At 38.0% G+C, this 243793-nt stretch overlaps 1 protein-coding gene and 3 long non-coding RNA genes across 6 annotated transcripts; 1 reads left to right on the top strand and 3 right to left on the bottom strand.

The window, feature by feature from the left end:
- Positions 1-7247: 7247 nt before the first annotated feature.
- LOC121072453 lies at positions 7248-55997 on the bottom strand. 2 transcript variants are annotated; one of them, XR_005821224.1, is made up of 4 exons: positions 55806-55997; positions 22138-22200; positions 20784-21003; positions 7248-7389 (listed from the first exon to the last, which is right to left on the bottom strand). It is a non-coding gene; the product is annotated as an uncharacterized LOC121072453 (long non-coding RNA). The 2 variants fall into 2 exon arrangements; XR_005821223.1 differs by lacking the exon at positions 22138-22200 and having other exon boundaries at positions 55806-55995.
- Positions 55998-78517: 22520 nt separating this feature from the next.
- Positions 78518-226074, bottom strand: ZNF804A (zinc finger protein 804A). 2 transcript variants are annotated; one of them, XR_005821081.1, is made up of 5 exons: positions 225627-226074; positions 115035-115178; positions 87495-87625; positions 81358-84789; positions 78518-80062 (listed from the first exon to the last, which is right to left on the bottom strand). XR_005821081.1 is itself a non-coding variant. In XM_040561602.1 (4 exons), exons 1-4 carry the CDS (start codon positions 225786-225788, stop codon positions 81489-81491), a joined length of 3738 nt encoding a protein of 1245 aa, XP_040417536.1. In that variant the 5' UTR covers positions 225789-226074; the 3' UTR covers positions 78518-81488. The 2 variants fall into 2 exon arrangements, 1 of the variants encoding a protein (XP_040417536.1); XM_040561602.1 differs by having other exon boundaries at positions 78518-84789.
- On the bottom strand, positions 169175-191178 carry LOC121072225. The gene is made up of 3 exons (XR_005821083.1): positions 190214-191178; positions 171202-171457; positions 169175-169275 (listed from the first exon to the last, which is right to left on the bottom strand). It is a non-coding gene; the product is annotated as an uncharacterized LOC121072225 (long non-coding RNA).
- A 299-nt stretch (positions 226075-226373) lies between the features above and the next one.
- On the top strand, positions 226374-228360 carry LOC121072224. The gene is made up of 2 exons (XR_005821082.1): positions 226374-227038; positions 228236-228360. It is a non-coding gene; the product is annotated as an uncharacterized LOC121072224 (long non-coding RNA).
- Positions 228361-243793: the final 15433 nt, after the last annotated feature.

Here is a 243793-nt window from a genome sequence, read left to right on the forward strand (position 1 = left end):
TTAATCAACCATAGCAAATGAAAGGTACGTTATAAAGGAAATAAATGGAAGACCATACAAAAATATTTGACAATAGTTCAGTACCATGGCTTTGTCTCACTACTATAGAATAGTAGCGAGTAGGTAAAGGATATTAACCAAAGCCTGTATCCATTTTGTCTTCCAGCTTCAAGGACTGTAGAACAATGCCAGTCTCTTGTTGGACTTCAGACAGCCTTTGTTCTTCCCATATATTCCCAGTATCTGTACAGCATCTTTTTAGAATTTGAAAACTTCCCTTTTCAAGACTATATTGTGTATTCACATAAAGTTCTTCATTGCTGTGTTTTCTTGTAAATAGCAGTAACACAATCCACAGCTGTAACTGCTTACTGGAAGTCCGCCAGTTCACAACACCATGCCTTTCTAGCTCTCTGGCTCTACCTCTGCCCACACTAATCTCTTCATCAGGTTTCCTAACCTCAGCCTCCAGGTCTTTCACCCAATATACTGCAGTGCCCTCTCCATCACCTGTCATGCTATCATCTTTGGAAGGATTGGAATAAAATAAATAAAATAAAATAAGATAAAATAAAATAAAATAAAATAAATGAGGAAATAGGAGACATTTTTATGAAAGATAGTCCAAATGATTTTAATGCAATGCACATGTTACATCTCCTATTCAAATCAATAAAAGTGACCTTAAGTCAGCTAGAATACAAATGAACAAGGATGTAAAATAACTCAGTTCCTTCTTTGTTATGGAAACATTCTGAACATGAAAAAAGTTTATCGTAAACTCGCCTCTGCCCCTCTTGGGCACTGTTCTCTAGCTGCGCTCTGAGACTTCACCCGGTAAAATCAACTTTTCTGTGCTTCCTACTTATAACTCTACCTGTGGTCACAAGCAACTGTATGTGCATCTTTAAACATTACTACTTAAAACTCTAAATTGTCCCAAAAAGCATTTCATACAGTAATCTGAAATTATTAGCTACTACAGACTTTATTCTGTTATCTCAGTTCCTCATCTAGGTATAATTCTGTATCAATGAAATAGTATTGCATAAATAAAGGACAAGCAAATACAGTGAGTATTGTTGTGGAACCCTACTACAGACCACCCAGCCAGGACGACAAGACCAATGAATTATTCTTTAAAGAACTGAGAGATATCTCTAGATCAGACACCCTTGTCCTTATGGGTTGCTTCAACTTGCCAGATGTGAACTGGGAATACCCTACAGCTGATACAGACAGGTCCAGGAGATTCCTAAAACACCTTGATGATAATTTCTTGGTACAGGTACTGAGGGAGCTGAGTAGGAAAGGTGCCCTCCTAGATTTGTTGTTCGTAAACAACAAGAGCCTCATGAGTGAAACGGCTACTTGTGCCTGTCTTGGCCACAGTGACCATGAAGTAGCTGAGTTTAAAATCTTTAGTGACAGGAGGAAAACTGCCACCAGAACTTCAAGAACTTCAACCCTGGATACACAGAGAGCAGACTTCAGGATGCTGAGGGAACTAGTTAGGAAGGTCCCCTGGGAAAATGCTTTTGAAGACATTTTGAAGACATTGGGGTCCCTCAGTGCTGACCAGTTTTTAAGGACACAGAAACAAGCAATTCCCAAATGTCGGAAGTCAAGCAGGTGGGACAGAAGGTTGGTTTGGCTGAACAGGGTTCTTCCTCTAGAGCTTAGGCAGAAAGCGTATGGCCACTAGAAGTACAGCTCAGTAGGGAGACCTTGTTGCTCTCTACAACTACCCGAAAGGAACTTGTGGGGAGCTGGGGTTCACCCTCTTCTCACAGATAACTAGCAACAGGACAAGAGGGAATGACCTCAAGTTACATTAGTGGAGGTACAGGTTGGAAATTAAGAGAAATTCCTTCTCAGAAAGAGTGGTCAGGCATTGGAACAGGTTGCCCAGAGAGGTGGTGGAGTCACTCTACCTGGGGGCATTTAAGAAAAGGTTGGGCATGGTGTTTAAGGACATGGTCTAGTGGGTGATATTAGTGGTAGTGGGATGGTTGGACCAGATGATCTTGGAGGGCTTTTCCAACCTCTATGATTCTATGAGTCTATGAAGTGAGGCTGGGTGACACAGGAAGCCTACAGAGATTCTGTTCACTTAAGGGAAAAAATTTGTGCAGTTCTGGACACCACGGCACAAAAAGGATGTGAAACTATCTGAGAGTGTCCAGAGAAGGGCTACAAGGATGGTGAAGGGCCTAGAGGGGAAGACATACAAGGAGTGGCTGAGGACACTTGGTTTGTTCAGCCTAGAAAATAGGAGGCTGAGGGGAGACCTCATCATGGTCTACAGCTTCTTCATGATGGGGAGCGGAGGGGCAGGCACCACTCTCTTCTCTCTGGTAACCAGCAATAAGACCTGAGGGAATAGAGTCAAGCTGCACCAGGTGTGATTCAGGCTGGATATAAGGATAAGGTTCTTCTACAAGAGGGTGGCCGCACACTGGAATAGGCTCCCCAGGGACGTAGTCACAGCACCAAGCCTGTTGGAGTTCAAGAAGCACTTGGACTATGCTCTTTCATATGGTCTGAATTCTGATTTTTTGGTAGACCTGGGCGGAGCCAGGAGTTGGACCTGATGATCCTTGGGGGTCCCTTCCAACTCAGGATATTCTATTCTGTGATTCTATGTGCAGGCTTTGCTGCTCCAGATGGCTGTATATAAGTCTATGTGGCCCCTTGTGATCCATCCCAGGGTATTCAGAGTTGGCTGATGTCATTGTGAGACCTCTTTCAATTATTTTTCAACAGTCTTGGGAATCTGGAGAGATCCCAAATGACTAGAAGATAGCAAGCATTGTTCTAATTTTCAAGAAGGGCAAAAAAGACAACCCTGGTAATTACAGGCCTGTCAGTCTCACTTTAGCATCTGGTAAAATTACGGAGAATATTATGACCGACAATGCAATCATTGGTCACAGCCCACACAGGTTCAAGAGGGGCCAGTCCTATGTAACAATCTTAACTTCCTTTTATTACAAGGTCACTTACCTAGTTGACTAACAGAAGCCAGTTGATGTCATCTTTTTGGATTTCAGCAAAGCTTTCAATGTGGTTTCTCACACTACCCTCCTGGACAAAATGTCCAGCGTACAGCTAGACAAATACATAATGTGATGGGTGAACAACCAGCTAATGGGTTGGGTTCAGAGGGTTATAGGAAATAGGGTTACATCAGGCTGGTGGCCAGTCACGAGTGGCATTTCCCAGGGCTTTATTTTAGGGCCAATTCTCTTTAATGTCTCCATACATGACTTGGATGCAGGACTTGGAGTTATACTAAGGAAGGTTGCAGATGACACTAAATTAGTAGGAAGTTTTGAATCCCTCAGCAGTAGAGAGTCCTTGCAAAGAAATCTTGACAAATTAGAAGGCTAGGCAATCACCAGCTGCATGAGGTTCAACAAGAGCAAGTGGTGGATTCTGCACCTGGGATGCAGATTCCCCACCTGGGATGGGGTAACCCTGGGCATACGTACAGACTAATGATGAGAGGCTGGAGAGCAGCCCTGTGGAAAGGGATCCAGGGCTCCTGGTTGACAGCAAGCTGAATGTGAGTCAGCAGTGTGCCTGGCAGCCAAAATGGCTGACTGCACCCTAAGGTGCCTCAGACCCAGCACTGCCAGCTGGCTGAGGGAAGGGAGTGTCTAGCTCTGCGCTGCTGCAGCCTCACCTCGAGTGCCATGTGCAGTTTCAGGCACCACAGTATAAAAAGGACATCAAGCTACTAGAGAGGTTCCAAAGGAGGGCTACAAAGATGACAAAGGGTCTACAGGACAAGATGCTTGAGGAGTGGCTAAGTGGCTTGGTTTGTTCAGCCCAGAGCAGAGCAGGCTGAGGGGAGGCCTCATGGCAGCCTACAGCTCCCTCACAAAGGGAGCAGAGGAGCAGGTGCTGAGCTCTGCTCTCTGGGGACAGCCACAGGACCTAGGGAATGGCATGGAGCTGGGACAGGGGAGGGTCAGGGTGGGCATTAGGAAAAGGTTCTTCACTGAGAGGATGGTCAGGCACTGGGACAGGCTCCTTGGAGAAGCGGTCATAGCACTGAGTCTGATGGAGTTCAAGAAGCATTTGGACAACACTTCCAGACACAGGGCTTGAATTTTGGGTCGTCCAGTGTGGAGCTAGGAGTTGCATTCAATGATCCTTATGGGTCCCGTCCCACTTGGGATATTCTAGGATTCTATAAATTCATGAACTGATGCTTGAGAACTACTTGGATAGTGTAGCCATGAGTGAGCAAAATTTAAGAATATAGCTCCATATTTAGAGAGATTTAAAACAAAGTCTGAAATCCCTCATGTACATATGTATCACAAAGGAACTAAATTACAGAGCACCATAATTTTTGCTTTTCCCATCCTGAAAACTTAAGTTATCTTAAGTAATATCACTTGGTTATATTAGACTGTATTTTCCTTTATGTATACACCAACACGTGTAACTTACACACCAATACTCTTCTTTTCCCCAAAGTTTGGGATTGTGTCACTCTAGTTTGTATAGATTTTTTTTTCTAATTCAACACATTATATTCTGCTTTACTCACTGTACGCTTGTTGGCTTCATGAAGAATTCCTGAAGGCTTGCTACAAATGAACAGTAAAGATAATAACAAATAAGAATGCTGAGACGGGAGCAGCTTTTCTATCTAGCTTAATAATACAGGTTAAGCTTCATTTCTTTGTGGCCAAACAGATTATTTGTTGAAGTAGTTTAAAAAGGCTTTAATCTAATTTCTGCATGCCTGTTTAGCAGAGCATGGATCATCAGCTCAGTGCCTGGCTAAAAAGATTTTCAGGAAAACATGGAATTCCAGTCTCTGGTATCTATTCAAACAAAAGGGACAGGACTCGTTACTTTAAGTGATTATTATTCACAAAAATCTTAGTTTATAGGATACCTGCAGAAGAAGGTGATACTATTGCAGCTGGATATTCCAACCCCATCTCACTGTAATGTTCTGTCAGACACTAACAAACTTAGGTAAATACGTTTCCTGGAGTGCGCACACCATAAACTAGGCTTTGTCATTGAGCATCTTATTTCAAGTTTGCTGGAAAAAAACTTGTGATAGGAGACTGGTATCAGGAACACTATCAATACTATTTGTGGTACCTTGAAGTTGTTACAGTCATTAATTGCTGTCTGTTAATGGTAATTTAATCCTATGTTGTGCAATGCAGCAACAACTATTTTGTAAAGGTTAATGAAGCCTTTAGGCGATTATGATCTTTACAAAATTCCCTAACCTTTGTATAATAGCTTGTTCCTCTAAAAAATTGCTATTGACAGTACGTGTTTCACTTAGCAGGGAAAATCCCTACCTTTATAACTGCTGGGAGCAGGGATTGAGGCAGACGGTGAAAGAGAGACCAGAGCAAAACACAGTGTTAGGCCTTTTGCAGTATGAAAGCAGGAGAAGCATTCAAAGAAAAACTTCATGAAAATGGATCAGAAGTTCTCTCAGATAATTGCTACGCTAAAATCTGCAGGTAGCATTTGAAAAAGAAATATGAAGTGCTGGTACATCTCGTGGATACAATTCAACAGTGTTATTGCAGGTCTCCCATACATACATGTTGCCATAATAAACATACACATAAAGGGAAGGCTGGAGAAGCAAACTGGGAAGCATGCTCAAAAACATTAAACCTGCCATGGCCATTCCCCTCAGCTGTATGTTTTCTAAATGTGGAGATTTGTAAATTAGTAACCATGGAGAACATCACCAGTCTGGCTTGTTTCTTCTAACCTTGCCCATATATTTCACTCCTTTTGATTCTTAAATAATGATATTTTCTTAAGTAGATTCTTACACTGCTGCTTATAGATTTGGACACGAGTTTGACAATGTGTTTCTCAGTGCATAGGATCAGTGCATACAGATTCAGATTGGACAAATTCATAACATACTGCAATCTCTGTTGGACAGCACTGGTAGAATCTAACAAATACATAAGGACCAAGTGAGCAACATTCATAAGGAGCACAGTTAGAGTTAAGTGGAGACTTTAAACCATTACTCTATATTTAAGAGTTTGTGGACCTTGGCACGGATCAGATACAACACATTCAATTTACTGACAACTTGTTTGTTATACATACTGCCTAGGCACAGAGGCAGTACGCTGCCAGAGCTGCGTGTCTCTATGGCTACTAGTTTCAGATGCAGGATTTGCTGAGTTTTCAGGACCCAGAACAAGGAAGACGCTTGCAGAAAACAGCAGTACGCCCTAGAGAAAACACACCCAACAGCCTTTTTTTTTTTTTAATAAAAAAAACATTAATATAAAATAGCAAGCAGGCTGCACAAGTGGGAAAGATGGTAGTATGCTGTAACCTTTGTACTGAGGAAGCAGATGGAAAATGTTAATAGCCTACGCTATGCAGATTTTCTCATGTGAACTTATGTTCCTCTAAATGCTGATGAACCTGAGCAAGCACCAGGAGGGAGCAGTCTTGAGTCCTATACCCTGGGACATGCTGGTGGCTCAGAACCTCTGGGGCTGGATGCTCAGTGCATACCTGAGTATTGGCCCATTCTCTTCATCATCAGCTGATGCAGACTCTGTAACCACCCTGTCATATATATTCTTTCACTTAGGCAGTCAGTAGTATGCAGAAAAGGAAGTGCCAAATCTGTAAGACCAGCAATTATTTCTTTTTTCAATTGTTCTTTGCTCATGAAAATTACATTTCTTAATAATAATGCAGCAAGATTTTACATCTTACATGATTTAAACAAGTATTTATGACATAATCATAAGATTTATTTCCTACCCAAACTGCCTGAAATGCAGATTCTGACTGTTGTTCTGGGTGTATGGAACTCCTGTAAAATTTCTTTCACAAAACAGAATCCTGGCTAAAGGAGAGAGGAGTGAGCATGCTTTGGCTGCTTAACAGATACTATGTAAAGCAGCTCTTCTTGGCAATGCTCTCATTAACTTTGCCACCTTTGATACATGCCAGACTGAATCTTCCTTAGCTAAGGAATTGCCTTTTTGTTGTCCCATATAATTCATCTCCTACCTTGCTTGTGTTAGAAGAAGCTGCATAATTGAAGACCACTTTATTCCAAGCAGCACTTAGAGCAGCTGTATTTAGAGGAGAAAGGTGGCTGAACCAGGAAAAAAGCTTGGTAAGACAGGAGCTCCGCCTATTTCAAATTCTTTAATTTACAGCTGAGAAGCAGAAAGAGAGTGCAAGTTTTTTGAACACTTATCTCTGCTCACAAGGCAGAGAAACTCTGAGCTGCACAGGCATCCTCTCCAGCCCCTCAACCAATCAGACACTGTGAAAAGGGTTTCAGATCCTACAGCCTTGGGCTCAGCAGGTTGCAGATGTTTTTCTGGGAAGATGATGGGTGAGCTGCAAGAAACAAGATATTCTCACTCTATGTGCTTTATATGTCCACCAAACATTTTGAAAAAACATCTCTTTTTTAAGATTAAGACTATTTGCAAATATAGGGCATGTTCTAACAAAATCTATTGCATACACATATTGTGAGAGCTTATGTTGGTGGCCAAACCTTTCTAAACTATGTAATAAACATGCACAGTTGAAAGCCTTAAAGCCTGCCACTTTTAAGTGTATTACTTTTGCCTAGTGTACTAATCTGCATCTAGAGATCTAATCATTAGATTTTAATCATTAAATATAACTGGTGTTTTCTTTGGAGGGAGGGATATTTTTCTTCTCTTTGTGAGACAAGTTTGCAAAGAGTTAATATCTTTTGTTAAAGAAAATGATAAAGTTAGGACCAAAAAAAAAAAAAGATAATGATGAGCTTTCAGGCATACAAGCTGGCAATAGCAACACTTTTATTGCATGTACTTTTTTAAAGGAAGCTTAAAACTTAAGTAGAGCCCCTGGAAATTACCATAAAAATGGATAAAAATATGAACTATGTTTGATTCAAATAACATTTCCTATATCTAGACTGACAATCAAGAAGCTTCTTAGATATGGCTGTAAGTTCCCTTTTAAGGTAAAATAACCTGCTCAGCACTGATTGCTACTTCATGAAAGCTAGAAACATATTACAAGACAAAATCCTATAATGGTATTTAGTACAAAAATAACATTTTCCATTTAGAAACTGAGTAGAAACTTTCAGAGACTTCACAGTTTTGCATTATATATATGAAATGAAGTTGATACGTGAAACCAGTGAGATATGCAGCTGTACTACAGTAAGCTAACCAATCATACCAGCTAGTTATTTGATTTTAAAATGAGATGAATGCCATGTCTAAGAAGCAAAGGACTTATTGCTGTGTAAGATCTTTAACATCACCAGATCAAGACACTGTATGTGAAAGGTCAAGTTATCTCCTCTAGCAAGATCCAAATCCCTCTCAAAATAAATATATATATTTTAAAAAGTAACACAAAATCCCAATCAACATGGCGTACCAGAATAGCAGCTAAACCCATGGCTGCGTTCAGCTTACAACTGTCCCAAAGATTACTTCTGTGAGAACAGAGGCTATAAGCAGAAGGGGGGCATAAACGAAGAAGTGAGGGCTCAAATGCTATATTGCATAATCATAAACCACATAAGATTCACATTGTCTATTTTTGCAGCACGATGCTGAAAATATCATTGCTACTTCTTCCTTTACCTTTATACCAGCAAATATCAACATCAAAACCAGACCAATCAATCGACAGACAAACCTATGTCCTTTCCACATGACTGTAATCTTGATCTTTTGCTGCTGCTCTTGTTTCAAAGCCCCATGGGTTTTGGTTTGTTTGATCCACTCACAGATCAAGCAAATGGAAGTATCAAAGATCTTAGCTCATCTGCAAAAGCAAGAGAATGAAAGAAGAATGCCCAATACATAATAGCCAAAAAAAAAAAAAAAAAGAGAGAGAGGAATTGTGATAAAGCTGTACATGATTTGAAGATTTTGAGACTGTGTTGGCATGCCTGAACTTCGACAACACCATTTGCCCATAGCTGACGCTATCATATCAATGATCCACAGCTAGGAACTATCAATTCATCATTATCGGGCAAATAAATATCAATTTCTATCAATGGCTATGGATTTGCACCCACCTTTAATTTTGCAAAGAAACACTGACCCTTCATTGCCATGGACAAAAGACAAAAACAAACAGAGCTATTGAAAAAATGGTTTGAATAAAGGTGAGTGAACATACAGCAAGAGAAAGCTGGAGGAAAAAAATATATATATATATATTTTTTTTTAAAGATAGAAGCATCGTAGATAAACTGCAGAAGCAAGAGAAATATGTGGTTTATAAAGCTGCACTTTAAATTTCTCTTATGCTATATTGCTGTCAATCTCAGCCACCTTCCTTTCCAAGCCAGCCCTTTTACTTAGCAGGAGTTGTATTGTGTGCTAAATTCAGCATCTTCTGGCTGAAAATAATTTCAAACTGAACACTATAGTAGAAGATTTTTCCCTCCTCCTCCTCCACCCTATAGCTATTACAGTTCCAGCTCATGTTAGCACTAACTGTGAAAGCCAAAAACGGTTCAACAGGCACAGAGCAGACCTGTCACGGTTTAAGGTTGTGTCTTATTCTCTATTCAGGGGAGAAGACCTGTACTAGCTCTCTACTCTTTTTTATTTTTTATTATTTTAGAAATACCTTTTTTTGTTCACTGGTTAATCCTAGGTAATACCAGACAAAACTTTCTTATTTGGGTTTTGTTTTCTCTCAGTTTACATAGGACATTGAGTTCATTACATGAAAAGACACAGCTAAATGACAAATTACTGATGGCTTCTTTGCCCCTTTACCTTGAACTATGAACAATAAAAACAAGCGTTCTAGACCCAGAGAAGTCCTGGAATAAATCTAATACTTCTACAAAGACTTTTACATAGTTTCTCAAGAGATTTTTTTGTTATTTTTTTCAACAATTGGCTCAACCAAATACACATAGTTTTATGACAGAAAAATGGTCTTAATCATTTTTAATTTTTTTTTTTAAACTTAGGTCAAATTTGCAATACAAAAAGCTCTAAGCTGGTAGCAACACTCAAGAGTTAGTCACCCCCTTCTTTCTATTTCACTGTCTTTATGGAGTTGGTTAACATTTCTTTTTGGCTATGTAATATAAAACGCTAACATTAAGACCTTTAAAAGGTGGTCCATACTGTTACCATATACAATTACGCAGCTGAAGAGTGATCCAGCTTTCCACAGCATTGAGAGAAGCAGCTTTCATCTCTGTCTGGAGCCACTGATGTTCATATTGCTCTTTCTCCTACCCCTGATATCTTTCTACGACATTGCCACCTCTGGGAGGATGATTTTATACTTTTATACTTCTTACATCACACCCCAAACTTTGTTTTTTTGCACACATTCTAGCAAGCCTCCTTCCAGCATGCTAGTCCTATTGCTAATACAATATTTAAGCCTGCTTCCAGAAAGTCAGTTCCACTGGGAATTTCCGTAAGGGATTGTTCTAATGCATACCAGTCACTTTCCCTCTCTGATTCCCTTATGCTTAAACTCCTGTCAGAGTTTAAGAAGTGTTTGGACTGTGCACTTAGTCACATGGTCTAAAGTTTTGGGTATACCTGTGTGGTGCCAGGAGTTGGACTCGACGATCCTTATGGGTCCCTTCCAACTCGGGATATTCTATGATTCTATGATTCATATTTTCTGTCATGATTTATTCTCCAAAAATTGATCGGATTTTGGATCAATTCTCAGAGCATGACAAATGCTTTCTAGATGTGCAGTAACTTGACCTTCAAAAGGTTGGGTTTTTTTCCGTCATCAGTAGCATTACTTGTGTGCCACCAGAGCCACGCTGTTTGATGCTTTCCAGATGCCTAAATGTCCACTATGTATGGTCTGCATTATAGAAAAAGATGAGAAAAAACAATAACAATGGCCACGCTTAGTGGACGAGGAAGCTAAAGTTCATTGAAATCAGAAGAAAGGCATTTATTAACCTTGGCAAGATGTGGATCTCACAGACTGATTAATGGATTAAGTAAGATCATACTAGAAGTGTTTGCACAAGATGATCACTGAGATCAGGCTTTTAAAGTCCCAATCTGTTATTTAGCACAAGCCATCTCTCAAGGCTCACATAAAGTTTGTTTGTACCACTTTGGCTTCGTGATTTGTATGGATTAGGGAATGACTGCCTAGACAAAACAGGCACCTGTTCCTGAACAGTCTGGCTCATAAAAAAAATAGTAATACAGGACATGAAATTCAGCCAGCATAAGATCTGAATAGCTATTACTGTGGCATTGGGGAGCACTAGATTTTAGGGTTTTCCTTAAAGGAAAAGATTTTATCACTCCAAACCCATTATGCAGAACAAAGTTCGGTTTATTTAGATCTTCTTGCTTCTGCTGAATAGTGTGTAAGCAATAATGTACAGCTTCGCTATGTTATAGTCTACCCTAGGATTGACAGGAAAAGAAAAAAAAGTCAGCTAACACTGAAATGAATCAATAATAGCAGAAAGATAAGTGGCGCACAGGTTTTTGTCTTAAAAAGATGCTACAGATGAACACAAAACCTGTTTTAACTGCCATAATGCCAAGAACAGGTGCAACACCCACAGAGGTAAGTGTCTGCAGCAATCTCCTCCCCCAGTTACAGGCCAGCTCTTCTGTTCGGCACACCTCCATAAAAGATCAAAACCATAGGCTGAAAGGTAGCAGCAAGAAATTGGACTTCACATCTCAAAAACACATCGCTAACCAGGCACACCAGCCTGACTTTCTCAAATGTCTTTGAAATGTTTGCCTGGAAGCCAGTAGAGAAAATCTAAGTTTCCCACAGCACAGAAATTTTTAATTATTACTATTTTTCCCCCAAATGTTGTGTTTCAAAGTGGTATGTATAAAAGCCTTAGATCTGGGAGTTTGACATTTTAATTTATGTTTAGAAATGTAAGTTATTCAGGAAAATAATGAGAGAAGTTCAGACTTGGAACAAAATCGAGGTGCAACTGACGTGTAGCACAAAAGTCCCAAAAGTGCAGGTTTGCCGTAAGCTAGATCAAAAAAATAAATAAAATAAAAAAAAAAATGGCAATTTTACACTGAGATCAGGACACAGGAAGCACAGTGAGTGATCATCAGGAGCACATCTCAATCCTGCTTTCATGGCCTCTCGTGACACTAGCTATATAAGTGACTTAAGAAAAAAGTGATGCATCATCCCTCTGTACTGATTTCAGCCTAAACACCTGTATTACATTTCAAAGTAGCTCCAGTTTCTGAGATGATAGGTGGAATCAGTGAATAGCACTTGTCTGGTATGTGCTTGCACAATTCAGGAATCTCAACTGATTTTAATCCTTGCTGAACCAAAGGCATTTTAGCTAGCCTTTAATTAACAGATTTATAACTTACGCTATTATTCTATAGAAAACAAACAAAACAAAACAAAAAAACTTTTTGACCACACAATCTGTCTTTACTCCTATTTTCAAAGTCCTACTCAGTTCCTCATGAGAAAATTTGTATGGGATTTTGGAGCTGTGTAGATATGTTCCCCTGGCTCCCCTCTCAGGAACGGAGATAGCAGCAAGCTGTCAGCCATGCAGTCCTCTCCTGTCACACGCTACCAGTTCTGACCAGCTCATACTGTATTTTTTGTTACAATGCACTTCCCTGTCCACTCATTTCTGTGCTCCATATGTCCATACATTTCGCTCATGTGCCCATAATGCTCAGGTATAAAAACAGCATACATAAAACTATGATCTGATTTTTGCTAGACAGTATTTTGGCATTTCACCATTGCTGTGCTAGCTCATGAAACCCAAAACAATATTATAAAAATAAATCACTTTGTCAGAAACAAACTCTTAGTAGGTACATATAAATATATAACCACTCCATAATTATTATCTGGGTTAACAATATTTGTCAGCACTTGTACTGCAGCTACCATGCATAAAAAGGAATTTCTTGGACTGGAAAAGATGGGCAGAACATGCATCCCTGAAACGCAGGCTATATTCTCTGCTCTCCGAGAGTCTAAAAGGCAGCTGGGACAAACCATCTGAGTTTAACTCCTGTCTACACCTCCCCCCCCACACCACTACATGGACAGACAAATACTCCAACTAGCACAAATACACACTAGATTTCAGTTTCAGTTTCCAAAGTGATAGACGATGCTGCATAAGTTAGTATTCAAAACTTGGTGGTAACAGGGAATGTTACCAGTACAACACCAAACATAAATTAGAGATGTTTCAAGAGAGAATCCACAGTTTCTAGCTCCTCCCCGGTGAATCAACAAAGATAGAGCACAGCAAATAAGTTAGCTAAAAGCAAAGTACTCTTCCAACTCACTGTCAAAACAACATTGCCTGGATGAATCTTCCTCGCCCTGCTAGATTTTCACCACCAATCAGTACTTCATCATTTTGTCAACATTTGAAGCATTGTCATTTTAAATTATACTATAGTCACAAAGAAAGTACCTGGTGTGTCCAAATGATGAACCACCAACTCCTGCCAAAAACAATAAAGCAGGAACACTTATTTTCTGCTGGGTAAACCACTTCATTTCTGCATTACAGAAGAGCTCTTTCAGAGCTGAAAAATAGCACGCTACTGCCTTAGAAACATTTGCAGTCCTGAAAATCTTTCCCCTCCCCTTGCTATGCTCTGCCTTGCTCAACCAGGTTTAAAAACGGGACAGGAGCAGAAACAGCTGGAACTTTTTAATCTGTTTTTTCCAGCACTCCTTCCTAATCATTTGTGAGCATTGCATATGTACCTCAAAGGATTCTGTATTGCCCTATCTGCAGAAATGTTACACATTACACAGACTGTGGAAATAGGCCGGTGCTTGTCTCATCATTTTGCTGAACATTTGAGAGAGGCCTGGAACAGCAGCAGCCCATCAGTTCTTGGATGAAATAAACAACACGTCATTAGAAATAGACTCCGCACCAAGGATGCTTTAAAGTGAGCAATGGGCAAAGGCTGCAGGACACATGCATGAAGGGCAGGTAAAGAGCAGGATTTTATCAAAGGGCATAAGATCTTAGAGGCATATTTTAGGGCTAGATTGAAGAAAAAAAAAAAAAAAAGAAAAAGAAAGAAAGAATGGAAACATTTAAATGTCCCTTTACATAAGTGCAAATTGAAATGAAATGCATGAAAATTTGCAAGCGCCAAACGATTTTACAGGCATTGCTACAGGATTTTATTTCATCCAGGTGGCTTTCTTTACTGTCTGAACATGCAGCATCACCCTGAATTATTTTGTTTTTTAAAACACTGCTAAAGTGTTTTTGTTTATTTTTCATGCACTTTTAAGTCACCCTTCACCACACAGCTAGAGATTTTCCATGTGTTGCAAGCAGTTGTTAATTCCAAAGGCGTTTGTAGCCTGCATCCCTGCACATGAGCCTGGCAAAAGCACCCACTGAGAAGGGAGCATCCTCTCATCCTACACCTGGATTCCTCGCTCAGTGCTGGATGCCTGAAAAAAATCAAGCTGCCTTTGTAGCTTGCTATTTCTACAGCATGTTTTGGCTCCCGATGCTTAATGTATAAGTCAAAGGTTTCTTTCCTTGAGGAGCACTGCCACAAGCTCTCATCTTTCTTGGGGAACACCAGTTCAGATATTTGGACAAGTGTATTTCAAATGAAGGAAAGAAAGTGAGAAGAACCCTAACCCTAATTCTAGGCAAAAGCCTAGAATTCAAGATTTTTAAAAAAGCTAATCACAAGAAACATGTTTCCACACAAAACTGGCTATCTGGATTTTGAACAAAGTTGACTTTTTTTTTTTTTTGTTTTTGTTATTTTATGCAATTACTACCTTCTTGTGACACTAACTTTAGCAGTGAAGTTTGTACATGGTCTCTTCCAGCTAGGGCTGTTGACCATATGATGATCTTTCCTCTCTGTATAAAAACCCAGTGTAGATAACTTAGAAAATATCTCTGAAGCTCTTTGATAAAGGTCTCATTTTTACCATGCACTCTTGAACCTGCTGCATTCAGTCAGCATAGATACCACTAAGTACCATTGAGAAAACATGAAAGCAAGCTATCTAGCAAGCCTGTGCTTGGATTTCAATGTGTTGTGAGGTCTGCAAAGAGATGGTCATGAAAAGTACTTTGTATTTCTGAATAGAAATTTAAGCCACTTAAAAATAATAAGCAATAATGAGTATTGGTTTTGGACATGCCAACAAAAATACAGTATTCTTTCACATGCTTAGGCTCCCTTTTAAAAATCGTGGAGATTTTTTATGACGTTTTGGGACAGCTGGAAGATGATGACCATTTTAGGATTTAATTAGAAACATATTCAAGTAGTGCTATTCCACTTGACAAATGCTTTTGTATATTACCTATTAAACCAATTCTTAAGCTAACTCTAAGTATGTTTTCCTGAAAGGCATATTAGTCCCTTACTAAGAAAATATGGAATAAGACAATCCAAACAAAGCCCTTGCAAAACACCAGGTGTAAATATTTTTAGATGAAACACTAAGTGATAGCACTATGTCAATAATCCTTCAGTTCTTAATGTTTATGTATTTATTTTTTATTTTGTTTGTATAATCAGGAGATAAGCTATATGAAAGAACCAGCTTACATAAAGCTACTTGGGTGGAACACTTCAGCAAAACCTTTGGCTCTTCAGTGGAAGAACTGTTGAATCTAATACAGTTATTTGACCATAGCAATGTCAATTTTAGTCCCTGCACCAACACATGTCCAAATAATCATTTTTTCAACAGTATACTATTCCAAGAACTCAAAGTTCCTCTTAGGAGGGAATCCAGGAAGGCTGTTAATTTTGGTGAAATGTTAATGCCATATTAGCAAGGACAGATACTGTAATATATTTTTGGTAATTTTAAGTGAACTAGAAGCGCACTGCCCTCTCTTTAGGAGGCTGAATCAATGTAAATTGGAGAAACAGTGACCTGATTTAGATGGATATTTATGCCGACAGCATTGTTAGTACTACTTCTTAAGGAAAGCTCATGCAAGATTTAAATAAATTTGACTACTATTTCGTAGGATTTTCTATTTCATTGGATGGCATGGGGGAGATGTACTTTTTTTTCTTCCAGACCAAATTCCTCTCTTATTCAAGATCTTAGAAGATGTTCTGATGGAAACAAATTTCATCTTGCAAGAGCCTTTTGGGAAAGTCAAACTAGAGTCAAATGTCTATGAAAAAGCATTCCTGTTTTTCACTGGCTTCACTGGAAAATAAGACCAAAGTGCCCATGAATTTTCCAAAGGAGATAGTCAAAACTAATAGCCAAGAGTAACTATTGATTTATGTTTTGTATTTGTTGTCTTTCAGAGCATGAATGATCACCTGCAGAGGAAAAAATATTGTCCGCTGCTCAGAATTCATTATTTTTCTCCTCCACAGCATGAATAGGTGCAATTTTTCTTAAATGAATTTTTAAGAAAAAGCAGAATTTTTAAAGCAGAAATTTAACTTTCCCGCTCAAGCTGAATGCATAAATAAGGTTTTCCTGTGAAAAGTCTCCATATATGTAAACAGACAGCAACCTAGTAATAAGCATATCTGTGACTTCCTGAAGTTTGAATGCATTACCAAACTCTCTCTATATTTTTCATTTTCTAAATTTAAAGGTTTTTTATATATAAACAAGTAAAATATTAGGTTTTTAAGACTGATAAAGATTTCCATAGAGAACAGCTTTTGATACAGAAGCCTAATTTGAGAAATTTCTGATCAGGTTTAAACAATTATCCATTAACAGATTCTTTTGCATTCAAATACAAATATGATGTCAGTTTCAATGCCACCAAAACTGATTGCAACTCAGCAGGAAGAAACAAAAATGTCACAATACCTATTGGCTTGCTTGGGGAAAAAAAAAATCATACCAAGTTCAGTATATATTTATAGCTAATTGTCCTGGTTTCAGTTAGGACAGAGTTAATTTTCCTCCTAGTAGCTGGTAGGGTGCTATGTTTTGGATTAGAATGAGAAGAGCGCTGATAACATGCTGGATGTTTTAATTGTTGTAGAGCAGTGCTTACACCAAGCCAAGGACTTTTCAGCTTCTCTCTCTGTCCTGCTAGCGAGCAGGCTAGGGATGCAGCAGGAGCTGGGAGGGGACAGACCCAGGACAGCTGACCCAAACTGGCCAAAGGGGTATTCCATACCATCTGACGTCATGCTGAACAATATATAGGGGTGGCTAGCCGGCGTGGAGGGGGGGCCGGCTGCTCGGGGATAGGCTGGGCATCAGTCAACGGGTGGTGAGCAATTGCATTGTGCATCGCTTATTTTGTACACATTATTACTATTAATACTATTATTATTATTATTATTTTTCCTGTCTTAATAAACTGTCTTTATCTCAACTCACAGGCTTCACTTTCCTGTTTCTCTCCCCCATCCTGGAGAGGGAGGGGGGAGGGTGAGCAAACGGCTGTGTGGTGTTTGGCTGCCAGCCGGGCCAAACCACAACAGTCCATTTGGCGCCCAATGTGGGGCCCAAAGGGTTGAGATATCGACAGATTTGACCAGAGTGTGTTAAACTAAAATTGGTATAAGTATTCGACCTGCTTAATAGTTGCTAGTCACAATGTTGATTGCCTTAATCTCAAGTCTGCTGTGCCTGTTTCCCAAATTGAGTTTTATAGCAAGTTACTTTCTGTATGTGCTCCTTGTCGCGCTGTTTATCCTTTCCGGGCCCTGGTTTAAGATTGTTATGGTACTGTGTGGTGTAACGATGGCTTATGAAATGATGAGATTTCTGGTCATGACTCTAACCTGGTATTTGTACTCAGCACTGTCGTCGACTCTATACTTCGGAAACCATATCTCGGAAACTATTAGCAATTACACCTATTGCCTTTTTCATCAGGGAGTCAATCTGTGGAGGGGACAGGGGAAGATATTTTTTCCTACCTGTTCACTCTCCCTTCCTCCTTCACCACCCTCTTATCCCCCGAGCTAGTTACGGTAGCTCTCCAAGATGTTGAATATCCTTGGGATACTCAGACCAGCATGTTCTTGTTGTTATGTCTCCTGAATGCGCTTCAGGTTTTGTTTAAGGTTAAACAACTACTTAGGAATCTCATCTGGAGATCTGTCTTGAGGCGGGATAGTTGCGAGTGGCAGGGAGTGTGGGAGGATATGGGCAGGTTTCTAGAGCAGTGGGCACCTCCAGTGTTTTGGACATTCACCCCTGAACAACTGCAAAATCCTAAAAAACTGGTAGAATGCTTGAAAAAAAGGTGTCATGACTCTGGCAGTTCCAAAGTGACACAAATCACTGTGGCGTGCTGGGGTCTGGCTTGTGCCTATCGAGCTGCAATTGATGCTACTATCAACCTAGTGACAGACCCTGCGGCCGTTCCAGCTCCAGCTCCCGCAGCCGTTCCAGCTCCAGCTCCCGCAGCCGTTCCAGCCCCTGCAGCTGCTCCCACTCCTGCGGCTGGCTCAGAGAAACTAACTGTAGCAGTGCAAGTTGCCTCTGCAGAGGGTATTCCAACCCCTGTGGCAGACCCTGTAGCTGGGTCGGAGAAACGAACTGTAGCAGTGCAAGTTGCCCCTGTAGACAAGGTGAAAAAATGGTATAGAAACTCAGGTCATTTAGAACACAGAAAGTCTTCTGCTAAGTCTGGGTGTGGAGAAGACGAGGCTGGGCCATCAAATGTGCAGGAGGATGAAGATGAGGATGTCGAAAAATCAACAGTAACTACCCGAACCCTATACCAGCGTGAGCTACGAGATTTTTTTTCTTCCCCAAATGTGGCTATCAAAGCCAGAATGAGCATTTCACTATCCAGCCAGTATCAGAGTATTAAGACATGCAATGATTTTATATTTTGCTGTGCCTCTTACATAGCGGAGAGGATGAATGCTGCAACAGGCCTAAAAGGAAAATTTCAGAGTTCATAAATATTAAGCAGTATTAAAGCAGTGCAGGAGAGTGCACAGTATTTCAAATTTAAGCCCCAGTAGAATTCACTCCATTTTTAGTGTCTTTTCCTACCTTTCTCACTTTCCGCGTTCACCTTAGTTTGTGTATCAGGGATCTGCATTACAAAATGCTTGGTCTGGCTTACCAGGCAATTTATGCAGACTACTTTTGAGGGGGAGGGGAAGAAAGAAAGAAAAAAATGAGCACAGTGAAATTTAAGTTTCAAATTCTAATTCAAGTAATGCCTGCTAGCTAGTCCATTAACATTTTCAAACTTGACAAGGTACTCCTGCTTCTACAGAGCACTAGGATTGATTTAACTCCGTGGACTGGACTGGTATTCACAATTCACTCAAATTCATTCTACAGGTACGACTGGCACGCTAGATTTAGTATCTTCAGATAAAAGCGGAGAGCAAACGATTTTTATTGTTGCTATAACCATTACACCACTGCCATTTTTTTATTACAACCCTGTCTACTTAGCTGAGGAGCAGAGTTTATAGAAAAGAATAATTGGATTCTCGCTCATGACCAAGTGGACTTGCCTTTAAAGTGTTAATACGTCTGTACAAAAGTGATGTAAAATGGAAATATCCTTCATTTTTGTGTTCAGAAGGCCTTTGGAACCAAAAGGCCATGGGTATTCACAAGCTATAAATATGAAGAGGTTTTAAAAGCCTCAGAAGTACCTACAGCCAGGTGGTTAGAGTAATTTGAGTTGGGCAGTCACCACTGGAGGGTCAGCAAAGCAGCACAATGCATTATTCCCATCGCCTTCTTAAACTGTAGGGCAAGTCCTTTCTTGCTATAAATTGTCACAAGGTGTTTACCAGCCATTAACTTAAAAGTGGCTCTAATTTCTCAGCTTGTAATTAGGGATCCTGACTAAACCTGATCGGGCATCATCCTGTCAGCTGTCTCATATTAGTGATGCAAGGCACCTCTCCCTCTCTCCCAGTCATGACAATTCATTAGTTCTGCTGTTGGAGAGCAGCTGTACCATTTGAGATACAATTTATTCAGATTCCCTCAAAATTGTTGCTGAAACATGGGAAGATAAGTGATTTGATGAGGTTATGTATTTACTGTCAGATAACATTATGGGTTGGATGTGTGGCTAGAAATGATAGGAGATTGTTTTGTCAGAAATATGGGCCTTTTTAAGGCAAGATTAAGGTAGATGAGGGAAAGGACAAAATGCTTTAACATGTCAGGCATGTCTCACACTGTTATCTGTAAAACACTCCCAAAAAAATATCCTGTCAGGATCATGAAAGTTTTACCTTCGTCCCAGTTTACTGACATATTTTGTAAAGCATCTAGTTTAGTAATAAACACAAGCAAAACCATATTTGTTCAAAATAAGAAAATATACAATGTTCTGCTTGATTAACAAGTGGGGCGTGTGTGTGTGTGTAATGCGTGAATTTCAAACTAACTTAAATGCCAAGCCAAAAATGATGAATCGAGAATTTAAGTATTTAACTTGTGCTCTGAGAAATAACATCAACTTACCTCCTCTGAGTAGACCTGAAACAAATCCTCAATGCTTAGAAAATCCCTAAATTTAACTCGTGGGTGTTTTTTAACCCCAGCAGCAACACTCACTGAGGTACATGGCAAGGTAAAGCCAGCTCAGTCAGAAAGCCAGTTCTCCTAACCATCCCACTTTCATGAATATTCAGTTTCCAAATTCAAATTAAAAATGTACCCAAATAATAGACTTTGGGGGTCAGACCCTGTAGGTCCTTTGGCTGCTATTCTGTCTTTGACAGTAGCCAAGGGAGGGTGCCAGGGAGGAGGAGCACAAGAACAGGGTAAGTATACAGTCATACCTGCCAGGAAAATCATTCAGCTTGCATCAGTCTGAAGCTAAGGAACTCCTTGAGCTTCAGGTGGTGTTTTTGCATTTAATGGCTCTCAGTCAATTTTTCTTCTGGGAAAATGACTGTTATTCACGTAATTTTGCTTCATGAAAAGAACATATTTCATTGAAAGTTGCTTCCTTGTGTTCACTTTGAACTCTGCAAATATTTACGTTGGCCAACTTTGTTCCTGTACAAAAAACCAACAGGGAACATGTCACACATGACAGACATCAGTAGAAATTCAATGTCGCTTATTAATGCACTTGAGAGATTTTCAAATATACATTTCCCATGAAAAGTCAAAAGAGGTCTACCTTCCTCAGTTGCTGTCTCAGTGACAGTTTTTACCTGTAGTAAACTATACATTTAAGTACCATTTCAGATATTTACTCAGATCTGAAATAAGAAATTATTCCAGATTATTTTTTGCATTTCTTTCATAGTATATACATTCTGACTTGCTTCTGATGCCTGTGATTAACTAACTCCAGATACTCGGTTGCTTACAATGGCAATTTTTCATATGGATTTGACTTAGACATTTCCCCAGCTTTAGCATCCAAATATTGGATGCTATCAGTGTACACATTGAGTACAGCAATATATTTTCCCAACCACAAAATGTCATCAGCACTGACAACCCCGTCATGGTCTTAAATCCAATATCCTGTGGCCTCACTGACTTCTGCATTTTAATTTGCTGTCCCAGTGCACAGTAATTTCTGGTTATCTGTGTCATAGTCTTAAGCACATCTCAAGATGAAATGTTGACAGGTTGTCATGTTTGTTAAGAACAGGTGCTCTGACTATGGTTTTTTTTTTTTTTTTTTTTTTTTTTTTTTTTTCCTTTCTCTAGCTACACTTTGAAATTGGGTACTCTGCATGTGAAAGTAACCTCTGGCCATCCGCAACATGTAGATCCTTTTATCCTCAATTTATACATACATGCACAAACATTAATTTTAATCAGGAAAAGCTAAGATGAAATACCAGTGAAGGAAGACTTGTTAGGCATGACATTTCATTTATAGATACAGCTGAGAAGATTAACATCTGAGCCAGCAGCCTGTCCTTTACTACCTTCAGCTACCCAGAAATGAAACGTCACATATGACAACTCATTCCTCACTGCTCCTGAGAAATTCTCACTGCCATTTCTTTCTGTCTCCCTAGACTCTATCTCCCTACACAATAATATTAATTAAACAACAAATCCAGAGAGTTCTAAAGAAGAAAACATGCACAATTGCTTTCAGGGCATGCATATATTTGTATATTTTATTCTGATTAATGTTTTAAATGTCTTTAATGTGTGACTTACATGAAATAAGGTTAGTTCCTTCGGACTCTGCTTCTGGAAAATCTTCAGAACAAATGAACGTACCTATAAACAAACACACTTGGGCAGCAGGACTAGAGAAAGAGAAGAGAAAGAGAAAATGGGAGAAGAGGAAGAATATAGGTGGAAGCCCAAGGGGATTTGTTTGCAGACATCAATGCCAGAATGATTACTCTACAACTGAGTTAGGAACTAATCTGAGTCCAGGATCCCTTTTATTCTCAAAGCTCTCTATTCACACTGTTAAATTAACTTCTTACTACTAACATAAAGTACGAAAATAAACTTTCCAAAGGAAAAAATGAATTATATATAATGTAGAACACATGGAAGTGAAGAAAAAATCATTTTATTTTAATGTCTGTTTAAACAGGGTGATATCTTCTAATTTTTCAGGTGAGTCTAACTGATCAAAACACATTGTCCAAATTCCCTAACATATAGCCATATCCTAACAGCTTTTATTCAAGCAATAGGTTAGAAGGAAAGCAAACCTTAAGTAGATTTCTATGAGTCAAAATTAAAATATAGACAAAGTAATGTAATAATGCTTGGGTGTGTGATGCAGAAAAGGAAAAATGAAAATGTTTTTTCCCATGAATGTAAATAGATGCATCACAATAGTTTTAGTACTGTATTATATTTACAATAACAACCTTTCTGTAAGTGCAGAATTCAAATGAATTTTTACAAAAAAACTAGCAAAAGGATATTTTGCATGTCCTAGATGATCCACGGGGATAACAGTAATTCTATATCAACACAGTGCTATCCCAGTATTCAGAGCATCTCCCTGGCTTCACAGGTGCATTGCACACAGTAAGATTGGCAGGCAAAACAAAACGTTATTACTCATATAGATGATTTGCATCACTTATGACACTTATGAAATTCAGAGGTGTTGGTTATATTTGTTCAGGCCCTATTTGAAGGCACTGTCCAAAAGGCAGCAAGAAAATCCAGCTTATTCAAATATTACTCATTAGCACAACACAGCAAATAGTAAGGCGGCTACCCCTGCCTTCATCAAATGATATTTCTTACAGCATTTTATCTAAATATTTCACTAAACATTGTTCAGCTGCTTAGAACGCATTAGTAACATAAGACAACTTGACATCTCTTACATTTTTCATGAGGGGTAGTTTCACAGAAGTCTAGCTAGACTTAGGAAGCATTATTATAGAAAAATCACTGGAGAATGAATTGTTTACAGCGACAATGGGTTTCTTGAGCTTTTCTGTCTGAGAAGATGCATTGGCTGTGATCACCAGGTATTTTAGCACAGAGCTTTTTCTTTCCCCACTCAAGTACATTCTTTCTGGAACTCCGAAATGTCAGACAATTGGCAGATACACTTTACATTTGCCTCATTTCTTCCTACTGAAATTGTCTTTGCTAACAAAAGAGAAACTCAAAGCCAGTTTTTCCCACTAGGAGTATTTGTCATCTCTTCATGTTCATTGTGTTTGGAAAATTCAGGGTAAAGACTCTGACTGACACCCAGGTTGCTTTGCCATGAAAATCTCATAGCTTATTTGCGATGCCTATCATGCTGAGCAGAAAAACAGGTGCTTGTGCTGAAACAGAGGGTGTGTGTGTACAGGAGTCAACATCTCTCTATAGAATTAGAGAGAAGAAAAATGGTGATTCTAAGGAAGCACTATTGACACTGGGAAACCATAAGACAACACTTTAAAGAAAATTAATTACTAATATTGTCCACTATTAAGTCTTCTACCATACTATTAGCACAGCAAAAGCATGTGATGAAGTAATGCTTTTGAATATCCTATTTCTGCAGCAATTTTAGTATATAGGCAACATTTAATTAATTTTCAGGGGACATGATCTAGATGGACCAGCACATCTTCAAAAGTCAGACTAACACCAACAAGGTCTGATATTAGATAGCAGAAAGCTTTTTTTTTTTTCTTTTTTTTCCCCCCTTCTCCTTTTGAAGAAACACCTGGAAATTAAATGCAAAAAGCCAACTTTTTGGGTAGTTGTCTAGGTTGCAGGGAGATTTCCTGTCCACACATTTTTAGACATTGATAAATTCATGGAGGGAGTTTTAACTAAAATGGACTTCTGCTCTGCTGAAGAAAGACAAATACACACCAAATTTTATGCCTGTTAGATATTGAACTGTATTTACACACTCTAGGAAACACTTAAATATTATTGGAAAAAAAATAAAGCCGCCTGCTCTGAAATTAGTGCCAGGCAATGTGCTGCTATTGCAGCTGACACCTGCCAAGCCCATCTTCATGTATTCCATTGCATGAGCATGAGACCAATACCATGGTCTGAGGGTATAGGTAAAGGTCACAATTCTATACATCCAGTCTGAGTTATCACCATGCATTAAGAAGCAGCTAAGTTCATGCCTTTCTATGATGTTATAATCTCAGGAACATTTGAAATTTAGAGGCTGTGAGAGTCCTGAGGAATTTTTACTGTTTTGGAAGAATAAATCAAGATTACACTAATTTTCTGCACACACATACCCCACCCCTTAACAAGCTTGTAATTGCTTCCATGCACTAAACATTAACCTCAGGGCTTCAAGAACAGTCACTACGCCAACACATCAAAAGAAACAGAAAATCTATAGAATGGGAAATTTACTATGATTTGAAGACCTTGCATCAAGACACCCTCATCAAAAAAGGCAAATGCAATTATTTAAAACTTACTTCCATGCTCACTTCCCAGTTCCATGGGACGTCATCTTTGCAACTCTGAGATTCCATTTTTAATCACACTGCAGACCAACTCCTTCCTCTCTCTCTCAAGCAAGCAATTAGTCACCATTTACTTCTATTATTTACTTCTAAAAGGGGAAAAGCTCACCTTCAACTTTTATCCCTAAGCCATGCTGAGACACTTTTAAAGTTACCTAGTTGCAAACTGGGTTATTTCTACAGCTTCTTTCATGTAAGAATTGTAAAGAACTTCAATAAACAATTCCATTTAAAATGGCTAATCAAGCCATCAAGTCTTATAAGATGCAGATGGTCTTCTCATTCCTGCTGTAGACTTGCTGAGCAATTGTGGGGAAATTATTTCAGTTCATTGTGCTTTGGTTCTCTATTCATTAAACTGATAACAATAATTCCTTTCTCTGACCTTTTGTAACACTTGCTCTGAAGCCTATTGTAAATTTTACTGTGCACATACTGTCTCTTATTATGTATAAATTTGGTATTTATTAAAATAAAACCTTGATTTCAGTTGGGACCTCAAAAAACAACTATAGAAGAAATAACTATTATACAGACATTTCAGCTAGAAAAAATGATTATGCTATTTTTTCCTCCTAAAATACAATGCTTCAACAGTGAAGTTAAGATGAACAATCTAACACACATTTTCATCCCCTACTTTGTAATGCCACATCATCTTGCAGCTATCCAATATTAAAACGGGGAAATCTCTCCCCTAATACAAGATATTACTTCTAGCAACCAAGGTAACATTGATTAACTCATGCATCCTTTCTAAGCCCTTAAAATTTTATAGGCTATGCAAGTTATTTTTAATACAATACTGAATAAAGGGACTTGTGATATATGAATATTACCAAGCCTTTAAAACAAAGCCTGTAGTGAGTGAATATTAAATGTGGTCTACTATTACATCAGAATAGATATGCTTAAAAAAAATAATTAAAAAAATGCCACAGGCAGAAGGACGGTCTACTTAATCCAGAGACATAAAATCAAAGGGAATATTAGAAGTGAAAGTAAAGTTTCCTATCTGTGCTTAGAGGTGCACAGCACAATTTCAGACAGATGACAACATTCATGGATAGGCTGCTAGAGACAATTTTTTGATGCCTTCCCTTTCTGATTATTTGGATGCTAATGGTAAATACTAGTGCTTTCTAGGATCAGTCAAATTATTTTCAGAACAGATTTTCACCATGGACAGTATTTGATATACATCAAGGAATGAACAAGGCTGATGGTATGCCCTAGATTAATCTGTTGTCTTTGCGCAATTAATTTTACTGTATTACAGACTCAGCATTATACAGAAGGCCATTGGAGAGCTACAGACATGGTGGTAAATTCCAGTGGATTATATGCTTGGCTTTGCACTGCTGGAGAAAAAAGAAGATCATCTCAACAGAAGTCATGTCCTAATTTCACAAGTAATCAGGATTGGAGAAGTCACTGTTTCTGAAAGTAGTCTTTTTCCTGCCCTACACTTTTAGGGTAAATAAGGAAAATTTTCTTTTTTTCCTCCCCCTCTTTCACGTAAAATAGACTAATTTTCCTCATTTCCTACAATGCTCCTGTTTGCACCCTTCACTGAATTTAGGCTTCCTAGATATGAAAGGCTTTCTGAGCACATCCACAGCTGTCAAAACATGAAAACAGCTTCAGTAATTTTTTTTTTAATTTACTGTAAACTAATTTAATAAATTAAATTAATTTACAGTAAATTAAAGTAAATTGATTTTTAATTCATTTTTAAAAAATTGTTTAATAAGTAGAAATCTTTTCTATGATTGTTTTTGTTAAGGATAAAATAATAGATAAATATTAAAAAAAATAGACCAAAGGGACAGATAGGTTGCAGTGCTTGCTATGACAATGATGGCTTGTACCATGCAATTTCTAAATGCAGGTTTCCAGTTTCATAGTGCTTTAAAACTTTGTTTTAAATTCCCCAAAACTGAAGTTTCACTGAAAAGTTAACTATTTTTGTTGTAACCAGCCAGATAGAGTTTTGAGAGGAGAGAAAATGGATTTGAATTTGAGGAATTTCTAATTCTGAGATAACACTTTTGTATCTCTAATATTTAGTTTTGAAAATTAAAGGTTTTTTTTTTGTTATATGAGCATCTCAAAGTTTGTCTACAATCACATTGTAGCTTAGAAACCTATTAGAAAGGCTTAGTCTTTTTGATATTTTAGTATAATAAAGTTCATTAATGTAACAGTAGTGAGTCACCTAGCTTTATATGACTACTCAGTGTCTTCAGTACCAATCTCCAACAGACTGCAGAGTAATAAAATTCATAAGCTGGAAAGATCTGCAAATTATCAAAACAAAAATATCAAGGACAGTTTCTACAGAGTTGAAAATATAAAACACAATATAAGATTGTCTTTTGGAAAAAAATAATAAAAACAAGCTAATGAATTTGAGATGAAAATCTTTATTCAAAGATGAGACGCTGGGGAACTAATATATCTGCTTACATCTATACATTTCTATTATTAGTTACATAAATAATTGCAGTCCATATTACTGCTAGATCCCCTATATCAGGCAAAATGTAAAGATCATGCAAATTAGAAATTGCCCAGAGTAAAACAAATCTATATATTTAAAACCATGTTGCCACCTAGGGAAAAGTCATGCAAGCATCTCTATCTCCACATATTCCACCCACCTTGACTAGCTCTTCTCTTCTCTACCTGAAACACTTCTTGTCTAATGAATTTCTAAGAGGTAAAAACAACAAAAAAAAATCCACTGGATAAATTGTGAAGCACACATTTATATTCCGGCTAATTAAGGGAAACACCCCTCTACCAATATTAAGAAGTAGCAAGTAAACAGATCTTTTATTTAGGCTGGCTGCCATGGTAAATGCAAAGACCTGGGAGACACAAGCATGGGCAGAAGAGGGCTCAGAATACATGAAAGAACTTCAGCTTTCAGGTACGAACCCGTGGAAGCCTTCAGGAAAAACACCACCACACACAGCCAAAGATGTAAATTAGTAGACAACTAAGCAAATTAGGGGGGGAAAAAAACTAGTACATTGGGAACACAGTGGCCAGAGAGAAAAGGTCTCCTGAAAATAGTTTTTTGGCAGAAGGAAGATGTTATGAAAGCAAGCAAGAAAAGATCTGATGTGGAGATTGACAGCTAATTAGACAAACTTGTAAATCGATGTGACGGCAAAGAATGTTATTGTGATTTTACACCGTATTAATAAAGATTTCGTTCTGTGGACAGAGCTAATTAAATGTCTTTCATTGAATGGTGTTGGGCCCAAATTTACCATATGTACAAGCCTGACACAACCCAGAAAGATACAAACTGGAAGGAGTTCTGGGCAGGGGGAGTAGGGAGAAGAAGGGGAGGGCATTGCCAAGTATATGTGAAGAAACATTTGAACAACAAAATTAATGAGGGAATTGGACAAGATGACTTCCTGAAGTCCCTTCCCAGCTCAACCATTCTTATTCCACAATTGTGCAATTGTTCAGATGGTTTAAGACACAAATAATGTAAATCACAGGTGAGACAGTCTATTTAACACACTAGAAGAACAGTATTTCACATAGGAGTAAAACAGACTGGGAAAAATAAAGATGATATTTGTACGAATTAATGCAATACAGATAAAGGACCGTGTATCAGTAAGATTGGTTCCATTCTACGACTTGATAGATATTCAATTTGATTACCTGAAAACCAGACTCCAATTCAGAAATCTGTTCTTGCTGGAACATTTCTGAGAAAATCCATAAAGATTTTTTTTTTTTTTTTTTTTTTTTTGACTCTTATGAAGAGAACCCAGCCAAAATTAGCAGAAAGCCAACATTGTTTTGCCAGGAAATACACACTTCACATCTAACCTCTGTTCATAACTGACTCCTATAACCACAGTGGTCTGATTATAATGCAAACACTTTAAACCAGAAACATCTATCTCAGGAAATGACACAAGCACACAGTTGGGAATCACACTGAATTTTCACAGCAAGTTTAATTGTTACTTTTACCTTCTATCCATACCTTGCCCCGTCTCTCTATATTGGGTGAGGAAAGGAATTAATCTCCTAAGGCAGCATTGTACGCACTGGAGGAAAACAAAAACATTCCCACACAGAAGCCTGTTTTGTTCCTAGTTTGGTTAGGGAAAGAATATCACAGCTTCTTGCATTTTGAAGAAAATAGAGACAAAACAGAAGATAACTTCATTATCTATTTGGTTATTGGACATGATTATTAAATATTTATCTTTTGGGGGATCTTGCTGAGCAGGTTGTCTTGGCAATAGTCCCCTCATTTTCCTGTCTACCTGCTCTTCAGTTTCCAAAGATTTCTTTCTGAATTTTGCATTTCCTTTGTTTTAGCCATGGCTGCTTCTCTGTAAATAATCACAGTCACAAACATACTATGCATGCTGAAATACATACATGTTGATATACATAATTTTTAAATATGCATATAGAATTTCAACTTGACAGTTCTCAGTATCATTTCTTTGGCTTAGAGATTTGGACCTGACCCCTGACAGCCAATGATGATTTCAACTTAATGTGCAGTAATCTTTGCTCTGACAAGCTTAAGAAAACACAGGAGGTTTTCATAGTTCTTATGGAGTGCACTTAGCCAATTTAGCTGCCTAATGACCAAGTCATCTGTAAAGAGAGGGTCTTCAGGTAACATGGGTGGCATCAGTGCCTACATCTACATTCATTGAAGCCACCTTTGTTTAGCTAATACTAAACTGTTTCCAATAGAACTGCTTAGATTTTGCTGGACTGCACGCAAATTTCCATGATCCATCCCGAGACATAAGAAAAACGTACGTAAAGCTAAAACGATACCAGATGACAATCTTATTTATAATGATGGCTGCAGCATTGTGTGCCAATATTAAGAAACTAATTTTTCACTCTATTTCCCTCCTGCAATTTTTTGAGATTTAACTGATCATTCCTCAGCTGTAATTTTGAGCTCCACTGAACTGTTGTGGCTGTTCCATTTAAATAAATAAATAATTTTTAAGAGTGTGAACTGAAGTCTTTCTGCCGCAGCTGAATAGTGCAACTCATTGCATTCTAACCTTACCAGCATTCCTCAAGTGGTGACTTAGTATCTTTGTTGGGAAAAACAAGGATATCAACACTAACCCTGTTTTTTTTCCCTGATTAAAAACAAAAAAAGAACAACAACAAAAAAACACTAATCATCATAGTGATCAGAAAACCAGGATGCATGCATGTGTATATATTATTCTATGTCTGTATATATTATGTACACATCTGTGTGCATGCAAGACTTGTATCTTAGCTATTCATACTTCAAACAACATTCTTGTGTGAATATGATTAAAAACAAAATTTGGGAACAGGAAGAAGTGTCTAGTCTTTCTCTGCTATAACTGCTTTGCAATCTTACACAGATTGTCCATTTTTCCTAAAAGATGGACAAACACAATTTTAAGTTTTCTGAGATTCTTTAACATAGGTAGCTACAAAAAGACAAGCCATATCATAAATCACTGTTGTTTAGTGGTTTTTGTACCTCAACCTGTAAAATTAGTTATTTGTGAAGAGGATATTACTAGAACCAACTCACACCAAATTACTCATTTTAAAAATATCATTGCAAATGGATAATGTGATGGTTGAAAAAAAAAAAAAAAAATCATTCCAAGCAGTAATTAACCAGTTTTTGCAGTAAGAACCAAATAAAAATTACAATAATACTACTACTAACAATAAAGTAAAGAATTAAAGAAAGTCAGCACTATTTGGAATTGGAAAGCTCAGACCTCTGGTTTTCTTTAGTACAGTCTCGTTTCTTTTTGGTTTAAATCCCGTCCTGCCCTACAGTAGACCACAATATCTCACGAAGGGTCACTAAACAAGGACACAAACTGGTATACCTCGCATGTTGGCAGCAGCTTGGAGCTGTCACACAGCAAGGAATAGAATTCTGTACTCCCTTCCTCATGATGTACTGTAGAGATTTATAGATTGCAAAGCTGCACCAAGCTCCAACCAATTTTTTTTTCCTCCCCTAAACAGAAAAGCCCCCAAGTACTAATATATAGAACCCATCTACCACTGTTTAAAACAATAGTTTTAGATTAGGAAAAGCACCACAGGAAACAAAAGCATTATAATAGCATGGGATACAATGGAATGATAGTAATAGAATGTGAGAGGTTTACAGAAATGTGAGGAATACATACCAAGATAGATATTAAAAAAAATATGTTGGAGCAGCAAATAAATTAATTCCTCTGTGGAGCTGTACTAATTTCCAATGTGTGTCACCCCCTCCTTCCCCCCCTCCCCCTGCAAGTTATATTGTTCTGGGAGGCTGACAACATTTTAAACATACATGACATGTTCTAGCTGTTCTCAGCAGAAGACCTATTACATCTTATATTCCTTCAACATTATAATTTAATTAGCGTGGAAGCTACGTACACAAGCTGCATTTATTAAAAAATATAAATCAAAGTGTCTAATGCAAGTTATTGATATTTTCATCTCAGTTTTTCTGTACTGGTCCTCATAAAAATAATTTTAGTTTTGACAGCTTGACTTCCAGGTTTTTATATCATAGCTCTCAGTAGGACATGATCATGCATTTACATGTTAGCCTTTACATAAATTTTCTTTTAGCAAATGTATTTGATGCCAATTCATGCATGTGCATATTTTGAGGATTATATTTTAAAATTTCAATCATTTTGTCCATTTTCTTTAAAAGAAAGGGTTAGAGATTTTCCAGAAGGAAGATGAAGACATTCACTATTAAAGAATCTTAAATTACCAAACAAGTTATTCAAGTAAAACTATTAATACACCTCTCAGCATTAACCCACTTTGCTGCACACTCTCCACCAATGAGCTGCACACTTGCTTGAAAACCACATCTCACTAACCTCTAGCTATGATGCAAATTAGTTAAGTCACAATATGATGCACAGCAGTTGATATACATACCACAGCATGGCAATATGTGGTGTGTATATACATACGTACACAACAATAACACATGCACATAAGCTCAGAGATACTATACATATTCCTGATAGTTGCCTGAAGAAAGAGGTGCCTACAGTTTTGTGCTCTGAAGATGCCAGAACTATTGTCCTGAACATTAAAGTCTTAGTTGGCCAACATAAACATTCCAGGGATTTAATATATACAATATTTTGAAGTAATTATAACATCTATCTAAGCAGTCCATATTCAGCTAGCTAACTATATTTGTCAGAGATATTTATGTATCACCAGCAATACCTAGTCATTATAGTACCTAGTCATTATAGAGAAATGATTACAGGAAGGAATCTAAATCACCGTTACAGCAATCTCAAAGTACAATATTGTAATTACAATTTGAATTTCAAATACAGAACACAGGGAGCAATGCATCTCTTTGGGACATAACTTTTGCTAGTCCTACTGCCTTCAATTTTTATGTTTTCTATTAGAAAATGGTATTCTCCATTATTTTTTCCTATTTCATTGATACTCCGCAAATGCATTTCTATAGAGATGATATACTACACTATGAATATATTTACATTTACTCTAAATATTTAAAGAGAAAAAGCCAGGATATAATAGCATAAAAGTTATTTCTAAGCTAATCCGTGTTTGCATTTTATCTGCGCATTCCATGGCTGAAAAACTGGTGGAGAAATGAATCACCAACACTCTTTGACCAAATCTTCAGACTGTGTTGGTTTGCCTGAAATATCTCAGATGATCCTTACCAATAAAAAGAAATAGGCTTGGTCTAACAGAAGACCTCTCAGTCCCCCTGGCAGTGCTGGACCACCACAGTGGGGCCGAGAGGAAGGTAGCTGGGCAGCAGCGACTGATGTGGAGGAAGTCAGTCTTTGCCAGAGCAGCCTGGATCTCCTTGGCTTCCCCACCAGTGCTGGAGGACCTTGGTTCAAAACCATATTTTTTTTTTCTTTTTTTTGCTTATTGAGAAGAAAACAAAGAATGAGACGTGTCTGACAAGAAACAGTAACATTAGTGTCTCCATTCGGGTTATGATCTGGAAATAATTTACATCGTTTTTCATTTACTTGGACGTTTGAGTAATACATGCTCGCTTTGTGTTAGTATTCTGCCAGTTCACCATGGCTGACTGTATGTATACACTAGTTACAATACAACTACTAATCCTGCTCAATTAAGTTCAAGACTTTCAAGTTTACTGAGTTTCAAAGAACAGTCTTAAAGTCCTGCCTCATTCAAATCAATTTACAAAGTTTACAGACACACAGAGAGAATCCAGGTTATATGAGGGATCTGTAGGAAAATATTTAGCAAGTAAACAGTGGCTCCCTATACAAAACTATACTACTTGTTGTCATCTTCTGGAAATGTTTTCACTGCTTTTTGCGTTGCATAACTTGAATGCCATTGACTCAAATGACAGATTAACAACCGGCATTAATTGGAGCACAAATTGCAAGGGCTTGATGAAATAGAGACATACGTTCTTTATACCCTACTCTGCAGACTGCAGGTTTTAATATGCTGAGGATAGAGTTGCTCCTTCTCTGTCTGGATATTTAAGAAGATTGGTGGGAGCATTCTCTAAACAAGTGCAGGCGGATGGGGGCATATGGGTGATTTACACTCAGCAACTGAGCAACTGAAATTGGTATTTTTAACTTCTGAAGAACAGAAGAAAGGGCCTGAGGGCTTCCCTGTTCTGCCATCAATTCTTGGTTTTGGTGGGCTAAACTTCAGTTAAAATAGTAAGGGAAATTTTGTACCTAAGCTCTTAACCAAGATAAATTCCAATCCCAGCTCTCAAGAAAGACCGGAGTCTTTTCCTCTTGAATTAAGATTTGCTTGAAATAAAGTGTGTTTATGGCCAGGAAAAATGAGTGCTCAAATACAACAAAGAATGCTGCTCTAAAGAACAAAGCTGTTTTTCAGCACTCTGTTGATAATTTCATCTAGCCTGACCACTGCACAGAAGTAGCAAATGCAATGATCAAATCAGTCCTCTGCAATCACAGCAGTAGCATTAAGTAACATCTTTAAAAGCTGGTTAGCCACTACTATCTTGGCTAGCAGGATTTCTTTTCCCACAAAACTTTTTCAAAGGCATTAACTGGAGTCACAGTCTCCTGACACGCAATCATGTAATATCCAGCTTAATTTATTTTTTTTCCCCCCACAGCCTGTTTGTTCTCAGTTAGAGAATAAAGCTGCTAAATAAAGAATGCATCTCAAACAGTTCATTATTTATTCTTGGAGAAGCGAAACTCAAAATAAAACAGAGGCTCCCCATGTCGGAAAGCAAAGGAGGGCCACCATCCTGCCATGGAAATGTCTACTTTAAGTTACAAACAGTTTTTCCAGCATGATGTCAACAATTTCAAGTGTTGAGAACACAGGTTTAAGTTAGAATTCCCTAAAGCTTGTAAGTTTCAGAATGAGGACATAAAGCCCAAGAATTGGTTTTCAGACCAAATTTCAGAGTATTCAAGCTATTGCTGCAGCAGACAATCCATCAAATCACAAGAGACTCTTCTCACTTCTGAATAGGAATATTTATCTAGGGAAAATGACTGTTAGTCTTCATGACAGGTTTATTATTCCAATTTCATTTTTCTCATAGCAACATATCAGCCTTCCTAATTAACAGACAAGCAAGCAATTCAATTTCTCCAGTTTAAGGCACACATGTTATTGAGATCTGTTCGAGGCTTCCAGGCATTCTGTGTTCTGCCAGTTTTCCCAAGTTTTTCCCCTGAATTTAAGAAACTTCATTTCTCTCTTTTTTTTTTTTTTTATTTTAAATACACACTACTGACTGTTCTCTGACTAGTTATATTTACATTTTTTTCTCTCACCTATTCAGAGGCAATTTTTACTGCCCATAAACAGACAGATTCTTTTGCTGGTATTGTCTCATTTCTTGCTAATTGAACTCAAAGGATGCCTTCTGATCCTATTCCCAAATCTTCAAAAGTCTTTCCAATCAGACTTAGTAGCTTTTAGTTAGAATTAGTAGTATTGTCAGTAACTGCATAACGCTTCTTATTATTCCAACTATCCTTTTTTCAAAAACTCCACATGCAAATATGGTGAAGGAAACAAAGTAATAATTTCCTCTTCATTAAAACCCAGGCAGCACATGCATTCCTGCACACTATTAGTAACCCAGTCAGGGCTTCAACAGGGAGGTAATAATTGCATAATGCATAGATGTCAAATCCTACATCTGTTTGATCTTCTACAAGTGTTCTGTAGTCAAACCATACCTGCAGCACATCTAAGAACTGATACAAATTGCTCGTGCTTTGCATAACCAGTGTGCCTATGTTCAGCTCACAGCATCCAGCACAGCGCAGCACACGTGTGCATGACCTCGGGTTTATTGGAGTTCAGCTATACGATGCACATCAGCATTTCTTTCTGGCATTCCCCAATTACGTGAGCCTGAGCTTTTGCCATCGTGGCCAGGCACTTTCCCTGCACTCTTGATATCACTAACTTGTGACGTTAAGTTATACAAGTAACACTTACTTTGCTGCTTGAAGAATAATTTTACTGCCTCACCTGCATTTTGTTTCCACACACCCCGATTCCCTTCAATTTTCCTGCATAACTTGCAATAAAGTACTGGACACAGACTCAGAAAAACAACTGGGATGCATACATCAGAAATGGCACTTTTGATGTAATGACAGCAGTAATAAACTTTGGTATTTTTCATTGCCTTAAGTACAAAATATTAATCAAAGATTAATTAATATAAGCTTGCCAAACTACCAGTTGGACTAGATTAGATTTCTGATTTTATTATAAGTCTGTTTAATAACTAACATATCCATTACCACTGTGCAATTCAAAAACAACTTGGTTTCAAAAATCTCAGACCAGTACATTAGACCGTAAGAGGTTTTGATGCATGTTTTCTTGCCTGGAATAGGATTTCTCAACTCCAAATTCTATTCTATATGATACAATAGCGTATTACTTCCCCCAAAACACACAAGTGCCTATTCAATTTTAGACAAACTACGGAAATACCATATTTTACAGCAAAATAGTCAAGACAGAGAATCACAGAATATCCTGAGTTGGAAGGGACCCACAAGAATCACTGAGGTCAGCTGCTGGGCCTCCACAGAGGACCACCCAAACATCAGACAATGTATCTATCTGTGTGTCTGTGTATATATTATATATATATATATATATATATATATATACACACACATATATATAAAATATATGCAAAGTCTAATGTAGCTTTGGATACTGTATCAAGGAAAAATGTGTATCTTGTAAAAGTTTGCTTTAACACTTGTTTACAAAAAAATCACTTTTCACTTAGTATGTCTATTATATTTATGGCACTTCAAGTTAATACTCCTCCACCCCCCAAAAACAAATTTATACTTTTCCCTAAAAGCTATTAGTATTGGTCCTGACATTTTTTCTGAAAAGAACTAGCTTAATAACATCAAAAAGCCTATTAAAGTTATATAAATACACCATCCAAGATACTTGGGCTTTAGCAAGAATGCATACAGCTATTCACCCCTCCCTATCGCCCCAATTCCTAGAAGGAGTACCAGGAGGAATGTAGATTCATCAAGGAAGCTTCAGTCACTTAAATAAAGAGCCATGAAATCTCAGAAGGAACTCTTTAAAAAAAAGTTCTTGAAAAATAGACTTTCCACATGGGTGCAACTGATCCTGGGATCTAGCTAGCCACTGGGACCTTAACCCCAAATGTTTATCATTTGGGGTTCACATACGTAATTCTTACATACAAAAATGATAATTCTTCTCTGCTGAACAGCCCCTACAGTTCTCAAATTTCCTGTTACTTTCTCTTTAAATACACTATTAACAGAGAACAATTTTCTTTAAATATTTCAGTTGAAACATTTGTTTCCCTCAGCTGAAAGATATTTCTTAATTTATCATTTAGTAGGCATTTCCTTTTGAGTACTTTTTCCTAATATTCCTGTTTAATGTCTTACAATCTTCACTATATTTTCATCTATTTACTACAGGATGTGTATCTCTCTAATAATTCAGGAGGGAAAAAAAGAAACAACCCCTCTTAAAGCCCTTCTGGAGCAGTCTGTGAATTTTTCAGTTGTATGCAATCAACTTAACCAGTGATTTAGGAATTGCAATGAAGCAGGACACAGGAAAAAAACAAAATTGAAAATGGTACTTAAAACTTAAAAAGGCAGTCACATTTATTGCTTCAGGCTTCAGAAAAGTTGTTTGTGCTTTCTGACTTCTACAACCCATTATCTTCTACCTACCACAGTGCCTTATTTAAGCTGTTTAACTCATCATTCCCACATCCAAATCTCTGACTTCACTCCCAGCCGTTGGAGACTAGACCCTGCATAACACCAAGCAAACCCTTGGTCAACCTCTCTCCCATGAAATGCAAAGCCTCGCCCAAAGAAGACTGACCACTGTCCTGCCACCTCCTAAAGTACCTAGAGCTAACAACAGGCACCCACTACAATTCTGATGCTCAGGGTTTCACAGTAAATGCAAGCTGTCCTCTAGAAACATTACCAGCAGTTTAGTTTTCATCTGAAAAGCCATGCATTATGAGATAGTACAGAGCGTGCATTTAAAAGCTCTCTTTCAAGGAAACTCTACCCTCCTTGAACAAGGATAACACATGCACCTCTCATGTAGAAGTGGGGCAATTGCAGCCTCCTTATGATTTATATTCAAACAGCTCCCTGAAGAGAAAGATCATTGCATACTTTCCTGCTGACTTAGATGCATTTAAGCAGGTGGTGAATTGAACCTGCATATGCTACACTTAAAAAAGGCTTCAGGAGGAAAATCTTGGTGTAAAGTGTCTGATATTCTGATTTTTCCCATACACACGCAACTTATTTTAAACTACTAAGCCACGACGCTCTTTTCATTGTAATGTATTAAACTCACTTCATTTGAATTCACTACGAAGTTCCTGATAATTCACGTTTCATCCAAGAAAGAGAGCTGTGTTACAGAACTACTAAACAGCCACCAACTGTTACCACGAAACCATGCTCAGTTCAAAGCAAAGAGTTAAAATCTAAGCACTTTGGTAGATGTGACACTTTAATCCTAGTTAGTGCTTAGAAAAGCCACCATGTATTAGGTCACTCCACTACTCTCCTCTTAAGCAGAGAAAAGATAAATAAATAAAACACACCTTCTTATTGCTGCCCTCAGGGCTGACCATCAGTTGTGTGTGATGTTGTCCAATTCCCTTTTGAACCTGCTGAACACTAGATGCTAGTTTTGGCCAGCACCAAAATCTGCAGTGAGCTAGACAGACTGTTGGTCTTGCTAGGTGTGCCACTTCTCACTGCAAGTGATTTTCTATTTATAGTTGCGTGTATTGTTTGCTTTTGCTCTGTTTCAATTAAAGAATGAAATACACCAATGCATACTGGGCTTGTACTCCACTTGCCCCTATACAGAGATATATTCCCACTAAAACATAATCTCAGGCTCCTGCTGCACACAAGGCAATCACCTGCTACACCATCACACAGGTGGTGATTCTGACCCACTTGTGCAACTGCAGTTCTATTGTAACAATGCCTGAAACTAAAGATTGACCCAAAACACCAGAATAAATGTCCTTTCATTCAGAATCCAGATTGAGATCTGAATTTCACAGCTACAGACTACAAAATAATTTGCATATCTGTGCAAACGGATGCCCCATAACAGCTTAAAAATTCATATTTTGAAGGTCAGTTAAAACCATTCCGTAACATCTACTAAAAGGAAGCATAATAAGATATTCAGCTGTAGAAACCAGAAAGGTAAAATACAACAATATTGCATGTAATATTACAAATAACTTTGATATTTTGAGTGACATAACAGACTATTTCTACCACACATTTGTGAATTAATATTAAAGAAATGTTTTCATATACACAGGTACATTCTCCTAGCGAAAACCAGAAATTGCCGTAAGAATTAAGCCATTATATTCAATTTGCCCCACCTCAAATGAATATAAACAGGAAAACAATGAATTTGTTCCTTTTCCTTAAAAATATAGAACGAAGAAGGAAAGTTTACCATCCAGCAACTTTATAACTTGTCAAGAGAAAATAACCTTTTTACAAGGGTTCCTTTTCAATGTTTATTTTAAAAGCCTCATTTTAAGCAGGCAATATTTCAGAAGACAGAAAATGAGGCATTTTTACACAAAGACGTATCATTTCCTTTTGTTGTTATGCATGAATATATTCTCCAGCCTGTCAGACATGTAAAGTGTACGCTGAAATTCTTAAAACTCTACAAGCCGTACTTAGCTTTAAAATTCTTATGGATCATTTTTTCTTAAGAGATGAAGATTGTGGAAACATACACCAGAGACTAAGGACCAGACAGTTTTCCAAATGAAACACTCACAAACCATAAAAGCAAAGGGATGAGACAGTACCAAACTTCACTATGACACTGTTAAAACTCCCACATTCTTTAGGCAAGGACAGAACTGGAGACACTGTCTAGACCAAACACCTCAGCCTACCACATCTGAAGAATGGAAAATGCATCCAGCAAAAACAAAATAGCCAAATAATGAAGTGGTGTTACTGGTATTTTAAATACGGCATTTTTCAGCATACATTTAGTTCCAGAATTATTTTACATATTCAGCTTCAGTAATATATCTGCAGAAGATGTACCAAACTACAGATCATGTTCTCTACTTACTGGGGAAGCCAAACACATATAGGAAGGAGGTGCTATGCTATGTTCATCTAAGGACGAGTTTCCTTTGGCTACCTACCTGACAGTCACTAAAATAAACAATCAAAACAGATATGATTCTTGCCAAGTATTGACGTAAGTTAACTACAGAATTGGCTTTAATTCTCTTCAACTTATAAAAAGGATGCAATCCAATCATTTTAGTCAATTACTTTTATCTCCCCAAAATACTACATTACCAAATGTATTACACATTTGTATGAGTTGATACTTTTTAGAATTGGCTCTATTTGCTACTAATACCTACCTTAGGGTTTTTATATACTGCATATATTGTAAGCACTGCAAATATTTCCAAAAGCTGCATATATGCTGTAGGATCAAGTTACAGCCATAACTATTTAAATAACAACACATACCACAGATGAATTAAAATTAAAATAGAATTGCCAAATCAAATGTTGGAATATGGACATGCTTGCCTGTTTGTACTCTTTGCACGGTTATGTACAGAAACCTCATGTCTGGAAACATTATGTGTGTCCTTTTTAGCCATAGCAAGGCTTGCTGGCAAACCAGTATGAAGTAATTCCCTGCTTCAAATGTAACATTCACTTACATAAGACGTCTTTGCATTTTCCGAAGCAAAGCGTTATAGCAAAGTTTCATGTAACCGATCAAAGTTTCCAGGGCAATCTCAGAGGCAATAGCACAACCCTCAAATTCCGTCTTCCTGCGAATTGTCTTTAAGATGTAGAGATAAAGCACTCAACTTGTGCTGGTTTCGAAACAGCCATTGAGTTCAGGATGTCCCTCATCTGTTCATCAGTAAGACAAACTAGCAGATTTTATGAATGCTTCTACTCTATCTCCGTAGAAATGGAAAACAATATGTTTGATTCATTGCTGAAAGTTGAGGGAATACAGGCATAAATCATGACTTCAGAAGTGCAGATAATACTTTTAGGAAGCCACTCCAACAGCATTTTGGGCTACACTTGCTGTGATGTGTTATCAGTAAAGCCATGCAAGAGAGGCTTTGTTTGCTTCATCAGTATGACATCCAATGACTGAAATGGCTTCTTTGATGTCTTGCTCCTTAATTTTCAGAGTGACTGAGGTCAGTATTGCCAATTTTTGGTATCTCATAGTAGAAAACATATATAGGGATTCTCACTATCTGAAAACATGCTAACATCTTAATCAAAAACAGCTTCTGGAACTTTCCCTACAGACGTGGAAATGAATATATATTTTATATGTTAAATTGCAGCACTTAAAGTCCCAGGATTTGGGGAAAAAAAAAATAAAGGTGAGACCAAAATGTGAATAAACATGCGCTTTGATAAGTCCGTCTACTGGTACTTTACTATTGACAGAATTAGGAAACAGGTTTGCTTTCTAAGAGCCTGATGTAACATGTTGGGCATTACAGATTTCCAGGCTTTACCACACACGATTCAAATATTAACACCCACTGGGGTCATCTCTGAGTATGGAACCTCATTACGTAGAGTCTGAATCATCGTTTAAATAGAAGCCAGAAAAACACTGCTATTGTAATGGACACAACCAACAAATGGGCGAGTGGGATGGAGGACACCCCTTATTGTTACAAGTAGCAGCATTTTTCTTCATAACTACCAAGATATAGTTTTTAAAAAGGTGGTTTTTGTTTTCTTTACTGACTGAAATTATCAGCAATTTTTGTGTAGCTATGGCAACTTTCACAAAGTGTGAAAAAGAAAAATGGATAAAGCAGAAAAATAACTTTACAGGGAGATTAAGAAACAAAAAAAATGAAGTTATATTTATATATATATTTTTTCAAAAATCAAGTACATTTCGCCTTAACAATGATCCTCTCAAAAGGAAATTAACGCTCTCATTGACATCCTGTTTTTTAACCTACAATCAGTTTTTATAACTGGAAACTTGTCAAGGAAAAATAACTCTATTTTCTACAGTAAGAGAAACAAAGAAGAGCTCCTATAAGATTTTTAACTGCTTACAAATCCAGGCTTTTCCTTCAGACTAATCCTATAATCAAACACAGTAGGCATGCAGAAAATGTTGAAGTATTTACTTGCAGCTGAGTTGACTGAGAAAAGTGCTACTGCTAGGCACTTGCCTTATCTTAAAGAGCAAAAAATCTACTGGATGTGATGAAATCTGTTCCAACGTGTTGATAAAAACCCTGTGAAACTGAAAGATCAGTAAGATCTTTTGTAAAAGTAAGATCATTTGTAAAAGGCGTCAAGGGTAAAAGGTTCTTGGAAGCTGGACATGGGTGCACACACTTCTTCCACCCTGGAAAGATAGTGAGCGTAGGAAGGGGTTAAAGTCACCTTGTCACCAGCAGAGAGACACAAGTGGCATTTAGTCACTATGGAGGACTTAGAAGGGTTCTTGATGTGCATCAGTAGGTGTTGCAGCTGAGTCAGAGTTATTTGATGGTCTATCCTCCCCACTACCACCACTCCTCATATCACATAGGGAGTGCTATTCCCAGCAGCTTTGTGTCCTCCATTTCCATGCTGTAGAGGCCTCTAGGTATAGACAGATTATTTGGAGTTTGCACTAGGAATCTGCTCTGTATTTTATAGCTCTTAAGTAATTCAGTAAAAACATAAATCAAAAACATGCCACCTTTTTTTCTAGTTGTTTGTGAACCAGTGGTAACATTAAAGGGAACATAATGTGATTTAATGCGATGTTCAGTGAGCACACTGACTGGTCACATTAAAAACTAGGGATCTAGCAAAATAAGAAAATTATGAAAGCGTATATAAGAAAGAAAGATGTGTTTAGAAGAAAAACATGAATAAGAAAAGTTGCATGTAAGTAGTAATGAAGCTTATTGGGGGGAAAAGGCCAAATAACAGCAGACATTTAACATGAAGACTAGCTATAGTGCACTTGTTTTTACAGTAAAAAAGGATTGAGCAGAAGCCATAGATAGAATAGATAGAATAGAGATCTCATTTGCCTATTTAAAAAAAAAAAAAAAAAAACAACTTTAAAAATAAAACTGCTTTTTGACAAAAGGAAAATCAGCATCCAATGTTAGACACTATGTCTCAGACATGGGTTTGTCTTACCAAGGGAATGCTATTGTGTCTCCTCAGAAATCTCTGATGCCAGATGTTAACCTTAAGTGCCTAGTTTTTATTTTAGTAGATACTTCATATTTTCATTCCTCCCTCTTGTGCTTGCAGAAAACTGAGCCAGAAGATCTAAAACAATTTTTCTATCCTACTACCAGCTTGAGAGGTCACTTTCCACACGACTCCTTCCCATGAGGTCCAACAACGTGCAGCCCAGCTCTATGGTTCCCAGCATGGGCAGTGCACTGGTGTTTGTTACATCCTTAATTGGGTGGGCGTAGGAGATACACAGTTGTGAAGCAGACAGTTAAAATGTTTTCAAACTAATCCCACAGCCTGGCTGTAATCTAATTTAATGTCATCCATGGATAACCCAGCTATTTAATATTCTGTGATATGGAAAACAAATGGGCATGGTGCAGAGTTTGTAACAAATAGGCCAGATCTGAAGACTTGCCAATACCTTTCAAGGCACAGAGGCTGTACTCAGAATGGCTAACCTGGAGCATAAAATCTTCATACAAGACATAGGAAACACATGCCACTCTGAATCTGTGGGGATTTAATACTATGTAATATCACACCCCAACTGACATGAATGGTAACAGCAGTGACACCTGCAGCACCTGTACTATTGCTTCATTTGGGTAGAATGCTACTGTTCCCTCCCCCCCCCCCCAAAAAAAAAAAAAGCTTGTATGCAAAACTGAAGAAGTTAATTGAGATAAACATTAGTGTATTGAATATCTAATGAATTAATAACCAGCATTCATTTTTTTCTAAAGTGAAGTAATTTTGTTGTTAAGCATAGAACAAAAATATAAGTGAAATCCACAACATATAAAATATCTTACAGCTGCAGTGCCTTCCAGTTCTGCAGATCTTTCCATTTTTAAGGCACAATTAATACTCATATATATATTTTAAAGTACTGTGTCCATATTCGATAGTCATGTAATTAGCTCTTTTGATTGACTTCTCTCCTGGAATTGAATGAGCAATTTTATGTCTCAAGACCCAGCTGATTCTCTGGGTGGCAAAAACGCATTTTTTTCTATTCATCTGAAAGCTTGGGAGATGACCTCATCTTAAAGGCATTTGGATTGTCCCACACTCTATAGTTTAAAGGTACCCGCTGCACTGCACCTTGGCAGGGTCCACCAGAGGGGGCTTCACTCATCTCTTTTCCTTTACTTTGACACCCAAGTATCAACAAACACAGAATATTTGCAATGCTATTGCAGTCACACAGAATGAAAAAAAAACACACAGAATTGAAAAAAAAAAATTAAATTGGTTCATGTTGAGATATACAGCCTGCTCTTTTCAAGCTATAGCTGCTTGGCACCCACGGAGTCCTAGTGAACTACTCCAACCAACCTATGAGCAGGAATGTGCCATCCAAACAGATGGCTGCAACTGCAGGCAGCCAAGAGACCACGGGTTTTTTCATGACGTGTGGGTGTTGACAGCATTTCCAGACATAAATCCAAATGGCTGTCATTTCTGAGCTTCTTGTCTAAAGGGTGTGTGTCAGTATTAGCCTACCTCTAAGACAGATCACCCTCCGCAATAGAAAATCTTCCCTTTATTTATAATTGGTTTACTCTGTGTAACACTTGCAGATCTTTCTTTTCTTGAGTTGTTCTGTAGTGGGCTTTGGTTGCCTTTAGGTACTGCTCACCTCTCAGGTAGACAGACATCAAGAATGAAAGATTAATTTGCACATGATTTTTGGAGGTTTTCTGTTTAGCCCAATACATAGGGCTAATTACAAGCTGTCACAGAGGCAAGGGTACTGAAAGAGCTTTCTGGCTTTATACATGTTTACACACAAAAGAGACATATTTGTTCTACATTCGCAAACAAATGATTTCACATTTGGTGTGTCACTACTCCATACTGTCAACATTGCATAAGGTGCTTATGATCAGGGAGATCCCTCATTTCAAACCAGCTGACAATGTACCATTGCTACGTTGGTCTTAAAAGGACGATGTTGGTTTATACAATATGAGCATGTGACCTGTCAAGATTTAGAAGAGCTGTCAAAATCAGCTAGGTAAGGTTTAAGGCATATCCAGTCTACACAGCATACACAGACGCTTCCCAGGAACCCTTAATTAAATAGAATGGAGAAACAAGTTTAAAAAAGGCTTATTTCAGCTAAATCTACGTACCAATAGCTGCTCTGGCATTGTCCAATACAAATAAAAGTATTAAGAAAATTAAAGATTGAATGGAAGGAACAGTAGAAGGCTGTCATTAGACTGCCTCAATAACTAATACAGTTAGATAGCATTTGCAATAAATCAGTGACAGAATGCTTCCATCAGCTTTAATTTTCACTTTCTCTATTATTTCATATCAGCCTTAAAACAGCCTTTGTTTACACATTACGTGCTGTAGTCCAGTAAATTGCTACAGCATTCTGGATCCCAGACCTCAGACAAACCCTTGGTCACTCCAGAGGAATGATATCACTTCAATACCAATTAGCAGCAATGCACATGGAAACTCTCAGACAATACAGATAGCTCCATCAAGTGAAATGAGATTTCCTTGGATCCCAAGCCAATGGCAGCCTACAACAAAGCATCTTATAAAGCTAACTTATGATTGATTAAATAAAGATGAAGACAAAAATCTATACATTGCATTTTGATTTTGTTTCCAACGAAGGAAAGATGATTCAAAAATAAATGCTTTATCCCTGCTGGCTTCCTTCCTTCACATTCCATAATATTTGATGTTCAAATTAGGAGCCAGAAAGAGGCAGAGCCTTCTGAAGTCACTGAAATAAATAACCAGTAGAAGCCAAGAGGCTCCACAATGGTTTTCCTCTTTTACGCTCTGAATATCTTTTCAACACAATTGTCTAAAAGAAGCAGCAATGGCTTTAATATCATATAAAAGTAGCTGGGCTGCTAGGAAGATATCATGTAGCTCTTCATCCTTGGCTCAATTTCACATCAGTGAAGTCTTTCATACCACTTGAAGACACCCAATGGCCGAGATGCTTTGTGACACGTAAGAGCACCATTGAAGCAGGGAGATGGCTCTTTGGTATCTTCCTCTACCCCCAGGAGAGTTCATGAACACCTAAATAATTCCCATAGGATCATTTTTGAGTGGACAAAGGTATCCTGTTTACTTGCCAGGTTATCACTTACAGAGCTTGTAAGTGTACTGTCAAGACAATCGATAATAAGAGGCCTCCTGGGTTCTCCCCTGGAAAACAAGTCACTCAAAACCCAGCAGATGTTTCTGCCTGCCAAAGGGACAAAGACTCCATGGACTCATTCCCTCTCCTTCAGGAGCCCACCCAAGTGCAGGCTTCCTCCTCGCAGCGACACGCTAACCTGCCTGGAGGCACCACAGTTTGAAGTGCTGTATTGCTCTCATAAGCTTGCAGGGGACAATTACATTTTCTCCTGTGGATTCTGGAAACAGTGTGTATGGGCTGTAAATTTAACTTGAAAAAAGGAGCCTCTCTCACATAGATCATCTGCAGCTGCACATGAGGTACTCGTTTGAAATTCTCCCATAATTGTAAAGGGCCCCTTGAGAAGAACAAATAAGCCCTGCCATGTTTCCTAATCTTGCTACACTAGTTATACAGAGAAATGTTCGCCCCTAATGATGACACAAAAGCTGCTGTAAGCTTTTCTTCTGCAACGCCGCTGCTTATATCAGCTATTATTCAGTTATTCCATCCTAACGGTGGAGAATCATTTTTGTGCTTTTCATTCTTCCTCCCAGAGGGCAACAGATGTAATAACTTATTCCCTGTCTGGCACATTAAGGCTTGAAAAATTAATGCAGTGCTGCTGAGATTTCCACTTCCAGCTTTACTTAGAGTGCCAAAGCTTTGAATTTCAGTGAAAAAATATTAAGTAATAAAAAGCTTATTTTAAGTTTGTTAATGCACTTGTCTATTTTAACGCATTTCCGAGTCTTCTGCAAAACAAGAATTCTGGTAACTAACCTTCCACAATTTCTTTTGCTCCTAAACTATTACTCTACCATTTAACTAGAACCTCTCCTATTTCACAATTATCATGTACCAACTAAAATTTAAACACTTATCAACTATATATATATATTTTTTTAAGGTAACTTAAGAATATTGAACATAGATAAAACTCACTGGCAATATGTTTTATCAGGCAGCTCACAAAAACTCCCCAGTCACATCACTCCATAGCTTAATCAGTCACACGTTACTCCACAGATGTTGGTTATGCTTTATACCCAGGCCTATCCACTCCTTCAAAAACATCTTCCGGTGACATGAATTTTGTAAAAGGGTATAGTAATTGAAACCAGATTTCACCCATTTTTTATTGGTTTTGCTCAAATTGCCCCTTGGGAAGCAGCATGAGAAACAAACAGTGCAGTTACTATTGTGAAGTTTGCCTGGGGTTTTGGTAACCGTGCCACAAGGCTTGCAGCATAAACTCAGAAACAGCCCAGTTTAAGATTTCATCACAGATGGTGCAGAAGACATTGCAGAGTTATGCATTGTGTTATACTTCAGAGAAGCACACAAGGTGGGTGGGTTTCTGTATAAAAATGCATTTCCCTTTTAATCATCACTATGTAATCATTTATGTCATACATGTTCAACAGGCACATTTGCAAACTGGCTACCTTTACAAATAAAAAAAAAACAGTCCTGTATCAGGTGACTATAGTGAAAGAAACAGGTAAAGAGTGGTGAACTCCTCCAGTTGAAGGCTGGGAGGGCTGGGGAAAAGGGAACCAGAACTGGGAACTACTCTTCCAAACACAGTGCAGAATTTTTTTCTACCCCCTCCCAGATCTTCACAGTTAAAGAAGTGAAACAACCCCTTGATGCAGACTTTATCTGTACAAAAGTCAATTCTCAGTGTCAGAACTGTAACCCAAACGGACAGGGTAGAAAGCCTCAAATTAAATATATAAATTCAAAATGCATGCAGATTCAGCTTCAAGAAGAAAAAAGGAAGAAAAAGTCCCAGGCCATCTTCCCTAGCACTGAAGAGTATTTGCTGCTTCATATATTTCACACCTGTAAGCATGGGAATTGGCATTAACCAGACAGCATGTCAGACTGCCCTCTTGCTCCTACATACAGCCATTCAGCTTTCTTCTCTTTCTTCAATAGAAATCCTCAAGTAATTTCTCCTTTGTCTTCCAGGCTACTGGCTGCGCCCCAGAGAGTGCTGACTGTTAAAAAGCATAGACTTCATATTTCTAGTCTCCGGCAACACTTGTTCCCTTATTTCAGAAAGGAATCTCTTTTTTCCTTAAAAGCTGGCTCTGCTGATTCAGGTATCCTCATCTCAGATTTTGATCTACCAGCAAAGACATTCTTCTGTTCAGAGTGTGCCTCAGCAATCAGACAATAAGAACCAGAGAAGTTTCAAACAAGGCTAGTGGTTCCCCAGGAGACTAAAGGCAATTAATAAAATGTTTTTCTGCAAGGAACAAAGCTAATGAACCCTGATTTTCTACGTATCTGTGATATTCAGCTTCTTCCCTGTCTGCAAACAGTTAACCCAATGAGCTTCTTTGCCTCATGCCTCCTGCCTTACCCTTACCCAATACCTCCCTGCACCTTACTGTGATGAACAACCAAGCATCCAGTTCCCTCTTGTTCCTAACAGGAACATCAGCAGGACCTCAGCTTTCTCTGGGCACCCTTATTTGGTCCATCACTTGCAGGATGGTTTGCAGCATGGCTTGTCCAGAGCCACAGGAGTACTCGAGGATCAGCAAACTGCTGCCAGGTAGAGTAAGTTATGTTTGCATCATCCACAAAAAGCCTATTAATGCACACACAAAATGAACAATTCTAATGAAAACCACAGGTACTTCATAGCTATAGGACAGCAGTTCAGCTGGAGTTGTCAGATACGGCTGAAACACACCAATAAATGTGGACATTATTAGGAAGCACTAGACAAGTGAGCCACAAAGAGCAAGAACAAACAAGGCAAGCGCAAAAAAAATCTTTGAAAACCAGGCAACCAAAAGAAGAATGAAATCTTTCAATGACTGAACTGTGACCCTGACTCAGTCGTATGTATTTGTCAGGATCTGATGAGAACTACTGCCGTTGTGACAATGACCATCATTATTTTTCCAATAGAGATGTCAAAACAGTAATTTCATTAATATCTGGATCATGATGGTTGAGTGCCATTTTAACAATATTAAGCTTGAAGATGAACAGAAGTTGATTAGACTCACATTAAACAGGCTAAGTCATTTGCTTCGTCTCAAGTATGTGATTACACTGGATTATTCACCATCAAATGATCTGGGAGCACACTTCGAGGAAGCCTCTGATCATAGCTATCCAGCTGCACAATGGACACATTCTGTGGGCTCTCTGGAAGTAATTTTTGAACATAGCATTTAGTCCTATTAGCAAGAAGTGAACGGGTAATTACTTCAACATTTTTAAGCCAACATCTAACCCAACCTACAAACCAACACCTTCACTGCTGGCCAAGATTTGGAACAAGCCCTACAGATTAAAGTGTCTCATATATACAGAGCTGGTTAATGACTTCTCCTACCTATGTCTATCTCTAGAAGATTAATTGGCCTGTTCCTTGCCTTCATGTGCCATTGTCAACAGTTTCCAGTGGGAACTGAGCTCACTTTGCAAAATACTCTTCTAAGAAAAAGTCATTTAGCAGGCAGCAACTCAGGGAAACAGAATAGCCTTCTAGCAAATGATGCCTACCTTCTGGTCAATGGCTTTTATAGGTCATTGTGATTGCTGCTGCTTGTGAAGACGTCTGCATGAATTGCTTGTAGTTTTCTCCTCCCTCTTATTAATAAAGCTAACTGCAGCTTAAAAAAAAAAAAAAAGGAGCTTAACATCAGTAAGAACATGGTAGTGGCCAATTCAGACCCCAGAATCAAAGAATTCCCCCCTTGTTTTGTTGTGTCTCCCCTCCTCCCTCAGATAAAAAGCCATAAGGTTATAAACCAACTGTATTAATTGTAGATGTTGAAAATAAGGCATAGAATTTGTGTGTAGGGCCTAGAATAAATGTCTTTATTTTCAGTATTCCTCCCAAACATACTGCACTTATTAAACAGGACCATGTCTGTCCCGGGAATTTCAGCTTTCTATGGTCAATTACAATTGAGTAAATAAATGTTAACATTCTGACCATTTACAACGTTGCTTTTAGTGCTTTAAGTACAAGAAACTATGGAACTGTATCTTTTTTTTTTTTTTTTCTGAGTGCAGAAAATTTCTGGCATGATTCCTTCACCATGTAAGACCCTGTTTCTTTTGTTCACTCCACTTTTTAAGTTATCTATGTGAAATCTAGTTATTTACATTTCATTCTTCTTCTTTTAACCTGTTATTAAAAGGAAGACGTTCATGCCTTAGCTTTAAGCCAGCCAATCACAGGAGCAGCAAATCAATATGTTTCTTTAAGATGGTTGGAAATGCCATTCAAGGGGAAAACAGTTCGTGTTTATTTCAGACTCTGAACTAGTTCTAAACTGAGGGGCAGAAGAAAGATGCATAGAATGGCTTTGCTAAGAAGCAACTTAATGGCATGGGACTAACACCTGGACAAAGAATAAACAAGGTGATAGAAGAGAGACCACACAGTTATTATTTACTTTATCTTGGTCACATCCTAGGTTGACCTCTATTTAGCGCAAAAATGTGCTATGTTATAGTCATTGACTAGATGCTCCCTTATTTGTAGGAAATAAATGTTTACAAGAGGAAAGATTATTTAATTTTCAAGACTAAGAGTTCCTGCAAAGGAATTGTTTAAACAACTGCAAAGCCAAGGAGAAATATTTCACAGCAGCAGTGAAATAAAAGCTCTGATTGAGGATTTACAAACCATGTGTGAAACTATTTCAGACAGTTCTTAATCACTAGTTTAAAAATCAGCAGGCTCTCTGAATGTCACTGGTATCAAGGTGAATGTCACACATACCACAAAGGATTAAAAGTTTTTATTATTATTATTTTTTAATTGGCAACACTTGAAATGGATATGAGATTTTCAGGAAGGTCCAAAAAAAAAGTGGAAGGGACAGAACACCAACACTGCACTCATTGCAGATGTACCCTTCCACAAAATGTTTATTGAAGCACTGGAAAGTTTGCAGAACATTTTGCTCTTACAGGAAGAGGGGAAAAAAAAAAGCTTTTCAGAGTCAACCTGCTCCAAATTAGGAGAAAACAAGCCTTTAAAAATAGAGAGGGAAGCTAAGATGACACAAAGATGAGAAGAAAAAGGAGACTTGAGCAATTTATAGTGTTATGAGATCAGACTTTCTGTGTAAATTCATACAGCTCCTCTGTTTGTGACAGACTCCAAACAACGTATTTATTTCCCCCAAAAAAAGCATTTCCTTTTCTAATGTGTATGTCAAACAGCAGTGATGAGTTACACAAGCTAGGAAATCCAGTGATGAAGTGCCTCAACAAACCTAAATCAAGCATGGCTATCTCTGTTCAAAAAAGTAGCAGTTATTAAAATACTCCTGGACCAGGCTTGGCTGGAACATCAACATGAGCTCGACTGTTTGCATCAGTGATAACCCATGAAGGGCATCACCTCCTTCTACAGAGCAGGCACAGCAGGTGGCACAGACTCAGCCTGTCTTACATCAAAGCCACCAGCAGTTCAGCCTGGCCTCTAGAATACCTGTCCAAAACAGGAACAGGTTGGCTTTAAAAAACTGCAGATTGCTTTTGAGGTTACACCAACATTCCTTTAAGGACTTCTTACAATATTTAAGTGCCATTTCAGCTGTGAGAGTAAGACGACTGCATTTTTTCCACATTTTTTTTTGTTCTCACTCCTTAAGAACATAATTAGAGTACGTAAAACAAAAGATCCTCAACAACGCCCCTGGTTTTCCAATGCAAAATATGAAAATGTCACCTCAAATATCAAAATGGGAGTGACTCTTACTTAAGATGTTTTAGAAGGGACTAAAGCAGTCTTTGAAAAGAATAAGTAGTCGTACATACAATCATCTGCAATGTACAGAGCATTAAAATATAATTTATGTGTATTAGACATTATGAGGTGCAATAAATTATTGTTTTCATTTGTAGAGCAATATTAGTAGTGATTTAACTGAAGAAATACTTCCTCGTGGCCCATAGGAGTGAAAGGTTAATGGCATAATGAATTCCTACAAAACAAATAGTAGACTTCCCCCATCCTTCAGCCAGCAGGTGGTAAATTAGCAGGTAATAAAGTGTGTATGTAATCTGCATTCACAGGCCAATAAATAATATTCAGGGGCTAGTTTTACCTGCTCTAGTTGATAGTACATTACTGGCTCTGGATAGCTCCACAGCATCTAGGAAAGGTGCAGAGAGCAAAAGCTAGCGGATTTTGCAGTAGCCTGATTTTTAGCACTGCTATATGTCAGATATCATCAGAAAGGCATATCTAGAATATTATAGCAATGCTCATAAATTCCACACTGTGCTGTAATAAAGTACTGCTTCTACATGTGGCAAATACACATTCCTGTGGTCCCTTCAGCTTGTGACATTTACTCTGCTATCCTATTAATACTGGTGGCATTTCAATCGGGTAATGGAATAGCGGAGGAAAAAAATTCTTAATATGCAGCACCAGTATAAAGGACAGAAAAAAAATACTTCCTAAAATAACATGCTACTTCTCACTCTGAAAGTTGAGCATATTATCAAGGTATTTCTCTGAATGGGCATTAATTATCCATTCAATCTGCAAGACTTGTACGACACATTGATGCTCTCCAGTTACAAAAAATAATGCTGCTTTGCAATACAATTAAATTCAAATATTATTAAAAAGTACTGTTTTTTAAAAAAGCTGTCACTATTTTTTACCCTAGCCAGTCTCAGCTTTCCCTTTATATATATACACACACATTTATATATATATAAAAGTATATATAAGAGGAAAAAATCATATTTAAGCTCTTGTCATTATCCTAAATAACACATTTACATTTGTAAGCTGATTTAAGAAAATCTGAACAGATCAAGAAATGTTATCTATCAAGGCCTTGTGTATGCCTATTTCCAGCTTTCGGGAAAATATCGCACAATTAAAACAAACAAAAAATCCTACTTCTTATAGTACTTGAATGAGGGGATGAAAAACTACATTTTCTGAAGTGGCAGAACACTAGAAGAGCAAATAATGTTGCCACTGTGCTACCAATGCCATTAAATTGCTGTTCCTGTGAGAAAATACACCACCCTGTGCCACAACCACAGACAGACCAAGGAATACCATGAGTTAGCCTGTACCTTGTTCATTTTAACATGCTTTTAGTTGGACTTTTTTTCATCATTCCTGTCTCAACATAAATCTAAGCTGATGCTTATAGCAGTTTAAGTAAACAAAATTGCAGCTGTAACCAAAATACATAACAGCAATAATCACGCTTTTTGTAAAGCGGTGTGCACCCAAGAAAGTCGGTGCTATTTTTTATTCTGGTCTTACAGTAGAATAGATGTCTCATGACGTCCATACCCACACCAGGGCAGATGCTAGAATTGTGGCACAATGGCTTTTTAAAGAGTAGCCACCACTTTTAAATAGGCAACATATGACTCATCACAAGAGCTCAGGGCTTTTATCTAGTGATGAAAGGGGACAACATTCTGGAGTCCTGCTGGGGCACAGACTTGGTAACTGGATTCACAAAGCGCTTTGCTTTTGTGTTCTCCTTTAAAAAACTGCATAATTGTTTTGATTGCTGTATAAAAATAGCTAACTGTCGATTGCAAATTTTTTGATTTTGAACTTTAACTTTTCCAACAGGGCCACACATTAAGTTTGGGCATATGCATATCTGCAAGCATGTTGCGATAGCTAGAGCAACACACTCTTTTGCATTTAGCTAGCGATTTTTAGCACCTGTTTGAGACAGTTTTTTTGTTTGTTCTGCTATTGAGTAGCTTCCACCTGGTTACAACAGTGGAAAAACATTTTGAAAAAAAAACACCACATCTCTTCATGATTTTTAGGTAATGTTTACTTATTGTAGACAGTAGGCTTCAAAACAATTTTAAAAATCGTATTAGCTATGGTATCTTGCAAATATGAAGATTATGCTTCTGTTAATCTGTATTTTGCGTTTCTAAGACCAGACCCTCCTGCATAACCATACTATCTAGGCTGAAATCATTTTGTTGGTAACAACATAACTATTTAAAACTATGCCCGCTGAAACTATGACCAACACCCCAAAATCTATCAGGGAGCCTTTCAAATTAGCCCTGGGAGCTCAGGACAGAGCCACTCCACCACTGGCTGGAAACCCTGCCCTCGGACACACACCCTTGGTGGCTCGACAAGGGACTCCCCCACACACCCCTTCATTCAGCTCCATCTGTTGCAGTCGCACAGTGCCCATGACCACACCAGCTTCACTTGGTGCCAAACAAAATGAGTTTGGATGTGCAGTTTGTGAGCTAAAGCTCTTCTATACCAAGTCCCTCCTCTGTGAAGCCACTGGCACAAACACTGCTTTATACTTGATTGCACCTGCTGGTGTTCACAGCCAGGAGCAGAATACCTGACAAGATGGTAGCAAAGACAGGAAACCATATTTATGCTCAACAAAAGACTGTCTATGCTCAAACATAAAGCCAATAGAACAACACAGGCTATCAAACTCGATGTTAAACTAGACCACAGCCTGTTAAGGGCAAATCTCAATTGATGATGACATTAGGAACCAAAAAAACAACAGTGAAGGAGAAAAGGTCCACAGCAGTTCTGCATCTACCTGAAGGACTATAAAGCACCTGCAAGCCTGTTACCCTTGTGTGTTCTCTGTTATGTTTACAGCTGAAGAATTAAGGATGTTCTTATAAGGTAAAACCAATTCAAATGCAAAAGCACATTAAAACAAAACAAAGCAAAACCTCAACGGAAATTCCTTAGCCTGTCTTTCATTAGTCTGCATAGCTATTAATGCTCCACTCATCCTTTTAATGGGACATGTTAAAATAATTGGCTATTCCAGACCTCATAAGCAGAAAAAACATCACTTTCCTTTCCTCATAAGGCAGGAGAGGACAAGCATTTAGGGACTCTCTTCAAAACACAATAGGTGTTTATTGATATATATTTTCCCTGTGACTTCTTCCTTGTCTGATTTGCTGATTAGCTTCTGGCATTCATTCTTTTTCTCAGAGGCTATAAATCATAATAGATTATAATTAAATGTTAGTTCATTGTTTTGTTTGCATATCAAGTGCAGGTTTCTGTTGCATTAAGAGCTGTATGCACACAATGAGAAACAGGCATTGCCATAAAGAGCAAACAGCCCTGTCTAGACAAGGCTCAGAAAGATGTCCCAGGTGCAGCTGATCAACTTATTTTTACCCTCCCTCCTGAGAGGGGGGAAAGACTCAAATAGAAAAAGATACTGCCTCTAGCTTGCCACTTAAGAGATAGTGGGTCCAGAAAATTTTGCTCACATTTGTATAAGGAACAATACACAAGAACATAATTAATTCACTCTACACAAGCTAATCTTTTTCAGATGCTTTGATTGTAGTAATCACTAGTTTTTCCCAGTTCTGCCTCCATCTCCCTTCTTGTCTATTTGATTCTATTCCATAACCCAAAACAGGAGAATGACTGTTCTGAGTGATAGCAAGTGCTTACCTAGCCCTATACCTGTCTGGTCCGGCCTTGAGCAAACACAGGCTGAGATGCTGCCTACTGTTCCCTAGTGGTGGTTATATATCTAGATCTTCCAGAGAGCTCTGACTCTTATACCTTTTTTTTTTTCTCCTTAAACTTTTCAATCTAACTTAGACTTTAGACAGGTCTTTTGCAAGTAGTTTTTCACAGCTTGTTTTTTTTTTTAAGCACAGAGAAAACATGCTATTTTGTTAACACTTTATATTTAAAAAACAACAAGCCTTACAATCTTCTATTTTATTCTAGATGCCCATAATCTGTTTTAAATGTTTGCATCTTGTCTGAAAGAAGAACTATCTTATTCATAGATTAGGTGGCAAGGACATACAGAGGCTGCAGAGCACATTACTCACCACTTTCTCACCTAGGCCATTTACAGAGCTCAAACCTCAAGGAAGAGGAACCCATCACATTGCTCCCAGGAAAAAGCAGGAGCCTCCCCCAGGCTGAATTTATATAGACCCCACCCAGGCAGGGGATGAGGCTGCTCCACCCAGGTCCAGGTGAAGCTGTTCAGGGTCTTGTTAAGGCACAATTGGCTCCTCCTGTTCCTCTCCCTCTCCTGGTTTTTGGCTATGTTTGAAAAGCTGTTTTTAACCTTTCAACCTCAGATACAGCCAGCCTGTGTCTGAAACAGCTTTGTTTGTGCCCTGAGGGAATTAGCCTGGGTGCACAGCTGTCCCAACAAGCTCCCCTCTGAGATTGAAGCTGCACTATTCTCCAGCTTGTCTCACATAACTGCTGCATCTTGGGATCACAATCCCAACACGATCTACCTTACCATATTCTCTGTACTTTATTCTCATTAATAGCACTCAAAGTTCATTCAGTCTGGAATTCAGTTTGAAAACCCATTCCCAGGACCACATCTCATCCAAGTCAACTGCAATTCAACTCAATGGCAATGCTCAAAGAGATCTTACTGGTGTTACTGGGAATTGAATCAAGGGTTTGATCTTTTAACTGCTGAAACACTTATTGAAACTAGCAAATATAGCAGTTCCTGACAGCCCAGCCATATTTAGGGAATTATTGATATTTAAATCAATACTGTTTGCTTTTAAGCCAGTGTCTCTGTCCTGCTGCTCTCAGGAAGGCTTTACCCCATACTTAAATTTAAGGACATAAATTTAAGAATTTTCCTGAATCATGCATATTACAAGCATACATGTTACTGAATATAAATTGTAAGTGCTTTTAATTATAGTAATTTGTAAATATATCTTTTACACTACATATCACACGTTGAATTGCCAATAGCTCCTAACATTTTTCCACTTTCAGTATGCTGCTTATTTCACCAGCACAGGCTGTTCTGCTGTTTTTATTCTCCAAACCAGCCTGACTTTATGATTCTGTTCATTTCACACCTGGCAACACAGGAAATGCAGAGGTAATAGAGGGGAAATCCTTTAGCAATCAGTAAAATGACCAGAACTGCAGTGGTGATGTGTGCTATTTTCTCAAGCAGCAATAAAAAACCGTGAATTTTCAAGGGAGCTACAAGTCATTGTTTGCTACAGTGACATGCCAGCATATGCTCATGTTATCATTTAATAATACAGAAGATAGCACTCATCATGACCATCAGAGAGCAAAATAACAGGGAGGCAGGTGTTGTCATACAAAGTACCTCACTGTTAAGATGCATAACGCATGCTCTGGCTGTTGATGTTGGAAGCAGATTTTGTACAGAAATACATAAACACAAAAGATCCTGAACATGCATATGCACACAAATGCACATTCTCCTCTTAGAGTAGTGAAAAAACACTGCATATGCTTTACCTGGAACATCATGGAAAGTCTAGATTATGAAAAATAATTCCAGTCATGACTTTTCAGAATCTCATGTTTGGCTTCATGACGTTTGCTTAATTGCAGCGTCTTCTACCTCAGTCTTCTCCAGTGGAGACACATTCCTACCTGAGATTGGAAAGATAAATTGTATGCTTTCCAGCGTGTATTAATAAGCCAGAGGCTTAAAAATCCTACATCTGAATACAAAAGTTTCAATGTTTTCACCTAAACAGTGACTTATGCAGTCATTTTTATTTACCAACAATAAATAAGCTACAGTAGGAACCATATGTTGTTATAACGAATCCAGATAAAACACATCTTCCTCATCAATGGATGCCAGAGGTGGGGAATCAGAAGTAAACCTCCCTGGGTTGAATTTTTGCAAGATGACTCGGAGGAAATAGCAGAACAGACATCTGAAACAAGTGGTGGGAGAGAGGTCAGGGGTAGATAAAATCATAAGCTCTTGTCTCGTAAGAAGGAAATAATTCCCCCAGATTGATGATATGGAGTAAGATGAGCATCAACACAATAGGGGTTAGATTCAAAACCTTATAAAAGACAGAGCAAAAGCAACCAAGACAGAAACTGCCTCAAAACTATTTTTACGTACTCCTAACCTTATTTCAGATTCACCTTCTGAACTTTTTTTCAAATAAATTCCTCTGCGTGTTTCACCATTTAAATATGCTTCGAAAAATCACTGATAATTTTATAAAGTTCACAGAAAATGTTGTCATTTTACTTATGCAAGCTAACTTTCTTTCCTATTATTTCATTTACTGCTCCAATAAATATCAAGACTGCAATAAAACAGAAGCTCATCCACTAAAATATACACTATGGAATGGGTTCACAATTTGTACAGAAAGCATCCTGGTAAAATAATATATAAAGAAGGAAATCAAATGCAGATTAGTTATTCAATAAGGCACAAATAATTAATACACATCTAATACAACTAAACTTTAAGCCAAATATATTTACATAAATATTTGATATATGCTTATTAAGTTTAGAATGTATATTGTTTACACTTGACAACGTTAAATGAATTCACTCCTAAAATCTCCAAACTGCTCACACAACAGACGCATGCAAGTATACAAAACCTTTGGGAGAAAATCTTGGTATTTTAGTGGCGATTTGTAAATAATCAGTATCCCCTTGTCTCCAGTAAAGGCTCTTGTTTCAAAAAATATCATATATACAGGACAAAAAAAAAAGGGGGGAGAGAATTTCAAAAACAACAAAAATATATACTCTAATAAACTGAAGCCTTTTTTCAGGGAAGGGCAAGACTGTAAAGGCCCTAGGGAAAACAGGAAAGAAATGTCATCTTTCTTTTCATATAATTGTATACCCATGTGCTTTATATAATCGAAATGAATACTTCAATTTGCTACATATTTAGCTGGAGGAATAGAAGGCATATGGAAAAAAAGCCCCAGGGGCAAATGATCTCACTCACCTGGAAAACAATGTGCGTGTTAATAGAGTAATTTGTTAATTAAAGATTCTAAGATGCCCACCAAAGCCATTTATTTTTGAATTACCACTTCCTAGAGTTAAACAAGATCCTTGGTAAAATGTAATTAGAAACTCTATTTTTCCTCTGTCTCAGTTGTTTCTAAGTGCAATCAATTTGACAAGTATCCCAAGAGTTACCTCAGTAGCAGATGGCCCACACACTCACCCAATCAGCACTGTGCACCAAGAACAAAAAAGATAAAACAATTTCACGCCTGTCGCTAGAGCTCCAAGATACAGTGCTGTATTGAATTATCTTCAAATTAAGCTCCTTACTTGCAATGGAACACAAAACAGGGACAACTGCTGAAGACAAATAAGTACTCATTTATAAGACTCCAAGCACAGTGCGTTTTCCTTTTTTTTCAGGAACACTTAAAATATGGGCAGTGTCTTTTCAGCTCTCAGTAACGAATATGAGAACGTGGCCATAAATATTTATCCAGAGGCATATTAATTCCCTGATACCGTGAAATACTTCCCATTGCAACCATGTGGCAGCCCATTAGAAAACCGATAGCTGGATTTTATTTTATTTTTTTTTAAGGAAATAACAGCAAATTACTATGCTTTATGTTAAGAACCCTAATAATTCTGTTTTGTTCATTCTGAAAGGAACAAATTCAAATGACTAGCTTGCATTTACAGCAGTAATAAAAAATTATTAGGTAGATAACCCACAGGCATGTGTTATTCAGGAAAGTCCTCAATTCCGAAGCTTTCGAGGATGCTCTATAGGTCACTATGACAGGGGGAAGGAAGAATCGGGTTAGTAAGAAACACTGGCTCTTACTCCTGATGCTGCTGTTGGCTGTGCCCCCAGGTCCAACTCCTGTGTTACACTTGGTTCAGGAACCCAAGGGATGAAAGAAATTCATATTGCAGTGGTATGGGAACTGGGGTTATTCTTAAAAGTCCACTCTCGGGTGCAAAATACACTAGAAAATAGGAGACAAATAGGGGACAGGACAGTGGGAAACTGCATGCTGCACGGTCTGGTTGCTCCTGTTCTTCATGGAGGAATTTGGCCAAAATCATTGGCAGATGATGTTTGAATTATAAGTAATCACAGCAGAGATTCATTTTGGCAAGTTGCTAAGAGACATGCTGAAGATTTCAAAAGCACCATTGTCTGCTCCCCAGAAAAACTAGAAAATCCCTAACAAAGGAAACTCACGGTATATATTGCAATTAGACTTAGGGATTTCTCAAACAAATTCACCAGTGAAGAGCTATTCTTTATGTGCTCAGCGTAGGTGCAAGCATTTATCACACAGGGACTTTGTTACAGAAGGTGTTGGTCAGTGGTTGGTCACTTGTTTATATAGGGTTGTTCCCTCTTATTTTACAGTTGATTTTAAGAACATGATGTTCTCTTTGCACTAGTACTCACTTTGCCATTTATACAGTTATATTTATAAAAAACAAAAACCAAAACCAACAACAATAAAACATAACTGTATTTACTGGTTACATATGTAATTACATAAATACTTATGTGTAGACACACAAAAACTAAATCTACCTCTTAAAATTTTTAAATCAAAATCTTGTTATGCATCAGTCAGAGAAAGTTTTGTGAACTCAGGTATATCTAAACCTGAATCCACTGAAAAATAGTTTTGCTGTAGTAAGCATTTACAAGCACAGTAATTAACGTTGACATGAAAATAACACAAGGACAGGAGGGTGAAACACTCTAAGCACAGCATATAAGACACAATATCCCATGAAGACACATGGCAAATAATGCTATTCTGTATGCCAGATAATAGGTTTTGGGGGGGGGAGTGACAAAAATCTCAGCAATACAGTAGCAAAACGCTTAAAATATGGGATTTAGAGTTATATTCTGGCTACTATTGATGGAGAGGTTTTATTTTTCTGTGTTGGCCATTGTATCTTTAAAGCTCAGCAAGTCTGATATTCCCTCCCTCTTTCTGTAGTACTTTTGGCATCTGGCTTGATTTCAGCAATTGGGAACTTTTAGTATTGGTCCACGCTGTAGCTCTGAGAAGGGTATTTATTCTACAGAGAAGAGCATTCTTTTTCCTAACTTCCCTGGATATTTTGTTGTACCTTTATTGACTCAAAAGAAAAAATAAATAATAATACTCTATGACCACAACCAAACTTGATTTTTCTCCTCCAACAGATATGGAAGTGATCCCAGAATTCCCCAAACCCACCAGCTTCTCTATATCAAAATCCCCCCAATCCACCCACTTCTCTATATCAAAATGATAAAATTCTTTCCCCTCTTTTGTTTTAATCCCCATTTTGTTTCAGACTACGCCCAACAACAGTAGGTAAATAGAAGCTTTTCACCTGTCAAGCTCGCATCAAGAGTAAAAAGAAAACCACAAACAAATCAAAAGTTTGGCTTCCAGAGAATGCTACAAGATCTCATTGTTGCTCATTTGAGGAAAGAAAAGAAAAGAAAAAAAAAAAAAACAAAACAAAGTTGATTTCTATTCTTAATCAATACTGTTAGAAATATATTCTAAGAAGATTCTTTCTGTACTATTTTTACAAACATTTCGAACATTTCCTATGCTCCAAATTATAATAATTTCTATTAGCCTACAGGCCATATCTTGTTTTCATACAGATTTCTCTCTCTGATACAACATATTTCCATATCTGTCTTATCTTTTTTTTTTTTTTTTTTTTTTTCAGTGTTAATGTGCATCGATACTGTGTTCCGTGTATTCACCCTGGTGGGTACACATGGAACCTTTTTGAACCTGGACAATTTTTCCTAAGTCTGCTCAGGCCAGAGAAAATATATTTAGTGCATAACTGAAATATCAAAATAACACGATGAAGGATTCTGAGCTTCTCTCCATCTACCTTTGCACACCCTTCCCATTGGTTTGAGAGTCTATTGTATTAGTTACAGTTTCTTTAGTTGTTTTTTACAACTGACTAGATAGACTTTTAGCTAACTGCTACTACAACTGGAGGACTGGATGAGGGGATGAAGCAAATGACTGAGAGCACAAACACTTCAAAGCAAGAAGAGGGTATGAGGAACTGCAGGATAAATGCCTATCATATGTCAGCTACTTGCTGCTGGCTCCTCTCAGGGAACCAACAGCTTGGAGTAGTACATTGGGGCAATGGCAAGGAATATGTTAAATACAATTTTCAGTCTTAGCTTACACTCTAAGGTCAGGCTGGTTCAGTGCTTTGGGATAATAACTATTGAAAGATTCATCTTGCATTGTTCCAAATCATATCTCAAGCAATTAATTTGATTATTATATAAGACATATTATATTATATAACTACTATATATGCTTAATTCAAATGTGAGCAATTACTGAGTATTGAAAAAAGTCAAATTAACTTTTGCACATTATTTGTGTGTGGGACACCAGTGTCCCACAGCCAGAGTCACTGGTTAACTGATAAATGGTGCATCATTTATTGTGTACACAGCCTTGAAAAAATGTGTTCCTTTTTGTTCAAAATGCTACTAATCTGAATTTATTTTTGCCTCTCTCTCCTCCCATCAGGGATAAATAATACTAAATTTGCTAAAAGGACCAAAAATGAAAAAGTAGCCTGCTAATTGTCTTGAATTATCGAAATACTACTCACCACAAATAATTACTTAGCATAGTAAGACTATGTAAATTAACTGACACATCCTTTTATTAATCTTATTCCTTGAGTTATACAAGAGAATTCAGAAGGGAATTAAAAAAAATAAAATAAGAAGGAATGTTTTTTCCAGTTAAACTTACATAGTCATTCATCCCAAATTACAGTTAAATCTATTGGTTGTAATTGCTTTCTGTTTTTTCTCTTTCTGTTTTCTTTGACAGTTTTGGAGCCCCATTTATTCTAATAACTATTAGAAACACTATCAGATCTATCAGTCTTATTTTGCCACTACACTTTTCTTTGTAGGTCAACACTTGATCTGTAGGGTCTAGATTAAGGTACATCAGTCAAGAACAACCAACACAATAGTCTCCCCATCCTGCTCTGCTTAAGTCTCTATTTAGTACAACACACATAAACTGTTTAAATATATTTTGTCCATATCTGGGGTTATCAGATAGTGATGTGAGTAGCGATGAAGTGAGAATGTAAATTTGCTGCTTTTGTTGCTCGGCAAAGACCTTGTGGAAGTCCTTGTATTTCAGGTTTTGTTTTGGGAATATAACTACCATCTGCTGTATTATTTCCTCCCTAAAACTGCCAGTTCATGCCAAGGTAAATTAATTTCTTATTATTTTGCATTACCATCAGTGTCTTCTGCTGCAGACTGGGATCTTTCCCTTCACAAAGTAGTTACAAGTTTGCAGTAATGTGGAGTTCATCAAAAGCCGTGATGTTATGGGAAGGGTTATTGGAAAATAAAAGATTGGAGAGGCTCTCTAATGTTTATATAGATATCCTGTTACTTCGCTAGGTGAGGAACAAAGAGGAAATTGCTGTAGGAAATGGAAGGGAGATAGAGTTAATGAATTTTCTAGCAACTTGAACATTTCCTTGATAAGGAACCATGGGGCCCTTTGCTGCAAAGGTCTACAAAGAATTCAGTTCCATACTGCCAGCTCAGCAATCTTTGTCTCAGATGTTTGCGTAGCAAAGTAATATTTGCAAGTTCAGGCAAAAGTCTAATTGTAGCTTTACAGTACAATGACAAGCCTGAATAAAATTACCTCTTCTAGAAAACTGATGCATGTGCAATCTAAAATAAAAAGGAGAATACATTACTTATCTAAGATGTATTGGTTAATTCCAATTTCTTTGCCTAAGCTTTTTATCAACGGGAAACACACCTCGCATTAAATAACTTTTATTTCTCCATAGAAATATTTTCAAAGGAAAATCTGACTGAAAGCCACAGAGCAGGCTAAGCGAGAAAACTTTGCCTATGAACAGAAATACTTTGGAATATATTTTATGGCTACAAACAAACTTTATGTTCTTAGAGCTGCTGGCAGTCTGTAAATAATGGCTGGCAAATTGATAAAATAATTTCATGGGCCCAGGAGAAGCTCTCAATGCTGAACCAAAGTCCAGAACAGACCTGCCCCTATAACTGAATTGTATCTTAAATTACCTGGAGTAACTGAAGAGTTTTGACGAATTTTGACCCATTCTATTTGATAGAATACAATTTAACACTACAATTATAGATAAAAGTAGTAATTCCCTTGCCATCTACAAGTGAAAATGTTTCACTTGCTGTAGTTAATAAATAGCATAATTGTGATGTATTAAAAACAAATCAACCCTTGATGAAATCTATACAGATTAGAAAATGTCAGTTGTCAAAAAGGAATGTAAAGTGCATTATAAGAAAAGCATAAACAGAAATGAGATCTACCCTAACAATGAACCCAAGGAAGACTAGATCAAATTCCTGATCACTAGAGAAAGAATGAAAATTTTCCTTTACAAGCAAAAAAAAATTAAAAAAAAAAATGGAAAGGAAACATCAGCTGCCAAGCTTGAGGCTTTCAGTGGCTGAAACCACCGTCTGTGGCAGGGTGCCAGCTGTTACCTCAGCGAGCGTGGTGAAATCTGCAAGAATTTATTATACTGAACTCATTTAATTCGTAGGCTTTAAAAGAAAAATAACACTAATCACTGAAGAGAAATTAAAATGTATGCAGTGAGATTATGGCATTCCATCCCAATAAATACCTTATTGCCATTTCCAGTCACAGGCCACCCTGCGCCACTATAGAGTTCATTAGGCCTCAAGACAGAGGCCTGTCAGTTGTGCTTGGTCTGAACCCATCCCGGCCTTCCTGGGTCTTTATTTTGCTGTAAAAGCAAATTTTTATTTTTTATTTTTTAACAGCCAGATGGATATACCTTGTATATTCTTCTTCTGTGTGTTTGGGATAGCTGTAGTTTTATACAGACAGCAGCACAAGCTGTTGTTCTGTGAGGAATGACGCAGCATCGTGAAACACAGGCCTCTGCGGCAGGCAGCGGCCTGCAACGGGGACACAGGCTGCAGTGCTGAGGGCATTGGGCAGGGTCCAACTGAAGGTCTCCTGAGGGAGACCTTCAGAACAGAACCTCTTCTAGGGCTTTTAAAAATTATTTTTTAAAAAAAGTATCCAACATCAAACATTCCACAGACAGTAAATTTGAAGGCCACATGGACTTGCAGACCAGTGTAGAAAAAAATAGGTATAAAACATGTTAGCACACATCTAAAAAGGACCCTATCTTGGCCAAGAGTGAGGAGGAAAGAAGCATCAACACCAACTTCGTATCGCTCCTGGCAAAGAGCAGGGGATGGCAGCACGAAGCACATGTATAATGACTTTAGCTGTATTGTTATTGCTTAGATTTTCTCTAATGGTGTTCTTTTCCTTATTCTTTGTATTTTTTCTTTTTCAGTAATCATTAAACACGGATTAATAATAATAATTCTCTGAATAAGATTTCAATTATCATAACCCTAAATTTTTAGTTTTACATATGAAGTGCATTTCTTTTTTTTTTGCCCATAACAAGACTGCAAGTGTAACAAAGTGTCTTTTAAAGCACATTACAAGAAGAAGCTTAGTCCCTGTATGAGGGTATGTTCACCAAATTCACACTGGTTCTGTCCAGGGTTGTGACTCTTTGAATCACCACCATCTTTAATGGGTGTCCCATACAGATGCTGAACTACTGCTGCTTTTTATGGTGGCAACTGGCACAGAGGTAGTCTGGATCATTGATTTTCTACAAATGAATTACAAGCTTCTGATCAATACCTTCCATTTCATCAATTAGATGAAATCTTGAGTGCACACAGGTGTGTTATAAATATCCAAGGACTCATGGGTTTATTCTTCTTGATCTCAGAATGACTAGAATCAAGGCTTCAAAAAACCTTCTGTAAACTGTATCAATGCCAAACTCAGTGAGTTAGGAAGAACCTTGCTGGGAACATCAGTGAGTCTGAGGGAAGGGGTAAAACAGGAGACTTTAAACCACCAGAGGGGGATCTCTTGAGAATATTACTTATGTCATATGAAAATCTATCTGCAAATACACTCACTACATGAAAATCTGACATAGATCCTTCCAGTGCTTGCAATGATGCCATTTAGGAACAACTTAGCCCTCCTTTTTTGACATGTATTTTGGTTTCTTTGCTTGTACCTCACATTCTGTGTCTTGCAACTTCTCTTTACATATAGCCACCTGCCATTCTTTTGCTTCACAATTTCACGAATGACTGTTGTACTAGTGATAAAAGGTGAAGGATAGTACAAATAGAGTTGTACTATCTTTAGTACTATCTGTACTTTTCTTAATTTGGACAATAACCTGGAATCTGAATGCCAGGCACCAAACCTGGATCTGAATTGCTGAGAGGTTGTTGTAGCAGGTCCTAATGGAGATAAGGAGTTACCTCTCTGACAAGCCTTGCACCCTGTAAGTCCAACTTCTGTTTGGGCTAATTTTTTAGCAGAGTGCCCCTACTGAAATCACTAGGATCTAACTGTCTTTCATGCAAGCTGGAAGGTTAGCCATGGCTACATCTACCTGATTTCTGAAAGCCCCTAAAGATGAATGCTCCGCCCCCTCTCTGAGCAACCTCTCCTGCTACTGTCTGAAATAAATGTATCTTATGCATGCATATTAATATGCATGCAAAGCTTCAAGTGCTTTTTCACCATAGAAAATGTCATTGAACCTCTATCAAAATATTCAGACTTTATTCCCGTCATTTCTGGGCAACTGCAAAAAAAAGATATATATAATTTTAAATATTTTTAAAATGAAATACATATTTTTAATAAATAAAAATAAATTGATAACACTTTTCAAAAATTGATTTTGTACTCCCCCATGCACGTCTAACTAATGCTTTCAGTTTTATCTCGTGCTGTTGAGGAATGGTACTTTGCAGTATTCAGCAATGATTTCACATCATACCAAAGATAAAGCCAACACCGGGGATAGCTGGCTTTTCTCACATGTTTGGGGATGTTTGTGTTGATGAACACTCACTGATTCATTAATATTCATCAGCTGGTACTTAACTTTAAGAAATATATATGAAATACTTACCAAATATAATAATATATTGCAGATATATATTCCATTATATTCATATATATATAACACATTCCAGACTCCATCAGAATGATTTTATCAGAGACAAATTTAAATGGTTAAAAGCAGCATTAGTTGCAGTGCATTACTACTCACCTTGCAATATATTTTATATTGTGCTTGACTTTTCAACCAACAAAGAGGAAAAAGTCTTAATAGCATTTTACTCTATTCAAATATTGTAAAGGTGGGACATAAACATAACTGCATGAAATCAGTCATTCTGTTTAGCTTGTTATTTTTCATAATTGGAAAATGAAATACTACTCTACTCTGAATGCTATTATACTAGGAAATAAGTCAGGCATATAAATGGAATTTGTTTTATAGATATTTAATATAAATATTCTTTTGAGGCAGTTATGCTTTCTTTAGCTGAATTTTTTAATAATTTGTAGAGGTGTTTATGATGATGTTGATTGAAATGAATGCAAAATTTTGTATCTAGATGTAAACACACACATATTTTATTTCATTTAATATTCCATTATGACCACAGCAGTCAAGTAGGAGATAAGCCCCTGTCATAGAGGTCAACAGATTTCATAAAAGGAAGTGTCAGTAATTTACTTAACAGTCTTGACGGACGTGTAAACTGTATGACATTTACTACAGATGCCTATCGCTTGATTTATTCATTGGGACTTGCATCAAAATCCAAAAGCAACTGGGCTAGGTTCATGAGACCATTTATGAAGGAAATTGCTACTTATAGAGAGCAGAATTATTACAGTGTAACCTGAAGTAGCTATGAGGAAACACAGGAAATGTTTCATAAAATGTTCTTTGTTCTTACGTAAAGCATACTTACTTGAATTCACTTGGTACAGAGCTTTGTTCGATTTTAACCATGCACAGGTCTTTGGCACTGAATGAGTATGATTTCTGGGCATTATTTCAACTGTGAGATTTTTATCTTTATTCCATTACTGTTTTTGTCTTTGTACTATGAAATTCACAACATGATGCTGAATTTAAGTTATTCAATTGGAGTTATGCTCCTGGCTACATATTTTTTAACGACATGTGATTTTGCCTCATAAACTGCCATGATCAACTGTTGTTTTCCTAATGGTTTCTCTGCTGCAACACCAAGGTGCACACATGGAAGGATTGCACATTATTGTAAGAGGATATTTATGTGAGGGGAAAGAAAACAACAACAAAACTTCTAAAAGTTAAGAAAAGCAAGGCATGAACAGCAGGTTACTGTAGAGCTATGACTCCGAAGTACATGAAGCCTAAATTCAGACAAGCATCAGCAAGGATCTTCAAAATGAAGTGCAACTAAGAGATGCTGAGAGAAACAAGAATACCAACTCTGTTCATATATTCAGTGCTACTTCATGGCAACACACCCAAGAAAATGGTCACCCAACTCTCTGCTCCTATTAGCATTCATTAGTTAAAGACCCTGTACTTGAAATGTGCTTGCAGATACCACATCATTTCTGGAGCTCACATTTTAAACCATGAACATCTGTATAACAGGCAATGTGGATAACTAATAGGGGTAGGATCTACCCTCTGGTAAGGAATGCTTCCAGCTAGCGCGTTCTCTGTAATTGAAAAGCCATTGATTAAAATGTTAAAAATGAAAACGTTTGCTTATAGTTTCTTGCAGATCAGAATTAAATTCGACTACAACTACGACTATGATAATGCTTTTTAAACCTCCAAAAAAGAATTAAGGTTGCTGGAAGGGAAAACATTAATCATGAGAAAGCAAACCAGATGATGAGTAAAAATGCAATAGGCATGAAAAGCCTGTTCAGATCTCTTCAGCTATGCATCATGCACAAACTGACAAGAAGCTATGCATTTACACATGGCTAGATATTTCTTGTCTTTTGTTGAGGTGCATGCTAAGCTTTTTTCTACCTCTTCTGGATAAAGCTTATTTCCAAATACCTAGCTTTTAAATATTGCACATAAAAATAGTTCAAAAGTGACATCAAAACATGTCACTCAAATGTACTACTTTTTATTTAGAAGCTTTGTTGTATGTACCATTCCTATGGCAACTGTGTGTACTCCCTCCCATGACACAGCACCCACCTAGAACATCAAGATAAAGTGAAATTATACATTGCATAATTGAATAAAATTTCACATTCTTTCAATACGACCTGACAGCAATGTATCTACACTTTTGCTGTGGCTTATGCTGTCATTTTTCAATCTGAAAGAAATTTCTACACAGTGATGACCTGCTGTAGATGGGTAGAAAATCACTGGTCATCATTGTCACTGTAAAAAGAAAGATTTCTTCAAAATTGTGCATTTCAAAAATGCACAATTACTTTCTGATTTTGAAGTAGACTAAGCAGAAACGAGAAAAAATATCGCTGTGTGACAGCAAAATAGAGTAACTGGCACTTGGTAAGCTCGGATCTATTTGATACAGATATTGCCTGTTTAGCAGCGAAATCACACATTATTGGATCTGTTGTCTGTCTGTCCTCTCTTATAATGCACCTACAAAAACAAGGCTGAAAATGAGCTGTGGGTGTCTGAAGTCAGTACCCTATGATTTCAAGCAGCCATAAACTTACCAATAAATAAATCAAGATTCATTAAAAAAATATATATATTGTTTTTTTTTAAATTACTGGCTGGACATGTGATACTGTTTTCACTCCAGCTCTTTTTGTTGTTGTTGCTGTTTGTTTGTTTGCTTGTTTTGTTTGAGTGGGGGGTATTTTTCCTGGTAAAAAGTAAATTATATAATTGAACACCTATATTTTATATATTTATTTTATATATGTATATATATGCTATTTTTATATGTATATAATTTATATAAATATTTATTTTATATATGTGTATATATTTATACATATATTATATATATATAATTGAATGGCTATATATTCTGCATTTTATAAAGTTGTGGGGATTTTAGCTGCATCTTGAAGATAAATTTAAGTGTTCCTCAGAGAGTTACAGAGCACTGACTGGCTCGTGCTTGATTACAAGGGTCAGTATACTGCCTGGCACAGACCTAGCTTAAACCAATTCACATTTTCCCAAGCAATTACTAGGCACAGCTTTGCATTTTGGACAAGCTGAAGACCGTTTCCCCCCTGTTCACATGCAGTCACTTTTCCTGGGACAGTACCAGAGCCAACTGACATGGATGTGCATAGCATTGTGTCAGCTGTTTGCAGTGCCCAGAAACATTTGCAAACTCATTTAATTTATTATATTCTACTGAAAGGAAACAACTTGCATATGAATTCTGCTAGTCTATTAACTGTAAGGCAGTCTCTCTCTTTTTTTTTTTTTCTTTTTTCTTCTTTTTTTTCTTTTTCCTTATTGTCTTGCTAAGTAGAATTTGGGGTTCAACACACAACTAGCCGTATTTTGAAATTTCTGCTAAGCAAGCCTGGACTTGATTTTGTAGTTTGTTTTCTCCAGAAAATTCACATACCTATCCTATGCGCACAGGTATCTGTTGGGATCTGTTGTTTTTTGATTTTACTCTTCTTTCCAGGTTGTTTTCCCATATAAGTTTTTCTCATCACATTTAGAAGAAAAACAGTGCTTACTTTAAGATATGGTGAGATATCCATGTACAGAAAGAGTTATTTACTGTTAGAGAGAGTGGAACGAGCTCTTGCTTTAGAATACTCTAAAAAATAGTCTTAAATGTCTTCACAATACAAACTAGTTTAAAACCAAGCACTTTTAATAATAAGTGCATAGTCAAAATGCTGGTTGAATTATTTAAACACTAGTTAAAACACTAGAGAAATAAATGGTCCTGGATCATTCTTCAAGCCCTGTGAAATGAGAAGAGCTTTTTCATGCGGATCATTCCCCTTTTATGCATTTTATTACTCAAACTGAGCAGAGGCTAAGAGCCAGGGTCTGAACATTTGATTTAAAGTTAGATTATTGGCATTGGTGAGCATAATCACTCCAAACCTCCACAATGTTTATGAAACTTGGCCAGTGTTTATGGTCTAATTAGAATCTGGGACCAAACTCAATTCTACAGTATTCTTCTATATTTCTGTCCTTGCTGGGTGACAGAACATCTTGTGGAACTGCTCACAAGATGCCCAAGTATCTATAAAAGCTGCTGCAGAATGCCTCCAAGTTGCCACAATTACAAGGTTTATTTTCCTAATTTCTTTACCTTTCTCTGATCAAAGCAGTTATGTAATGTTACTGTGGATTGTGAGCTTATTATAGCCAATAATGAAATAACCCAAAGAAAGACTAAATATTTCTATAACCATTTTAATTGACTTGAGATCCTCTTTTAGGAGGTGTTCTATTAGAATTCACAATTTTACATTGCTCTTCCTTTTCCTAACATAAAAAAATACAAATTTTATCAATGGTGTGGAGAAAAAAAAGAAGAAATTATGATTAATTGCACCTAATATTGTTTTTGGATGATCAGTTTACAATTAGTTCAGAATTTTTTATGATGTAAATCTTTTTTTACATCAAAAATCAATGTATTAACATTACAAATATTCTCTCTCCTTTTCTAGCTGAAAATGTCATAAACTCAGAAGCTAATAAAATACATTTCATCTTCTCATGTACTATTTGAGAAGATAAGTGTATGCACTATATTAGAAAGTAATTGCAATTGCTTCAGTCTCCTGAAGGAAGCAGAGTGAAATTATTTCTGTCCTAATTCACATACCGTGTTTGTGACTGAGATGAAAATCACATCAATGACCTCTCACATCTGTCTTCATGTACATGTACTCCCACTCCTCACAGTATAACAACAGTTTCAGGATCCTGCATGTGTTGTAGCATGAATATCCACTACTGTCTAGCAGTAACAAAAAGGTCTTCCTAACCCCAAAAATGCAGTTAAACGTCTATATGCCTCACGTGTATGACAACCGCAAGCAGGATTTTTTTTTTTGTTCATTTTCCTTTGCATTTTGCAATGCAAAATGAATCCCCATGAAGGGAGGTGTATTTTTTTTTCATCATCCTTTTTGATAGCTGAGGTACCAGTAGCTTTAAAACACACTTCTGGCAAAGAGCATCAGAAGACCCGAAAGTTAGGAGGAAATGAGAACTGAGTTTAGCTTAGCATGCTAGAACTCCAAGGAAATGGCTCAGTTCATGAGACTGATAAGCAGTGTGATAGATTTGTGGAAAGAGAAAATTCAAAACATTTTTTATGTAGACTCAGAAAGAGCATTCAGAGCCTTTAAATGGCTTTGGAAATTCCCCAAGATCCACAAAGCTGTCAAACATTAGCCTAGTTGAAAAGTTTGCCTGTGAAAATGAATTATCCAAATCCAAAATCCAGACCTTGGCTTGAGATTTCTGAGCTAAATAATTCTTCATAGAACCAAAATCTTACTGACACAGAATAGTTCAAGATACAAAGATACATTCAGAGCAGCTCCATCAGATATAGATGGTGTAAGTGAGCATACAAAAATGGATGATTTCAGGTCAAACCAGTGCCTACTTATTAATACTTTCATAAATCTAGAAAAGCAAAAGACCCCTATCCTGGTTACATATTTGTTATCACATAAGAGAGTCACACATTACTTGCTGGACTCACTAATTCAGTTTTAGGGGCAGGATACATAATTATTCTGTGTAATAAAAAGAAACAATCATTTAATAGAAAAGGGAAAATATTTTAAGCTGAATTATCTCAGACTGAACACAAATATAACTAAATCATGAAGAAAAGTAAGTACAGTCTGAAACAACACTAAACTGAAATGTTCCGTTTCTATCGTAGATATGTGAAACTATAGGAAAATTGAGGCACATGTAAAACATGAGAATCTCATTCCATCTAGTACCTGGATATGCTTGTTTCTGATGATCAGAAGCAATCTGCTGTGGATGACACTCCCTGGCAGAACACTAGCAGGACAGGGGACTATCCAGGTGAGTAAGTTCTCACTCTCATGAGGAAGACTTCAGTTGCTGGGGTTTGAAAAACAAGATTTCAGTCACTATCAAGTCTTTCATTATTATTCACTTGTAAGCAGGAAGAAAATTCCATCTTCCATTTTATTGAAAAGCATATGAAAACTAGACAGTTGCCTGAGCTAATGCTCAGAGGGCATAGACAATTTGCAACATCTTGCTGTAAAGGCCTCCTTTCGATTCCTCATCATTTTGCCCGCCTCTGCAACACACCCACTGATATCTCCTTACCCTGCTTTCCCCCAATGGCGCTGACACCCAGTGGGTGTCTTCCTCTGCTCTCGAATCTCAAAAGCCACTCTCCATCCCACCCAATGTGCCACCTAAACCCACTTAGTGACCCATCACCACACCGAGCAGTCCCAGACTCTTTTCCACCTAACATCCTGGTTCAGACATCTACCATCCCAAAAACAAGTTTTGCCTCCCTACAAATTTAGGTTTAGTCTATAACAATAAACTTCATCCTTACTGCTTACCTGTAACAGCACTAGGGCCAGCCTTGAAGACTGTCAAAGAATATTTGATACTGTGAGTACTTGGCATTTTTGCTTCGGTGGGGGGTGGGGGGTGGGGTGGGGAATTAAAAATGATTTACTTTGCATATTGTTTAAATGGTCTTTTTTATTATTTTATTTTCACTATTTTTAAACCGTAATGACTTTATTTGTTTATGGAAGTGTGCACTGCATGTCTAGTACTGCTTTATAATAGCTGGATTTAGATCCAGACTCTTATTTCTATCCTAGACATCATTAAACAATTTATTTTCTGTGATAGGGGAGAGCTCTTGGGCAAGAGCTCTCCATTAGTATGAATTATTAACGATATGTATATACATGCATTATGGATTTAAAAGATGAAAAGACAGCTTGCCAGTTATTCTATGGAGCTTTCTCCATCTACAAGGCCACTGGATTTCAGACAGCTGTCTGTGCTGAGTGGTCACAGACAAGGAATCCCTGATGACCATATGGATTTTGTTTTCCTGTTGTTAAAATTACATAAAATGTTCCAGAAAAAAAATAATATATATATATCTGGTTGGTAATATCTGCTTAATCTTCCCCCTCTTCTTCCTGTTGTAATGTTATGTTGCAAAACAGCTGATAGCTCAACAAATATTCTGGGAAGGGGTCGCAGCACTGTCATCAAAATATATACACTTTAATTTTAAAATAACTTACAAGAAGGATATTTTTGTAACCACAGCATTTGAGCAAATTGTGTCATTTTTAGATACTCCTGCTGACGCATCTGTTTGTGATGTGTCAAATCACATCTATCAGCTATGTTAAGCTACATAATCCTGCATGATAATGAAAAATGATGGAAAGAAGCAGCTTTGATACAGTACATCACACTGTGACACAGCAGTGAAAAGTCTAAAACGTTTAAATCTCAAATAAAACCTCTTAGATGTGCAGCGGCAGATCGTCTCCACTCATGTCTCTACACAGCTTTGCTCTCTGTGAAAAACATTCTGATAGGTGTTTGCTACTTAAACCTTTCCAGGTAATTAGCTCCCTTGGTACTTCAGGGTTCATCCATCCCGCTGCTCAGGATAATGCCACACAGTCCAGAAAGTCCAGTGTCAGAAAAAAACATCTTTTGGTATCCAGGGGTTAAAAAACAAAAATATTCCCCAGGAGAACTGCATAAAAGGATGAAGGGAGGTTTCTAGAGACTAATTATCACTACTCTCAGTAGGCCCAGGAAGAGTTGATTAAAGCTCTAAAGCTCTTTGTTCCTATCTTTAAAAACCTTTGCAACTGGACCCCTTTATGCCTAGCCCTCCTTGTATATCTTTGTGTTGCTGTCTACCTCTATGAACATTGCCAGGGTCAATACTATTATATTTTTTTCTCTCCAAAAGTACCTGCATATTTTCCTCTAGGGAACTTTTCACAAACCACTTTCTATTGTCCTTCAAGGGTAGTGATTGACATGGGTAGTTCTCCAACAGGTTCCTTTGCACCTACTTCTGGGTAAACTGGTTTTGGCAGATGAAAACACCTTCCCTTTTATTTCTTCTGCTTCTAGGAGATAACGCCTTAGAAGGAGAGAACAATGTGCAGCTGTGGGCACTGGCAGAGAGCAATGTGCTTGCTTTGCACACTGAAAACTCTTTCTATTGAATAATTTCTCCAGGGAGAAGAGGGACTTTACTTAGAGCAAATTGTATGCAAATCTCCTCTCACTATCCTGTCTTTTTTTGACAGTAATGGATTGACAGACCAACTACCAAAAAGCATACTAAGGAAATCAGCACTGCTAATTTAAGTGGGGAGGAGGGGAGACACAAAATACAGCTAAGAAGTAAAAACTCAGATGAAATAGCTTGAAAAAACTTCCCTACAACCTAGAGAGAAAAATATGTTTATTATAACCCCTTTTTTCTTATTATTGTTCTGTGTCACTGTTCCCCCTCCCCCCCCTTCGATAGTTGCTTCTGTTCTCATACGTGCATTTAAAACAAGCCACTCTTACCATTACTTAATTACAGATGAAAAATTGCATCCAGAAAAGAAGAATACCGAACCGGTAACCTGGTAAGTTCATGCCACAACACACATGCACACTTGTACATGTACATATATGTATCACCTCTAAAATTCAAGTAAACTTCTATTTCCAATTACAATTCCACAAGCAAAAAGTATTATTTAGGCACTGCAGATGCAGGTTTCATCCTTTCAGAATGTCTTACGGTGATTGTCCCTTCTTTGTTTCAATATATACAAGAAGGTTTGGGGTCAAAATACTTAGCCGTTTACCTGAATTACATTTCAAGTAAAGTTTTGGGCCTGAATTGGGCTTCACTTTTTCTATATTCACAGTAGTGCAAATACTCTAATTTAAATAGATCTCTGATTGACTAAAATACACATATCAAGCATATGACATAAGACAGCCCTGGAAATGCAAGACGTTTCTTTAGAAAATGTTTGATTTGGAATGTGCAATACTTACTTGCTGTTTCTCATCCATGAGGAAGGTACGCAGGTACTATCTACAATTCATGAAAAAAAATCCATTTACAAAAGTACTTTCCTGTTTGCTGTTTCTTTTAAGTCATAACCAAAACTATCTTAGAAATCTCATTCATAGCAAACAGAAACACCACTGCTGATTTACCAGTAACCTTCTTTAATTCACATACATAATATCATACCCATTGTGGATTCACATTTGAAACTTACTTACTTATAGTTTTTTCTACATGGATTTGCACATTTGATCTTATCCCAGCAAAAATAAAGACCACTGATACATTATTTTACCTCTATATTGTACTCCTGCTTATGAAAACCTTCTGAAGGAGCCTGTACAGGTAGAAAACCCAGAGTTTTCATTAACTGTGTTTTCTTCTTTGGTATCAGAAAAGAAGGTGCATATATGTGTTTCAAAACATTGATGACATATAACAGAAATTTAAAAGATAACTTTATGACCATTAATTACGAAAACATCCTTACAACAAAGAAGGTAAACGAATAGCTTAAAATAGATTAACTATTCTTATTCTATTACTGGGTTGTGCTTTTTGTAATACCTTATGAAATTATTATTCAACTGAAAGCAGTAAGTATTAGAGCATTTTAATAAATAAAGAGACCTAATGTCCCAGATCAAAATAAATCCTGAGTAATATTAATGGCAAAGCTTCCTTAGACTTCATTGGTTTCAGAATTTCACCAACAGGGCAAAATTCAGGCTCAGGAGGGTAGAAATTCTTCCAGATGTATATAAAATCCATTAAAAAAAAATAGGGAGTCTTATATAATTCTTACAGTCAGTATACTAACTTTTGCAAAAAATAAAATAGTAAACATAAAAAAGAAGAAAGTTTAGTTCTTATTCATAAACATACACATTCCAAGAAACACTGAGAATCTTACTCAGAGACAAACAGAAAATGATAAAACTTTATAGAGTTCCTGAAGTAAAGGGGAGAAGGAAGAACATAAATAAAACAATATACAAGATCATAACTACTGTAAACATTAAAACAAAGCAATCTACAAAATCACGTACATGTTAATTTAAAAATATCAAATGATTTCTACACAGTAAAAATGTCCTTATTTTGAAGAAAAAGAGTTAACATATCTTTATAGAATTTTACAGTAGGACGGCATATTGCATAAATATGTACACTGCTAGGTACATCAAGTCTTTAGGCAATGTACAGTAATAGAAATCAGAAAATGAACGTATGGAGTTTAAACGTGTAAACTATGAGCACCATGTTAAAATATCCAATAGATTAAGATTTGCCACGTTAGTTACAGACAAATAACTGTCTTAAAAATACATTCGTATGGTCACAATGTATTGCCTTCATCCAAGAAAGTTAACAAAATATTTAACATTGCAACAATGGCAATTTTCAGTTGGCACAAATCAATGAAATTCCACTGAAGCAAGGAGCTGTACATCGATTTACACCAATTAAGAATCTATAGCAAATATACTTAAAAAGTGAATTTTAAATGCAGGGTATCAACTAAACATTATTATAATTTGAAACACATTTTGAGAAGAATGCACAATTATGGAAAATAAACTCAAGAGAAAAAATATAGCCATGTTGTAAACTATATATTGTATAAGGAGCATATTATCACATACAGCACATATTAAAGACAAATGGATGTTTAAAGCAGTCTGAAGACCACGTCTAAATTAGTTTTCTTGAGTGTAAAATGTTCACGGACCAATAAGTTAACATTGCAAGTAAAGACAACAAATTGCTTCATAATGATTTCATTATTGTTTGATTACAACAAATGATAAAAGCAATCATTCTTAGTCAGTAACATTTTGTAAAAGGTATTTCTTTTACTAATGTTTGTCATCAGCGGTTCTATGTACATGAATATTTATCACTCACTTCTGTAGAATCTTAAACCTTTTTCTTTCTCCCAAGCAGTTAAAAGCTTGCATATTTTCTAGTTTGAAAATGAAACCAACTGAACAATTTGATTCTTTTGCTCTTCATAGGTATTGGCATCATTAGAAAAATTCCGTGTACTTACAGACAAGACAAAGGTGTCTGACTACTCCAGATTACCCATAACAATAAGAGACAATGATGATTCTTAACGCCTGAAAGATCCTATAGGACATTAGTCTATGGCTCATGTTACCTGAAAAATGGTATGGCTCCAAGAAGGTCATAGCCTGGGCAGACTGCAACTTTCCAAGGACAAAGATACACTTCTCATCTCAGCAGAACAGATTAACTTCTCAATCATTTCTCTGCAGAGCTGTTCTGCGAAATCACTTAACAATATCTATAACCTAATTTAGGGTCATCATTACAGTCTGAAGATTTAATTCCTGCGATTCAGTTGGATTAAAGGAATAGTATCACTTTTACTGTTTACATTAGGAACACAATCCAGTAATTCTATAAACTGGCAAACTGGTCAGGAACATAGACACAGAAGAACTCCTAGATTTGTGAAAATTGGAAAATTCCAAAGTAAATTAATTAAGCAAGTTTGGTGGAATTTATTTAGAATGATAAAATTCAATTATTTAGCATTTGAAATAATGTTTACTTACAAATTAGACTGTCAAGTCATGGAATAAAAATACACATTCGATTTAAATACCAGATAAACTCTAAAAAAGAACTACCTTTATATAACTTACTAAAAGTTATATACTTAATAATAAAACAGAAACTCAAAAGAATATTTTATTATGTCATTTAATTTAGCGTGGTCAATTTTAAACTTATCTTGTGATTTATTTTTATATTGTTTTTACTCTTACATATGAAGTCACATATACAAACAGTTCTAGCACTAAAGGCAATAACATGTTAGAAAATTACTACATTTGATGGTTATTAGTCTTTTATTCTCAGTAGTTTATACACTAATGAAAAGCAATTACAGTAGATAAATAATTGTGCAATGTTGTAAAATTGTTTAACAACTTAAAATAGAATTAATTTAATTTAAATTGTAGAAAAAAAAAAACGTAAAATCCAAAGTTGTTTGAACATATTTAAAAACTAAAAATACTTCTAAAGTAATAAATGGGATTTTTTCAATGAACATTACAGCTGAAAATTTGAAATTTGTCAATCTCCTGCTAGATAAAAATGGATAAAATGGATATGGATCACGTATAACCACAATTGTCCTATTATTTCTTTTTTTCAAGTGTATAGTATTAGATCATTTTCTTTGACAAGACATTGGGATCCAGGAGAAAGAACATGTATGCTGACTCCTGCCAAGGAGTGCAGAAATACAAAAGCCAGCGCGAGCCAGCTAAGGTAGGAGGCTGAGTGGCAAGCACACACCTTCAGGTTTGAAATACAGGTTCCAGTGCTTGAGCAACATGGCTTACACACAGGCGTGGGACACCTGCCTGCTACAGGAGGTAGTGGAGACATACAGATTGAGCAGGCATATTCTTGACATAAAGAAGCAGGATAAAGTCACTTAAAATGAGTTGTACAGGTACCAGATAAATAGAAATGGGCATTCACTTGAAATTACAAGCTAGAGAAAATATACCCTCTTTATGCCATTATACGGATAGATGCTCAACAACGTCCTGCTCCCTGCCAGTCTCAGGCAGGGGTTATGAGAAGCAGCCCATGACCAAACCATTCATCTACTCTTTCTCATCGACTTTTTATTAATGTAGTTTAGCCCTTTGTAATGACATGACAAGGAAAGCTCACATCCATTGAGTATCCAACACAGTTGAAAAGATGTTTGCTACAATATTATACTAAGACTTGCAATATTGATATAGGTAAGTTCTAATGTTATAGGTGCAGAAAATAATAACCAGCTACATATCTTTCAGGATATAATATTACTTTTCAAATGGATAATGCATGTAACTATTAATATGCAATGTATATTAATAATCTTCCAAAATTACTATTCCTTCAGTTCAACTGTATATAATTCTATTATCATATATAAAAAAGTGAAAAGAAGTAATTAATTTGAAAGCTAGCCCCTACCTTTTATTATGGAGGATCTACTTCTAGCACTAAAGGTCATGGTGCAAATTCTTAGTTTCACTCATGTGGCTAGACTTCATTTTAACTCATACAGCTAGCTCTGCCTCACTTCTGGTTTTATTTTAGGCCATCACAGGTGTGGGCCTGATATATCTTGTATTAAAGCAAATGAGAAGATTTCACTGGCTGAAGTCAGGTGAGGTTCAACAGCAATAAAAAGGTTGCAGAGGTAGGGAGAAGTCTCTGAAATACAGTTAGAAATAATGGCAGTATGTTATTATTATTTCTAGACTATGTAATTTATCCATTTCTAATACCAAAATGCTGCAGGTAATAGGGGAGTGAAATGAGGTAAGAATCTGAATCACACCCTGGTGGGACTCCGAGTTCCCCATGGGAAGTTCCTCTTGACCTCCCTTGCATGCTCACACATTCTTACTAGTTTTCACATGTTGCACAAGCAGCAAGGACCTTCATTCTGACAGATCTGTCCCCCACTGAGGTAAACATAAGATGTGTGTAATCAGAGAAAGCCTGGAAGTATGAGGCTGACTCTTCTGATCAGAGACCCACCTTAAGGTGGGCAGACAGTGCACCCCATCTAACGGGGGACAGAGAGCAGGCTTCCTGTGCAGTGAAGCTATGCTGCCTACCGCAAAGACGACTACTGCATTTGAACTCAGTCAGACTAAGTCTCAATGTGGGTTTCACAGAGCAAAACGGGCAGGGCTGCCTCTAAGCATGTGCTTGTGTGGATGTGCAAAAAGTAGACATGAAAAATGGAGATCTGCTGAAGGCTTGATGGAAATAAGGTCCCCCTATGCTGTACATTTTCACTATAAGGAATATTCCCCTGTAAGGCAAACCGCTGTTGATCTATTCTCTTTTTTTCTTCTACCACTGATGTTATTTTTGTTACATAGTCTTTTCGTGGTTTAGTAGAAAAGGGATTAGCTCAAACAGTCAGCAGTTTGTGCACATACTACAAGAAGGCAAAATTTGTCACAGTGACATCAAACTGCTAACACAAACAGATCTGTTACCCTTTCTCTCTTGCTCAGTTAGACAGCTGCCCTCAAGGTATTAGCCTCTGAGCCTCCGTGATAAATCACTGAAGTATAGGAAACATGATTATCCCAGCACAGCAGGGGTAGAGGATGTTATTCAAATGCAGAACATGGAGCAATGACATCCAGGAGGCTTATAATGAAAGATTTTTGATATACTTAAGTAGTTAACAAAAATTTATTGCAAGAGATAGTTTGTCACTAGATTTACAGTTTCAGAGAACATAGTACAAAACATAGTGCATCAGCTTTGTCTAAACATTAAATAGGTGCAAATACACGAGGATAAAAAAACAGAAAGTGAATACTTTAAAACAGAAGTTATAGAACTATAAATATATTATATACATTATACATATTCTAAGACATGAGCTTCACTTATGTATATATAGTTCATATTAGTATCAGACTATTCAGTGCTTTATAGTATAGGTCTGAACTTTACATGGATGTTTGCATCGTTATACTTACAGTAAATGTTTCCCAATGAAAGAGGAATTTCGACCAGTTTATTTCACAGAACCATTCTGCAAAGCTGAGGGCTTGACAGGAACCACAAGTCTGTTTATCTGAAGGCTCCTTTCCCACTCCGAGAACCTGTCCTAGAAGAGGGGCTGCAGCGGAAGGACAGCCGGATGCGGGGACAGCAGGGAGGGGAACACGGCATGTGGCAGCGGTGAGAACGCCAGCTGGGTCGGGTGCAGGACCGAGGGCGGCACCAGCGGCAAATGCGGTGGAGCGACAAAAGCCGCGTGGCCTCCTGGACAAAGCCTAGGTCCTACCGGCAGATGAGGTAAAGGCGCTCTGGACAGAGCCGGGACCTGCGAGAGGAACTGCTGGTGGGGCTGGAGGACCTTAAACGTACTGGCGGCGGCGGCAGCGGCTGCGTGCTGCTGCAGGACAGTGTGATGGATGGTGGTAACGGAGGTAGAACACAGCGGTGGCTGCAACGGTAGGGGCTGCAATGGAGAGCTGGGGGGCTGAATGGCTGGGGGAGGAAAGGTAAACTTCACTTTGTTGGCCAGCATGTTTTGCTGCATGAGCTGCTGATACGCCTCGGATGGGAGGTCTTTGAATTTTTCTTGGTTATCTGGAGGGAATATCAACGTCTGGTCAGGCAGGGTGAAGGGGGCTATTAACTGCTCGGTAGTTAAAAAGGTGTGACTGTTTATATGTGCTTCTTTGAATGGCAAAGGTGGTGGGCTGTCAAATATGCCAGAATTACACTGTACCCATTCATTGGTCACCTCATTTATCTTCTCACATGGCAGAGACTCGGCCAATTCATAATGGCAAACATATGATTTAGGAGGAGCTTGTTCCAAAGGTCTAGTGGCAGGTGGAGCTTTATAATGAGCTTGATTTTCATGACTGTTTACATTTTCGTTTTTCTTTTCATCCTCCAGAATGTCCTGTGTGTTTGCAGATGCGGGGGCACCACACTCAGCAGCAGAAGCAGCAGAATGTGTGACAGCTTCTGAAGATGCACCTGGAGTGCTCTCTGGTGCCACACAATCTGTCAGCTTGTCTTTTTCCAACAAATGTGAACTATACATTTGTAGGGCTGACTTGTTTTCCTCCAGTTGCATTGTTTCATCTGTAACTTTTGCATGATCAGCTTTGGGATCCACATTAGTTTCCTCCATGTTGTCTCGAGTCAAGAATTCTTCCAAAACATTTAATGTGGAATTTGCAGAGCTTTCTTTAGAAGGCCTGGAGGTCTCACTTCTTGTATTCCTGTCAATGCATACATGTTTGATTCTAGTTTTCCTCCTTCTGTGTTTACATTTTTCTTTGTGATGCATACCTGAAGTGCTTGTTTGCCTTACATATCCTTCTTCTAAAAATGTCTGTCCGTACGAGCTTTCATCTGAAGAACAGGAATAGGTATGCTGTCTCCGCTTCCTGTGGGATTTTTCCGGTTCATCTGTCAGAAAGTTGTAACCTCTCTTTACGGAGTGATTTTGACTCATACTCTTTGCCTCACTGCAGGGACCTAAACATTTATGCTCTGGGCTACAGACCAGTCTCCTGACTTTCCAACTACAGCACATTTTAGAGCACATGCAGTTGTGCCTCCTAGAAGTTTGAGACAGATGCTTTAATTGTCTCCGAGAGCTTGCTTTTCTCTTCCTGTGCAGTAGTCTACAACCACTGCGTTGGTCCCTAGTTTTTGCATTCCAAATGTCACACGAGCCTCTGTCCCCATGTATGTGATCTGATGTAGACGTGCTTCTTTTATGACCATTGTCAAGGCCAGCTTTTTGATGTGACTGCTGTACCTCATCCATAGCTAACCAAATATTCCCTGCATCATATCTACATTTCTCTGGGTTATTTTGGAGGTGCAGATATTTATTTTCATCTCTGTGACTAATTTCCTTTTCAGTCACTGAGGAAATCTCCATTTCTACAAATGTTGCTTCCCCAGAAGGATGATGATGATGACAATGACATAATTTTCTTCTCCTTTTTCGTTTTCTACTTCTGTGAAGCCATTTTTCATGACTTTCTTTGATCCGAACTTTGTTATATTTCTCATCTATCACAGTGCTTTGTCTTAAGTGGTTTCTTGAAATGTGATACTTTTCTAATTTTCTAATCCTGAATGACTCACCCAAGGACACTTTATTTTGAATTTTTGCAAGATCACAATTCCAGATGTGGGAAACATCACTTATAAGGGGTATTGTGTAGTCACACACATTTTTATCCACTTCCGTTTCATGATCACCACACTCTGAAGTAGGTTTATTTGTAAAATCTGAGACTGAGCTATGGTTGGATTCAGTTGTGAGTTGTAAATGAGGTATGCTTGGCTGATGCTTGGGCTTTTCTTGGTTGTCACTCGCTTTTGACAACTTGAAGTCAAAATATAAAGGATTACAGCTATAAGAAATTGACGGATCTGTACTTGTGTAAATTAACATTTCTGATGGCCACTGAAGAACATTTGTTCCATGTTTGCTAAGAACAGGAACAAATGGTTCACAAGATCGCTTGCGCGTGTCCAGTTTGCTTTGGGGGGCTCTACTACCATCTTCAGAATGTGATGGAACTAATGGATCTGCCTCCAGATTCTTTATTTCAGTTTCAACTGTGACTTCACTGTTCCCATCTTTACCATTTTCCTCTACAATGTTCTGAAGGGTTAGACAATCCTCCACCACAGTCTGAGTGATAGTTCCATTTCCCAGCAGTTCACAACTGCTGCAGCCCAGGGGTATGTTATGAGTACTGTCCACAACTGTGGACAGTGTTTGACCTGGTACATCTGCTGTATTTCCATCAGTACTGTGGCCATCCATGTCAGAAGACATTAGTTGCTTTGAATGGGAAACAGCAGGAATTAATACAGGACTCTCTAGCTCTCTACTTTCTTCACTAGCCAGCTCTTTTGAATCCTGAGTTTTGGGAGCTTCTGCTGTGTCAGTGCATTTTTCCACCACTGGGTGGAAACAGCTATTTTTCTCCTCGGGGCACAGGACTATTTCTGCCGCTGATGGAGACTGAAGATTACAGACTCCTGGAATAAATCTACTTCTTCTGCTAAATCCATGTTCTGTGGATGTTTCATCATTATATTCATAGAAAACGGCAGCTGAAGACTCCAGTTTGACTGCTGCTTTCTTAGGAAAAGCAAAAGAGAACCCAACTCGTTGCCCTTGAGCTCCTTGAACTTGATCTCCAAATTTGTTAGTGTCAGATTTATTACTACACGCATTTTCAGGAGTGGAAGAAATAACTGAAGTAGCATCTTTGCAGTTCTGCACATCGTTTATTAATGTACAGCTGAAATCCTGTTTGTTGGCAGAATCTATGGCAGCATTTTGTGGGATATCATTGGAATTATCTTGCACAGTCACTGTAGTGGATTTGAACATGGGGCCACTTCCAGGAGCACTAGGAAGATAAACAAAACTCAGAGTAAGAACCATTCGGAGAAACGCAGACATAAACATGGTGTTATACTGGTATCTAAAAGATTTTTAACCAAAGAGGAAGAATCTATGGAGATATAGATTTAGAATGTGAAAAAAAAAAGAAAAAAAAAGTCATATTTTATAATAAAATTTGTATAAACAATCAGAGTAAATATTGTGTCCACAGTTCCTTCATGTGAGGTTATCAAAGGGCTACTGTTCTTATAAAGTAGCTCACTTTTCCTAGACGTACTGGCTGGCCTAATAAAAGACTGTATATTTCCCTAGAAGTCTTGCTTCTCCTCCCAGTAGGACATCACAGTTACAATACTATTACTACAAATAGCAGAGGTTTTAAATTCCTTTGTGCTTCAAAATATATTAAAACAGAGAACACCTCATAGATCACTTCCCTCTTAGTCATGATCCTAGTGACTGCTTCTCCACCCACAGGCAATCACCCAGCAGTTTCTTTTCCTATTTGTGTTCACAGACCTGTCGCAATCTCAGCAATTTCTTTCATGGAAAAATAATATCAGGGAAAGTGTTTCAGCTGACAGTAGTGCAATAAGTGATTCATCCCTCTTGAGAAAAAATTTATCACTGTCTACTTCTGTTCTTCATCTCATGTCCTCTTCCCATCTGTTCTATTTGACTTAATAGGAAGCAAAGAGAAGAGCAAAAACTGCTTAAGCTGCCAGTTTTCTGGGATTCACAGGAACTGTTCAACACAAGGAGAAATGGACCTACATTACAATATTTTTTTTATATTTAATTTTTTTCTTTTAAACAAATTGTTCTGTTTTACAGTGCAGAGCAATACTACATGCTTGGTCACTGGAAAAACTTACAAACATGATTTAGGACCCCAAGAAGTGCTGAGTTCAAGAATGACAAATGGAATCTATTGGGTCTAGAAATCAGGGGCATTCTTATGAAAATTCCTGCCCTGTCCAGTTCTTCATAAATTGAATATATATGTATATGTATATATATACACATACACACACACACATAAAAACCCTTTCTCTAACAAAATAAAATGGTGATTTCTTCGTAGTGATTTGGTTTGGAAGGGACCTTAAACACCATCTACTTCCAACCCCCCTGCCAGGGGCAGAGACACCTCCCATCAGCTCAGGATTCTCACAAAGCCCCATCCAGCCTGGCCTTGAGCACTTCCAGGGATGGGGCATCCACAGCTTCTCTGGGCAACCTGTTCCAGTGCCTCACTACTCTCATAATAAAGGATTTCTTCCTAATATCTAATCTAAATCTACCCTCTTTTAGTTTAAAACCATTAGTCCTTGTCGTATCACTACATTCCCTGACAAAGAGTCCCTCTCCTGCTTTCTTGTAGGCCCCCTTTAGATACTCTTGTACAAAACCAACCTAGAAAATACTAGTTAAATTCTGTGTGTCTGTTTATATCATACCTCTAAGGACACAAAATAGTAGCATACAGCAGTTATTAATAGAGAAAGCTCAGAGAAATTCTCCTTCAGGAACTAAGACAACATTGAAAAAAATAAAGAAGAAGCCCCACAAAATCTGTGCTTCACTAACATGGAAAAGGGGGAGCCATGAGTTTCTTTTTCCTTTTTCTTCTTTAATATGCCAAATTCATATTTTGAGTATGCTTAAGGGGAACAATATGTAAAGCTGGGAACAAAAAAATGGTGGTCCTCAAGTATTAATTTGAAAATTTAAAACACTGATGAAAGAAAAAGAGTTTCCACGTGACTCACCATAAAAAGATTTAATAAAATAAAATAAATTAGATGAGACACTGCTCATGTTAAACAGACTTCAGAATTTTCATGTCATGTCCACCTGCTTAGACTCTGTGAACTCTGTGTCAGCATGCTGCCCACCATACAAACAAATAGAGGAAGAGACTATCACTGAACAAGAACTACAAGTCATATGATTTGACTTCTCTGTTAGTTCATCTGGTGAGATGAAGCCTGGGTGAAAAGAAAACATTTGCATTTCAGCATTTGTTTTTTTCCCCCGAGATTTCATGGAGAAAGGTCAAGTTGGAACATATATTTTCAGTATCATAAATGTGTCATATTTAAGTAAGAACAAAGTCTCAGCCAGCAATCTTAATATTAATTTCAATAGTATGTCTAGATTCAGTAGCAAAATGTATGATTAGCAAGGAGTCACTTTTGCAGTGAGAAGTAAACATTCCATTGAGCTGAGGAAAAGGAGCACTTACCTTTCAATATAAAAAAAATTATCCAGTTATTGAGATTTAAGAATAGATTTCTGGATGCTTTCCCAGGCAAGCAGTTTGAAAACTAAATCACAGAGATCTGTTATACCCTAGAACAACACTGTATTCCTCACCTCATCAATGGAGTAGTGTCAGCCTTCAAATGCATGACCTAGTTCACTAAGCTTTCAACCAATGTGCCTGGTTTTATGAAAAATATATGAAACATCTTTTTTTAAACTAAAAATACATGTCATTTTAGCTCCACTGGAAAAGCAATGTTAAACATTCATTTTTTCAGTGTGAATCAAATTACCGTACACATACTGCTTCTGAAATGCCATAAAAATGAGTGTGCTGCGCTCCAGCTGAGGGATTCCAACAGACTTGTGTCCCAGAGCATCAGCAAATAGGTGAAGGATTATTTTAAGGTATTCTTTGTGTTTCAGCAGCCATGTACTTACCACGCTGTCTCTTTCCTTAGCTCAGCTAACTTGTGCAAACGTTGAAGGGCTTTTTCCTGTTTCCTTTCATCTTTTCTTGACTTCGATGCTACATTTCGAGCAAATTCCCTCTGCTTCAGTTCCTTGAGTCTCTGCAAAATAGTCGAATACACATAAAAACAACCCCAGGAATGATTAACATTTATAGTGATAGTTATTTTCTGGTAAGCACTCATACCGAGATTGATTTTCCAACCTAACGAAAGTGATCCATTCAATATATTTCAAATTTACATTTCAAATGAATAACCAAAATACATGGAGACACTAAAGAGAGGTTATCTGGTGCAGAGATAACCTAGATAATTTTACTGTAATTTTTGTGATTAACATAGACCAGCCTCATTAGAGCTAGACACTGTTCACCCAGAATCAGATTTTGACCCCTTTACTCTTACTGCTGAAAGTGATCAGGACGTCTTGGTATTAGGAGTGCTAAAGCTAACTGGACTTCATTCAGGCTGTCAGTAGGGTCTCACTCCAAGCAGTGCCTTTTTTCAGTTTGCATTCACTAAATATTTTTAGCCCTACATCTTTCTTCCAATGAATCCGACAATAAAATTCCCACTGGCAGCAAGCATGTAACAATTAGAATAGTGAATAGGGAGAATTGTGTTAAAGGAATCTTTACACAATGTTGGATGCCAAAGGTACATTTTGTGCCTATGTGGAGTGTTGTGGACACAAACAGTTCTCCTTTTGCACCAACACTGCCACGTAAATATCATTTTATAGCTCTGAGCCTCTCATCAGCCTAATCAAGTCATTTGTTCAGCATATACAAGTTGTGGTGCAGAAGAACCGTTTACAATTTTAAAGTAATTAAATTATTCTGCTTGATTGTAACAAGCAGGTTTCAATGTGTAAGACAGATGAGTCTGGCAGGAGTTTCATTTGCACAGCCTTTGTGCTGGACTGTGTGCTTGTCTCTTCTGGAACTATTTGTTCTGAGTTTCCCTTCTGTCAGATGCCCTGTCAAATAAATGCCCCCTTTTCCAGTTCAGAAGGGCGATGAGCATGACTGTTCTTAGCATAATAGGAACTACTTACACAACATGTTTTTTTTTTTTTCTTACAGCTAATACCTCTGTCTTTTGTATGAAGGGCTTTAACAATCTATAAGAATTATAGCTAGATGAGATCTGAGGCCTTTATTCACCAAATAGGTACATATAAGTGGAACTTTTCTTGGTTATAGAAGATAGAATATGTACCTGGCACAAGCTGGTTTGAGGCCTGATTAGGCAGTTTCCAAAAATATTATTTCCTGTATATAAAAGGTTACCCAAGTACAAAAACGTGTCTCCATTCTTGAATACTATAGTTATTTTCCATTTGTCTTTATAAAGCCAGCTACTAAATTATCACACCTGTATTTCCTTACTGAACTTAGTCATGCTAATGATAACATGCAGTGCACTTACGCTGCACTGTGTTTGTATTCTGTCAGGTTTTGCTTGTATTATGGAAATGAAAATAAGATATTACCCAGTTATCCATAAATGTCACTAGTCCACACATTCTGAGCACCACGCCAGTCAAAAATTGTTCAAAGTAAATGGGAACAAGTAAAAAAAAGCGTGCCTTATTCTTAAAAAGCATCTTTTTCTTAAAATGTTTGTCTTTCCATAAGGCAGGACTATTCACTAATGCTAACTTCAATGATTAGTTTAATTCCTGTTATTTTTGTTTACTTCCGCGGATCAGTAAGCAAATAACTAGCAGGCAGTCATACAGTATTTAAACATGATTCCCTCATATACTGTCCTCTGCTTATGAACCAGCTCAAAATGTGCAAGTCCTGGCAAGTACAGAGTTCAACAGTCCACAATGAATAATTAAGTTAGATCTCTCCAAAAGGACTAAATGCCTTCATCTCTGTCATGATGCACGGCACAGCAAGAGCACTCATTTTGGTACCAACTGACTGAAAGTGTGACCCTGCTTCTTGGTCTTGCCATGCAACAGGGCTTGCTTGCACATGGGCACGAGCTGGATTCCTGTAACAAATCTAACTGCAAAACTGTGCCTGGAGCAGAACTTTTGCACCTCCTTCTACCAAACCCAGCTGGGAGTTGATGCACAGCCATTTAATCATGTCCAGCTGAGTCCAGAAGAAAAGGAAGACTTCACTAGCCCCTATGTATGAGACGATGAAACCAAACATGGGAACACCACATGAAGTGCAAAACCCTGTGCACTTCTGCATGGATGAAACTGAGGTGCATGAGAACACCACATGAGGTGCAGGCCCAGGTGAGCCTGCAGAGGAATCCAGCTTGGGTGTCTGCAGATGTGCACTGGAAGATACCCACATAAAACTGCAGAAACCCTAAGTTTGGTTGTCCAGAGGGACACCATTTCTGTTTACTTCACCCATGTCTCCATTTCCCAATTTATCACAAGGCAGGTTTTGTTTTTTTTAGTATTCCACCCTTCAAAAAGCTTATACCAAGTTCCCTAATTCTTTCCTGCATTATAAAAGGAACAACAAACAGAGATCCTGCTGCAGGAGTCAAGTGCTTGAAGACCTCTGCGGATCAAAGCCTGGAAGCCTGTCTAAAGCAAGACACATTAATGCATTAAGTGCACTTCTTATTACAAGCCTTCTGACACCCTGCAAAGTGTTTTATTTTTTTCTTCTCTCTCTCTCTTTTTTTTTTTTTTTTTTTAACTGAAGATTTAAGCACTTGCAACAGCACTTCAAAAGTAATAGGTTTTTACAACATAGAGAAGACATTAATTTTAAAAAAATACGCTCAGGACAGTGAAAGCATGTTAAGGCTGAATAGTGAAATACAATGTAGCTGAACACTATGATAACAAGTGATAAGATGAGGAAATAAAAAACAAAACCAGCCTCAAATAAAACACTTGAAACCTGTAATTCTACATTATCAGAACTGACTGCAAAGAAGGGGAAATCATACCATTCATCAGAACTGATATATGGTCTCTCAGTAGCCTCAATATCCCCCACAAAAAGCAGACATTCTGCCCACCCCAAAATCATCAGCTAGCAACTGCTTATTCAGAGAGGTTGTCACAACCTGCCCCTGCAAAGCTTAGCTCACCAGGCTAGGAACAACTTTAATAGGGCCAAGAACCTGTGGGAACAGTTTTTCTAATAGCAGGAGTCAGGGGATTTCGGGACAGTGCAATTCAGATATGATTATGTTAATTTGCTTTTGACCTTAGATTAACAATTAAATTATGTGGACTTTTACGAGGCTGAAAATATGTAGACCATAAATTCATTTTCTGATCAATGGAAGTATAAATTGCAGAATTTAACAGCCATGACATCAAATTTTGCTTTCTTATTGTATTTTTATTTTATATAAAATCAGGAAAAATGACCTTATGGCCAGCAGCCACTGAATCAACTCTCTAGCATTTATAGTATTGTTAGCTCCCTCCTCCCCTTCAAACTACTTTCCCCATAATATGGGGGCTACGTATTGGTTACTCAGTGTGCCATGGAAGGGGCACAAAAGTGGCATTTGGATTTATTTAAAATAAATGAAATATTTTTCCCTTTAAATCTGTATACATTATACAACATTTTTAATTGTTAATAATTTTTAAACTTGTATTCATTAAAAAAAAAGTCTGCAGATCAATGCAAGGATTAAATAAGGGTATTTCTTAGCTCCTTGTGATTATTCTAGAAGCTGCACATATTCCCCTTTCTCTATATAGTACATGACTGCTCTACAAATACTCCCTGTTAACAGACATGTTTTTTTATTTCTTTATATGAATTATAGGATGACAAAGAGTGACAATATACTCATTAGATTAGCACTTGTCACACCAAAGCAGATTAGTATCCTTTTGCAAAAAGGGTTCAGTTTAATCAATTACAAATAATACCTGAATAGATCAAAGCTCTTGTAACACCTGTAAACACTCAACTGGGGAATGAAAACTGCATTTAAAACACAAGAAACTGTTTTTCAAGCTGTAAAATAGACAGTCTTCATTCTGCCTTCGGTGGTGGTTTGTGTGGGCACATATTTTGCTGTTCTGCAAGTGGAGACACCTTCGCTTTACACAGCAGGACAGATTAGCACCTCTTTACTTGTGTTGCTGTCTGTAATTCTACATACTCTTCATGACCATCTCTCATATTAGTAAAAAGAAGAATTTTTCCTTTTGGAAAGATTGCAGGAACATTTAGAGCTCCCAGAAAATACTAAAATACAAGAACTTACACTATTAGTGCCACAAGCCTTCCCTCGCAGAAGTTAAACAAGGCAAGTTATTTCAACAGAAAGGAGAAACATTAAGGTTCCTCAATGAAATGGGTAATTCAACCACTGCAATAAGAAGACTAAGGAAGAAATTAAAAGACAATCCATTTGTTTTCATTCTACCACCATAAAATTAATTGCTATAATATGTTCCTGAAATAGAAGAGGAACAAAGGGGAGTTTTAACAGCAGCCTACAGCTACTTGGAGGGGAGTTACAAAGCAGATGAAGACACTTCTTAATAATTGCTGGGAAGACCTCCTTGCCAGAAAAACCAAACCAAACCAAACAAGCACGTTTTCTCATGATCCTGTGCTGGTGAACAGTTGGTGAACAATGAATTCCTTCTAACGAATGTTTTCATGGTTTCTATCTTCCTATGCAGAGAGATATCTCATTCTCTCACTCTATCAATGTATGAACCGCAGTTGCCACTTGGTTTTTCAGAGGCCTTTAATAAATCCCATTGGTCTATTGCTGGCTTATGAATAATTCAGTTTGCTGCAAGTTAGATGCTAGTTCTAATTGTCTCTGCCTATGGCTGTATGTACCTCCCCTTAGGCTGCAAAATTTAAACCCTGTCTTAAAAATTAGGAGCTCCACAAATTTACAACAGAATCCCATTTTATATGGTCAAATATTAAGTCTTCCATATGACAATGAACATTCATATTGTGAATAATCCCTTTCCTCTTTTACTTCTGCCACAAATTGCAGCCATATCCTCCTGACAGTCTTTTAATAGTAGAAGAAATCTAAAACATGCTGATATAGATATATGTAGGATTTTAAAATAACAAGTCCTTGGAGTCCACAATATTGCTGCTTCTGCTGGGGAAGAGGAAGAGAAGAGTACAGAAGAAAAGTGGGTAGAAATGGCAGGAACGGTCCTTTCTAACAGCCATATAATTAAAGCACTCAAGTAGCACTAAATAGCAAGCTCCAAGGAAGTTACCAACCTTAGTTATTCTGTCAGTCCATTTTTTTGAGTAAGAGTGGATTAACTTGTCCTTCACTACTGATGTTCTGATGCTAGCATAACGTATATGTTACTGAGGGAACAGGTTTTTGATTATAAATAACATTTTATACTCTTTCTGATTTGGTGTATTTTTATTAATTTTAAATGCACATGATGTAATGCAAATTTACATAGATGTAACTTGCTTCTCAGCACACTGAAGCAATACGCAGTGGTCATGTTTGTTGTGGAGTGTGCAAAAAAGATTTGTTGAACTAGCTTTTTCATTCAGATCCTACAAACATAATATATATTAAATATTATTTATACATATTACTATACAACTGAAAATTCACATTGGCCTTTCTACATTTGTGACACATCTATTTTTTACTGAAAGGAACTGCTAGACTTTAATGCAGAGAATAGGAATAAATTGAATAAAACAGGACTGAAGTTATTTTAGCATGAAATATATTTAGGTTTTGAGACTAATTCATACTCACCTTTCTTGCGTTCAGTTAGATTTTCCTAAGTTCACGCATATAAATAAATTAAATAAATAAATTAAATGAGCTTAAAATGAAAACCAAAACCAAATGAAAATGTAACTGTTTTCAAAACCGTGAGGAAAATCAGAACAATCAATATTTTGTACCCTTGCACACCTAATATACATGAAAGCTAGTTATCTTTCATGAAAATCTTACTTATTGCTCTTGGTTAGGTAACTGTAAAAGATAAACCATGGAGCAATAGAAGGAAAAAAGTAATCATCCTGTCCTTGCTCTCTACTCTTTTTAACGCTTTTCCTTTGGAAATTATCAGCAAGAACCAAACACACACTTCATTAGTACATGATTAATGCCCTTCCAGCATAGTAAGTCTCATGCTTAATTTGACATCGTTCTGGTGCCTGTGTGTCTTCTGCTCCCTTACAGTGCTCCCTCCTGCAAGATTCAGATAGCATTCTGGCTCACACCAGAACAGGGCTCCAAGACTTTGACAAATAACAGGCTCTGGACTCTAAAGTAAAACTTTTGTTGCTTTTGTTTCTGAGATAACTATGTTTTCCAAAGTTGACTAAATGGCCCCAGTGTAGCCATTGTGCAAAAACATTGTTAGAAACGTGCAGAATTGCTGAGTGCTGCACACTGAATATTTCCCTATGATCGTTAGGAACCATGTCTGTAAGAACAGCCTGCTCTTACTGCAAGCTTTAGGATATTTTTTGTTAGTTTCAGCAAAAATCACCAGAATACCTCATAAATATTAAGGCCAAGACCAAAGAAAGCATCATAAAACCACAGAATTAGCATCTTGCCTATCAAATTAATGTTACAAGATAATGAAAAGAACATAAAGCTGACACACGTTTGTACATCTGGAAAGTGATTACATATGCTAGTCCATAATTTAAAAGTATTTATTTTAATGTCTCTAGGCCCAGTTCTGCTTCTCTTGAAGTCAATAGAAAAACTCCTGCTGAGCTCAGGGAGAGCAGCCTTTAAATTCTGCATGGCAATTTTCAGCAATGCTTAAGGGAGCTTCTTCAGTCACCAAAATTAAAGAGAAGATAGGTGCACATCAGTTCTCTTTTTAATGATCACTTGACCTATACACCCACTTCTGCACCATTTAGGACTCTAATTAAAAACGAACAACATACATAAAGTTTTAAGTCCTGTTAAGACATGGTTACACTAGCAATGCTAGAGAAAAGGGCAGTGCTGTAGAGAAAGGGCTTCAACATGCAGGCTGCTCTGAGCGTGGGGCTGCCCTCAGACACAACAGCTTGTCTTTGCTTCTTCTGCATGACAGCTGGAGTGACATCCTGCACCGCACAGGTCGCTTCATACAGCATGTGTCACTTTCTAGCCCCACACCACTATCCCCCACCTTCCTTTCACTCCAGCAGGGTAACGTAAGTATCCACGCTAATCTTTCTGAGCATATATTAATATCTTCAGGCTTGACAGTTCTGCTGCAGCCCAAATATTGATTCAGCAAGGCACTGCCTCCTGATATTTTCAGGCAGACACTGGTACAAAACGTACTAAATGTTGAGGACTGCTCTGTTCTCTGGCCATTTACAGCTTCCCACACATAAAAATAGGAGCTCTACAACATCCCATTTAAACTCCATCTGTAAAGCTTTAAGCTTTTGGAAATCTCTCCCCTTTGAACACCATTCATGTTCTAAAAATCATTTCACAGGAGCCATGGCTTTCTTGCACAGAACTCCCTTTAGAGAAAGGTCACCTCTACCTCTTTGGAAAGGAAATATTGGATTTCCCTTTAAAATCACTTTCTAGGCAGTGACGATAAAGCTACAAAACGGATGGCTCCATGCAATGCAAAGGTGTTGATGGCTCAGCCTTTAAAGCTGTCTTTCGCTCATTTTGGAGATCCTTTTGCTGTCTATCGCATGAATAACTTACTTGGCAGTTCTGAGTTGAAACTTCACCCAAGAATTCTTCACTCCAGTGTCCTCCAATGCCTATCAGTGGCTACTGTTATTAACCGCCTTTGTACCTTGGACAAAATGATTCACTGCATGTCCAGCACTGAAGCTCTCTGTCTCTTGTAGGCTCATGCTGCTGTTCTGATTCTTTCTCCTTCCTTACACAAAACCCTTTCTAAAAGTACATTAAAATTGCAAGCAGAAATGTTGAGATTATATTTTCTGCTTTCAGCCTCTTTGGTCAAAATGGTCAGTGACATTTTAGGAAAGATTGCCACTGAGACTGAAGTGAGCCTACCACTTCTTAAATCTTTCCAGTCTTTACATGTGCACAATGACTGAAAATGAGGAAGTCATATTTACAGCCAGGTCCTTTAAAAGATAGTTCCTCTAATCCTTGAAGGATACCCTAATAACAGTGATGGGCTGAAGTAGATACGTGAATTCCCTCAAAGTGAGCTCTTTATTTTAATTCTCCCTGTCAGAGCTAAAACACAATAACTTTCTTATACTGGTTTTGTATTGGATCACTGAGCCACACAAAGCCTCTGTGCACAAATTGCTTCTCATCAGCAGGATGTGGTCCTTGCCAGAAATTACCCCAAGACCATGACAAGCTTCTTCAAAGAACATATAAATTTGAGCAATGAAAACAGAGGAGAACAGGTCTTTGCAAATTTGACACGTCTCACAGCCACAGGTAACTGGTACCGACCAAATTTAAGTTACCCTTAAGACAACTGTTAATACCATTCATTCAGATTCCTCTAAGAGAAATGCAAGATTAAAGAAAAAATATTAGACACAAAGACTGCATCTAATGTAATTTAGCTTATGCTTTCCTTTTCAACCATCTAAATGAAATGTGTTGTAACATAACTTTGATAACATACCAGTGACGTGGCTGTAAATAGTAGATATTGGTAGCAAGTGGTTACGAGAGCACCGCCTGGTTACGAGAGCACACATCTGTATTTATGTGTGTCTTCTAGTGCATCACTGCTTTTGCAGAGTGAAATATTAATAACTGCAGAGCAAGGATGTATCTGTCACTACCTCATGCTTAAGTATTACCAAAGTTATCAGTAAATTACAGCCTAGAGGCTGCTGAAGGAAAACAGCACTATAATAGAGGGCCCCAAAAGTACAAGCACAAGATCATAGCAGAGGCCTTGAAAGTGCAAGCACAGGATGACACCAGAGTCCCAGGGCTATAAACAACTTGCCAGTGTTCAACTACAGCTTGCTAAAGGAACGCAGCTTCAGAATATGGGTAAAACTGGGTTTAGGGATAAAAAGAGAGTGACAAAGTATCCAACATATGTGAAACAATCTCTCTATATATCAAAGCTGACTAATATAGAATTATGAGCCACTGAAGACAGAGCAAATAAACAAATATCTCTGTTTGTAAACACATAAAAATGATCCCCAGACAAAACTCAGAGCGTGGATACACAAGCCATTCACTTCGCCCTCTTCCTGGCTAAAAGGAGGAAGAAACCCCCAATGTCATCATCATACCCCCACATGAAGAACTCATGATGCTGACAGCATGTAATGATGCTTCCCTTTCTACTTCAGGAGCACCGGAGAAGGACTGTAACACTGCAAAGTTTTTGTGTATCTGTGTCATTACCGGCAATGAGCTGTTCTAATTGGATAATTTGGACTGTAAGTGCCAATATCATTGCAATTGGCCTAATAATAATTCCTTCATTAGGCTAATACTTGAGCTAAACTAACAACAAACCCTTGGCTTTGCACGGAGGATGCGTTTTTTCCCCCCACGTACCGGCAGAAGGTGTTTGGTTGGGGTCCCCCCCTCGAGGACTGGCTGCTATCAGCAAGGATGAACAAGGGGCAGGACTGAGAGCCAGCACAGCAGGTCAAGCTTGCTGGGTTACTGTATCCAGAAGCAATTCAGGGCAATGTTTCCTCGCCTAAATCGGATATCAACCTTCCAGGAGATAATTTGCTCTTGATTAAGAAGCACTAGGAAATTAATAAAAACAATAATTAGCTAATGAAGCGCAGCTCGAAATGTACCCAAATCTCAGTCCCCATTCTTAAAGGCAGAAGGCAATTTCTAGAGAAACCTGGTGATACCTTTTTTTTTTTTATTAACCTTTTCATTCCTCTAACCACAGTCAGGATAGAAATACATCCACTCTTACTACACAGGTTCTTATTAACAGTTGAGCATCATGCTAGGAATAAAACACAAAGCAGCATCTACAGCACTCAACTATGAAATCTGCACCGCTACATGTTCAGGCTTTGAAGAAAAGAAGAAAAAGAAGCACAAAGGAAGTTATCTGTCTGACATGAAAAAACAGGTGCAATTAACCAGGTGGACCTTCTGTATATCTCTGCAGAAGACAGATTTAAAATGTCTAAACTCAGTGTGAAGGTATTTCTGGATAAAACGCTGCCACAGAAAATGGAAAATGAGCAGAAGCTTTATCATTTCAAGGTCAACATTACGATGTGTAGGGGGGTAAAAAAAAAAAAAAAAGTGCTTTGCACTCTTTCCCCCCAGTAGACAAAAAGAAACAACACACAAGCAAGCAAAAGTACTTTTCAACAAAGAACTGTCAGTGATAGCTATGAAAACCGTCCGTTCTTCTTAATAGATCAGAAAAAATAATCTTATTCTGAGAACTCTCCCAGCTCTGCAAACAAACCTCTTACCATGCTCAAGCTCTACACAAGCATTACCACAGCACTCTGCAGACTATTTCTGCAGCAGTCTTACACTCAGGAGTCAAAACAAGTATCTTCGGTGATATTTAATTTGGCACCTCTTGCCTAGTGGTGAATTGTCATATTTTTTCTGTTTTTTTCTAAGGGCATTTTTAATGAAGAACATAGGAAAACATTTCCACAAATTTGGTGTCAAATTTCTTTACATATTTCTTTTCTGAAGGAGAAGAGGACAAAAAACAAAACAAAACAAAAAACAACCTTCTCTATTCGAAACAGAGAAGCAAATCATGACATTTCCTTCTATTCCAGCAGAAATCTGGCTTCTTTCTGCTCAAGGTATCTCCCATGGAAAACTAAATACTTCAGATACCTGACCTCAGTCTTCACAATATCCCTTAAATAGGCTGGTCTTAAAACATTATTTCTGTCTTAAGGTCCTCATGTTACCACTCCAAGATTTCTTAGCAGTAAGCTGTTGTGCCCTCTGGGTTGGGACAGGAAAAGATCTGTAAAATGCTTGCTTCTCCCTGCCACATCCTCTCCTTTTTTTTTTTTTGCTGAAATGCCACAGAAGATGTTTAGAGAAGGTTAGAAGAGCAGAAATTTACACAAGTGATACTTTCTTCCTTCTGCACATCTCTAGGATTTATTGTTGAAATTCTCCTAATAGCAGCAAAGTGACTCATCCTTTATTAAAGTCTTGAAACAGTTCATCAAATTGTCATCCCCAAAACTATTTCTTGCTTGTTTGCGTAGGACGCAACTACATAAGTCACAAAAAGACTTAGAAAGGCTATGAAAAATTCAGTTTCATTTTAATAAGTTGGTTGTAACAGTGCTTTCCATTCTCATCAAATCTTATTTGCATGTAGCACTTTACAGGGGACAAATTGAATGCGGCTATGCCTTGAATTAACATCTCGTTGCTAGGATTTTAGCACTTTTTTAACCTACAAATTAAGAAGGATAATCAAATCCTAGGTGAGAAAAGTGCAAATGACCATCTTCATGGAAGAAAATAATCTTTTATACTGATAGCTGTCCAAAACTTGTACAAATAATTGCATGGAAAAATGGAAACTAGATACAAAATATAAGGGCCATTTAAGTGATTTTGCACCATTAGTATCTCTTGAATTAAAATATTAATATTTTGTAGTGTTAAAACTTCAAGTTCTGATGCACTTTTGGTGCAATGGGTAAAGTTTGGTGAAGTCTAAGAACAAAATCACTGAGCACTGAAGTTTGGATTCTTGGCTTTTGTGAATGACTTTCTGCCAGTAATTCAAAGCCCTCACCAATACATCATGTATACACAGCTGTATAAGCTACAAGCAAAAGGTGGGTCTATTCATCAAATCCACATGCATTTAAGGAGTCTAAGTCCCCAGTACTTCTCGCCAATGAAAGCTGATTAGTATTTTTCAAAATGCAATAAATACTTCTGGTAAGATTATGCACAGCTTTACACCCTTAGTTTAACTAAGTGTTGAATTGCCAACTGCTCTGTGCAGACAGCCGCTGCAGTTTGGAGGCGATCTGTTCTTTGGGACGCCTGTGCAGGACTTCAACAGTGACACTGGTAATCACATCTCCAGAAGAAACAGCTCTGCAAGCCACTGAAGTGATGGCATAGAAAGATGGGATGCTGGAGGTAAGGCTGAGCCAGGAGCCCGTCCAGCTTTGTTGTGCTGTGTAATCTCACAGCCTTGGAACTGGACACTAAATTCCTAAAAAATATAGGACTGACATTGCTAAACAAGAAGATACATTAGCACAACTCAGGCTTGCTTTCCTTTTGAACAGCTGTTGCAGAACAAATCTCATGTGCCTACAAAGAGTACATGTCACTTTGATAATGCAAACCTTCCCTTCTGCCTGTGGCAGTATCACAAGGAATAAGTCATTCTGTTTGAAATTCCTCCTGACCCTCAAGCCACCAGCTAGTGTCCTATATGCAACACACCTGCAATCTGTACCTGATTTATGTTTAGTACCAGTGAAAGTATTGCCTTTTCTTCTGTCATTCTGGAGAACTCCAGCCCTCGACACATCAGCGTTTAACAGGCTCATGTTCTTCTGGTCCGCTCTGCTCCCACTCATACTTCCCACCTCTTCTAGCAATTGTTGCCACAGAAAATGCAATTACTGCCTTTTACATAATTAATTTCTTCCAACTCAAAAGAGTGGCCTTTAGAAGGAATACAGAAGGATATATGAATCCTTTCCTCTTACACTCTCCCAGTCCCAACTATGTCTAGCTCCAGATATTTCCTGAGCTTTTTCCAATTTCAGTAATCACCAGCAAAACTCTTCAATTCCTTGTCCACGCTTCCCCTCAAACCACTCACTTTTTAGTTCTTACTGTATACTTTGACAAGGGTTTCCTTTGTATGCTTTTATGCACTGCATATGGAGCCACCTCTTTTTCTCTGTTTTGAAGCTGGTTGCATTAATTTCATTTAATGGCCATAGGTCTTATAGGAAAAATAGCAGCTAGCCAGGCTCCTAAGTGAGCCTCTTTCTTACATGTTAAGCAGAACTGTACTCCTCAGAGTGCGAGTCTGTAGTGCTAGTATCCTCTCTTTCCTGTCCTTTAGCAGGTAGATAGACATCCCAAGACCTTCCCTTTTTCCATGGCAGCTCAGTTCCTTAAAAAGATTTTTGTCTCTCTATCAAAAGACATTTGGAAATTCAAATAGGTTGTACAAGAGCAATCACACTTATTTATGCTTATTAATACTTTCTAAAGTTTTTAAATGCTTGGAAAGCAAGATTTCCCTTTACTTGATGATTCTTCCCCAAAGGAGTCTAGGTGTACACTAAGTGTAGACCTTATTATAGCTTCCAGTAACTGCCTATCATCAAGACTTCAAGCACCAAAGAGAAGTTTTAAGTATTATGTTAGATATCACCATCAATAATTTAGCTACACCATCCACAAGGTCTTCCAGAACTAATGAGTAAATACCATTTGATTCCAGTGGTTCCTCAGTTTTATGTATTTGAACTGTGAAGTCTTCCAATGCTGCTTTGGCTGCTGACAAGACCTCTGTTGAATTCCTCCCAACCTACACCTTCCACTCCAAACAAAAGACTTACACAGTGTGAAAATCTATTGAGGTTTTCTTATAATGAATACTGATGAGAAATTATTAATTCTTAAAAGTGACTGGTTAGGGAAAAACTGTCTTGGGGTGAGGCAGAAAATCTCCACCATCTCTCCATCCACCAGCAGCAAATAAATGGCCAATCTAGTGTAAAATTTATGAAAGACTAAGTCACGTTACCTCATATGTCTTTTCACAGTTAAATGATTTGATCCTTCCTTTTCTTTTGCAATGGCTCTCTGAAGTGGGTTTACGATGGAATTGTCTTCTGTTTTCTCACTCTTAATTATAAAGGTAATGGGAGAACATGAGGTGACATTTTTACTAAGAACTGTTCTTTCTAATCCCCGGGGAAGTCAAGAGTTAGTACTTAGATTACCAGGCTCAGTCCAACTGGAACATGAAAATACGACTCAATTTCTTATTACAAATTTTGACAGTTCTGCCTTTCACTCTTGGGGATTCTGAACATAGTGAAACAATTAATTACACCATCTTAACAGAGGTCATTATACTTTAGAGTCAATGACCTGGAAAGAAACAGTTTAGAGGTCTCTCCCAGTTACTGTGTGCTCCCCATGCTATTGAAGCTTCACCATTTTCCAAGTCAGAAGGCGAAAACTATAGTAAAAAATGTAGTATTTTTGCTTATCCCAAACTTATCTTTCCTATATCAATGAATTCTACAGTGTAAGAATGTCTTTTGATTTAATTTTCAGGTGCTGGATTTGAGGAGTACACCTGTATCACTTCATTCATCAATGAAATACAACCACCACTGACTCGGACCATGGCAGCTGCTCGACAGTGCACACCAATTACACCTAACGGCGAGGATGGGAAGGGAAGTAGGCACTATAATCAGCTGAAGCTACAGGGGGGACTCGTAACAGAATCTAATTACCTGCCTGGATTTTGGCCAGGGCTCTACCAGAGATACTATCCTTGCTCCTAAGTAAGCAGCCTTGGAACTTCAATTATCGCAGTGGTCAAGGTCTCGGTTTTATATCTTGAAGGCAGCAACTCCAGCAACACAATTATATTGCTCCAGTACTGACTCAAAGGAGAAAGTGCCACCCGCTGAGGTAGCATCACATCCTATAGCACATAAATGTTAATTAGCGGTCCTAGTTTTTCTTATAATTATGAGATGCTCTAACCTGCACAGTGTGAGATTTGATGAGATGAGAGCACTGGGTGGTATAGCTAATAAATCAGTTTACTGTACAACCTCATTTCTTTAATGAATAGCAAATACCTGAGCCGTAGTAAAGCAAGAGCCCCAGGCATACACTTGCAAACTGAAACACTGGATTTAATTTTTGCATCATCTCTGGACGAGGGAGAGCTGACTTACCACTGGCCATTAGAGAACACACTCCTGTCAGGGGACAGCGCTAAGTGTAAACCTTGATGTAAGAATTTAAAAAAAAGAAAAAGGGAAAAAAGAAAAAATGAGTGGCAAGGCCATTATGGGAAAATAACCCAACAGAGGTACAGTTTTCATAAGAGAATAACTTTTAAAAGCTGACAAGAGCTGTCAAGGTGTCAAGACAGGTGAAGAGCCAGGACAATTAGCATACACTAGGCTTCAGTCTACTGTGGGGGGAAAAAAGCATGATTTGTTTTGGACAATTACAAGTTAATAAATGGAAGTGTCAGTTCTGTAGTTATTTCTAGAGCACCCATTAAAACCTACTAAAGGCCAAAACCTTTCACAGTTTCTGTCATGGTAAGCAACACACCACCATTATTTTATATTCCAAGCAATATTATTGTCAATGACAGTAGTTACAAATGCCCAAGAAAATATTTCCCTTAGCAGTGTACCAGGCAGTTTACTTGGCAGAAGTCATCTGTGCTCACAGATTTTTATTATCAACACTGTATTTTTCCCCCCACAAAGCACACCCAGACAAATGAGTATTTGAAGTGAAGTGCTCTGTAGGGCATGCCATACCACTTTATATCCTCCAGCAACACACAAAACCTACTCGGGGAGTGAAAGGCACCCAACTCAGAGCAACCACCACTGCAGAGAGCGAAGCAGACTTCTGCACTCCCACCACCACTTCCCGCAGGACACGAGCTCTTCCTCCCGTGAGTGCAAGGGCAGGCAGGACACCACACCACTCACTGAGCTTGTGGGCTGCCCTGGCCCTCCCCAGCCCCTGTTCAACTCCAACCTCACACAGAGCCATGATCTTGTTTGTGGAAGGCTCGGCCCAAGAGTTAAGCAAGCTCACAAACCTGTTTCCACAGAACCAAACCTGTTTCCACAGAATCAAATTAACAACCACATTTGCTTCATCCAGAGCAAACGGTAGACCTAGAAGAGATACAACAGCATGCCACAGATCAAGTATCTCCATTCAGATGGCAACTCAAGGGATTTGCAAAGGATTCAAACCTCTCCATGCATACCCATAGAGGAAGCCCCTGCGCAGAGGTGAATCCACACTGCATGATGAGCAGGTAGTGAAACTCTGCTCAAAGGAGACATAAACCTTGGATTTATCTTGAATCCTTACGGACGGAAGAAAAAGCTTCCCAACCCCACACTTTTCAATACACAATCTTTTCTCCTCACAATTGCTGAAGGAAAATGATTTGACATGATTTTTGCCTTGTTGATCTTCCTGTTAATCAAGTCAGAAAAATGAGTCATTAGCTATTTTATCATCCCTTTGTTCACAGTCAGACAGGTGTGCAGATCCAAAGCAAAATACTAGAGCAGTGTTTGAAAAGAAAATCTGCTACCCACAGAGTAATTTGGAAAAGACTATCTATTATTTAAGATGTTATCCACCATTATTTAAGTAAAATTACCCCCCACCTTATCATCAAAAATGAAGTTTTTCTCACCTACCATTTTAAGGCTGCCCAGCTGTCACCACTGCAAATTCTATTTTTCAGTTATGAGAGCTCTGCTTGGGCACCCAGCCACTCCTCCTCACTGTGAGGAAGTATTTTTGATTACATTAAAAACAAATAAATCCTAAAACAGCCTTGGGAATAGCATATGCCTTGCAGGAATGTTGGCATGGGGTAGATGGACATCTGCTTCAGTCCTGACCTACTTCTAAGCATCTGAACAGAAAAACCTCCTTGTAAATAATCCCCGTAGAGTACTGTTTTAGTTGTTAATCTCCCAGTGATTTTGTGGGCATCCCAGAAACTTTCTTTGCTCTTCCAGCTCTGAGTTGAACTCGGTCATGTTGGGTCTGGCCATCTGAACTTGAACATGTCAGCAGTGTCGGCCCCCAAGGAGTAACTCAGACTAGAGCTTTCACAGTGCAAAGCAAGAACAAAGTACTCACCAAAAGTGTTATAGCCTTTGTGGGCTAAGCAGCTTAGGAGTGAGTTTATAACGCTCACAGTTAGACTCCACCAATATAAACTAAATGATACTTGTAATATATTTGGCATTATAAAATGAATACCTTTTTACCAACCTTACAAAGTAGGCTGGTGTCAGGAAAACACACTAATTGCAGTATTCCTTAGAAATGCAAGTCATGTTAACTATGCGTAGGAATGAGGGAAGAAAATGAAGTGATCTACATTGGTTGCCTGTGTCATCCTCGCGTCCAAATAAAGGAAAAAAGAAAGATTCATTAAGCAAGAAATGAGCCTTGAGATTGGCAGAGAAGAAAAGTCTCCTGCTGGGGCAGAGAAGTGGCACTGCAGAGAGACAAGGTGGAGGGAGAGGTGGCAGCAGCCTACATCTTCTAAAACAGACAAAAAAGAGAACCATTCGTGTTACTTTAATGCTTGCTTAGCAGAAGAGAACAAAAAGAGCTAAGGATGAGTTTGATAAACATCATTTTAATGCTTCATTTACATTTTCTAGTTTGTTCTATTTGCGTGAATCCATTTTCATACAAATACACCCTCCCTTTCTTTATCATACCTAGCAGCAGCCCTGTCTCATACAGCACCTTTTGTCTATGAGACAGAGACTATTGAGAACCTTAAGTATACTTTAAAAAGTGCCCTGCTCTTACAACGCTCTCTGCAGCCGGTGTCTGGCTGGCCAGGGGAGGGACACCAAGAATAGCAAAGGAAGAACATGCACAGAGATGGTGAAGGCAAGAGCTGACCCTAACAGAGTCTGTAATAATGTTAACAACTGGGACTGTTGCAATCCATCTCTTCCATGTTCTTGTTTAGAGTCTCAGGCTTGGTTTCCTCTCTTTCACGACAAAGAATTTGTAGACAGACAATCTCTGTGTAGTTAACAGGTGATATAACATTATGAGATCCTGTCTGTACCAAATATAAACATGCAGTTGCCAGTGCAAGCAAGCATTTAAAAGCCATACAAAAAATATACAAAAAAAAAAAAAAAAAAAAAAAGTAGTTCACACTCACACACAAAATAATCATTAAAGAAGGTGAGTTTTTTCATTTAATAGATTTTTGTCATTTCCTTCACTTTCAGTGACAGAAAAGGGAATATGGGTTACATGTTCAGAGCTAACTTTTTGCATGAACTCTTGGTAGCATTAGCATATAAAGTTGACAGCAGCGAGCTGTACCAGAGAAGCTGTGCATTTAAAAGTAGCAGCATTAATCATGAATGAGCTTGAATTAATATTATTTATTATTTATATTATGGTGTGCCTTGGGTTTCAGTCAGTTCTAATTTAAGAAAAGATGCAACATGCTGTTCCTCCTTCAAGGAAAGAGAAGGATGCCTACAAGCAAGAGACAGTCACAAAGACTGGCTGTATTTATACTGTCTTTTGCACACTGAATGTGTTAAAAAGAAATAAATAAAAACCATTCACCCAGGACATCAACACTTTCAGTCACTCAATGTTGAACCACAACTCTTCTGCCACATATGGAGACTTTGGAAGAAAATGAAAGGTTCTTTACAGAATAATTGAGGTTTGTCACAAGGATGCTTGTCATGAACAACCATCGATGAAAGCATAGTGAGAAACTAGGGGATATTACTCAAATAACAGCATATAATATCCTTGAAATGAAGGAAAAGGCTAGGCAGAACTCAGAATAGAAACAGGACTGACAGGAAGGGCACACTTCTGATTGTCCTTTCAACCAACTCTTGAAATCTTCTTAAAATAGGGCTGTGGTTTGTCTGCCGATGAAGTTCAAAATCAACAGCATTCCTGTTTGCTTAATCTATACTTTTTGGTGCCCATGGAGCCCTTATTTTAATTCTTTCATTTGTTGCATGACGGTGGGGAAAGTTCAACTTAATGCGTCACTCAGATCCTTACGGGACAGTGAAAGTTGTAGTGTTAATTAAAAAATAAAAAAGTTAAAGCAAAATCAACTAACCACTGAAGCTCAAAACCAAGAAGCCAACAACAAACACATGTAAAAGGCTCTGCAGTGGAATTGTTCCAAGACAGCATTGCCTGCACATTTAAAAAAAATTAGAAAAAAATAATCTAAGTACCTAATTTTAGGTTTTGTTGATTGTGACTAAAGCAGTTTTGGAAACTGAAGATATTCTCTATAAGCTGTTACTGATCCATAATTAAAATATTAATAATTACTGTAATTATAATTTCTAGAATAGCATTAGACTGCCTAAAGAAACTACATGAATGGTTGTCTGTGATCAAGGCCTACAACTTTTCCTTAGATTTACCTTCAGTTAAACACTGTCCCTGTAGAGGTCCCAATGTCCTACTGCACGCAGCCTGCAGACTGAGCAGGATTCATTACCTGAGGTTAAATCAAGCATCTCTTCTATATATATTGCTTGTCTAGTCACACCTCCTCCCAAAATGCAACGCTGCTTGCAATGTTATGTTCCACCAGTGGGTCAGAACCATGACTTAAAAAAGAACAAGCTCTTTCTGAAATGAATGAAGTATTGATTTTGCATGGATCAGCAAAGAATGCAATAATTACCTTAAGATTTACTGTGGCTTGCACTGAAAAGGTTGCTCAATTTTTCCCAATGAACTCCCACGTGTAAAACAGCACGCATGTGCTGCAGGGCATAAAAAATAATTCTAGCAGAGGTCCTAAGGGAAAAAAAATCTGGAAACATTTTTGGGGGGATGGGGCAATAAGTAGGAAACCATAAGGTGGCTTCTGCAGCATCAGGCATGGAGCCATTCGCATGCACCACTTAGTTGTTTCAGCAAATTAAATCATGTTAATTTCACAAAAATGAGTCACCTTGAGAGGTCAGAACTTAATACATTACTAGCAATGTATGTTTGCCTTTCATTTAAGAAAGCTTAAAACTTCATTGCGAATAACATTTTCCTATGTGATCGCTAGCAGCTGAAAAGCATGGAGTAAAAAAAACTCTTTTCATGTTATTTGTTGCCTACACTTAATCTATATTCTACTCAATTACTTTCAGGACAGCAATCGAACTGCCTTTGGAATTTGTGAAAATTACAGAAAATATATTCAGTTGATTGGTTTGAACTTTGAGCCATAATAATGCTTGAATTAACTTTGGGAGATTGATTCTGTTAAAGCGTGAATAACGACAAAAAAATAGAATATTTTTCTTCCAGATAATTGTTTAGCTGATCTATAGGCTAGCAACAAAGCATGTGATAGGTAAACACTCATTTGATCTCAAAGACTGTGTAACTCAAGCTTTTAATCATTTCTCCCCATCAAAACACCTTATGCCAAAATATGTACTACAATATAGAGGATCCTTCAGGAATCACGTATGGGAACACTTTATTATTTCCCATTTTCGAATCCTAATTATTATCTCAATTCTTATCTCAGTGTTGAACAGAAATAAGTATTTTCTTTTGCAAAAGCTTTGGCCAAACAGCAGAAAGTTATACTGATACAGTAAAGCTTAGTTTAAAATTAGCCTTAAGTTCAGCTAATTTACACACATAAATTTTCATGAATTTATTTAGAAAGATAAAGATCAACTGAAAATTTTTAGTACAATTTAAAAAAAAAAAAAGCAGTGAACCACACAACAGCAGAAATGCATGCTGGGGAGATAAATGTGCAGGATATACTAAGTAAATCGTGTTTCTTTATTCCTCACTCTTTGGGTTGGGGCTGTGGTTTCTTTTTAACAACCTATGTTCACAGTGCATAGTTTTCAGTTTATGATTATTAAAAATAAAAAAAAAAAAGCAAACGAACAAACAAAACATTCAAAAGGCACCTTATCATGGAAACTGAAGCATGTTCAGCAGGGCCTATCAGGATATTCAATAGTTATCTGAGTGACATGCTAACGCAGACACAACTGGGGATGACTCTAGTGCAATGTGTTGCTGAATAAAATTTGTACTAATTTTGCATGGAAATGTACTGTCAGTGATTTAACAGGTTATGAGACTGACCGCAATATTGAAAAGGATAAAGAAGAGAAGGATGCAGTAATCCAAGACAGGAAAAATGAAGGAGAAAAAAAAAAAAGCACGTAAATACCAAGTTTCTAAGCTCAGAAGGGGTTGCATTTGATTAAGGCTACTCCTGTATTAAAGAATGGGCTCCTTGTGGAGCCAGAAGTACCAGCATATGGCATTAATATTCTGTTTGCAGACTATCCATGGGACCAGACAAGGTATATGCTTTTCTACAGTAATTATGTTTCTTCTAAAAACACCTCTTCAGGAAAAATAAGTCAATTAGATAATCAAATATTATTACAGAAAAGAATTTCCTAAACTCAAAAGAAAAGAAAAAGTTATGCAGTATCTTTCCAGTTATAATTGCCAAAACAGGAATGTAGTTACATGTTTTCTTTGGTAATGAAGAAACAGAATGCTAGTTAGCAACAAAACTGAATTCTGTGGTATTAATATCTTACTCAGGATGCCCTAATCTAAAGTGGCAGTACAAGTTTGGAACTAAAGAGTGCCTAATTACTCTAACACTGATACCCATCAAGAAGCCAATTTCTGGAATTAAAATTTACAGCCAAAATAAAAACTGGAAGGAAAATAAATCAGCTTTTCTTTCATTCATCAAAGAGTGTAGGAAGTTTGTCCCTGAATACGTTCAAATATTCACAAATAAAAACCAGAAATGAACTGTTTGATTTTCAATTATACTCTGCCCTCCCTGTCAGCATCCAGCTGCTGCATTGCCCCAGGCACTTGGATGCCAGAGGCAGAGCTTCAGGTGCCTTTACAGCACGGCAGCCGACTGAAGGAGGCAGGGTTAATACCAGAAGAAGCACTCCTGTTAGCCCATCATCTGTAAAGAGACTCCCACCTGGAAATTCCTCTCTGGCATTATGCTCTGGATACATTCTTTATATTTCAATGGAGCAGAGATCCTCCGTTCTGTTTCTGTTTTGGCAGAGGAGGGGTTGTTTCGTGGTTGTATGTGGGCTACAAATATATATATATATATCCAAAGGAACACATGCGGCTGGAACGTTTGGTGGTGTTCCCTTAATATTTAAAAAGGATGAAAAGATGAGCATATTCTCCTAAGGGAAAAAATTAAATATAGGAAGAGGCAAAATTACATTCGGTGACAGGGACAACAGTATTCAAACAAAATTATGTGGATCCTACTGCTTCACTTTCAGAAGCTAAGTTTGCCCATAAGGGCACACAGAAATATTGCTTTCTTCTGAGAAACAAGCTGGAGTAAGGGAAGGAATAGAAAATTTCTCCATTCCTGAAAGTTTGGCTGCAAGAATCCTGACTCTGATATCGAGAGTGATAGGTCATCAAGTGCAAAGCAGAGAAAGCACATTGACATGTACTGCAAAAAGGTATTTTCCCTTGCAGGGAAAGGAAAAGATAATGCTCTGAGTGCTTCCCACCCCTGCTTTCTATAAGCTACACCCAACCACATGCACAGGATTACATTTTACTCATGAGGGCACGCAGCAGCCATCACCACAAGCACATTGTTGCTGTCTGTCCCACCAGCCCTGCAGCAGGGGAGCTTTGCCCCCTCAGCCCCAAAGGACCCAGTGGTTTTGACACCAATATAACCATATGGGCATTCTTCTCATCCATGCCTAGCCTCGATGGTGCTTGAAGAAGGAATTTATTTCATCACTCTCGGGGGTTGTGATGGCTGTAATTGCTCACCACAGCCTTCTTGTCCACTCTGTCATCTTAAACATCCCTTTCTGGCCAGCTCAGTGTGCACTATGGTCCAGGAAAACACAACGCTGTTGCCAGCAGCATTGAGTTATGTCACGTGTCACATACACACATCATGCTTGTTTTGCTTATGAAGCAACTCTTGTGGAACTTTTTTGAAGTTCTTAAGGTTTTGCTCTGAACTAGCATAAACCTTTTTTTTTTTTTTTAATTGTATTGCTCTAGAAGATGACACATTTTTGAGAATTGTTGTTTCTACACTTCCAAGATGGCATACCACGTGTTGGCTTAGTGATTCAAATAGCTGTAGCAGGACTCAACTTGCAAAAAGCTGCCCGGGAAATGCAACACAAAATACTGCTGGCTCCTGGTAAATAGTGCACGTCTTTCACTTCTGCAGCTGTGGGACTGAGCTACTACAATCCTTGTTCTCATCTATTTAAATTCTGTTCTTCCTAACCCAACATAAAATGATGCATATGCAGAACAACTAAGGGGCAGAAAATCCCTACTTCTGTCATGCATTTCTGTTGTTTTGAAGTTACAGAGAATAAAGAGCAGTGAGGCGTGTTAAGATCAAGTTTCAACAGAACACAGCTTCCACTGACAATCACCCAGATTTCCTGAGGTACCATGAGTGCATCCTGGGAACTAAGTCCTTCTTTTAAGCATCTTTTGTCAGGGATTTCCTATCTGGCCATCCATGAGGTTTCCATAGCACTGAAGAGGGCTACACGAATTGCATAGGCTTCCCTGACAGATATAACAAACCCTGAGGATCACAAAATTAAAATGCTGCTTAAAGAAAGGCACTTAAAAACTTTTTCAGATGTTTACTAACAAAACACGGACATTTTGTGAATAGCAACTGGCAAAAGACAAAATGTACAGTGGCAAGCAGAAGGGATGGGATATATACATTTCCTTTTTATTTAATTTTATTTTTGTAATGATGTAATGATGACTGTAATGATAACTGCAAGGATTTGTGGCTTTGTTTTTTAAATTGCAGTCAGAAAACTGGCATCATCCAGTTATCTTTGCTGACAATACTGGAATCTGCATGTGTGCTACCTGCTATACAGCTCTTGCTTTACACCTTACACGTTTCCATCCTTCATCCTTCCTGTAGGAGGTATACGTTTAGAAAAATTACTGTATTATCATTATTTTCATGCCTTATCACATCCTTCCACTTAAGATTTTCTTTTTCTTCACCTATATTCATTGAAATGTTTATTCAAAGACACCAAGATGATCAAAGGTCAGATTTCTGATGGGCTACAGATCAGTATTTGCTGACCTATTTGGTATTAACCTCTTAAAATGCACAAAGAAGAAAAACATGTAGAGAGAGGAGAAAAACGTAGACAGGAGAAAACTGTGGCTGGAATAGGGAAAAGGACATCTACTAATTTAGTCTTCCTCTATAATTTGTGCTTTAGTACCTCCATACAATTTTAAATACATTTTTAGAGCAGGGAGATTATTTTCATCAAGGGAGACAGCATTTGCAAAATGACCTCTGATTTTGTGGGGAAAGTTTTCTACTTACAATTTACTTAATTGATTGTGTTTGCATATCTGGATGCAAATACATTAGGGCTCTTACTTTCATTTTTCACCACAGCTATTCTGATATTTAGAAAAGCCGTCCTGGTAAAGGAAAGAACAACAAGATCAGGTGCGCTGCTGTGATATTGGGTGATTAATCAGAAGGTCTGGGATGGAGAGGAAGACTTTCAAATTCAAGAATAAAACCATTTCATTCTCACAGCAACAAGTCTCTTGAGGAATGACTGATGCAGAAGACCCAGCTGTGCGATACAGCCTTCTTCACTGAGAAGACAAAACAACTCTCTGCCTCTGAAAGGCTACGAGACGGTCATTCACAGCTTTAGACTTGATGCTCTGCCACATTTATCAAAATTACAGCATTTCTAGTAACACAGGCAGGATTTTTTCCCCTACCCTGCATGAACACAGCACTTCAGAGAGCTCTTTGTATGCTTCCAAATACTTCAGAAACTCTGCATAATCACACAGATTTTTGAGTCTCAAAAGCGGGTCTCAAAAGCTGCAGTCCATGATTTTAGACCGTCATCATCAAACAGTAATTCTCTCATTAAGGAATCATACAGGTTCAGCCTTAGTTACATTTCTGTCTGAATTGGGCTCAGAACACTTAGTTTTAAAGATACCTGCACTCAGTTTTGTTTTCCTTCTTTTTTATGTCTAGGTTTTCAAAGCAAATAAAAGAGTTCATTTGTCTCCATTACCACTGACCTTACCTTGCAAGTTACTTTTCCAGGATTCTTAAAGGCTACAGATATTACTCTCCAAACCATATTGTCTAAACTAAGAACAAGAAAGCACTAATAGAGGCAGGTGGAGACCCTGATACCTTGGTCTGAACTCCTTCAGGTCCTGGGAAATAAAATTAGTTTTGCCCTATTCTTTCTTTCTGGACTACATACAATCTGAAAGCAGGGTTTCAGAAGCTAGATGAGACAATAAATCAAAACACAACCAACCCTTGACAGTACAGGGCCCCTCATCCAAAGAGGGGGAAATCACATAATTATAAAATCTTGTATTTTAAGCCTGGAAATTTACTGTGCTAGCAATCTTTGAATTGATGGAAAAAATAGAATATGTACAGTAACACTGAGGTACAGAAGCTGGAACGAAGATTTTCTCTGAGAAAGCATCCCATGGCTTAAGACTGTGTGATAACAGAATGCTCAGTTAGGATTAAATAAGGCTTTTCAGTACAGCTGGGATGAACTCAGGTTTGGACAGAAGTTTTTCATCTGGTTGATCATTGGAAAGACACTGTCGGGTGCTGGGACCAGTGAAACCAAACTGGCTGCATATGCTTACAACTGTTCTGGGATCATGGGAAACTTTCTACAAGTGCTTCCCCTTACCTGCCCATTATTAGCAGAAAGGTGTGATTGAATGGAGAAAGTTGGAGAAAAATATGAAGCAAAATCCACAGACAGGTCATTTGTTCATTCCCCTCCACTAAACTGCCACTGAGGTAGGAAGTTTCACACCAAAGAACAAAGCATTCAACATTAGCATCTGCAAATGGCTCTAGCAAAATTAGAAAAATTAGGTTGCTCACAAAAAAAAGACATGAAAAATCAGTAAATCTGAGGGAGCCTGCACAGCAGCATTTGCTGCCTACCCCCTCTTTCACCGAAATATGGAAAGAGGAATGGTTTGTTTTTATAACACCTGTAGAAACTGCCATGGAAAATGCTCCAGAAGAATTAAATCTGACTTAACATTTTAATCTCAGGAATCGATGGTCTTATTTTCCAGTAGTATTACAGAACATTTTCACTTTATCGAAACAAGCATCCATACAACTTGTTCTACTGGAGAACTGGAAACTTTTGTCTGATTTCCCACCAAGGAGGTTAGAGTCATGGTTGTCTTGTGTAGGAAGAGGATGGCTTCTTGGGTTTCATCAGCTACATCCACAAAGACACATACAAACACAGACACTGAGGCCCCTACCCAAAAGGTGTAGAGGCAGGATCTGCTGCACTCCAAATGCTGGTGTGGTGCCCAGCATCTCCTGTCTAAAGCGATTAAAAAGGAGAAGTAGCTGTGTGAACCACTGAAAACAAGTCTAATGCCTGACCTTGCTTTCAAAATCCATTTTTCATCAATACTGAATAGAGAGAGGAGCAATTACTGCAGCCTTCAGGTTCTCATTATTTGAAAGTGCTTCAGAGCACTTTAAACATTTCTAAGAAAGTTCAAGTGGGGAAAATTCTGTCCATCACTTTATTCCCTTGCCCTCCATCAGTGAGGTGGTGCTGTGTGACAGTGCCTGAAGAACCAGTTCCAGCTGTATTTCAACTACAATAATTTACAACTCACAATAAGTATCTATAGGATGCAAGGAAGCTACCTGCTAGTTTCTCATCTAATACAGCTTGCTTTCTCTCCAGGTTGTCATACACTGCTATTGTTGATAAGGTCTACAGCTCCATAGTTCACAACACTAAATCGAAAACTCACAAAATCTAAAGCTGATAGCATCTGCCCTCAGCCTGAAGGGAACTACAGGACAAAAGGAGATTCAATTAGAATGAAAAGCAATCAATCCTGATCAAGGACCCTATGATTTCACCAGATAAAACAAAGATAAAGGATAACTACCAGCTAATTGGACTAGGTAGAAAGTTTCTGTGTGGTTAGATCATTATGTATCTTTTTGGTGAAGTCAATGCATTGCATTTTCCTCTGAATAATACAGTTTTGACCACTCTGGAGACCGTGAGGTTGCACTGGTATGCCATTGCCTTATAAGACAGTTGCATTGCCTCTCTCACTGTTATGATATAAAAGCAGGATACGGAACTTGGAGGTGCGGTGATAAAACGTGGCGGTAAAACTGTAAATACCAATGTTTAAAAGCTTACACTTATCTTATTGTGAACTGAGCCAGAAACTTTTCACTACCTTGGTTTTCTATATGCAGTGCATTTAAGTAAAATTATGGCCCATTTCATACACATGCAGTTGTGAAAAGAAAGTTTACCAAAGACTATGTCAAGCTTCCTACCCACACCTGTTGTGACACAAATGCTTCCCTGAAATCTCTTAAATACACCACAGCATTTAATGATATGCAAAATTAAATTGATGACAAGTGAATTCTACATTTACATTTTCATCATTCCTTGTACCTTTTTACCACATAACTGTTCACATTTCCCTTAGAGCATTCCCCATTCCTTACAGCTCAGAATTTTTGGCTGTAAAATCTTCATGTTATGACTTGTTTCTAAGAAAACTGCCTATTTTTGCTTCCCAGAATCTGAAATTTGACAACTGTTATTTTCAAGCCAACCTGTAGGACATGGAAACCAAAAACGTCAACATACCTGCTGGAATTAAGTTTAAGTAGTGAGCAGATTCCTCTTACCTGTTTGTGAGCATGATCATATGAGTTAATGTGATTGTCAAACTCCTGATGTTTATAGTACTGCTTGTCACAGAGTTCACAGTAGAAGTTGGCTTTAAGATCTTCCAGGGCTTTTGCTATCGTGTTTTTCTTTTCAGCATAATCCTGGAGGGGGGTGGGAAAAAGGAATTTTAGTATTTTCCTTTGATGCTGCGAATGGATTTTGTGCTCTGCAGTTAATCATATTTGTAAACATTTACACACCTCCATAACTAAAAGCCTTCACGTATTTGCTGTGTTACACTGCACATATTTACTGTATCTGCTGAGAGGCTCAGGATTTGCACACTTCAATTTGCTATACAGTTGCCAGCTCCCCTTAGGGGCTCTGTCAGACGTTAGGCTACAGATGGATTTCCTCAGGTCCTTTCCAAATACAAATATTTATCATTTGAAGGTTATTTTCCAGTTAATTTCCACCAAAAATTCAGTGCCCAGATGATCTGGTAGGTAATATGCCTCAGCAGAATAATCACAGAGACACAAACTCCAATAATTTAGTTATGAGGCTTTCACAATGAAGTGTGCTTCTTAAAGTGAAAACAAAATTAAAAGAAACTCTGCTGTGTCCCTCTTGAACACAGGTAAAAAATGAAAACATGATGAATGCTTTCATAGCTGAGATGTAATGAATATCTTCCATAGCTTTGCTGTTTGTCATCCAGCATTAGAAGGAAAGACCCACATCTCCATTTACCATACATAAGCAAAAGCATTAAAAACAACCTTGCTTATTATTTATCAGCGAATTATATACAAGCAATATTTATTAATTTCCTGAATTTGTCGATGACAACATGGCCTGTTCAGAAAGAGCATGGAAACGGTCCGTCATCTCAAATTAGTTGAGCACCAGTTACATATTAAACACGTTTAACTTGACTGAAATACCACCTGCTCTTGACAAATCTGAGAGAGAATTGACCCCAAAATCCCAACGGCAGCAAATATTGTTTACAAAAATATAAATAACCAAAGATGCATATTTAACATTGTACTTAAATATAATTCAGCATGATCAGACTGTTAGCAAGATTCAGATCCCAACAGAGCTACTCCCTCATTCAATTTTGCCCATTAAAAGAATTGCAAAAATCACTTCAGGACTGGGTTTTGAATACCGGCTGACACAAGAGGAACTCACGCATTTCTAGGACATTTTTAGACTGATGTTGCATAAAATGTTTTATTAAAAATAAAAAAAAAAAAAAAGAAAAAGAAGAGCATATTATTTGAAGACATATAAATATATTTACACTTTGAAATACACTTATGCTGTATTGAAACCTATCCTGGAAACTCTATAATTAGTTCTTGGTAATAATGAGTAAGGAACTATAGGTTTTTAACCACTTCAATTATTACTAAGAAGCTTATGTTTAAGAAAGTAGTGGAGACAGCACATCAAGCTCTAAGTGCATAAACTCCCTTGAAATAGCTTAAAAATAATTCTCATAGTCTACAAAGGAATCCCATCATATTTTGCTTTGTTAGAACAAAAAAGGAGGAGGAAATTGTAGATTTGGGGGATTATCAGAACTCTGAAATATTACATATGATAATTGTGTAGGAGAACAGCAAATGTGATGGATTCTAAGGCAAGAACGGTGAAATAAACAATAACCTTTCTTGTATAAAGAGATCCCAACACACTGAATAACCCTCAAGCAAAATTTCACAAGACATACTAACATAAGGCAGTAACCTAAATAAAATTATGTAATGCAGTTGGTGTTCCTCTTGACATAAAGCACCTTTTTGGAAACAATATAATTATTACGTAACAGAACTAACCTGAATGGGATCTACTCTGCAATTGTACTTGGCATGCCCAGCACATCCCAATGGAACAGAGACATGGGAACCCTGTGAGCAACTGGACTGCAAAGTAAGAAAATCTCATCGGTACCTTGGGGTTTCTACTACTACAATCCTTCAGCCGGAGTTCTTTGGTGGGGAGGGTTAATTTTATATTTCAATATTATATTACCGTTACAGAGGCAATATAAAGATTATCATCGCATCATCTAAAATAGATGATAAATAAGTAGAGGGAAAGTATTAGTGGAATTTGATCATGGACACAGGAAGGGAAAATATGGGATTTTTATGTGACAAGATTGAAGTGTTTAAAACCCAGAAGTATTTGATGTTAGGAACATACGAATGGCTGTGCTGGATCAGGTCAACGTTTTGAACCCGTGTAAAATTTTACTGTGTACAACCAAGGCAAAGCGACCCTTTACTAAGGACCACTCTCTTCTCTGTTTTGAAGCTGAATTGAAGTTTCATTTGTTCTCTTACTGGAAGAGGTCACAAACTTACATGTTTTACTTTCTCTGTCTGGGCCTTTCATAATTACATACACCCCTACCACACAGTCTCCCAGGCATGTGTATTCAGTCATTCCTCATACCCAGGTCACTCATTACTTGTCCCGGTCCTTTTTTCAGCCTCCAAGGCCTTTCCAACTATCATCTCCTCTCTGACAAGACAACACGATAACCAGATACACTGTGGTGCCATACAGTACTATATTAAGGTTCTCTATTTTGTTTCCTACTGTTTTTTGTATTAACTCTTAACATACACATTCTTTTAAATCACCATAGAGCACTCAGCCAACATTTTTATACAACTCCTTTATCACCTACATCACTTGCTGCTGAGCAATATTTTGCTGGCAGGAGAGGTTTCTATTCAATTACTAAATTTCATTTGATTTGTTGAACTACATGCAGGAAATTGGGTAATTATAAAGACAGCACGCACTGCACGGAAGAATGGGATGCCACTTTAAAAACTGGTAGGTAGTTGATTCTCTGCATAATACAGAGGAACACAAGGATGTTCCTAAGTTGCTGCAGGAGAGGCAATGGCTGTTAACCAACCTAACTGGTGAGACAACCTGATTACCGTGATCTAAACACGGGCAAAAAGCATTAACTAGTAATTGTGGACTGTAAGGTATCTATCTGCAACAGAAATATATTTGCATCAAGGAATTGCAAATGAAATAGTAGCAGTGCTTATTTTTATAAAAGTTTGCATTGTACTTGAAGCAATCAAGAAATATGAAACAGTATTTTCTTCATGTTATGACCTAAAACTATCAAATGGGACCCGTATTTTATTCCAATGTGGTGGGAAAGGATACCAAATCACCTCTCCAAACACCTCTGTCGATTTGCTTCAGGTTGGTCCTTTCCAAGGCTTCAGCCCCTTGCATTGCACACTCCCCAGTCCCACCACAGCTGCTGCTGAAGGAGGAGAACTGCGCTGCAGGCCCCGTTCCTGCGTCACCCGCAGCCCTCCGGTGCTCAGAGCAACATTGACCGCGAGGATCTGGAGGCTGCCCTCAGCTGGCGAGTTCTCTGGGCTGGGTCAGACGCGAGAATAAATTGCCATGGCTTGCTGGCATCAGGAGCTGAGGAAAGTCTGATGTCAAGGATGAGCAGGGAATGGAAATACGAGAATATAGGCTACTGCTTCCCTGCCTGTTAGACTATTTGTATTGATTTGGAGGAGAGTACTACCTTGGAAGAGGAGGCTTTCGCTAGCGCTATGAATTTTGATGAGGGACAGCTGCGCAAAAGCTGACAGTCAGAAATGATAGTTCCTGGACCTTGATAGTGCTGGCAACAGATTACAGACAGGAATGACACTGACTTACTGGAGAGGAATATTCCTGGAGTAAAGTGGTAGCCAAAAACCCACTTAAAACAGTTAACTATGATCAAACTTAGTCCCAGTTCCATCAAAAAAAATTGCAAACCATGCTGGAAGTTTTAAAAGAACTTTGAATTATGATTCAGTTTGGTAATGAAACTCAGAACTGTGTGTCACTTTGTTTCATTATTTTTTCCTGAAAGGCTTATTGTCTGAAAGCCTACAGCTATAATTCACAGTAGCCATCTTTCATAATTTATATGAAAGACCTCTAATATGTGATCACATCTCTCAGCTGGCTTTGTTTCTCTAAATCCATCTTCTCCACCCTCCAAATCCTTAAGCCTGTGCAAACGCTGCTGGAAGCATCTAACAAATTGTATGAAGAGCAAGCTTCATCTGCAGAGGTGCTACCTTTAACCACTGAGACAGGACTTTCTGCTCCCATTCTACAAGAAAGAAGGAAAACTACAGAAACATTTAATGCTTCCCATGGACAACTTTGGGAAGTCGGCTGGATTCCTCAGTCTAGGGGATGCTTTAATTTAGTGCACTGCAGGCTCATACTTTTGCTGCCTTTAGAATGGTTAAACAGGAAACAAGAACCATGTAAGAACGTGAAATTAAAATATAGCATCTATACCATGGTGATTGCCAGTGTCGATACTCTTACTTCCCAAGAAATGTGAACTCCTTTTATTGCAGTAAGCTATTTCACATTTACTGTAGACTTAAAATGGTCGGGCACGCAGTCACTGCAAAGTATTACAGAAACAAACCCCTTCTTCAGGAGAATTTACTGGTACAGTCATCCCATAGAGGATTAGACTGCTCTGGCCTGAACCTCCGGATTAGACCACATCAGACCTGACAGATGTTCCAGTGTAACCTTCCTTGACAAAAACTATTTAAAGCTTTTTTTTTCTGTCCCAATAAAAAACAGCAAAATCATATTTTGAACACTGTCAAAAAACTCCAGCTAATTCTCTTGCTTTGGCAAAACTACTCTGTATCTTAGCTGTATTTATAGAATCTGCTTAGAAAATATGACACACGCACACAGACCTTTTAACCCGTACCCACGGACACAATCAACAATTCCTTCATTTCTGGTATATTTGCTAGGTGTTAGAAGGACAGTGTGAAGCAGCAAATTTCACTGAAAAAAAAAACAACATACAGTTTACAATTTAGTAACATCTCCTCTGCCATCTATCTTGATATTACTCAGTACATATAATTTCTTTTTATATCTTCCTATATCACTTCTTCCTCATGTGAGCAGTCTATACATCATCCACTGATGCACTTGAAGGAATAAATAACAAATAGCATGCATTAGTAATATTAATGCACTCTAGCACCAAATCTAATTATTTATAAGGTTCTTATCCTTATCAAGGCGGTGAGGCCAAAGCAAAAAGCAATTAGATACATTGATCAAATTACTCATTGATCTTAGCAAACTCATTTCCAAGCAGTCTATAGCAAGCTTCAGTTTCACCCTAACTTGAAAAGGAGGCTGGCAGGGAAAATGAGCACCAACAATACTGTCAGATCTTCTCAGTTACCATACTTGAGACTTTCCCATTAGCTGTGAGATGTGATAGCTACCTAAAACTTGCAAGGCCATAAACATCAGATGTTATTTCACTGGGTTCTTGATCCCTCCTGACATTGTCCTTCCAGGCAAAGCAGCTTCCACAGGCAGTGACCCCACGGTTTCACTGCTTTGCTGCACTGCAAGGTTATGGGCCCAAGGAAGAAACAGTACCCTGAAGACGCCTATATTAATCGAACATCATAGGCTGAAAAAGAAAAAAAAAAAAAGAAAAGAAAGAAAGAAAAGAAAAACACCCCACCTTTGTTTTCTCTTTAAGATTATCTGCAGACAACTAACTGCAACCAAAACACTTATTACATACAAGACAGCTAATCAGTATTCTGGTGTGTGCATACTTGAAAATGCTACTGAAGACATGCAAATAGCTATGAAACTGTACTCTAAGCTTCATGGACAGTATTCTTGTTTAGGTACACAGCCTAGTATTAGGATAAATAACAGTGAAATCAGATGGAAATAGCAAAATGTATTCCAACTTGTGCTGCCTGCTTCCTAATATCATCCTCACTTTTTGGAAACGCCACATTTTGCAAGCACACCGACTGATGCCAATAGCTGGATTCTGCACCCCCCAACTAACTGAGGGATGGATAGATGAGGTGGATGAGAGCAGGGACAAAGCTGGACCAGAGGAAAGCAGAGCAATGCAGAGTAGTGCCCTGCAATGTTAAGACTGAATTAACTTTAAAGGAAGCTAATGATGAGACAGCAATTTGTTATCACATTTGTCTGTCTCATTAACTTCCTTAAAGCACTTTCAACTGTATAATTACTTTTAACTGGGACTCATAAAATCACTTGATTAGCTTTTTTGCCATTAAAACTAACTCTTGTGCATATATCTATAGAATTATTTATTTATTCTAACACTCTAAATACTATTTCCAGGCAGAGCATGCACTCAAAAGGTGACACGAAAGCTGGCCACATGTTTCTGCTGGCTACCTGTATTGAGAAGGGGCTCTTCACTGGTGTTTTATGAGAAAACCAACACAGGTCTGGTTGTAATGGAGAAAAAATTATCTTACCCCATCACCACCACTCATCTTCTGAAATCCATAGATGATGGAATAGAAGAAGGTTTTGCTGTAGCAAAGAGGTTTTACGAAAAGGTTCCCTCCTGATACGTGTTAAAAGAAGAATACCATTTTCACTAAATGTTTATCATTGTCAAATGATAAGCAGAGGAAGGAGGAGCCTTTACTGCTCTACCTAAAATAGTCCGGTCACACTTTAATTTGAACAGAATTTTGATTTAAAAAACAAACAAAATCACAAAACCTTGGGGTTGATTTTCAGCATTTTGTTTCCTTGCAGCAGGCATGTGGCCATCTAAAAATTCTCACAGCTCCTTAACGTGGTTTCATTGACAAGTAAGTGTCTAATGCAATTAAGATTCTTTGGAAAATCAGGTTTCTGTGTCTGATCCTTACAACGCCAACCTAAATGAGATGAAGTGCCTTTTAACCCCACAGAACTCACAGCTCTGAGAACAGACTGAAAACCACTCTTGAGCACGAAAGCCACGCACTAGAACAAATCTCAATTTTTATGCCCAGCAGCCTTCCATCTAAAGGGGACATGACAACACGTGTGTCAGTGGTTTCAGAAGCAGGGGAAGGGCAAAAGATAGGGAAAGGGGACTTGTTGATTTATTTCACCTCAAGTTAACCCACTGCCAATTGACTGGTAGCTATTAATCTGTGTTAAAAGTTGCTCTAGAGCTTGTCAAGCACTAATTTGTTTGTGTGGTTAGTTTTTGGCCTGGTAAAAATCATCAGTTTAGTTGGCTGAGGCATTGGGGAACCAGAAAATTGGATGCCATCTACAATATATTTAACTTTGAACACGGCATCAGTCTATGGGACAGCTCATGCATTAAAGCCTGCATACCTGCATGTTCAGGATCAGAGGCCTCGGTGAGTACCAAGTTCAGTTTTCCTAGCTTTAGTTGCTGTACTTGACTGTGACAGCTCTTTTTCCTAAAAATATAAGATTTTTATCATAATCCTCCAAAGCAATTTCTTGGCTAAATTTTCAAAACATTTTTTCTTGAATTTTCTCTTTTCTCTTTCCGTTTATATTTTTAGAAGTTTTTGTTGTTGTTTGTTTTGTTTGGGGAGGGGAGGTAATAGAATGATATTTGAATTAAGATATTTCTTTCTCATTTGATTCCTCTCCAGAACACAGCTTCTCCATGAGTGACTAAAATTACAAATTATTCTACTTACAGTAACTACGTTATTTAAACATAAAACAATGCCTCAAAACCCGTGAACATCACACTATATATTTATTGACCCTCCTAAGGAAGTTTCAAATCGTATTTTAAATTCAGTAGGTCCACTGAGTTTTCGCAGTCAATGTGTTTGCTCCAAGCGGAGCTTATTGAAGTAAACGCTCGTGGAAACCCCCACCGCAGGCTCAGTGAGCTTTCTTTACAGACCCTTTTACTAATTCCATTTTGCTATGGCTTTCCAGACCATTAAACCTTCTCATGCAAATATACTATCTTTTAATAGCTTCAGGGACCCATCATTGCTAGCCTTACTTTATGTGCTTTGAAGTGATGTGCCACAAGCACTTCAGTGTCTGGCCACTGAAAAGATACCTTAGAGCAGGGCAAGGTCTAAAGCACTTTTGGGTTGCGTGCTTCTGCCTAAGAAGTCCTAGCTGCAAGTAGGAAACACTTCCAGCTGCAAACAAGAAGGATATTCTGCTTCACTCTACCACCTTATCCCACTGGACTGACTGCACAGATATATGGTTATTAAATGGAATTCATCCCATAGGCTTGGGACAGGGTACTTTTGATTTTAGGAGTTGTCTCATTAGAAAACACACAAGAAACACCAGGAATTACACTGCTCTGCTCCTTCACACGACTAATTATGAATAGGCAAAAGCTTAAGATTTTGCATTATTATGCAGTATGACGGTATGTATTTATTTTCCTAAAATTAATCCTGTTACCATAGACAGAAAAAGTGAAAACAGGAGGAAAAAAAAAAAAGGTATTATTTCTTTCAGCATCTGTAAATAAACCAGATCTTCTCTCTACCATCCAGGAATCCATTTTTTACAGTGCTTTCTGGCCAAGAGTCTCACAAAATTACACTGAAGCCCACAGAAACAGTCAGTCTTAAATGGTAAAAAGAATTAAGTTTAAATATGTCACAGAGAAAATACCTTGAGGGAAAAAACAAACAAACAGACAAACAAACTAAGCCCCATAAAAAACCTACAGGCTTGCAATGGTGAAATGGAGGCTGCAGATGGCAGATGGTCTGGGATTTTGTCCTTCTGGAATGTAAGAACCAACATGTCAATTTTGTCTGCATGGACATGCATGACATTTCTTCACCTAGGGCCACTTGGAAGTAGGGAAATATTGGTAGGTTCCTGATACTACTTTTAAAATATAAAAGTCTTTTGTGGGGTTTTGTGTGTTTTCCTTTTTTCCTCCTCTAACCTAAGAGCCTGTTGTTGAGGTTTATGGGAAAATACATGAAAAAAAAAAAAAAAAGCAGACTTACTGAGTCACTGTTATTCTTCAAGTGATGTTATGCAAACATCTTTCCCTCCTCACGTGCAGATACACTCCCACCTCCCCTTTCCCCCCACAGCCACAGTAAGGCACACACTGTTTTTGAAGACCTTGTCCTTATCTTTCTGAGGTTGTTTTGTTAAGCTGCCAATGCATGAAAGGAGTCCTGCAGGAGCCCTGATTTACCTTGGCAGATCTACAATATCTAAATGATGAGTGACCCTACTGCAGTCTTAAACCCAGATGTATCATCTTAGAGATGAGATGGGCCTGGGCTTTGTTCTCATGCCAAATACATTTTTTCCAAGAACTCCAAATGAGTTTTTCCTAGTTATTTATTTATTATTATTATTTTATGAGAAGCAATGGCAGATTCAGCATTTATCACTGTGATGAGCCTCACTTATACAAAAAGTTATTTGAATAGATGTGACTTATGAGAATAGCTACTTTATGAGAATGGTAACACTTAAGTTTTGAAGACTTTAGGTCATAAAGCTGAATAGTTGATACTCGACAATTTCAATAAAAGGGAAAGACAGATGGTGGAAGCGGAACAAAAATGCCACTTACGGCTCTCAGGGACACACAGAGCCTTCAGGCACGCTGCTTTCTACCTCCACCTCCTGGCCAAAGGGAAGAAGGGAAGGTTGAGGCTGATGTGGTGCTTTTCACTCTTACCTTGGAAAACGGGGAGAAAACAAAGGACTGCAGTACAGCCACACGTCAAGACGTACTGTTGGGTAAATGGTTCTGGAGTTGTGAGCGTCAGAGAAAGAAAAGGCATGAAAAGCACTTTTATCCATCTCTTTGCTGCCTACCTATCTAGGGAAGCGTTTGGGCAGCGAAACTGAAGTTTCTTACATACAGTGTACGAGAGCTGATGGAAGATACCTAAAAATGACTAGCTATTAGCACCAATAACATTTTCTAGGAGATTCTTAAAACGGTGCCAGGAATGGGGTGGTACCTGCACCACTCTGCTGCCTGAAGTGCTGCATGAAGGACACCTTTCACTGCCAGACGGACACACAAAGAGGAAAGAAGCATTTACGCTGCATCGTCCATGAACAGTAACTGTGGCTAAAGAAGTGCAGAGAAAGTGAGCTGCATCCACAAAATTGACAAAGTTTCCTCAAAGAAAACCCATATTTTAAGCCCACATTAGCATAGACAATGCCTCTAGAATGATCCTTAGTCACACGTTTCCATTTTACTCCATTTTCTGTCCTGTTTTATTCACAGCAAATTGTCAAAAATCCCTGAAGTTGAGCAAAAATGCAGAGAATGACATGGTGTCAGGTAAACTTAAAAAACAAACAAACAAACAAAACCTTTTTGATACAGATTCACAAAAGCTCAGGGCAAGACTAGAGACTGGGACCTGGCTGAAGTGGGAGGGAGCATTTCTGCCCACCTGTCACATACTGCAGTGCTCGGTGCAGCTAGCCAGAGACAGAGCAATGCTAAAACACAAAATTAATGTGAGCAGTGCTAACACACTTATCTGTACCTTTCCAAGTAGCAGGTAAACAGCAAAAACATTAAGATCAATTTGAAACTTAAGCATTTACAACCATCTTTCTTAATGGCTAATTTCTATGTGAGCAGTGCCTGTAGGTTCCCATTGTTTTAGGGACCCACAACAGAATACCAAAACCTGTTTTACAGTCCCCACAAGTGTGTTAAGCTTCTCCTCAACATGAAGGTTTCACTTCAATTCCAAGTCACTCTTCCTCCTGTGCCAGCACACATTCATGTAGACCAGCAAGCTGATTTAGGTTAATAATACTTATTTGGGGAAAAATATATAAAATTAAAACCTAAATCAGTTTACATATGTGGTTATGTGGTGTTCAGCTCCATCAGCATCCTGCAAGCCCAAACAACAGGGTGTTTGCATAAGATGTGGAACCAACAAACCAACCTCTACTACAGAGGGGAAAATCAAAGCTAATAGCAAAAGGTCTGAAAGAAATTAGTGTAAACCAGTAATAAAAAGCAAGGCTCCTAACGTATTATGCTCTGATAAATATATGCATTTAGCTTTCCATAAAACTACAGATCCAAAGATCTTCACATTTAATCCTTATGAATGAGTTGCTAGGATTGTGAACTGCTCAGCAGGTACAAAAGCAGCATGACCTGGAGGATCAAGGATCCTTTGATGTAAATAGGAAAAAGGACTCGAGGGAGAGAGAAATAATGGTTCAATGTGCTGGACAGAAACGTATATTGAGGAGATTCCAGCACCAGTGGTGAGCTTGAGGCATTCAGTAAAAGAAACAGATTTCTTGCATACAAGTGGTATTTTTTTTTTCGAAGGCTTCATTTTCTTGGATTATTCAATTCTCACTTAGCCTTAAGCCATCCCTGCCCAGCCAAAAGGTTTCTCTTTTTTAGTTGAAAGGAGCTCCAGCTGCCTTGAAGAAATAAACAAAAGAAAAATTCCCAGTGCCATGGAAACTGCATGATGCACAACATGCTTTTTCAGCAGGAAGAATCCGGGAAATGTATGCGACATTAGCATTTCTGAACCTGCTACTAATTTATGTTAAAAAAAAAAAATAATATATGCAATATTTCGGATATAACAGTCAGATTAGCAGCACTGCAGCTTATCTGTGCTTAATAGTAAAATATTGCTATAGTATAGCTACTTAGGAAGGAAACTAAACACAAGACGACATGGCTCAGAAAACTGGCATCTGGATACAGAGCTCAGTGAGAAGCACTTAAAAAAATTGATCCTGAAGCAGCAGTGACCAGAAATTGCAAAGGTTAGATATATCTAACCGAGCTCTCCCAAACCTTAAAGGTATTTGGTTCTAGGACTTTGGTCATTCACAAATCCAAGTTCAGCCAGCAACAGTAGTGAAGACTCATTTCTTCTGGACCTGAGTTTCAGGGTAGATTCTCCAACATGCATGGATAATGTCCTCACACTATGGTCTTTTCCTCTTCCATGGCATTTATTAGATCCTCCAATATTGCAAAAACATGTAGGACTTAAAAACTTTGAGTTCTTTGCTTCTTTGTTAATTCCAACTGAAATGAGTTTTCTATTTCATGCATACACACATGTACATTAACCTGTGTGCATACAGCATATGTTAGCACAAAACTAACTTTAGAAACCGGACTTAAAATATGCTACCTACTAGCTAAAATGATCTACTGTCTTGCTGAATTTCCTGTGGTAATAGAAATGGATTTAGGAAACCATCAGGCCTTGCTCAGTCTTACAAAAAAAATTCCCCACAGCACGTTACCCATGAAAAACAGTGAAATTAGGCAAAAACCATCATCATAAAAAAAAAAAAAAAATGTAAGCACAGTGGAGAGTCTCAGGCTGAAGTTTCAAATCTGGGTGGCCTTAGTGCTGACCTTACCAGAAAGAAGTGTCAGGACTATTTTTACTGTCAAATGCTGTGCAAATACAACAGCACGACAGGGGAAGCAGCTCGAGGAGGTAATGCCACAACACACAGCTCGTGCTTTGCTCCCCCACCAACGCTCAAGCCTCTCACCACCATGCAAAGTTACACCAGAGACAGCTCTTTTGGATCAATATATCCTGTGGGATTTTAAAAATATGTTAATTAAAAATATGTTAATTCACCACAGGTTTATCAGACAGAAAAAACTACATACTAATGCCTTGTTTCCTAAATTTGTGCTAACGATTACGAGGAGTTTATCTTTTATTACTGCAGGATGCAATAATAAACTGTGCAGGATGTATTCTGGGCATCCAGTGAAAAAATAATCATTTCTCCAAATTAAACTCCATCCTATGGTAAAATATTTCCTACTGATTCAAGTCAGGTGAAAGTCTTTTCACCAGTCCCAACAAGCAATTTGTTTCTTACAACCAGGGTGGAAGGGCACTCAGCTGAGGATGCTCACATTGAAGTTTTGTGTCTGGATGCTGCCAAGAGGTGTTAAATGAAGACAAAGCACTTACCTTTCTTTTTTCCAATTTCATCCATAATGATGCTGTTGAAGTTATATGCATATTTTTAATGGTTTACTTCATTTGAAGCATTGCTTTATCACAATTTGCATGTACTTTGATTGCTTTGCATGTAATCATTTTCACAAACCAAAGTTTACAATTGTATGAATTGTTTATAAAAATAAAGTAGATGGTAACTGCATTTAACACAATGTTGGTGGTTTTTTTATATAAAGAGCTTTTCAATTGTTTTTATCTACTGAAGCACCTTAAATCATCTAATGACAATGGCCCCACGTGCAAAGCGACTGCACTGATGGAGCACAAGAGCTCCACCAGTTCTCATAATATGAGTCAGCAATTGTGCTGTGATATCTTTAATTTGGTACAAGCCAAATCCTCTTAAGAGCACCCGCTGGAATCCAAAAGGTCAGACATGAAAGTGGCAGAAAATCAATACTGACATCTTCCGTCACCCTGCACAATCTATATAACTCTTTCTAAGCTTAATTGCTTCTTTCTAATCTTTCTAATATTTTGGCTGCTCAAGTCTTGCTTATGTAACGTTTCAAAAATGCAATAGAATTGCTTTTCTGCAGGGAAAGTTGTTACTTTTAGCACTAAAAATCAGAACAAAGCTGGGTTTGGGGTGGGCTTTGTGCAGAAACCATTGTGATCAAAGTTATGCATTTATATAGCGACTGCCAGAAGCCATGACAACAAGACTGACTGCACTCCTCCATCAGCTAGACCACTTTTGAAGTGTGTTAGCCCAAAATTTTAGACCTATTAATACCAGTTCTGCCCATACTTATTTTCTTACAGATTTGTACGAAGTACAGGTCCTCTATTTACATGTTTATAAGGGTTAAAATCAAAACGCTGTGAAAAAGAAATTCCACAAGCCTTCAGAACCAGCTTTCTTGCCTACTGCATTTTTAATTATGAATAAATACCAGGCAACCGCCTAGCCACTAATAATCAATACATGCAACATGGAGGAAAACATTAATTTTTCAAGAAAGAGACTATAATATGAAGCCAAGAAAAGGTCATTCTAATCTAAAACAGATTAAAACTAAAATGAATTAAACATCCCTTTAACTTTGATAGGAGAAGTTAACAGGTGCTATATCTGTTAGCAATCTTCTCATATAAAAAGATCCCTTAGCAAAAATAGTGGGAGAAAATACAGATTTCAGCAGACAGGGAATAACCTTTTGTGTCCTTGAAAAGAAAGCTGAAAGTACATAGAAAAGAATCAGCACTCAGCCATATCCTGTTTTTATTTGGATTCTTTCCTTGGAACGCTAGACAAGTCTGTTGATTACATTATTTTTTCCATATCCTGAGCTTATGAGTTTTTCAAACATTTTCCTAGGATCCCTCTCACATTAGAATTGGGTTTTATAGCTCAGTAATCACCCGCAGGGAAGTAATGAAAATAGAAAAGTTGTGATCATGACCACCTGATTTTTTAAACATTACGAAACAAGCTATGGAAATAGTGGTTTTTGTCTTTACTCAGTTAAAATGGTTCTGTCAATCAACTCAAATGACCCAACTGACTCACAAACCTATGATTCCAGCACCTCACCACACAGGAAGGAGTCCCTTGTGGCCAGGACCAATAATGCTCCCCAGGAATAGCTGCAGCCAACCCACCAACCACAGCTGCCAGCTCTTGCTCACCCCAAAGCACCTTTTAACCAGGTGCCTTTCCAAAATGAACGCAAGACCACCATAAGACCCTCTCACTATTCTTTACAAGTGCATTCAGGTATGGAATTTATCATCCCTCCTTCTCCACACGCAACCTCCTTCTTTGTGGGCATCCAAGCAAAACCTATGAAACTTCATCTCAAGGCACTGCGATGATCATTGGCTTAAAATTACAAAGATGCTCAAAAACTTGTCTGGAATTCAAAAATAAGGCATCAGCTGCATATGACCAGCACATAAAAGCCCGGGGGACTGTGCTACCTGAAACTAGGACTGCAAAAATGCTGCTAGGCACGAATGCCCTGGAGCATGTCACACCAGAGGCATCCCACGTTAAACCAAAGCAGGGGCAACTTCCATAGCCCGGAGCAAGTGGTTGAGTGGTGCACATGTAACACATCTGGCAGAAAAAGCAGGCAATGATTCCTAACTGATAGGAAGGGTACAGAGCCCTGTGACATCGCGTGAGGTGGGCAGGCTATGCATTTGCTCTGACTGACTCCCTATAAGAGTAATCAAGTATTCCAAACCATCACAGGAATCCTTAGGAGAATCACCTATACAACACTGACAGCACCTGGCCTTGTGAAAGGTTTGTGTTGATGGTGTCTATGTATACATTCCCTACATAATGAATGTTTCCATTTGGGAAGCATCTCACAAAGCGAGGTGGATCTAAAATTATTGCTTCAAATAACAGCTCCTGGAAAAGTAAAAAGTTTTCACTCCTTTCTGTTTCTTGAGCATTAGCGTTACACTTTTGCTTTAAATGGCAGTTCAAAGGCTGAAAATAAGGCTTTTAATGTCGACCTTGCATGCTTAATTTTAAATGTAATGAGAAGGATACAATTTAATAGAAATTCATTGACCTTTTAAAATGTTTTTCTATACCATTTTCTCTCATAAATTGGTGAAATATTTACTAGCACAAAGCTTTTATTTTTTCCATTAACAAATAGTTTTCCCCCTCCCTACTTGATTCTAGTCATAAACTGTTCTTAATGATATCATAATTATATGCCACACAAATAGTTATGGAATAAAGTATTTTTAAATTCCATTTAAAAGTAGTAAAGTCACAGTGCGAAGTAGTAGGCAGAAGGCATTAATTATGAACTGTTCAACAGCATAAGTGAAAATGCAAATTCTTTTAACATGTATTTAAATAGCTGTTTGCATCTCAAAACACATTCCGTAAAATAAGAGCTACTTCAAATCATGACAAGAAAACTGTTACCTGAAGAATTACAGCAAACTCCCAAAGTAACAAAACAGAAAATTATGTTTTCACAGAAATAGGTATATACATATATATGTGTATGTATATAACTATACACACATGGAAAATGGGACCTTAAAAGTTTGGGTTGAAGCCATGCCGTTATTGCTTTTTCAGCGATTTTGAAATGGGTCTGCCCAACAGCCCTGTTTGTGTATTGAACGCTTTCCTTCTTTCTGAATATGCTCTGCTGGGCTTCTCGAAAGGGGACATGGGCATCACCCGCACCAATTGCAAAGCTCCCTGACTCTAACACTGCTTGCTTCAATTGTTATTCTGGACAGCCAAGCACCTCAGAGGGATGGGTAGAGACAAGGACAGAAGAGGTGACTCGCAGCAGATGCAATCTCACACAGTAATCATCCCAACAAAATAGCGCGTCCACTCTATGGGATGGCCTAACCATTAATGAAGTAATATCTAATCACTTGCAAGCAATTAGGTCCATCATCACTACTTAAGACAAGTTGTCATAACTAATGTTGTTAATGGGATTAACAAGATTCTTCCAGTAGTAGGGATATAAAATAGTTTTGTCTCACCACTGTTCTTAAGTCAACAGATACATCAGTGTGATGAAGCATAAGAACAAGCAAATATTGACCTTAATAAACATTTTATTTCTGTTCTCTTTGCTTTTACTGTATCTTTAGAAATCACAAAAGACAGTTCAAGCACACTCCCTAGCACATGCTTCAGTTTTAGGAAGAAGACCCCACAGTGCAATTCTTTCTGATGAACAACACAGAGAATATTTGCTGTCCAACAAAACACTGCGTTTCCTAGCCTCAATTTACAAACTTTCTTAAATTGAGAAATTTCTGGGTTTGTTTCTGTTTTGTTTGTTTGTTTGTTGTTGTTCCCTAGCTCTGGAATATCAAAACAACATTTCCAAACATCTCTGACTATATAACCCAATATAGATAGAGCAATGAAGCTTTAGACTTTCAAGACTTGTTTCTTCTCTAAATGTGATACACATATACATACTTAAATCTGTGTTATTCTGCCCCTGATATTTCATTCTGGTGGTTCTCAGTTTCCCCACACTGAGCCAATAGATAGAGTTTTGGAGAGGAGTTTTTGGACAGAGCATCACAGCATGTACCTGCCTGATTCCAACTTTCCTGCAGGCCCAGCGGATGTGACTGTGCCAAGACGCACAGCGGCACCAGGAGGCAAAGCCACCCTACTGTCCTGTACTTCACTTTCTGGCAAGGAGGGAACAGCTCTTAATCTACTGCTGAACGTATTGACCCGACGTGAACAGGAAGGTGACACCAGTATCATCAGTGGGCAAGATCAACGGAAAGGCGAAGAACTCAAACAATCTCATGTAAATACAAAGGGACCGCATTAAAGCCATTGTAAAATCAGATAACGTTGATTTGATTGAACAGCACAGAGGATAAAATGTGGTGTGCTGTGCTAACACTTAACTTCATTAACCAATTTAAATCATTGCTTTTCAGATTTGATTATCAACATAACTGTTTGGAAACGCACAGAATCGCACAAAGAGGTGTATGGGATCTCTTCAGTGCCACATAATTAAAAGCAAACATTGATTGCTTAACTGTTGAAGTCAACCTCTACGAAGTACAACTTTATTGAACAATAAATTCAATTTCAGATTTGCTTATTATTTTAAGATTAAACCATGATGTGTTTCACCACACACAGATCTACCTACTCCGAATACAAATGGAAAGTATTCACTGCAAAAGCAGCCATGCCCAGGTGCCACCAGTTACCATCCCACAGAGCAGCATTACATGCCGCACAAAACGCCCAGGCACAAGACCTGCTAAGAGAGCTTTGCTTCAGCCACCCTGACGTGAATCAAGCTATTGATGTGCTGCAGAAACTACACTTACACAACAGCCAACGCCACCAACTGATTGTGTGGTCTTTTCATGGATTTCAGTACAGAAACATCAGAGTGAATACAAAGAAAACCTTCAATGCCAATTCGATTTGAAAAGGAACCATCCACACTAATAGTCTTCACAGAAAAGCTGTTTTGTAGATTTCAAGTGATGCAGATTAGCATCATTTCAAAGACAGTTTCAGACTAGGCTTACTCCAGGGTTATAATACTGAATTAAATATATTAACAACTGTTGATTGTCACTGATATCTTCAGGATGAGATCATTTCTTTGTCTATTTAAAACATGTAAATACCAACACACAATCTTCAATAGCATCCAGAAAAATGGTTTGAACTTAAGCATATGCAGAGGCACGTACAATAACATTTATTGAGCCTCCTCTACTCATGCTGATGCAGTGGTTCTAAATAGATCCTTTTCATCTGACTCAGCTATTTATGTTACAGGCTGCAAAAAGCCCTTTTCCAAAACAGTGGAGGAGATTCTGCAGGTTTTCATGCTAGAGACATCTGTTACCTTCCTGTCAAGATTTTAAAGAAGCCCGAAGCTGAAGCTCTCTTAAAAAATGACAACAGAAAACAACATATGAATGAAAGGCTGATCAGCTGCTGAAACTTACCCGGAAAAAAAGCATTAACCTTCTGGATAATCAAAGCACAAAAATCAGCTACCTATATAGCTGTCCTAATAAGTCTTACACATAGGTGGACTCTGAGGTAGCTGTTTTGAAAATCTACTGACAATCATTCGTCCTTTAATTCACAGGTATTTCTAAAGTCAGCTGAAGCTATTTCTTCCTTGCCATTTATATTCATAAAACAGAAGAGAATGAAGGACTATTCTCTCATCCACTACTTTAATTGTCTGGTAGAGGACAGATTTTTGTCTATGTTGATATTCAGAGAGAAACTTCTCAACAGAACACTGTAAGAGGTAGTGGAATAAGAGTGCTGATGAACTACAGGTAGCCTCAAAACCTTCTGTAGTGTATGAGAGGAGATTTTCTCCAGATTAATAGAATCTGTAATACATTAAAAAACAAAGCAAAACACACACACACACACCAATCTCTATATGAGAAGGATGTGTTGGATTACCAACTTCTGTGATATTTCCATTCTGTTCTCAGCTCTGTATGTATGAGATTCTATTTAGGAGTCTATATAACACTAATGCTGGGAAGAAAGTGCTTTCTAAATGTCATCATCTAACCTACAAAATCACAAGTCTCAGGTAAAGTTTGTTCTTTGAAGGCAGACAGACACTACTCCCATTTTCAAGTACAATCTGTGGCCTATTTCCATCTTAGTCTAAATATGAAGGAAGTATCTGGAATAAGGCATTCTGCTTCTAAAAAGCTGTCCAACCCTAACATATTAACAGCATCTTGGCCAATAATACTGCCCTGCAACATGATGCTCACAAAAGCTGTAAGCAGGTTAACAATCATACAATTTTAGCTTTCTGGAGGCAATTTTAAGATCCAATATGCAGCCCCTTTTGTTGCTTGCTATCCAATTGCTACCTGTTTGGGAAAATAGCTGCAGTTTGGGGATCTATAAGATTACATACCAATATAGCACTCAGTCAGAAGAAAGAACTGATTTTGTTTCTGCAGATTTCTGTATCATCTCCCACAGGATTGTGGAGCCTCAGAACAGTCTATTTTAAAATACATGATTGTGTTGAAATGCTGGTATTTTTCTGAAATTTTTCTGAAAGGGCATTCTGTGATTGCCTAGAAGTACTGAATGCTGGTATTACTTCATCACCAATATTTCCTTCATAATGCTTGTTAACATAGCCCTATTATAAAACAGTGCATTTAGTGAATAAATGGCAGAGCTTTGCAATCCATTCCTCCACAGCTCTCCCGGGTCTGGAAGTTCAGATTATTAATCATCTGGCTGAAAACTTGCCTCTTCTACATTTTTGTTTCCTCTCTACCATTTGTGTCCTTTATATCTCAGCTGCCAAGAAACCAATAGGCTTGATGTTACACCACAACACAGCTAGAAATTGGCACAGCAACCAATTTAGACCCAATCGTGCTGATGTCCCATTCTATTTGACATGTTTGACCTTGGTAAGAAACAAACAGAGGTGCCTCCATCTTTAGCAGCGGCAATGATGAAATAAGGAGGCCCTGCCTGCTCAGAAATGTATTGGGGTCAAGTGGTGTGGAGGAGGCTGATACACACAAGCAACTTTGTGCTATTTGCCTCAGACAGCTACACTAAAGCTTCAGAAACTACTGCTCACCTCTGGTCATTTATTCAATATTCATATTTCTAACCTAAGCACAAGAGGCAGAGCAAGCATCTTGAAAGCTGACCCTCAAAATGAATAATTTACTATAAGAACACTTTCTGCTCTAAAGCAAACATGCTTTGAGATTGCTTCATGACTATCAAGTTACGGCTAATACATGTTCAAACTGGAGAATGTAAAATTAATTGGCAAAAGGAAATGGAAAATTTGTTATCCTTTCTCTTTCTCCCTTCCCCAACGCTAGGGGAATGCAGCCATCTCATTCTTTTCTAAACAACAGACTCAAAAGTGAATTTGAATGTTTTATCAATAACCTCTAAATGCATATAACCCACCACACCATACTAACAAAGCTCTCCCTGTAGCTTTTACCGGTACCAGCGCACTATCTGTTATTTCCTGTATAACTTCCACCTCCCCCCAAATTCAGCCATGAGCTTCTACTCTGCCTCTATTTCGTGGAAATAAAAGGGTAACTCTTCTGGTTTAATAGTTTGTGTGACTTCTCAGGTACCAGTTCATGAACGTCTACTGAATGCATCTGTTGAAACAAATTTAACATCAAAAATGAATCATATTGTGATATGTCAAGAACTGCTAGTGAGAAGGAAAAAACTGTGCTAAGAGAATGCTAACCTCCAGTCACATTTCTCTAGTGTTCTACCCACTACTAAGTTAGATTTTATAAGAAAGAGATTAGGTTTCTTTTTTTCTCAAATTTCACATACATAGGAGAATTTGCAGCGACCTCTACAGACTTCAGAAATACACTCATCAAGTCATTTCTACATGTACAGCTTATTTTTCTGAGTCTTTCTAGTAGTCCCAAGTCAAGCTGTTCCTTATACAAATACAAATCCGAAGCAACTTCAGCTGAGTTTCTTGAGCTTTATTCCAATGGGAAATTAAATCCTGACACCTGACCCTAAGAATTTCAAATACCCTTTTTGAATATAGTGGTTCATTTTAATCTGATTCCCCAGGAGAGAAGCAATGTCAACAATATTAGTAGATGTCAATAAGCATTGTGATGTATTATTGGAAGATCTCAATAAAACCTTTTCTAAATTATGAACACAAGGTAGGCAGCTGCATTTCTAATATCATATTCTATATTCAAAGAGTAAGATCTTATTGAACAACATGGGTTTAATTTACTCCACAGGAAAAAAAAAAAAAAAGGCCTTTAAGGGTGCCTTGAAAAGAGAGCTCCCACACCTCCCTTCTGCCTTTCTTTCACTCACTGTAAAATAGTGAGCAATTAACCAGGTTGCTATATTCGGTGTATCTAAACTTCACAAGCTGATAGCATAATGATTTTAATAACTACTTTAAATGTAACATGGTGACAAGCTGACACCTGAGGTTTGCGTCCTGCAATTTTATTTTTCCAGAATTCTTTGTTATGCCTCAGGAATAGTAATGATTAGGGATCATTTCTTATTAGCGCTTCTTAGTTTTAACTCTTCGTTTTCTTTCCCATTATACACATTGCAAATCTACTAAGCAAAGGTCCTCTGGTAGGAACCAAGAGTTGGCTGTTCTCCAAAGACTCTCAGTACTTGCTTTATCAAAAGGTGTGAACTAACCTTATGAGAGGCATACAAATCTCCAGGTTGTCATGCTCTCTGTGAGCAATACCAGTAGTAACACATGTTCCTAACAACAGCACAAGCATATTTTAGCTCTGGAATATCAGCCTGTATAAGGATCTCAAAAAGCTGTACGAGGCACTTGTAGAATAACAGATGTCAGGGTCTGTCCCCATTCCTAAGAGCCAAGGGCAGACCCCAGAAGGCAGGAATCACGATGTTTATTTGCCCTAAGAAGAATCAGGAGTAAAATATTCTTGAGCTGTAGAGCTAACGAGAAAGCTGAAGTGTTCCTGGACCCTTACAGAGAAACTGGCTTCTGACTCGCAGACCTCATTTCTCGACCAGAAAACAGGTAACATCACATCAAAGTGTGAAATGGCGTTTAGTTTTAAGGAACACTTCAGGGAAATGCCTATTCCATATAAGATGCTCTGCATTGCTACAGCTCTTAAAAAAGTTTTTTCATATATTTCCATTTTGATACTTGACATGGTACTTTTTCCAGCTGTGTATTTTTATACAGCTTTGTATTTTGAAACCAGCTCATAAAATTCAGTACAAGAACTGAAAATAATTTTAATTGGAAGCACAGAATTCAAAGACTTGATACTTAGCATACTTCTGTAATCTGCAACTACGTCTACAGATGAAGTGCACTTGGCTGCTGCAATTCAGATAACAGTGAACGGACATATTAAATTCCACTTTTTAAGAGTGCCCATGAAATTGACTGAATCACAGAATAACAATCCCAGTGCAAACTTTAGGCATACTGTTTAAAATAAATCAGACACATAACTTTGTTTGCTTGAGTCAAAGGACATGGAGTACTTTGGAGTCACTGAGCACCGTTTAATGAAATGTCTGCTTTGTTATGGTTTTATATAATATGTTTATGAACTGGTCATCTATTTTTCAAGACAGATAAATCTTTGTTGAAGTTACCACGTCAGACTTTATCTCACGCACAAGATCAGTATAGTTTCAAGATTGTATCATAAAAATGTAGCAACTTCTGAAAGCATATGAACAAGTCCGTGACTGAAAGCATCTTTCCATCATCCTGATTTTCATCATCCTTAATGAATTTAAAAATGTAGTTGAGCAATCCTCAGTGACGCATAAAGGTAGTTTATGGAAAATATTTTAAAATCTTTAACTGCAGAATACAGAGATAACCATCTTTTTATCATATAGAAGGATTTACTATTGTTTTTCTGTATACAACCTTGACAAAATTCTGTCTCTGATAATGCTAAAACTTTCCTGGCAGGTATAGAAAAGTGATCAAAAGCACTTTAAGTTAATTTTTGTGTAGTTTTCAAGTTCTATGATTGGCTATTTTGATGATTTTTCAGGGCTCTTTCATACCCCATATGCAATATGATAAATTAGTAAAACCCATAGCCAAAATGTGTCAGCAAACGCATAGCCTCCAGAAACGTAGCATTTCCATTATGAATTGCATATGATGAAACACCACTTCTGTTTAAGTTATCTGCTTCCTCATACATTGATATTTATAAAATATATATATATATATATATATATATATTTTACAAGCATAAATACTGTTACTGGTATTTCAGTGCTGTATTGAAAATAATCAGGCAGACATTAATTATTCCCTTTAAACTTGTAATGAACAGCTAAGGAAAACACAAATGGCTCTCTGCTTCGAGAAAAACACAGTATTTTCAACACATGGTAGGATTCAGTTGTGTAAGCTTGGAGGTCACTTGGTGTTGTAGCACAGTGTCCTAAAATCCTTTGCAACTGGGATTATTCTCTTTTAACAGACTGCTGCACCTAGATCAATTTTCTGGACTCTACTACAGCCTCTGACTAGAAAATGCCAAGCCTTGCTAGGGGAGAAGGCTTGATACCTTATTTTAAAATTTTACTTGAATACATTATCCACTTAGCTTTTGTGATAAATATATTAATGCCCATATACATAAACACTTGCACATGAACTTCCCAGAGATTTTCTGCCTTTTGTTTTATGTGATTTTTTTTGCAATAATACCCACCTCTGATAATACTGTATTTTTAACATATGAATTTGAAGTATAAACTCAGACCCTGTGCTTTTATTTCAAAGCTGCAGATCTGGGCAGCCCGATGAATTAAGTGTTTTTGTTACAAGTCTGTATTACTTCAGGTTTAAAACAAGAATTACACAAGACAGAGTGACGATTTTGCTCTGCAAAGACTTGATTGACACACACTTCCCCTCTCCTGCCAATGCGCTGTTCCTCAAGTAGGAGACAAGCGTTTGTCCCAGTTACGGGTAAGAACGCCATTCCACCTATCCTCCTGCATTCCGGAACAGGAGGATCAGGCAACATCCCCATTTCAGATCCCCATTTTTTCTCAACAGCGATTTTCAAGTACTTCCTATTTGTCTGATTCCAGTCTAAAATTATCAAATAAAATATTCCGCTAGCATAAATAATTCAGCTAGACACTGAACATTGATTTCTCACCTACTACATGTGTCATGGGGAAGAATTTCAATGAATGTAAATGCTAAGTTCAGTCTATATCCATGCACCTTAATGATATCCACTGTTATCAGTATATTAAAATCTACCTGCACTCTCTTTAAAATGCTGTCACACCTCCCCCTCAATGAATTCTGCAGGTCTACTATAAAAATAAAGGGTTATATAAAGCACCTGCCTGTAACAAAGGGAATTGGAGCTTGGAGTACAAGTATGAATGGTAGTTCAATCAAGAGTTTTATTTCTGCACTTCATTAAAGAGTGAGAAGCACAATATATACACCCTTGCAATTTCAAACGTATGAAAAGTGGACTTAAAGGTATGTTTCTTCCATTGAAGCCCAAGGACCTTTGATTTCTGTCCTCAACCAGCAACATACCTGTGTATCTACTGATGCCAAAACAACGACTACAACTGCCTTACGGCATAGTAAGTTTGCTCTAGGTGAAGAATGAAGCATCCACTCATTCCTCTAGTGCTCAAAAAACGTTAAGATGGAATAACAGTGGATGAGCTGCATCGTGGAACACTCAAAACACATGGTTAAGAGCAGTATCTGGCAGTGCAAAGAAGATGCAAAGCTTTACAATCAATGGAAATTGTTACAGGCAGCCAGAGTACAAATTAGGGCTTGGAAATGATTTGATGGCTGAGTTTCATCTAGGTAATCCAGCTGCAGCACTCTGATTTAATTGCAACCTATCCAGACTTGCGTCTTTCTATTTAATAGCAAGAGACTGGGGCTATGGCAGAGGTATACATCAGCATCAGACCCCTGAAGATTGCAAGATCTCCAGGTCTGATCCCTACAAACTTCTAAGCACCAGTCTTGGTGAGATCCTTGATGAGGGTAATGTGTTTACATGTTTGCAAGATCAGATCCACTGATCCACAGCCTGTATCTATTTATAAAGAAATGTAATGACAACACAATTTAAAATATTCAAGGACTGCAGACCTAGTGATTATTTACAAGGTTACAAAAGGAAATATATTTTGCATTGCATAGGAGGCAGCATGCAGTTTGTTTTCTTACAGCTATGGACAAACACGTTCAGCATATCTGGTTTCTACCATCTATCAAATCAGCAGAAAATATGTCTCTGCATAAGTAAAAGAAATTACTGTACAGAGGAAAGAAGTTATTACAAGTAAAAGGTCCACCAATTAATTTGTTTCCATCAATAAAACCCTGCTTATCTGACTGCAGCACAGCAAAGTGGCTGAGAGTCACGGAAGCTTGAGCACCGGCTGCTTGGAGACTACGGAGCTAAGAAAGCAACCAGAAGCAAAGGCTGCACACTTTTCATATGCATTTATTTTCACCTGTGTGTTAAGTCTCCAAGGTACAGCAATGGAAAACTCTAAGGCAGCACAATGGAAAGATTTTTGTTTGTACTACTTGAGCACAGACTAAAAAAGGAGGTACAAAAACATTGCGCATTGCAACATTTCTTTCTCTGCTCTTACATTTTTAATTTCAAGGATTTAGAATTATGCAGGAATTAAAAAAAAGCCATCATCACCAAAGAGCGTGCCCTTCCCCCAAGCCTGGATTACTTTAAATATGCAAGGGAGGAAATTATGTTTGCTTTGCTGTGGAAAGATGATTAATTTGTTAAGAATTCAGGCTTTAAAACTCCTCCTCAGAAAGAAACTGTATGGATAAAAAGAAGAGTATTTATACAGTTTATTAAATTTATTTAATTATAGTGCTATTGCAGGCAACTAATCATATTAGGCATTTTAAAATAAAGATACTGTATTTAGATGACAATTTCAAATCAGGAGTGTTTTAAGGTGAAAGTTATACCAAGGGCTTAACTAAACTTCGATGGAAAATTCCGAGGACTTTACTTAGCCTAGATTACAGTCTGTATAAACTTCACCGAAAACACTTAAGTGCTCTATTGTCACAACTTCTACCTCCTAGCCTACCACACCAGCATTGTCAGCAGATGCTTCCTTTCAGCAAAGCATCACCATCCCCTACACAAACATGAGTGAGTTGTTCAGTGTCCTACTCTTGGCCAGCACCACATTTCACTGAATCACACCCTTATTTAGTGCTGGATCCTAGTGTTACAGACACAAAAATATGCTGAACTATTAAGAACTGAGTATGATTCAGGGTACAAATTAAAGTATCAATTGATTTAAGTTCTACAGATGGTTTGACAATTAAATTTTTTAGCTTCAGTGAAACCTGCTGGTAGGTAGCACAACTAGATGCTATTTTAGGAAATATTTCCTTCACCTTGTTGGCTGCAATTAACTGCTTCCCCTACTCTTCATACAAACCAAAACTGCAGACAAACTAAAACTGCAGAGCTCCAAAGCATTAGGATCACACACGTAAAAGTAAGCGTAGCAACAGCCAAACAAAGCCTCGGTGCCAGTTACTGGTAGACAGAAAACACATCACTTGTCATATGCCATTTCCTTTAATAGTTTTTAATAGGCTCATATATGAAGTGTATATTTAAATACACTCATATTTAAACTATTATACATGAGACATTTGCAGATGAGATTAACCTAAGTCGACAGTTTTGCTGTAAATGTTGAGGCACTCCGTAGGAGGAGAAGACTATTCGCAGAACAAACACAGCCTCACGTTTAATAACATCTCTGAGACTGCAGTTATCTCGCAAGACAAAAGCTTCTTTGGTAAAACGATACTACTGCAGTGGCTTTGCTCTACAGATATGAATTCCTTCTTGGCACTGGAGATCCTTTAAAAGCTACAGACAGTAGCTGGGGAACAGGAAAAAAAATAACAACACTCTCTCTGACCCGATTTCTTCCCTTTATAGAATGGAAACTCGTGACGACAACCCCAGAAACTCTCTGGGAAGCTACTTCTTTCTTCCCATTGTGCCAGGGAATGAGAAAAATAGACTGGATGGGACAGAGTTCAGCCCTGCGCTATGGCAGAACCAGAGCAATTTATACAGCAATAACAGGAGAGTTACCAAGATGGCAAACACCAGTTTGGTTTTAAAATTCTCAGATACAATGAATGAAAAGACAGAAGGGAGAAACAGAAATAGGTGATGGGAAAGAGACCAGAGCCAGGGTGTAAGAACTGCCTGCCATAGCAAAAGCGCTCTCAGGACAAGGCCCACATCCCCACTAGCATCCCCACTAACACGGCACAAACAGACACCACCCTGTGTTCTGTGATGGAGCTCCTTGTTTATTTTTGCAAGATTTCTTCCTCCTTCTCTCATACATAAGTTGAAAGAAAAAAATGTCTTCAATCCTCTACACATTAGAGAAAATTAAGGCATCTTTTCTTTCGATTTCATTCTATTACGATTAGTCTCACAAATTACCCTGGCTTCCCTGCTTTACTTCTTAACAATATTAATACAGAGGAACTCAGGAAACTTTTTTGAGTTGAGTTAATGCCTAGGGAATTAGCATATTTAATATGAACAGTTCAGTGCATTTAAGAAGTCTCTAGATAACTGCCTTCAGCAACACTTCCAACTCTTCTCTCCAGAGTCTCTACCATTAAGAGCTTAATTCTGTATTTTGATTTCTAAAGCAGTATGTTCCTTTATTCCCTCAGTTTCCAAACACACATACACTCTACTGAAAAAGATCCCAAAATTATAATGCTGAGTTTGTCTTTATAAAACAAAACAACAACAAAGAGACAGAGGAGAAAAAGGCTGTATCTGCAAACTTTGAGAACTGCATTTTTAATGTTTGCTTTATTCATTTTACAAACATCTGCCATATGCTTTGCTGTATCTGCATTTACACATACTAAGCCTCATAATTTAGCGTGATTAGAATTTATTGATTATAATCATTGCTAAATCAACTTAGAACATTATATTTTTGTGACAAAAGCAGATGCCTTTCTTTGTACGAACACTGCAACAGCTCAGATGTACTTCTGAAACTGTACGAGAAGACTTCTCTAAAAAAACTGCACAGTCTATTTTAATTCATACTGCCTTTAGGATTATTTTTTTGGCCAAATTTTCCATAAGTAAAACCCAGAAAAACATTACTATATTACATTTACCTTTCCACCCTAGAAACATTTGGCTACGGTCAGACTAATATGGTAATACAACTATATAAAACTTGGAATTTTTCAACTGTGTCTTTGTTTATTTGGACATACATGCTTAGATTCTGTTTCATTACCAAGGTTTTTGTGGATACTCTATAAGCTGCACACATATTATAGAGAAGTACTTACAGCTAACCGCAAAGTTAAACACAAGTAGGCAATTTTTCTTGGTTGTCATTATAAAGTCTTTGGGTTTTATACACTTTGGAAATCCTCTAGTTACCTGCCAAATGAATTAGTTAAGGGACAGAATGACAACCACACCAAGATGGACCAAAGATACCTCCAATTTAATATCTCATCTCCAAGATGCTGGCAACAATAACCTAGTTTTTAAAGAATGAAGGATCTCTCCCGCCCCCTTATTAAATTTCTTCTCCTGTAAATAGAGATGCAAAGTAAGAGATGCCCCTTTTTTTTTTTTTTAATTATGCTCTTGGCCTTAGTGGCATTCTGTCATACTGATTTCTCCATGACACTAAGTTACTTCTCCTCAGTTTGAGATGTCCTGTCCTTCAGTTAACATCAACCTGATGACTGTTAGCTCATTGCTGAATCTAAACAGTTTTAAAACAGGGCCAACTGCTTTAACCTGGGGAAAAGAAGGAACCCTCATTATTTATGAGGGGAAGGTATGGTATCTTTTGTCCCCTCTGCCTTTAGTAAAAACCACAGCCTTTCCAGATCTTCCTATCAAAATGTATTTTCAGACTTTTCTCATCTTTCACACTTTATTATGAACTCAAACTGTAATGAATGCCTATTAGAAGTACCAGGACTAAAACCACAACAGAAATATTTACATCAATGAGCAATGGTATCAAACAATACATATGTAAGAATGCTGGTACTGGAGTTTTCACAGTAGTTCCTAAAAAAAAAACAACAAACCACACCATAAATCCATGCAATATCACTTCATATTTCCAATCTAATCCCAAGAATATTGCACTTTAAGCCTGCACTCCTCTCTAGATGGCATGGAGAAACAAGTCAGCCCTGAAGGGTCAAGCTAAAGCAGATGCTCAGTCAGAAAGCTTCACTGGAAAATATCCTTTCAAGTAGGCCTGCAAAATTTTAAAATCTGGCCTACTTCTGTCCATTTTACCTATAGAATTTTATATATTTAATATAATTTAATTTATTTAATTTATTTTATATATTTATATATCTAGAACTACGTTTTTCAGTAAGTCTGTCCAATCTTTGTATTTTCTTTGCTTATTTGTTCTCAAAAGAAATGCATAAAGTTGGTGAAAATACTTTCATCTTCATGAACCTCGATAAGGACATATAGAATTTTTCCATTCATATGCATGTATCTGTGTGTTTATAAATGCATACACAACATATTGTCTACGAAGAAGATACTGACTTTAGAATAACGGACTGGCCTTGGTTTGATTTTACCATGCAACTTAAATTTACTTAGACCTAAAAATCTGCATGTCAATAGATTAGCATAAACTAAAAGAGAAAAAAAATAATCTAAGAGATTCATGAAGCAAAATCAATTATTCAAAATTAATTATTCAGGCAACTACAATCTACTTAGATAAGCCTAATTTACAGCTCTGTAAGATCCAAATCAACTTCAAAAATTCTTCTTATGTTTTCCATTTTTGCATAAAGTACTAGCAAAACCTGATAGGGATCACAATTAGAAAAGAGCTGCCCAAAGTTTTTCTTGGGTGATTTTTCTAATGGGGAGCATCAAAACCCTCCTACAAAGTTGTCTAGTGGAATGCAGCTGGACTTCCGCTAAAAACTTGTGGGCACGATACATGTGTAAAAGTTTCTTTCAACAAGCTTTTCATCACTCACAGCAGATGGAAAGTTAGATATTTTGCTTCTATTCTCTACTCCCACTTCAAGATCTGAATTCCCAGAAAAGAAATGAATGTTTCCAGGAACCTCTAACAAGCAACAGGTATAAAAGAAAAAATCTAATTTACTGTTAATTAATCAATCCTTAAAAAGCATAAACAGCATCATAACATGAAGAGATTTAAAAAAATAAAATAAAATTGTAGTAGAACCCAGTAAAAAGGGATTTTAAAATTTATCTCCATATATGCTAACTACAAGTTGTTATCTTTTAGACTGTAAAGTTTTCTCCGATAGCAGAGGTTGCAAAAATAAAATTACTTTTATCATACTGTTTAAAAAATTTTACAAAGTTCTTTATAAGTAGTTGTGTGCAGAAGCAACTTCTATAAGCTTGGTTTGGGGGCTTTTTTTTTTTTTTTTTATTTGAAGTCATCTTGGGAAATCTTTTTTAAAGGTTTGTTCCTAAACCTTTCACCTAAGATTTCCTAAAACCTTTATAGTAATTCTACTGCTCTTCATATGCTTGCTAAAACACATTTCACTGAACAAAACCTTAAAACTGGCAACATAGGGGAACATCATGTAAAACTGTCCAGTTTCTGGTCTTGCAAGGATTAATAAACAAATGCTGCAATTTGATAACAAGTCAGCACATCTATAGCTGTCAAAGACAGCATCACCTTCATTTGGTTGCTGTGGTATTAAAATATCGGTTTTGGACCTGTACTACCTGTATACTTGAACCACTTGACTGTGCTAGGTGCTGAACAGGCACAGGAACTGGCATACCCAAAGAAAACAAAAGGCTACAGCTGTCAATAAAGCAAAAAGAAATGAAGGACAAGGAAACAATAAGATGATTTTATTGTTATCTAACATCCTTAACCCTTCTCACCCTTAACTGTCCCTTTATATCAAGGACTTTGGGATCCCTGACTTGTTTTCCTCACAGCTTGTAGCCATAAAAACATTTTACGGAACCTCTTTATCAACATCATCTTCCTTAGTGCAATGAATACCGCAACTGGAGAAAACATGGTCAAGAGGTATTTTTCCACTGCAACTCCTAAATGACAAGGCTTATCTGTGCCTTTCTTTTTACCTATAATCTTGATATATAAAATAAATACACCAATGTCTGTTTTCAAGTTACCTAGCAGTAAACAATTATTATTATGCTGTTAACCATAAAGCTCTGAGCCTACCCATTTTCCTTCTGTAAAAGGAAAGTTACTTTCCAGTGCAAAATAACCACATAGGTTTCTCCACGTTTTCCATCAATATTTTGTACCCAGTCAGTGCTCTACAGAACTTTATTACATCAGCCAAATCTGTAACTTCATAAAAATGATACCAAGTTAATTTGACAAGGTCTGTTTTCCATAAACCCATGCTGATTAGCAATAATCATATTACTCCTGTTTAATTCTTTATTAATTGAGTCCTTTAGAAACCATTCCATTATTTTGCCTGAGATCAATGTCAGGCTGACAGACTTATAATTATCTGGGTCGTCCCATTTATGCTGTTATTGGCACAACATTAGATTTTTTCCAGTCGTCTGGAACTTCCCCAGTATTCTACAACTTACTAAAAATCAACACTAATGACTCAGAGAATGACTCAAGCAGATTTTTTAAAAACACTCCGAGACTCGTAATTCAAATCTGTTGATTGTAAAATGTCCAGCATTACTATCTCCTATCAAGCATTCTTAGTTACTTTTGAAATGGAAGGTATTTTGTCATGTTGTTCTGTTTCCTTTTCCAAGTACAGAAAATCAATACTTTCCCAGAATTTCTGACATCTCTGCATTGTCATTTTAAACTCTTCTATTTTTGTTTTCTATGCTATTATTGAAAAACCTTCTATTTTCATTACTAATGAGGTAATCATACTTCAAGGTTATGTTTACATAGTACGACTGAAAAAATAACCTTTTACAATGTTGATTCTACCTCACCATTGATTTGTTTAGGAGTACACACGTATATATCTGTATATATATTTTATATACATTCCTCAGTAGCTTTCTACAATTTCTAGATTCTGATTTATAGTCATTAGAATCAACTACCCCTTTCATTTTCTGATTTTATTTATTTTAGTCATTCTCCCTAGCCCTCAACAAATTCTCTCTTTAATCAGAAGTGTCACAATTATTCTCAAAAGTTGGCTTTCTCAGTGTGCCAAGCATACAAACATAAACATCCACACAGACTTTCTGAATTATCATTCTTGTTGCAGTTCAAAATTTTGCTAGCTCATATTTTTTGTACTTTTGTTAATTACTCCCTTTGGTACTTAGGCTATCACTAATTTTGTATTCATCTGTGAAGATGAAGACTAATATAGAATTCTCTCAAAATCAAATTCCATAGAAGGAAATTAATCATCTACATATATACTCTTTTTTTTCTTCTTCTTTAAAGAAAAAGAAAGAAATTCAAACAGTACTTAGGAAGGCACTGTGATTCCAGTAATATCATACAAAGTGGAGTCTCCCATAAGAGTGATTTTTCTTCCTACACATTATAGAAGGCTTTTAAGCAGCTGGCCATGTTGCTCTCTGCTGGTGGTCTACTGCAGAGTGAATTAGATCCCCATTTTGCAAATTATATGTTAAAAAGTAGAGCTGTGAGTTATTCAAGACAATTACTTCTTAAATTATTAGTAACGGGAAAATATTACATATTTGAGCTACCACTTCTCTTCTGCCCTCAGTGCTATTTAGATATATTTTCATCATTTCAATCATTTGAATTTTCCCATTAGGCCATGTTATTAGCAACCTGTTCAAGTTTATTATAAATGAGGAGTTTCATTATTTGTTATTTATTGCAGGCTCTTAGCATTTGCACAAAAGGCAGGTAATTCCTTCTTTTCATCTCCTTTGATGTATCAATTAAAGTTGTTTCCAGTAACCTGATTTTGTGCTAAATCAATGCTCTTTCCTCCTCCATCCACACTTTTCACTACATCCCTGGATGCTTTCTCCCTTCTGAAAGGCCAGCTCCTCTCATAACAACATGCAGTAAACCTCCCTTCATCAGAGACCAATCCTACCACACACCCTAAATCCTGTACCTTCAAAGAGAGTCTTAGACTACAGTTCATGTCAAGAATCTCTCCGTACTCATAAAAGGAAAGGTCGGTTGGGCACTACTTTCATATGCTATTTTTCCAGTTTCATTGTGGATTTGCTTAAGTGAGTACTTCACTAGTAGGACAGGATAAAGAGAAATAACAATTCTGAATGCCACTGCGCAATCAAGATGGATGAGAAGAGAATAGATGAACAAATCACTAAAAGCAAATCATTAACAACTTTGCTGTCAGTGTGGACAAGAACTAGCTGATGTCTTGAAAAAGGTGCAAGATGAAAAAAAAAATGAAGATCAGCTAGTCCTCTGTGAAGCAGTTCATGGATCCAAAATAGAAGGGGAAATTGAAGCTTGATGGAAAAGAGATTTATTATACTTTTTTATTGATTTTTCTAAGATAATGGGATAGTTGATTGTAATTCCTTTTACGAAAAAAAGTGAAAAGCGAGTGAATGGCTAAGGACTTGAATGAGAGTGCAAGGAGATGAAGGGGGAGAAGGTAACAGTTCAGGCAAGTAAAAAGATTAAATAAGTTTGTAAGGAACATCTCCATGTTGGTGGCACAGAAGATGCACAATTTAATGAGAGATGGAAGAAAAAAGGAAAAAGAAAGGGCAAACTAGTGAAATTTTGGAAACCTATTTGGTCGTTTTTTCATAATGAATTAGGAAAGGTGCTATTCTCACGTTTATTTGGTAAATCATTTGTGCAAATGTCTCATTCTGTTAAAACACAGGACGCAAAGACAACATAACTTTGCCTATGCCATAATTAGTAAATGGGGTGCAGTAGGAGCAGATCTCTGATTTCAGAGTTAATTGTTGTCTTCTCCCAGTCAGCATGCTCATATCACGAAAGTGTATATAGCCCAGCAGAGCAGACAAGGACTCACCTGAGAAAAATCTCTTGAAAACTGCTCCAATACATGGCAAGTGGAGATGAAAGCCTGACTTCAAAACCGCATTCCTGATCCATGCTAAAACACTAAGCTTGATGCACCTCTGCAGCACACTGCCAAAATATTCAAAACCTGCTGTAGTCAGAACTGTTTAACACCCCGACAACAGCATTAGCTTAAATCAACTTGCACTCCATAGATTTTAATTGAAAGCAAAACTTTGAAAACAACAATTTGCATTCAAAGAAATGCTGACGTTTTCAGTCCATCCTAGGTCTTATGTTTTAACAATTCAGTCAAGCGAGTGATTTGTATTTGTAAGCTGGATACAAATGACATGAAAAAGTTATGGTGCCAGAAAACAGCATTGATGGTGTTATGGTACTGATCTGTTGTACGACACAAATTAAGATTGATAAACCCACAACAGCTCCTAGTACATACTGCCCATAATGAGTACTTTAAATGTTTTTCTAAAATACCTTTCGCAAGAAAAGAAAAATACTTTGGGTGTATCTATCCTCTCTTAAAGGCTAAGACAATACATACTGGTTGCAAAAGAAGTAGCTGAACTTTTAACATCTTTACAAAATAAGGTTTGCAATGCATGCAGAGATCAACACATCAAGACAGGTTTCTCCACAAATAGCTCCACAGATGCTATTCCACGCGTGTGTGTATGGCAAAATCAGTGTTTATGAAGAAGCATTACTGAGTACTGTTTATCACAATAGCTGTTCCTGCAAAGATTTTGTAGTTCGCCCGATTTAGGAAGCACTGCATCTATCTTTTTGGGGGTGGGGGTACAGTAAACCTTCAGTATTTGATACCACCAGACATTCTATCTCAAAATATTTTTTTAAAAAGTGAGTGCCTTTTGCGTCTTTCTTTACTTGTTTTCTTTTTACAACATTTGCTTTGATCTTCTTCATAGCTTTCTCCAGCTCCACCACAAACTGCTATGGAGAGAACACTGTATAGTATATAGCATAAAACATAAGCAAAAGGGCACTATTCTCTCTTAGTATAAGCACAGCCGCTTCAAGGATTCCCCAGGCATTCAGAAGTGCTGTGGAAGCATTTTGATACAGCAAAAGTACGTGTTGTATGACAACTAAAAGGGCATGTGTTTGGCAAAAATGCTATCTTGTTAGACCACACATAAGCAGAAAGAAACCAATTCACATGCTTTAGAAAAAAACTATGACACATTTAAAATATCACACGTTCTATCATGATCGAACCAAACGATTTTACATTTTGAATATCGCCAATACAATTTATTTAGATAAACCTAAGGCAAGAAAACTACACTATATAAATAGAAATATTACTCCCGGGGAATTGTTGAGTTTATTACTAACACATATGGAGAGAGTTAGCATTCCAGGTGTTGCAAAAACTCTTTTTCTTCTTACATTACTTTACTGAATGCTTGCTAAGGGTGCACTTTGTTTTTCGATAGTGATTTTCTTAGCAGAATACGAGGTATACTTTACAGTTTATTTGAGAAATTGCTCTTTAAAACTAAACACACACATACACAAACACACACACACACAAAAAAAAAAACCAACACCCTAACTCTGGATGGCAGATCTTACAGACACCAACAGGAAAAACACTAATTCATATAGAGCCAAGATTTGCATTACCAATGTTGCATAAATGCACTTGTTTATCCTTTGTAAATAAACACACTATGAAATCCAATCATTATTTAACTGCAGAAATGGGCTATTTGGCCTCCAGGCTATTCAGACCTATTTGAAATGTTTCTTTCTTTTCCAGACTCAATACGTTTTTCAAATACCTTATGTTCTGCTATTTTCACATAAAAGGTGTGTTACCTAAAAAATGAGCCTATTAATTGTGAATTTTCTTATTCTTCAACTGTAAAATATTTATAGCTGTTTTTTCCCTGCTATTGAGAATGTCTGTATAAGCATAAAAGCCCCATATGTGTCTTGTTCACTTCCACTCTAAAATTGTAACTTTTATCCATGTAAAAATCCAAACTATTCAGTAAAAATAAAGAAAATTCAACCTTATCATTTTCTTTATGGAAATGGGATAAAAAAGTATATGGCAATATGTATTACAGAATACAGAGCAAGGCCTTAAGATAAATAAATGCTGTGTATTTGTGCTGTAGTCATTCCACCTAAAATCAGGGAGTAATAAAATCAGAAATGACATGGAGAGGATGAATGGGGACCAGTTACTAGCTATTCTAACACAGGAACCAGTCATCATTAAATGAATTTAGCATTAGACCACTTTAAGACCAAAAAAACAGGAGGTAGCTCACCACACAAGGTTCAGTTAAGCCATGAACTTCCTGCGACAAGATGCTGAGGATGCTAAATATTATGCATCTGAGGGCAGATTGGACAAATTATTGTAAGAGAAATCTGATAAAGTTTCCATACCTGGCTTGGGAAGCAAATAAATTGCAAAGAATTTGAGGCTGGACTTGAGAAATTGTCTCTTGTCACTGCTAGAGGCAGAATATTATGCTGTGGTATGATCCAGAGCAGTCTTTTTCCAGTTTCTTTTTCCCGTTTATTGGTTTTACAATACATTTTTGGAACTAATAGTATTACTAAATTAAAATGAAATTGATACAATTACTAGTAAATTAATAAATGAGTTAATGTGCACTTGAGCATTGACAGCATTGCATTATATCCTATGCTCTCTTTGAATAAAATCGATCCAACTTAAAAAAGGGCAAAAAAAAAGCCAAAGCCAAAAAATAATTTGCTTGTAAATACAAACAGTAGACAGAACTTGACCTTCTCACATTAAAAAAAAAAAAGCTTCTGTTTTTAAATATAATTCATTCTTCTAATGATTAAATTTATAAAAAGATTTTTAATCAAGCTGTTTCTTCTATCAGCAGTGACCTTCACCGCACACACTGCCTTTATGAAGTGCTGCTATTTAAATCTCTCATTCTTCATTGCAAAGACTCTAACAGGATTTAGTTAATAAACCTCCATGTATTTTCTACATAGTCTGACTGAATACAGTTCAGTGTGGAAATGAAGAGTGGCATCCACCAGGGAAGATGACAAACCTCATAAGAAGCCAATTACCAGTAAATCTAGCTTTCCCCTTTACTGTTACAAGCTTGACAGACTGCAAGTATTGAGTTGTTTCTTTGCATCCTGCATGATACTCCTTATGCTGTTTTTATATTTGGCAAGGTTTCCATCACAATCACAGTTGACTTCCAAAGTTACTGAAAACTTTTTAAATTTCTCCAGATCATTGCTGTCTGATTAGAAAGAAAGCTGCTTCTTGAAGGTTTCCATCCCAAACCAAACAAGTTGCTTACTCTCCCCATTTCTAAGCCTTTCCCCCAAACAGTAAATGGAAAAAGTTAAGAATAAATTCAGACCTCTGGCACTAACACATATGGCTAAAATTGCAGGGATGGATTGTCTGCTGACAGCACATGAAATGGAAGCTAAATCACCTTCAAGTTTTAGCTGGCTAAACTTAATTAAGACAACTCTAACCCACTGCACGCACAGCCATATATTTGTAACACTACACTTCTCCTTTGCAAACACTTGCGAGTTAATTTTGTCTTATTTTATTCATCGCTGAAAAGCAAACAGAACTAAGTTACACTTGGAAAGGAAAACAGGACTGATTCAAAGATTTATAATTATCACAGCTTCATTTGTGATCCCTAATGATTTTGGATTTATTCAAAATGGCACAAAATACTGAAGTTAATAAGCATTAGAAAAATCTATTGTGATCTTACAAAATGCAGCTCCATGGCTTCTTGTAGAAGATATAGCTGGATTTGACTCAACATATGCTAGGTTGCTCTTCTTTTTCTCAATAGCATGGTGAGGAGTTTTCCAACTCCTTTTTTAGTTGGACTCGTGACAATTCAGTATTTTGATAACCAGTCCCTGCAATTTGGAAACTCTCAATAGCAAAATGGAAGCTACAATAGAAATAAAGCAGGATAGGAGAACAAGCCCAGCTGTGAATTGCAGGAAATGACCATGAAATACAAAAAACAAGACTGGAACTGGTATAATATTGGAAGGAAAAGAAAATACCATATAAAAGCGGAATTTCTAACACCTAAAGTTTAAAAGCTTCTAGAATTTGCATCCTGTTATTATCTATTGCAACTCATGACTTTGGAGAAGGTAAAGCAAAATTTGACCCAAGATCTTCTAAGTACTTTAATGCTTACTCTTACAGTCCCCTGCACTTCAAACCAAAGCATCCTACTGCTTTGATTTTCCATTGACCTATAAAAATACCCATCACTAACTAGTAACTTCATTCCCTACAGTGAAACTTTTTCCCTTTATAACTCGAACACAAATTCTTCTACTCAATGGCACTCCTTTTCAGGTTTTCTGTCTTTGCTATTTTTATCCAATTAGATAGCACTGCCTTGAGAAACTGAGCTTTCAAAGCATCAGCTTAACAGGTGCAAACATTTCCTTACATTCCCTAATCCTAAAGGTTTATTAACAGCAGTCTCACGGGAGATGCCTTTTGTTTCTGTGCTGGCTGGGAGAAGGTCTGATAAAAAATCCCAACAACAACAAAAAAAAAACAGCTTAGTCTTGCCAAAGTCTGGCATGTAAATCATCAATCAGCGTGAAGAAAGGAAGTGGCTCAGCTGGAGGCCCACTTCAGAAAGTGCTTCAGTTCCTGTAATCTTCCCAAGAGAACCTGGTGAGCATCCAAAACTGCATCTTCCAACCTTCCCCCAAATACAGCAAGACAGCGCAGGGACAGGGCCACCTTTAAGCTCCTTACTACCTACACTAAGACAGGATTTGGGCTAGACTGAGGATGTGCTACACAGCTGCTTCAAACTTTTTTTTTTTTTTTTTAAGTGAAGGGCAAATAAGGCATCTTCTCGAAATTGTTTCAAGTGGATTGACATTTTTCAGTGAAGACTGTTGTTAGCTTCACAGCAGGCCTAATTTTTAAATTTAATGTTCTAGCGCATATAAAAAGGAAAGCATCCTAGGGGGATAATAACTTTTAGCAATCAATTGATTGCATATAGCTGCTGCTTTTGCAGGTACCATCTCTTAAAGAAGGTTGTAAAATAGAGAGATTGTAGCCTGCACATGGACAGATTATCTGAGTTTGCAAGAAACCACTGCCATCAGTACTATTTGCTGATATGTTTTAGATTTTTTCCTAATATGCAACAATAAATAAAACAGCAGCAAATGGTCATCAGGTCAGAACACATCACCTACATTATACTATCACTCTTCACTTTTTGATTCCGTAGTCATTCCTGAACAAAACTTGCTTGTAATTTAACTCATTTTAAAAGTAAGATTTATCTGGACTATTTTAACTGCACAGCTCTACTCAGTCCATTGAGATAGTTTAATATCATACTAATAAGAGAGCACTTTCCTGCACCAACACTTTTTCAGTATTCATGAAGTCCTTTACTTTTGCCATCTTTTTCCTAAACACACAAATTTATGCTATATACACACACACAGAGTAGCACACCAAGGACAAGACAGCATTAAAATCTAATAGTGGTGTGTAAGAAAAGCCTGCATCATTATTTTCATGTAAAATATAGTCTCTCAAGGAAAAAAAAAAAAAGTTTTTCTGCGACCCATCTTCAGGTTTGTTTTTACATTAAATGAACATGGCTTAGAAGAGTGATGCGAAATTAAATGGTTAAAGACACCATTGTTATGTTACCATGTAGTTTTAAAATATGTTATATACAGTGTATGAAATTTGGTGGTTAATATAAAAAAAGCTGTTTTTTTTTTTTTAAAAAAAAAAGTTTTACATTTATGATATTTTTCTGTTGGCTCAAGTTCCCATGTATATAAATAAAATGATGTAGTCATTACAATTCCCATGACTTTTTCATACATTTTGAATTTAATACTTTCAGAAATCACTGGTCAAAAATGAGCAATACAGAAATATGGAAGTCATTAGGGACGGATCTAATATGAAACCTCCTCTGTCTTGCATCACAAAAGCAGGGAAACATGAACACCTGCTATACCCCACAGATATTGGAAGAAACGATGCTGTAAGCAATACAGCTACTCTCATTTATGAAAAGTGGCTTTCAGGTTAAATGCATATTTGTAAACTAGTTCTTACAAAGCATATTAGCCTGAAAACCAAGACCTATTTTTAAATTTGTATTTATACACAGTGAATTATGCCATATAGGCAACACACAACCTTGGGAGTGGCTAAGTTCACACGATTTAGAAGCACAGAGCAAATATTAAAAGATTTGCTAGCTTATAAGAAGATTCCTAGAGGCTTAGTGTCAAACCAATTTCTTCCTCTCTACCTCCTGGTGTTTCCAACGCTTCTATCACAACTGGAATAAATATATACATTCTTTCTTACTTTTGCACCTGCTACTCTTATCCAGGTTTACAAATAAAAAATAAGGGATGCCATAGCTCCATATAAACCAAACCCAATAAGTAGTCTTAAAGATGCCCTGGCAATATCTTTGACATGACACCAACAGCTGGGTAGCTAGATCAAAACAATACACATATAGGAAGACCTCAACCCAGCCCTTAATCACGATCAATCAGAGATAAGTCTATGTTATTAAAAATATATTGCTCCTGTTTATTCAATTACTTCATCACAAATACACAACATAAGCAGACGAACTTGCATTTAAGAGCTCAAGGTTCTGGACAGTTTGAGCTTACTAAGAACAAAATAATCAGTTGCAGATGCTTTCACTTAACATTCAAAAATATCCCACGGGACAGCAAGATTTAATTTTATGGTCATCTGCCATTTTAATGATGTGCTTGTTATAATGCAGAACATCTCTGTCTTACTTGCCTGGTTATAGAAAACATACTAAACTAAATTGGGAATGCATTTAGCTGCACTATTGATACCTTTTTCATGAACAAATAATACATGTCCATGGAATATGAATTATTAGTGTATCTACCATTTTTTTCAGAAACAAAGGCCAGAACCTTGCTATTTAAGCATCACTTAAATCTGTCAGTTACTCCTACTTATTTTTTTTCTTCTTCCAATCTTCAATTTGTGTAACCTAGAACATCTTATATACTGATGTTAAATAATGTTTAACGTTCTGGAGCATTCCCTTCTATTTGGGATGTGATATAATACAGAAACATTCAGACAGAGTATGTGTATGTTTTGTCTAGAACAACATAAACTATTTCATAGGGGAAGGTAGTGAGCACACCTACAAAGAAGCTGAGCTTTTCACCTACTATTTCCTACAAGAAAATCTGTGGATCTTAAGTAGCTCTAAATGAAGCCATAAAAGAAGAATTATCATTCATTTGCACAGTATGTTACAGATTAGAACCTTTACAGTGCTTACATAAAAACCCTGATGTTTGCTCAAGATGGTAATGTAACCAAAGCAAGCAAGTAGAAAAGGTCTCTCCAAAGGGTCAAGCATATGTTCATGGATTGCTTTCTGTTCCCTTGCAAAAACAAATATAGTACTTAGAAGGAAATAAAAATATGTAGAAAATAATGAAGACAACATGAAGTTTGTTTGTAATGTGTAGCGGATCAAGATTATAGATTAAAAGAGTATGACTTTTGAAAGAAGATGGGAAAAAATGTCATACAAATGAATATACATTTCTTTCAAGACCTAAGTAATACTTGCCATATAATAGTACTTCATTTGAAACTAAATAGTGGTAGCTCCCCATATTTTTGTCCCAGAATAAACCAAGGCAGGTAAGAGAATCTCTGTGTATAAAATGGACATTTCCTTCAAGTTTCAGAAGTCCAGTTGGACCTTACTGCTGTGGCTGGAAACCTAGTCAAAAAAACACAAAGACCAAGCCACTTGACCACCAAACATACTAAGATTAACATATGTGCTATCTATATTAGAAATTTATGCCATTTAAAACTCATGATATCATTTTAAGTTTCTTAAACATTCTTCTTTTATTTTCCCACAAAGAAGCTACTCCTATGAAGATTATTTTTTTATTATTAAGATCTTCTGAGGATAAGAAACAAAGGAACAACATTGGCAAGGCTCTTCTTGCAATACCTCCTCTTCCCGCTGAGATAAAGGTGTTTCAGATACACACACTTGACAGATGTGTCTGTACAACCTTTCAGAGCCTCTTATGACAAACCATGGCACACTGCCTTCGAAGTCCAGTCTGACAACATGGAGCCTCATTTGCTACTGTATAAATTACAAGTGAGAATCCCATATGCTACAACTCATCACAAGGAACTGCCACAAATCAACATCTGCCTGGCACACGTTGCAGCAGCAGGAATAACAAGATGTGAATCAGACAATGACAGAGGCTCTCCAGTAATGTCCCGAAGCAGGGTTATCCCCACTGGCAGCCTGGGGCTAACACGCTTCCCACCTTGTCTCCACTGACCTTGAACATTGCAGTTCATGCTTTTCTACTGGAAGGAAAAGTTAATTTATCTGTTGCTAGGTAGTAAGACTTTAATAACAGACTGTCTTTGTAAAAAACATTTCTATTCCATCTCCACTAAAGAATTCAGCTCAGCTTTGTATCGGCAGCTTCAAACAAACAAACTCCCCTCCCTCAAAAAAAGTGAAAGCAAATATTATTTACTCTACTACAACATGTTGTTGCTCCTGAGTTCTCTTTTCACTAAAACTGATGGTAGGCACAACAGAGAACATTTCAACGTTGCCATCTGTCTCCTTGGCACTTCACACCAAGTGAGTCGCTGTCACTTTGATGGTAAATTAGAATTTCCCACCAGATATATTATGCCAGAGGCTGCTATCAGGTTGCCCTATCTCCCTCACGTCTTCTTCCCCTAAATCTTTTTTTGATATTGGACCATCTGAGAGTTTTAAGAACACAATTCTACATGATGAATTAAATTGCAGAAAACATCAATGAAATGAATAATATAGGGCCTGAAAAAATCTTATAAAAAAAACTTTTAAAGCATTACATTACTTCTACTGCATCTAGGGCATTCTCGCTAGCAGCGGTCCCAAGAAGGTTGATTACACTACTTGGAAGGGAAAGAGACACGTGGTAGCTGGACCTGCTGACTTGCAGGGAAGTGGGAAACAGTAAAAGGAGGATCAGCCCACAGCTGCTGCTTGACCAGCAACACTGTGCTTCAGCATGCACTCCTGCATCTAGCTCCCTTCCAAACTGCTGGGCCACCAGGAAAATAAATCACCACTGCTGCGTTAAGAAACTTAGAGACCTTCTTTCACAACACTGATTACACTCTTGCCTGAGACAATCCAATTGTTTGTTTGAGCTTCAAGTTTTGTACTTTACGATGTATGACTCCACCTGACAACTGCAGTCGGGCTAGAGCTGCACACCTTCCCCTGCAGAACTGCTGGGGTGGTTCCAACAGGTACCTCAAGGAAACGGAGAATGCTGATGATGCATTTCTGTGGCTGTTGCTGTGATGTGAGCAAAACCAAAGTCATCCTGAAGGCCCATCCATTTTAACATGACAAGAAATACATTTCCCAACCTACTTCAAACCAGGCTTTTCCAGTCATATACGGTCCTTAAACTAATAAGCCCATTTCAATTTCCAAATAAGATACAGTGTGAGATTCCAAGTTACTTTAATGGGATGTAGGTTACATTTAAGACAAGGGATCAGCTTGTGAATTATAAATAAATAAATAAATCCATTCAGAACAAGTAGCAAGAAAGATAAAAAGAGAAAACAGTACCTTGGAAGGACAGGAATACACTCCAGCGAGGGCACTTAAAATAGCAGTGCCAGACCTTGCAGAGGAAAATTATTTATTTCACATTTTGAATTTTGTTCATATGCAAGTGAACTACGGAATAACATTTAATATGCAATATTAAGCTACCTGAAGAGAAAATAGAATGGAACACCAATTTCTAGCCTGATGCTAGGATAAATGCAAGGTAGGGATCAAACCAAGAAACTACCAAAGATTTCTGTTCCTAACTGAACATATAAATGAAAACTTCAGTCATTGCAGTCTTTGACTGAAATGCTCTTTTCAGTCTTTCAACTTATTTTCACAACTAACTTAAACTTCTTACAAGGAAAGACTGAAACATAGAAAAGTGTAATACACATAAGAAAATTTGTTTCTAGACATGAAAAAATGGAAGTGATATACCTTAGCATCATTTTATCTAACCGATTCAGAATGGAGAATTTAGGGTACTTACAGATTGTCTTAATGACCTGAAAATAATAATAATAAAAAAGCAAATAAATAAATTTCTCATCTGATTCGCACTTCATACAGAGGATGCCCAGACCAAACACACTCTAGATTTAGCTGGCTACTCCTAAGCAGGTAAGCAACTCTACTGACACGAAGTAAAAAAAAAAAAAAAAAAAAAAAAAACCTAATATATTTGTCATATGTGGGCTGTCAGGAACACAGTTGTCTCCAAAAGACACCTCTCCCCTGACAGATACTCACTGCAATAATCAGTGCAAATATAAAGCAAAATTTACCATATAAACCTGTTAGTAAGTGTTATAATCTTTATTTTAGTGTAAACAGAATACGTAATTGTTGATTTGCCTAGGGCTATTATTTATGCAGGCTTCTTTGTGTTCAGATATTGTTATTAACTCCTCCAGAAGAGGCTGTAGGTGGCAATTGCAGACTTATTTAGACACCCAAGACCACCTTTGCTCATCGAGTCAGCCTAGCCTGATAACATTTTTGCCAGTTTGGGACTTCACAACCTATTCTTCAACATATTTACACAGCAGAGGATTTTTCCCCCAGTATTTTGCTACCAGTCATGAAGGTAAGAAACTTAAAGGGCTTGCCTGATGATTTCACTCAGACATAAACTGTTGCAATACAGCCCTGCCAGCACCAAAGGGGAGAAAGGGAAGGGAAGAAGGGGAAGGGGAGAAAGACGGGTAAGGGGACTCTCCCTTGTGACCTGTAGCTGTGTACTAATGTTTGTCCTTATGGCATAAGGCCCTCTTTGACCACTTGCCTGGATTCCCTCTTCCAAACAACAGAACATTTCTTTATGCTTTTTCCCCAGGGAAAAAAAATCTTCCCAGATTAAAATAAAAACTAACTTATGAAGCTCAGATTTGGGCTTTATATTTCAAGTTTCAATCACCAAACTTGACCAACACGCTGCTTTTGCAGATGAAGTGTTTGACACTATGGAGGGGGTAAGAAATAAATTATTATAAACCATTATCTCTATGCAGTAAGTACCAGGAGGTCTAAATCATCAGCTTACCTAACTACTCAGAGAAGCAGCACTCAAAGACAAATGCAAATGAAGTTCAACTTTCTCACAGACATAGTCCATCCTTCATCAGACCTAAACTGGACACTTTTCTAACTGCTCAGCTGCTGTGGTCTTGCTTAGTTTGTCCTTTTACCTCCCAACACCTGTGCCAGGAGACATGGCCACAGAAACATATTAAGCTGCCATATGTCATGGGCTAAAATTACACAGGAAAGTACTGGCAAATACCAGCATCTTCTTTTAAAAGATTTTTACTGTTCTGATTTCCATCCTGAAAACAGGAAGTGTTCCTCATAAGAATCTTAAGTTCTTCCAATAAGTTGGGTCAAATTTGCATCAGAATCTGAACTGAAGCAATTTAATCATGAGGAACTGTGGGTTTGCCTTCCAATATGCTGGGTTTCAGTTAGGCTCTAACACTCAAAGAATGCAAGAAATCAATGAGCCGCTACTAGAGCCAGGAAAAAAATCTAAGAGGGAGAGAGAAAAATAAAGAAGAGAAACTTCTCCACAATCCTTTCAAGTAACTACAAGATAAAGAAAAATGTTTATTATAATTCTTCAATAAAAATGATTTTTTTCTCTCTTTCAAAAAAAATATTTTTATTTATAATTGAAGTTAAATAACAGTGGTGTTTGAATCAGCATCATTTGAATAGTTTGTAATCATATTCATTCAATTTGAAGTCATTATTTCTGTCTAGCATTTTGAAATGTGCTCATGCTTTCCAGTATTCACTGTATCTTTATCCTACACTACTGCCAAAAGTATTTCATTGTTACTAAATGTTATTACAGCATTTATGCATACAAATGCAGGAACACAAGATTTTTTCTCTGCACTGAAAGGTAGATGAAAAAGAGCTATGAAAACCTTTCAGCTTAAAAAAAAATTAAAAAAAAAATCAGTGATTTGCAACAGCTCAGAGCACTAGGCATCCCAGATGTTCAATGCAGCAATCCAACTGCTGGTTCACTGTTTCAGTCACTTTAATTCTTTAATTAGTACCTGAAACCTCAACAGGACTTGGTGTTGTAGGACCAAAATAATGTATTTCCCATTTTTCAATATTTACCAATGAATCAAAAAAACACCCAACACAACCTGTTTATCATATGCAGACGTTATGCAAATTATCATCCAGTGATTAAATCTACTCCAAGGTTATATTTTGGTGAGTGTAAGTCTATTTCCTTAACTGTATGCTCCCATCTTACATATTTACAAAGTTCAATGCTATGAATATTCGCGCCCATGAATATGAATGAATGTATACCATTTTTCCTATTTGGCTACAAGTGTCCTGAATTCCATAATGAATGTCTCATCCAAGAACTCTGAGAGGATAACAATTCACTAATACAGAGATCCATGAAATAAAGAACTAATAGTATTTTACTGTTAAATTACGTTTTTTCCAGACAGTATTTCTTTTCATGATGCCTTCACTTGCTAGCTATTCATAACCATTACCACGCTAGAATTCCTCACCTGAAACAGAAAACATCTTAAAACCACAAAGGTCTCATTCTCATTTCTTACAAATCAATAAAACAAACAAACAAAAAGAACTTTCCATCTTTGTGCTGACAGCCACATACATAACGCTAAGCAGGAGAAAGAGGACAGAGAGGATTCAGAGGTCTGCATCTAGCTAAGTAAAGCCTCTTCCATAGGCCAGCTGAGACACTACGTGGAGAAGCATTTGCCATAGTAAATGTGAACTGGTGGCTCTGAAGCCACCCGTGTTCAGAGTATTTATAATTATCTTTCAATTTTTTTGAGCCTATTTGTGTTACCAAGGAATTCTCTCCTTCATCTGGTGCTTCTCATCCTTCTCAAGCAGAAGTGGTAGTACTACATCAGCTCTAAATTGACACCCCTCTTGCTCACTCTTGCTGTCCTCTGACAGTATTAATATTCCTCAGTTGGGATTAAATTTAATTGCCCTATGTTACGATGAAAGGAAATTCGTGATAATAAATATACGAAATAGTGACTATTTTTGGTTGAAAATCATCTACCGAATTTGATTTATTTTGCCCTAAATGAAAGGTTGAGAATACTTCAGGCATGACAAACCATGATATCCAGTACTGCATCTCCCCCTTGTTCCCAGGATGAGGGCTAAGACTGAATGAGGGCAAAATTTCCACAAGGAAGCCAACTTTTCGAGTCCAGGAAGCAAACGCACATGGGGAAAAAAATCTTAAAAAAAAAAAAATATCTTAAGGAAAAAAAAGAGCCACTTGACTTTTTCTGACTAACAATAATGTTAACTCATTTAATAAGGCTCTGACATTTGCTTTCGGAATCATCTGGGACCAGAAAATAAAGTTTAGTATCTAGCCTGCAGTCAGACCTATTATTACAAAAACCAGAGACCATTTCTATATGTCATAGGCAGAGTTTTTATATCCAGTGTCTCTCAATAATCTGCTTTCTATGGCATGCTGTTCGATAAATGTGACATTCTGGCAAAATCTTCTCTAAACTGCAGTAGATCATTGTAGATGTGTCTTCCGATAAAATGCAATTATATCTCACAGAAAACAGAACCAGGCAAATGCCTCAGAGCTACATATTAGCATCAAGAAACGAGACAAAGGTGGAAAAGGGGATCTGTTACTTGATCTGATTGGGAATGGAAATTAGGATGCAATGACTAAGATCAAGTTACTTTTTTTGGATTGAAAGCGACTTGTTTAATACATTCCTTTTGACCTCAAAGTGACATAAAGAAGAGTTTTTAATTTCCACAAACATAAATGTTGCACTTCTTGCCAGGATTGTTTCTAACCATAACCACTGGAATTCAGATAAAAAGTCACAGTTTTGCTTATTTAAGCAGAAATTAAGTAGTTTCAATAAATATGCATATATACATATATATGTTTCCTTTAATATGTGAGAAAATAAGAACAGTGTTCAGAAGCATTAACTTGGCAAAATTTGTGAAGATCCATTTTAAAAATTATGTTTATACCTTATGTTATCTACTTGGCGTATTGTTTCCCAAACATTTTTCAGTTAAATATGTTAAAGCATAATCTCATTGGTCAGATAAATCACTAATCAGATTACTATCAACTCTCATTATAATCCATGTTGATGCAGTCAGAATTTCCTGTTCTGTCAAAAAAAAAATTAAAATCTAGACAAACATGGCTTAACAAAATAATCACAATCACTATGAAATTTGTGGACAGCATGACGACTTCCAGACTAATTGGCACAAGAACAATGCAATTTACTTATCACAGGCAAACACCCCATGCCTAAATACTCCTTGCTCGCCTGTCAGTTGTACAGAGCACAGCAATACGGTGGTAGGAAGAAAAATCCTAAGAAAACCACATTCTCAAGCAAACTCTGCCCACATAATATTTTGGTGTGCCATCTTAGGTCATAAGCCAACCATAATTCTGCTACCTGGAATCGTATAATGTAAAATAAAACCCCATGCATTCAATTTAGAATAAATCCTGCTAATTTGCTTTACATTTTTAGCAGAACAAACACTGTGACTCTACCGCTCTCTTTCCTCCTTGTCTCTCTCTAAGTGTGTTTTTTTTACACAATTATAGGAATAAAAGTTGATTGCTGGATCTTTGTTCTCTGGACGTATTAGAACATCAGCTGTCTGGTGAGGTAAATGCCCATGGAGTGGTTGGATTTTATGAATTATTAACTGTACAGTTATGATTGGAAACGCGTGAAAAAGACACTTCTTCAGTCCCTGATCACTGACAGAGAGCAAAGTTAGAATTCTAACCTGGCTGCCACAGGTTAAAAATGCAGAGACTTTGGAAGACCCTATCTAAAGAGTGACGCACTGCCAAGGTAAGCCTTGTTTCGATTTCCAGCAGCAATTTTTACACCGCAGAGAGCAGCGCAAGCAGTTCTGACCTGCAGCCATCTAAGGCTGCTCTGAAAGGCAAAGCAGTGGAGCTGGGTCACCGTGACTCAGTGCCCAAGCTAATAAACCCTGCTGAGAGCATCTGAAACTCAAAGGCAGCCCCACACTGATGCACATGTACTGCTTGTGGGACCTGACCCAGAATTTCAACATTTAAACACTTCAACATTTAAAACTGTGTGTGGGTACGAATACTCTCAGTAACATTCATCAGTTTGGGGCATGTCCGCATGAACTGTAGCTATTCCTCACATTAAAATCTGTACTTAGAACATGTAATATGTTTGGATTATGCTAAGATTGAATATACTTTGACAATTTCTGGTACTAACCTTTAAATAGCTATAGAAGTACATGAAGTTATATGACAAATTAATATTCTGTGCTTTTCAGATTCAACACACAACTACTGACACATCGGGACACATTTTTGCCCTCAGTTAAGTTCATCATTTCTCTCACGCTGAAGCAGAACATCCCTCACTCACACATCAGAACCATCCACGGTGCTTAAAGGCCTGGTGAGCAATTTTGCATGTGGACGTTTTTCTTTTCTTCCCCACAGAGTCCTTTAAATGTTGGCGGGCTCTTTCAAACCAACCCAGAGACTATTAAAAACTGTGGGAAACCAAGATGCGTGGACACTGCCTGCACAGCTCAAGTGCATATTTGGAGATGTGACTTTTTCCTGAAGGAAATTCCAGGTTCACTATTATGTGAATAATGTGAATAATAATTATGTGCCGTGCCCAGAAACTATTCATGCATATATGTGTGATTATCTTCACTGAGCTTTGGTGTTCAGACAATTCTTTCACAGAATATCTACTACCTAGTTAATGAATAACACATTATTCTGTAAAAAGTATCTTCTGTATAACACCTAAGTGTGTTAGAAAGGTTAATGCAGAATTTTATAACACTCAGGCTGATGACAGAATGTAAAAATGTGATTCTGAAAACCAGAAATGTCAACACATCTCTAAAGACATAAAATGACACAAAATTAAATGTTACCAACTGCTGAGGCTGAAGAAAGGCTTCTCAAAGTTAAGGGATGAAATAAAAATGGAAGAAATCATGTTCTAAAAGCATAATAATCTACTTTATGAAACTTTATAGAATGCTTTTTTTTTTTTTACAGACATAAGCTTCTAGAAATACTGTTCATTTCCTTTTTACTGAGATAATTTCAAAGAGTCCAAAAATAGAGGGGTCCACAAACGATGATCATTAATCACTCATCAACTTTTTGTAGCTAGAAACGTCTGAGCCTCCCCATCTCCTAGCAAATTATAAATCATTCAGTGGAACTTCATTTTTCTGGAAGGACGTTTTGTAAAATGAATCATTACTGTATATTTAGTTTAATTGCAAAAATAGGGATGCACGTGTGTAGATGCACAGACATACATAGGCATATTCATGCCCATAGGGTGTCACATCGCATAAACACCCACAGATTTATGGAAACTATACATCTCTGTATACATGGATAGCTGGACAGGCAAACCTATGCTACCAGATATTCAAAATAAATTACATCCATTAAGTTTTCCTGATGCTCTTCTCAAAATCTCAAGGGAAGGACAGGGTTATTCCGGAAGGTGGAAAAGAGGCAGGGAGAGAGTTACAGTCTCCATTATGCACTGGGATACAAGAATGATAAATGACATTAAAAGAACCACTAACACTTCAAGCAAAATACATAAAAAATAAATAAAATTGGCCCTAGAAAAAGTATCAGTTCAATATAAAATGAGGAGAATCCTTAACACCTTGGCTTCTCCCAGTTCAAATCACAAATGTTGTCTATCAGGTAGCTTTAGGAAGGTTTTGCAAAACTGGGAAGTTCCAAGGGAAATGGTGTCTACATTTTATCAACATCAATAACAGTCAGCTACACAGTCATCTTTATCACCCTACTGATTTCTAAATTACCAGCATCAAATCTTGAGTTCCTTAGTTTAAAAGCATCAAGTGAAAACCTAATATGTCCAAAGGCTAACATCTGTAGACAGCAGCATTTCTCAAAGTGTAAGACTGCAGGGAAGTGTAAAAAGGTAGCTTACATTCCCAAACATTCAAAGACCCACTGGGAGCAGAAACACAGTAATTAGCTGTCAGTGAAAGCCACAGTACACCTTTATTATTGCCTCAGTACTGGATCTTTAAGATGCTAAACTAGCCGTGGGAAAATGCCAGAGTGGAGCTCGGACTTGATTTACAAAGGGAATTTTAATGCTGTAGAGCCTTGAAGCCCTGGGCCAATTTCTGATGTCAACTTTGAACTACGCTTGCCCCAGAATAGGTAGGCAGTGGTTAGTTTTATTCCTAATACCGACATTTTTTTCTTCAAATAATTATTGGATGCATCTAGGTTGTAAGTGGCACTTATCAAACCAGCTACTACGTGTTTATTTTGTTTGTTTCGCAGACCATATCTGTGAACAGACAAGGCAGAAATACAAAAAGATGAGTAGAGTCTATTCTTTCAAGGCAGTTCCTATAGAAAGTGTAAAATATGCTCCTTTACACTATAATTATCACATTTTAATGACTATGTTCCTAGCAGACATTCAGGAAACGTGGAAGCCAATTTGGCCCTCTTCCTTTATGACTTTAAGTTAATCAAAACAAAATCGCAGCCAAATGGAACAGACCAGTTAATAAAGCTCATCTACCTTGCCCTGAAAGAGCTCTACTTGAAATTCAGACTTACTTGTTCATTTCAAATCTCTGATAATGAGCATGGATATGTTTATCATTCTGTGACAGAAATGGAGGCAGAAAGGAAGGAAAAAAAGAGACAAATGATGAAGGTAACATCTCTGCCTGATGTTACTAGTCATTATAATGGAAAATGATGGCGAAACATCTGAAAGACAAATCTGTCCTAAGATATTTAATCCAATTTTTCATTATGTTGGACATTAGAGAAAATTTCATTTCTGCAAGACAAATACAGTATGTGAAAGTATTTTTAGAGACAGACAGAATCAATTTGAAGGAATATGGATATGTACAAACACAGATGTCTGTACCGGTTCCAGGATAGAAAGGGTATTTTAATCTAGCCTATTTCCGATCAACAGCCACCATGCTGAACAGCTCCAAAGAGTAACATTTTTTTCTTCTTCTTCTAGAAAAACACCAGCTATGAGAAGGCCCTCTAAAGCACTGATTGACATTTGTAATGATTAAAAATAAAAATATCCTTTTAATTCTGCACATTCCTTTCCTCAGTAGTGGGGCAGAGGTATGGGTCAGAGGGACACTGGCAGGATTCCAGGATAATCAATATTTCAGTGAACAACGTACAAATATAAGGTTTTAACTTCGATTTTGCATGACAGTAGTTTTTTCTTCCTGTTCAAGTGTTGTAACTCACAAAACCCAAGAGTAAATAGTAAAGGATTACCAAATAAAACCAGCTGCCATTTAACACTGCTGATCTAGTCCTTCCCCATAAAATGAAGCTGGGATGTACTACACATACGCAGCTACTAAGATTCTTTCCACAAAGAATATCGTGAAAATCTACTTCAAACTTCTCCCATTAATCAGAGATATTGTACACACGTTCAGATGCAAACACGTGTTGCAAAGACTAATGCTTTCCTTTTTAAAGGTTCATTCAGACAATCAGTAGCTTTGACAAATATTTGCCTTCTTAGCCAATAAATCTAGGGAAAAAGAACTAGACACTTATTGCTAACCATACCAAAAGTTTCAAGAGAAACATTTCCAAATACAACAGAAGCAGGACAAATTAGTTATTTATCAGAAAAAATAAAAATTAAAAGTGGGTATCTTGAAATTTCTGGAAACTTGAAGCACATAGGAGAGAGCCCTCTAGTCACAGCTACACTTCCCAAAAGGCTCAGTGAAAAAATAGATTTCGTTTACTGAAAACATATGCTGTGAATGCACGTATGATTCTGTTATTGCTCAAGATAGCCAATCTACTACTATTATGCTGGCATCACATATAGGGCTCTGTGAGTTATGTGGATGTATTTCTCTTAAGAAAACCTCTGAATTGTTCACCGTGCCACATTCACAAGTATGTACATTGGTTTATAAGAGAGTTAAGATGGAAGTTATAGATTATATTGCAGCCACTGCTGTTTTCCATAGAGGCCTACTTCATACAGTCCTACTGTCCTTCATAGAGTCCTGCTTCATACAGTTTTGGTCCACAGAGATTTTTCCTTAGGCCATCCAAAGTGCCTTTGGAAAACATTGTAGCTTCAGTGTCCTAGTTCAGTAGTATAGAATATGTACACTACCAGAACCTGAATGACTTTGAAAAGATTACAGCACTATGACCTTTAAATGTCAAAATGACATTGTTTAGGTGATGTGGAGACACCTAAAAATTCATTCTTAATGCATCTTCCAATAACCTCAAAGCAGTCAACATAATCCAAATAACTATTCCATCTTTTCCAGTATGTACACGCTCCTTTGTAGTCTTCAGGGCCTACACTATCCCCTAGTTTTGGACACACATTCCTGTTAAGATCTGATTAATTCTGCAAATATTAGGCTTTCTATCCCAATGTACTGGCCACGCACAACTTCCGTCACAGGCAACACCCCGTTTATTACATTAACACCAGGCCGAGAAATTCCAGAGTAGCCATAACAGATCTTAAAAACAGAGCCATGGTTGTTCTGCATCTTTCAACACATCTGCATGAGCTGGTGAAGGCACAGGCTGAACATATTAAAACCCAAACTGACAAATAGTTTCCAAGAGCCTTGTAAGCTTTCTAGTTCTTGCTGATTCAAGAGATCTTCCACATCAACTTACTGAAGCAGCAGATAAGCAATTGCAACAGAACTGTTATTATTCTACTAAACAGAAAATAAAAAGATATTATTTCCTACCTGCCAAAGATCTCTTGTAAGACAACCAACTCTGCCCTCTGAATTTATCTTCCATTGTTTTTTCATAGCTCTGTGCTATACCAGCTGGTTTGCTTGGAGCAATGAGCTGTTGAGTTAGATAACATGTTTTTAATAAGTCAGTCTAGTAGAGCAGTTTTGAATGGCTTCACAATGCACAGATGTCTAAATTGCCTTTAGAGAAATATTAACACTAAGTGGTAAAAACAGGGACTTATGATTCTGTTGAGTCCATAAGTGACAAATACACACTTTCTCAGAGTAATCATCATCTTTTAATTAGTGTTTTAATTAGTCCTAAATAAAATTTCACATTTGTATAGCATCAGGAATCATTTTACTCAAATTACAGGTTAATATGAATAAAGCATCCACCTGAACTCAGAGCAAAATTGAATGCACAATAGATAATCCCTAGCTAGTGGGGAGTAAGGAGAATTTGTGCCACAGAGGAGCTGCATTTCCTAAACTTTCTACTCAGGCTTCTACTGATCCCAAGGAAACAATCTAAGAAGTCCTATCCCTGGGACACCAGGTAGGCTCAGGAGTCCCATGTGCTCCAGGACATCTCTCTAGGAGTCCTATTAGTAAAGCAAGACTTAAAGAGAGGGAGGGTCTTGGATAAACTGAGGATTTTATTGTTGCCAAGCCAGCAGGTGCCTGCTATGGTTATATTCTGTGACACTGCAGAGATGACTGAACCAGGACTCTTAAGCCAGAAAAGAAAGAAGGTCACGGAGCTCTGGCAGAGCCTCACCATGCTCCCAAAGCAAAAGGTCTTGGCCACTCCACCTGGGAGCCCTCATGCAGACTTACTGCAATAGGGATATAATGGCACAGAAATGTAGCAAACTGAGCCTAAGGGTGAAAAGATTCGTGAGAGCAACAGGAGGTGCTGCTACTGGCATGTATGCCATTGAAACATGACAGTGTGTCAAAATTATTTTTTAAATAGCCAAGAAATGCATTTTCTACATTTTCCTTGTACCTTTTCATAACTTTGTAATTAATTTATCACGCAGGGTGCTAGTTAAATTCTTTTTATGATTAAGATTTTAATTTCCATTTGTATTAAAAAGAACTTCAGAGAAAGCAAGGTAATTTTTAAAGTTTTAAGTGCTTTGTAATATGGAATATACTGTAAATAACATCATTTAAAAAAAAAAATTAAAAAAGAAAATCCAATAAAGAAAAAAGCTTTGTTTTCAGAAATCAATGAACAATATATCCACCAAAGTGAAATTACTTTCACAGCACAGTACTTCAAAAATAAATTTGAAACTTAACTAACAAAATAGACACCAAAATACAGCAAACTAAATCTTTAAATTAATCAATTACATCTACATAATATTTTACAGTTCAATAGATCAACTTTAGCGAAAAACAATGTTTCCAAAAACTGGCATTTGCCAACCTATAAAAGCAATGCCCCTTGAATAATTTAATTGTTTAAAATGTTATTGATTTATGCTAAATATCATCTAGTCTGCACTTAGATCACTTTGGCACATCTTCCAACTGCAACAAGAATCACCTCCACAAAGCCAGTCCTCTTTGCATGTTTGCTTATTCTCTTAGCTTCTTCAAATTGGGCAATTCCTAAAGCATTTTTGCCCATTAGCTGCATGGGGAATCTGAACCTAAATCTATTTATGTCAGCCAACTCCAAAGGAGAACTCTGAGATCTCTGCTTACTCCACAGACATTCAGTACAAAATGCTTTAGGGCCACATTTAAGGTCTAGCATGGATAACTGCATTCTTACTTCCTAAAACTTGACTCAACCTTTCTTCTCCACCACTTCACCTTACTGCTCCTGCTTTCTGTTGAGTACAGCGAGGATAGACCACTGGACGCCTTTTAACCTATGGTCTTACTCAAGTCAATGGGGAAATTCTTATGACAAGAGGAAAGATGTTTATGTAAGCAGTACCTACATGTCTATGTTCTAAACTTAATCATTTTCTATAATATGTAAAAATATTCATTTGAATATTTCAAAGCAAAATACCGATTGTGACTGGACAGCAGCTCTGCAGAGAAAGACCTGGAGCTCCTGGTGGTCACCAAGCTGACTGCAAAGCCATCGGCAAGGCCCTGAAGCAACAGTGGTGAGCAGCAACTTGGACTGCAATAGGTACAGCAACTCCAGCAGATTGAGGGAGGATCTCGGGAGGTCCTGGCCAACTTAAGTTCTTCACCAACTTCCAGTACTGATCAGCTACTCCAAAAGAACCACTTTTTAAGCTCAGTTTCATAGATGTAAACTGCAAAAGGAATTAGTCTATTTTTAGCAGCCGGGTAATTGAAATCAAAATTGTGCCCATTACTTTCCGTAATGAAAAAACTCACTTCTGATTTACAGTCTACAATGTTTGGATGTAACGGATGACTGAATATAAAACCAGAGGAGACAAAAATATTCATACAAGAAGAGGTGAGAGAAAAGCGAGAGTATTGCATTTTTGGTTAGGAGGCAAAGCCTCGTCTTCCTAGATTTGATGCAAGCATTAAAACTGAACGAGGTTTTTGGGCTTGCGATTGTAAGTTTTTGTAAGTTTTGTAAATTTATTTCACAATATATAAAAATACCCTAAGGTAAACAACCCATTTGGCGCAAAATCCAACAATTCTAACAATTTTGAAGGATTACAAAAGCCAAAGTACTACGATCTACTGCATTCCTGAATTATGCTTCCTTCCACTGTGTCTATGGATTTCAGTATTAAGGTTGTTGATCAAGTTTAGACTGTAATACAACTCCGCTAAGAGCTTAAAATAACATTAAATTGACTTTAAAGCATTTAATGTACATTAAAATTACCAAATGTAATAACCAAGGTAGAAATCCCAATTTGCTTTATATTTAAGTAGGTTTTATGTCAAATAATCAAGTTAACAAGCTCAGTCAAGAATTTTATTTATTTATTTCTCTCAGACTGCTAAGTCTTAAGATCAGCTCCTAAGGGAGCTAGGAGTTGAAGAACAGGAGATTAAATAGTAAGTCCATGACTGACAGAATAACAATAGTAAGAGAGAGGCGTGCACCTTACATTTCCTGTACCCAGTGAAAACTCCAATAGAGAACAAATGTAACTTCATGGCAACACAGACCTATTGATCAAACCAAAACCTTGTTGAACTGGGCTAAAGGACTCAGAAATGTGCTAGAACAGCATAGAAGCTTCTAAAAGCTCCAAGCAAAAGACAGATAAATTTTGTTTTAATAGAAGATGGTGTTGGGGAAATAACGGCTTACTAAATCTCAGTCCTTGGCTTTGGATCATACTGATAGCTCTATAGCTCCAAAGGTTTCTAAAATTAAAATAGCATTACAAAGTATTTGCCCTGGGTCATTCCTCATCTCTCCCCCAAAAGATTTAGTGTACATGGCTTTGAAGATGCTCAGAACTTTAAATAGTATTTTTAGTAAATAGGAGATTTATCAAAATTTCAGTTACTGAAAGATGACTTGATAAAGATCGCTGAAGTATAAATCACCATCCTTAGCCATTACAGCTCACCTAAAACCCATTCGCGTTTTATTCTAAGCTATAAAAGCCATTCAGGTGTACCCAGCAGTATCTGGATTTCAGGGTTTTTACAGAAACTGAACCAAATCCATAGGGATTTTCCACTGTACTAAAAATGGACATTCTGTGTGCACTACGGGAAAAAAATGGATTTTAAATACGCTGCTTACAATAGCTTACCTCTATAAATGAACTCACAAAGTCACATTGCAAGATATGTTAGAGGAGGAACTCATAGATGTTTTAAAGCCTAGCTCCCAAGTCACCCTTGCAAATTGCCATGGATACCAGTTCCAGAAATACAATACAGATAAAGAGAAGGAATCCTCAAAGAATGAAACAATCTTTAGTCTGTTGTCAAATTCTGCCTGATCTTTAGAAATGCAGATGTGCAGACAAGGAGCTACCACATTCATTTTTGTTCAGCCTCATCACTTACTTCTAAAACACACTGTCTAGCAGTTCCATATTATAAATAATTCAAGGAAAGACTTGTGTTTTGAGTTCAGAATTGCCAAATTCAAAAATAGGCTTGCTTTTTAATACTGCTGAATCCTTACACATGAAGACACCCTCCCATATTCTCACAGTTCTGCTGGCAAGAAACATGAAGCATCCCTAAGTGTGCTATGTATATGTAGGCAATACCACAGAAGCACTTTTAAACATGTCCAGTGCAATAAAATCTAAAGAGTTTTCATCATACTTTCATCTTTAAAGTGTTGTACAATTAATTATTTCCTCCTTCATCATTTTCCATGGGTATTTTAACATTATGGAGTGATATAAATCTATCAATATCATTACCTATTTTAAATTTCTATCAAAAACTGTTCTAAACTGTGACAGAATACCCAAGATTACAAAACACTGTAACCCCTAAAAGCTACAACAGGTGCTGCAATAATACTTTAATTTTTCTTTTGAAGGACACAGATGAACAAGAAACATTTTGGTGGTAACTGTTTCTGGGAGATAGGAGGTCAGTCATGCAAACCAAAATCATGCCTGGCATTTCCATGCAGAAAGACTAATGCTGAATGCTGTTCCATGTAAGATGGAAAAGAGAAAAATACTGCTTTATTCTCATAGGGCCTTTTAGTGCATTCAATTGAATATCAATAAACAATACACACATTTTTGCTCTCAACCAATGCTTCCTTTGCAAATTTCACATAATACATTAATAAATATATATAATAAAATATTGGCATGATTCCAGAGAGCAAGACACCCATCTGTCTGACCCGTTTCACTGTCAGTTTTGGTGTTTGTGGCAATGACCTCACTGGAGGAAGATAGATTTGACTCACAGGATGCCATCCCAAGACTTATCCGTATACAACTGAGCCCACAAGAAGTCTTGTTGAGATCAACTCATCTTTGCAGAGATGAAATTCTCGGCAAGGAAAGATTTCCTCTAGCCTTTTCAGTCAAAATTACCTACCACATTACAAAGTGTTTAGCCTTCAAAATGAGAAAGGAGGTAAATACTAAGTGTAAAGAATTTGGATATGCCTTAATTTTAAAATATTACTAGCGATTTTGATAATACTTGCCCAACTTCTGTAAACCATATATGAGAAGATTAGCAAGGTCTCAATCATTCCCTCAGTCACTACAAGGTTTATCTTTTTCCCTTCCTAATTTTCTCTTCAAGCTACAAAAAGAGATCAGAAAAACTTAAACAGAATAAATAGTTCAATTACATGTAACTAAAATAGCAATAACTAATGTCTACTTATTTTGCAGGACTTGGATGATGTGTTTATTGCTACACATAGTTTATATTTCTACTAGCATTCAGTGCTCTACTCAAAACATGCAATTATATACCAGAACTATAATTTGCAGATGTCCTTACTTCATTGAGCACAAAGAAATTAATTGCCCTTTTTCTAAAGAGCATAAAAACTTTGCATCTAGGTCTTTGAGCAACTCTCAGAATGTTAATAATGTTACTAATACAATACAATATTACGCAAAATAGTACCAGTGGTAAACTTTCCACTTCACACTAATAATTAATCAGAAGGCTGCCAGTACAATTAATTCATATATTCAGCCATATTCAGAGTGTCCTTCCGAAAGAAATTGAAACTACTAAAAATATTCTGAATACAGAGCTATTTTTTCCAATGTGTATTGGCAACACTCTAACTCCTTCTACACTGTACTATGAACTTCATACTGTTCAGAAAGTGTATTTATGGAGTGGTTGACTATTCAAAACCCTTTGATGGGTAGATTGTGACATCTGATGCTTTACGTGAAGTCTACCAGAATCCAGGATTGTCCCAGTTTTTAAAACAAGCAATGCAAAAATAAATAAAAATTGACTGGGCTCCCTATCTTTCAAATATGCCCATTCCACCTCATTGCCATGGGCTCATCATACAGTATGATTAAGTTATGTGGAAGTTTGACATCAGCATGGAACATCAACATCTTCATCTCAGTCATATCTAAAATCGTCAGGATGTGACGTACACCAACTCTCGGAGCCATCCTCTATCAAGTCTCATTTCAGTCTGGGTATTTCAGGCAATTAGCAATTGGCTTACTGTCGAGTTTCCAAGGTAAAGTGCACAGTTAGCAGTTTCTCCTTGGCTGCCGCAGATCAGTTGGAATGGTTCCCTGAGAAATAATAGCCTTGAGTGCTTAAAGCTTTTCTGTATCACCCCAGAGTTTTACTTACATTTCTTTAGTCCCTTACAGAATTCATCCGCTTTCTAGATTCCCAGAAGAAAGATCCCTACCATGATCCTCCATGCTCCACTTCCCAGCCACATTACACAGTTCACCTTCATTTCACTATATGATCATAACGCCTGACCCTCCAAACAATCGGGTATCATGGCAAATTACATTATAGCCCCTAAATGGGGTTGCAGTTTCATTGGATTTCATTTCCATTACTGAATTGCAAAGGACAAAGTAATTTTACCTTTTTGTTTGTTTTTGTTTTAAACACAAGCAATGTTTCTAATTCTTCTTTTTAATTTCATCTCAATTAGTCCATCATGGACTGAGTATTTAATAAATATTACAGTGTTTTTAATTAAGCTATTTAAACTATAAATGGCTACCAAAAACTACACAAGTTTCAAGACATTTAATACCTCCACATACTACACTCCTCTGGCTTTTGGGGATGCTGACCTGAGGAACCCACCTCTGTCAAGTTATGGGATCAGAGGGTACAGGACCAGGTCAGATGACTAGTAACGGATGAGAGGACACGTGAACATTAGTGTCTGGGGAGCTGTTCAGGATGGTGTCCAGCTTTTCCATGGGGTTTCGTTTCTGTGCCTCATCCCCATCTGTGAGAGGAAGCCAAATTACTCGCGTATCTCGTAAACACACTGAAAAATAGATGATTTGTAGAGCGAACCAGTTCTAGACTAATTAAACCAGGTTCCAGGTCCTTCACTTGAAGGATGTCATTCCCTATTCCAAAACAAGTAAGTTACTACTTTATGAGTGGAAGTACCAGGATCTCTTGGCCAGGTCCCCAGCCTGCTAGCAAAACTCTCAGGTTGCTGAGGAATCATTATTTACACCAAGGACTCTATTGACTTAAACTCTCTGACAATTATTTTACCACCTCATCCAGCACAAAGAAATGCTTTCAAATGCAGATTTGTGGTGGCAAGAGAAGGTTGTTAAATGGATGTTTTCCCTTTTGCTATTCGCCATAGTGAATTGAGAACACAGATGTAACATTGCAAAGAAAAAAGCCTTATGCAACATTTATTAGTTTTGTATTTTATACTTCTATCCTCACTCCTTTACAGCTTTAGCTCTATTTTTCTGGAAGCAGATTATAAACACTGTCACTTACACTGAGCTATAGAAAAACACCAGAGATTAACCTCACTTTATTCCAGTGACTTGTAGTTTCTGAGTAACTTGTTTTCAGTAGCTGAGGACAGCAGCATAAACTCAAATAAGAACAAGATCATTTGAAAGGAGAAAAGTCATTGGCAAGAAACGAGAGCTGAATGCACTGGGGAGAAAAAGTCATAGTACAGAATTCCAGTCAGAAATCTCCATTTCTGTATAGCTGAACACTTCCTTTGGGACAAATTATTTCTCCAAAGAAAGTCTCGAGCAAGAAAAATCCTGTTATTCCTGATATTTAGTCTTTGTATGTATGACTCTAGGTGAATGCCACATAAACACATCAGCCAGCTGCAAAACAGCAAAATAGCTAACAGTGAAAGCTGGCTGCAAGCTATCATTAAGTTTCCCCAACACGTTCCATTATTTTTCCATTATTCACAATTTCGCAAAGCCTCACTCTTAGGATCACCCTCCCACACACACAAACACACCACACATACACCCTTTTTCGTATGGAAAGCTTTCTGGAAAGCTTCCACAGAAATGACTCTCAGAGCTATGTAGAATTACTTTTGCAAACAAAGCTACGGGGAAATAACTTATTTTGTCCATATTAAAAATAACGATTAGATTTCTTTCACTGGGAAACTCAAGTTACTTTATAGTTGATGACCGTGATCAAAACTTTGCAAGGAAATTACCCTGGAGTTAAGATGCACTTTGCTATCTCTGGAAATTTAACAAAAGCAAACGATCGAGAAGTAAATGCATTCATGTTTCTTACATGCTCATTGGTATCAGCAGCTCATTCTCTAAATATACCTTTTGGAGGATATACATACAGATGGTAAGATCAAGGAGAAAGATTTTTATCTGAGAAAGATCACTAAAGAGAAAACAAAAATGGAGAGGAAGAATTCAATTAACATCTTAGATCTCAGTTCCAAGAACTAAGCAAAATACCGAGAAGGAACTCATCGAAAAATGACTGATTGCATTTCTGCCTCACTGCTGTGCCTGAGCAGGGTTGGAAGTGCTTTTTCATGAGCATCCTTCAGCAGAAGCCTCACAGGCTCAAACAACACACCTGAGCCTGACATGCAGAGCTCTGATGTTACCTCCAGTATGTCTGGCCTGGAAAGTACTGTCGATGCTTCAGGTTTATTTGCCTTACACTTGAAAGCAATGATCTTCCCCAACAGATGAGGCTAACAGCATAAGACAATGCTGATAAAAAGGACCTAGTTTTGTCAGAAAATCTCTTCCGTGATCAGCATGGATTTGCCTGCAAACCCAGAGCAGTGGAAATAAAGAGGCTTTTGTATTTCTGGATGATAGGGAAGGCTGTGCTGCAAATCTGATTCTGTTGACCTCCACTTCCAGTCTAATTGAGTACAGTTAATTCTCTTGGCACAAAAATAGGAGAGTAAGCAATTAGCCTTTACAGCCCATGGCTTAATTTGAGCGTGTTCTTTAATGCACCAAAGCTAAAAACTTCGTAAGTAGACTTGGGTTTTATGTCAAGTTATTGCTCTAAAATTTGTCAAAGGAATGGCTGATCCCTGTAAATTATGTTTCTTTCACCCTTCCTTTTCCTAAAAATGAAGCACTGAAATGCAGAAGACATTCCTGCAGTTAGGCCTTCAATTACTACTACAGCATCAGAGTGCAGTATCTAACATTTTCAAGCCCTTACTCAGCACCGAGCTGCTGTGCAGAAGATAATATTGACCATGCTTTGGGCGTATCTAAAGGCAACACAGAATCTCTTTTTACAAAACTTACATTCCTTAGTTTTAGCATGCCTTTAATTGGTGAAAGCAGAGGTAATTGTTCAGTGGGTTCATCACTGATTTGTGAGTAAAACACATCTTCGGGAAACTCAGTAAAACTGACATTTGGTGCCAGCAATGCAGACAGAAGTCTGAAGCTGTGAATTCTCTGAATTTATTGCCAGATATAAAGGGGAGATAAGATACTCCTTATAAATCTCAAGGGCTGCCACAAAACCACCGTCAGATGTCACAAGCTATAAACTTACAGAAAGGGCGACTCCGAATAATTCTTCCTTGGCTTAGTTGCAGTGTCATGAGTTATTTCTGCTGGGTAGCTTCATCTCCCCGCACAGGCAGCAGGGCTGAACAGACTCATGTGGGCAGGCAGTAGCAAGCTGGCAGCTGGGAGGAAGCTCTCCTGGTATCTTCTGCAAGGTTGCAGTATATTTCCACACATGGTGCTTGTCCTAAGGATGCTGCCAACCTCACTATAGTAAAAGACAAGATGCTTCTCACACAAAGTGCTGACCTGGTATCTGTAAAGTCCTGCTATGAATAATGGCCATGCACAAAATAAAATCATTAATTCAGTGCTTTGCAGCAGTTCTCACAGTGTAACTTATTCCCCTTCACAGTCTCTCTGCGTTTTTAAACTACATTTTCCTATCCAACTTTATTTTCAAAAAGAGAAAATTAATTACATCTGAAGTAATTAGAAATTTAAAATCCTTTAATTCGCTTCTCTCAGACACACAGCTTTAGAATATATTAAGAAGATGTTAGGTCTAATACTCTCTTCAGAAGCCTGAGAGACTAATTCACTTCGATAGAAGGCACACATGCCTCTGAAAGCAAATATAGCCATTAACTCCTTTAATCCCTCCATCACAAACGATCTATTTGTTATTTAACTACCAAATCATCAAAATGTTGAGCAAGAAAGGTTCCAATATACTCAAACCCACGTATGCAGGAGATGCAAACTAAAAGCTGCCTTCCCCTCACATGCATGCTATGTCCTGGCACGCAGCCATCAAGCACGTCACGGTGCTTACAACCCTACCTGGAAACTCTTCTGTCGTCTGCCTGAGCACTCTAAAACCAGACTAAATTCTTCCCCAGCATAAATTTGCTTGGGTTCTTTAATTCGATGCACCAAAAGAAATTTGGCAAAACACACTGAAAATAAACAATAGGCTTGACACATTTAATTGACCATGAGTTTCTTGAATTATGCCTGTTTACAGAATTATGAACTTTAAGTGTAATTTATGTACTAGCTGCTAGAAGAAGGCATACTGCAATACAACGCATTTATTCTTGAACTGTAGGAACATTAACATAACAAATAGCAAGTACACCAAGAGAATTTTACACCACATTGGTGGAGCAAATTGGTATTACAGTCCGGCAGAAGCACCCTATGGCAAATTAACAAAGGGAGCAAGCTGAGTTCTGATCTTGCCCAAAGCAGACACACTGGTGAGACACAGAGCAGCACCAGGAGCAGGGCACTAATAATACAACACTTTACACTGGTATCACACCAGTCCTCTGTGCATTCTGGCTGCCTTTGCTGGTTTGGCCTGATGGCTCTACGCAGCCCATGGTCACAATCTGGTCTCCTAATCTAGCAGATTAAATATGTATACCAAATGATTAAGGGAGCACGGTATTTTTTTCCTAATACACTAAGTGCTATTAGACATAATAGCCTGCAGTAGGCAACCTGAATTTTAGATGACTATCCATATAAATATTAAATAACAGAGAAATCTACATTTCTGTGCAAATGCACAGACTGCAAAACAAGCAAGGGTCAAACAGGTCAGAAGAAGGATTTTAGAGAAGAAAGAGTGGTACATCAGTAAAATTATCTTAGAAAGAACTGTAATATTATGAGAACCAAACACTAAATTTCAAAGTAGCACTCACACTGTGTTAAGACGGATCAATCCTTGGTAAACATTTATTTCACAAACCACCTACTACAGTCCTGTAACGTGTTTGTTTTTTTTTCCTGGACCTTTAATACGAAAGATCTGCTAGTGAGTTTTTTGTTTTGTTTTTTTTTCAAAGCAATGTGAGCAGCCTAAAGATGATGAAAATTTGAAGGCACATAAGGACACTTCCAGAAGCTTGAAGATTAATGGCTTGTTATGTTGCAGAGCAGTTAACACACTTGAACTTAAGCAGGGGATAATTTCTTCCCAAGGAGGAAGCGAGTGGACAGAGGACTCGTGATTAATAATTATCCTAATCTACTTTCACCATTCCTGCATAGAGGTTTTTAACAGAATGGGATTTAACAGCAAAGTGGGATAATTTGAGCCTGTGTGCAGGGCATGACAGTGAAGAGGTTTGCTCTACATGTGCACAGGGCTGTCTTAAAGCTCAGAGTCCCCTGCTGTATGCAGCCTTCATCACTCTGTTAAGAGATTTGCTGGCATCCATCTGCATGGAAGAGATGTGCTAGACTCTGAAACCATTTGGCAAAACACCAGAAGATAGTTTTAAAATGTTATATCTAATCCATGATATCCAACATTGCACTTGTAGGTTACGTTGAAAAGGCTGTAAAACTTGAGGTGTTTCAAAGCGCTTCAGAAAATGGGATGATATCCATTGACAGCAAGAACACAACTTTGTTTCACTGAAGCTTCTTGCTTCAGGAGCTCCATCCTGACTAAGGAACACAACAAGCAGAGGGATGGGATGTGTGTGGGAATGGTGGGAGGTACAGGGTACAGGGTATACCCCCTTTTGGGACTCAGCAGTATTCTCTGTCTTGAAGGCAACATACAAGAAAGCTCAATTAGGTGCATGTTCTGTGTAGCCTGAATTTCTTTATTACTTTATATTATTTTCAAATAACTTATTTGTAACCATTTGATCCCCGGAGCCAGAGCAGTTGTACTGACAGCAGCTGGGACCAGTAACTTTGGAAATGTTTACAGTCTGGTTTGTTGGGTTGAGTCATAAAACAGTCACTTTTGCTTTAATTTCATAAGCTAAAGACCCAAACACATCTAAAGAAAATTGTAACAAAGGCCTCGTACTCAAAAGCAAAACAAACAAACCAACCAAAAAACAAGCCCTGAGAGATAAATACTTATGTAAGCCATGAGTAGCACAATCCCATGACAGATGTAGAAGCAACCCCCTCAGGACCCTACACACACTGACTGTATAAAAGGTCTGCCAAAAGCCACACAGGGCTGCTGAAAAATTACTTTTCACAGCTGGTAATAGCTGGGGGAAGGGAGACAAATTAGAGAAGTCAAACTCTATTAAGAGAAAACAGGAAGAAATGAAAAATGACAGAGTGAACAAATGGCATCTTCCCAAAGACTTGAAGTAATATTTGAAAATAATCCAAATACAAATATTTGATGGGAAAGAGATTCATTTTAGAAAGTAATCCATGAGAATTATTATTTTGAAAGTTTAATACTTAAATGCCAGCAATGAAGTCCTTCCCTTCTTCGAGGTATACCTGTGAGCACTGGTTGACACATAAAACTTTGCTTTTGCAGCTACAATGCAAATTAGATCCAAATGTATTTGTGAAGCAGCGAAGATGAAACTTGGAAAATTATTTAGATTACAGTAACAAAAATTTCATTTTCCTATTTTTATGTCCTTGGATAGATAAAAGATATTTGGAGTGGAAAAAAAAAAAATTGATATGACCGTTCTGATGGATTCCCTACGCTGTATTGTCTACTTTTATACGTGCAAATAAAAATAGTAGCAGTGATGAGAGTGGAAGAGACATACAAATACAATTTTGAGAGGAAACCACAGGTGCTTTCTCTGACAGTAAACTATATCAAAATTCCATTATTTAGGGAAGTGTCATTTTGAAATGGTATATATGATGTTTCCCTGTTTATTTTTGTTCTAAGAATCAAAACTATTCATGCAGTGTAGTTATCACGGGGTATTAACAACCATTTCCCACAAGCAGAATCATTCCAGTCATTACTCTTTGTTTTACCTTACAAACACATTATATGCTTTACTCTACAATATTCTGATATATTTCTGAGTAAGTAAATCCAATTCATTAGACTTTACAACATCTGTACTGCTACCCTATACTTTGAGTGAATAACCAAAAATAAACCAGAACTCCATAAGTGGAATACAAGAAACTAAAATATCCCAATATCCAAAGCATATACTTTATAAAAATTACAAACAACAACAACAAAAACACAATTACATCTCTAAGATACACACTTATGTTCTTTCTGTGAGCTGTTTTACTACCAGCATTTACAACTCGGTATTTAACATTCCCAGGAGATGAGCTTTGCATATTCTCTGAGCTCTGCACAGTCACCTGCCATGAAAATCAGCTTGCATATACCTTCCATAATTAGGATCTAGATGGATCTCCAGATTTAAATGTGTGAAATACAAAATATTAGAAACACAAGGTTAAACAAATATGGAACAGAGTCAAAGCGAAATGTACTATTCATACTCGGTCTTTCCAGTGCTTCATAATCCTGGTCTTTCCTTAGTTGCTCAAGATGTTTTTAACATAACAGGATGTTAGAGACAGCACTGTGTCATAAGGTGACAGGGAATAGTGAATGTGCAAGTAAGAAATTAGAGTTAAAAAACGTTGTGGAAATGCAGAATTCATTACAAAATGACTCTTTTATAAAAAGGAAAAGAAGCAACAGAGGGAAAATACAGTCACTCTGTCTGTATGAAAGCACAGAGAAACTAGATTAGCAAAATTATGCCAGAGATTTTCAGATGTAAGGACAGAGGACTCCAGTTGGGTTTTCTTTTTTTCTGTGAAGTTGTACAGGACAAGGACTGGCTTTCTCCTTTTCATTATAAATCAAGTTTGGGGGCGTTGTGATGGTTACTATGCTCACAGGAAAGAATGGGATACTTTTACAAAAGTCCAAAAACTAGCACCCAGATGATAACAAAGTTTACTTCACTTCTGCCAAAAGCCTGCCAAAATGCAAATCTAATACCTGAACTAGTAACTGACAGCCTACAGACTCAAACCAGAGGGTCACACTGAATTAGCTTTCATTGGTAAGACACATACACGTGTGCAACTTCTAGCTCCTGATAACAACCTTGTAGGAAAAAAAAAAATAAGTGTCAAATATTTTTGTACACAAAGTTGCAGGACAGAAGGCTCCATTGGCTCAGGTCCTACCACTTGTGCAAAGTGAATATAGCAGGTTGAAAGATAAAAAAGATATGAAGATATGAAAGATTAAAACAAAAAAATCTCTCTTGTGAAAGTAGTTTGTGTTGCAACTCATATATAGGCCATAGATCAGGTCCTGTCATGGCAAGTTAAGGCATACAAGAGTGTGCATTCCAGCATATGCCCTAAACAGCAGCTCGGCATCACCACAGCCTCCAGTCTCCAGCATCACACAACCCTTGTAACCTCTCCTCTGCCCATAATGCTGGATGTCAGCCTGCTTACTAATTGCTGTTAACCACAAGACACACATTCCTAGTAATGATGTTAAAAAGTTGGTAAAAGTAGGGGGAGAAACATCATTAAAAATAAAAGATAGCAAAGTAAGGTGGACTTTGCATGGACCAAATACCCAAGCAGACTGAAGAAGAATCACTTGAGACGGAGGAGGCTCAGTGCTAGGCCTGGAACAGAATTTGCTGCAATCCCCAGAAGTAAAAAGCTTGCAAATCATTAACTTGACTAATTTTCCTATAATTGATAAAATTCATTAAGATACTGTCCTTGCCAAATGCAAACTCCAAGCTAAAAAAATGAGAATCCATCAAAATAAATTTGGACTAAAACACCTTCCAAAAAAGCACTGAATTTATTTTATATAAGCTGCTTCACTTTTATTATCCTTTCATTGCACTGAAAATATCTTAAAAAAACATAGCGAGTCAATGTTTGCGTCTTCAAAATCTGTTGTGTCAACAACATTTCATTAGTTTTAATAATTTTGGTTTTGATAAAATAAAGACATCACTAAGTAAGATCTGAGAAAACTATAAGCGATCTTATATAGCAAAATTTCATAAATGTTCTTTGTAAGCATACAAATATTTGGCTTCATTTTTATCTTGTCACATTGTTTGTAAGGTTTTGGTTTTTATTTACCTGTTGCAGAGTGGGGCAAATTCATCAATAGCAGAAGTGAATTTACATCCTCAAGCAAATGAACAGTTCTGAGATGCATTCCTGTTACTAAAAGCAAAATAGTAGTAAAAAAAAAAAAAAAAAAAAAAAAGAAAGGAAAGAGGAAAGGGAAGGGGAGGGGAGGGGAGGGGAGGGGGGGGGGGGAAGGGGGAAGACGAATAGAACAACAACAACAATACGCAGTGTAACTAGAGTGCTTTAACAAGGAGAACTAGATAGCTAGGTAAACCACAGCAAAAGTATCTACCCTACAGCTCTCTCCCAGGATCAGTGAAGAGCACAGGAGCGTGGGCAGCACATAATTTGCCTGCCTCCCTCCGTTTCTAAGCAGACATTCCAGCTGCCAGAATAATTAAATTGATCTATGAGAAATACAACTGCTGGACTCTGCATTCAACTTTTGTATGATTCATACAACAACCCAGACTAAGTTGAGGCCCTCTAAAAGGCATATAAAAATGGATGACATTTTACTTACGAAAACTGACTTGCTAATTTGATTAAACTGCATATGCAGGCAAAATGTTCACATGTAAATTCTTTGAGACTTGTAACCCAGAAAAAAAAAAAGAAAAAAAAAGATTAAAAAAATTGGAAAAAAGGCATAAAATGGTTATAGAAGCAAAATCATCAGATTTCTTACTCTTCTGAAGTCTAGTTTAGTGACTCCTATCACTAAAGGAAACAAATTTAAGTTATAAATACTTTATATAAAAGTTATCACAGTAACCAAAAAAGAGGAAATACTAAAAGTGCTGTTGTACCAGAAACCACAACTTGGTCACTTCTCCATGTTTAAAACAATGCATACAGAAATCAGTGGCACAGACAAACACTTGCTATCCGACCTCTTAAATTAAAAATTGTTTCCTTCTCTTTGTAGACAACACTGCCAATAAAAATTCTTGCTGAAGTCATTCATACAGCGTCACGAAGATTCCCTCCAACATGATGTTATTATTGAAACTAAGACCCAAAGATCCATGTTTTACATGAGGAACATGCTATATGTATATGGTCACTTTTGCAAAACTCCTTGCTGAAATTAACAATTCACCATTAAGAAAAGTCATTACCAAAATACAGCTTACAGCTTTCAGCTATAATATAATCAGGAAAGAAAGGTTTGGTCTTTTGTACTACTTTAAAAAGACTCTTGGGAATAAAGCCTGCAATAAGTTCACATAAAGATCAAGATGTCTGAGAAACTGTATCTGAATTTTTAATTAAATATCCATCTCAGCAATCCTAAGTATCTTCAGTGTTTTTTGTTTTTTTGTGTGTGTTTGTTTTTTTTTATGATTTTACATACTATGAAATGATATAGAAAAGGTGAAAAGGAGACTACTGTTTAGTTTCTTCTGGTACGAAAAACTAGTGAGCATGAAATGAAATTAGAAGAACGCAGAGGCTGTTTTGAGAGTATATGCAATTAAGTTGTAGGGCAATTTGTCACAGAATACTGTGGGTACTACAAGTGACATAGGTTTAAAAAACAGCTAGGAAAAAATGAGCTGGAGAGGAGGCAAAAAGTAAATCAAATCAGGGCTATTGAAAAAAGATCAGTCAAGGAATCTTCAGCCAAGGAAATCCCCAAAAATGGCAGCAGGGAATTATTTTGTTTGTACTAATGTCACTACAGCTTCCTCTATCTACCCTTCCCCAGCTGTCACGTACCTTTGGAGATAGGAGACTGGATTAGACCAATTTACAGCCAAATGAATGCATAACTTTATATCTTTAAGGAGGAAATGAAACAGCTGAATGCCCAAGAGTACAGTTCCAACACAGGTGGCACAAGGGAGTACACCGGAGAAGAGCAAAATATGCAAAGAAAGGATGAGTTTGGTAGACATTATCTATCCAAAGGGAACATTTTAGAGACTATAAATATCATTATAACAAATACTAAATTCAGAATGCATGCGTAGAAACTAATACAGCTACCAACGATGGTTAGCAGCAGTGAAGACATGGCAGCCTTTATCACAGGTCTACTTAACTGCATTGTCATTTTTCCCAAGTTAATGTACTCATCTTAGATCTAATATAGAGCTGAAACCAGCTTGTTGAGAAGCTCCCATCACCTTTTCAAAGCTCAGCTATGCATAAACAGTACTCAAATATCTGCCTGGTGAGGACAGCACCAGGCAGGAAATTTTAGAGTGACCCAGACGTGGAGATTTCAGTTCTCCAGACCAGCAGACTCCTCTATTCTGTGGACAAGTATCTAATGATGTTCCTCAGCAACTGAGTCCTCCAGACTGGACTGATGATAACATCTAGATCATCCACGACACAGGAACTGGCTCAATGATTTGAGTCTTGGGCCTGTTTTTATTCCACTCATTCTTCACTGTTTAAATTTGAGTTCATTGTGTTAAGCTTGTTGTATTTAGGACAGGTTAGAGTCAAGCCCTGAAAATTCACTAGCTTTTGCCAAGCCTTTCCATTACATGCACACAGCAGTTTGAAGTGAAAAAGCTTCCTTACCAATGTAATGCTTCATAAAGGTGTATATTCTCTGCATACATATAATTACAGCACTTGATGCGGAACCCCCGCTAAGAAAACAAGGTCACCTCCCCATTGAGGGCTATTAGACATGAACATCTGTCACTTAAACACATGTCACCAAGTACATCAATTTGAAGACTTCACTTGGCCACACAGAATGGGGAAAAAAAAAAAAAAAAGTTATATTTTCAGGTTGATGGGGTGACATCTGTTTGAATGACAGATGCCTGGGCCACAAGAGTGCTGAGCACGGTGTTTCAGTGAGAAAGTGATCACCTCCAAAAGACTTTACCCAATACAACAAATGAAGCATTCTTTCTCTTATGAAAAGCTCTTTTCATATCTTTTAATCCCCATTTATCAGGGACTGAAGATGAAAAATATAAAAGAGATGAATATATTAAAATAAGGCAGCCTTAAAGCATTTATAGACATTATGTTATTTGTACCTAAGTTTAAATCATGGTGTTTAGATCTCATTATCTTGTGTTGACCCTGAGATTGCAAACAAGTCATGCAAATTTGTAAAACATTCAGTGCAATTTGTATTAGAATTAAACACTGCTTTGGGCATGTACACTTTGGGGATATTTATTTTTACTACTGAATGCTACACTAATCTGCAACTGAATTGATCACTGCATTGAATTAGATATTATAGGGGGATTATCTCAAGCAGAACAGAACAATCCCAAACTAGCATGGTGTCTATCTTAAAACAAAATTACACTGATTAAAATTATGAAAAAACAGCTTCATAATTTAGTAATTAATATTTAAGTTTGTTTCATTAAAACTTAAATACATTTTGGGAGGCAGTAGATTAGTAGTAGGTAGGATGCTGTAATCTCTTTAAAATACTCTGTCAAAAATTTTGTTTCCTATTAAATTATCTGGACATCATGTACAAGGCTCAAGACCAATCTGTTGTTTCAATCCCTTTGCTATTATGTAGTATTTCTGTATGACCAATATATAGATGAACATTTGCTTTTTGAAACGACTGAAAAAATTAACCCACAACCTGAGACGAAAAATCTGATTTGGCAAAATACAAACCAAAGCTCTCTAAGCAAAATATGTATGCAATAGTTGAGTCCAATCCAGATTCTCTGTTAGGAGATAGAGCTATCAGCAACTTCTCCATCACATTGAGTTTTCTGACAGAAAATGAACTCTCTGTAGTATCCATCAGATAATTCAAACTCAGAATTCAAATTTTATCTGCTTTTTCTTTGTAGTAAAACAGGAATACCTACAAAAGGGATTAAAGCATTTCATTATAACAGAATTTAACAAAACATTGAAAAGCATCCCTCTGTCTTCCAAGGCCTTTCAGTTTTACGCTTTTCTGTGGGTTGGGTCTCTCAGGAAAAAGAGTACTTCCATTAAAGAACTCTGTTCCTTTTTTAGTTATATGATATATATCAGATGAATTACATGCAGAGGAGTTGCAGGCCTGGATATGTTATTGGAAAAGTAGTTTACTCATATAAAAATTGTGTCACCTGCACGTGATACTGTGACTGCTGGCAAAAATACACCTAGGGGGGAAGTGTAGCTCAATACAAAGCATTTTAGCAGCTGTTCTACAACCCCAACTAAATCATTTATATTTTGAAAACATCAAAATATTTAATTCCTGCCTCCAACAGTGTCATCACAGCAATGTTAAAACATACATATACATTTGGAGAAAGGGAAAACAGTGAAATTGTCTGGAAGAAGGAAATATTTATGAATTTTCCTCAGCTCTACACTTCACAGAAATCCAAGGTAACTAATTTGTGATTTTTATCCCCAGAAGCACTGTTTATATAATGGCTGTCTAGATACCCAGAGCCAATCCACTTGTGTGGATCACCTCCGTGACAAAGGTAACTGGCCATCTCTGAGCATCGGGACAGACAAGGACACAGCTGCTGCCAAGCAGCTCTGCAGTGAGGGAAAGCCTGCCAGAGAGGAACGGGCCATGAGCACAAAACGATGACGACTATTTGCAAAGAGCTGGATAAATGGCACCTCTGGCCTGAGGCAAGCAATCTGGCCACCGCAGAGAGCTGCGGCCAGGAGGTGGAAGGAGCAAAGAATAAAGAGGTCACTGAAATGGAGTCTCTGCTCCTCAGTCTCAGCCTGACAGCCCACACCGTGAGGGTATTTTCTCTGGGATAAATGTAGTGCCACAACACTACAAAAATAAATTTAAAGCCAAAACCAATGACAGCTGTCTGTATTGCAGCTCATCACTCAAAAGGGATCATTTTTCAGATGCTTATAATTTAAGTCTTATTTTTTAAGATGAATTTAGCACATTTGTTCTTACTTTGTAATTCATTTTTGAAAGCTTTGAAATAAAAATGATTAGAGGGGAAAAATGCTTCATGCTTATCAGTATATATTTACATGCAATCACTTTTTTTTTTTTCACAATAGATGCTGAAAATGTGAAAAGTAACAGAATAGGCCCTCAGATGAGTCTTCTGGTTGGACAAAAATAGCTCTAGAGCTTTCTATTTTCTTTCCCAATTACTTTACAGTATATTCTTTTTTTTTTTTTTTTTTTTTTTGGAAAAGCACAATTTAACCATGAAAAACACCATCATTGCACTATGATTTTATACTGCACATAAGAATTTACCAAACTAGCTCCTTAAGTCAATAGCAAACGTGGTTCTTCTAATCTTTATACCAGTATGCCACAAATGGTTTGCTTTCCCAAACGTCTAGGACAAAACAAAAATATGTAAAAGGCAAAAAATAAAAGCGTTTCTCTTCATTTTCGTTCCACAGATACCTGAAGCAAGGCACACTCCAGGATTATTGATAGCCATTAACTGTGTTCACATCTAGTTTATTTTGAACTTCTGCTGCTCAAGGTTCAAAAGAGATTCAGGAGCTGTATCCAGACCTCCTGCATCCATGTTAAACCACCAAGCCTTTTTTTGCCTTTTATGACAAAATCCTCAGTGAAGAACAGAACAATCATATGGGGCCAAAAGCTCCAGTGGACTGTTAAAATGTTAGTATGAGCCTTCATTCTGTGCTATTGCAATATAGCACCCACATGTGTCTATTATTTTAAAAGCAGGTATCAAAAAAATTATACCAGAATAAAGCCTGACCATATGCCTTAATGACCAAGTACAGTGTTTTGATTCGGCGAGACAATACTAAACCATAAAAGACCTGATAAGAAGTTGAGTTATCAGAGCAGTTACAGAGGCAACCCGTTTGTGACGAGCCAAGTTCTGTCACAAAATGGCGGCTGAACACCTCAGAGAGAAAATGGCTGCCAGCCTGAGGCCTGCCTGGCAGCAGGCCTGGGCACCTCAGCCTCAGGGCTGGGAGCCTGGCACGGTCCTGACGTGCAGCTGAGCACCTCACGTGGCACTGCCTGAACGTACCAAAGGTAAAGACTAAACGAGAAACTGCGGGACCACTTCTCTCCCAAGAAAGTGGGAGTCGACGTGAAATAAAATGCATTTAAAAAGAAATAAAGAAAAACAAGAAACACTATCTATTGGCTGTCCAAGGAAGACAAATTAACAGCAGCCTTTCGTTACCTACATGACAGTGTCCTATGGCCTCTTATGTCTCAGTGATATGAAAAGGAATTTACTTATTTATTTTGGTTCCCTTCTGGGACCTGTCCTGGGATGGTCACACACACACAAATTCACCTTATTTATTAATCATAGTATACTTCCTCGTGGTGATTTGTTGATTTGTAAAAAACAGGAATGTTAGTAAACAAATCTGTGCCCTTATGTATCACAGAATCCCACAAACCCTTGGCTGCAATCTCTATATACCCACAGGCTGGGTAATTTCCCCCCACAGACACCTCTTTTTGGCTCATGATAAACAATAAAATCATCATTACAGCTGTTATAGGTGCTCTTCATGTTGATAATGCTGTCATAGACCATGATAAAGTAACACTGAAAAAAGTATTTTTCTTAATCCCCAACTTTCAAGCATTCCCTTACAAACTGAACTTGCACGTTGGGATTTAATTACCTATGTAGCCCTAAAAGGGATTTAATTACCTATATTGCCCTAAAACACTTGGAAGGTCTTCAGAATGAAAGGACTTCACAATAAATACTGTAAAAAATTAAGATTCATTTCAATTAAATTCTTCATTTTACTGTTAAATCAGTCCAAACTACTGTGGTGAGAATAGTTAACTCTTTAAGTATGCTGTTACTGGAAGTTACTGACATCATCGTTTTTCCCCAAAACTCGTCTGCCCTTTTCATTTTTTTCCAATTATTTCAAGTTTTTCCTAATTATGCCTATTTCATGTTCAAGTATTGTGACATTAAAGCAACAATTTATACTTCAAAACATTTTAAACTACTATTGTATAAAAATGAGTGTAGGAGATCAGTTTATCACTACAGAAAGACTTGAGTTCAAGGCAAACTAAATAAAATTCACATCAGACTAATGGGTTTTTAAAAAGTGTATCTCATGTTATTTATTCCTGACGGTTCAATAAATTACAGAGCAAAACCAGACCTATTTAGTCCAAGTGTGTTACTGAAAGCATTTTCCTTATATCTTTCAGCAGTGATTTTTCTTTACCCAAAGAGATAATAAAAAAAGATGTTGTCGTTCCAAAACTTACAGGAGATTTAAGGTCTGTAAGAGGAACAACAACAACCACCACATCACCAGATGCATTGTTATTAATTTGTTCTTTTTATGTAATTCTTGAAGACTTATAGCTGGGGACAGTAAGAATTGGAACGCGAACCACTTTGTGCAAAAACACTTCCAAGGAGAATTTTTAAATTATCTAAAAGAGAAGCTATTAAACTAATCCATTGTGGATGCACAAGAACTGACCCAAGTTATCTCTAGTTGAAGCTTCATATTTATAAAGCACACAACAACGAACCTAAATAGCCAGGGACACAGACAGCTGCCAAAGCAACTTTGCAGTTTGTTTCCCGCAGGCAGCCAACACTGCTCTGTTCCACAGTTTAACCAGAGGAACAAAGGAATTGCAGGCAAAACTGTATCTACATCCGGTTCCTCTGAGAGCAACAGCAAAACTTTTATCAACTTCAGCAGAGTAGAATCAGGCTTGAGTAAATCACTCCTTGCCAAGACAGCAAGAGCAACTTCCAGGAGTTTTAAGCTTGAATCAAGTTGTAAATCAACACAGAATTTACCAAAATAAGGGAATACTTACTGAACCATTGGTATAAAAGATCTTCAATGTTGGCATTAGAAGAAACCAAAAAATACTGTTTAACTAAACTGATAGCATATTAATGTTTTGAATACTAAAATTGTTTCTGCTATGACCAGAATAAAAAGATGTTTATAATTACAAAACAAAAAAGGGTACGATTACTTTTTTTTGGAGACAAGTGATATGCTATATATATATATATATATATATATATATATATATATATAAAAGATACAATCATTTTTCACTTAAAATAAAAAACATTTTTTCCCCACTGCTCCACCAACTTTCAGGTACTGCCTGTAGGAGCTCATAAAAAGCCTCATAAAATTCAGCTTGTCTCTCTGTTGAGAAAGCTTTTATTCAGTGTGAAGAAAACACAAGACACTTGGTTTTCTTATTATCAAGTATGTTGATAAAAATAAGATGGACTGGTAAGTATTCCCAAGCTCTTTGCAAAGTATTTTCCTCTATGGATACTGTTATGCTCACTATTATTAGTGTTATGCTTACTATTGCATTTTTGAACCCATATGTTGAGCTTACAGTTCTGAAGTTTTTTTGTTTAAAAACAAAAACAAACAAAACAGTTATGTCCTATGTACATAAAATTTGGTCTCTCTCTTCCCATATTTTAAATGGAAAAATGGTCTTTCAATCTAGCCATGGCAGATTAATACCTTCAGGAGGAAAGCTGGGATTTAGCACTTCATTTAGCTTACACAGTAAAAACCTCCAATATCCCTATTGAGATTATACAGCTTCCCAGAGCTACACCAAATCCTTCATTGCCAAAAACATTGCAAAAGATAAATCTGTACTTACATAGTACATACTATTGTATTTAATTTAACAGCAAAAAAACAAAGGTGAAGACTACTTTACAAAGCTCTGTGCTTATAGTAACAACACTATAAAACCAACTCATTTTGGTCAGGGAAAGGGGATTGTGCACAAGGCACTACAACCTTCTGATTTCGAAGCATCATGTTACATGTGCAATAAGAAACTCAAACATTCCCATCTTTCCCTATAATCCTATACCATGCCTATAAACATGGCAGGGTAAAACACTGAGGGTTTAGGGTTGAGGGAAAATGAAGACAGGGAAAAAGAGACAGGGAAAAAAAGATAGGGTTCTTCATAACAATCCTTCACAGTGTCTTGGGAGAATTTCAAGTAAATTACAAACCCTGTAAAATCCAGCTGCCCACCTGAGTGCTTGGGTAACTATCATAAAGGATAAGAATAAATTTGTTAAGTGTCTGCTGGCGTAGGAACTGAGCATGGAGCAGGTGCCTACAGCCCCCCTGGCACTCAATGGTATGCAGAAATGGCACAAACCTCTTATTTCTGTGTCTCTTGATGCTCCATGAACATGGCCAAGGATTTGACCCTAAACAAATAAAAAAAAGTGAACGTTGTAGTACACACTGAACAAAGCCAACCCCTCTCCACCCCCCAAAAATAAAAAGCCCTCCCCTTCAAAAAAAAAGAAAAAAAAGAAAAAGCTATTTAGAAATCCAGACAATTAAGTCAGGTCTATATAAGTATAGAAGACAAATGCTACTAAGATTGTCTCATCTTATGTGTATTTTAAAATATTAAGTTTTCAGTGGATCCACAGGGATAGTTATATCTACTTCCAGAGTCCAGCAGACACAGCATTTATACCTATCAGGAGGATACCATGGTTTACAACAAAAAAAGAGCTTTTGGAAAGAAGTTGGGAAAACAGCAGCAATCGAAGTAATTCACTACAATAAAGTTTTCATGATTTGTCATGTGTGGGTGAGAATTACCAAATTTTTTCAGTTGTATGCCTACTAATAATCTCAAATTCCTCTATGCAACAGTTTGAAAGACAGATAGAAGTCTGTTAAAGAAAATCTCACCTTGATGAGGTTTATCCAATGTACCATTTCTCAAACTTTTGAAATGGGACTGAAGGCATGAAGTGCACCAGCTGGCACCATGTGTTTTAACAGAAAAGAAACATTCATTTTACTTCTATACCCTTGCCACAGTCTTCCAAAGAAATCATACAGTTTCCAAAAGTTTTTTAATGCCTATTATCTTTTTTTTACTATTAAAAAAAAAAAAAAAAAGGAAATAGTGAGTAGAACATTACTCCTCAGGGCCAACTAATCAAAGCCAATGGAAAATAAGCATGGGAATACAATACTGTTGATCAACCAATGCTGAAGTCATAAATCTGAGGAAGAAGAGTTGGAAGAAAACTGCTAGTGTCTGGCCAACCACTTGCACAAAACAACTTTGTTTAATGTATTTAGAGTCACCCTGGTAGAAATAGCTAAGCATCACTGCACTGAGAGAGCCAGGATATCCGATTAATGAGGACACTGTCTACTGGAGAAGTCCTGGCAGGAACCAGAGCTGAAACTCCTGGCAGGAGAACTCGGGACCTGCCAGAAACTACAGATTTTGGATGAATCAGATCTTTACACAAATGTCCAAGTGAAAAAATAATAAAATCCCACAAAGTGAAAGCCAGCCTGCCACTAGCTAAAATTAATTTTAACAGCTAGTATCACTGGACATTTTACAAAGCAGCTTTGAAGAGCAACATATATTTCATAAAAATACTGTCTGGTTCTTCAGTAGAACTTTCCATCAATAGATCACAAAACTATATGCATGTGGTCAATATCCATCCCTGAGACTAAGAGAGGAATAATAGAAGACGACTTGTGAGAGGATATGACTTGTCTAATACCAAGCAAAATGATGTGAAAAGGATATAATAACATCTCACATGCCTTTGTTTTGTAAGTAAAAAATAAAAAATCTTGGTGAGAAAAATAACCACCTTTCTTCCCTAATGGGCTATGGTGGTCCTCTTATTTTGCTAGCCTTATAACTGATAGCCTAATCCAGTGATTTTTAACTCCAATCTTTCCCAGAATGGAAGTAACAAAATGCAATTGGCTAATCAATGCAATTGAGGGATTAGGAAAGTATCGAGTTTTCTTTCAAAAAATGTAATTTTTTTATTAGTAACTAAAGTAACTGTGCCACAGAAGTTGGACTACTTCCTTGAAAAAAGCATCAAATTAATATATAGAAATAAGTGTTTCCCTTCTTATTCAGAACAAGAAAAAGAAACCCTGGACAAAAACAAAAATGAGCATTACATCTGTGAAGGAATTATTGGCTTGTATTCAGAATATGAGATAGTGGCTGGCCATGCAGAATGGTTAAGACTAAATTATTTTTTGTTTGAAGTCTGGGGACAAAAATTCAAGTTTTATGTGGACACAATCTTACAATATAAGGTCTACTTCATGACAGAAAATTACAATCATTAGGTGAGTTACCCTACTATAAAATAATTTTAATATCATACGTTTAGTTCCTTGAAATTGTCTCTGTAGATAGTTTCCTAGTAAAATATTTTTTTGCAATAAAGTAATTTACCAAGAGCCAAATTGCTTTGCTACTATTAGAGTCTCTCCTTTACCTATTTTATTTTTGTCTCGACAATGTATTTTAAAAGCAGTAAAGCAGAAAGCAGTAAAAGAAGCAATAATGAAGGAAGAGACACACAAAGTGATCCTTAATGGATTGTCAGCTCATGAAGGCAATTCACAAGCTGTAGCAAAATGAGTTCTATGCACAAAAGAAATCAATACTCATTGTAGCATCCTTCCTGCTACACTGCAATTTATCAGCTAAGCAGAATACTGCCACATCTCATAGGCCTCAGAAAACTACCTGCTCTTGGAAGCAATGTTTACTGTACCCTGATTTCACCTCAGCTGAATCTGATCCATGGACAGCACTGGCTTGTCGACTCTCAGAAGACGAGGATGGGGTAGCTTCTTCAGCAACAAAGACCAAGGAATCTTCTCTATAACATGAGGATCACACACAAAAGACATCCCTGGAGTGACATCTATTGCGGCATTTTTCTAAATTGCTATTCCCAGTGAATTCAGGCAAGCTAATATCTGTTTAGTTGCCAGATCAATGTTTACGCAGGTAAATATACCGTAACATTTCCTGTTTATGTTAAAACCAGGTGCACATTCAAACTCCCTGAAGTCTGCATTATGCAACGTAGTTCGAAGACAGACAGTAAAGTAGCAATGTTCAGGAAACACTTGCTTAGAAATAAATAAAAAATGAATGAGGGACCACTCCAATATTTAAGTTTACAAATTGAAGTATTTGGGAAGCTGTAAACAGCAGTAGTGATGTTGCTATATCGGGTATATCAGGCCTTGAAGTAAGTAAATACTTCCCAACAACCAAGTCCAGAAATTTGTCCTCACTTAATGATGATCCCAATTTATTAACATGAAAATTATAGAACCCAATTCAAATTCACAGGTGCACAGCCCTGCAATGCCTATTAACGTGGTTGGAATAAGTTAGATGACAGAACCAAGCAACACAAAGGTCACTATCTCATCACTTACCTAATGGAGCATAATTCTGCATTTCAGATTATGTGAAGTCTTTTAATGAAACTTAATGGTAGCAAACAAGATAAACCCAGTTAAATGTGTGATCACATCCATTCACTGCCGTAAAAAGCAGTCTCAACTTTCTAAATGCACCTATCAACTTCAGTAGGATGTCAGTATTGCCACGAATCAGAAGAGACAAAAAACAGGACTGAGTGGCCAGAAATCTTTTCCCAGAGAGCAATGATGTTGAACCACCTACTCTTCCATGAGGCAGATTGAAACTTCCAAACTGTATAGCCAATATTTAAGATAACTTTGGCACGAATACAGTAAGTATGCTTTCCATTTCATTGCTAGCTGAAGAGGAAGGATTCCTCCCTGTGTACACCAACTACTGATGAAGTAAGGTACCCCAGATATTTGTCAGACGTTGAAACGTGAGCGTTAATGACACGACCAGCCCTTGAAGACTCTCCTGAAACATAGCATTTATTGTTCCCCCTGAAAAAAACAATCTTAAAGGTAGTCACTCAAAACCACAGTTGTGTTTTACTTCCAAATACTGGCTATAAGTGTCCGGAGTTGAAAGCCCTAATTTATTTATTTATTTATTTAATATCCATTATAACAAGCATAATAAAAGCATACTTTTGATTGTGTATCATCACTAGCACATAAGAAAATCCAGAAAATAAGAAAAATTTTCAGATGTTCTTAGAAAAAAATTGGATGAAATTTTTCTTCTCCTCATTTTTATTAGCAATAACAAAACCAGGAAGCATAACTGAGGAATAACACTGAAGCTACATATTTTAAAGACTTTTCCCTGAGCCAACAGGCATCATCAAGAGCAGAACAGGTTTCCTCCTGAAACCTTACCTCCCTCCCTCAAAGGAAGGGGAGAATTGTTAAGAAGCCTGAAGAAACTGCTACAATAAAGGAAATTCGGAAAAAAAGCCTTGGTAAGATGCTGTTTACTATTCTGCTAAGCTTAGTCATTTCTTTTTCTAGAAGATGGCCCACTATTTGCAATGGAAGTACTCACCATAAAATATCTCATGCGGGTAAAGGAGTAAAATCTAGCTCTAATCAGTCAACATTTCAAAAATACACACATAAACAACTCTACTCCAAAACTTTCTGTTGGGATTCTATCAACTGAAGAGCCCTGGAACACCCTACGTTCACATCAAGAAGGCCACAGAAATTAAATGGCATGTGAGAGCATGAAAGAGTAAGGGCATATGAAGGAGATTCCATCCTAAAATTGGAAGCTAAAATGCTGGGTTACATATTGTGGATATGGTTACAAGTTCTATGTCTTTTAAGAAGCTTCACATAAAGATACAGCGGACTTGCATCTTATCAACATTTAGTACCACTTGCAGGATGCACATAATCCTGTGCATGGATGGTTTTCTGGGCAAAATAGTTAATCCTAGCACATGCAAAACTAATAATCTAGTGGAGAGAAAACAAACAAAACAAAACAAAAAAACAATAACTGGAACTATCAGAATTTGGTAGTATCTGCTGAGCTATGCTGCAGAAAGAGCTATGGAAACACACAGAGACCCACAGACACGGAACTTCTAACCTTGTTAAAAAGAAAATAATATCTAATTTTTAAAAATCAATGGTAATATACAATGCATTTCAAAAATAGACAGTAAAGATCCTCTGACAAAACCCTCAAAAAAAATGCACTTTATAATGGAACTAGCTCGAGCTTTGGCTTTATTTCTAAGTCACATTCTAAGGAGTAATGAAATGCACCAAAGGACATTTAGCAAGTATATTCTTTTACTGATTTGAGTAGTACTTTGAAATCTCTCTCTGCATATCCTAAGTTTCTACAGAATCTTCCAGCTCCAGAGCACTCAGCAAGGGCGTGCAAACAGCTGGTTACAAGGCTTCAACCAGAGCCATATTCAACAATAATCATCTGTAAGCTCATTTCAATGAGGGTATGTTCATTATTTGGCACTTCCCAACTCCTGCTGGTAAATCACCATACAAACAATGAAAACAATTAATTGGCAGATTAGGAAAGAATAGTCATTCACTTCATGAGTCAGTAGTTTTAAAAATGAAATTAAACCATCCATGCACCTCTTCATCCTTTCCTCACTAATCTCCACTATTCCTTCCTCTAAACCACTGCATCCTGAAAACAGACGTTAACTCCACACACAACCCACTTGGAATATATAAAACTCAAAAGAGAAAAGAAATGCATTATGTAGTGTTTCTACGCCTGATTCATAATTCAGATATTCTGTAGGCCATCATTTAAAACTTAAGGCAGGAAAAAAATTCAACTGTTGTACACTATTTGTATGGGCACAGGCACTTATGTCCCATTTCATCTCAAAGGAAGGAAAAAAAATAGCAGGAAGAATACATACGTTGACCATTTGAATGTAATGGCAGCTTATGCTCAGCAGGAAGGGAATTAATGACGAGTCTCCTGGTGTAGAGCAGCTGAGCCCTGAGAGTAATGCAGGGTGAAACACTACCACTCAGCTGCAGTGATGGCTAAAAAGGCCCCTCGCTACCACTGAAGGACACGTGTGGTTATCAACAGCCCTGGTTCTTCCTCTCAGCATTGCTATCTTGACACATACAAAATAAAGCAAGTTGGTACATATGTAGGCCTATAAAATACATTTATTTGTATGAATAGTTCAGATCCCTGCATCTAAACTACAGAGATAAATGTTAAAAGTTGAGCAGGAAATGTAGGTTTATATTTAAAACCAAACACACACACTGATATATATATTTTAGGTACACATGAGCACACAGAGAGTACATGAAGACAAATGCTAATCAGTGGCGAAATATGTAGCCACTGGACTGAAAAACTGTGCTTGAATTCTCTCCATAATTACTTCAGGAGGAAAAAACAAAACAGAACGGGTTGACTCAACCCCACTTACTACAAGATTTTCATCATTCACTTAAAGGGTAATATAGTTTTTAAACATTTTTTAATAGAACTAGCTGCATTACCTACTAGTAGCCAATTACATCTTTTCTTTTGTCACTTAAATATGTATCACTTCTACTTATTTTAAAAGGACACACATAGATCTTTTAGGTTTAAAATTGTATCATTTAAAATACACCTATTCCCTAGTATACAAAGTATAAGCAAGTGCTCTCAGTTAAGTATTTCTCTGTGATATTTTACATTTGCAGTATTCGGAAGTATTGCTGTTCTCCTGGTGGGCAAAGTCAATGGTCAGTACTTCAAGTAATCACTGATATATCTAACTTTACAGATGAATTCTCATATTCTTATTCATTTTCACTCCTTTACCCGACTGACTTACTTCCACTGCATAACCCAGTTTATCAGCTGAGGAAAATCAGGTATAAGCGTGAAGTTTCTGAAAGGAGTTATCACAGATTATATCATAATTGTCACCTTAATGGGATTTGTCACTCAATATCTGAAAAGAACACATTACGTCTATAAAAGATAACAATTGCAAAAAAAATATAGGGAGCTGATAGTGAATTGGTCATTAGATACATAACGAACTCTTTCAATCCACATGTAAATCCTAAGTAGCATACTCATGAGCCTGTGTTAGCGTGTTCAGACCAGAAAGCACATGTTATAGAACACTTCACCTAAGCCCTTTTTCTCTGGCAATTATTAATCTTAATTTAAATCATTTAAAATATTATAGAAGCCTCTCTTGTATTAAGGCACATACTACATGATGAAGAGTTGTAATTTGCTGTGGATCTTTTTTATTTTATTTATTTTTTTAGGAAAGTGAAGTCACCTAGTCACCTTTACTCCATTAAAAACAGTTCCCCAAAGATCAAAAATAACACCATTAATCTCAAATAAATTAGTACTTTATCAGTTAGGCTATCAGAATGTTAGCAATCCTTAAAAATAATTTTATAAAACTTACACAACGCTCTTGGCTCGTATCCTGGCCCTTCTCAGTGGGGTTTATGACCTGATGAAGAGCAAGAGGAAGGTAAGAAGCCTCTGGATAGCTCTGGAGTCTGTAACACATCTACCATCTACCAGATTCCTGCCACATTTGCTCTAAACATTCAATGGCACAGAAGCCATTTACGTTGTCACCAATAGAAAGATTTTGCATCTGTGAAAGCAGTTGAATCTTGGGGTGGGGGGAGGAGTGGGAGGGTGAATAAATAAATCAAATTAAATGTAGCCTGTAATGTTTGTATCTCTGATTCCACAGACTTTTACTGTCGTTATCGGTAAATTCCCGATCCTGAAAACACAAAGGAACAATACTTGAAAGTTATCTGTAAGTACGAGCAGAAGCACAAACCAAAAAAAAAAAAAAAAATAGTTCCCCCTGAATAAAGTTTCTTGCTTCGTAAAATTTCTTTTTTTTTAACAGGTCTTTCTCAAAATACATGAAATAAGCAGATTACAATAATCAAAGCTGTTTAGAAATAACTCATTATAAATTAGCAGAACGTTGATTAGAAGAGCTGTCTCTCTGAATTGACATTGAGACAGGGCACACTAGGATCATTCAGGGCATACCCTCTATGGCCTCCCCCTCCTAAACACGGGTTACAGTGATAAAATCACTTTTTTTCACATCAGAAATCTAAAAAGGTGGAGGAAAAGGAGGCTAAAATGTGAAAATGCCATCAGTAGATAAGCAGGCATAGCTAATTTACTGTGTGCATATTCACAAAATGTTCTCTCTTCAAAATGTGCATCAGAGCAAGAGATCGAGATGCTTACAGGAGCATCAATCAGTAACACATTTCTTTTTCAACCTTTTTCCCTCTTCTTACGAATCAGCACAAGCAGTTAGTGACTGCTGCTTAATCGCGATCAGAAGGCATAAACTACAGACTTTCTTTCAAAAGCGAGCACAAAGCCCATCAAAATCAATTGCCAGTCTCCACATAAATGCCAAATAAACAACACCCATGACATTAGGCTGGAGCTCACACAACCTGTGCTTGCTAACTGCTGCCCCAGTGTGGTGCATGCTTTAACAAATGTAAATATTTGGATTACAAAGGAAAAAATGATCTTGTGATAAATTCTCTTATATTCCTTCATTCTCTTGTGTTTTTCTTTGAACCTCTACATACGTATTAGCGAATACTGTGCTTACTGAACACTGTTACATGTCAGATTTCCCCTCTACTGGAAAACAAACAGAACCTCCCAAATGCACATTTCTTTTATTTCCCAGTTCAGCTGTTCATTAAGTTTACCTTAGGTTTCCCAAGCCAGATACCTAGCCGCCTTTACACGCACACCCAAATCAACCGAGGATTTATGCTACACTGACTTGCACAATAGAAGGAAAAACCCTATGACAGGGTTTTTAAACCTATGACAGACCTCTTCCTCTCCTCTCCCTTAAGGTGTTTCAGCTGGACTTGGTCCTTCCCTAAATTGCAGCCAGCTCCTTCCTGCCAGCTCCATGGCCTTCTCCATTAAACTGGTGTGGTAGACTCCCAGCTCCTTTTCAACAGCCCTAAAGGAAAACAGTGTCCCTTGCCTGTTGCTTTCAAGCATAGGGAAGGAAAAAAAAAAAAAAAAAGGCATAAATGGATGTATATTTTCTCTTTCAGTTACATAGTCAATTATGCAGCAATCCATGCACTTATGGATTCTGAACCTGCCCGCTACCCAGTCACTGGAGGACAGCAAGGCTGAGTTATGTCAGATACAAACACATGGAAATGGATTTTATGCTGGATTCATGCTCCTGGAAGCTCTAATTTAACAGCAGCACAGACAGGCGACGCATGACTCAGTGCAAAGTCTACCGGCCAGTGCCAGCCTGACACATGCATATTAAGAACAAAGTCTGTGCTGCGTCCAGACAGCTTTCTAAGGTTGGTAGCTTATTCAAAACAAGCGTAAACAAACTGGAAAGAGACCCCTATGGCACTCTCCACCCAATACTGACATTCAGTTTTCTGTTTATTTGAACAAAGTTGATTAACGCCCATCTTCTCCTGGACTGCAGAAGTGTACCATCCACTCCATTATCCATACCTACTGTGTTTTAAAGAAATTATATTCGAACAGAAATCACCACTCAAGTAAAAAGTCTATGTAGGCAGAAATCTGTGTAAGAGGTGCATGGTGTATACGTCTTCATTATTCAGTAATAGAAGACAGGAATGTAAGACACAAGCATCTGTTCTGAAACTGTGTCCCAGATGGGTGGAACTATGCTCACATAGCAGGTTTCATGGAATACTTACTTTCAATTTGCAAAGCAAAGATTACCTTACTTTCAGGCTGATTTATTCACAAGTTGTCAAGAAGATATTATAAATGCAAAATATTCACTATTGTCTTAAAAATAATTAACTATTGAACTTCCTTCCTTAGTAGACCTTCTCAAAATCATTGAGATTTTACCTGTAGTTCTCTTCTTAGGCTAAATCCCAAGGGAGTATCTGATGTCAAAAGTTGCAAAAACTGATTTTGCAATAGGAGTGCAGTGGTGACCTTCTTAACCAATTTAATATGCCTGGAAAAGCTCTAGATAAAATAATCTCTCCTTCCTGTAATTACTGGGGAATCTGGAGGGAGGTAGCAGAAAAGTGCTGTAATTTTAAACTGTATAAATGCTACATGCCCTAAACTCCACAAGTAGATTTTTTAATTAAAAGCATACCACCATTAAAGCAGAAGGAAAAAAAAAAAAAAGACAAAAAACACAGGACAGAACAAAGTAACAGGAATAAAATAACTAACACTTTGACAGATAAAGAGAAAATAAGTGCTCATGTACTCTGTTCCTTTTCCATGAGGACAAAAAGACATGAGTATTAGGAGCACTTCAAAGGGGAAGAGGTATCTCCAAGTCCTTTGCCAGGCACTTGCTCAAACACGAGGCACTGTGTGGCTTTTTATTCACCCACAGCCGCTGATCAGGTGCTGCAAATTCCTGTTCTCCCAAATAAAGTTCCATCATTTAAAAGATACGGGAAATTTGTAAGATGGGGAAATGCAAAGAAAATTAATTTGGAGTCTGTAGTTTAAATACATCCCTTGCTTTTAATATACCTGTATGCCCTAATCAAAACTTGTATTCAGGAAGATTTGAGTCCCATCAGCTGGTAGAACAGATTAGTATTCACAGTTATCTCAAATTACAAAAAATAAAAATGATAATTCTCCTCTCATAAAATACTTGTATCTTTGAAATACAGTAACAGAGAGCAGGAGAGAAGAGGGCAGCAGGGAAGAATATTTATTGTTTGGGTTTTTTTTTCCAAAGTATGATCATCAAAAAATACAGAGCAACAAACTTAATTAGTTTTCCTCTAATTATCTCCTCTGCCAACCACCTCTCCCTTTTTTCCAAACTGATTATCAAACAGATGTATTCAGGATACAGACCAAAGTTATTTCATTTCAATTACAGGTCTCTTCTAGCTGAATTGCAAGAAGCTGCAATGCACAAGTACAAAAATACCCTCCTTTCAATAAACCCCTTTTTGGCAAGGCAAACTAGATCAGCTGAAGGTTTCTCCAATGTCATGGATGCTGACAAATGCTCCTGGACGCTACCATCCTGCATTGGAGTCATCTGATCTGTGCTCGTGCTTGCCAGGACTTCGCTAATGGCTATTTCCAGCCTTTGGCTTCCCACTCCTGCACCCAGCTGTGCTGAACTACTCTTGTCCTTATGCTCTCTTTGAGAAAGAGCCAACTCATCTTGGTTGGATGTACCTGGCAAAAGCAAGCCCTTACACAAGTCTTTTTCCATCAAAATCTAAAGCTAGAAACAAAAAAGGGGTAAAAAAAATACCTAAGGAGAGAGAAGGAGACAAGTGGTCGCACTTCTCCCAAAATGTCTTGACGCATGCAGCATTATTTCTATGCCCTGAAAATATGCATTCACACCCTGCACAATATTTACTGAAGCCAAAAGGAATGAGTTTTTTCTTTGTTTGTTTTTTAAAGAATGAACAAGACTCACAATTACAGATAGCTGCCATTCTCAAAAATCAGTATTCTACCTGCCTTCCAATTTATATTATTTGTTTGAAAATTACTGTTTCCAGCAACACCGCTCTTCATTTCCATGTTAAGATTAAAATTTGCACATTATTATCCTACCTTACACATCTATTTGAAAATCAGCACTTCTCTGCAACTGAGAGAAGTCCATTAATTCCTCTTCCCCTAACTTCAGCTATGCAGATAGCACTGAGCTAAAGAACATCAGTAAATGTTAGAGGTAAAAGAAGGGAGTTGGAAGGGATTTTAAAAATGATTGCTACTTACCCGTACATTTAACTCAGATTTTACTGAGGGATTTCTAAGAGGGCCAGGGGCCAGCTGAACAGAAGGACCCAAGGCTGGAAGGTCACAGTCACCCCACTCAGGAGCATCATGTCCAGTTGTTATGGGCAGCTGGCAGCTCAGGTTAAACATTCATACCAAAAGGAAAATGCATCACCACCAACCTGGCTGCCTTATAGTTTAAAATTCATACAGAGGGAACTACATGTACGTCATTCTGTTGGAAAAAGATACAATTTCAACCCTGTGCAAAATACCTCTGGACTTTCTCTGAAAAAAAGTCATGAGTCTACAGAGGTATTAGCCTTCCTTAATTTTACAAATATTAATCTCTTGAAATCATGATGATTCTAACTCTTGTAGCCTTTTTATACACATTACAGCATTTTGCTACAGCAATAGAGCGCAATCATGTCCCAAAAGTTCGTGCTGTATACATTTACTGACTACTGCAGACATTTGCAAATATTTTACGTAGGAAAAAAAGTCTCATGCAAGCAGTCAAAAATATGAAATCCAGCACTAAACTCAGCTGCAATTTTGCCACCAGCATCAACATCACCACCTTTGCATTTCAGGCTGTCAAAGTGAAAAGAGACAGAGAAACAAGAGTCCACCAGCCTGGTCCCACCAACTCCTTTGCCTGCCCAAAGTTTTGCTCCACAGAGCAGAGAAGCCTTGGCAGAGGCATGCAATACATAGAACAGCACAAGGAAGATAGGAAAGAAAGAGCAAGTGCAAACGGTTTAGACATCCCAAGAGACAGAGGAGAAGCAGAATTGTAGGCACCTTTTTATTATCAGGATTTATTTAAATCCTAAAGCTAAATTAGTGTTTCCCCATGCTATTTCACATGTCCAGATCTAAGCAAAAGATGATTGCAGAGGGCTGAACAGAAGCACCGAGTTATTTTGCTGCTACAATATTGCAACAACTGCTAAAGAAATGAGAGAGGGCAGCTTTGCTGTGTTGGTGCCAAGCTACTCTTGTAAGTGAAGCACAGCATCCAATTTAATTCCTGAAGTTCTGCAGCAAATTCCTCCTAGTGTCAGATGAAAATGCACTTAAGGTTTTAACTATCTTCAAATGCATTTTCTAGATACTATGATTTGTTTCTCTGGCCCAGTTCATACAATCCTAAATTGAAAAAGATTATGAATTAAACTTAGGCAGTGATAGAATCACAAGCTTTTGTTTGTTTGGTTGTTTTTTTGGTGAACTTATTTCAATAGAATCAAAGAAAAACAATAAACTACTAAAATATGCAATCACAGCAGAAAATCTAAAAAATGGGGAGCTACTGAAGGTGTAATTCCTCCTGCTGACACAACTACTCCTAATGAAGTCAGAAGGACCATCTCCTTGATCTGATGGAGGCTGGGGGGCTGATTTTGCCTTCAAACACTTGAAATTAGCTTGCACGATATCTCCACTGATTTTAATGATGAGCAGACCAATTAATTTCAAATGAGGTGTGAATGCTCAGCTTGAGAAAAACAAAAACCAACAGCTAATATAAACTGACTTAATAAAAACACTGCATGCTTTCATAAACGCAGCACAAACTTCTCCTGCACTTTCTTCTCTCGCCTTAAGGAAAAAAAAAATGTTTCTAATCCTTTTATTTCTGGCAGAACTACATCTACATTAGTGGACATACCTGCATTAGTAGCTCAGCTCGCAAAGCGTGTGCTTGTGAATATCCCAACTGTTCTCATTTATGATGTTTTGATTCACACATTGGAGAAGGCTTGGAGCACACAAGTGATGCTGGAAGATGAACTCCAGGACTTGCCTAATGCACTCCAACTGCTCGTGGCCTTCCAGTCTGCTGAAGCAGAGGAGGGCCAGCATGAAGAAAAAACCCTGGAAGTCCATGCCCTGTGCACACATGGTTTCTGCTGCTCTTGCTCTACAGAGCGGCTTCCTTTGTCCCTTGTTACTTGCTAAAGCAGACATAGCCATCATATGGCGAGGAAATTGTGTGCACATTTGTGCTTAACAGAATGCTTGCACACAAGCACATATTACAAAAAATAATAATAATGATAATAAAATAATTTATTCTTGTCTTGCTTTATCACCTAGTACACTAGAAAGGACACAGTATGTAGTTTAAGTTTAAAAGCATAATATCCAATGTGTACCTTATTGTTAGAGGGTAAAATTCTGATTCTGGAAATAGCACAGTTTCTTCGACAGATAGTAATGGCTGTATCTACATTAAAAGGAAATGACACAGCAAGATGGATGCATTGAGTGATGCAGTCAGCATAAATATGTACCCTAAGCAGATGAGGAACTTTACTTCCAACTAGATTTATTTGGATTCACTAGACCCAACACACATTTCAAAGCTATGCAAGGGCCAGTCACTGGTTTGCTATGAACATACTTCTTGGTAGCCTCACAGAGGGCAGTTTTCTCCAAGAGGAATCCAGTTCACGAGCCCCAGCACTGCCATGCACATCAAACCAACGTGTGGTAAAGGGGAAAAGACAAATGACTTTGAAACTACAGTATTTCTGAAATGAATTAAAGGCCAACTACTTCTACAGAACTTAAGCCACCTCATTGCAGCTCGTACGGCTCAAACAGGCAATACCTTTAAGAAGGTGGCATTTGTCAGCCATCCTCTTTCTTGTCCATTCCCATAAGCAATGTAAGGTGATTCAACTTATTTTAGTGCAGAAGGAAAGAAAGCTAAGCTGAATCAATTTACCCAGCATTTCTCAGACTAAAAGCACGCTCAGATATCGTGCAGCCAAGCCAAGGTAATGTGATCATTCTTACATCCCCATGATTAACTGAAACATTCTCTACTTATTGCCCTAAGAGACATAAGTGGGTCTTTTCTGGCTTCCATTCATTGTTATTGAACAGTGAAGACAATGTGGAGATGGTGAGAAACTAGATCAATCTCCAGGCTAGTCAGCAGGTCAGAAAAGCATAAATTATCCAAAGGCACGTATATACTATACACTAACATCGCAATAAACAGAAATACCTGATTCAGCCACTACTGTTCAGTTAAAGTAGAACACACAAGATATCTCATTTGCTGTATATTTTATTAGTGGAACAGCAATATTTGACCCTATTTTAAAGATGTGGCTTACTGACAACTTGCAATAGGTTGTTTGGAACACCTAAGGTGAGTGAGATATGCTGTTTGACTCCGGAAGAGTGAGATGGGAACCATTGATATGTGTCTAGGTCTCATCATGAGACTTGACAAGTCTGATGATAAACAAGACTTTCAAAGACTAAAACCATAAGCTCGACAGTTACAGGATTGAGTACATGAATGAATGTAGTATGGGATTTTGTTTTATTTACCTCTGAAATGCAGGTAATGTTAAAGGAAACAACAGATCTACAGCATACCTCAGAAGATGAAATACTACAATTAAAACTATCATTTAAAATAGTTCAAATAAGTAAAATATACAGGATGTAAGCAGGAACCTTTCCAGAAAGCTACTTTTTGTTCATGTGAAGAGAGTCGGGAGTTCTCTGTTAAACATTGTGTCAGAAGACCTTACGATTCCTCCCTGCCTAGCAATTTGAGCACATTAAATTATTATTCTACATGCTTAATACAGTGTAAGGAAGCCATTTCTTTCGTGATACCTGACACCTTTAAACAATTAACATATTTCAGTACAGGCTGCATTTTAAGGCAGTAAGTAGACCTAAGTATAAAATAATCAAGAGGTAACTTTCCTATCAATGGACTGGCTGTAACATTAAAGATAGTAACTTCATTGCATAAGGAACCCCTCATCTTTCCCCTGAAAGATGTCGATCTTTAAATATTTCAAAAAGTTGCTTTTTCAGGCCCCAAGTGGCAGTAAATATATTTTTAAAGATGTTACCTCTTCACTGAATGCCTCACTAAGTGGCTTTTTTGAGCAAAATAGCCCCTTATATATCAATGAGCACATGCTTGTGGATGCACAGGGAGCACACAATTACCGAGTTATTAGAGTATTTGGTTATTATGGACACTAGAGACTGTTCTTCTGGGAGATAAGCTGGAGAAAAGAGAAGGGAAACTCTTCAGGAAAGCCTCAATGAGGTTTGACAGGAGTCAAAAGTTTTCACAGTCTCGTTTTAAACAAGTCTGCATGCCTTTCAGAAAACATGTTTAAGCAATATTAATTTTTCAGTATACGCTTTTTGAACATGTACTTGTTTTTTTGACTTACATAGCTCACAAGTACAACAGAAGGAGCAATTTGCAACACAGCTCATTACATACTGGAGCAAGGTTCGTGCTGCCATGGGTCCCTTGGATCTGCTCAAGAAACGCCCAGAGTTGCAGACTTCTCTTTAAAGTCTATTTTTCTGCCAATATGAATGTTGCCCTCTTCCAGCTACCAAAAGTTGAACCTGCCTTAGCATTTTTAGCACTACTGTCTAATGCTTCCATATGCCTCCTTGTTTGTTACCAGACAAATCCCCCTCAACTTCCCTCCTCTTTCCTTCAAGATCACTTTTTCATTACTTTTTGACATCTTTTTGTTCTGAAAAGCAGTTCAGGTCTTTCTTAAATACCTGAAGGTGAATTCACAGCTGATTTAAATGTTTGGCACCATGATGAAAGAGCATTTAAAACAACAGACTCAAGTCTTTGCCATGGTCTCCTTGGCCATGAAAATGCAAGAACATAAGAATTTTATTGCAAGAAAACTTTAGAAGAGATCTCTTCATTTTCATGGGACCACAGCCTGTTTACTCAGCTCTACCTGAGTAAACACAGCCTTCACCATGGTGTTTGTATTATGAAAGGAATGGTGTCCATCAAAATGCATTTTATATAGATGCATACACATGCATGTAAGTATACACCACACTCATCTTAGTGTCCTGCCAGTTTTTGGCAAAAGAAATACTCACAATAACCATGCAATCATTTAGAAATACAAACTTCCGACTTCTGTTTATTCAGGCTTTAAGAAGACTTTTCACACTTGTAACTGCTCCCAAGAATAAATGCAGTATTACAAGCAGAGAAGTAGAGTAGCATAAACCATTTTTACCATTTCTCATCTGCAGTAAATACAAAAATTGTGTGTTTTCCAAATCAACTAAATGCCAGCTGCAACGATATCATTAAATCCATAGTAAATCTAACAAATTAATGAGGAAAGCAATTAAGGCTGTATTAGAGACCTTATTCTTACTACACAATCAAAAATGCTTCTTTACTTTTAACAAAGAAAGATGTCAAAACAAAAGCTCAGAGCTTGAATTCTCATTTTCTGATTGACCAAACGCAGTTAATCTATTTCTCAAATGGCACCATTTTTTGCGAAGTAACTTGCAAAGATCTGTGATATGAAATGGAACAAAGATCAAAAAATAATTTAAAAAAAAAAAAAAAGAAAGTAGAGGCAGAAAGGAAAAATATGAAAAAAGAGGAATTAAGAAAAAAAAAAAGGTAGCAGCGGCATGAGACAGAGACCATGGTAGAGAGCTGTATTTACGCAATCATCTTTCGCTTACAAGTAATGTCGTAGGCAAACCCTCCCCTCAGCTGATGGATATAAAAGAAATGAACATGGGTAAAGAAAAAGGCAGCAAGAAAGATAACACTAAATTTAACTGTATGGTTATAAATTTATATGATGTTAAGGAAAATTAAATCACTAAATCTGTAAACTTTCTTTAACTAACTCTCAAATCCAGGGCTTTGTCATCAAAACGATCGCTTACAAGACAATCCCAGCACCCCAAGGATTTTCTTTTATTTTTTAAGTGTTTAGCCACACATATTAACTTGTCAGCATGGTATTTGAAAGTTTACTGATGTTTTCCTTCCTTCCTTTCATTGCTAAATTCAGTAGTCTACTGGGAGGTGAAAGCAACATAGCCGTGCTACCCATGCTAGCCCATTAGCCAGGTGCTGCAGCATGCCACTGCCCAGCCAACCTCCCATTTAGCCATAGTGGTGACAAGTACTTGTCTTCTGTGAAGCTCAGTTTCATTCCATCTATATCTGTTATTTTAAAAATTCAGTGTATGAAAAATGATGAAAGAACCTGAAGTCCTGGTAGACAGTAAGTGATGAGAATGACAATCTGGTCAGAATGGTAAAATTTAGAAAACTGAATTGTACAACTGCTTAAGAACCAACAGTGAGATCCAAGTTCAACACAAAGCTGATATTTCCAAATATTTGCAGTGAAAGGAGCAAATTTGGCAATGTTTTTTCAAGAACCTCAGTGGATTCAGGTCATCTCACTAAACAGAAAATGCACGTACGGAGGGTCAGCTGGAGTGGGCTGGGAGGTTGAAGAGCCAGGACAGAGGATAGAAGCCTACAGCGAGGTTCAGTTGGCATGGAGCAAGGTGACAGCAAAATGAGTCAGCACTATCCAAGCCAGTTAGGTTTTCCACAGATGAGGGAAAAAAGAGGGGAGGATAAGACAATGATTTAAAGGGGTCAGAAATAAAACAGTTATGTCTCTGTGTAGAAATGCTTCATATTAATTTGTTCCTTCACAAGGGAAAGAACATATATATAGACTCAACGGATTGCATGTAAAGTTGAGCAATTAATAGCGGAAAAGAAATTCATTTGTCAGCTCCTAACAAGGATCTCACTGTTCTTACAAAATACAAACAAGCCAATCTTACAAGTGTTATAAAAGGGGATTTATCTAAGCACCTTCCTGAGAAATGGAAAGTTGTATTTGATATATCAAAGGCAGCACAAGTTGCAGCACAAGTAACAGCTATGGAAAAAAAAAAAAGGCAAAAAAAAAAAAAAAAAAGCAAAGCATAGCCAAACATTGCATTAGCAGCAACGTATTTGATGCGTGGAGGAGGGAAATAGGGAAGTGATATAAATAGGATAAAGCGAGCAGTCCCAATGATGTTAATGAGACTATGTATAGAATAAGCACGTCACTATAAACACAGACCACATGATCCACCCTCGTATATCCATACATTAAGGAACCATTATAGCAATATCCAGGGTATTCTTATAGTTTCCATTTTTATGTGGACTACTGGGAACCATTTTGATAGATACATATTGTAATGCTGGAGTGAGTTCAAAAACAAAAACATAAAAAGCCTCAGTATAAACAAGACTAAAGGAATTGGTGTGTGAGAAAAGAAGAAAATAGCAAAGTGTTCCAAACTTGGAAAAGATGCAAGTAATGCAGATTCTTACAGCTTATAAATATGTGAAGGATGTAACCAGCAAAGAGGGATGGTAATTAGTCAGGACAAAATGAGCTTAGCTTTAATTAATGAAAGGGAAACAATTGCAAAAATATTACGTGTATCAGAAGATGCCTTTTTTTTTTTAATTATGGAAAAGTGCAACAACAGTTATTTTAAAGCCTAAAGCATCCTACACAGATGTGCACATCAGGTCATTTTACACGGCGTGCAGTGGTAATCTAGACCTCCATAAGGGTGCAGTCATGACCCTACCAGATGGCTGCTAACACAAGTTGACCAAAGAGCCTTCTACGACCTCTTCCTTTGAATGACAAACCTTCTGTTCGCAACCAAACTGCACAACAGGTTTGCATGAAAATACAAGTATTCCGAGTACTTATGACTATTCATTTGAATGAAAAATTTGAAGTGCTTGCAGCAAATAAACACACTTCTGGAGTGATATTACCATTCTGATGGACCATATGGCTTCAGTGTATTTATGCAGCAGTGAGCTCCTTGGAGCCTTTTTCAGGTGAGCCGTGACAGAAGATGCGTATTGGGCTCATAAGGCACGTTTGGGTGGGAGGTGCAACTGCAAGCTGCCCATCCCACCCAAACTTCACCACGGCCATATTTAAGGAGGTGTTTCCTCAAGAATTCCTGTATTCTTTCCCAGCCCAAGACCAAAATCTGTCACCAAAATTTCGTGTAGCTGGCAACAAATTATGTAAAATTCCCTGAGAGACTGTTGCCAGCAAGAGGAGCAGTTGCTATTCAAGAGGTCAGTGTTTCATTTATTAAAACCCCATCCACCCGCTAACAGCACTGAGCTCCCTCAAAATTTCTCCCATCTCATGGGGAAAGTCAGATCTGCTCCGCAACACCCCACAAGCACACAAGAAATATCACTGAATAATACACATCACTAACTTCTTGTAACACCAGTCCTATTACTTTGAGGGATGGCAGGAGAGCCTTTGAAGAAATGGGGCATTGAGTAGTTCTTCTTTGTAGGTGGCTGCCATATTAATATTTGTTACTTACTGTCCCTGTTTCACTGAGTTATGTCGTGAAATAGAAATACAGTTATATTAACCCTATTGTAATCCTGACATTTCTTGGAAAACGTGGCCTATTAGCAATTAATCTTAGAACTGGAGGTAATATAGTGCTCTCAACTTCACTGACAGCACTACTCATCGTGCATTTATAGCTAATACAAGGACCCTTGACAGGGGAGAGAGAACTAGGCAAATGTGTTAGCAACTGCGAAAATGAGATAAAAGCTACTGACTTTGTACCCTATAATCCACCAAAAGCTTTCTTCATTTTTCCTAGAGTTAAACACATACTTTAAGAGACAAAAGGTTCATTTTTTCCCTCTCAATGCACACATGTGAGACTTATTAATGTTAATTGGATTTATGAATGCCCACTGAAAAGGGAAGAAACTGTAAAGATTTCACATTTGCAGGGAAACAATCAGAGGAACAATTTCTTATGTGTCTAGCTGATGAAGAGATGAGGAAATAATGGATGAGTCATTTTACATTATGATTCAAAATTCCTAAAATAGATTAGATGAAAACACTGATTTCTGCACGGGTCATACTAATGTAAAGGAATCTTTCTAAGAATCTGAGTCGAACCTTCAAGTGTATCTGTGCTTCTAATTACCTAACTCTGAGAATAAATCATGGTCTCTGAATTGTAATTATACAGATTTGTAGCAGTAATTCAATCTGGCAGGTGTAAAATACAAGTGTAATTTCCTCTATCCCCCCAGTAGTCTTCAAAGAGACACTGAACTTGAGCCATTTGATAATTTATTCCATATTGTAGCTTTCACATTTATTATGCATCAAATTTCTGATAGATCTTTTCGGAAGGTGATTATATATGGCTCCAGTTACTCTACTGATTTCAAAATAAATCCAACGTTCATTTACCCAGCCTGCAGTGGCAAAAAACTTCAAAGTAAGCTCAAAACTTCTGCTATTTGTGACGGGGGTAGGGAAGAATAAACAGTCTTCATGTAGACAGACTTGCTCTATGGGGACTTCAAAGCTGGTCTTCTCCCATCGAATGAATTGGAAGCTATCTGTACGTATTAAATAGCTCCTTCTTACAGAAAGAGATTGCCACTTGCAAATAGGGAGAAGCTGTGCTTTGGCACTGCCTTTCCCTCAGAATCATTATTTACTCTAAGTAAATAATGGACTACAAGAAGTTAGTACGATGCTGCATCACTGAGTTAAAGAGGCCAGAATATAGAGAAAACATAAATATATATGTATGTATTTTATACGTGTAAATATATATATAAAATAGAGACAACCCACAACCACCCCATTCCTACTGTATGAGGGGGTGCAAAATACCCGGCCAATTTCCCGGAGATACTCAAACCATGGAAGCGCACACTATCCATCCCTCGGCGTGACAGCTCTGTGGGCTGAAGAGCAGAAGCTTTATGGCTTTTTCCTTAATTTTTGCTCTGCCGCAATCTGCACCTCCAGTAAGACGAAAAATTGCACCTAGTTACTGCACACTAGCAAAAAGGTCAGCACAGGAACATTCCTAATGCTTTCCTAGACCCCAACACCCGCCTAGCAGACTGACCTATTGTGGCAGGAGAATAGGATCAATAGAGAAAGGAATAGAGTGCAGACCTTAAAACTTCTTTATGCTTCCTACTTCAAAAGTACATAAAGCCTTCCCTCCCCTCTTTAAAAACCACTGGAGAAGAATACTCTCTGTTGTAGGACTTGGAAAGCATACGACGATCAGCACAGGTCGCTGCTTCCCAGACTTCTTTGCCGTCACACTGAAGGCATCTGCCCATGAAGAGTATCTCTGGATGAATGATAGTGGATTTCCTCATCTCTGTCAATGCCAGACAATCAGCATACAATAGAAAATGCTCAGTTTGATCTATCTTGCCTCTGCACAATGCTGTTCTACTGAAAACAAATCAACTCCTTTATCGGTAATCCTCTTGGGTGCCTTTTAAAAGCCTTTCCAAATTAAGATTATACTTGCCAGCATTTTTTAATATGAAAAAGTGTAATCAATAAAATACTGCTGATAACTCAGATGATTTGCAGGGGGGGAAATTAAATATGAATTAGTTTGGAAGAGTTCCGAGTCCATCATCTTTCTTAATTATAAATTGGGTCACTGGCTATGAATTGCATGACTCAGCTCAGGAATGCCTAAAAAGAAATCATCAGTAGATTGAACAGTTGCATTTGATTTATTTCTTAGAGCTAAAACAAGCACTATATTTTGGACCTCTAATCGCTTAGGAGGTCCCCAGAGAAAGCCGGAGATGTCACTCCTGACAGCTACCTGTCATCTGGGACGAGGGGAGACAAGAGTGCCCAGTGATCCCGAAAAGCTGTGAGCAGAACGTGACAGTGACATGCCCGGCTCCTCAAGGAACCTCCTTACTGCAGAATAAATGAAAAGCCACCCTGCTACAAACTGAACGCAGACTGATACCATGACTGAGGCTGGGAGGGATGTTCAGTCCCATGCTGTCCTTAAAGCACAGCTAAGCAGATTAGGGCTGCTCATTCAAGCTTTGAGCACCCCCAAGGATGGAAATCCCACAGCTTCTCTGCAGTTTGACCACCTTCAGGCTAATTTTTCTTTCCCTTTGTACCTGATCACAACTTACAATGTTCCCACACGTGCCCACTGCCTCCCACCACACAACTCTGAGAGGCATCTGCCTTAGCAAAACACCCCAAATCTCTCAAGTTCCTCAATGAACAGAGCAGATGCTACCACTGGCACGACAAACATGCTCTAAGTGATACGCAAAACTTTGCCACTGAGCTGCAGGTACTCTCCATTGCTGATTTCATATCATCAACTACTGTAATTTGTTTGCTGTCCTTGGTAACTTCTCCTTTTCTCTGTAGCAAACAGCGTGGGTATTTGTGTTACCTTCCCATACCTAGTTGTGGTTTCCCCTCCACCTCAAGTGCACCAAAAATCTCTCCTCTGCAGGTCCACCCTGGGCAGCCTGTAGCTACAGCTGCCACCACATTTCAGCAGACTTCTTCCAGTTCTGGTGCCTTGACACCTTCGTACCCACGAGCACTCTCAAGTGTTTCATAAAGAAGCTCAAGGACTTCTGACATCCTGTTGGTAGCAAGCTCTCTGCTCACCAGGCCACGAGTATTACAGCTCCATAAACCTCCAGAAGTATTCCTTTAAAACCCTTTTAATCTTTTTCTAATCCTTAATTCTACCTCCTAGTTCACTTATTTGCCAAACATACAGCTGCTGGATGATTTAGAGGCTCATGTGCACAGTAGAAGGGCAAGCAAATATTATCCTGATTTTTCTCCCTGCTGAATGATTTTTTTCCCCTCAAAATTCACTATCAGAAAATCAGTATCACTATTAGAAAATTCAATGCAAAGAACCAGCAAAATCCAAATCTATTCAGCAGAGTATTCTGTTAACCCGAGAATATTCTAAAACATCAACTACATTTTTAAGAAAGAATAAGCTGCATGAAAGGCTCTTTAAAGTGCAGTGTCTATCAAAAATCTGTTTGATTCATTTAAAGTTGTTTACTGCTCATGTAAAAGAACATAATGTTCTTCCTGTAATTACATTAAGTCTCAATTTTAAGCAAACTGAAACTTTTTTTTTAAATAAATAACATTTTGTAAAAATACAGTATTTTGTAAAAAAAAAATATATATATATATAGGACACTGTGGTTTAGTGTGCTGTGCTGTGAGTAAAAGCACAGTAAAAAAAAATAAAAGCTTTTGGCTTTAAAGATGTAGGCTCAGGTGGTTTTCACTGACTGCTTGGCCAACCCTCTGTATACATCAAAACCCCACACAGACCAAGGATTGTCCCCAAATTTTAAGTCCAGACATTTTATGAAACTCCACTTTCTGAAGCAGCAGTCACCATGCTATCCACTAATGGGTATTGGGGCCTCCTGTTGCAGACACTCCCAGCAGAAATTAAATACTTGGGAACTGCAGAACAGATATCCTAAAGGAGCAATTACATTCCACAGTGTAAATCCATTTATAAGTGTATTTACTATAACTTTATGGACACCTACACACAGTAAAAGAATTTTATTATAATTATTTTTTAAATTACAGTCTCAGATGCATTGATTCATATTAGCCGTGGAAGGATGTTATCAGTAAGCTGGAAAGGAGGCAGCTTTCCTATTCCAGGAAACTTATCTCTAATAGGTGAAGAGACAAATTCTACCAGACATTTTGTAATAAAAAAGTTTTAAGAGGAAGACCTGGCCAGGACCTGACCAACATAAGTAAAGTAGCTAAACGTGAGATGTGAGAAATGTACGACTTAAATATTGGAGCTGGGCTGGGCCCCAGAGCCTGATCAGTTTCTATTTGTGGAAAGGAGAGTCTCTAAAAATATCACAGAAAAAAAAAAGTCATTTTAAAGAAATGCAAATGAGCATGGTCAGACAAAAAGCCTGACCAGTCCAAATTATGTTCCTAAGTCTTTTGTACAAACTGAGAATACTGATGAGAGACTAAAAAAATTCTCTCCCGGTTCCTCAAGCTAAATCTAACCATTTTCCAAGGCATTTTTTAAGAATCTGAAGTGAACCCCCTGGTTGTTGTCAGGACAGCAATGCCAGGCTGGGGATCCAGTATTGCTCCCCAGGCCTTATTTGAGGATTTGTTCCTACAGCAGTGGGAGAAGAAATGGCATTTCCTTTCTGACAACTCTCTCTGTATAGACCTGTATCTCTGTATCCACCATGGGGTTGGAACCTGCATTTCCATACTGAAAATATTTGGAAATTTGCTCTCTGAACTAATATATAAACAGGGTTGCATGGGAATTCATGTCCACACACAATTCGGATTCTTGGAAAAAACATTCTCTGCCAAGGGCAAAAATAAACCCTCTGCCCAGCCCGTGCCCCTGCCACAGCCAGTCCTTAGAGGAAGGGAACTGCAAATACATTTTAACAAAATAAATTAATTACAGTTGGAGTTTACAATTCCAGCTCCCTCATACCTCCAGGCAGTTTCTTATTTGTACTGGAAAAACAAGGTTAAACATGACAAATATTGTGCCTCCTTGTGAGTAAATGTTGTTTTGTTTACTTTGCTTTTTTTTTAAACAACATCATGCTACAGCTCATCATATAACCATCTCTCAAGGATGCTGGAGGAAGAGCATTTGTTCTCTCTCCAAGACTGTATGGAAAAATAAAATGGTCTGACTAGTGTTTGTTCATAGCAATTGGCCCAATACAGCCAAATTAGGAAGGCTCGATGCCTCTCCCATGCGCACATTTGAATAACAAGTGAGAAAAAAAAAAAGCAGCTCAGTTACTTTTGCCACCAGGGTATGTTGAAGAGTCTTTGCGATAATGAAGGCTGCCATCCTTATTAACTGTATTAAGACATTACATAATAGAAAATACAGTGGATTGATTTTGTGGGGTTATCCAGACCATTCCTGTATCCCAAGATGCATCTTATTCAACAGCACTGGTTTCTGCAGATGCTCCTTGTTCCTGCTGGTGTGCCTAATTGCCATGCAGAAAAGAAATTATTTTAATTGTCACCAGGTAGGGGCATCCAAGACCTTGCAGACACTTGGTCAAAAGCCCTGCTCGAAAACCCACTGTGCTAAACTAAGACTACTTTTGATTTCGGTGTCCTCCAGATCTGCTCCTCACTGTAAGCATTTGTTTCAGTGGTGAATCCCTCCTGGCAGCAAAGTCAGCAGAGCAGCATGTTTCCCCCACCTACAGAAGAGGTGAGACTTTCAGAGTTGCAACCTGCACATTGAAAAAGTTCAGTAGGACAGTTTCAGAAGCCTAACAAATCCAAAAACACGAGTGGTTTTGAATATAGAGGAACCAACTTGCTGTTTTCCACTCAGCGTATTTGAGCAGCTTGTTAAAATTAATATTCTGTGTCTCTGAGCTGCAAGATCACTACCGACATTTGTATCAGAAAATATTCAAGGCAAAGGCCCTCCTCAGACTTATTCTTTAAGGCCTTGATCTGGAAAAAAAAAATCTGAACAAGTGTACTAATTTAACCATGGTAATAGGCTAATTATATTCCACAGCGTTCCGATGTGTTTGAAGTTTACCATGCATTTAATAAGCTTTTACAGTACAAAAGCTCAGTCGTAACTCTCTTTGAATCAGACACAGTCTAAGTTTAAATCTGCTACACATCAGACTCCAGCTCCTACTATTTTTTGGACCAGACCCTGCACTTGTACAGAGTCTGATGTAGATGACAGTGCAGAGCACACACTGCACTTACAAAAAAAAAAAAAAGCAGAACGACTCACGGCAAGAGCAACTGCTGCAGGTCAGCACCTTCCTCTACTTTGAATACTGTTCACGTAAACCAACCTTGGGTTTGAAAACAGTAAAACAAGAATAGCAAGAGTATTTTATACTCACTGCACGAGACTTGTGACCTCTTCGAGTTGCTTTAGAAAAGCACTTAAGTTATAATAACCTCCTGTTCACTCAACTGGCTGAACCGATCCTGTTGATGATGCTCAGAACCAGTGCTCTTACCTACAGCCTTAAACAATGCAAGGAGTCACTTGCCTTCACACAAATTAATGCAAGAAGTAGAATAAAGATACAATTTTACTCTTACTTCCATTTTATTACATTATTCTCTTATTTTCTCAGTAGTTTTCAAACATTTTAATGACACTGATTAACTATCAAAATTAAATTAGGTAGAATTTATTTATTTTTAACATTGTAGTGAGTTTCAGCTTCTCTCATAGAAAAGACGTGAACATTTTCACATTCTACACTCAGCTCATGAGCACAGCAAAATACCAAAGCCATTAACATCTCCACAGGACACAAGCTATAGAAGTAACAGGTGATTTTGTCCTGCTCCACCAGACTTCACTATGTGGCTTGATTTTTTTTGCAGGTTGCCTTGCCACCTAACTTCTCATACAACTGTTAGAGCCATACCCCAGGTAAGGCCATGGCACTGATGTTACTCCACTGGCACAAGCCTGTAGGTGCACACTGCATTTGGTACCACTGACTGCTCACAACTGCTATATACAAATACCTATTTATATGAGGTTCAGTTCAAAATGCCCAAATGCTATCTTCAATTTTCCTTGTGGTCAGATGATGAGGATGCAAACCCACATTTAAGGGTTGGCTGTACAAGGTCCCAGCCAGCTACTGCCCCACCTCCAGCTCCTGTCTTTGCAGTTACTCAGATACTTAACTGTTCATGGTATGGGAGCTCTCTCCATATACACATAAATATATACACTCTCATAAAATACATCTTTATGTCCACCACCACATGTTTAATTTAGCAGATCTGGAAATACATCAGTATTCCACAAAATGTAAAAGAAAGACAACAGACAGCCTGAACAACAGATGGCATTTTCAGAATACACTAGTGTAATCGATTCCTGAACTCCATCGAGTTTTTATAAAAGCATAACTAAAGCCTAGAACTTAAATATATGTATTGTGTACAATCTGTTTACATCTTTATAACCCAGTGTACATCTTTATAACCAAAATGTATGCACATGTACGCACATACAGACAGACATAGAGAGTGGACAAGCATGTTACTGCTATACTTCATAATGGATTTCTGTGTTTAATCCATTTGAAACTCCAGCCCTTGGACTATGTGCTCAACAGGAAAGTTTTTATCTTACCCCCTTTCTATCAGCATCAACAAAACTGACTTAAAACTGGACTTAGAGCAGCCACTGATACCATCCAAAGGTCTAATTCTTTCACGGACCCCTTTGGGCAATAATAGGGCCTTACTTCTTCTGATCGCCATTAGAGAAAATGTCCAATTAAAAACTATGAACAAGTCCTCCGTGGCCAGTTCTCCATCACTGTAAACCTATCTTTTTGTTTATATTCTGAAAGATGTTTTAAAGATTTAGCAAATCACCCATGGCTGTGACTCCAAACAACCAATTTCTCCCTCCAGAGAGCTATTCTTTCACACAAGTTTCAATACTTTTTGAGATTATAAACTGCAAGACAGCACCACAGCAAGGAAGATGAACTACAGTGAAAGACTAGTGTCATTTGACCTCTATAACACAAGGCATAAAGAAGCACGCGCTACGCGTATGAAAACTTTAGGAGATCCATGGACAAAAGGAAGATCTGTAGCAAGTGGCAAGGTATATAAACTGCTACTGCTAAGAAAAGGAGACTTGGGAAAAGCTTCAAAGTCCCTGAGTGTGAAGCCTGATAATAAATGGCCAAGCAATCAGGCCTCCGTTCACTGCTGAAACGCCAAGGCATGAGCATTATTACATAAATGTATGGGAATAGCGTCAGAGCTGTTTGCCTTTGTTGTGTTTTACTGACTGGCATCATAAGTCGCGAGTTTCTTCCTCAAAACACGTCTGCCACATGACAGACAGAGCGATCTGTTTGTGCAGACCAACAAAACCAACCACAGCATCTTTCCTCGGGAGTTGATACGACGCTGAGTACTCCACTGGCAGATTAGCTATCATTATGAGATTGCACCTATTTGAAGACTGTTTCAGATGGCAGAAGCTGCCATGGGGAAAATAAAGCCTTATTCAAGAGCCCAGATACCACCAATTTCATTTAATGAAACTCCCACATTTTCTGAAGAAATTTTATGAGTTTGGATGCTGTTCTTCCACATCTGTTGAGCATCTTTCACGTCAATTCGTAATTGCTATTTATTTTCCTGGTACGGAGCAATGGATTGTAACTGAGTAAGTGTGCCCTTCGCACACCGAGCAGTTATTCAGGCCCGTTAGGGAGCACACACATGGCAAAGCTGTACCAGCAGCTAGCCAGGACCATACAGAGATGTGCATTCCTTCCTTCTGGCCCATCATCTCACTCAAGGCTCATTCACAAGTGTTTTTTTCCTATTTAATAAAAGAAATGCTTCTCACAGTAGCCTGTTTTCCTCAGACTGCCTAAATCCACTCTGATTTGTTCTTTCTCGTGCCTTCCCTCCATGCTCAGCTTTTCCCTGTATGCCTTGACTGACAGAGCTGTGGCCTTCCCCTTCTTCATAACTTCATAACTCCATCCCTCACCCACTTCTTTCCATCTCCCAAATGACCCCATGTCAAATACCTACACTCAGTGGGCACTAGAGCAAAGCAAAACTTCGAGAAAGGATGTGCCTGTCAATAAGGCAATAGAAACACTGCTGTTTCCTCCTTTTTACCAAAAAAGGGGCCCTCCGATCCTCTCCACTGAGAATGGTGAGGACTGTTCTCCACATTCCCCACCTCCGTGGGTAAGTTGTGCAGCTCTCACCCCTTCCCCTCACTATGGCTTGGGCAGAAGGGTGCTGGCTCCTACTTCCCTGCCCAACCAAAGGACCAGGGGTCTCAGGGTCATTAATGGGAAATCCGTGCAGAGTTTCACTCTCCCCCCACCCCTTTCTCTTTTCCTCATTTTTTATTAAACCAAAATAGAAAGCACAAAGCTTTGTGCTTCATGTTCCCTACCTGGGGAGCAGGGGCTTGTAGCTCTTTCTTCCTGTTACCTTGCAGGAGCTTTGAACCAAAACTTTTTAAAGCTTTAAATGACTTTAAATCTGTGTGAAACAGAACACAGCCAAAGGACAATCACACAAGGATCACCTGCAGGGAAAAACAATCAGGAAAAAGTGCTTCTCAGCGTCCTCTCGTGGAGATCAGGGCAGAACAAAGCAGGTCCAGGTGAATCCCTGACCACTGCAGAGCAGGACAGTAGGCAAGAGCCCCAAGGACCTTCGTCTCTCAAAAACTCCTGAGCTCTGATTTTGCAGACAGGCTAACATTAAACCATCTCAAAACAAGAAACTATCCGGATTCAACTTTGTCAGGGTGATGCAAAAGCACAGATGCTGTCAAACATTTCAGGGCAGTACCTGGGGGGGTGATAAACAGAAAACCCAACTTCATCAGCCAACTAGGAGCAGCACTTTCCCACTTGCTATGAAACTACCAGAGCACACAGAGTCTTGTTTCTTTCTAGAGTACAGTGTCAGAGCTCTCCAAAAGGAGCAAAGGTAAACAAATATGCCAAGTTTTGCACAGAGGCAACTCCACGGTGTGTAAACAAAGGCTGTTTTCAGGTTCTACCCAGTTTATGAGGGAGCAGGGATCTTCAGGAAGCGTGGATTAGGAGCACAGCTGAATACAGACAAAAAGCCTGAAAGTGAATTGGGGAGATGTGCCCAAGTCAGAGCTGCTCTGAAAAATTTCTGGTGCTTAGATTTACAAATTAGAGGTTCTGTTAAGCTTACTCTAGGATGGAAGATACCAAGAGCATGTTAAAAAGGCTGTATTCCTATCAGAACTTCCAAAAATGTGCTCTACTTTGTATTAATTCAGATATTAATCTATGTAAGGCTGAAAGCCTCTGAAAAGATTTAATGTTTGATTTTCCAATAGCAGCTGTCTGAAACTTACTTTGGTGCCTCAGAGCTGTTAGTTTGAGCTATCAAACCATGCCACGTTGCAACTCAGCTTTTTTACCTGCTTGATATTAGAAATCACCCAAACACAAATAAATCCTGGTGTCTGCATATAGACCCTTTATCTTATAGCCAGGGACTCCGTTATGCTGTCAATGGAGCACGCATCAAGAGGCCTCCCCTTCCAGCCCAGCGACAACTTTGCCAGTTACACTGCTTGCTGCCCACAGCACAAGCTTTAAAGGCAAGGTTTCTACCAGCCAAGCCATAAGCAGTGCTATCTATTCCCCCACAAACATCTATTCTCCCTCACGGCAAAGCAGGGTTGAGTTAGATTTCTTTCCAGGGTGTTTCAAAGCCTATGCAATATGCTTATTTGAAGTTTAAGATAACACCAGCCTTACTTTGATCACTAATGTTTGCACCAAAACATACAAATCTGGACTGTTTCCTGATACCAAGAAAAAAAAGAAAAAAAAGAAAAAAAAAAAAAAACATTACAAAGCAAGAACAAAACACTACTGAAACAGGACCCACGAGGAACTGCAGGATGATACACAGTCCCAAAGTTACACCAGAGCATTCTCAGCCTTGCCAAATGCATCTCGACTGAAATTGTTCTGTAGAAAGAAGACAATGTATTGTGCAATTCTTTTAAGCATACCGTGGTTTGCAACTGTAACAGGGAGATATTACACACATATTGCCATCTCATGGATGCTACAAATATTTGGTTAAAATTCCGAGAATGCACTTCCTTACAGAGAAATGTGCGGAGTCCACAGCAAAGAGAACTGCTGTAAGATTTACAGCATGAAAGCAGGAACTTTACACTTGAAACGGTCCAAAAATCTGCCTCCGATTCTCTCGTAGTAGTTACTATTTTTACGACTTGGCTCAGCCTTGCTTTAATCTCTTTATTTAGGAAGAAATTGCAAGCTTGCCAACTCTAGCAAAATGTTAAGCACTTCAGTAAATTCCCCGTCGACACAGGTTGTGCATTCGAGGGAAGAAGAGGGTGGGGAGCGAGCCCTGCTCCATCCCCTGCGAGGGGGGTTTAGGAGCGGGGCAGGGAGCGGCGGGCAGCGCGGCTCAGCCCTGCACCACGCTGCGGACCCCTGCCCACCCTACTCGGCCACACTAGTGCCTTGCTGGGCAACAGGGCTCGGGCAGCGTGGGGCTGAGGCCTTCAATACTTGCCCCGTCCACGTCTGGTACCAGCTGCGAGGCAGCAAAGCCCGCAGGTGCAAGGACAGCCGAGCACGCATGGAGCCAGGATGCTTGAGCATCTGTGTGGACTTCATAGAATTACCAAGCCAGGTTGTCAGAACTGATCAACTCCATCCAAACCCAGGGTTTGTTTTAAAAAAGCACTCGGCAGCCCACCGAGCAGCCAGCCAACCAACCAGCCAGCACAAACGCCTCTTGTTTCTGCAGCTGCCTGCGAGCAAGCGAATCCTCCTGCCCAAGTAAGTGAGCAAGTTTGGGCTGCCGCTTGCCTCGCCGCGCACAACGGGACCTCCGGCTGCCCCCAGCACCCGGGGAGCTGGCAGCCCCCTGGAGACCCTCGCCAGCTCCAGGTGGCCAGGGGATGCACCCAGCCACCCCCAGCCCCTCCTGGACTCCACGCCGGGGGCTGTAACCCCACGCTCAGGTTGGGGTGCCCATTCCCAGCGTTTCTAGGGCCGGGCTGCAAATGCTCAGCCCCGCAAAGGGGAGCCCCCCTGGCTCGCAGGGGGGAGCAGCACCTGCGGAACTCCCCCGAGGGAGCGGAGCGCTCAGCCCCGGCCGCACTGCACGCCCATTTGCATACAGAAATATTAAATAAAATTAAAAAGAAAAGCCCGGCCAGGGCTCCAGCTCCCTGCACCAGGCGCTAACGCACACGCAGCAATTTCCATTTCGCCGGAGCCACCGCTACAAGGAGAAGGAGAGCGCGGAGAGGCGGGGGGGTACAGGCTGGGGGGGAGGCAGGAGAAGACATTACCAGAGTTTTGTCCCCGTTCTTGCTCAGGGGACCTCGGAAAACTCCCTTGATGTTGCGAAAGTGCCCGTTGCTGAGGTGCGCCGAGCTGATGACGATGTAGTAGCACTCCATGGGGCCGGGGCTCCCCGGGCGCTGGGGGCCCGCTCGGGAGCCCCCCGGCATGCGCGGCACAGCCCGGCACGGCTCGGCACAGCCCGGCACGGCTCGCCTCGCCTCGCCTCTACACCCGGCGCGGCGCCTGGCGGGGGAGGAGGAGGAGGAGGTGGTGGCGGAGGAAGAGGAGGAGGAGGAGGAGCGGCGGCATCGCCGTGGCTTCGGCGGAGCCGTGTGCGGTGCCGCCTCCGGCGGGCATAGCGGTATTATAGCGGGCGGTGGTGCCGCTCCGCTGCACGGAGCCAATGGCAGGGAGACAGCGGGCCGGCGGCGGCTGCCGGGGGGGGACAGCGGCCACACCACACCGCCACGGCAGGTAAAGGCTGGGAGCTCCCCCCCGCATCCCTCTTTTTTTTTTTTTTGGGGGGGGGGAAGCGCCACCGTGGGTCGGGGCGGGGTGGGATGGCCAAGCATCCCTCCCACCATCCTCCCTCCCCATCCCTCCCGCTTTTCCTGTATATATATATATTGAACATTGCTTTTAAAATACCTCGGGTCAGCCGCTTCAGGGCGGGGGCCCCCCCAGCCCGGCTCTGTAACTGCACGCACCCGCCGCTCCCTCACCTCCTGCCCCGGCCCCGCTGCGCCTCCCCTGCCCGGGGAGGGATGCAGGAAAAAAGGGTCCCCGCCTGCCCCCACCCCGGAGCGAGGCAGGGAGCCGGGAGCCATCCTCCGCTTTTGGCACGGTTTGGGAAAGGTTTTTGTGTTCAAGATGCTCGGGTCCTGCTTTTTTGTCCTCCCCAAGAGAGCCCTGATTTGCAGCCTCATCGCATAGGACGCGAAGCACCCCCAGCCGGCTCACCTTCCAGCCTGCTCTCCCTTTGTTCTGCATAGCTAACAGGAGCATTTACGGGGCCACAGTCCTGTGCTAAAAGAGGGAATGCCTCAGAAAATAAGCGCAGAGCCGCGATGTAACCTCCAAACCCGTCCCCTAGTCAGCAGCTGCTGCTGGCAACCAAACATCACCATCCTATCGCGCTCTCCCTCAAAAATAAAGGCACCCAGGAAATTTTGGAGGGCGTAGGGGAGGGGGACAGACACTTTTCCTACCAGAATCTGTGCAGTTTGTATCCCTGATAAAGCAAGCAACAAATCATGGGAGGTGCCTTGCTCCAAGGAGACTTTTCTATCTGCTCTACTTCCCACCCTATGGTGAGCAGCATGACTTGACAGGTGTCATTCATCCCTCTGAAGCTGCAGTACTTTGGAAGGGATCCTGGAAATGCCAAAAGCACTAAGTTTTGACAGCCCGGAGATAGGTGAGGTACCAGAATTTGCTGCTGCTTGTCACAGCCCCCAAAAATAGGGTGAAAGAGGTAGGCACACGTAATAGCCCACTGGTTTTGTGTGCATGTTTGTACATGCACAGTCAAAAATAATCAGTGGGCTCAGTACAGTATAAACATGGAGTCAATATCATAAATATTTGATAGGTTTAACAGCATCCCACATTTATGGCACAATTCCAGCCCCAGCCTGTCTCACAGGTGTAAATAACACTGAGATGGGACCCTTCCATATTCCAGGTTGCTGGAAGCTATAACGTTAGTTTTTGTGGTGGGCTTTTTGATGGTGCTGGCAAGGGAAAAGCTGCCAACTGGAAGGTTTAGGCGAGAAGCTCCCCTGGGCAGCAAGTCTTTCACAAACATCCCATATTTGGGTAGGATAAAGTAATGAAAAGACAGAGAACAATAACCTAAAAAAAAAAAAAAAAAAAAAAAAAAGAAAATTATTCAGCTTCTTTTTCTGGGAATAGGGCATAACGCGTATTCATTCTTGGACTAAAACACCAATTTTTTCCACCCTTCTGAACATAATGTTCCTGCTATGCCAGCTCCTCACAGCCAATCTCCTCTGTGCATTCTCCCTTGCAAAGAATCACAACGTTTGAACGTCTTGGAAATGCCTGCACTGACCACTTGTTACGTAGTGCAAGTGTTTAATTGCCTTCTGAAACCAGGGGTTCCCACGTGCAGGGCCGGAGGGCTGCTCTCAGGGCTTGTGAGAGGCATGCAGACACTGCTAACACTGCTAACACGCTCTTGCTGGGAGTACAAGGCCATGGGAAATGAGAGCACCCAATAAGCAAAATATAGGTCTTCTACTTTTTCTAATTGGCTGCTTTTTTTTTTTTTTTTTTTTTTTTTTTTTTTTTGCTTCCTCTCTCACACTTTACTATCTTCAATTTTCCTTGTGGTCACACATGCTCAGGTGCTTCTTCCTCCCAAATCTTTTCCCTTTAAAAACAAATCTTAATAAATTGCTAATTTTCTAAGCCCCTAACCTCATGGTTCTACATACCCTCAGCCCTACCTATTTCTGTCTCTGTCCTATTCCCCTGAGTAAATATGCGGGGGTTGAGCTGAGGAGACTATTAATTCAAATCTCTGCCACACAGCAAGTGTGGTGCTGCTGATTTACTCATTCTCTTATTCTACCTGATACTTCCTCTTCAGGAAAATCTCCAAGGAGTTCCTGTGTAAAACTGCAAATATCAGCTCAAGGAACTGGATATGGATTTGAGAGACCTTGTGGAGAACTTCTGAACTAGAAGCCAGTGAATTAATTACATTAATTCACATATGTTGTACTGTTTTTATGGGGGGGAGGGGGGTTGGTTGGTTGGTTGGTTTTGCCTGTGACAATTATAATAATATTCTGTAGTTCAACATGTTGTAACATTCATCATTCAAGGCCTGGCATAATTCAGAAAAAAATACTTGACGGTATCAATAATACCCTTTTGTTTAACAATCTCCAAAGCATGCCATGGCATACGTATTACCAAGTGAATATATTCTGATAAATCCTTTCACTCGCTGCTGAAACATATCCATCAAGGATAGAAAGAAGTATCTGTGGAGTAAGTCACAAGAAACCCAATTCAGCTGCCACCACACTTGTTATTGAATTCAATATGATTCAGTTTATCCTAAGAATCTCTCCCTCTAACTAATCTGCTGAGACGCACCTCTTTATCCTTTTTGTTTTTATTTTACTTTACTTTCTCAGTCTCTTTCTATTGATCTCCTTCATTTTTTTTTCCTCCAGTTAGCCTTCCATCTTCCCCGTTCTTTAGATGCCCTCCACCCATTCATTAAGCAGAAGGCAAAATGGGAGTATCCTGTTTACCTTTTAAAGGCCATTACGACGTAATGCACGTTATAGTGGCGAAACACACGATACGCTACATTACAAATGCATTCATTCATCAGCTATGGGGGTGGTGAAACTAGAATAAAGGAAACTGGGACACTCCTGTAGCCTGGTTGCTCAGCACATCCTTCACCACACGCAAAGATCATCACAGTGGCCTCCCTGTCTTGGGGCACAAGCCACGTGGAGAGCTGCTGCCACCATTGCCAAGGAAAGGCAACAGCACCTTGGAGCCCTGTGAGCTCTTGGGCTGCATCCTTCAGCCCTCAACAGTGGCAGCAAGAGGACTGTGATCTGAAAAGCTGCAACAGAAATTTATTAAACCCTGCAGTAGATAGAAGATTTGTGCTTTGCTTTGCCAGCACTGCGAAGCGCGTCATTTCACACTGCCGTTCCTGCAAGGCATCGCAGGAAGCCTCAGCCTGGTGAGGATTGCCCCCTCACATGCCCGCACAGCATCTCTGTCCAGCCCTGAATGAGCTCATGTGGCTGAGAGATGCCAACACCTTTCCTCCCCTCCTCTTCCAAATCACCAATACTACCGCTGTCTGCTGTAGGATACTGTAGGGAAAAACCTTTTGGTGTTTAATAAGTCAAATACGTGACTCTCTGGCTTGCCTTCTTAACATCTGAGCTGTCAGGGAAACTGCAGCATATGTAAGCTCCTAAAATTATTTCCCCATTCAATCTCTCCTCTCAAAAATAAAATTGTTTAAAGCTTATAGCTTGAGAACTGTGCTAGATCCCCTGGCACACCTCTCAAACCGCACTTTGAGGAGCATTGAAGATGCTGGCGCAGTTTGACTGCAAGCATTGCTGCTTCATCCCCCTCTTTCAACTTGCAAACTGGGGGAAAGAGGCATTCCAGATACAAGGTGACATCCAGAGGTTGATGTGCTGTTCACTGTGTTAAACCATATAGCAGGGTCCTCCAAGCAAACCCTCCAGCATGCACACAGGTGGAGCAGCTCTACATGGAAAGCACACAGAGCCAGCCACCAACACCTGATGAGTCCTGAGACCGATCCATGACCGACTGCTATGGAAAACACTCCTCAGCTTCACCCCGTAATAATCTAGCACAACAGTGCAAGGAATAATACTCTATAGATAGCACTGGAAAACTCAATAAAGACAAAAATATACCCCTCCACAAATCAAAACCCAAATGCAGTAAGACCGCAGAATGGGTGTGCTTCCTCAGAGACACCAGCTAAAGCCCCCAACATTCTAGCACACAAATTACACAGCCTGCACAATATTAAAGCCAACAGGACATTAATCCCAGAAAGCAATATCCAAGGAGATCTCAAGCAGCCCTTCAGTGTCTCGTATGCTCCTGAAATGAGAGCTGGCTAATGAGCACATTTTAATTTTTAGCAATTAATTTTTTTTTTAATTTTAACCAGTTAAAAACTTGCTTTGTTAAAAAATACATAATACTTCAAAGATACTGAAGAAGCAAAAGGCTTTCATCCAAAAGAAATGAGGCACCAAGAGAAAACCCAGCAAATAAAAGCAAATTAATGAATAAATAGGAAAATCATACATTTAGAGAACTAGGATAGCAGGTGGGTTGTGGCCATTTATCAGAAGCAGATTATTTCCCATGCTCACATCCACACAACTTTTTCCACAATTAAAAGAGTTTAAAGAATCGATCAAAAGTCTTACGCAGTCAATAGGAAACCACCTTTGCTGAGCTTTGCTTGATTTACATCAGCGGCAGGAATTGCCACAAGAAGTCCCGAAATTCAGGCCAGGACTTGGCACTGCAACCCATCTTTTCCACTGGGTGGTGGTAATGAGATCAAAAAGTTCAGGAGAACAAACTACAAAAGCACTCGGAACAGAACTGGTATTCCTTGATTCATTCTGTCGGTCTCTACGTAGATACCTATTTGTGTGTGTGTGAACACATATACATGGCTATGTATACGTACACAGCCCTGAAAATGTGTATGTCCATTCCTGTTTATGCCGCACTAATGAGTGGATGAGTAAAATAGTTTCTAAAGTATTTCAAAGCACAAAAGAAGAATATTAAAACATCTCTGGAATGGCTGGTGCACATTCTATAATTAAACACCGTTTGCTTCTTTAGTATTCAGTTCACCAACATAATTTTCTCAATGTAAAAGCTGAGCAGAGCTGGGGTGACACTGTGACACCGATGACAGGTCAGAAAGTAGAACTATATTATTCCTGAATGAGCCGATATAAATTAGAGACCCACCGGGAAAATAACTGTGGTTAATATTTTAATAAATTTCATCGAGTTCAACGTATGACATACTGTTATGGCTTCCTTTAGCTTGTGATCTGTAGTAGCCAGAAAAAAATGAAAATTAAAATTCAAAGCAATGTGTTTATTTCCTCAACGCTACACATTGCAGAGAGATCTAATTTTTAGAAGGGGAACATTTGGCATCATCTGAAAATCAAAACCCTCTACAATATTTATGGTTACAACCTCTCAGTTTAAGACACCATAAATCAAACCAGACATTAATTGGTTCACTTTCACAGGGTGCTTGTTCTAACAATACCAACACACAGCAGAATATCAAGTACATGCTAGGGAAGGATACTTCTAATTCCATACAATATGACATATTGCTGCGTACAGGTTAGATCGCACCCCTTTACACCACGGCTCATACAAAGAGCAGGTAATGTAATATTGTAATAACCATGGTATATAATCCACGAGTTTGGTTTAAACCCTCAACAGTGGTGCAGTTCGTTACGCTAATTAAGAGAGGCACTTCTTTACCCTGCAGCTCCCAGGCATTAGAGCCCATGACATGTTTTGTCAGTAACATTGCGAGGCTTGCTTGGGAACCTGAAGCAAGGTTTGGAGGTGGTCAGAGCCTTACGTCTGCATTCGCTTACTGTTCTGCACTGGAGTTTCGTCTCCTGATCTCATCTGAACAGACTTTTATGGCTTATTTCCCTTTTTTACTGTACAACTTAAAAAGGCAGTAGGACTCCCAGCTGAAGTATGCATAAGCCACGTTCTACACTATATAATTATTGTGAAAGCCTACAATTTTTACCATCTATGATTTAAGCACAGGTAGATACATGCACTGCTCTAATGTTCTTGAAGTGCTCATTACGGTCCTCCTGAGTGGTGCTCAACACTATCAGTTTCCTGTGGGAAAGGCCCTGTTTACTCATTAGAACAATTATATAATTTTTTCCTTAATAACTAATGACTTACCAATCTGTCTACTGCAGAGAAAGAATATAATTGCAAATAGGCAAAATCTTTTGATGCTAAAAATACCATCAAAAGAATTTATTCACCTTCCAAAAGATGACTAACTTATGTGCTTAATTAAAAACAGCCATATCAAAATAGCCTCGAGCATATTATAGATTACCAGCCTGAAAAATTTCATTGTAAGAAACAAAGTCAGTATTGTTCTAAAAATAGAGAGGATTTCCAAAATCCGGTATATCCTTGTTGGCATTTTGACGATTAAAAAATGTCTACATAATTCATTTAATGAAGGAAAAACTTCCTCATTAGCTCAAGCTAAATAAATCGTGCTAAATTTTATCCAAATGTACATTTTATTGGGTATCTGTAAAACCTGTGTAGTCAGAAGACAAAGCAGAACACTATTAATAGCAACACCAAGACAACTGCCATTGATAATCTGAAAACCTGTGCTCAAGCTGCAACATGAGCAGCTTTTATTTAATCCAAATTTTTAGTCCCCTTAGACTTATATTGATTTTCTGCTGCTCAATCCTGAGTTCAAAGAGTCCTCTTTCTTTCAAAGATGGAAGAGAGGATGAATGCTGCTACTTTTAATGATTACATATTAATTTAATTAAAATAATATGCACTCTGACTTCATTTATTATTTGAGTGGAAAAAGTTTTATGCAGTTTCATAATTTCTCTGCTCTACAGCCACGTTCATGCAACCCTTCAGAGCAACAGCTCCTGGTGATAAAGTCCATAGATAGGGCCACCAAAAAATAAATCGTCTTCAGTTCCAACAGACCATCTCCCACTTCCTTCTTTGCATAATATGTAGATACAAAGTTAGGTGCTTATTTTTCCACTTTTATTATTGCTATGTACATTCTAACGTCACGGCATATTTGCATAACTGTGTATTACTCCTCCTCCACTCAGACCTGAATCTAACAGAAGAGATCTATTAATAAAATATAAACACCCAGAATTATGTATATTTGCTTTCATAGAATTTCTATACTAACGTCTCTTAAGTATATTGAATTAGCCTTGAACTGACCGTAACACTGGCATTCCCATTAGAACCAATGACACTAATGTATTTGAAATGCAAGAACCAGCAAGAGGAAAAGAGTATAAAACGCTTTAAAAGTCAAAACAAAAATAAAACTCAACTATTTCCTGGGAACTGGTGTACTGAAAACTTTTTCTTTAAACAGGAAAATGCAAATTAAAAATAAAATGTAGAAAATGTGCAGAAAAAAAATCATCTGCATTCAAATTCTCATGTCTCAAAAAAGCAAGCTAAACCTGCTGATCTGGAAATAGTTCCAAACCAGGCAAAGCAAACAAACAAAACCCTACTTGTTTTGAGGCAGACCTTGAGATTTGCAGCTTACCTCTATTAAGACAAATCACAGGTCCCCTTTTGCTTGAAAAGATGAGAATTTGAAATAGCAAGTGGAGAGATGACTTGATTATCACAACTGTATCTCTCCTTCTAATATGTTTTCCAGAATGCTGTCCAATGTATTTTAAAAACTTCCTCATTAGATAAAGCATCTGTGTTAAGGGCCCAAGGGACTGAGCCTGGTAGACTCAGCCATTGCCAGGACTGTGCCTCACCACCTTACCTTGTCTAAACTTGCTTCTTGTAAGCATTTTCCTTGCTACATTTTGTCAACTTGAAATCCCCATCAATTATGTGACCCAATACAGAAATCAGATGACCTTCAAGCTTCCCTCTTCATCTTTACAAATATTCGTGCGCTACTATAAGACAGTGAAATCCCTATATCTCTGTAGTTTCTGACAGTAAAGCCTTACTACCATTAGTTTGATTCTTGATCACAAATCAATACTTTGAGCTTTGTAGTCATTTTTGTATATCATCTGCAAACTCTCTCCATTCACTTTCCAGAGCAGAAAATTCTCTTAGGAAAATATATTTTATATTGAAATGACCAAAAGTGTAATCTACTTGCAAGCAGATTATATTTAAACATCAGCTCTTAAAGACATCCATTTAAATCCTTTGGCTGGTATTTGTCTCCATCACATCCTCGATGTTATTTTTAGAAAGCAAAACACAGATGAATTTCATAATAACACCATAAAGGCTGAAAAAATGAAGTTGCAACAAAACTGCTTCACCAAGAGACTGGGAATGATAATAATATTCAGGTAATGCCACTGCCCAATAAGACTGAATATAAATCTACAGGAAACACATCTACCTTACTCCTGATGCATCTAGGGTGGGCATTGCCCCCATTCAACTGTAGCCATTTAAAAGTTGGGAGCCTGATTCCTAACTCTGGGGATGGGATCAACTGCACCAGGGACCAACCTTCCTTTCTCTGCACTGATCTACAGAGAGGTTGGACCAGGTGATCTCTGAGGTCCCTTCCACCCTGGCTTTTCTATGACTCGTGAAAGCCTACGCAACACTTCCATCACCTACAAATTAAGCCTCTAGGCTAAGGCTAGGCAGGGTAAGTTGGATCTTCAGTCTGCAGTAGGAGGAAGCTTACTGATTTTGACAGTCTTTCATCTTTCAACTATCATCTGTCTTTAAAGGTAAATAGTTAATAAAAGGCAGTTTCACTTGTATTCCTGAATACACTGAGGCTTTGTATATTCTGTCTTGATTTAACAACTTGAGTCCCACCTGCCATGCTTCCAAAAGAAATCCACAAAAAAAAAAAAAAAACTATCTTTGATAACTAACTTTGATAATTAATTATCTTTGATAGCTGATTCATCTTTCTCACTTTATATTCACACAGGATGTCTGGTGAGTGTTGACATGGACACTTCGGCCCACCCTCGAGCTTTTTTCAGGGCTGGCAAGCCCCCATTCTCTTTCGTAGTGACATCACAGAATCCTAACGTCCACAATTTGTTAATTTTCAGTAAACTCTTTGACTACAACTGACGCTTCCTTTTGCAAAATGTTTTCTTATCAGTTCTCATCTGCAGTTTATTCACCATTCTGCAGTTTATTCACCATTCATGTGAGGAACTAATGAGAGACCTGAAAGAATTGTTTTAATTGTTTTAATTTATTAGATAATAATAAATTGTAGATAACAATAAATTATATAGATAACATAATTATTAAATAGATAATAAATAAGATATAGATAATATAGATAATAGATAACAATTAAATAGATAACAATAAATTGTTTTAATTTATTAGAAAGTAGCCAATTTTTGCACAATATTTCAACCTTGAATTTTGGATTTAACAGAGCATTACTGCAACTGAAGGCTAGCAGTGATTTAAGTGAATTTTGGACAAAGCATTTTCTGACCTCCTGAAAACAACAGCAGGAAACCAACTCCAGTGGTCAGAATTGGCTCATAAAGATGAAAAACTACATGTATTTCTGGCCTTTAAATTGCTCTTCAACAGAGCAATAACAGACATATAGAACCTTATCAGGATTTAATTTCCTAACAGAAATGAGAAAGGAATGTGCAAAATCCCCCTTATGGGATCTAACATTAGATTGCAGATAGATAAAAATACCTTAACAATGGGAGTATACCTGAGGAAGGTAAAATTACATCTTGTGGTCCTGAATATGCTTTCTATACGCAAATCAACTTAAAAATAGCATATTTCTGGCTTGCTATACTTGACTGTCTTCCTCAGGATTTTATTTTTTTTTTAAAGCAAAATCTGCTCATACTAATAGTGTCTTTTTAGTGCTTCTATAATGGTAACTCGTGAAACGTGGTTAGTATATGAGATTTATGAATGAAACCTGTCAAAGTACACATAGTACAACAATACCATTCATAAACTTCTTTGTAATGTAATTCTTCACTATAGTCTATCTGTATCATAAGGGGTCTATACTACAAGACACCACCACCACTACTATATGCAACGTCTCTATTTTATATGTATATTTTTTGTACGTGCATCTTTTGTCTCACTCTTCATGTTTTCACTCTTGTATCTCAAATGTATTTTTTTAAATACCTTTTATTACACTTCTAAGCTCTGCCAGCTACAAGATTATTTCCATATCAACTCAGATTTCAAAAGGCAACTGTGAGCAATGTTTAGAGAACATGTAAATTTTAACCACAAAATTTAAACTTTGCATATTACAATATATACACTGCAGGACCAAAACAAAAGAGATCTACAAATGATACAAGCATATTCAGCATACACATATGTCCTCTGGGAATAATGGAGATCAGCAGCACTCTGAATTTAAGTACTTCCTCTGCTGTGTAATGGGCAGCATTTTAAGATGAGTGGTTCTAGGAAGTGAGGGCTCCATCCCTCAGCTTCATCATTTTCTCTGTTTTGATTATTTTGCAGTTCTACCTCCTCCTGTTTTTGTGTTTTTAATGATGAGACTAAAAGCTATAATAATTGTTACAGCAGTCAGAATGGGAATACTTACTATTCTAACTGTACTGACAGGTGCGGTATTCCCATTTTACAGCACTGCTTGTACTATTTAAATTCTGGTCTTACTTTTTGATTAAAAAAGGTAAATGGTTAATAGAATAAAGTTGTACGTGCATTTCTGAACACACTAAAGCTTTGTCTATCCTGTCTTAATTTTGAGGCCCATCTACCATGCTTCCAAAAAAAAAAAAAAAACCCTACAAAAAAGCTTATACTATATGTTCGTCAGATAGCTTCCTGAAAATGTCTCAGAAAAGGCTGGTTTGTTTTTTTTTTCCCCCTCCCTACATTTACTGGATGCTGAAGCAGATAGGATTTCCCACATTTCTCTACAGCATGTCTTCTGCGTCAGCCTGTTCTGTGAATCTGCAAAGCGTAGTATACATCCTGGTTGTGTGCCAGGTCTGCTTGGGAAGCCAGACTTCCAGCCAGCTCTTTATGCCACAGTAAAGATCATCTGACCTTATGAAAACACACAGCGGATTATACCATTATATATGTTTTGGTGCGGAAAAGCTTCAGCTCTAAAGGTTTCTGCAAACCATGACCTTTCCTTGGACATACTTCAAGCCCCATCGTCACATTATGTACCCATAATAGAAACTCCCCAAATGAATAAGCAAATATTTAAGTTTTACAGATATATCACCCTAAGGAACTCCTTAGTTAAACATAAATGGCATGGCTGCCTAATGGGCACAAGAAAAATGTTAGGAAAGCAGAGTGTTTGGATAAAACAGCTACAATTAATTTTTCATTAAAATTTTTTTTTTCTTAAATATAACATGCTCCTGGAGATCATCCTCACTGAACATACTCGTGGTTCCAGGCCCACACACTATTTGATTTCCATAAGGTGTGTGGGAGGCTTTTTAAAACCCACATAATTTTATATATTTTTTTTACATGTTAAATTATTATCATCAGATGGAGGGGAAATTAAACACCCTGAATGTGTTAAAAGCCTCAGTCTTCTTGACTCCTATTACCAACTGCTAACTACTGCTAAAACTCATCCATTTTTGGAATGTGGACAACCTTGATAGCATCAGATGAAGACAAAATAAAAATAGAGCTTTGGCAAATGCTGGGGGTTGAATTCCGGTGTTGAAGAACACTGTGTGAAGCTCTCCACTGCCTCAGCAAATGTAACTTGCCACATTAATATTGCAGCTAACTCATTTCCTAACTTTCCTTTTAGAACAGCCAGAACAATGGTCATACCGAAGAAGGGGACAACCAGATCAAAACTGAATTATATTTAGCTGTTGTTTCTTGCTTTTTTTTCCTGACAGATGGCAAGGAGGACTGTAAGCTGACAGGAAGTGTTTGGTAAAAATTATTCCTAAATAACCTTACATCTAGCTTTCCTCTCTTTTTGGCACATTATATATGTTAAGTTTCCTCTTACCTTTTTCTGTGAGAGGACGGTACAAGCAAACTACATCATTGCCTCACTTATTTGGCTTTAAAGATGATTAGAGGTAAAGCACATCCTGTGCACTTCCTTTCTTCATATAGTCCTTATTTTGACATACAGTCCTCTATACGGTGTTATTGCTATACAGGCATGTGGTAATAAAAACACTAATAAGCAGCAAGCCTGGCTTTTGCTGCCTGGGTCCCATTTCTGTGACACATCCCACGCAGTAGAAAGAGGTCCTTGGCACACAGACCTACACCACAGGTGAAATTTTGTCTCGTTAAACAGGGTGGTCACATCTCAATTCTGTGCTTCTCTGTGAGATGCCCTTATATATAAGTGGCATAAGGTGGTAGCTATGGTTTTCACAGCCCCTTTGGTAGCTTTCTATGTGAGCCCATTCAGCACAGACTTTCAGTAGGACGCCACGACTACCATCACCTGCGTGTCCCAAAGCACTATACGAGGAAACTCTGCTCCGCCAACACAGCCGGCTGAACGTGAAAACCAGGTACGTCAGAAAACAGTTTACTGCCCTCAGCGCCAGCATCTGTCCATCTGCTTGCTCGTCTGCAAGGCATTGATTAAGCCTCTGCCAGGCTATGAGCTCACAGGAGACTCTGATGAGGTAGGCACATATGTGCTCTATGGCATCACAACGAGGCAGGCCATAGCCAAAGCAGTATGCCTGTGGCCACTTTTCACCACATACAGACCTAAGATGGGCCTGGGGCCAGACAGAGACTGGGAAGGCAGCAGGAGGCCCACGGGCTTCTAGCCCATGGTGGGTGGCAGGACAGTGCCACAGCTTCAGTGCCTCCATATTGCTGGTGCGGCCTACTCAGCTCCCCACAGCCCTGCCACAGCACAGCCACAGCACCACGATCTGGCTTCCTGGCTGTGCATGCGTACCCTGGATTAATTCTATTTCAGATTAAAAAACAAAGAAAGTCCTGAAAGTCAGGTGATCTCACTGCAGCCATAAATATCTGGAAGTTGTGTGATTATTTAATGCTTTCCTCTTTTTCTAAGCCTCTTAAACAGCAGCACATTCTCCAGAGATCATTGGCTTACAGTGTACCAAAGGAAATTAAACTACAGTTAAATGATGGTAAATATATTTCATTCCCCCTAGGAATGGCTAGGTGAAAGTGCTTCATTTCAAATGGAAACTAAATTAAAATAATAATAATAATAAAAGTTATTTAACCCTAGCATATATAGTAAGGCTCTTGCACAGCTTTGCAGGAACAAGTCCTCACACAGACAATACAGAAAACGGAGTATATAAAGAATATATAATTATTTTTCTTCTGAATTTTAAATCAATTTTCAAATCCTATCCTCTAGCAAACATCTTTAATTCGATAAGCATGTATTTTCTGGAGCTCTTTAAAGAATAAAAGTAAAAACTACAATGAGAATTATGATATTTATTGATATCCTGTATCCTATATTACCACACAAAGCATGAAGTACAAAACTCAACAACAAAAAGGGATCTTTCTGTTGGAATTGGGTAAACATATAGTACTTGGGCTAGAGTCTTTACCTTTCCTTTTCCAGCTTAATTTCAGTATAATTTGGATGTAGCTCCTGGATGTGTATGTTTTTTTTTATTATTATTATTATTATTTATTTCCTGTTTGTTGTTGTTTTCAATCCTTTTGAAGTCTAATAGGAACCCAATTTTTCATATTTCTTTTAAAGCTTCTGAAACATTTACGCTAGGAATAGTTTTGCATTCGCTGGGTTTGCCTTCTCTACATTGCCATTTAACAATCCATATAGAGGTTGAGGTTGTACATCTAGAAAGGGCTCTTGCATCTTAAATTTACCCCCGCAACTGGCCCTAATGAAGTCAATGAAACCACCAATCCACACACATTTAGGTCGGTCAGTCTTGAAACCTTGAAAAGGAGTTTGCTAGAGCTGAGATACATAAATGCACATCTATTGATAATAAACAGAGTCAGAAAATGGAGAGCCGAATGGCTTTGCTGACTGATTTAAAATTAAGATTAAACCAGAACTCGCCTAAGAACAAGGATATATGCTTTATTGACAGAGCTTGGTACATCAGAAAACAATTAAATCAAGTGCCTTAGAGTTTATTTTTGTTTAAATGGCAGTCAGTACCAGCCATTGACCAATAATAATATTTAAATAGAAAGTAAGAAGTGTCACTGTTTTGCAAGAAGTACGACCCAGCAAAGATTAGGAAATACACCACAATGGGAAGGTAGTTAAGCACCCAATTCAGCTATTTAGGGATGCTGTCATACTTGCTGCCCAAAACAAACAAAAAAAAAACATCCACAGTATTCTCAGAAATGAGCTGTTCGGCACCAATATCATGGTAGGCTCAAACTTTGCTAAAGACTTCAGCTTAATTACTGTGATATCCCTCCTCCTCAGCATTAAGACACAAATCTTGCTAAGCACCAACCATACAGCCAAGGACTGATGGATGTATGGCTCTAGAAGGGTATCCAGAGCCCACACTTCTTCCTAACAAGCGAGATTTGAAAAGCCCCATTCCAGCAGCTGAAATGTTTGAAAGCACTGCAGATGCTATTCAGTCTCCTGCTGTTCAGATATTACTGTAGGCCACAGGCAACGACATGTTATTTCTTGTAGGATCTCAGTGCAGACCACAAGTCAGTAAGAAGCTTGCTTCTCAGGTACACGCCCACACATTCATTGCATCCTCGTGCTCTTGGAATTAATCAGCACTACAGGAAATGTTTCTACAAAAAAGGTGTTTCCAATATTAACCTGGTATAGATAGATATATGCACATCTATATATGTGTGTGTATATATATACACACACACACTAGATATAAGTATAAATATTTTTAGAACTTTTGCCTGTCAGACAATGCATAAAATATTAATAATTTTATAATTTATAATCACACTACTAGTCTTATAAAGTACTGTATTATGATTAACATACTAAGAAGTTATAAACAAGAGAATCTGAGACATGTAGACAGCGTGGCAGCTTGCTGGTGGAAAATTCAGCATTTTATACCAATCAACAGATCCAAAATAGCACATGGGCTCCTGTAAACATAGGCAGGCAAAGAACAGTGCACTTTTGATCAGGATATGGATAAGGTGCTGCTCAAGGAACCTCTCTCCTGCTCATGTTGGTAATTTTCCCTGCCATATACCCCAAATCAATTTTTACAAACAGAAGTAAAATAAAATTACATAAGCTGGAACACTGCTTAAAAAAATAATCTTCAAACACAATTGAGAAAATGAGTCAAACAGCACTGTTGTCAGGACTATACAGCTTGGGTCTTTTTGCCAAAGAGTAGGAGAAGCTATCCAGGATCACACAGTTTAAAAAAAAGCAACTACTGTTGACACAAAATGTGGTTTTAATGGGAAAAACACACACCAGCCCCAATGACATAGGCTATGTGACATCAGCTTCAACTCCACAAGGTTCTGGAGAAATTGCTCTGGGTAGCATAGGAGTTGCCTTTACTTATTATTGAAACCAAATGAAAAGAAAGAAAAGGCAAATAGGTTACAAATGTGCCTGAAAAGGAAAATCAATGGGAGGAGTGCACTCTGTTCCTCTTCCCATCATCTCTTCTGAGCAGTTCATCATTCACACTTTGCTCAGGACTACCTTATGCATATCCTAAGTGGTCTCGATCTTTTACAACCTCTGAATAAGCCATTTCTGACAGCCACATCACTGTTTTTTTCAGTTATTTTAATGAAAAACTTTAGTTATTGTAAGGCCATTTTCCATATAAAATTAAACTGGCTGGTTAGTCAATACTCAGGAGTAACAGAAAGCCTCTGCGTGCACAGAGCACAGTAGCAGCTTGACTTTTCCTGTGGTCCACTCTTTATTTTTGTAAATGACGATAGCTTGCACTGCTCTCCCTCAGGGTACGCTTAAATGAGCAAAATCCCTCCAAGATCATCTCCTGATGTCCAAGTATAGGAAGTTCACTGATAGTAAGAAGTCAGACCTAATGGGAAATGGATAAACCGTATCCCAGAGGACACTTAAACATCACACTGCATTCTCAGTGTTATTGCAGAAATTGTTATTGCAACTATAGGATTATATATGTATTTACAAGTAAGTATGTTCCAACAGGTCACTTTTGTGAAACGTGATTCTGTAGAGATAATGTAAAAAACAAATGCTAAAAGTTGAAAACAATCTTTCCACGTACCTAAGTCACACAATGCTAATGCAGGCAGAAGACATACAACTGTTCCCTTTTTTCCATTGTGTCCTGTTAATATAATTCCTTCTCAGCTTCTTCTAATGTACAAACCCATTTCCCAATCACACAATATCTGTATTTCGTCCCTTGCTGGCCCACAGATCGTGAAAGAGATTTGAACCTGTGCAGACTAATTTTGCATGATGATGCCTATAAACAGGAGGTATTTAGGAAGAGAACAGAAGTAGCTGAAGGGGCAAAAGTACAAATGAAATTTCCACTAAGTATAAAAGATGCTGAAGATGCTATCTGATAAAAAGGATGATCAATGATGGGTGGGGTTAAAAGGGTTTTGGATGTTGCACATCTGGGTGGAACACTTTTTAAAAAAGCATCTGTAAACAAATAACCGGGGCGGGAAGAAAAAAAAAAAAAAAAAAAAAGAGGTGACATTTTTCCAGGCATCCATTGTCAAATCTGCCTCAATTCTTTTCCAGTAATTTCACAGGGGAAAAAAAAAAAAAATCTTCTGCATCCAGAATGAATAATCAAAAGTTACAAACAGGGTATGGAACCAGACTTTTTTTTTTCTATTCAAGATTTAGTGCCATAAAATAGCTGCAGAAGCTCTCAAAGCAATCAAGTCTCAGATTTCTGACTTGGAAACCTGCAACTCACATCTTCCTCCTTGTTTCAGGGTAAAAGAAACCAGTTAAAATGGGGAGATCTCTGACACATGGACTTTGGGTCTAGCACTTGAGTGAGAAAACCCGAATGGCCCTGAAACACTTTGGCATACAACAAGCTGTTGTCTAGTTCTATGTACAGGAAGCCCTGACGTATAGTTTTTGGGATCAATTGATTACTCAGGATCAGCAAGTCCTTCCCTCCTCCCCACCTCTCTCTCTCTCTGTCTCCTAACAAGACAGGCTCAGCCTAAACTTGCCCACTCACAGTATTTGCATCTAAGCCATTAGTGTGCTGACAGTCAGGTGAGTTTGTGTGAAACCCACTTTTCTCCCTGCGGGATTATATCTCAGTATAGCTACCCTTCATCTGTATCTTTGTTTTAGTCGTCTGATCAGGGCTGTCTTTGGTAAAACAGGAATCCTGTCTTTGACTCAACAGAATAATAGTAATAGCATACAATAAAAGGCTTTATAACATGATCATTTTATGTAATCTTTTGTTGTGCAACATCTGAAGTCATAACAATTCCCTGCTCCCACTGGACTACAGATGTCCAAATTTCCATCCTGTACAAAGGGAGATTCTCCTGGAGGATTTCAGGTCAACAAGAAGTTACCCAAAAAGAGAGAAGATGCACAGAGGGACTATCCTTTTAGCTGGTGGCCATCTAAGAGCTGCTGTTGTGAAACCTCCACAAGACTTGAGGCAGAGATCTGATTTCAATTGCTACGACAGACATCCTGTGTTATACAGGACACATTTCTTTATTTTTTTCCACTCCTTACTTGTCTAGAGTAGACTACAAGTAACAACAGCTCCTGTTGTGCACCTGCAATACTTGAATTTCACATCTACCTCATGGAGTGCTCTAATATCATGTG

Source organism: Cygnus olor, chromosome 6 (genome assembly GCF_009769625.2).
Source record: "Cygnus olor isolate bCygOlo1 chromosome 6, bCygOlo1.pri.v2, whole genome shotgun sequence".
Taxonomy (NCBI): domain Eukaryota; kingdom Metazoa; phylum Chordata; class Aves; order Anseriformes; family Anatidae; genus Cygnus; species Cygnus olor.

Excerpts from the sequence above, each read along its gene's own strand:
- ZNF804A (XM_040561602.1), bottom strand. The coding sequence starts at position 225,788 with ATGCCGGGGGGCTCCCGAGCGGGCCCCCAGCGCCCGGGGAGCCCCGGC. Across the intron at positions 87,626-115,034 it reads ATGATCATGCTCACAAACAG|AGACTCAAGGAACTGAAGCA; the intron begins GTAAGAGGAATC and ends ACTATTTTGCAG. Across the intron at positions 84,790-87,494 it reads CTAAGGAAAGAGACAGCGTG|TGCTCCTGGAAGTGGCCCCA; the intron begins GTAAGTACATGG and ends TTATCTTCCTAG.